The 216,924-nt window shown below is 39.9% G+C and overlaps 3 protein-coding genes across 3 annotated transcripts; 1 reads left to right on the top strand and 2 right to left on the bottom strand.

Moving 5' to 3' along the window:
* Nucleotides 1-5,180: 5,180 nt before the first annotated feature.
* On the bottom strand, nucleotides 5,181-11,333 carry RIPPLY3 (ripply transcriptional repressor 3). The gene is made up of 4 exons (XM_075713195.1): nucleotides 11,215-11,333; nucleotides 10,193-10,262; nucleotides 6,605-6,672; nucleotides 5,181-5,364 (listed from the first exon to the last, which is right to left on the bottom strand). Exons 1-4 carry the CDS (start codon nucleotides 11,331-11,333, stop codon nucleotides 5,181-5,183), a joined length of 441 nt encoding a protein of 146 aa, XP_075569310.1.
* Nucleotides 11,334-17,230: 5,897 nt separating this feature from the next.
* HLCS (holocarboxylase synthetase) lies at nucleotides 17,231-139,596 on the top strand. The gene is made up of 11 exons (XM_075710853.1): nucleotides 17,231-17,452; nucleotides 20,947-21,099; nucleotides 26,331-26,493; nucleotides 29,359-30,299; nucleotides 32,373-32,555; nucleotides 61,471-61,742; nucleotides 130,278-130,345; nucleotides 131,360-131,520; nucleotides 134,615-134,729; nucleotides 138,381-138,594; nucleotides 139,103-139,596. Exons 1-11 carry the CDS (start codon nucleotides 17,231-17,233, stop codon nucleotides 139,269-139,271), a joined length of 2,661 nt encoding a protein of 886 aa, XP_075566968.1. The 3' UTR covers nucleotides 139,272-139,596.
* A 7,540-nt stretch (nucleotides 139,597-147,136) lies between these two features.
* Nucleotides 147,137-206,817, bottom strand: SIM2 (SIM bHLH transcription factor 2). The gene is given in 12 exon segments (XM_075710862.1): nucleotides 147,137-147,864; nucleotides 154,751-155,159; nucleotides 156,367-156,535; nucleotides 158,411-158,558; nucleotides 164,148-164,254; nucleotides 168,006-168,205; nucleotides 170,456-170,541; nucleotides 187,733-187,841; nucleotides 194,183-194,272; nucleotides 197,372-197,436; nucleotides 197,439-197,453; nucleotides 206,643-206,817. Coding segments are annotated over 12 exon segments (2,301 nt in total).
* Nucleotides 206,818-216,924: the final 10,107 nt, after the last annotated feature.

The raw sequence follows: 216,924 nt of genomic DNA, 5'->3' as shown, positions 1-216,924 counted from the left end.
GTACAGAGAGATTGCCAAAGTAAATTTTGTTTGTATGCTGTGCAGTTTATGTATCAACTTAATTCTGAGCCTTTTGCTAAAAGCAGCTGATAGATTAATCCAGTCTGGAAAGCATGATTCTATGGAGCGTAATTAAATGGTAGCTGTTTCAGTGAATCGGATGGATTTTGTGTCGAACTCATAAAACAGCTATCGTGAAGATTGCCTTTTCTCAGTTGTGGCAATTTAGTCCCGCTACTATTGTTATTCTCTCGATATAAATGTAGCTTAGAAAAAAAATTGTTCCCATGATAGTTCTTTTTCTCTTAATCCAAATTATTACTGCATCATATTTAGAAAGAACACTCAACAAACTTTAATGTCATGCGAGGATATGCTTCCCTTGGAGCTTGTCTTAAAAGAGCTTAGAAATAGAATTATGATCATACCTTAATTTTGATTTTTCATGTGAATACATGCAGCAGAAATATAAAATTGCAGACGATGTCTAGATACCTCTCCAGCATTCATGTACCAGTGGAACATTAATTTGTCTTTTACTATCATAATTTTAGACAATGGAAATTGAAAGGTGGCATTTTGCTGGAAATATTATAGCTGTTGAACTACTAAGGGAAGTTCTGTGGAACAGAGATCCTGAGCCAACAATTTAATCTGTGAAATGCTATGTTTCTAGTCCTGTCTTTGAAGTAGTAAGCTCACGATAAACTTGTTCTTTGGGGATGCTTTGTTACCTTCTTCCTGTAAATGACGGATTATTCTAAGGTCACTGAAAACTTAACAAGGTCAAATCACAGATGAAGTAACAAACCAGAACTGAAACTTAACTGCAGTTGAATAACAGAGATGCTGTATTACTTTTAGTACATTACTTTTAGTCTTCTCTTAATTATTAACAAACTCGTAGGGGATCACAATGCACATTTTATTTAAGTGTGCAAATAAGGGTGTGTTGACCTTGTAACATGAAAAGACAGTCGGTTATTTGACAAAAAAAAATGCTGACCTGATGGATAATCAGGTTTTATTTATTTAATCAGGATAATACAGTTTTGGCTTCCTCTAATGAATGTAGTTACATATTACCAGTCAGGTCAATAGTACAGTAATATTATCTTAATTTGAAAATGGAATTTGACAATACAAGGGAAACCAAGTGGAATGTGTAGCAGAGACTGAGAAATTGAATCAGTTTAGGCCAATACAATGTTGTCAGACCTCAGCAGATGTGCAAGATTATTTATTTTGATATTTCTAACAGCCTTTGCTAAGACTGTCATCCCTTATCTGATTATATTTTTCTAATAACAGTGTCTGTTCTACTGTTTTAAAGAACACACTTCTCTTAAGATACTTCTTTCTGTTTCAGAGATGTAGATTTGTAACAGCACTTGCTTATGTTGTTAAATCTACATCTGAAGCATCCAGGATGTAGCCCATTTATGAACACTAAAAGGGCTGTTTCATGCAGGATCAAAGATAAGATACAACTAATATCCTGCATCCAACACTGGCTAATAGTGCCTGCGATAGTAGTGAGAGCAAAGATGAGGGCAAGAAGCTAGTAGTATTTCCCCAGAATGCTTCCCCAGCCTGCAACAATGTGAAACTTCTGAGCCAGATGCTGTATCTTTGTATATTTCTTATGAAAATCTTTCATTTACTTTTTGTAAGTAGGTAAAGTCTTAGTTTAAACAACATCACAGCATAATCACAAGTTGAGTTAAGTGCTTCCTTTTGTTTTAAACTCGCTGCTCACTATTTTCATTCCATGTTCAATCATTCTCCGCCATCTCCAAGCCACTCAAGATATTAAAGACTATGTTTATATACTCGGTCATGTCTTCCAGGCTGAAAAGTTCCGATCTCTTTTGTTGTTTGTGTAACCTATATACTTGATCATCTTTCCCCCCCTTCTCTTTATTGCATTCATGTAAAGTATGAATATAATTTTCTAGGATACAGCAGACCTGTGGCTTGCATTCTGGGTAGTCAATCTGCATTTATTCAGTGGCCACTTGTCTGGGATTTCCAAACATCCCGCATTTGTCTAAAACGGCTCCTCTTTTCTGCCTAGGAATATTTTTAATGGAGCTACTGTCCCACTTGGTTTGCTGTAAGTCTGGAAATTCTGGACAAGTTCAAAATGTTCAGATTCTGTCTGGACATGTTACCGGGAAAATTGGAATAAGATGGCCATGCAGTATTGGTGTGGTCGTTCTGTTAGTATGTATGGCCACTGTCCATGCTGTATCTGTTCTCTTGTGTTATTTGTTTTATTAATTATGCCATCTAAAGCTGCTTCTACTGACCAAAGGTTCTTTACCAACACTCCTGAAAAATTGTTAGTACACTGAAACCAATGCTTTTCATTTCTCAAGATATTCAGCAGACTTCACCAACCAAAAATTGACTTAGACCCTGGCAGCGTTCTGGCATGCTGCTGACGCTTGTGCTGGAGGCTTTTTTCACAGATCTCAGTGAGCCACTTGCCACTCCAGACTGGTGTACTGCCAGCTGGTGAGAATACAGGCAGGACAACCAAGCTCCACACCAGTGGAGCGAGTGCCTGGAAGACGATGTGTTGATGCTGAAGATTGGATATTAACTCCAGACACAGACCTTCAAAAGCTCTGTCCTTCTGAAAACATGGTAACTTCTGCTGGCCATCCAAGCTGCAGTTACTGCATTTTCAGGTAGAGCTTCTGAAGATAGATTCCGTCTGAAGTTAATAACCAATCCTTAGCGTCAACACATAGTCCCACCTGTTGATGCTAATCCCCCCAGCTCAAAACCTCTCCTTCCTGCAGGAAGATCAGTCCCAGCTGCAACTGACGCTGGCCTCCATTCATGCCGCGTGGTTCTGCGCGTATTGGTTCCTCATTGCTACCCTGTAACAATAGTAACACCCGCTCTTGCTGGGCATCTGTGTCCACACGCATGCACTGGTCTCATCTGATGCTTTTCTAAAGAGTAACCACAGCCCCAGCAGGACAGGGCAGAGAAGTTGTAAAGGAGGAAGTACAGGCAGCATGGTCTCAATAGAAAAGTAAGGACTACCAAGGAATGACTTGCAGAGTGTTTCTTTTATGTAATGGATCCTTAAATGGTGACAATATCTGTGTAAGGCAAATGGCTCTTCAGTGTAGTGTGTGTGTGAGGGAGCACCATGCTGTGTGGGGATTGTGTGGTAACCGCTGTTTTCATAGGGGATGGAGATGGTTCCCTCAACACATCCCTCCAGACTCCAGCGACCCTCAATGAAGGCCTGAGCAATTCAGCAGTAACCAGGTTGGTTTGCATCATAGCACAGATTAAAATAGCAGCACAGATGCACGCAGAGGTGTCTTAAAAGGTGGGGAAAAGCCCTGCTCAGGACTTGAGATGAGGGCAGAACTCCAGATGTTGGGAGTGAACTCAGTTGAGCATTGATGAAGACTAGAGCTGCTTACAAGAAAGAAGTTGAGGCTTAAGGTACAATAATTTGACCATTGTAGGGAGTACGTAATCGCTGACCTGTTAAGTGATCTTGGATGCTTTTCTGTTTGTGCTACGGACTGAATAATGATGAAGGTGGAGCACAAATAATTTTAGGATATCTTGTGAGAGAAGTGAAAGACCTTTAAAATGTCTGTATTTTAGTTCCATATGTTGGGAAGTGAAGATGTAGAGATTGATGAATGAGTGAAATGTAAAAGCTGAATTTTCATGTGTTATACCAGGTTTTACAGTTTCAACTAGTTCTTCTAATCTGTGTCCTTCGGTAAATTTAATTAATAGATCACTTTTTAGTTTGTAAATGGAGAATTTAAAAAAAATCCTCCATTCTAATATGTTCATTCATTTGGAATCCTAATTTGCTAGACTTACAATTTATAATGCTATTGCTTTGTTTGACAGTACATTGTACTAAGAGGAAAATCTGACACACACTTTAAGTGGTTCTTACAACTGTCTCCCTTATCTATACCACCAACAGTAGTCTAGAGAAGGCCAGGAATCTTGGATTCTGCCTTTGCCTTGTCTCTGGGGAAACTGTGGCAGTTTTGGGTAGAGATAAGATACCTGAAGCACAATAACTCTGAAACATAGTGGGGCTAAATAGCTAATCCTTCAGCTAATTAAAAAATGCTGGTATAGCAAGAGAAGTACTGGCAAACTCTCTGAGCATACCCAATTTATGCAAACAAAAGCACAACAGATTATGCCAATTCTCTGAATGAAATAAACTGTACTGAAAAAGCAGTTTTTGCTAGAAGAATAACCGTGTTGGAATAAATGTGTCTAAATTGTACATAACATAAACATGCTTATGAAAATTAGTAACTGAAGTCTTCCTGAGCATCAATTTAAAAGAAATATCAAGGTAGTAAGATACACATCCAAACCCCACTAGATGGGAATCAACAGTAGGTCAGTTATATTAAAATCATAGATTCAAGCGCACTAAGCTGTAGAAATAAGATTTTAATATTGTGGTGACGAAAAAAAGGTAGCAGTAATGCATGTTTTAATGTGTCATTAAATTAAATCATAGTTTTTAATCAAGGTCAATTTTTTTCCTGACTGACAAAACGGCACTTTTCTGATTACAGAGGGGAAATCTGATAACAGAATGACAGGACCCCAGAAAATATCACGACTGCCATTTAGAACTTTTCTTGACAGGGGATTATACTGGAAATGGATTAGGTCAATTTGGCATACAGCATTTATATCAGAATAAACATGCCCCATGGAGCTAATAAGCAATAGTCTTTGCATTTTAAATAATTTCTTACTTCAATTCAAACAGTGTGTTTCAAAGCCTGCGGGTTATTTTGGGGCTGTATGTCATATTCTATTTTGCCTCGTAATCAATCCTATTTTCATTTTATCAGGACTGCAATGTCAAAAATAACGAGTAACTAAATACAGTGCTCTTAATGTTCTTAATCCATGTTACTTAAACCAACTTGATTTAAACCTTATAATCTTTTGTTCAGCTTCAGGGTTTTATTTAAAAGTCTCTCAAAACACAAAAGTATTTCCTCTTAGTTTCCAGCTGCATTGACTCATTCTTCTTGGTAAGATAGTTATAAATAGTTTTCATATGAGCTTTGATGTATTTCTTTGTTCAGTCAGATGTTTGTCCACATGTTTCTGACAGTTCTTTTTTTATCTCTTGATTTTTTTAATTTTTATTTTGTGTTTGTCAAGGCTGACCACTGTTTGTTATTAGGTGAACTGATTTCTTCTTCATCTTCCTCAGAGTCGGCATCATCATTGTAGAAGTGAATTGTAGCTTGTACTGGAAAACTTGCCAGCACCTTCTCTCCGATGTTATTAAGAAACTTTTGGGATTTGGACTTGGGCAAATAAAGTCTGATAAGAAAACATATTTTAAGAGAAAAAGTAAAACTATGTGACACTTTCCCAGCTAAGCTCGCTTGAGTATTAAAACCTATTTTTATCTTTCTTTGGAGAGAGAAAAATCCTAGGGTTCCTTGTCTTTTAAAATAAAAGTTGTTAACTAAAAGGTACTGTTGATTTTAAGTTACCTCAGTTGCTCTGGGCATATTTTGTATTGGATTTATCTAAGGTCCCACCCTGACAAAGTGTTGCTAGGGCAATGACACGTGCATGAGTTGGTTTGGTTTGGTTTTTAGCACAGTTCAGAATGGAAGTGTCCTGTGCAACTGGGAGAAGTTTGAGCAATGTTCTGGGATTCAGATTAAGACACCAGGTTAAGATTGGGGTGGGTGGCCTGTTGCACAGAGGTTGATCTTAGCGGGTTTATTGTCTCCAGGTGGAGGAGGAGGTGTACACTGAGAGAGATTTATTTCAATATTCATATTGTTTTGTGTGGAAATCATAAATGTGTTAATTTACATTTCAGGTTTTCACCAGCTTTCCCACTAAAGCAAAACTTACAGGGTCTATACACATATGTATTGTTTTTTGTGTGCATATGTATGCACACCGCTTCCTCTTTGTTCCCCTTTGGCCAGTTTTCAATTAAATTTGACAGTGATAAAGGTCACACAGAATTTAAGCTTCTACAACTTTTATAAAAACAAGTGATTGTAAAGAAGAGGGATATTCCATTAATTTTCCTCCTCTAAATGAAAAGTCCAAATCAGCAGTTTCTACATCATTAAGCCTTAAAGAATCCAAATGTTGGTGAAAACCCTTATAAATCCCCCAAACACAGGAAAAGCTGCACCTGGAGTTCAACTTTTAATAAGAGTAAATTTAAGCAAGCTTGACGCAGATCTGTAACAAGTCACATTCCATTAGCAGCTGTTCACATTAATTATTTGGGCTTTGTGGGCTTGTTATCATATTAATAAATGTAAATATAAATTAGATGAGGCAGAAGAACATTGTTTCCTTTAAGATTACTTTTTGCTGATTTTTGTTATTAGCATATTGTTTCAGGTTCTGTTCAGCCTGAGCATCTTTCCTTGTGCAGGGATAAAAATCGATGGAGTCTGGTGAGTAGTTAAACTGCATCACTAAAAAGAGATACTCCAGAGACAAACTGATACTTCTCCCGAGAAGGAATAAGTCTTGCCTTAGAAGGTGTCACTTTTCCTGTATCAAGTGACAGGATTTAACTCACCTCACTGGATGTTGAAACCCCAGGGCTCCTTTTGATGTAAAATTTATTAGTTGACCATCCAGTTCTGACTGTAAAGAGACATATTTATTGTTTAGAATAGGCTAAAAATGAAGATTTCACTTTTTTCTTCTACAGGTAACTGTAAAATTCTACAGCAGTGTTGCTTTTTTTGCTGTGCTGCTTGTTGTTTTACTCTTAAGTGTACTTCAGAGCCTTCCAATAGTTGCACATTTAACAAAGCATTTGAACTTGTACATTTTATAAGCCATAAAGCCATGAAGTTGTACATTTTGCTTAAGTTCTTATGGAATATCTCTAGCGACTGGTGAGCTAATAACATTACCAAATTGAAGTTCAGTGACTGGAAGAAAAAAGGATTTTCAGACAGTTTAAAGGATTGGGAGGTTAGGGTTTTATAAAATACCTCTTTACACTAACCAGTAGTTTGGAGTTGGAACGTTCAGGTCAGCAGGCTTAATTGTAATCAGAGATCACACGAGCACGTTAAGAGTCCAAACAGTAAAATCAAGAGACAACTGGCATCTCATATTTCTACGCAATCAGCAATTAAAAAAAGCAAGCATTTTTTATACAACAGAGTAGGTAGCAAAAATATATTTCAAATATCAAAATTAAATTTAGCACAGAATAAATTCCTTCAAATTAAGGTGACAATAAAACCCAATAATTTGCAAATGTTAACGTTACTAAACTCTATTAGGACTATAAACCTGAAATGTAAACCTGAAAGCATCTCCCAAAGTCACCGAGCCCTATCACTTCATCTTGTAGGCATGTATTCTCTTCCATATCTTAAAACAAGAAGACTTCTTTTTTCCTCCTATTGCTATAAACTTGATGGTGCATAAAATAGGAAGGTTTAGCTTTGCTGTACTAGAACTTGTAGTGAACAGAAGCTAGAAACTGTCTACTCAGCTACAAACAGACAAGGATGACTTTTGCCACTGTGAGAGCAATTCATCTATCTTTCTGAGGAAGTAGGTTTCAGCATGGATATTTTGGTGGGCCCCAAAAAGCCCTTGGGCCATGGACTGAGGAAGGGGTCCTGTAGAATTCTCTCTCTACCTTTTACGTTGGCCTATTTCTCTCGTACCCACGTGTTTGTCTTGTAGCCAAAATGATTTGTCTTTAGTCTGTTAGGGTTTTGTTGATTTTTTTTTTTTTGTGTTTAATCAGGAGACTCATTTACTTTGTTCTCACAGTACCTCGTAAAATGGACTCCTGATCTGGCTGAACATTGTAGATGTGATCATAATATCTATGTTAAGTACCATATGTTATTTTTCTCCTTTCATATTTACATTAAAATTAAAATAGTCTTTTTTATTTTTATTAACCTGTATTTTCTACTGTCTTCTTTTTGGAATACATATTGGTTTTTAATAATTACATATGTAGCAATATGTCTTGACTAAACACACATTATATGCTTTTTTTTTTCAGACTGTAATACAGCATTTCTGAAAAGCAATTCTGATAAAAGCCAATTAATTGCAAAACCTAACTCAGTTTTTTGTATACAGCAGAAAATGTTCAGGGTTAATTTGTATTATGTTGTAGATATGCAACAGCAACTTTAAACTACTTTTCATGGCTTTTCTTCAGGCGTAAATAATGATGTATTTGAGTTTATGTAGTAGGAGAAGTGTTACTTTTTATATAAGGAAAAGTATATTATGTATAGGTAACTATAGGGTATATTGTAACACACGTTCTTCGCAATAGAGGTAAAATTATTAGTTTAAATTTTTTTACCAGTACTTTTGGTTTTTAGTGATTTGCTCTGCATCTTTCAATTTCTCAGGTTAGATTCTTACATGTATATTCCCAAACATCTTTTTTAATTACACAGAGGATATTGAAACTTTTATTTGCTTCACCCTCCAGTGTTTGGAGTGTCTACCGATCTGTAAAGCAGTGGCATTTGTGTGTATACATTACAGAAAATAGAAGTAGCCAGCATGCAACTACCTAGCAAAAACATTGTGCTCAACCCATCTTGGAAAGCCTTCTGCTAGAAACCTCAGTAACTTTGCTGAAGAAGATACCTCTTGCCTTCCACAGCTGTGGGATATAGGTATGCATTAATGAGCACCTCTTCCCACCTATGCACCCCACAAAGTATCCAAGGATCTTTCCTCAGTTGTTGTGACCCTGTTAAAAAGCCTATGAAAGGGCTCCTAAAGCCCTTCTTCAGCCCTCATTAGGTCCCAAGCTACAGAGGCATCTTGGATGCTGAAGCAGCGTGCATGGGCCATAAGGTATGGATGAGAAGGATCTGAGAAGCTTCTGGCAGGAAGGAGAAATGTTAAAAAAATTAAACCAACAGTTTCAGTTATACTTGGCTCTAAACAATGCCAGGCTGTTAGCATGACTGTGGAAAACCTCATATATGGTTTGTTTTTCTCACACAAGTGGGCAGAAGGCCAAGTGTGGATTAAAACTTTTCAGCTGGTTGAATAAGATTTTCTACAAAAACGTAACCTCAGTAATAAATCACAACGTCCTGATTTCAGAAACCCTAGTTTCTTGAAATCATCGCTGCAAGCATGTACTCTCACAAGAGTTAAGACTCCTCTCATCCTTAGCAAATTTACAGGTGCCTCTGGCAAAGCTTGGAACGCTGCTGGGAAGGATGTTCTCCTGCAGGCTTTCCCAAGGCGCCTGCCGGGAGGAATGTGGCGCTCCCTCAGATCTGTACAGTTAAAACCTCCATCTTCAGCAGACAAAAAGTACAAGGTAAAAAGGTGTTGCACGTCCTTGAATATAGTAGAAATTGTGAGTCTTTAAAGACTTGCGCTAAGGAGAGTTGTTGTCTTAACTGCTGAGCCTTTGGTAAAAAGTTGAAGATGTAACTGTGGGTCAGATGCTGCAAAACCTTATGCAGGTGCTTAAAACTAAGCATGGGAGTAGCCCATTTCAATACTTTTTTTAAAGTTTGCAGCATCGGGACCTATGCTGAATATGCTTCAATCTCTCTCTATTTTTGTTCTTTGAGCCTGACAAATCTTCCTCTTTGAGTAAGTAAAACTAATAATCACGGTGCCTTTCAAAGGCACTTGCAGTAAGAGCTACTTTAAAATCCTGTTTTCCATTGATTTCCTAGCCAGTTTAGCTATAGCAACATCCCTCCCAAATATCAACCATTAAAATTGTGCACCTGAAAGTATGTTTTTTAAATTTCATCTTAAAGTCATTTTCACTCAAACTCCCCCTATGTACAAAATATCACATACAGACTAGGCCTGGAAATATCAAACTGAGGATATTCTTATTTTTATAATTAAGCAAATAAAAACTGCTGCTAAAATAAAGGTTTTTTTGAGTAAGCAGTGCTTTCTGCAGCTCTTTAAGAACTGATAATGATTCTATATCCGATACAAAATCGGAGATCCTCTTACCATTATCGTGTACAGAAGGCTGTAATTTGAACCATATTTTTTAATACTGAAGAAAGGCTTGAAAGAACAAATGAACAGATGACCAAGCCTCACTTCCTGTGTTCAAATCGTTTAATTTCTGCACCTGTTTTCTAGAAGGATTATTTTCTCCAGAATTGAGTCTCACCATTTGTTGATTCTCTGTCATCTCACCATCTCTTGCTGTGAGCATCCAGGGCCTCCATAAAGCAGGGCTGCTGAAAGATTAAGATAGAATAGCGCTCCCACAGTTAATTCTTTGTGGTAATATCCGTACAGTACAGCTCCTTTTGTTAGATTCTGCTGGTATCTTTTGAAACAACATGATTTTTTTTTTCTTTTCAACGCACTTTGTTTTGGTAAATCTGATTTCTATGGCAATATTAGTCTGTCTTCCGGCTGCAACCTGATTAAACAAACTAGACAATGGTTTGCATATTTTTTTAACTAAGGTGTCATTTCCCTTTAAGATTTCACAGCTCAAAGTGACTGCATTGAACTCCAAATGATGATGTAATTAATACTGAAATAATTTTATTTATGCAGCACTGCTACAAAATAAAAAGTAACCCTCCCTCCCTGACATTATGTCTAAATACAGATTCCACGTTGTCAGTGAGTGGCTGGTTATTTATTGAGTCAGCAACTCCAGCACTACACTGACACAGACAATCTGATTTAATTAGCTTAAGAGAGCATATGCAGTAGTGGATGCTGCATATGCAGTAGTGGATGCTACCTCTGCCTCTTTTTTTGGTGCGGGGGGCTAGAATTATGGATGCTCTTTGTAACAGTACTTTCCATCTCTGCTGCTGTGTAACAGATCCATACAGTTGGGCAAATGGAAAAGTGCTTTCAGATATGAAAGGTAAATAAACTTAAAAAAATAATAAATCAGTTATCACAGCCTTAATTTTCATTTACTTCCGTTTATAAGTAAGCTCTGAAATATTTGACTGAAAAGGATAAAATGTTGGCAAAACAAATAAAATACCTGTTCCAAGTGAACTGTTGCCAGAGGCATATTTTGCCCTTTGCTTCTGAAGTTGGAAATTGTTTTTTTTTTGTTGTTGTCTATTCATTGCCGAAATCATTACATTCAAATGATACTTACGGTCAGAGTTTTGAAAGGAAGGCTGCCGAAAAAAAGTCTCCCTGCTCCTGCCTTACCTCTCCGGGCGCTCCCTCGGCCGGGGCGGGTGCTGCTGCTGCCGCCGGGCACGCGGGGAGCGGTGGCAGATGCCACCCGCTGCAGCCCGGAGCGGGACACCTGCGGCTGCACCCTCCATGGCATTGGATGCTCTACAGCCTGTGGCAGGCTGGGCGCTCGCCGGGGCCTCTCAGCCCCTCCTTTATCCTGACTGCCAAGGAATACTTACCTAAAACAAACACGGCCCCAGGTAAAAGGAGGGAAAGGTCCTTAATGAGATTTCTTTTGACTCCCCCAAACAGTTCACAGATAGGGCGCTCACCTTGGCAGGCTGTCCTGGGGAGAGCACTGCTAGGGAAACAGAGGCTTTTTGTTAAGTTTGGTTAGCAAATCACACGGGAAATAATCCACGCCCTTTAGGTTTCTGTCGTTCTTTTACAAACTCCGTATTTGCTCTATATGAAATAGACGATGTAAATACTCGTTTTGCACGTCTTGGGAAAACTCATCAGCGTCCTGTCCTAAAAAAGTGTAACAGAGGCTCAAAGAGAATTTACATTTAGTAAAATAATTTTTTAAATGACTGAAGTCTTTTCCATGTCCTAACTTTAAAAGAGAAAAAGATACCAAAAATCAGCGAAGGTGAGAGGATTTAAAGACAGGCCTAGTGACTTTCTCAAGACTATAGAGATGTTCCTTTAATTCAATTGCTATTGGATGGATGAAGAAGAAAGCTTATGCCAAGAAAAGTTACTTTGTCTATCAAAGAATAAGGGTCATGAATGCCATTGCTTTGAGGAATCTTTCATTTCAAAGTATGCAATATATGCTTTAAGCCTACAAAGATTCAGTAGAAACAGACCTTTTCCAAGCTTTCTCCTCATTGTTTTCCTCCGCAGCATGCATTACTCATTGCGTGTTGTTACATTGTACAAGAACAATTTATTACCAGGTTGGTGACATTATCTGATTTTCATTGGTGTGGTTCATTGCCACAGTTCACTTTGTTTCCTTTATTTCTCAACCACTGCAGAGATGTAAGAGGATTATCAGCACCTAAAGCTGAATTCTCTTTCCACCAGTGAGGTTTACACATTGACATCAAAGGAAACAGATTCAGCTCCCAAATATAATTGGTTTCTACTGAGAACTTTCTTCCCAGACAGAGGAAAATAAATTTCGTTTACTGAACAAGGAGTGTCCATTGATTATTTGGCATCAATCAGGTCCCTTCTAGCTGACTTAGCTGAAGAAACCATCAAAACAGTCAGTTTGAGAGGACACTGAAAATTCTCTGTGAGAGTCAGATCCCTCTGAGGTAAGCCTTGTGGTTCTTTTTCCAGGTATGATCCAGCTGGAGGTAGCACGTGTGCAGTCCGCAAGAAGGAGCTGGACTCACAGATAAAGACCACTGGAGACATCATTTTCCCCTGAAATTGTTCTGCATTGGAAAACATTGTATCTATACCTTTGCATGAGTAGGCTTTTGTACGTTCTACTGATTTTGCTTAAATTTAAATGTCGTTCTTCCAACAGGGAGGAGCCTAGGTCAGATTTGAAAGTCAGACTGCTTTTCCGACATCGATGCAAGTTGTATGGTTGTGTTAGCTACTTGGGGCTCCTAAGACTGCCAAAAGTCATAGCCGTAACACAGGTTCTGATGTTTTTGAAGTAGTCTTCAGTAACAGTTTCCAGGATTCAATTTGTTGAGGTCCAATTCTTACATAAATTTTGCCTGACCTTTAAAACATCCCTTCTTGCTGTGACAAATAGACATGGTTTAAAGTCAAAGGCCAAAGCCACAAAATGCTGTTCTGGGAAGCACTGACAATATGCAATAGAGGATTCACAGTCTAAATCTGCTCCCTCCCATGTTTAAATGCTGTGTAATATTTATTTAAATATTTTATTTAAATATATTTAAATTTGTAACTAAGTAAATAATACTGTATCTCAAAGAAGAAAATATATGCACGGTCCAAGAAAATATGTGCACAGTCTCATAACTTTAAACATTTATGTATCAAAATCAATGCAATTATTAGAATGAAGAATATAGTGAATAATATTCAAATAGCAAACTATATATTAAATAGCAGCATGGTTCCTGAGAAAAAATGGCAAACTTCTTAAGTAACCTAAATTGTAATTAAATATCTTGCTGAATTACAGTCTTAAATACACATATATAGTTTCATCAGCTTAGTTTTATTTAGACCTAATTTAATTTGATAGTTGAAAGGGAAGTGTGCATTACACAGTTGATGTCTATGGTCCTGATCTTGCAATCAGATCCATATGTGAGGATAATCGATTTATAACTCAGGATAGAATCTGCCAACATGGACATTAGTGCAGCACCAAAGCTGAAACTACTTAAGTATAGCTCTCCAGAAAATGAAAACTTACCATCAAGTAGATCTGTTCATAAAGCCCTGCAAGACCAAATTTATTACAAAACTATTGAAAATATAATTTTATTAATGAAGCTATAATGTAATCAAATATAATCACATGTAACACTGTAGAAAAAATGTAAGTAAATATTGCATTATTGTACTAATTAATTAAAGCACATAACCTTAACTGGTATTTTCATGGAAATTATTAGCTAAAATCAGGTTGTAGATCTGTGGAAAATGGTTTATTCCAGTAAAATATAAGCAGCTGTAATAGTGTATGATCTCTAGTTTCTTTAAAAAAAAAAAAAAAGGCACTTAGGCCAGTCATAGCTGTCTAATTTTAAGAACTATATTACTTTTTGCAATGCACTTAATTTTAGTATAAGGTGCTCTATTTGGTGAAGAACACTTCACAGAATCAGAAAACACTGATTCTGTTACAGATGCTCATCCGTTTTTCCCAGAAGCCAGGAGTATTTTTCAGACTTCTGATACTACCTGAGAATAACTTTGACAGATTTGATTATTACAGAGAGATGAGCCATAAGATACTTATTTTGTGTTAATTGGAAGAGATTTTTTATCTTTCTGGGAAACTTGTTCTACTCAGTTTTATCATGCAAAATGTACACATTTGTACAAATGCACATTTGTAAGAAGAAAGTGTTCAGTATCAGTTGGTATAGTCAAGGAAACAGGATAGCTTGACAGCATTTATAGTTTTGAATAATATCTGGTATTAAACAACGTCACATAAGCATTTTTAGCCACTAATAGCATGCACAGCTCCTCAAAGAGAAATTGTTGGAAAAGCATGGTAGAGTTGGCTCCCTCTTCTGAGTGGCCTCTTTTGGGAGCCTTCCCACACGGACTGTTTGAAGAGCTAAGGCAGATTTACCCCCCCTAGACTGAAGCTGGCCTTTCTCTCCCATTGGGGGGGTGGGCAGATTCTCCAAGCTGGCGGGCAGAAATTCTAATTTTAGCCTATTCACTTTCTTCAGGGTTTTTCAAATTCTCTTTAAACAATTTTGTGTGTATGTGTTCACCATCTTACAGCATCTTTCTGTAATCTTTCCTCTGTGACAAAAACGCAAGTGTTCCAAGAAGTCTGAGGGCTAATATTACTCACTGTTTCTTTCCAAGGCTTCCTTCCACCGTCCTGTGAGGAGGAACTGATTAACATAGTTTTTTTTAGAATACCTATTTTAGTAAATTTCCTGGTGCATACAAGGCCTTGACTTCACAATAATAAAAAAAGAATGTTTGCCAAGCTACAATTCTTAACCTTTTAATCTGAGCTTGTCATGATTAAGTCTAAGCTACACTGTAATAGAAGCCAGAAAACCTACAGCAACTTTATGGCTTCAAATTATTCTAATTGAGAATGTGCCAACATATGTAGAAACTTGTCTTAAAATGGTGACTGGTTTTGCCTGTATATTGTTCTGTTTTAGATTCCCTTGCATCATCAAGTTTTGATTCAGTTTTCTCATTCACTCATAAACATTTCCAGGGTAAGGGAACCTTAAAACCAGAAAGGATCATAATATAGTTGACTGCATTCAATGCCACTACAGGATTTAGCAAAGCATGTTCCTCATCATGCAAAGGTTATATAAACAGTTGTGCTTTGTGGTGTGCTCTGAAGGTCAGCAATGCATGTGCTGTTGAACTATTACAGAGAAAGTGAATTCCAAAGTTAAGAGCTTTCTTTTGAGGTTGTATACTTTGCTTGTTTTCTTTCTTTTGATGTGCCAGGGTAAGTTATTTGGACTTCCTGTATAAGATAAAAGTCACACAAAGGAGCAGTGTATAATGCCAAGTTAGGACCTCTGGAGACTTTGTTCCTCTCTCTGTAGAGTATGTAGAGGATATAGCAGCAGCACAAGGCTGGTATTTCTTAAGCTTGAGATGGAGAAGGAGAATTATTTAAATTATTTGACCCTCCAATGGAAACTGTCACCTGTTTCTGCCATGCACCGTGGCAATCAAAATTATGTCAGTGATTCCAACCATTTTGGATAAACTTCTGCTGTGGGTGCAGACTTAAAGAAGTAAACATGTCTGTCATAGTACTGGTGGCATTTTTTTCATGTTGATGACAGCTCCAAAATGTGTGGGGCCAATTTGTTCTTTGTTTATCTACAATGCCAGGGTGTTGTTGCTGGAGATCCATTTAGGAAATTGTTCTTTTAGACTACCTATTTGAGTAAATTTCCAAGCACATACAAGGCCTTGAGTTCAGAATAGTAAAAAAGAATGTTGCTTCATGCCCTGTTCAGGAAGTGGTTGTCATGTATCCATCAACTACATGTTGGCATCAGCTTCTTTCTTCTAGCCTTCTTGCATTTTTCCTCTTGCCTTTGTTTTCCTTCTTTTTTCACTCACCCACTAAGTATCTGCTAGGATCAGACTGATATATGTGTTCTTTTCACAGAGCTCAATGTTGTGACTACCTTCCATATAAAATATAGAAATTATTTAATAACTTCTGCGCATAGATGTAGCAGAGGAGTAAAGGATACCTTGTTACCTCTGTTGCCTCTTCTGTAGTGGCAAGTTGCATTCGCAGCGCACATGGCACATGCAAATCCTACAGTTTTATTCCCCAACAGGCTGCTCTTCACTCTGGCTTCAATGACCAGCCCCGACCGTCATCTTTCTTGTTCGGTGGACGCAACGAACCGGCTGAAACCAAATGCATCCATTTATGCACTCTTTTTGCACTCTGCTGGCTACCCTGGAACAGGTATGGGACCTGGTGACTGGCGCCTTGCTCTGTTTCTGTCGTGGAGGGGATCCTGCTCCTCTAGGATACCATGGACCCTGAAATAGTGTCGGGGGGCAGAGCGGCGCCGTTTCTGAGGAAGGTGAGATCCTTCCCTGTTGCTGCACGGAAACAAGCAATGAATACTTCGGCTCTCACTGGTTTGCCTGCCATATATATACTTTGCTGTCACCCACAGCAGCAAGGGCAAACGCAGCTGACGGGGTAGCGAACTGATCCTTACAGTGGAAAGGTGAGTTCAGTTCCCCGCGTTGCATCCACGTCATAGATGGCGCCACGCGTGACGCAGGGCTGCGGGGCGGGTCCCACGACCCCTCACCACGACGCCGAACCATGGCGTTCACCCAAAACCACCGTCCGTCGGGACGGCATTGCGTTTGGAGGCTGCGGGATCCCTTGGGAAGCCGGGTCGTGGTGCCCGGGGCGAGAGGACGTAGGCCGCCCCTTCGCCGCCCCTCATGCCGGAGCCTGGGGACAGCTAACACGGCGCAAGGAGACAACCCCCCGCCTGCTGCTTTTCTTTATGATTTTTATTTTCTCTGCGCGCTGTTTCAAAGCACACTTTGCATTTTCAAAGCACAACTTTGCTCCTCCGCGCCAGCGCCGGCCGCCGCCTGAGCCGCGCGCTGAGCCCCTCCTCCTCCGCCGGCATTTAAAAGGGGCGGGGCGCCGAGCGCGCCGGGCCGCCAGCCAATCAGAGCGGCCGGCCCGCCGGCCCAACCGGCTCGCCCCTTTCTCTTTGGCTGGGGCGGGGCGGGGCGGGGCGGGGCGGGGCGGGGCTCCCCTGGCGGCCGCTCAGGGCGTTGGGAGGCGGAGCCGGCGGCGGGGGCGTGGGGCGCGCGCGCCATGCTGATCACGCTGTGGTACCTCTACCTATGGGCGCGCGGGGGGCCTTGCTCGGCCGCGCTCATCCGCCGCACGGTGCGCCGCCTCCACCGCTCCCGCTGCTCCTTCACCTTCTGCCGCTGCCCCGGCCCCCCGGCTCGGCAGCCGCGCAGGCAGGTGCCGCCCGAGGAGCGAGTCTGCCTCAGGATAGGGAACAAAGTCTTTTTCACGGACGAGACGCAGGTACCGCCCCGAGCCGTGGGGCCGAGGCCTGGGAGGCGCTTCGCCCGGGGAAGCTGCCGTTGCCGGGAGCGGCCTCCCCCGTTGCCGTGGCAACGGCGAGCCGCCTTTGCGGAGCTGCGCGGCCGCCCCTTCCCCCGCGGCGGGAGCGGGAGCGGGAGCGGGAGGGGAGCGGGGGCGACGCGGCGCCTTCCCCGGCGGCGGCTGTCGTGGGCTGAGGTGGCGGAGCCCGGAGGGGAGGGGAAGGGGAGCGGCGGTCGCGGGGCTTGAGGCTGCGCTTTCTCCTTCGGCGTGTGAGGGCGGGCTGGGACCTGCGGTTGAAAAAAAATGGCTCGTCTGGCTTCCCAGGCCTGGCACAGCCCTGCTTGTCAAGGGTAGGGCCTAGGTAAGCCCCAGGTGGTTGCCGCGGGAGAAGATCAGTACAGCGGTAGCTGCAGCTCTTCGCTGCTATAGATCGTTGGCTTAGGGAGTGCACCGAAGGTGGGCTTTTTTCCTACACGCATGTGAAGCGCAGCTAAGGCGATCGGAGCGCTTAGGAGAACCTGTTAGTATTTCCATACTAGTGACATGCTTCTAGCACACACAAGGCTTTGGTCTGGAAATGTGTGTCGTGTGCCTTCAAGGTTTCTGTCAGAGAATTAAAACGTAGCTGAACCTGTAGCAGACTCTGAATTGAGCTTTTGGCTATGGAGAGCTGCATGCTTCTCCCAATACAAAACGTTGTTTCAAGTGAGGAAAAGGACATGAAAACCAAGGTCTGTGAAATATCACTTTTTTGCAAATGGTCAGTGAGAGGGGAGGGTGGGGTGAGGCCGTGGTAGCCCATGCCAGTGGAAAATACCGAGCAAGTTTCACTTGCCATCTCATGAAGTAAAACTGAAAGTAAGCTTGCTTCTGACTTTCAGGTTTAGGAGTGGAACTCCTCTGGCACCTAGCCCCCCGCCCCAAATCACCTGAATTATTTAAACGCATGTTGGATTTGGTGAAATTTGTCACTAAAGACCAGAATTCATGTGGATAAGGATCTTCTTGATCTCCTTTTTGCTGATGTTTATATGTGTGTTTGTGGAAATTATCTCAGTTACACATTTTACTTAAGTGGGTGTTACTGAAATGTATGTATGAAGCATGTCGTTGGCTAAGCGCTACTCTTTAAGAAGCAGAGAAGCTTTTCATAAATTCAGTGTGAAAAGAGGATGTTTTTTCAGCGCAGTGAAAATAACATCACAAATGCTAATGGAGTTCGTTCAAAAATAGTCTTTTTGCTATCTAATGAGCAGGTTATTTCATACTTAAAAGCGGTGACAACAATCTCAGAATCTCTCACAGGGAAGTTAAACACTTAATTCACACTTCGATAAAGCTCTTCAAAACCAAATAATTGTCTCTGTGTTTAGAGGAGTTTGGCTTCAGTTGGCCTGGATTATTGTTTTGCAAGTCATATTTCAACTAATTTATGCGGTTCTTTGCGCCATTTCTGCTCATTTCTGAAATAGCTTCTCCTTGGTCTTTGCACAGTAAGCGCATTTTTTTCTGTCTGCAGTGGTATTCATGCAGACTGATTTTTTAAGCCTGTCAGTTTATTTGTGTTTATTGGGAGTTGGGAAGCCCTCTAGGGAACTGTAGTTTGGCTTGAAGTTTGGCATCAAGTCAATGCTATTACTCAAAATGTGGTTGTCTCTTAAAAATATGTATTGAAAGAATCCCTGTGGAAGATGCCTGCAATGCTGCACCTCGATAGTGTGGCATATAAGGGCTCTGATCTGGCTGCATTATAGAGGCAGCATTCACTATGGAGCTCTCTACGTTGTCTGTGAACACTGTGAGAGAGACAGTTTAACTAGCTTGCTTTTTTTGCTTCTAGGAAGCTAGCTGAGCTACTTTCCAAGTAGCTGTAACTGCCTCTGGACTGTGATCAGTAACTTCCTTAAGATAAGATACCATCAAGTCACAAATCGTAACCTGTAAAGTTTTTTTTTGTTTGTTTGATCTTTAAGGAAATTGGATGCTTAAGGTAATATAAAGCTTTATGAGTTCAGTTCATTTTCCTGTGGAAGGCAACAGTGTTTACTCTTGCAGCTTCTGTGCTCGCTCAGTAAAGCTGGTTCGATTGGCAATATATCCCCATAGACTTAATATCGTGCGGTTTCATTTTGGATGTGATGTACACATTTAGTGTGCTATAAGCAAATTCTCTTATGTTTCCACATAAAATTACTGAAGGTATGCAAAGCATGTGTTTCTAGTATAGTAGTAGGAAAATATCTATTTCTAATGTTTGCCACTTTTAAAATATGGCAGAAAAATTAAGTTCAATGCAATATCTAAAAATCAATGTAATATGCTGTGGGATCAGATTATGTATTGAGGAGCTTTGAGGTTTTTAAAACTGTTCTTTGCTCTACTGATTCCAGCTGTTGAGCTTTATTTGCTCATTTGTGAGGACAAGAGAGGGAACACTTATAATTTAATGAAGGAAACGTTAGTACGATGGTCTGCTAAGTGGATAGACTACCTTATGGACAAATTTATTTTGAATGAGTTATTTCTTTAAGTTTAGAGTTACCTACTGAATGAGTAATTTTGGTGCAAATGCATGGGGACTTAATATATATTAAAAAAACCAAAACAAAACCCTCCTTTTATTTCAAGTATTTTTTAAAGATTTTTCAAATCACTTTTTAAAGAATTTGGCCTGAGGTTGTACATGTCCACAAAATATAACTGTCTTTATATAGCTAGCTTTACAAAGGAAGTTCTGAAACTTTGTACATTAGGTCTAAAAATTAGACCTGTGTAGTATATAGTTCTTGGGTTACTTGTAGCTCACAGGTTGGTTGGTCTTTTGGCAGGCGGGTGTAGAGACAGCGTATGTGACTTAGCAGTGGGACTGTATGTTTCCTGGAGGATTGTTACCCAAATAAAATGAATGCTGCCCGGACTACGGTCCAGTTAGAGGGGCTGTAGTGGCTGGCCAGGCAGGTTTTGTGTTGTGACTGCTTTCTCAGCCCCTGCCCGAGTAGCAGGCAGTGCCCTTCAGCCACCAGAACCGAGACAGCAGGGCCATGGGTTTGTGTGGTCAGGGGAGAAGAGGGAAGGCAGGCAGAGGCTGGGTGAACTGTGGTGTGAATGGGATAGGAGGATCAGGCTGAATGAGGAATGTTGCCAGTGGCAAATGGCCCACAGCTGTCACAGTGCCAATGGCCTAGGGTCTTATGGCCTGCTCACTTGTGCACTCTTCCTGTGAAGCTGAAAGCTGGAGTCTGAATGGGCTTGAAAGCTTGGTTGTCACTTTTAGTTTTACTTTTGATGTGTTCCTGCTTAATGCTTCAGACCTTTACCCCTTTATTCCCCCTCGTGGGGAGTGTGAAGTGGTAGACCCCCTTCATGTAAGGCTGAAGAGTCAGATTTTAACTGAGGCTGGGCATAATTTAAAAATGAATTATTAAATCAAATACTTGCTACACAGACTTATTTTTCTTTCCTGTCTCTTTCAGTTCCTTGATGACTTAAACAGATGGAGTCTGCTTCTCATTTCTCCTTTTATTTATCCTGATAAATTACTTAAAGCAGAACATATAGCTTTTGTGACAGAAAGCATTTCAGCTCAGACAGATAATTTGCAGAAAGTACCTGGCCCTTCAAAAGAGGTAAGTAGTTCTCTTTATTTCGTGCACAGAAAGTAGTACAGATAGGTCATTTGGTAGTATAAAGCTAAAACACTTGAAGGAAAAAAAAAATCAATGGCAGATAGATTTTTGTATGTTTATAATGTTATTGGGAGTAAAAAGGTAATCTCTTCATTAAAATGAATCACTGTTAATATTCTAGTTCTATTTTATGCTTCAAACAGACCCATAGACATTTTATTGAGATTTTTTTAGTAGCACGCTTCTCTGGCTGTGGATGGGAACTGCAGAATTCCATTGTGACTTTGGATAAGGCATGTGTGGTTAGATACGCTGAATAGGAGAAAAATGCTTGAAAGCTGTCATGCTAAGGCAGATCAGAAGTCCATTTAGCTCATTACCCTGTCTCTGACACTAGCTGAAACAAATGCCTCAGTAAGAGTATAGAGAGCAAGCATATGTTAAGATTTCTGAAAAGCTCTTCAAGCCTACAACCAAGTGGTTGTGAACAGTTGTAATTGAAATAGAAGTCTCTCTTGGAAGCTTCCTTTCATTGTGATTTATAAGTACAAGTTAAAGTATTATACATTTGGATGATTTTGTCAGTCTGCAGAAGTAAGGCCAAAATCAAGCTTTTAATCTCTTTGCTTTTCTATGAAATGCAGTGGGAGAATGACAATACTTCTTGGTTGGAATTTTATAAATTGTGTTTGCCTTTTAATGCATAATACTTACAAATGCTATTGAGGCATCCAAAGATATAAATTAAACTAGTACTGAAATCCCTATGGCAAGCATACTTAGAAAAATGTTCATGTCCTAGATACTTAGAAATCTAAAAAGTGTCTTCTCCACTACTATATCAAAAGTGCAAAGATGTGGATTTAAAAGATGATGTTCTAAAACTTGAATTATTGAACACACAGCATCTCTAAACAGGTTATGCATAAAAATAGTATCTAGGCCCTATCAAAACTTACTATGAACTTGAGATAATGTCTCTCTCTCTTCCCTAAATTTTGTTGGTTTTATAACTTTTTCCTCACATGAGGAATGCTTGCTGCCTAGGTGTCTCAGCATGGATGCAGGTCTGAATGGGGTGATAGGCTGTAACCCAAAGCAAAAGATAAACTTACTTTGCAGGGAGGAAAAATCTTCTAAGTGGTACAGGTTGTCATAGTTCCTTCCTGAGGCAGTCAGTTTTGTGTGCTGTATGCTCTCCATAGTGAAGAGGACAGAGTGGACCTCATTGCCTACTGGAAAGAGGAGAAATGCAAAGACGTGGCATGCTAGGATATCACTGGGTAGGCAATAATAAAACCTCTGGCCTGGTCGCTGGGGTACGGTAAAATCTACAGAGCCCTCCCATTGAACCGGCTGTGCCACAAGCTGGGATCACCACCTAGGGGCAGTCGATGAGGTGTCTTCCTGAATGGTCCCTGGTCAGCACGCTAAAGGGCCATGTGTCACCCTTGCTTTTTGGCATCAGGTTTCAAGCTCCTTTTTGGAGTTAAAGGAGACCTGTCACGTAGACAGGTGCTGTCACATCGACAGGTGCTCGCGGCCTGTCCGTTTCCCTGGATGAGGAGCATACATTTTCCAGGCCACTTGTTCTGGGAGATGATCCAGGAGTCCTCTGCTGGAATGAACACTGAGAGCAGAGTGGTTGGTAAATAGTCTTATCTAACTTGGGTGCAGGAGCAGAAGGACAGGTTGGGAATGGGCACAATTCCAGATTTGTGCCTGCAATCAAATTTTTAGTACCTTTACCTTCCATGGAGGCCTGTCAGTTCTAGAACAGAGCATGCTTTTGGAGCATGTTAGTCTTTGCCCTCTAGACCAATGATGTCCAGGTGAAGTGCTGCATCAGGCAAAATCATTATCTCCATAAAGCTCAGAGTGTGAGGACTGTAGGCACTGAAAGCTTGCTGAGAACTCTGAGACCTTTTCTGCTGGTCGTCTGACCCTGCTTCCACTGGCCTCATGTTTCCTTGGAGCACACAGTAGCTGGTCTGTAAATGTTTTTATTGCCTTTAACTGTGGAATCCATCCAGATGGGCCCTACTTCTAGGAGATAAACTAGATAGGATATCTGCTGTGCTCTCTAAATTGTCTCAGAGTGCACCTAGGGAGTGCTGGGCCAACTCAGACAGCAGGCTAAGGGAGATATTTTTTTACTTCACTTTTTTTTTTTTTTTTAGCAGACAGGTCCACAAAACATCTGAGTTGAAGCTCTAGTTTGTTGTTCTTCTGGGATTTATTGTTCAGCAGAGTTTTTTAATCTTGTTGGGTTTGTTTGCATTTTCTTTAGAATGGAAAGTATTTGCATTCTTATGTAGACATTAATAATTAATTTGATTTGTCAAGTTCAAAAGAGATAGCCCGGGCAAAAGACTGAAACTAAAGAGGAAAAGGACTGCTGTTGTATTTTGTTTATTGTTCTTCTATGTTCTTCATGACACTTCTAGCAAACTGCTTTTAATTCCGCTACCTCTGGCAGCAAGCTGTTGACATAGACAGGGGCTGTGAGAACAGATTGCTCCTGTGACCTGTGATAATTTCTAGAAAGAAAAGCCATTCTTTGTAGGGCTATCAGTGATCTGTGACTGGTTTCTGTTGAAACTGAGGTGGACCCAGAAAGCAGGAGTATAAATAATTTCTCATCTCTTACTAAGAGCTGGCCTTTCATTTTGTATTCTGACAGAATTTTGATGAAGATTTCTAGTCATAGCAGGAAAGCTTGGCCTGTTTGAAAATATTTTCTGAGGATTTTTGTTATGTTGTGAAGCAAGTCAATTGTTGCATGAGCAGGATTACAGGCCATATGTCTTGGCAACAGCCTTACTTTGTGAGGTTCTTTTGTGTATTCACTTTATTTGCACTATAAGCAAAAACTACTTTTTACTTATTAGCATGTCTAATGTTTTACTTGGTGCCACGAAAAAAAGCTCAAGAGCATCAATGTATCCTCTTCACAGTTTCCAGATGATATGTGGGTGTTACCTGCTTGTGCCTGTTCTCTGGGTAAGAAAGGATGTCTAAGTATGGTGTGAGTCTCTTACCCTCCACCATAGAGAGTAGCCCAGAGTCATATTGCTGAGGAAAATAGAGAAAGAAGCTGGTATCCTATATCATAAATGTAGCTGCCATGTCGTCACTGGTGATCGTGTATTGCCAACAGTTAGCAGGCCCTTATGCCTTAGTTTTATGCCTTATGACTACAACTGGAGACTTCCAGCTGTGGATGTTGTACCAATAGACTAAACACAGCTGGGAATACCTTCCATCTGCAAAGTGATAGTGTTGTCCAGGTCATCACTCAAGGCAGTTGTTTGGGGCAATTCTGTCTGCCTTCATCGCAGACTTCCTCAGTGACAGTGGGGGAGTCTGGCTCATGCTCCAACTACAGTGATTGAAATCTATCAGGGCCTGGTATAGCTGTCTTCCAGAAGGAGATTTTGCTCTGCTTCAGAACTGGTCAATACTAGTGTGCGCAGAAATATGCCCTGTAACTTCGGAGCTGGTATTTCTTTGTGGTACAGTCATGGAGATGACCTTTCAGAAGGTCTTGGAGGTAGAAACTCACTGTTGTTGCTTTTACTAGTGAGTGGTGGTTATGTCCAGGAGTTCAGGAGCCTAGTGATACATCTGTCATGAATTTGAGGGCTGACTCACTAACCATGTGTTCTGGTGTGGCTAGTTTGAAGCTGTTACTTGCTCTTGTGTTACAGAGTTGGAGCTGAATCCGTAAGTTAAAGCATGCAGCTGACCTTGTGGTAAACACCAACACACTGTCCACACACTGCTATCTTTTTCTCTTCTTGAAACGGTGTTTGTTCACTAAAGGTTAGTATAGGTGATATATCAGAAGATACCCAGCCAGTTTTCTTGTTAGGTATCCAAAAACCACCAATATGACTGTGGACTTGGATGGTCTCATTTGGGTTGTGCTAATCAGAGACTGTCTTTGAGAATGACTTAGGAGATGCAACCATTAAGGTTGTATGAAATCTGAGCTGCTTCTTTCTGCTTGTTCCCTTGGGAAGTGCTGTAAAGTCAAAAGTTGGAAATGGATTCTTTTGGATATCGTGTAAATGCTTAACTGCAGTAGATAAAACGGTGAATTTAGCTGATAGTCTAATTATGAACAAGTAAAATATCCAAGAGCTCACCCTCATTTTGAGCATTCAAAAGAAGTGTTTTTTCTTACTGTGTTTAATCAGTGTGTTACATCTTGTGTGTAGTGATAAAATGGTGAACTTCATGGAAGTGGTTTTGTGATGACAGTGTCAAAGTGCTGGAGTTGCTATGTGAGAATTGCACTTCGTCTCCCAATATTTGGAACATAGTACATGGGGAATGCTCGGGTTTTGTTTTTTTTTTAAGGTCATGAAAGCAGGTGGTGCTTCATTGTCTCTAAAAATGCCTTCACAGGAGAACAATTGGTTTGTGTGTCCTATAAAGGATAAAGGCTGTGGTATCAGTCACACACTTTTTACTGAAATTGGGTGCCTTATTTGGTTTTTGCTTTCAGAATTAACTCTTAAATCACTGTGTTTGTCAATTGTCTGAATATTGTTTTGTTAGGTACTGCTGGTTTATAAACATAAGGTTTAAAAGGGGTCATTTTCAGTTATGAGTCAGCAGACAGATTTGTAGTCTTTATTAATGTGCCTGCCTTTCAGAAGGAAACCAAAACTCTTTTCACTTTTCCTCCACTTGTGGCTTTTATAGTTAAACTTGAAACTTGCTTGCTACAACCCTTCCTCAGTAGGTTCTTTTGGTTGTATTCAGTCTCATACATTGACCTTTGTAGTCTTGGAGGGTGCACTTTTGTGTGAAAGGATCTGTCAACTGAAAGCCTTCTCTAGTTGAGATATGTTGTCTCATGATACTATGAAATGTAGTAGTTGTTTTAAACACATCAGGCATCACAGAAACAAGTCTTAAAAGTGATTCCGCAATTTAGTATTCTGTAATCCTAGAAGCTACACTTTATTTGTGGGGATTTTTTAAGTACTTTCTTTAAAATTACTTCCAGTCCTTGGGTTTGCCAGTTGTGCTGTTTTGGTTTGATAATGTCCCTCTGTTGGCCCTGCCTACTGTTGTGCTGCTTTTTAATAGCAGAATCATTTGGGAAGGAAGGGCAGTTTTTATTTGCAGTTCATCTTGTAGACTCGTAATACTGTTGGTATTTTGATATTTTTCTGTAACCTTTTCAAACTGAACAACATGCATATGCTTTATTCTAGATTGTGAAATGGTCGGACTATTGTTCACCATTGGCCTATAAACCTGGTGAGCCTTATAAGTTAATTGCTGAAGCAAGTGTAGATAATTTCAGTAACCTTGGAATAGCATTCATGGAAGACAGGCTTCAAATGGATAACGGAATGGTGCCACACAAGATTGTTTGTAAGTATCTTCACAAATGGCTTTTAATGGTAGAACATGCTTGTTTCTTGGTTATGTTAGCACTTTGCATATCACCTTTATACCTACATAAAAAAACATGCTTTTATTTTGGCACAGTGTTTTCTTCCTGTTGTCATTCTAGGCAGTTGATCACTCTGTAGCACTACTGTATTTTATACTGAATACTGTCAAATATAGAGAACCTTGAAAAGTTAGACCACTTTTTGAGTGAGTTTCTCTCTTTACAGAATGTCTTACAAATGCAGCAACAGAACTAACAGAAAAATGGATCAAAAGATTTTTGGAATAAAAATCCCTCTTTTTCTTTAATGTCTTGTAAGCTACTGCCAATAATCTTAGTATGATGAGATCTCCAAGTATCTAAGATGGTGTTTAACCTTTTGCAAATGCTTGAATGCATAAATGTCACAAAGGTGAAGTTAGAAAATACTGTTTCTCTAAGTCTTGTCTGTTAGATTAACTAATCTATTTGGAAAAAAAAATACAGAAGGTTTTAGGCAAATGTTCTCTTTTTTCAGATTTGAAATAAAAGTGTATTCAAAGCTAAACATAGGCTGAGAACAATTGCTGTAACTTGAGCATCTTAATCCTTTAGATCACTGAGAGAAAACCTCACAGATGCTTTCTAAACAGGGAGAGGGTTAACCAGGGGAAGGAGTCATTGCTAATTGAATTTTGAGTTTTTGGTGGATGGTTTATTTCTTTAGGGGGTGATTTTAATGATATCAAAACTACAAGCCACTGTGTCCTCATTAGTTTAATAGTTTCAGCTAAGGCAGGGAGGGAGTTCATGGCTAATTCCACAGAGAGGAGAAAGAAGTAGTTGTGGTTGCACTTGTAAAACCATTCTTAAATGGAATTGTTGTCTGGGCTGTGGGAAGTCCAAGCTTCACCTCCCTTTGCTGCATGAGATTTGATCTTCTTTTTTCCAGCACCATTCTAAAAGTGCCATAATATGCAGTCTGTAGGCTATTGTAAAGTAGTGAGCTTTTGGGGGGTAGGGCCATGCTTGCTTTTTTTTGTTGTTGTTGTTTTGTTGTTATTCAGCAACAGTGTCATTTCTTTCCTGCCTAATTGTGTCTTCTCAGCTGCGTTGATAAAACTGTGGGTCACATAGAATAATAAAATAATGATTTGGGCTATAAAAAAATCCTCTTCTCTGCCCACCCACCCCACCCCCCACCCCCCCACCCCACCCCAAAAAAAAAAGGGGGGGGGGGGTGGTTGGGTTGTTTGGTTTGGTTTGGGGTTTTTTGTGTTTGGTTGTGGGGTTTTTTTGTTTGCTTGGTTGGGGTTTTTTTTTAATGTAGATCATAGTGCATTGGCAGAAGTCAGGGAATGACAAAATTAAGAACAGCTAGCTAGGGTACAAGAGGGTAGGAATACACTCACAAATGTATCTGATGTGAAACTCTGTCTCTTGGCGCTCTTCTGCAAAAATAGTCATGCAAGGAGGGGATGGAAGCTTAGAGAGTGCCCCAGTCATTTACTTTTCAGAATGTTTTCTGGCTTATTTTGCTTCAGGTACTGTGTGCATGCTCGAACTGCTCCAGGAGAACAGGCTGATGAAGGCTGTTGATGGAGTAGCATATAGGCTGCTAGCTGTGAAATTCTCCTGGGATGTGAAAACCTTGCTTCAAATTTCTGCTCCGAACTAGGCAAAGGGGATATAGTTTCAAGAGAATGCAGGTGTTGTTAAGTGAAGAAAGGGACTGGATTTGGATCTGGTGTATTGTGTGCTGGTTCACTATTTTGTTAATTAAGCTTCTCACTGAATTTCTTTGAGAAATCAGAAACAAAACCATTGTAAGTTTATTTGGCCTTATGGGAGTGGAGAGGACTTCAGTAAAATTTTGTAGTCTTTGATCTGAAATATTTTCATGTCTCAGCAGCTGAAAAAAATTACCTTATGAAGAATATTTTTTTCTCTCCTCTTTCTTATTTAGTTTGCTCTGCAAATTTCACACTAGTAATAATAATCTTTTCCCTTCTTTTCTCACTTGTATTTGCCAGAAACTTTTCAACTTTGCATTTCCGTCCTTTTTGCAGGGAGAAAGGGGAAGGTTTAACAATTCTTCCTATTTGCTAGTTTTCCCTCGGATTCTTAGCTCCCAAGTCTTGCTATGGGTGGGTATGTCTCCCTTTCTACAGGCTGAAAGCGGGTCAGATTTTTTTTTATTCCCTTTTACTTGTGCCATACTTTTATCTGCAGCCTTCAGCAACGCAAGAGACATGGTTCAATGCTCCATCTTACCCAATATAATCACTTTATTAGCTTATATCAAAATAGTTTGTTTCAAAATAGCAGCAAGCAATTTTCCGCCCTGCCCTTCTTAAGTATTTTTCCAAAGATACTTCCCTTGTTTCATTTTGTCCTTTGCTGGGGACAGAGGGACAGGCAAAATAAGGCTATTATTTAAGGCTGACAAGGTGATGCATTCATGAGAACTTCCACGCCTTCCCACCCATAGACTATTGTTCCATTAAGAATACATCTGCATTGTGTACGCTAGCTGTCATGTTTTACTTTTGTGGAAATGTTTTTGCACTCATGATAGGTGTTAGTTTGTTTAAATGCACCCTGTAAATATCGAGTGTTGTGTTCTCAGACTTTCCTGAAACAGAGCATCATTGGAGTAAATGACTTGTGTGATGAGTGCAAATTTATTGTGTTCTTGGGGGGGTGGTAGTTAGGATTTGGTGTGTCAAACAAGTGAAATTCTTGGTATTATAGATGATTTGTACTGAAATTTAAATCTAAATCCCGCTGTGGTAGTGATATTCATCATAGCTCTTTTAATATTGTTTTTATAACCCCTTTTTCTTATTCTTTAACTCTTCCAGCTGTCTATTTACAGGAATCTACTCTGAAGGAGTTGGCACAGGTGGCACCATCTGTAAAAGACCAAAGTGTAAGCAGTACACAAATGGATGAAGTAACTCCTGCTGCTACTTTTGGGACTACTGTTAAACCAGCATTAGGAGTAGCTGAATCTGCAGGACAAGAGAAATCCAAGCTAGAGAAAGAAAGTGAGCGTGAGGATAAATCCAACAGACTGTCTGACAAAGAGATAGGTGCTGGAGAACACCATCACTTGCATCTTTCCAGCTGTCATGAATGCCTGCAACTTGAAAACAGTACTATTGAATCGGTCAGATTTGCTTCTGCAGAAAACATTCCAGAACTTTCAGATGATTGCAATAGCAAACTGGAAGAGAAGAATGATGACTGTCTAGCAAGAGGAGTAAAGAGAGTAAACCTTGCTGGAAAGCCCCCTAATATATTGATTTATCTTGGCTCTGAAACTGCAAAAGTGGAATTTGAGCGGGTAAAATCAATCCTTCAGGAATGTATTGATTCAGAGAGCTACACCATCTACCAGCTGCATGAGGAACAAGTTCTAAAAGCTCCATGGATTGATAATTCATTGCTGTTGATCATTGCCACAGAGGAACCTATTTCTGAGGAGAACCACAAACAATTTATGAAGTTTTTATCTAAAGGTGGAAAGATTCTAGCTTTTTCTTCATCTTTTACATTTGGTGGCATACAAATAAAGAGAAAAAGCAAACTAAGGAAGACTGTTCGTGAATTAGTGGTCTCTAAAATGGACAGCACTGAAATTACGTTAAATCTTTTGGTCAGTGGCTGTATTTTTGAGGAAGTGATGAAGGAAGATACCAGCAAAGTGAAGACATTGAGTCAATTAAATAACGCTGATAAAGATACAGTTATTGTTCATCTGACTTACGGAGACAGTGGAGGAGAAGCCATTCTTTCTCAGGTACTGCATATGCAGAAGCATTAATTTGCTCATTGCTACATGATGTTGTGGTATGCTAAAAAAGTTCACTTGTTCCCATTGCATGCTCTTGGGGATGCTTGTCAAGGGGAGGTATAGATGGATGTCTCAGTGAATGTACAAGGACTCTGAATGCAGAATAGTTTTCACTTGATCCTCAGGAAGCTTAAAGAATGGTAGAGAATGTCACTGCTGTTACACTTCCTTGTTTTCCCCATGTAGCCATGCACATGTAGATCATGCAAGATCACAGTGGGTGGTAGAAGAGAGTGCAGATTTGCATAGTAAGCAAGCATCTTCAAGAGCAGAGCTATCCTTTTCTGCCTTCTAGAAGTTGTGCAGTGATACAACTGTGCATTTGGCAGATTTTGGGAGGTGGGAACAGGAAGAGCGGAGTTGTTGGTGGATGACTCTGTCTTTGCTTTCAAGCAGTACATTGAGACAAGCAGAGCAAGATTATTTACCGGTATTAAGTATGAGGAATATAATGGAGACATAGCTCAACAAACTTCGTGAAAGATTCTAGGACCTATTTTTACCAATATTTCAGTTACAGGAGAACTTTCTCAGGAGCCCAGAGCACTCAAATTTAACTGCTCACGTATCAGGTAGCATACATGCTTCTAGCAATTATGTAATTCAGAAAAATTCATTGGGCTTCTTAGAAGTGTTTTTGTCTCTTATCAGTTTATCAGATAAAATCTGCTAGCTTTTTGGAAACTCTGTTATACATAGTAGCATGTTTATAGCTTTAGGTAGGAAGCTTTGCCACCCATGTGCTGTATGCTTGTACTAGAAAATTGATTAGATACTGTTGCTATCCATTTCTGCAAGTTCCATGGTAAAACCTGCTTTGCTGTACCGTTTAAATTGACCCTTCTGCTGTAGTAAAACTTAATACTGCAGAGGTTTTCCACAGAAAAAGGGCATTACAGTATAGCTTCAAAAATCAGATTAAAAGGATTAGTGTGTCATTTTATAATTTTAAATGACTTCCAGTCTGGATTTGAAAAGCCTTATTGTTTTCTATTCAGGGGACTGTGACATCAGCCATTAAATATTCTGTCACTGACTTGTTTCCCTTTTTTCTGTACTCTTCTGTTTCCGCTCTGCCCGCCCCCATTTCAGCATATTTCCCTGAATTTCAATAAAGTAGAATATATATGAAAGATGAAGAACATAATTAAAATGTGCGCAATTGGAGAAATGAACAAAGATAATAGCTTGTGATTTTCCTTAAATTAATATACATATAGTAGGGTACAAAAATCTTGGAACACTTATTGAAAAAACAAACAAAAAACCACAAAAAACACCAAACACAAAAAACCCCCACAAAAACTAAACGAAAAAGGAGGTCTAGAAGGGATTTTTTTTTTTTTCTTCATTTTCTGCATTTCATTTCTACTTTTAAGCATCTGCTTCAGCCTTGAGAAGTGATTCTCTGCAAGGTGATGTTCTGGGGTTCTTAGTTCTCTTTCAGATGGAAGCATTCCTTTATCTGCACTGATTGCAACTTAATTCATGTGACACAGTAAGGACTTGCTCAGCCTGAGTTCTACATGTCTTGTGCAACCTCTGATAAAGCTCTTTCAATTTTAATGTAATTCTGCTCTTGTACAAGCCAGAATATGACCAATATTGCTGTTGGTTCTAGGTTGCTAGCAGACATGAAAAGCAGAAGGAGAAATTTAAGTTAGTAAATACAAGTTTAAAAAACTCCTCCAGGAGAAGACCAGTTTATTAAGAAGGGATATTTTGTGTAGGTTTCAGAGAAAATTATAGTGTACTGGCAACTGTGATCCCTGAATCAGAAACTATAAATATATAGGTATTCCTTAGTTTATTAGTATAAACCCCCCCTCTACTTGTGTAGATATGATGAAGACGTGAGAAACTTTTAAATTGCACTAGTAACACTGGATAGTTCAGCAACCACAGTCAGGACAAAGCTGCTCTTGGAACTGTTGTGCTTATCTCTCTCTGCCACACTAAAATGTGTAATACCAACAAAATATATTTTTTTTTTAATTCCCCTTGCTCATATTGTGCCAGGCACACTTGGAACTGGATATCAATTCTATGGATGTCCAGACTGAAGAGGATTTTAATTTGCTTAAGATAAGCAATACCAAGAGATATGAAGTTCTCAAGGAAATCCTGATATCGCTTGGCCTGAGTTGTGAATTAAGCGAAATTCCTACGTTAACACCTATTTACCTTCTCTCTTCTGATGAGGTAAGGCTTCTGCTTACATTTCAGTTGTTTGAGACTTACCCTACAAGACAAATTCAGTGTTCACTTAAATATACCTTGTTTCTTATGTGGTATTTTTGTTTGGAGAGGTTTACAACTGTGTTACAGGTAAGCAAAAGGTTTAATTTCTATTCTTTCACTATTTTGTTTCCTGCTAGTAGTCGTTTTGAATTTATCCATGGGGAAATTGTGCAGGGTTAACTTTTCAGATATATTTGTTGTATTTCTGTTAAGAACTTTTATGCTTATTTGCATCCTTCTGCAATATCAAAACAAAAGGCTGTGGTAAGCTACAGAAGGAATTGATTTAAAAGACAGGATTTGTTTTTCTTTTAAAACAAGGTAGAAAGTTCTGCATAGGCTGGCAACAAAAGTTCAAACCCAAATTGTGGAGAATGGCGTGGCAGACTAAAACTGGAAGACCTGAGTGAGTAGGGAAGAGTGTGTGATTACACAATGAAGAGCTTTATTCCTGAGGATGTTGTAATATTTCCTGGGAAAAGAATAGCTTCTTGTAATTCAAATAGTCAGCTGACTATTCTGGACTTCTCAATTTGAGACATTGCTATGAAGAATTGTGAAGAACATATAAAGCAGTAATTCTAACTTTTTTTTTAAATATGATTTCAAATACATGAGAACTGTATTATATTGATCTGAAGGGGTGAAGCAGTAGGTGATTAAAAACCAATACAGGCTACTCAGGCTCTTTGAGGTGGTTGTTTCCAACCCATATAGCGCTGTCACTACTTGCTTTTAGCACACATGGCTGATTCCTGTTCCTTTTCTGTACTACCCTTACATTAGCACAGAAATGAGATGTCTGTGTTTAGGGGAACTCAACTATAGAAGCTCCTCCTTGGATGCCTCTTTCCAGCAGTATCATATATAACATCCTTTTTTGGCTACAGGATCAATCAATGAACAAAGTGACATATTGCAGCTCAATGTTTTAAAATAACTTGGATGATATTTTAGATTTAGATTGTACTTTTCAAAACACTGTTTGTTAATCTGGAAGGTAGGTATGATAAGCATTGCACAATTTATAGATTGGGAATATGTGATATGTGACTTCATTGTATGGCAGGCAAGTCAGTAGCAGATCTAGACAATCTGACTAAAATACTATTAAAGGGTGTATCTGTAAATTCAAATCTGCATTTTTTTTCTATGTCTCTGAAGATACTGCCAAAACTGTCTAGTGGTACATTAAGTAATACCCTCATATAGCGACTCATCTTGGATGTAAAAATTGATCAAAATTAGGCAAAATGCAGACAGCTTTTTTTTATTCCCCTTGAATGATTGCCCTTTCACGTGTGTCAAACTCTGCCAGATCCATCTCCTCTTTACAATGGTGAAAATACTATTGGAAGTGCTTCTATCCAGCCTTCTGCTTGAAGCAGGGCCGTTGCCAATGCTAGATCAGGTCAGCCATGCCCTTTGTCTGGTTGAATCTTGAAAACCTCCAAGGGTGCAGGCTACAACCTGTCTGTGCAACCTATTCCAATGCTGCTGTACCATTCTAGTGATTTTTTTTTTTTTTCCTGATGTCTAGCCTGAACCTCTCAAGCTGCAATTTATGGCTGTTGATGCTTCATTATATTGTCTGGCACTACAAAGAAGCATTTGGCTCTGTCATTCTTTTAACTCTCTTAAGTAGTTACAGGTAGTTATTAAATTACTCCTTAGCCTCCTCTTTGCCAAACTGAATGAACCCAGCTTCCTCAGCCTCTTCTTACAGACGTGTTGAGTACCCCTAGCCCCTTTGTGATTGCTTTCCAAGGAATTCTAAATAGCAATTCCTTGCATAAGCTTTGCTTTCCCAATACCTAACTTTGCTGCTTCCCTTTTCAGCCTTCCTCCAGATCTTGGATTCTCATGGTTGTTACAGCCAATGCTGCTGTCTGTGACCAAATAAGAAACAAGTTCTTCCCTGTCTGTGAGCAGTAAATTCGATTATCTATTTTTGTGGCAGATGTGGGAATAAAACTAAAACCCATTTAGCCTTTTTTACTAATATTAAATGTGCTCTATACAGAAGACTTGTCGTTTATTGAACTCTTCTTTTTTTTGTTCTACTCCTTCACTCTTTTTTTCGTGATTGTTTCTTTCCTATGCACTTGCAATTTTCAAATGTGCTGTGAATAAAAAAAGTTAGCTAATTTCTGTCCAAACTTGCCACCTAGTGGCATATTACAGGTTGCAGGCCATCGATTAAAGATATTTTTGCAATGTATACTGTATAGTTAAAGTTTACGCCAAAATTAGTTTTTTAAATATTGTTTTTCCACAGTTTTTTTTTTAATGGTAGTTTTTCTGTGCTTGTATGTGTGGTCATTGTTTCAATGTCTTTCGCTTCAGCCATGACATGATTCCAGAACATTGTGTGAAAGGAAGTTGCAACTTCTGTGTAAAAACTGCAGTTAATAATGAAGAGATAGCATATTATAATAAATAAGGAGTATGTAATAGTTCAGCTTTCTAACAAGTTATTTATTTTTCTCCATACATCAAGTTCTACATAGGTCTTCTTGCTTTCCTAGAAAGCAAGGAGATACCAGAAATGTACCTGACAGGTGAATAATTTGAGGAAATACTTAAACTTGTTTAAGATCAGAGTGAGTCAGTAGTACTGGAAATGGAGGAAACTGTCTTGCAAGCTCTAGTACTCTTGAACTGCCTTCTTTTTTATCACTGTTTGTATGGAGAGCTTGTCCAGTACAGGTCACTGGGGATGTATTGGATAGTATATTCCTTCCCTGAGAGATTATCAAAGTAATGCTCATTGACAGCAAGTGATTTTTGGATGATTTTCTTATGCTTCCCTGTAATAAGAAATGTCACAATGAGTCAACTGATGATCCTCATGTCCCCAAGCTCAATGTCCTATTAGCAGTTCCAAAAATGGAAGAATGGCAAATGCTCTTCTCCTTGTTTCTAAGAGTTGGTGGTTCACTAATGATTCCTCACCCCCAAACTGGCAGTTGCATCTGTACCGTTATGCTTAAAAACCTCTGGTAGACCTAACCTTGTCAGATTTTTCTAGTTAATTTAGGAACTACAAGCTCCTTTTGCTTATGTGAAAGAAATAATTGATTTTGCTCTGCATTTTCTACTCCATTAAGAAAAAATGTAGAATTTTTTTGGTCATTTTTAAATTCGTGAAATTTAAAGTGCTAGTTTGGTTAGTTTTTTTTCTTTCTGATCTGTAAGCTTCAATTTACAGTAGAGCTGTACCGTGTTCAGTGTGATTTCCTTGGTTTCTTTTTCCCATCCCCTTTCCTCCTTTTTCACATCAGAACTTTCATCACACCTATTTTCTACAACATTGTGGACATCAAATAAAACTTTCTCAACTTTATTATATGAAAAAATAGCTTCTCTTGTCTTTTCCTCTGCCTACAATTCCTGAACAATTCATGTCTTTTTGCATCATTGTTGTGATGCTGTTTAACAATCCCATCAAATCTATTATGCTGATTGGTATAAATTTGATTTATTAAGACTTTCAGATCTTCCTGTCTACTCTCTGTGTCTCGGGCAGTGCTTTTTGCAATGTAATTTGTAGCTGTTTCTCAGGGATGGATTAGAAATTTTTTTTTTTTTTTTTTTCTCCTTAGGGTTCACATTTTGAAGTTTTAGTTTCCAGTTTATATGGTTATCATGTATCTTAAAATCACAGTTTTGCTACATGGATTAAAAAAAGCCAATAAAATATGAGCGGAACTGACATTAGCTTATTAGCTTTCTGAAAATCAGTGTAACTTTAGAATTTGGGGAGACAATTTCTTTAATTCCTAAAAAAGAAAGAGTTGAATTTTGACTCTAAGCATCCAGGATTTCATATATGTTATCTATTACCTTTTTTTTTTTACATGTATATATATTATAAAAACTGGGGGCTAGTTTGTTGTATGAAAAAATAAACAAAGGTATAATTAACTTACACATAATTAAATGTAGTGTCCTTTTCTTTGAAAAAAGACTTGGAACGGCAGATGTTAATATTTCATGAGGAGTTATGCACTTTGTAATGCATTTTTTGCCTTTGGCATATGAAAAGAAGATTTTAGTTTAGGGTGGAATGTAGGGGACTTGGGAAGAAATATTTAAACCTTAACAGTAGTTATGTTGAAAATTACACAATTAAATTTTATCACTCAAGAAAAATACATTAGGAACGGGATGGTCAAGCTTTTAAAAAAGTGATATATTGACTGCATATGGCTTAGCCAGACTAGATTTATGCTGCTGATACTGTTCTAAAACAGGCAGAGATTTCCAGCTGTGCTATAATTCAAGTTGGAGATGGGATGAGTTGGAGGCTGTACTAAATAAGCACTGAACCTCATTTTAGCTGTTGAATACCTTTCTAAACAACGGAAATTAGATCATGTTGTTACCACTGTTGGGGTAACAATATTTAGGTTACTTGTCAGTAGAAAGTTAAAATGTCAGATTGATACGTTAAACCAGAAAATATAATTTCTTAAATTTTTGTGTGTATTGCAGTTCTCAAATAATGCTACTGCTGTGATTTGATTCCCGTATCTTGGGGATTTTCAGTTTTATTCTTCTTTTTTTCCTTTCGTTTCTCCCCCCCCCCCCCCCCGCCCCGCCTTCCTGTGTTTCTTTTGTTCACCTGGCTTTTTCTTAAGATGTCCACAGACTCTACCAGTCTGAGACTGAAATTCTGGTAATATTATGGCTTCGAGTTCAAATAAAAGCTGTAGTGTCTGAATAGTGGATGATAACATCCATCTGTTAAGAGGTCCAGATCTTACCATGTAGAATTATGCTAGTCAATCCTCGGCTAGTGCTCGCTGCTGGTGGTGTTGAATGATTGCTGTGACAGTATGTACTTTTTATTCCTGATCTCCTTTCTTGTAAATAGAGTATAAGGTAGGCGGCTGTGAAAGTAACAGCACTTGAGGCAACTCTTTCATCACAAGACTTTTTGCACTAAGGCTTGCAAGTATGGTTTGCTTCAGATACACACGTATGGACATTTTAAAATTCAGTTATCTGGGAAAAATCCGCATTGTATTGATAAAGTGCTACAACAACAATGAAGGCAGTGTTTGAACCAAGAGCAATATAGTATGAAAGGCAGGTTACTTGCTGGTTAAAAGTTTAGTTAAATCTGCACAACTTTTTGGTGTTAAGTGTAATTTTAGAGACAAGTATTGATACTGAAACACAGCACCTTTTTCTTTTCCTCTTTCCTTGATCTAGTGTAAAGCAGTTAAGCAAATTGTAGACTTGTACATTGCTGTAAAAAGAAAATTCTGTGTCACTGTGGTGCACAGTGAACTCAAGAGTGTTGAAACAAATGGTGATCACTGTAAGCCTGTTGTCTGGCACCCATATGTTCAGTGGCAGCTTCAAGCATAGAGATCTGATTTTTTCTGCAGCTTTGCATTTAAACACTCAAATATTTACTCTTTCACATTGCCATCTTAAAGGATAATTTTTCAGACATAAATGCTAGGATTGCATTTTATTGCCGTAAGTTTCAGCATAACATCTTCTAGGTTTCAAAACAAGAATTCACTCCTTGAAGAATGAGAGAGATTTGTCAGAATAGTGATTATTTCCATTAGGAAGTACATTACACCCACACATTTGCTGATCTGAAGCCTCTTAAACTTGACTACTAACTCCTCAGGCTGTGTTAGGCTGAGTCATTTTTTTCAGTATCTTCCAAATGGATGGCGGCCAAATAATGAAATGTAATCAGTCTTCGTTACTTCGGCTCAGCTAGTAACCATCTTTTAAACAGTAGGTTCTTCCAGAATAATAAACAGTCAATCCAAACATAATGGCTGAAGCTTGAAGTTGGGGGTGCTAACTGTTGTTTATTGGTGGCAGAAGGAATAATTAAAAAGTACAACTGAATGCACCTCTTGAATTTCAAACGTTCCTTTAAGGAACACTTTGAGATACAGAATACTACTCTCACAAGGGTAATACAGTGCAAAGACAACTTTGTCTATTTGAATAACTCGGTACACTTATAGCACAATCAGAATTCAGTCGGACCAAATTTACATGTCTTGAGCTGCACTTTTGATTCTGTGATGGCATCGGCTGTTTTCAAATTCCAAGTCCATTATGTCAGCAAAGAGAGTATGAAGTTACTTTTATCCTGAATAAATCTTTCTTTGAGGATGGGAAATTTGAACTCTCAGCTAACACTATAATGAACCTAGATTTCAGGGTACATTTTGAGACAATTGTTTATGAAATATTTCCATGCATATTAATGTGTATTGTAGAACTTGAGATTCAACTGTGAAACTTCAGGATTTTTTTTAAATTTCCAGTGCTAAAATCAGAGGTAGTTGTACTGAAACCCCAAAACCTTATTTTTGTTGCTATCCAAGTTTTCATGCTTAGAAGTGAACCAAATTGTGTAATGTATGAAATAGGAGACTTGCTTATTTTCTCCTATCATCCTCAAAGTGTAAGCATCGTCCCTGCCTTTTTAGCCAGTAGGACAAAAAGCAAGAGCACGTTGGAAGTATTTATTCCAGAAAGGAAATTTGCTCTTTGCTCTAGCTCAGAAGTAACTGGAGAGCTGAGAAAACTGTTGAATGAAAAGCACACCACGTGAGAGATCTGAAAGGATTCTGTTGATCACTAATAAATAGTTGTGTCTAACATTTCTTACTTGTGTTAATGTATTATATGTATTATTTCAAAAGAACAGTGCATTGTTGCCAGAAATCTTTGTCTGTGCTTTAAAGCTTCGGCAGTTTGTCTCTTGGCTAGGAATGAAAATGTCTTTTATGGCAAAGTTGCTTCAGGAAAAAAAAAAAAGTAGATACAGCAATGTAAATGCATCTGTACCAGTAAAAATGTGTATTTGCTGGAACAGCTTATTCTTTTTGGGAAATGGATTTAATGTATGCCATGTGTGGAACTCGTTTTGCTGTTAAAAGCTGTGTTTCTACTACGCTGGTTAGGCAATGCAGTGCATTTGGCAAACCATTTGCGTTCTGACAGGTGGTACGCTTTTTCTCTTAAGTGGCTTTCTGAAAAATTTATCTGTAAAACTTAACCGAAGGACTGATAACAAAGTACCATCAATTAAAAAATATTTGTAATTTAACACCATGTGTTTAGGGGTTTCTTCCATAATAAATTCAAAGTTATTTCTTAACTTGCAACTCTTTGAGTTGCATGTGTGTGCAGGGAGGGTGTGTTTGCTTTTGTTTGTTTTGTATTCTTCTCCCTCCCATCCTCAAATTAACTTTTGTTTCTTTATAACACTGGCAAACCCAGAGGAGTCACACTGATCGTAAACCAAAACTATTTCAGTGTTGTTGTCATTCATTGAAAAGCAATTTGTATCAATGTCTGGATTCTAATAATAGTCCCTACTGTTTACTGGTGTTTAAGCATGTTGTTCCGAAAGGAGTGGCCCTCTAAGAGGGGATGGTTATTTGACAGTACCTCCTTTTTTCTTCTTTTTCTCTCTCTGTTCTCTCTCTGTTCTTTTTTTTTTTTTTTTTTCTTTTCTCTCCATCAGCACTCAAGATAATGAAGGTACATAGGGACTGTCTCCTGCTTTGACAGTTCAGAGCTCTCTTGGTCAGAAGAAAGCAGAAAGCCATTCTTCTGAGAGCTAATGCCACCCTGACTGAGGTGTGATCCCCTGCACATTCCTGGCTTGTGCCCGCCTCCAGAGGCGAGAAGTTTGCCAGCTAAATCCTCTGCAGGTTCATCATGGAAAAAGGCCAGTCTCAGAAGTGCTTAGGCTGCGTAGGGCTTTTGGGGCACCAGCTCTGTGGGCATGCTGGGCATAAGAAGGGAGAACTCAATGGGATGGTGGAATAAGTTGTAGAGACTTAAGATGATGTGTTTTTACTTCACACTTGTGAATGGCTATGAGAATGATTATGGTCAGTTACTGTGGTTTACCAAGCACAGGATAATTTCTTAATCTGTGGTAACTTAGTAGAGTAAGTGAGAGGAGGGATGCTTCTCTGTTTCCTATCATTACCCTCTCTAGCATACAAACTATGGCACTTGAAGGTAGGTGCAGCATGAGCAAGGATGGATAGAAAGGGGAAGAGAAGGAAACCTGCACATGGGAACCAAGATACTGGTTCTTGTTTCTCAGTGGTATTTCCTTGTGTATCTCAGTGAACAGTGTTGTAAAACTTGTCATACAGTCGTGTAGTAGACAGAGGCGGAATAAGTACTGCATATTTTAGTGTGTCTTTCTTCTTTCTCCTTAGTCTTCCCTTATTCTGCATACCTTTATTAGTGTAGTTTCCTAATAGATCTGCCAGTTCTTCCATAAAATTTTTAACTTTTTGGTTCCAACTATTTGGTAGAGGTAAAAGCTTAAAAGAAGCTGAGTTTCTACAGCAAATTTTGTAATGTACAGTCCAGGGCAGGACACTTTTCAAAGGCAGTTATATGCCAAGGCACCCTGTCAGTCTTGCCTGGCAATAAAGAGATGTTAGTGGGGCTGCCAGTCTGCCTGAACACCGTGCTGACAGAAACACTCACCCTCTTCTGCTCCGCTCCCAGCTGGCAGGGCAAGCGGTAGTAAAGAGGCAGGAACTTGTGAGGGACTGAGCGTGTTGCTGTTGAAGGGAGGGAAGGGGTGTCATGGGGGGTTGAAGTACGGGAGCTTGGAGATACAGAGCAGATGTGGTGGAGTGATACCAGCTCTGTGTATAACTGCATAGGTGATCTTGTGGGGAGCTGCAATGACATGAAGAGTAACAGGTAACTATAGATTTGCTGTCCGACACCTATGTTCTTCCCCATAGCTGAAAGAGGTGGTGAGAGCATGACAAGGGAAGCAGCACACTGCTCTCACAGAAAGAACATCAGTGTGATCTTGAACTGGCTCCTTCCTCTCATAACACCTACCCACCCGCAAATAAGGGAGGAGCGCAGGGAAGGGCAATGCTTTCTGAATTTTCGGGTCTCTGCTCTTGACTAGAGCCTTGCTGGTCTCACTGCCTAGAAACAGGAGCAGTCCTCCAGAGGCTGAAAAGAATGTCTTTTCTTGGCTCTCTTCAGATACGAAGAACTTGCTTGGGTCATTAAATTGACACCTTGCCTTGAAAAATTGTTTTAGTTCTTAAAAAAACCCTTTTGCCTGTGCTGCTGAGAAGCATTTAGCTGGCCCTCTTGAGAAAGGAGAGAGAGAAGAGAAGGTGTGGGAGATATCGGAAATAGTAATAGTGACTGTATGTAGAAGGCATGGAGAAAAAGATGGTGAGGACTATTACAATTAAACTATGAGACACAGTTACAGGAAACTAGGCTTTCCTGGCTCTCTGCTCAAAGGCTGCTTTTTTTTAACCAATCTTATAGTGCAAAATGACTATGAAACCATAAAAGGTTTTTTACTAACTTTTGAGACAAAACTGAAGTATTCAATAGAGGTTGTTTTTCCTGGGTGCTAACTCAGTACTCCAGGCTCAGGATCTGACTGACAATTGAGCTTTGTTCATGCTGGTTCCTGTAAGTATTGGAAGGCTAAATGATCTCTTAATTTGCTCACTCATAAAAGTTTCTTCAGACTTCTCCCTGGAGCTGTTTATTGAAGAAAGGCTGGCATGCTGCAAGTATTTTCAGTGCATTCTCCAGCACTATGAGACTCCAGTATTGATCAGTGTCCCTGCCCAGCTGAGCTGGGACAGTGTTGGCATTACATTAAAATTGTCGTGAATCTCTTGCTCTCGGAAGCTGGATGCAGTTGCAGCTTTTTATACAGCTCCTTTAGTGAGGGGAGGTGTCATACCACTAGGGGTCACTTATGAGCTGGATTTAGAGAACACAGTAAAGCAAAAAATGGGGAAGGGATGGAAAACATTTTATGCGTAGTCTGTTGTATACAGATTTGCATTAAAATATCTTTGCATGTTTGCAGCGACTGCCCTGTATAATATTTCCTTGATTTTAACACGCCATTTTAAATTCCACAGGAATTGACAGTATGTAGTGTCAAAATACAGTAAAACATTTTCAATTAAGGAATCCTGATGGGTGATGAAGGGGACTCCAAATATGAGGCCAAGTAATTCCAGGTGGTTGCTAAAGCTACCTTTTGCTTTTCTGTTGTTTATCTTCAGGGAATATTTACCATGTATTTGGGAGAGGGGGAAAGAGAAATCTGGAAAACATTCCCTTGATTTTACACTTCTCTAGTTAAAAATGTGTTTTCCTTCTTGCATGATAGCAGCAAGCATGCTGTTTATGTTAAACAACTTTGAATCACATTTGTAGGCACATAATAATGAATAGCATACTTACGTTGCATTACGGTTTGTAAACAACTCTTTGACTATGTATTGATTCAATAAATGTTTTTGATGATCATCTGGAAAATGCAAGAAGCTTTGAGGAATGAAAGAAAATATCTTGTTTATAGCAATCTCCATAAAAAGGGTCTTTATGCTGCTGTGAGAACTAAAAGTTAATGCCTTTTGTACTGAGTAGCGTTTAATCTTATTGTAGAGCTAGCTCTGATATGAAATTATTATGTGCTGGCATCTGACCAAAGTGCAACTCATTGAAGTGTATTCTATCATGTTTCAAGGCTTGCTTCAAGTCAGTGTGCATGATACTTCACAACCACTTTCTTCAGTAGGCATGTTCTTTCTGTACTGTAGAGAATGGAAAATGTTGTTATCCTTTCAGAATTGCTTATGTAATATTTATTTAAAACATTTGTGAGCCTGATGTTCATGTCTTCTGCTAACTCCTCACTCCTGAAATGACAGAGAATAGCATTAGGGTTGAGTACCCTTTCTTGAGTATGTCACTCAGCAGAGAGCATTGCTAGCCAGTGTGTGAGGCTGAATTTTCTTACTTTCAGTTTATCTTGGAAGGAGTTTGTAATAGGAATCTAAATAAAAAACTAAAATCCACAGTGGCAGACTAATCCAAATTCATGTTGGCTCTGTGTCTAACACAGGCACATATTCTATCTTAATGTGAAGGCGGTAATTAAAGTGACTGGTCTTGGATTTTGTTTCAGCACTCAAAAGTTGTAACTGATAAACCTTTTGGAGTCAGGGTTCAGGGTACTGCCTTTGAGCAGATGGGTGATTTTAGATAGCAAGAATCCATAACTTGTGACAAACGCTCTGGAGATCCGTGGCAATTTGGCATCAATTCGTTTACTATGACCTCACTGGTAAAGATCTGACAAAAGTGGAGTATTTCCAAACATAAAAAACTTGAGATTCTCTGATTGTCAGTGGGGCCTGTGGCTAATTTATGTAAGTGAGACTGGGAAAATGAGAACAGGCTTGGCATCAGCTGGAGTCCTGTGAGATGCTATCATGTTACCATTGCTCAGAAATGACGATACATTTCCACAATGAGAAATCATTATAATGGTTATCTAACAATTTAATTAGTGCTTCTTTTGTATCTTTACTTTTAAACAAATTATGGCTAGATGATATAAGCTTATATATTTTAATTAAAGGGAAAAGTTGAATAAAAATATATAGCCAAGAGGAAATACAAGTGTCGTCTTATATTGCTTTTCAAAAAAGATAAAACTGCAAACTTCAGCTGGTTTTGAAATAGTGCATTTACCACATTAAGGCCTTCTGAATGTATTTCTTTGGCAATTCAGTTACACAATAATGTTACCAGAAAAAAATTGTCCACAACACAAAGCTTATTATTTAAGTTTATCAAGCTGAATTTATTCTGGAAAATTAAGATGGGAGTTTAATTAGAGTTATCATCGATTTAAAAGACATTCCGGTATTCTCAGAGTTAGTCATGGAAGAAGACGACTGCAAAAAAAATTATCAAGGGTGACTTCTGTCAGCAGTTGATAGGGAAGGGACTGACTTAGAGATTCTGTTGTATTTATCATTTGACAGTTCATTTTAAGAAATGATTTGGGGTTTCTGACATGTTGAGGAAATCCTGAAATTCCAGGTGCAGTGGGAATGGAATTTGGCATGTGACTATCTGGCTGACATTATGCAGTTCTTATAGTGAAAAGCTGATTAAAGAACAGCTGTTAGCTTAAATCAGAAAGTTTGCTGTAGTTTCTACTAAAACTTTCATGTGAAAGCTTTTTTCATTTGGGTTTTAGTCAGTCTTCGCAAGTGGAATGTGTTCCAGTTTAGTAAATCACTGTACTCGGTTACTTGGCAATTGTAGTGGTGACATTAATTACAAAGGATTTACATGAATATTGAAGCAGGGTTTTCTCAGAAGAAAAAAAAATCAGAATAAATCTTGTTCTGTCTGTTTTCATGGTACGTGTGGTGGTGTTCTGCCAGTAAAAGTATCCTCTGTAAAAGTGCTGTGTAGCTAAGTCCATCAGGGCAACCTGTATTCTTACAGTTAGATTATACAGACCTGTGCTTCACAGGATTACATGATTTGATTTTAAGAATTTCAGCTGGTCACCGTTTTGTCTGTGTCAGCATTTCCTTGTGCAAACACTAGAGGATCTACAATGGTGATGAAGTTCTGTATTTAAGTATGGCACTGCATCTATATATAATTATATATACAGTCTTGTATGACTCTGTGTGTATATGTGTGTTAACATGTATATTTTTTAAAAGTCTGTATATAATCTTATTTTATTAGCCATATTGGCAACCTCAAGTTCCAGAAATTAAATCAAATCTTCTTTCTTTACCCCTTCCTTAATAAATGCATGATATAGTAGAAATTATGAAAGTGACACAGGCCCAGAGAAGACGACTGGCCCTCGAGAACTCCAGCCCTGAGAAAAGTTGAGATCCAGTTATTCATCTAGTGTGTAAATTGGAGCATGCTCCTTGACTGATGAGGGTAAGAACTTTTTTGAGAGAGAAAAACCTCAGGAGGAAGAGCTAGTGGATCTAGTTTGATACCAGATGAAAGAGAAGACAGACACTGTGTGGGAGGAGGAGAGAGGGGAATGGGGTAACAGCTGAAGAGGCAGAGGTAAGGAGCAAGACTTGACCATATAGAAAACAGCTTGTATTACAGCATTTTCTAGCATTCCCTACAGCTGCTAGTTATTATAATGCATATCTAAAAATTTTCGCTGTAAAATCTGTGCTACTTTGGACTGATCATTCCACTAGGATGTAAGATACGGGACAACATTTGATTTTTACAGCTTGCTTTACTGAGAATCGCTTTCCTTATCTGGGGTGCATTGTTTCTCAAGTGTGTACTAAATTGTACTGTTGAACTTATTTAAGAGATATTTTTAGTACTACTTCAGAAAACATTTCAAAATATCCTTCTTAATTTGTAAAAACTGGATAAATTTATAATTAAAATATTTGTTAAAGCCAAGCCTTAGCAGGATCACTACTGAGGAGACTAGTACAGTTTGTCCCTACTTGTTTTAACATAGACAAGAATCCCTACAGCAGTTTAAGAGTAGTAGTGGCCATAATAAATTTACAATTTTTGTACATGGTGACAACTAAGATTTGAAGACAGAACAATAGATCATGTAATAACTTAAGTCTTTAGAGGTGGGTACCACAGACTGCCGAGTCTCAAAACATTCTTTGGACAAACAACCTGCATCTAGATTTTTGCTCAGCTTTTTGCCCTTCAATATAGACTTACTACAAAGTGAATACCATGTTTTAACAACTTCAGAGAGAGAATCTAAATAAATATAAGGTGATTTTTATTTGCTAAGGTCCAGATGTGAAGGGAGATTATGGATAAAATGTGTATTACTGAATAGTATGCATATGTTTCCTTTTTTCTGTTTGTCATATCTTTTTTGATGTTACACTTGCAACAAAGTGGTCATCATTTCTTTGTAATTTGCCTTTCAAGTGATGAAGTAGGTCATAACTTCAGTAGAAAAAGTTATGTGTTCTCATTATAAAAATTATTTGAAAGGAAGAGCAATATTCAGTTGGAGAAAGTGTATCACCATCTCCTCCGCTTTAAAGAACTGTGCCTGGATGCTCTCTACCTATTGTATAAAGACAACTTTTAGGAATTGAAAAACATCTTAAGATCCTCTGAATTTTCAGATGGAGAGAACTATTTTGTGGGAGCGTGTCTCAGCATTTCCGTGTAGTCATAATCAATGAAAATTAATTCTGGAAGGTGTTTCTGAATTTTTTTTGCAAGATAAGGAAAAATAATTGGTGTTTTGATGCATAATTGTCAAGATTTAAATAAAAAAATACATTTGGCATGTTTTGACTTTAGAACCCATTACATGAAATAAGCAATTGTCTGTGCATTTTTCCGGTCTGGAAGTTACACTTCTTTTTCTTTCCAAAATTGAATTGTTGGTATTATGATTAGTTCATGTACCACAGCTACCTGACAGGAATAGTAGCTGCAGAGATGAAAGTTACCTAATTAGTTTTCCATTTTTTTACCACGTTTTACCTGTTGGTATATTAGTACAATATATTAGCTAATGGAAAAGAAAATACAGTAGCTGAAAGCAAATGCTTATTCTTATTTTTTACTTCCCATAGAGAGAGGGGCACTTTCCCAAAGTTACCATAAGTAGTATGAGCTGCAAATAACCATAAATATTTGAGCTGCTCATTTGGATTCCTGAGGTTTTGTTAGAAATACCTGAAAACATTTAAAGTTGTACTTTTGTCTTTAGAATACTTCTGTCATTATTTTAAATGAGAATAGTTGATATCAGGAATGTTTTGAGCTGAGTTCAAAAGATTATTTGTCGTCCATGGGTGAACACTTCATTGGAGCTGTGAGGTATATGCTCTTTGGCTCACAACTCCTTATGATGTAAATTGCTAGAAGAGGAGACAGTTACCTTATGCTTGCCATGTTCTTCTCTCGTGCATCTGCTGCTGGCCACTGTTGGAAAAATGGTACACATTTAAAGGGGCATATTATATTGATATAGCTGCTGCTTTGTCCTTGTATTCATATCGTTTGAGCAGCAGCGGCTTTTGACAAGAGCTGCCCCTTTCTGCTAAGTGTTAGTTATTTTGTCATTTGAAAGAGAGGTTCATCAGCTCTTGCAATTATGGGAAGCTTTTCCTTCTACCTGTTTTAGCCATAGGCAACATCTAGGAAGCAGCAATGTTTAATATGGTGTTTCAGTCAAATGGTATGTATGAATAGCTAGCAATGATAAGGATATGCTTTTGCTGTCTCTGCAGCAACGATTTCCTTTTGGAGGTGGGAGTGGACTTCAGTCTTCTCTAAATATTTTCAAGCTTTTTTCTGTCCTACATGACCCACTCTGTCTAACGATGATCTCCAATTAGCAGTCCAGGAATAGCAAATTAGACATTTTTGAACTGCAATAAACCTTACTACAATTATTGCTATCCTTATTGCTCCATACAAAACAATTTCTCCATCTGTTCAAGGATGTCTCTTCCTCTTAGAAGCATATGATAATTTGCTGGTAGAATGTTACTTTCGCAACCAATGTCATGTTCCTGATTTTATGTAATAACACTAACTTGACAAACTGAACTTGAAACTCAAAATTAAATAATAATAGCTTTGCTCTCAGTCTCCTGTTTCCCTGGCTGTTACATTCAAGAAACAGACACACAAATTGTCGCTATTAAACCAAGGATAAATTAATCACTAGGTGTCACAGACTTAGTGTACAAACTTTGTCTGTAGCTTGAGTTCATTAGTTTGTGTGGAACTATTATGGAAATGCATTTTAAACTTTCTTCACATTTCAGTACCGATTGAGGTAACCCCTGAAACTTTTTCCCTCAAGATAGTTTTAGAAGGTAACCCTCTGGTTTAGGACTATTAATTAAGGGCCTTCAACAAAGGTGGTTCCTATTTAATCAGTTAAAAGTTCATCTTTGGAGTGGATATGTGCAGAGCTGGTTTTCAGTCTTTCAAAGCTTTTGCTTCATTCTGGCCACGTTCTTGACTTTAGAAGTGTAGTCTGGGGAGGATGTTGTAGTCTTAGTCCTCATTTCCGTAAGACTCTCTTGCCCAGACCTTGGCTATTTTTCTTTTTAGTATTACAACAGCATTCAAAAGTTTCAATATTACCGCTTTCTATGGTCAGTCAGGAGCTAGGAAATGTACAATACAGCCATATGCCTTGGGAGCCAGAATCCCCTTTCACTCACTGGCTGCTGCGCTGGAATGAAAAATTACATTAAGCTCTACTGTTACTCCACTTGAAAGGTTTTATACCTTGTCAGAAGTTTGGGGCTTGCACTGCAGTCACAAACCTTTGCAACAGACTACGTTAGTGCCCATATGCAGCAAGCATTTGCTGTTTACATAGTTTTCAATAAGTATTTCCATAAGGTTGTATTTTGTTGTGCCCTCCAGACTGCTGCCCCCCAAGACATTTCCTTACCTGGGTTAATACTAAATTTGAATGGCAAAAGTCTAAAAAATTAGGCTATCTTCTTTTTAAGATGTGCTATTCAGTTGAGTCTTAAAACAATGCAAGAGCGTGTTTCCAGGCATTGTGGTTAGATTTTATTAAATGAGGTCTCTTTGGGATACATTCTACATGAGGTGTTACCATTTGCATTAACGAATATTGCAAAATTTTGTTTGACAGATTGGGTCTTCCCTCAACTTTTTTAACAGTAAAAGAGCATAAATATCCCTAAGCACAGAAACAGGTGGCTATCCTCAGCCAAGGGAATCCAAAGTCCTTCAGAATAAAGAATGTGCCGTTGTCAAAAATGTTCCTGGCTGCCTGTATTTGCTTCTGTTGAGCACTTCTCATACACTGCCTCTGTCTCAAGTCTGCTCATTTGCTTCTTTGAGTGCCTTGTTTCCCAAAGTCACTCCTAAACCCCTGAATTTCAGTCATGAGCTTTGACTTCTGCTGCGCTGTCTGCAATACTGTAAGTTCTATATGCCAATTGTGGTCTTTTGGAGTAGCTAGTGGTGTATATGACTTTAGTCAGCTCAGCCCTGGACTAGCTGAAGGGTTTGTCTAGATCAATGTTCAGCCTTATCCCTGTGAGGCATAAGTTGTATGTCCACCTTTAAAGGACAAATTAAATTTGGGTTTTTTTCCCATTTATCCTTGACAATTGCAGAAATGCTTTCAGGTGGCTACTCTCTAAGGAGGTTGGCTCTGAAGTTAGTTCTTGAAGCTGACTGTGTGTCAGGATCCTTACAGCTACAGGGAGGTGTAGAGTATGATTTGGTTACTATCTTCTTGTTTTTCCTCTGAGGAAAAATTTTTACCTCTTCTGTTCTGAACAAGCTTTCAATCCCAGCAGAAGAAAATCTGAAAATTTAATCTGTTAAATCTGAAAGGGCTGAAAAAGGGAGAGAAGAATCACAATGTGTTAGAAAACGTGCAGCTAGGATAACTGTAAGTGTAGTTTGTATCATTTACTCATACAACTTGGTATTGTAGTATGTGGGCGTGAATACTGTATTTTTCCCCATGTTTTGTAAGAAAAATTTATTGATTTGTGATAAACTGAATATTATTGAGGCTTCCTTCAGAGTTCTCGATTTGATATTTAAATTTTACATTGCTGTATACATATATAACACATTTTCAGAGCATGAAGCTTAACTTTTTTGATAGACTCTGCTAAATAAAAAGCATTGGTTTACTTTTTTTTCTTTTTAAATAAATAGTCCCATGTTGTCATGCTAACGTTTTTTTAGGATCCTGAATTCACAAGGAGATCTTAGTGAAAGTTAGTAGTTGTTATCTTAATACTGTTTTTTTATTTTCGGAGTGGGTATACTATAAATAACATACCAAACATGTTCTTGCCATTATAAGCATATAATTTCCAAGAAATTCTTCCTTTCTAAGATGTTTCTTTTAGTATCTTTTTTTGTTTTGTTTTGTTTATAAACTGTTATGTCAGCCTGAATAGGTTTTAGAAAGGATTATAAAATATATATGTTGAACATTAGCCGTGCAACTTTAGGGACGCAACTGTATTGTAATCTCTGAGTTGTGGTACATGTGAAAATGTGTTGTGGTTTCAGCCTAATATTTCACAGACATTTCTTTAGCTCAAAAACCCCTACAGTGTGACAGAATTGGGAGTTCTTACTCAGAAGAGGCAAAAATGAGGTACAGCTGAAATCTTGTTGTTTGGGTTTAATGCATGTTTGCAGTGCTAAGAGGAGAATCTTTGGCTCCTGTTCTACTATTTCATATTCATGAACACTAAATTCACTCACATTTTATGTATACAAACCTGTTGAAAGGCAAAACAAACCTGATGGAAAACCTTAAACTAAGAACTGTGTATTATCAGTGCTAAGAAAAAATATTTTCTTAGGTCTTATTTACTTAACTCATTCTACTACAAATCCCAAGATTTTCAACAAACAATTTTATCCTTGGGTTAAAAAAAAAAAAAAGTTTTGGTACCAAATAAAAATACTATAATGTGATAGCTGTTTAACAGACCCAGTTTTACCAGCTGAATATATTGCATCTAATTTATTGCCCTATTAGCTGAGAACAAAATTCTTCTGTATTTTTTTTCTGGTCAATACAGAATACTTTTGAGAGCAATTTAGAATAAATATATACAGCATTTAGGGTTAGATTTATATCTCAATTTATTCTTCTAAACATGACTTTGTTTTTTGTTTCTTTTAAAAAAAAAAAAACAAACCAAAACCACTTTAATGTGCATAATGTTCAGATTTCAGTGCAGAAGTGGAATGTCTTTTCCCTTCTGCCTGGTTTCTCTATACTTATTTTTAGCATAGTTGCACATATGCTCAATTTACTGTACACTTTTCTTCAAAAAATAACAACAGTTTTGTTACAAAGTAGGTGTCATGAAGAATTAAATGGTCAAACCGTAATTTATCACGCCTTTCTCTGGTAGGATAAATCAACACCTACTAGTCCTCTGATTTATCAGCCCTTTCATTGCAGCGCTCGTTTTTGTGAAGTGTTATGTAGTGATGTTATGTCAAAGGTAGACCTTGTTCTTATTGATCCTTTACCCTCAAAGTCAGTTTTACAGTCTGTTGCAGCAAACGTACCCCAATTACTGTGCTATGTTATGATACCAGTTTACCTTGCATAGGTGGTCATATACTGTTTAATTTCTGAGATTAGGAGCTACAAACTACTAAATGAGATTTTGTCCTGTCGTTTTTGGTATCCTTTAGTTTAAACTAAAACTTTTTTGTGGAAGTTACTAAATTATGCTAAATATGAGGGCGTTTTGATGCATACATTCTTCACTCCTTTCGTTTTGTGCCGGTGTGTTCACATGCTTAAATGTAGTTATATGGTAACATGCAATTACAATTTTTTTTAAAGTATGCTTGGCTTAAAACATGGTTAAATTAAATCCTTCAGTGATTCTTGACAGAGCTGGGAATTCTGGAAGAGGTTTCGACATCTGAATATGGGCTATTGCATTCAAAAGTTTTCAAATAAGGTTTGAAACTGACTTGGCAAGTGCTTGCGAAGGATTTAATATAGATGCGTTTAGTCCGTCATCTTGCTCTGCTACCTGTATCATAAAACCTGCAAATTTTTTTTTTTTTTTTTGTAAAACTGATACTGATCCTAAACCTGTTTTTTCAACATGTTGATGGTGCATTTGTAATGTGTTAGAGAGTACTCATTTTGTTGTTTTATGTGAATATGGAGCTTATTTGGTGTTAATAAAATATTTTAGAACATTTTTTAATACAAGTTGTGGGGGTTTTTTACCATAAAACGCAGATTGAATTTTAAATACCTTCTGGTTTTCTTAGAAACCTTGCACAGGTCTCAAAATCAGCACAAGCCATAGTAAATTATTGCAACATTATAAAATACTGCTTCAGCAAATTAAGGAGTTTTTGTTTAAGTAGACTTTTGGCCTTTCAGAATGGAATATGGTTCTCTTTCATATGTAATGTGCTTTTTTTCATACGCATGGATGGCTTTGGGTTTTTTAAAGATACGCTTTCAGTTCTGGATGACGTTTAGCCTTTGACCCAGCCACTTTCTTACAATAAACAGTTTGTTGATGAGAGCAGCTGCTGGGAAGATTGCTTCCAGACTGTTCTGTTGCAGCTGAGTAAGAAAAGCAAAAGTCAGGATGCACCTTACAGCATTGCTCTGCTGTCCTCCTTGTTCCTCCAGTCAGCTCTGGTTTGCATTGAGGACAGTGTAGTCCTGTGGCTGTGAAGGCTGTTATGTAGTCAGGGACCGTAAATGGTAGTGCTTTATCAAAATTGAGAAATCAAGCCAAACATGTTCTGCTTAGAGCAGTACGCATTCACTTTTTTTTTTGTTGTTGTTTGGTTGGTTGGTTTTGTTTTGTTCCATCCTTCTAAGAATTTTTGGTGCTTTTTTTGCATATAACAATAAAGAAAAAATGTGATTGCCTCATTTCCTGTATTTGTTTTGCATGACTGAATGATAGCATGTGCCTTCTAGCAACCTCATACCTAAGCGTAACACTGTGCTAAAAACAACAGAGAGATACTGATATAAAAACTGGACATGAAGACCATTTCTCCTTTTCATTGCTAGTTGATTTCTTTTTATCTTATTTTTAACCTTATTGACAGCATTCTTTTCTCTTCAGAAGGTAACATCTGATATATTTTTCATTCGTCGGTGAATTCTGACCTCGGCCCTGCAGCCTGTTTTTAGAATGGACTGCTGCACATTGGATAAATTAATTTTCTGTCTACATACAGCTACATACAGTGCTTTTTAAAGCTAAATTTAATTTTGGATTCAAATTTAGGCACAGATTTATGAGCAGTTGCTGGACAAGTAGACTGGGAATGGATTGAAATCTAAGATGCCTCATGTTCAAAGAAATGTAACTGCAATAAAAAGGATAAGGATACCTTGCAACACTTCGTTAAAAATCTTTCTGTCTTTTGGACTAGGTATTCCACATATCAGTTGGCAAAATGGATCCACTTCTATATGTGACTGTTTCTACTCCCTGTAGTGCTGAGATGATGCACTGTGTAACTGTTTATGTAATGTAATACTTGTTTTTAAAAACCCACTGAAGTGTGGAGACAAAAAATAAGGAACTTGGTCTCTGGAATGATCTTTCAGAAATTATTAGCTTTTTCTGTCTCTCTTGAGAAAGTACATCGCAGACTAAAGTAACTACCCAAACCATGAGAGACTTCTAAAAATCCAGTTGGTTGTGAATTTAAAAAGTTACCAAACCCTGCCATCTTTTTAAATGCCCTTCCATATTTTACGCAGTCAACTCATGTTTTGCACCATGTCTGGGTTTAGGAAATATAAAAAGATTATTAATAAACTGAAACAGATTTCCTAGTTATGTAGTATCCTGAGAATGCATAGCAAATATCAGCCAAGTAACTACAAAAGTTCATGAGAACATGAAATGAGAATGCACCTTGGTTGTGCTACAATAAAATCTTTATGAAGTTCTTTGGGGGATGGGGAAAGGAGGGAGTGGAGAACTGGGGATTTCTCTCCTTCCTAAGATTTTTGTGCTATGAACTAAAGCACAGAATCATGAAAATAATGGCCCTCTGTGTGCTGAATAGAGAAAGATAGATGCACGGATTCTCCCCTGACTTAGCCTAGAGGAGTGACCTCAGCTAAAATATGTCTTCCTATTAATAACATATGCAAAACAAATTAAAATTAAAAAAAGTAATCTGAAGATAGATTAAAATCAGCTGGTGGGGCTGTGGAGGGAAACTATCTAGCTTGTTCAATTTTTATTTATTTCCTTGAACAAGGAGTGAACTTTGAAATTAATTTGAAGCGGTTAATATTAAGAGAAAAGTTTTATATAAGCTTTCTGAAAATGAATTTGAATACTTTATATATTTCAAAATCTGATTTTGAATGTGTTGTAAACAGCCTTTGTGTTTTACAGTTCTGTTTATCCTTTTTGTTTCAGTAGTTACAAAATCCATCTTCAAACTTATACTTACTCAACTCTAAAAGGGCAACTATTCAGGACTCCAGGGGCTGATGTGTAGCCTGGTGATGTTATTACATACTAATGACATCTGAACAGTATTGAAATAATTACTGTGACTACCTAATGAAATCTCTTCATCTGATTTTCTGGTTAGAGAAACTGGCTTAGACGCACAAACACAAATAATACATCTGCTATCTAAGCTTTACTGGGTCCTGCCAAACTAGAAGAAGATGGCCACTACAACTTAGTTGCCAGTATTGTTTTTCTTGGGAGGGAGAAGCAACCTTTCTACCATCTTTGTGAGTATTTCTGTGGAAGAGGTTACAGCAGGCCTATTCTTCATCCTCTTCCAGTTGAGACTATGATCACCAAGAAATTACCTTCTTTCCTCATGTGATCAATCAAGTTCTGGGGTCTTCTCCTCCTTTCTTCAGTCTTTTTCTCCTTCCTTCAGTCTTTTCCTAAAGAGAAAGACATTGTACTGGGTTTCCTCCCCCTTGTAAAAGAAAATAATACTTTTTCATGAATGGTTGTGGTACTAAACTTAGTATTTATAAACTGTTTTACAAAGCCTCAGTAAAAGGTAATGCATACATGCTAGGGTTTGAAAGAATAAGGATAGTATATAACTTCACATTTTTTCTGCAACTTCTGTATATTTACAGTAAGTTTTTTTTGGTGCCATTTAGTATTTATTTATTTATTTTTAGCATTTTTCTATGTTGACTGAGTATGAACATGATTTTAAAATGGGGCTGTGGTTGTGTTATGAAACTGTCATCTGCTTCAGATCTCAAAGTATGGTATTATTACAGGAAGTACAAACACAGGCAGCATCAGAAAAGCATTTTGTGTGCCTCATTAGTCAGAAATGTCTGCCAAAACCTTGCCCTCTTGTGCTAATAGCTGACTTTTCCTGCTGCTGGCCTCCTAAGTCGCTAGCATTCAGGGCTGGAGTTGCCACTGTAGATGTGTTTTTTGCTGGCGCCAGCCTACTGCTTACTACCACATTGGACTTCAGTTTGTTTCTATTGGATTCAAGAGATGCTATGGAAGCTCTCCAGTGGCTAATTTAACACCTTTAAACTTGTAGCGTTGTTGAGCAAAGCTGTATAATACAAGGAGAATATATTTTTTTGAGTTTATGTATATATGTGTGTGTATTTTTATATTCTAAAGTTGAAATCAGATTCCAAATGCTGTGCACTCTTTATTAAATGTGTTCTTTTCCATCAGTGCTATTATAGAATTCATATGAATGCTGTACATTTAAGATCATACCTGAACTGAATAATACTTGATTTGAAAACAGCCAATTCAGGAAAAAAAAGCAGGTTAGCCATATTGAAGGTGTGATGTCTATAAATGTGGTTATGCTCCAAATGGGCTATTCATGTGTTCTTCTAAAAGACTGGTACGTTACGCCTGTGTAATCTTCACTTGTTTGCAGTTAATAAACATATATGTGTATGTGATTTAATCAGTACCTCAACGGATAATATATGAATCAATATATCAACTGCAGACTTTTTTAAAGTATAGTGAAGCAAAAATAGAGGCAGTTCATTGGAAATGATTACATTTTATGCAAAGGAAGAAGAAAAATTGTTAAATTGTATTCTAGCTATGTATCCAGAAAGTGAACACTTGGCCTCACTTGCTCAGCAAGCAACATCTAAAATAAGAGTGTTGTGTTATATTATAGTCGCAATATTGAGTCATCGGTTAGAGCATCAGTAGTTAAAATTGTCTCGGTTTTCCTCCCAAGAAAGGAGAGGTCTGACTGATGTATGATGTTGGTTTGGTTTATGGCATTATATTTTTAGCTTTCATTTAGTTTTACCTCCATGTTTTTAATAGAAACCAAATGAATTTAGGCTGTGAGTGAATTTTGTCTTAACAGAGAATTCCATTGATACAGAGTTTAAGATCTATCGTCACAGAGTTTGGTAGAAAAGAGCAGCTCCCAAATATGTCCAATGAGAGAGATGCATGCATATATCTGTGTGTGTATATGAACATACATAGAAAAACCAGAAAATACATCAAAATTCTATATATATAAACAGAATGTAAGAATAAAGTCTTGTATTTGGGATTATTTTGAACCATTATAACTGAAAGTTTATGTGCTTTGTGCGTAAGTCTCATTGGTTGATAGAGCCCAGGTGCAAATAAAATCTTCTCCATCAGGAGCTGTAATTTTCTGTTATTTTATACTACAACAGAGAAGGGTCCGTATGCAGCTGGTTTTTGTCTCTTATGTCTCCGTCTTTTCTCCTTTTTGTTCAATCTCAACCGCTAAGTAAGTATTAGGAAAAAGTGAAACTACTGATTACGAAAATAAGAAGAATTTTAAACAGCAAAAGAAAACTTCTGTTACAAAGCAGCTTCTTCACACACCTGACCAAAGTCTTAAAATCATAGAAAGCAGATGTTAAATCATAAACAAAATACGGTTTTTACTCTTCCTTCTTTACATTACAATTACCATTTAAACTTTCGTTCAACAACTTGCAATGTCAGACTTCCAATCCTTGATACAGTGACCCCTAATAAAACTTTGTGCTGATCAGTAGAGGAGCTGAGAGAATGCAGTTGCTTAACTATTTCTATGAATTTGTGAATTAACAGCCACTATATCTGCCTACTCGCTCAGAACAACTTTTCATTTAATGACACTTTCAGTCTGACAGTCAAAATTCTGCTGGTTTATCTCTTTGTCTCTGACCAGATCAGTGAGGCTGTCACTGCTTCGAAATGTCATCTCTCGTCATGCTTCTGTCCTGGAGGATTTAAGTTGTGCTTTGGAGTGCTGGGGGAGAATTTGTTAGTGAGAAGTGGTGGGTAGTTCCTGTTGGTATAGTCCTTTTCTGCTTTTGGTAATTGTTTTTTACAATGCATTGAAAATATATTGTGCTTTTACCCTTTAAAATATGAGTAGAAATTTTTTCTCATTATAAATATTAAATTTGTAGTTGATTATTTTAACTGTGAAAAGCTGATTAGCTCTCTTGCCACCAAGTTGTTTGGTTGACATGTCAAATTTCATTCTTTCTTTAAGAGAGAAGGCAACATCTTTGCTTTAGAGAATGTCCATGTAAAATGTGTTTTGGAAAAATGAAGAGTTTTATCAGAAATTAGATTTGGCTTGACTTCAGTTCTCCTATCCAAAACTGATGCAGTAATGATGAATACGAACGTCAGAATATATTTATGCCACCCTAAAACAAGGGTAGTTACTATATTTACCAAGTATGTTACTGATAATATGCATAATACAGATTTTAGTATGATTCTATGCGTTAAGTAGCTGCAGATATTGTTGTTGGTGCCTGAGTATGTAACAGCTACAGCTTTTTTGATTGCATGCTCATTTAAAGCTTGTACCCGCATGTCTTAGGATTTTGCTAACGGTCAGGGTAAGCAGTGGCCGGGAGTTTGGGTATTCCCTTACCTTGTGTTGTGCGCCTTGCCTGACACACCTGGTCTGGTCCCAGAGGTGTGGAAGGCCAGACAGTTCCTGAACCAACACTTTTGCATTTAAATGGCCACCAGAGGTTGCTGCAGAACGGCGGACGCAGCTGGGGAGAGGTTTTGAATTCAAAGCTGGATCCTGAACTTAGCAACAAATTGCACAGTTCAGGTTCTGACGTGATTATATTCCTTTCAAACAGAGTTGAAGCAGAGGTTAACCCTGACTTCTTGTATGTATGTGGTGGGTTGATCTTGGCTGGATGCCAGGTGCCCACCAAGCTACTCTATTGCTCCCCTCCTCAGCGGGGGCGGGAGAAAACAAGATGGAAAAAAACTCGTGGGTCAAGGTAAAGGCAGTTTAATAAAGCAAAAGGAAAGGCTGTGCCCGGAAGCAAAGGAAAACAAAAGATTTATTCTCTGCTTCCCATCAGCAGGCGATGTGCAGCCACTTTCTGGGAAGTGGGGCATCAGAATGTGTAGCAGTTGCTCCGGAAGACAAACATTGTAATAATGAACGCCCCCCACCCCTTCTCTTAGCTTTTATTGCTGAGCAGACATAAAATGGTATGGAATATCCCTTTGGTCAGTTTGGGTCAGCTGTTCTGGCTGTGTCCCCTCCCAAGATCTTGCCCACCCCAGCCTACTGGTGAGGGGGGAATGGTGGAGTGATAGCCCTGATGCTGTGTAGCACTGCTCAGCAGTAGCCGAAACACTGGTGTGTTATCAACACTTCTCTAGCTACCAATACAAAGCACAGCACTATGAGGGCTGCTATGGGGAAAATTAACTCCATCTCAGCCAGACCCAATGCAATATGTTTATTTCATTATACAGAAATGTACTTCTCTGTGTGCCAGTATAATTGTGAGGACCAAAATGCATTGGTTCAGCATCCCGGTTTCTGTAACTTTGTATGAAGGAGGTTCTTGCAGTGAAAGTTCATTTTTCTAGAGTGTGCTTGGACAGCACTTGAAACTTTGCTGTGGTAAAAATGTAAAAACATTTTTTAGGAATTTTAAAAAATCAAATGCTGTTCTTGATTATGTATTACTCATGTTTAAATTTTTGATCAGCTCAATAAACGTGTGCATTATGGGAAAAATTAGCTTCATCATTATACACATGTAACAATTCTTAAATGGTTCAGTATGCGTTAGAAACAAGAAAATTAAATCAAGAAGTAAACCCAAAACCTATGGGGAAAAAAAAATCACCTGAAAGAACATACTCGAGGGGATAAATGGTAGGAATTGTGTGGCATATTTGTAATAACATAACATCACACATAAATATATGCTATTTCAGTCTTTTCAGAAAGTATGCTGTGGCAAAAGTACACCAGACTTTCTGATGCATAGTATGGACCACTTTCATTGTTTGTTTAGAATGTAATAGTACTTTATGCACCTTTATTTTTTAACTTAATGTCTGTTTCTGTAAGTCTGTAAACCTGTCTGTGTGTGAGTTAAAATTACATTTTTGTGTCTAGGACTTGCATGCTCAATTATGCTAAGTGAATTTCTGTGTTTGGAAAGCAATAGGAAAATGCACTTTCTGATTAAGCACAGTTTCCATATACTCCCTCACAAGAATGAAAGCTATAATTTTTCTAAATATCAGTTACAGCTAATAAGTTACTCTGTGTGTGTGTGTGTGTGTAAAACAAGTAGGATAGTGTGTAAAGAATTCAGCAGCAGTCTGTTAAAGCTATGATTCTACACTAAGCGAAGATACACATGCTTTATGCAGATCAAGTCAAAGAAATGCTCATAAAACCTTTAATGCCGCATCATTGTTTACGATCCATATGCAAAAAAAAAAAAAAGGGAAGAAAATATTTAAAGCATATTTTATCCAAGAAGTTAGATGGAAAGAGTTCAGATGGAGCTTTAGAAAACCAAGAAGTGAGAAGTAATTTCTCTATAACTAAAATTTAGCTACTTAGGTCATCCTGGGGCTTAGAAGCTAGTGCCTGGTTGCATTTGGAGAGAGACTGTTCCTTTCTTTGTGTTATGCTCTGCTACCCATACTACAGGGCTGCAAACCAGTAAGTCTGCTAACATTCAGCATACAAAGAACGTCACAGAAGAAGCAGTGTCCATGTGAAACTTGTTAATGTGTAGTTTCTGGGGATGGAAAATCTATAGAAAGGTGTTAGGAACAGGACCACTTTTCTCATTCCTTCTTAAGATATAACAATGGGATTTGGAAAATTGGAATAATTCCTTGGATAGATAACTATTTATAGGAAGTTTACTCTGAATTGCAGTTTATGAGTTTTAAAGAGTTGGGCTGGAGCTCAGGGACATCTTGTTCAAGGGCAAGAGAGCTTAGTCCTGTCTTCAGCACTCACATAGGAAACACTTGTATTCTGGTTCCCAGATATGGCAGTAATGGGAAGGAGAGGCATATATTTGTTTAGAAGTTTTTTATTTGAAAGTCAAATGTCTTCCTCCAAAAATTTGAGGGCAAGAATCACTAGTACCTTATTTTCAGTAAAATAGAATACACAATTTTTGTGGTTTCATATATCATATAAAAGACCGCTTTGTCTCCAGGAGAGCTCTTCAAAACCTAAGCTACACACTTAGCAAAAAGAAGTCCCAGTATCTGTGTTCGTGGGCTGTTAACTTAGTGTTTCTAAAGACATGGCAAAGGTTTCCTATCAAATCTCTCAAAATAGAATTAGATATCTCCAGAAAGAGTTCTATGGATGTGTAACAGTTGTTCAGGGTGTCACCAGACAGGTAATAATCCCAGTAATTCATCTCTGTTTCACATTAAAAAAAAATGTATTTCTAAATAACCTAAAATAAAGGAGAGAAAAATCGGAAGTTTTGGTATATAATATAAACCAGATATAAAGATACATAAAATGATATATGTATGTACATGTATATTTCACATTTTAAATCTTTTACACAGAAATGTGTAGAAGCTGTGCCGCTGGCTGGGACAAGGACAGCAGAGCATACATACAACTGCATTTCATATACTGAAATATATAGAATTTTCTAAGTTGTGTGCATTCCTGAGTTACATGCTTCTCTTTCAGCTAGCTAATTAACAGCCACTTTTGTCTATATTTAAGGTAATAGTAGCGAAGCTTCCGTTAGCTGAAGGTATGAGCCCTTTTAGCAGTTATTCAGCTGAGAAATCAGTAAATGTTTTTCTTAGCTGTTGCTTTATCCTTCAAATCGAATCTTAGTGATGGACTAAAGGGCTTCCAGCAAAGAAACTCAGCATGTTGAAAAAACTGCATAATACAGATGAATGTGTACACTCTGTGCTTTGGTATCTAGGAGAACCACTACAAACCCTGTTATAGGGAAAGATTAAGCCTAATTATCTGCAAAGGAGCATGGCCTCAAGTCTAGGTAGAGAGTACCAAGTAGTCAGGCCAGGCTGGACTAGAACAAGCAGCAGAAGTTGATCTTTGAAGAGGAAATTGAGATAATTTTCCTATTTTGAAGTAGAAGATGAGTGCTTGAATGAAAATGTTCTCGGAAGAATGTATGTCTTCATGTAGTGGTCCGTATTTCGATGCTTTATTTTATTTCCCTTGCCCACAGGAAATCCATCTTGCTTTTCTGAAATGGCTTGAGGGAAATGTGGATGCTGAAGGATTAAGAGCATCCAGCAAGGTGTCTCTTAAATTTGTTTCATCCTGTGAATCAAAAATGGAGATAACTCCATCTCTCATGCAAGTCATCACTGAGATGGGAAGCTTCTCATCAGAACATTTCAGCCTGAAGACATATCAACAGAATCTTCAAACAAAGAAGCTTGGAAAGATTATTCTTTTTACTGAAGTTACCACAACAACAATGAATCTTCTAGATGGGTAAGATAGTGTTCTAGACCATACTGAATAAGCTTTCTGATCTGGAATTCACAATTATAGTAACACACAATGTTTAGAAAGAAACTTTTTTCTCTTTGGTTTATTTGTTGCCTACAAGCTAGCCAAATTAAAAAAAAAGCTGATTATCTTCTAGATAGGACACAAAGTAGAGATCTTTGTGTTCACAGAATATTAATTGATAATGTATAAAATACTAAGCCATAAAGGTTGGGGAAATCTGAGTGTGACAACTTTTTACTTGGCAGTGGAGTTTAATTGTTATTCCTCTTGCAAAGCATGAACATTACCAGAGGAAAGTTTAAGGTATTAAATATGTGTATTTAGGAGATTATATGCATTTTCTAGTACAAGTTATTTTCTAAGCTAGTTATTTGACAAAAGTGGTACCAAGTAGACTGTGGCCTTAATTTTAACATTACTGTTTTCTCTCATTCCTTTTACTGAATATTTCACTAAAATGCTCTTTAGTGGTTTGTTGGGTTTTTTTAAACATCAGTTGGGGTTATGCTAGACATTCTTTCATCATCGCATAGATGACCCTTGTGAATGAGTTGTGGGATACCTTTGAGAAGGTAGTTCATTAGAGTTTTGAATGGGATTAAGCGATATGAAAATCACAGTTACTAAATCTTAGGTTGGAGTCTATGTACAAGGACTATACTGTTATGTTTCATGAAATAGTCTGGTGGAAAAAACTGTCTTTGGGAAGTTGTTGCTCTTCAGGACAGATTTTTCTATGTGTGTTTCTACCTGCAGCTATAACTTTTCTTGACAGCTACTTTTGAGTATCAGTGTTAATTTATCTGCAGAAATTGCAGTTGAATTTTAAGGTTGAAAATAACCTCAGGAAGTTTGTTCTGGATTTTTTTAAATCAATATCATCAGTTAAATAATCTTGAATGTTATTGGAACTGATTAGTTAACCAGCAATAACAGCTTTAGTTCTCAGCTAGAGAGCCTAAATTGTGAGACCAGTATAAGTTACAGAATGCCTTCTTGCAGGTAATAAAGGTGATTTGTTTTAGAATATATGCACACAAAATCTGTGAAGGGGGATGCATTATAAAAGTATTAAAGTAAATCAGTTTGTAGTCTTACAGTTGACATTGTGATAGAATTTACAAATTATAATTTGTGCTAAAATATTGCAATTTAGAGACAGTTGGAATCAAATACAAATTTCTTTTAATTCCAAACTATTATCCGTGTGTGCATATGTACTCATGTGCACACACATTAAAAAACACGTTGCTATCTAATTTTGCCACTCCCCTTCCTCCAGATCTACATCCTCGTCCTGCAACTGATTTTGCAATGGCTTTTGGACATAGACAGACATGCTAGTTCAGTAAGGGGCCACAAAGAAAAGAGTTATATTATAGAAGAATTTGTAGCATTTGCTTCTTAATTTTTAGTATTTACAGCATGTTCAGCCCACTGGATTGAAAGCAGAAGTATTGTGAAGAAACTGACAAAGTGATAATTTAATAGGTCAAAACCTTTCTTCTCTGACAGTTGTTTTTGGTGGTGGTTCTTGGTAACATTATTCACACATCTGAGTAAGATGAAGTATATAATTCAGAGTTCTGTGAATTTATTTAGATATCACAAGCTGAATGGAATCGTGTCTGGCCACTTTATATATGATTATATTATCAAGAAAGGCAAGAGAGCTAAGAGAAGTGGTCTTGGTTTTTCAGTGACTGTGGAACCTTTACTCTCTTATCTTTAAAGTGCTATACCAGCAGAGTGGTCAGCACTCAGGTTGCTTTTTTACATTAAGTAGCCCAAACGTAATGAAGTGTCTACAGGTGTAGGTCTTCAGGATTTTCCCCGTCGTGATACAGCTGAAGTAGTCGGTTTTCAGGTAAGATGCAAACTAGAAGTCCTGGCTCTAAGTAGCTTATACTGGGAAGATGATCCTAGTAAGATTATAATTTGAACAACTAAATTTATCTTATAGAAAGACCTTTGTTTTAATAAATTAAAATCTTTGTCAAGTATTATGGTTGGTGTTATTGTAAATACTTTGTCATGGATAATAAAATAATGTAGTCCGTGTGATTTGAATTCAGCAAAGTACATTGAGACTTCACAGATGATAACATTTCATAAATCACTAGAAATTGATGCAAATACCCATTAAGTAATTTTTATTGAAGAAAAAGGTTTTCAAGGTACTTCCAAATGAACCAATATAAATTTCTTAGGATATGTGTATGACAATTTTTTCTAATTACCGATTCTGAATGACAGGAAAACATATCTCAGGAAAAAAGAATTTCTTTGCTTGAACAAAAAATAGGTACCTATTGATATATTCGTGATTCCCAGAAAAAAAGTGTGATATCATGTTTATGTAATCACATATTGCAATAAGCGCATTTTACATGATAGAATCTCCTAGGTCTCTCAAATTTTACCAAGTTTGTGGTGATTGAATATATGATACAGACACCTCAAGAACTTAATTAGTGTGATCAGTAGTAAATTTAGTTAGTAAATTATAAATAAATTTAGCATTTAACTTTCATGACTTTAGATTTTCTTATACCTTTCCCACCAACTGGGTATCAAACTTCTGTCTCTCTTCCTTTCCACTTCCCCAAACCTTCATACCCCCAAAAAATTAAGACATGGAAGGAGAAAGTGGGCTGGAACTAATTTAATGGCTGAGCGACCTCACAGTAGAGAAACAGCCGGAGCCTAATAGGGGTCTTTGTCTGCATTTCCACCCTGGCTGGTAACGTGCCAGTCAAAAGTCAAGCAAGAGAAACAGGTGGAAACTATTAGACCTGTCATAAAGTTTGAAAAATTGATTCTGGAGGCTAAGTGAATAGATTGAACTTGACAGTGTTGTCCCAAAGATTCTAAGGGAAAATTCTGTAGTTTAATTTGGGATCCCTTGATTGTTCATTAGCTCTCCAGATGGCAGGTCTTGGCGGTTTGCGTATTAACATACACACTGTATTATCAGTGGTGTACATTTATGTGTCCTAAGGTAACAAATGAAGTGTGAATTCACCTGTAGGTATGTAAAATTAAATGGCATTAGTTTAATTCTAAAATAAAGATTTGTTTAAATGTCATATACTTTTAAATTATCAATATTGCTTTTATATTTCCATGTTAAAAGCCTTATTTGAATCATCTGAGACTATTTTTAAAAGCATTTCCATTTATATTTCTTAAACTAAAATTTAAAATCCTTACCAAAGATTAGAAGCTGCCTTGTTTTTTCTCTAGAAGGAAATTCCTTCTGTAAGTTTCATTTCAGAAACCTTGTCCTCAAAGGTATTTATCCTAATGCCACCTGAACAGGCTAACCTTGCCAGAAGTAGTTCCACTTTCTCAGTCTCCTCTCCTCAGAGCATGCCTGGGATTACATCGTTTAAGATGAAAACATTATTTTTGAGGATGCATATGGTACAGTGATACAAGTGTTACATTGTAGAGATATACTTATTAGACTCAGAAGACTTGAGAGTGATAAAGAAAATTTCTAGCACACTCTGGCTGGAACGGTTTCACAAGCATTTCATTAAAAAATAAATTAGTTAGATATACATTTCAATTTTATTCTTTACTGGCACCTTATATCCTGTTCTAATGTTTTAGTTGGCAGAAGATTTGATTTATATGTGATTAAGCCAGCATGTGATATATTCTATATGAAATGCCATTGTGGATCCCTTTTCCCCAATATTTAAGAAGCACAAAGTGCCGTTGTTAGGAAGCATTTGGCACAAAATGGTGAATTTTACTGGAAATAAAATGTGGGATGAAGTTGCTTTTGTAATTGCTGAATGGGATATTTAAATAAAATGTCAGGTTAGAATAAACAATTTTCAGTTAAAAGCTTTGGAAGAAGAAAATCCTTTACAGTGTTGGTGCCCTTTTAGTTTTTCTTTATGCTTTTCTAGATTCATATTTTTGAATTTTTAAAAATTGTACTACAACTCTAATTTTGGAAAGTGACCATTAGGACTCATTTTATTTTAAAACTCTTGTTTCAGCTGTATTCAGATATGCGTGCTGCTAATGCAGGTATGAGTTAGTGAAAAGTAAGAGTAGTGTATAGTTGAAGGAGATTGGAATGGCACTTCAGAGGCACAAGCAAACAAGTTGAGATTGACAAACTATTTTGTACTTCGTGATTTTATTTTTTCCAAATCCTTGTGATGTTTTACTCTATGTAAATGCAGTGGCCTCGCGTTTAGTCATTCCATGCACCTTGGTGATCTCCCTTATTCTCTTTTTAAATCATATTTTCTAAAAACAAATTAAAATCAGATAAGTTGTGGGGAATGGGTTGAAATGTGGTGTGAAGATAGAAACTTGTTATTAACGTAAGCTTTGCAAAATATGCCATACAGTCACTGTGCTTGTTTTCATTCCATCATTACACGTACCTGTTTAAAGCCTCGCCTCTCAGATACTTGCCTCAGAATTCCACTAGGACTGTAACTGCAAGCCAGAATTATTCTTCTTACAACTATTGACTCAGCTTGATCGATCATTTTCTTAAAAGCTATGAAAATTGTTTACTACTTCTAATATTATTTTAGCTAGCCATGTTTCATAATCTAGGCTCAGGTGGGTGGAGGAAGCCGTTTTGCTGTAATAGTCAAAACCAACTGCAAGCTGCGTCACTAGCCTTGTGGTTTCCTCTCTTGAAGATGTTGGAGGTGGTTGGAGTACAAAGTCTTCAAAGAGTAACCTTTCTCTTTTGGCATGGTGAGACTATCCTAGTACATTAATAGTCTGCTATAAATAAATGTTTTATCACCAACATTAACAGTTTGTAAAAATTAACCCCCTACACCCTTCTCCCTCAAGAATGCATGTTGGAGAGCTGGAAAATACCATGGTGGGCAAGAAGGATGCCTTTGTCTCAGGAAATAGGCATTGCTGTTGAATGTTTAAAAAAATGTGTGCTGATAAATTGGTCAGTTGCATTTAAATGCTGTATGCATTTTATACATAATCCTTTCTACAGATACATAACCAAAAATATGTTATCAGTTTGGATAACAAGTACTTCTTTGTGCAGAGAGCTCTCACAATAGTTCATATTGCTTTTAAAAGCTTAGATCCCTTGGTTTTGTTTGTCTGTTAAACTGTAGTGTGGGACAGGAATGCTTTGCTTGATAAATGTCTCCTAAAAACTAAAGTTAGATACTAGTGGCAATAGACCTGCTCTTTAAGGCATTTTATGTTTCTAATCTACATCCCTCTCATTTAACTTAGCCTTGATGTAGTACTGTCTTCCTTTGTTCTTTACATCATTGGGGGTACTAACTTTTAAACTTCCCTTTTTTTTTTTTTATTTATAGGTTGAAGGGCTTTTTATTCTCAAATAAAGAAAGTTAGTGCACTGGAATAGCTGCTTCCGTGCTTGTTTTCCTCAAGGGTTTTTTTTATGTTCAATATTTTGTGCCTTCATTTGGTGATAAAGTTTAGCTCAAATAACAGCATATGTTTGTTTCCCTTAAATCAAATCAAATTAATTTCAACAGTAATTTTTGCTAATTTAGTTTTAGATGTATAATATTTCATACTTTATTCTTCTGTTCACTTATTGGTACTGTTTTGCATCATCCAGTGTTAGAGAAATCTGTCCTTCAGCTTGATAGCAGAAGATCGAGCAGGAATTTTTGTAATACAGCCAAGAGTCTGTTCCCTTTCTCGCCTGTAGAAAGGGAGGAATTCGGAAGTTTTTGGCACTGATTTGGTTCTATGCCATTCCCAGACTCTTCTCTGCAATACCATTTTTCATTACATGCTTGCTGAAAGATTTCTGTATCAGGATTTGTCATCTCCTTTGCGTCAATTTTCCGTGCCTTTCTTTCCACCTGTTGTGAACAGTTCTTGAGGGCGCTAAACAATTAGGTCCCTATTTTCCTGTCACGCACCTTGTGTGTCTGATTTTTCATGGAATTGAAGGCAAAATATGTTCTTCTCTACTTTTTTGTTATGTAAAATCAGTAGATTTTCTTCCTGTTAGTGAAGTGGGCCCCCCACTTGCACGGTTTCTGTCAGTGCAGGGGGAGGTTTGGCATTCCCAGAGGGGGTTGAGTCATAAAAAAAAGATACCCGTTTTGCAGAGCAATTAACCCACGTTGAACTCTTATAGTATATTGTATTACCCTGCTGCTGGAAGTTCCTGAACAATTTGCATTGTCGTATAAATACACATGTAGTCTTGGAGCACTCATCATTCGTTAAATATGAGAGGAAGCCCCGTAAGACTGCACAGTTAAAATGAGAGCTAAAGGATGGAAATGGAAGGGTTTCAGTAACATTTTACTGTTTTGTTTTACACGGTGCTGTTTTCATGCACACATTTTAAAACAGACTTTCGGTATTAAGATGAAAAAATTGAACTCTAAAGTTATAAATCATCACTTTTGAAGCAGAGGATTAACTTGAAAGTATATATGTAATAGAATACATCATATCGCAATTTTATATATATAATATAATGTTATATATATTTATAATATTAATTACAACATATTACATGTATATTATTGCTAATCGTTTGCTAACTCCATGACCGTCAATTCTGCCTTTGAATTTTAACTTCTACTTAGTAACATTAAATGTTGCTTAAGCTTAAACTACCCAGAAGCACTTACAGATTAATGTTTGCACCTCATTGAGAAAGATGTTTTCATGCTTTTTCATTCATTGTTCTGTAGCATATTTTTAAGTATAACTGTGTCAGTTCTGTAGTGTCAGTGCAAACACGTATCAGGTAGGGCTATCCTTGTGTTCATCAAACAGGTTTCTGTGCACTGGGAAGCCTGCCACATTAATGCCACCGGTCCGAGGTCAGATCAGAATATAACCTCTAATGAAGTCGTGTGCTTAAGGTAATAAGTTGAAAAATTCAAAGACAGGCATAAGTTAGTCTAGGACATGACCCATTGACTTAAAAAGGGGAGGGTAAGGTACAGCAAGACTAGATATGTTGATAATGTGGTCATATGAAACAACCTCCCCGCCTCCCTAATTAACCTTATTGAGTAGCTTGGGGCTTGGACAAGTCATGGATCTGCATTTCTCCCCCATACTTTTTTATTGTAATTGTTAGAATCATCAGACTAGTAAAAGAATAAGATGTTGCATTCAAAGAAAACAAAATAGCAGTTGGGTATCTAAGTGACTTAATAATGTGTTTGATTAACGGTCTGCCCACATTATGTGTGGCTGAGGAAGCCCCAGTTTCGGACTAGTAAAGAATCCACTTGGCTGGGCACAGCACATGTTTCTTACACTTGACCTTTGAAGATGTGCTGGAGATATTCAACACATGCAAGTTCCAAATAGACTCCCTATTTTTTCAGAGAATGGGAATTCTAGAGAAGTGGAGCCCACTATGTGTTGCTTTGGCAACTCCTGTGGCCATTGCACTTGTTTTAAGTGATGGCGTACGGCCTACCTCAGCCTTGGAATTACATCTACAGAGTAATTTTTGTCTGATAGTTTCAGGAAGCTGATACGAAGAATCACTGTTGTCAGCCATGGAGACAAACATGCTGCGTGCTAGGTTTTGACTTTAACTACTTTTATTTGTAACTACAATAAAGATCTGAATGCTGAACTACAGCTAAGTGCAGTTGCACAAAGTCTGAATTATTCTCTGGAGATGCCAGTTTCTCATTCTGACTACACAGGGAGAAGAGCATAATCAGATATCTTAGAAACTGAAAGGTAGATTATGGCTTTTGGTTTTCATTTTGCACATCTCCATCTCTTTGCCCTTGTTAGAAAAAAAGAAGAAAAAGGGGTTGGATTTACAACAGTATGGGAGCTAAGGTAGGAGCTAAGAAACTTGCAGCATGGCTGTTTAGGGAAGTTTAGACAGCACCTCTTCTCTGTTGTTAAGAATAAATACACTGATTTGTGTTTGTTCTTATGCTGCCAGTCAGAAGATAGTGATTTAATTTCAGAATAATTCCCTAATCATTTCCATGGCCATAAACTTTCAAAGCTTCTGTGATTTCTACCTTAAGCATTTAACTAAGAAAATCCCACAGAATCTGAATTCTTTACCTAAATCCCACTGGCCTAATTTATTTTCACTTATACTCCTAGTTAAAATATTTTAAGAATCTGTTTGTATTCAAACGAAGGCTTGCATTTATCACACCTCATATCATTTAGGCTAAAATGTCATGGCCTGTAGAATGGTGTGTAAAAAAAAGTGAGGTTCCCCCACTGCAGTTTTGTGATCCCCAGGATTGCTATAAAATGCTGTACCTCATGTTGCTTTCAAAAGAATTTACTGGCATTGTTCTTGTTGCTTGACTGTTAAACGTGGATGAACTTCCAAATGTTTTTTGTAAACTTGAACTGACACTATTTTTACTGATGATATTATCTTACACAAAAAACCCAAAAGTATTTTAAAGGATTCTTTCCAAACACAAAGCTTTTATGGCATATTACATTAAGTGTTTGCAGAATACAACTATAAACTGTCCTATAGACATTTTTCATTTGATCTATGTTTGAATGGATCATCAGTTTGCCCATTCACAGAGGAGGATGAAAAGGCACACTGAAGAGAAAACAAGAGGAGAAAAAAAAGCAGGGAGATGGAGGCTGAGACATAGGAAAGAGGAAATAAAAATACAGTATTCAAGGGAAACAAATCTTATCTGTATTTACTGAATATTTCTTTAGCAAATATGTTAAGCTTAATGTAAAATAAGTGGGATGTAAGAAGATTGCAGTGTTAATTGGGGAAAAATCTACATGTTGTCAGAGTGCTTAGCAAACCAATTACTGATCAAAAGCCCAATACTCCCTTGCTCAAATGGCAAATTGTCTACTGAAAGATAATTTACATAGCGTTTGGGTTTGATTTCTTCTGAAGTCATAAAGGCTAGTAATAACTCCACTTAAGCATGTGGTGGTTCCGTTTCTAATTTTTCTTGCTTGAAAATTGGGGAGTATGAGGAAAGCGGAGCATTTTATTTTGTTGAGGCTAAATAGTAATTTTGCTTACAGCTGTAACTGAATTTGCAAATTATGATGTCCTGCTTTGCTTGTTTATTTTTAGTCATCCGTTCAGTCTTTCCTACCATCATAATAATTTTTGAATACCTAATCAGAATCCCACAAATTGCTTATATTTCATGCTTTTAAAAATGTGGCTTACAACATACTACGTTGTACTTTTTGGATATTGTGTAATTCATTAAATTGCATGTTACATGACAGTAGAAAAGCTTCAGAATTCATTCCACCTGACTGTAATGCTTTCCATCCGTTAATTTACTATCTTTATTCAAAACCTTGGATAGGCAGTTAAAATTTCAAAATGGAATTTCATTCACCCATTTCTAAGCCCCTAAAACTTACTGGTAGACTTAGGTGGGCTGTGGGCTTAGTGGAAGAGAACAACGTATTTTTATACTGCGGCATCATCTTTCAGCTAAAATATTTCACCCATATAATCAGTTGCTTTGTTTAAATGTAAGACTTGATTTTCTCATATGTCTTGAAGGAGAAACTAATTTGGTCTTGCAAACTAGTTGCTACAGAACCAGCTTCCTTTTAAGGATGTGTGTTGCACAATATGACTGTTGCAGTGAAACTGAGATGTATGAACACTGGAGGAATAACATGCAGATAATGCTTTAGTGGCTAAAAATAATATTTCACTCTTCACTGGAGTAAACCAGGACTTGATGCCCTGAGAACAAATAGTTGTTTAATATACTGGTGTAAATGCAGGTGTCATCAGGGGTATCAAACAGGCTTACAAACCATTTTAGAACTGTTTATTACTGGCATTGGATATAATTCTCTGACGAAGTTCTGATCTTGTACTAAAAAACATTTTCTTTCCATGTTGAATATAGATGGTCATCCCAGCCCTAGGAGAAATTTTTTTTTTTTTTAATTTTCTTAGGTTTTTTTTTAACCTTTTTCCTCCAATAAGCTCTGTTTGTGCTACTGGCTTCTGAAACAGAAATTTTGTCAAGATCATATGTTTATGAAGTAATATAGAAGAAAGCTTATATGACCTCAATAAGCCATCTGTCAGGCTTCCCTGAAAGAAGAAAATAGTTTAAAATACTGTCCACAGATGCAGAAAAAAAGAATGTTATTTTACAGCTTTTAACTTTCAAGACTGGAAATTAGATAAAGAGTTCTCACTCAAGTCTTGATTTATTAAGGAAAGATAACGTGTATACTTTGTATGGAGTATGGTACCAGGTGTGAGATATAAAAGAAATTGCTGGTGGCCACCTGCTTTAATGCACATTTAAAATCTTGTGTGGTAGTTGATGTCATGTAGAATTCATGTGATAGAGAATCATTTTAAGTTAGTAGACCATGTCAGGTTACAAAGGATTGATGCTTGTGGAATGTTTAATATTTTTCATCACAATTTATCTGTCTGTTTGAAAAAAGAAAAGTGAAATAATCACTTTCTACCAAGGTTTTTGAAAAGCAGCTGTGAGTGGCTTGGATATTTCTTGTGGTAGCCAGGCAAATTTTTAACGGGAAGGTGTTGGAAAGTCAGTAGAGCACTGTGACTCCAGTTTATTTGCCTGTCTTCTGTCTTAGCATCAGCATTCTGCTGCCATAGACTTGTTACGTTTACGTGGTTTTCTTTGAACCTAAGTGCAGATTTCTTCTTCTGGGGCATGTTTTCTGTATCAGAATACAGACAACATGCTGACAGAAAAAATAGATGGGAGATGCCCTTGTGCACCAGCGTGCTATTAAGCCTCAAGTAGGAAAGAATCCTTATCCCAAGAGGCTTCTTGCTTTTAAAAAGTAATGGCGATTAAAGATTCTTGACGTTGCCAGTTGAAAAGTCTGCTGCATGGAAACATTCAGCCTAGAAAACTACATTCAGGCACAGAGTACCACCTTTGCAGTACATTTAACTGACTATGCTAATCTTGTCCCTAGGAATTGAAGTTTGATTAACTCAGATTTCCACAGAGGTAGAAATTGATTACAGAATATATTGTCATAGGTATTTCACTGCGTGCCATGTTCTTAAGGGTTTTTTTTACCCTTCTGACAAAGCAAGATGAGGAATAATTTTGCTTAACAGCCAAACGTGGCCTCCACAGCACCATAGATAGTATTATAAAATGGTCTTAATTTGATCTAGTAATTTATCTAAGCAGTTATAAGTCTAGGTATACAAAACATGAAAATCTTCTAGGCAAATTTATTCTATTTCTTGATCTCTGTTATAGACAAGTATTGCAAATTCATGCTTATCTTTTAGGGACAATAAAAAGAAGATTTCTGCTTATATTATGTTTATTTCTATTCCCAGTATTTTCCTCGCACATTTCCAGTATTTTGCTGCTGTCAGTAACTTTTATTTCCTTATTTTTTAGTTTTTGGTTTGATTTCATGTTTGAGATGGATAAGATATAACTTACTGTTACTACAATTTAATTAATTAGTACCAATTATTAAAATCAGAAATTGCAGAACTTGTGTCTTTTTTTAAAATGTAAATTCATGTTAAAATAATTCTGATAGTTGCTGACTGATAAGTTAAAAACCAAAAAATTAGGAGAAGTCAATCTTATTGCAGTTAGGAACTCAGATCTTGACCTGGTATGTGCTGGGAAAAAACTTGTTTTGGTAAACTGTTGAATTTATCTTTTCCTATACTTTGTCTTAAAACTCTTCATTGGTCCGCTTTAAATCCTGCAGTTGCAAACATGGTTTGGAACAAGTAAGTTGTAATGACTAAATACTTTTAAAAAGAGTGAGTAATATTCTAAATCTCCCCTTTTTATGAAAGTGTCAGCTGACTTGAAATGTGTAAATTACACATATTTCTTATGTGTGTCATCAGGAATTTGCACGCTGCGTTGTCTACCTTCTCTGTTATTTTTCATCTGTTCTTCCTAAAACCAGATATTTTTTACACTAGAGATTGGTTTTCACAGGATGACTAAACAGTAGTATCAAGTATGAAATTCAGCACAACTTCAGCCTTCTCTAACTAACAACATAAATAGTTCAAAAAAGGTAAAACCAAAAGGAAAGAATGAACTCTTAAAATTGAACTGTTTTCAACTATGGGTTGCAGAAATAGCACGGGTTTTTTTTTCAGAGTGTTTTATGCAGAATTAGGAGTAGACAAGAAGAGATAGACATAAATATATTTTTGGGACATCTGCAAGAATAGGTGTAACATGTTGTATACTTAATGCTAATTGATATTATTCCACAAGGCTCACCAGAAAATTCAACCCAGAATTCTGTGGAAACCAGCTATTAAAGGGAACAGAGAAACCATTCACTCTGAAGATTTTTTGGATACAAGACAGTGAGATTTTTGGGAGGAGGGTGGAAGGAAAAGGGAAGAATATGTAAACTTGGAGTAAAATTGAAGATTTCTTTTTTATGAAGTCCAGGTCGATCAATAAAAAGGTCCTGTTACATGTTGCCTATAACATAATTCAGTCTGGGAGAATGTCTGCTGGTCACCATTAGCTCCTTGCAGAAGGTATGTTACTGTTCCAGACTCTTCTGATTTTTATTTTAACATGGCATGGGTGTAGAAAGTATGGTAGGCAGTTTTGGGAATGCAGATAATTGGAACATTAGGATTCTACCTGATCTGTTTTTCATCTAATGTACTGTTTGGAGGCTTCAGCATTCAGTGGTCATCAGAGCAGATAACATTTAGTCATTGTCAAATTATATTTCATTAGTAACTAGGGAACAACTGGACAGAAACTGTAGCCCTTTACCTGTGAGGAAGGAATGAATATTCTCCAGTTGGCTGAAGCTGTAATACAGGGTGTTCATGACAACAGAATTATATTGGTTTAGAGGGAAAATGGTAATTTGCTATGAGGCATTAGCTTAATAAACTGGTGTGCCAACAGCAGAGGTTAAGAAGGGTGAAAACGTTCTATTTTGATGTTTTGCCAAGTTAAGCAGTGAAATATTGTGAACATGAACCAAATGAAATGGAATGCTTTCTACTTGGATTTGAAACCAAAAATCTCGGTGAGTGAGTGATAATTCCTAAGTGGTAGAGTGTAACAGTAGATAAGTAGATAAGTACCCTTCCTTCTCTGCTTCCTCTCCCACTGAGGAAAAATTGCTGAGCAAAAATCCGAAGTGCTGAGGTGTTTATTTTAACACTGGGAAACACTTATCACTTCAAATATTTGCCTGCTTGTATATCATATCTATTATACCAGATGTGCCACATACAAATTAGACATGGCTCATAAAGCATGGTAACCCTAGATTTTTCAAGATTTTGGATGTAAATTTTCCTTTTATTTAACTGTTCACTAACTCGTGTCAGGGAGGCTCTCTAGTGATGGAGGACTATAGCTTTTTAATGAAAATCCTCAGCAGAATTCTTCCCGCACTTTAAACACACACTTTATTCAGTTCTTTAAAAAAAAAAAAATCTTTAGATGGTGTTAAAAAAAGAAATGTAGAAATGGAGTTGCATTTACTGGATCTGGAACCAGGCTCTTTTAATTACTTGGCTAGATCTGGAGCTGCATTTATCTAGTACCTAGCAATGCCTTCTTGGAAGTAGGGAAGGTTTTTTTTACAGTCATGGTAACTATACAAAAAAAGCCTAAGATAAATTCAGATTACAAAATACTAGATGAGAGATGAATAAAATATAAAAAATAACACCAAGAGTCAAACTATGCTATAATTTCCTTTTCACTTTTCCTCCTACTGTGAGATAATTCAGATGAACATTCTATGCATGTGTTTATCTTGTACTCTGTATCCAATGGATGCTGGCATAGGAGACTTCACATATTAATTTGGTTAAAGAGAAAGTTGTTGTGTTTTGGGTTTGGTTTTCTTTTTTTTACTTTTTTTTTTTTTTTTTTTTTTTTTTCCCCCTTCACAACAGTGCTCCAGGCACCCTACTCTGGACTTCACAGAAGAGATGTCAGGCAGCTTTGCAGGCTAGCCTGCTGGGACTGCTCGCCCGTTCTAGCTGGCTGTGGAGCCACCTGGCAGTCACATCCAGTACAATGCTAGGTAACATGAACGAACTGCTCTTCAGTAAACTAGGGTGTTTTGTTCCTGTATTTAACAGAATCGTCAAACACCAAATTCCAAAAAATGGTGTTGTGTATGTCTTTACAAGCTTCAACCACCTAACTGGTAAAAAAGCTAAATTGCGAAGGTTATGTATTACAAACTGTCCTTTAATTTTTTAAAAAAACTCACAGACTTTGATTGTTTTGTTTTCAATCTGTCACATACTTCAATATTTCTGAAGGTCTTTTTTTATTGTGTGATATTAATATCATCAAGGGAACGAGCTGTAAGGCAGAAGTATTTGCCTAGTCTGTGTTTTCAGTTTTATGTGTTCTAGTAAATCTGAGGTGCTTCGTTCTGGTTTTCAGGTTTCAAAATACACTAACCATCTCTCCATCTTATGCAGTGGCTCATACCCACCTCATTACAGGAAGGGTAGGAATATGATCCCTAGATGTGGTTTTTCCTAAGTAGGTGATTATTGGTGTGTATGCCATTTGTGCATAGATTTCTGCACTGGACCATGTTACATAGTGTATTAGGTCTTCCTAGCATTAGTTACATTTAGATGTAGGGTTTTTTCGGTGTGAACACATTCTGGAGGGTGGTTTTGAAACACTGATATTCGTGTTACTGGGTTATGTGTGGTGTCTGCGTTATTTGCCAGTAATCTGGGTTGGATTTGGTTTCAGAAAATGTGAGCTGGTTTTATGTCCACTCTGATTTTACCTACGTCTGTTTTAAAGCACCAGCTGTATGGCAGATGCTCACATTAAGGTTTTGTGTTTCAAGCAGAATCAAGAAATTCTCAGGATACCTTATTTGCTTCTACTACAGATATTTCTCCTTCAGATTCAGCCAATCCATAATCATGAGTGTATAACTGTTCCAGTCTTTTATCAAAACCTACTGACTAGAACCTGTTTCCCTCCTTAAATTTCTCCTCTTCTCTGTACTGCTTCTCTTCTGCCAGACCATAATTGGTGAGTATGATCTACAGTGGAAAAGAAATTCTCTTCTGCTTGTTCATCTCTATCAATTCAAAATTTTGTCACTACCCGCAAGAAATGATGATATGTTTATGTTTTGTTTTGCTCTTCACTATATTCATGTCCTCAGCTCTTTTGATCGTTCAGGAGTCCAGTCTGTTTGTCAGTCTTATGCAGCTTGTATAAGTAAATGGCAGAAGTGGTCTGATCCTCTAACAACAGAGGCCCTTATCCTGTTCTTCTTGCAGAGCAACTTCTTTTTTTGGTGACTGTCATCAATCTAGTTGGCTTTGCATTTTTTTGTTTGTTTCTGAAATGAGAATCCCCTTGCCTTGCCCCTTTGTTTTCTGCCGCATCTAAATGCATATCATAATTTAAAGATGCCTTTTTAAGGTGGTACAACAGTTCTGCGTGGAAGTGGACTCATAAATCAAGGCCAGAAATAGTACTGGCCATAACGTACTTGGTATAATATTTTCTCTGCAGTATTCCTGCTGCTGCTTCAATGCTGACTTGCTTGTGTTTTTACTTGCATGTTGAATCACGTAACGTTTTGTTGAGACTGTGTGTGGTTTTAGGGATACTTACAAAGTAGAACTTGGTACAGGAGTGGGGCTTAATTTTACCTGTCATATTTGTGCCATTTTGCAACTTTGTTTTTTTCTTTAAATCTACAGTTGTTTTCAGCAGGCTCTAAATATGCAAGTTGAGACTCAAGCTCTAACTGAAAGTATAATTTGACCTTCCCTAATGTGAGAATTTAACAGTCCTGCTTGGGTTTTCTTGAATAATTCTTTCTTCTCCATGTGCTTCATAATTTTGCTTCCAGAAAAAAAAGCACTAGCCCTCTAAATATATTTATTTTCATTTGTAGCTATTATATTTTTAACAAATACACCTGGTAGAAGAGTTTAGGTTTAGAATGTACACTTGAGTATATGAAATGTCTTTGCAGTTGTGAGCTTTAACCATGTAAGCATGTGAAGACTTCTGAAAAGAAGCAAGTATCTACTTCTGGTCTTTTATATGACAAAATTTAATCTTGTTAAGTGGTTTCATGATGTTTTGAGACATCCCTTTCACACATTTATGTGAATAAGTTGACAAAAAATTTGTACTCTGATTTCTTTATGCTTGGGACTTGAGCAGGTTTAGTCCTGTTCTGGAAATGAGCTAGAATACTTTTCAAGGGTCTTCCCCAGCCCTTTTTAACATGTGACTGTTAGGCTGTGTGTTTTCAGGGACAAATTACAACTTTCCAGTTGGATTATAACACATTTAAGAAGAATAAAATGTAATTTGTTCCTCATCCTTTAGTTCTCATAACTCCATGCATCTTTGGTTCACAAGGTTTATGATAGGCTAAAATTGAAAAATTTTTGTGGGAGCTCTTTCTTGTTGTGTTGACAGAACATAATTCAGAGAATTACTAAAATAACATTTTATTTCAACACTTAGGAGGATTTGAGTTGTTAAGTTTAATTTTCAAAATTAGCTAGAAAAATAGCTAAAATGAAATTTGCTTCTCAGATTCTAAGTGATATCAGATGAGTTGCCTTCTCTATGGGAGATTTTATAGCTGTATGTGTATTATAGGATGTTGAATAAAAGTTGCAAAATAAGCCTGAGCATAAATGTTTGTGGAGAAAAAAGTAATTTCTTGCATAGTATCATATCACAGAGATGAAAAGGTAGAAAGCCTAAGGTACACCCTTTTATATTTGAATGTAATGGTTAGCAGGCATCTTTTAAAATTGTATTTATGTTGTTATGCTGCACTTGTTGAATTGGAATGCTGTAAGTAACAGATGCGGTCCCTATGGAAACCAAAAGTTTATGTGAATGTGAAGGGAAGAGCTCTGCAGAGGATGGTGAAAAATGGGTTATATTGAGTTTTTCTTAATAGGACACAGTATGATATGTGCTTTCTAGACCTACAATACTGTGGGTTGTACAAAATAGCACAGAGAGGATGTAAAACATGATTTTTGATTTGTAACATAGGAGATCTCTGATTAGTTGCACTTAAGTGACTACAAAAGGATAACGGCACTATTGATATAAATGAAATATTTGTGTCATGCACAACAGAAGCATGAGCAAGAAGAAAGCCTTGGAAGCTCAGCTGGGAATACAAATTGCACCCTTTGACCCACTTCCCACCCAATTAAAGTGGGTTTTCTGGTAACAAGTTCCAATTTAATTCCGCAGCGGTGTCACAGAAAACTGCCGCTGCTTGAACTGCTTTTGCAGTCTTTCTGCATGGTTTTGCAAGCAATAAATGAAGCTTTCTCAAAGTATCCTATATGTGTCTTTGGTCATTCCAAGCATCTTTTTAAATGTAGAACTTCAGTAGGTCCGATTTCATTAGCTTTAAAATTCTGGTCAGAAATTATCCCCCATATCCATCGTGCATCAAGTCAGGCAAGACAACACCTTGGACGTACTACTGAGGGAAAGAATAACAGGTCTTCCAGGAAACTCTCTGGGCATTTTGAAATACTGCCTGAAATTTTTATACCTTGTCACAATATCCCCTGAAATGTGCTCAAATAGCAGTGATGCCTAGAATTAGGAATATAGTCAGTGGCTACTGTGCTTCTAGCAAGTGTAGCTTCCAGCTCCACTTGGATACATCTCTACACATACGAAACTGCTATATAAAATAGATGTCTCTGGAGGCCCAAGTTTCAGAGACTATAGTTTGTAATCTGGTAAGGGTTGCCATTCGTAATGTTTGTATTACAGCTTCTGCCAAGTACTTATGACAGAATTATGGAAGTATGAAGTGCTTAAACAGAGACTTTGAGAAAGAATTCCTCGGAGGAAACAATATTTCCTTACTGTGGTTAGGTGACTGGATGACTATAGACCACTATTTCATTTGCACTGCGTCGGGTAAGTGCTGGTTCACGTGGGTGGTTCATCGGTTTGTTTTGCTAGGGATGCAATATTTCCTTTTCAGGCACTGCAACTCCTGATAGATAATTTAAAGGTTGATGTGTGATGGCTCTTGCTCATTTACTGTGACGTGAACACTACGTGTCTTTTTTAGGAATGGCTGTCACAGATGTGGGCCACCATTTTGAAGTACTGCCCAGTGAAAAATTGCAGATTGCCAAAGAAACCACCTGTCTAGTTCTCTGGGAAAATGCAGCTAACTGAACAGAAAAGTCTTTTAACTGTCAGATACAACCAGCATGCCTTTTTTGTGGGTATGTATGTAGGACTGACATTGATGAAGTTATGTATGAGAAGAGCTAATTCTGAGAAATTCAGCTGCCCTAAGATAGAAGATCAGCCATTTCAAGAGGCATAATGAACAGCTAGCTGCACTCCCAATTCAGACTGGTGTAAAAGGTTAAAACTCTTGTTTTCATGATCTTAAATTAAGTGTGTTTCTCAGCAGAAGGTTGTCTTCTGTTTGGAAGATGATGTGTCCACTTGCTAATTCTTTCCCAATGGAGATTCTTGGGCTGCAATTTCAATTCAGTTGTTTGAACTGAGCTTCTGAAAGTGTCTGTATTCCTGGCTGGGAGTCCAGCTTGATAAGCTACAGAGACTTTCACCTGCTTGATTTTAGTTAGCCTCAGCAAGAGTAAATTTTCAGCTGATGAGAACTCAGTGATCTTGTTCTCAGATGAGTTCATTCAGGAAACTTGAACTAGAACTTGAACAGCCATCTAACTGAGGTGAGAGCAAAGGATGCTGTGCTCTATAGGGGGTGGGAAAATGAGTGACTGTATGTGTTGTGTATGTGGGGGTAAGCCTGATTATTTTTCCCAAATGTACGTGATTGTTCAAGCACCATAGTTTAGCTGCCATTTGCATCTCTCATGTTTGTGAGTTGGTGCAAAGGATTGTATATGACAACAGAAATTTGCTTTACGTTAGTTCCAGATAACTCATAGTTGTGAAGTCTTATTTGAGAAGCTGCCACTCTTGCAACCATGTAATAAGCAGAGGACCAGAGTTGCCAAGATGGTTTCTTTTCCTGGGATTAGATCCATGCTATTTTAAAATTATAACAGTGTTATGATGATAAAAGTCAATAGCATTTTCACTAAATGTCTCAGTAAGCTTCATGAAACTTGGTAGCTGTGTAGGTGACAGTAGCAGATAAAGTAGCAACTTTAAAATTTAGTCACTTTATTGCAAAAATTTGAAACAGAGCAAATCTGTATTATTCCTTTATGGTGGACCCTCTATTTTAAAATCTGGTCATTTATTTCATATTAAATGTGTGCTAATGCAAATGATGCCCTGATGACATTAGAGGAGAGAAGGGGAAAAAAAAGAACTAGAGATTTCAAACACGTGTATAACAACAAGAGAAGAGTAAATAAAAAGGTTCTTGTGAGCTTTCCTAGTCAAAATACCAACCTGAGGGAATGCTTTATCTGGCATAAGGTAGTTGTACAGAGAAATCAGTCTGGATACGAAGCTTGTATAGATTCTCTGAACTAGTTTTAAACCAGTGTATGCAACACTATCGTGCCTGGTTGAGCCTGGATTCCTAACCTGATTACTTGAGTATTGTGCTTTGATGCCCTTATTACTATTTACAGATACTTGAGCTCACTAGTGCAAGCAAATTTGGGAAACCCACATGAATCTCAACTGCTGCTTTTAGCTTGCTGTACGCATAAAGTCTTGGAGTACTGACTGCATCAGCTGTGAGGATGTGACGTGATTCTAGGAAGTTCATATGCCGCAAAAGAAATCTAAAAGCTCTACCTAGCAATGATAGTTACTGACAGCCTGGTCAGTTATGCCAAGGATATCTTTCCTAATTATAAACAGATGCCTTCCTTTCTGTCTTGTCTTTAAGCATAGTTTTCCTAAAGTGGAACCTAACAGTACATTAATTTTAACATTAAATGTTCAAGTCAGCCTTTCTAATAACTGGGGGGGTGAACCTGTGCACCTCTGCAAAAATTTCATTCTACTTGGAGACTGAGAGGAGAAGAAAATCCCACAGATTTCACTGGGTTTAGGTTCTGTTTTAACTTTGTAAATCACACGTAGGAATGTAGTTTCAGACCTGCAAAAGATAACAGTGGAATAGCAAAATCCAAAATATGGTAGATTTTAACTTTATAAAGTAGTTGCGTGTATGCAGTAGTGTATATATTACACTTGTTAAAACAAAAGGTTATATAAATATTTGCATTTTTAAAGATCTATTGCAATCTTTTTTAAAACTAAATGTTTTATTATCCAAATTTGTGTATAATATCTTATTTCAGGAGTGATATTAAGTATCTAAATGGCAGAAATGTGGATTTGTCACATAAGTAGTCATGGTTCTCTCTTGTTTCTTCCTTGGTAAATCCAGCCTTGCCAGGAGACGAGGCCAGATTATTTTTGTGCTATAGAAATCGTTCCAAAACAAACCCTCTCTGTAGTTACATTATCCTTCAATGTAAGGAACATGTTTGGCTTACATATTGCTGACATCTGCCAAAAGTTTCTTTACCAAGTGTTTAGTGTAATTTGCAGTGAGCTGGTGAATACTTAATGGTCTTTGTAGAACTTCATCTTTTATGTCCTCCTCAGCTAAAGCAAATCCTTTCATCATCAGTGTTACCTTTGTGCTGGTTTTTTGCTAGTTAGATCCTTGTATTTCCCACACCCAGTTTCTTTGGGATTTCTGGGATTTGATTTGGAAGTATATACTTTTTTTTTTTTTTAAATTAAGTGGTCCTGAATATTATCCAACAAATATAAGTGGTATAATGAAGGGATACATTTTTCATTTAACTCCTAGTAAAATGTAAGGATTTTACCTTCTTTGGCATCCCATTTTAAGTTGCATAGGTGAAGTTGGATCAGTATTGAAATGGGAAATTTAAAAAGTTGATGGAAATGGTAATGATAGCTTTTCTTCTCTTTTAAGTGTCTTCATGTGTAGGTGCCCCTAGTTCTGTTTTTATTAGGAAATGTTATTCCTTTCCCTCTCTTCTCTCTCCTTCCTCACTTCCCCAAGCCAGAAAAATATCCCAATCAGTTCAGTAAAAGAAGGTTAGGCCACTAAAATTAGCTTTGTGCTGTGAATCCAAACCATTTTTAAAATGGTTTGAATTCTGAGGGGAAGGTTGGAGATGGGGTAATTTATGTCACTAAACTTTTCCCTTTCTGGTATAAAATGTACCTGGAGTCTCTGGAATTGCCATAATGGGGTGGTGGATTTTTAAAAACAAAGAATAGTGTTAATTCTATTACCTACTCAGTCTCAAGTATATAATTAATGACATTCTGCTCAGTCAAGTTTAACATGAAGATTAAAAACACAGGAATCAAAAAGCTTCATTTACAGATTATCAGTGGTAATCTCCAGACTCCTCAGCCATACAAAGTTAAGCTACCCACTTCCTTTACAAGAAATAAAGAAATCCACAGTCCATTTAGACTCTTCTAAATGCTAGATGAAGGAAAAATGGCTTGGAAAAAATTCTGTAAGACATTGAAAATATCCTTTCTAGTAAGTCACAGAGAAGATGGATAGGGTGGTAAGTTTTTAAAGCAGGCAATATTGGGCCAAGCTGAGTAAAGACAAGTCTTTATTGATGGGAATGTTTTCTGAAAGCTCTGATGTTTGCTTTCAGATTTAGCCGTTGTTTGGACAAGAAGGACTCATATTACTTTTTCAGATCTATATGAGCACAGCTTCAAGGTTGCAGATATAAAGAACTTTTACAAATTTTACACTTTCATCTATATTATACTTAATTTATTTTTAATAATTTCAACTGTGTAGTACTGCTGATAGTAGAAGGTGCTGTTCAGTGTTTATTTCCTAAGCTGGGTTTGCTGTAAAATATGCAGTGAAGTACTTAAAGTGGAATCTTCTTCACATTTGGTGCAAGCCACAAAATTCAGAAGCTTTCAAATGCAATTTAACTGCAGAATCATTACTTTTCCTGTAGTGAATTATAATAGATAGTAATAGAATTGTCTTTTTAAATGGTTTATAAAATTTTTTACGAAATAATTCATTTTCCTTTTTAATAGATCAGCACTTACCGTCAAATTTATGAACTTTATGATAAGGATGCAGGCTGTGATTTTAATAGTGACTGACCTCTACATCATAGCATTTTTCTTCCTCCTTTTCATAAATGTCTTCTCCATGTTAAAATCTTTAAGGTTTGTGCATTACAAAGAGTTTTCCCCATGTATAACCAATATAGCTCCAGGTGGAAAACAGGTTCTTGGGAATGTGACTGAATTGGTTCAGGAAGCCTTTCACCTGCAGGTTGCTAGTCAAAATTTGTCCCTTTTCACAGAACGTCCAACTACTACAGATCTGGTTTAGTGCAAAGTCACCTGGTTAGTTCACGCTGTAACTCAAGATAGCAAGTTCACTGGATGTCTTCTCAAGGAACCAACCTTGGAAACATCTGTGCAAGTTAGTGTTCCTGAATTTTGGAGTACTAATTAACAGCTGCAATGGAAACATTGTAGCTCCTTACCGCTGTTGTTGGGACTATGGTCAGGGGATTATGTCTTGAGCAGTTCATCAGAAAACAGCATTACTGGGTTGTTCCAGTTTGAGGAAGACTGATGTAGAGTATTTCCAATCAATAACATGTTTTAGTCCTACTGAACATCTGTGTTCTTGTTCTGACACTTAAAGGGGCTACTGACTCCAGTTGTTAAGAATAATTTGCATATCATAACCATGCGTTGTAATCAGAACTCATTTGTCTTTGGTCCAACAAATGAAGATTTCCTAGCAAGATTCATAATTGGTGTTTAAAAGTAAAATCAATCATTTCTATATAATTGCCCAACTTATAGCCTTTCCTTTACCTTGTGCTTCACCTCACAGAACCATGGCAGTGTGCTGTAGGTAAAGAGGAAAAAGGAGGAAGGAAAATGGGTTATTTGGTGAAGCATAGGGCATGCGATTGTTGTTTGTTGTTGTATGAAATCACAATCAAAATTGACACAAGTTGCTATTAAACTCTATTTCCTGTGTTAAAAAAAGTCAGTATTAGCTAAAAAGAAACCTGCAGCAGTAGATTTGCACATAGACCTTAATGAGCCCAATTGACCTTCTGTGCTGTATTTACAATTGCCTTAAAATTGTAAGCAGATGTTTGAAAAACTTTTGTTAATAGGTCCCTAACATCTGTTTCACCAATGATATTGCCCACCAAAGCAGTTGTAATTAGTAGAGCACCTAGTGCATGCATCTTTTTCTTATTGGTGTGGATGATCATATTTCTCCCTCGGGTATTAAAGTAAAATCTTATTGGCACTTTTGTTTTAATAAATTCTACAACATTTCTTTTGTAAAGAGTAAAGTTTTTTCCACCAAATGCAGAGTAAAGTAATAGTTTTTCCCTGTGAAGTCTTAAAAAATGCAGTACAGTACCGATACATCCACTAACACTAGACAAAATGCAGCGGATGGTGAAAAAACAGAATATGAAATATTGTGTGCAACTGAAACTTTTGATAGCATTTGTCCATTTGTGCTGCTCATATGCATGATAGAATGTGTGTTTCAAGTGGAAAAAAGGAAAAATGAAAGGAAGAAAATCTTAAACTCTGCTGCAAAAAAAGCCAGTGTCATTTGCCCATTAAAGTTCTTTTATATGACATAGTTTCCATTTATGTGAGAACACAAAAACCTGTCTGCTTGTTCAGTTTATGTAGCACTCCTTTCAAAGAAATTGTTATGACAGTCTGCAAGGGTAAAGGTTCAGCTTTAACCTTCTGTTGGTTCTCAGCCTTCCTAGCTCTCATGGCTTCATTTTTTTAAATAAACTACAATTTGAAAGTTATTCTTTAACTCCTACTTTATAACATGTAATATGGAAAATGCAACTGGGGGAGAGCTGTGCAAAGCTGCCAATAAAGTTTCCACTCCAGTTGTTTCCATGTGGACCTCATTGGAGATAAGTCACTGACAGAGGAATAGCCCCTTTTCCAAAGAGAAGAATCTTTTTGAAATGTTCTGCTAGCTCCCAAAGCAGCTGCTAGCCATTACAAAGTACAGGAGCTTTCTACAACATCCCCCATGTCTTTTCAAACCTGTGAAACGAAGACTGCGTTATGCATCAGTCGGAGTTTGTCTAAATAGAATGGATTTTCGCTACATCATTTGGACAGTACCGTAGGTACAGGCTGGGTAGCATTGTAAACTCTCCCTTCCTGAGAGTAAGGGAGGGAGGAATTATAGGAAGGGGGATTCTTACAAGTGTCACATCCCCTGATGGTGCTACAGTTGAATGTGGAATATAACTTGTGGTGCAGGACTACGTTATTACAGAGATATGTCCAAGTGTGTTTTGCTGGCTTGTGTGTTAAATTAATGCTTAGGTCAACATTATCAAACTTACTGAGGCACTGTTTTCATTTGTGTGGAAGCTATATTACTAAGAAATATTATTGTGAACATGATTTTCTATGGTTATAAGGAGCAGCAAGATTAGTAGAGAGAGACTTTTTAGACAGATACAGTTACAAAAAGATTTGGGGCTCACAGTCCCACAATACATGGTGATTTCTACCAGACGTAGAAGGAGCCTGGGGTCTGCTGCCTTTTCCATCCAAGGAAATACCCAGGGCTGCCATTAATAATAGTCCTTTACTTTTCAGCTTGTGTTATGGGTTTCTGGATTGAAAAAAAATAAAATTAAAGGAACTTTTTATATCTTCCCCTCCCTTCCCTGTAGTCTTTGTTCGCATAACAAATTAACACGAGAGTACAAGAATGTGTTGCTTATTTTCTGCTAGCAAGACCATTCTCAAGAATGTTCCAGTGTGGTGTTTTTTACAAAAGCTCATTTTCCACAAGAAATTTTTCTGAGTTCAGTTTCTGTAATGACTGGGCAGATGTACTGTTACTTTTTTAAAGAACTTGAATAATCTCTCAAGTCCCATTTTCCTTCCAAGGACGAAATGTAAAACAGCTTATTTCCTATTCTTTATGTGGACCTGAAATCATGTGGATAGTAATAGTAATGAAACAGGTTTGCTCTCAGGATGCCAAAAAGAAACATATTTGACGTATTGCAAGAGAGACATTTGTTCATTGTTTATAAAGACAAATGTAAAAATAGAGAACATAGTTATGAAAACCAGCTGATACACAGAGGCACTTTTGCAAGCCACTTCTTTTTTTTAATGTGGTGAAGATCCTTTCATTGATGCTTGAAGTTATGAAATGCAGGAACTGCGTGTTTACTACTGTAAGTCATTTCCAATGTCTCTCCTTTCTAACTAAAATATCTTTCCAAAGTGGTAGAGTTAGTACTCTGTAGGTAAATGATATGTGCAGTTCAGTTTTTAAAACAATTTTTTCATTGTTTCCTTGGAAAATTTGAAGTTTCCTCACTTTTTACTTGCTTGGTTTTGTCAGCTTTCTGTTTTGAAGTAGGCTAATCTAAATTTAATCAAAATTGTCAAGTAAAAACATTCTTATACCTAAAATAAGACTAGAAAGATTCCTATTGTGAAAACCCCAAAGATTTTTTGCCAAGTTTTAATTCAATGTGGTGTTTACATAGCGCTGCTTAGCTTTTAGATGTAGGGGGAGGATGTATGGATGTTCCCAGGGGGTGTAGGAGGCTAAATCCTCAGTAAATTCGGACTTACTCGTAGGAATTACCAGGAAACTGTTTTTGCCGTTGATATTTTGCCTTCTAGTGTCCTTGGCACCTGTGACTTTGTAATGGAACTCATTCTAAATTTCAGTCTTCTGTAAAGATCACCAGATTTTAAAACAATGAACAACACATAGAAATATTCTTTAGAATTCCACTAAGATTTATCAAATGTTTCCTTGTTTAGTTCACACAAATACCATCAATAAATGGAAGCTTGTGCTGTGCTAATATCAAAGGAATACATTCCTGGAGTAAATTCTTCTTTTCTTTTATTTTTCTTTTTTTTATTGTTTTTCTTTAAGGTAATATAGTATCTGTGAATATTAAACACATTTGATAGACACTATCAATAAGTGATCACACTCCATGTATGTACCACATTGTAATTCAAAATTGCACATTTTTTCTTGATGTGAACAAATACATAAAATGCTGTAGACATCCTTTACATCAAAGATTCATCCATTCAACTTTTCCTCCATTAAACCTGAATGAGAATCAGATTTTTTTATATTTAAGCTTTATTTTTTATATTACGCATAAGTCATCTGAAATGATTTATGCTCTCAGACAGCTCATTGTACAGCCTGGAGAAACAGTGAGAACATTTTCTGTGAACATTGTGCAGGCCACTAAAGATTCCACCAGGGCCATTGTATTTTTTTTTCCTCACCTCTAGCTTCTGTGGACACTGAGGATGCATGTAATGTTTCCTTGGTTTAAGAGTTCTAAAATTATTTAGTGCATAAAAAGTATAGAACTGTTTTAATATTAAAAAACAGAATTTTTGCCAGAAAAATAACAGAAACAGGAACCTGCCAAATGAGATGTAGGACAGTCTGGTGAATTGTTTTAGACAGGACAGTGTACAAGTTTCCTTTACAGTAGCAGTGTTATTGATGATATATATTTCCCGTATCAAGTCTCAATACTCAGCTCCCTGTGACCAGGTAGGAGGTAAAAGAGTAGAAACTGCTGGGAACCTGGGCATTGCAACCATGTTGGCCTTCCTTTATCTATCAAATTTTTGTCTAATGAATGATCAAGACATTTATTCACATCCACATATTGTGCAGCCACCACAATCATGTTTTACAGTTTTATAATTGAATCAGTGGTCCTGTCTGTTTATCTTAAAGTAATGGCAGTGTTCAGCCTACAATTAACAAGTGCTAAATCCATTCTGACAGTAGCTTTTGAGTACGCATTGTTCTGTGCTAGCTATTCTGCACTTTCTGACATGAGCTGCTTTAGTGATGTCCATATTATTAAACCGCTTCATTTTGGGATAATGCCAGTTTTCCCTTTCTCCCTTTATGTTTTGCTGCCTTTCCTCTTTTCTGTCATTTTGGCACTTGCTTAGGTAATGTGTGATGTTGCTGCAGTTCCTGGGAAGGCCTGATAGTCATGGGTCAGTTCTTTCTTTGTGCTTCTACAGGGCAAAACATTACCCACATAGCCAATCTTCAACTACACTTATACAATTCATGACTTCACTTAGGAATTCTGGCAATAAGGAACAGCAAAAAAAAATACAAAACAAAAAACCAAACCAAACCAAAAAAACAGAATAAGGTTAGGACAGCTTTAAAGCTATTCCTGTACTTATTTGTCTGATAGGCAAAATGTTGAGCACTGGACACTTAGTTTTATTCTGAGGTATTGAAGTTTAAAAAATATTGCAAGGCTTCTTATAAAATCAGAGGTGTTGGTAACACCGTAGTACACCCTGGTGAAGGCATCAACGTACCAATGCATTTACATGTTCTTATAGCCAAATGGTCTGCATAAGAAAAAAATTATAAGCTACTTGGAGAAAACGTGTATTTATTCTTCACAAACTTTTTTTTTTGTTATAAAGCTTTTTGAGATGAAGATGGGCTCAAGTCCCATTGCAATCAACTTTCCTTTATAGATTTAGAAATACGTCGTCAGGTGGTATGAACTAATAACCTAAACTTTCTTTTCCTCCAAAGTCAAATATACAAGGTGAGGTTATTTTCAAAAGTCAGGAGGTGGTGAAGGACATCAATAAGCAGTGTGTATGTACTATGGCTAATGATAGCTTTTGTTTTTTTAGGAGATAACCTAACATTTTTTTTTCCAATTTATATGCCGCTTTTCCAAAAAAAAAAAGAAATGCTGTAGAGGGAATAACCAGCAATTTTGAGTGTACAGAGTAGAAAGTCTGACTGAACGTATAGAATTTCATGGTTTCATGTGGGCTTTATGGAAAACAGTAGCATTCATTATATAGTTTGACAAAATGTTCATGATTGCAGCTGACTTGCAAATTTCTCTAAAATTACACTTCTGTGAGAAAACAGCTCTTTCAATGTGTAAAAATTACCATTCATTTCTTTAGTTTTGACCTCTGTTGATCTTACTAATTCTTAGTTATTCTCATATGTTCTAGTTTTGCTGGGAGGAAAAATGGGACTTTAAAATATCTTATATTCTGTCAGAGATTTGGGGAGATTGTTTCAGAGAGTTACAGCAACATCCATTAGCTAAGGTAAGATTCAATTCCAGTTTCTATTATGAATCTTTGAGAAAACTTTAAAACTCAGTTACTTGAATTCCATTTAAAATTGAATGTGCCAGCCATAAGGCTTTTTTGTACGTCTTTAAAAATTAACCCAAAATTTGGTTAAACATTTAAAAAATTGCATGTAAGAAACTTCAGTAAGCACACTGCTGTATTCATGCTTAGTTGATATAATAATATATCAGTTCTAAATATCGTAATGTAAAAATTATATTCTCTAAGGGACTAAAGCAAGATACAGTTGTATCTACATTTTTAATGATACCTGAACTTTTTAACATTTCACCTCTTGTAGTTGACAGGTTATTTGGGGAGATACTGTAAACTGATGCATATAGCTAAAAACTCTGAACTGGACAGAAGAATTCTGTATAAAATCTGTTTTGCCTCTACTTACTCGTTTCGTGAGCAAGTGGAGTCTTGATTTGAAAGACCCATGCCCTGGGAAGGCAGTGAGTGCCTCTGTGTTACCCGTTTAGATCAGGAACGAGCTTCTGAAAGAAATGTGATTGTCCTCACTTACTGCACTTTGGTTCACGTTCCAGTGTTCTCTTGGTGTGAATTGGATTCCTCTCAGGTTAAACATAACCAGAAGATGTGTTCCACAAGTGCACCTAGTGCATTTCAGCCGGTCCATGGCATTCAGTCCCTGGAAGCAGGCTGGAGTTACTGTAAAATCCACCGTCCAACCCTTTATTAGTGCAGACATTGCATCCTCATCACCAGCTGTTCTGCTCCGCAGATCTGCTCGTACTGTGTTGCACTACTTGCTATTTGCACGTAGCCAGTGTATCTACAATGACAGAGAGACCAGGTAGTTTTGAGCGAAGTGCAGTGTTATCAGGCTGACTGAGACACTTCAGAAGTTCATTCCTCTGGGGCCAGACTACAAAACCTACTGGTCTCTTACAGATGTAGTTGACTAAGTGAATTCCCTTACTGCAGGCAGCTGCTGGAATAGGCCTAGTTTTTAGAGACTTCAGCTGTCTTTTAGAGGGCCTGTAAATTGAGTTAAAGCTGGATGAATACATATTTAGCAGTCTGAATATTGGATTTATTTATGTCAGTTTGTGTTAAGTTTTGATATTATAACTGGTTTCATTTCATGAAGTGAATGATAAAGGATCTTTTTTCCATGTATTCATGTTTTTCACTATATATGAGGAGCTCAAATGTCATGACAGTTTTTTTTTCTGGATTTTGATAGTGTAAGACCTCTTGTATCTCAAGGCCTGTCAGTTCTGCTATTTACGGGTTTGTAGTAATGACTACGTAGAAAAATCAAGTGGTGTTTTCTCCCAGCTGGGGTTCAGAGGAAAACAAAAGAATTGGAAAAATTCTGCATTTCTGTGTGAAGTGCATTGAGTTGTCCTAAATTTCCTTACATTAGTGCCTATTATTTATCTGTCTTCACTAGAGCTATTATTTCATAAGTTTTGAAGTGCAACCATTTCAACTTGACCCATCACAAAACTTAGAAATGCAGATAAAAATGAAAGTTTGTATGCCTTTTAGCTTCTCAGCAAAATGTTGTTACCTACAACTAGAAAAAAAGTTCACTTTATTCTTAATTAAATCTCCTTATTTCTTTTTTTTTTTCCTTTTTTAAATTAAATACCATATCTCACTAGCTGTCATTTTCATGCTTCAATTAGTGTCAATTAGCAGCGCTTACCTACTCGGCTTACTAAGTCTCACATTCAATACTAGGGTTTGGTCTAAACAGTACTATTTAAACCTGTCAGTCAGTGGTATGATTTATTTTTTTTAACCAATGTAGTTGTATTGATACAATTCCTAGAATAAATACAGTTATATAGGTATGAGGATATATTTCCACCAATTTTTCTTATTTCCCTTTCCTGTCTAGCAGCATAGTTGTAAAGCAGTACAACTTCGTATATGAGCAAGTTCTCTGAAAAAAAAACAGAAGAGGTTATTGCCCTGTTATGTACTTCTTATTTCACTGGCCAAGCTCACTGTGTATCAGTCCCATTTCTGTAGTATCAAGAGGACAGTTCTCGATTTGTATATTGTCAGCACTGTGCCAGTGAAGTTTTGGTATCTCTGTAGGAATACATTCTTGAATGAGAAAATCTTGGTTTTCCATTCCTGTCTAAACACAGATATGATAGTTTTGATTTTTTTTTTTAGTAAGAACAGGATTTTCATCTTCTTGTATTTGTAAATTATGCTTATAGAATACTTTAGTAAACAGGATTTACTTGATTAATCAAATTTACAGATTAGCTTATTGATCACAACTATTTCATGCTGGAGATCAATGCTAATGTACTTCAAATCGTTAATTGTTAATCCATTTTTGAATTAACATTGATGTTTGTTGGTATAATCCCTGCTCATTTGATTTTTTTGGGGGTGCACAAAAATACTTTCTTATCCATTAGGGCATTTATGGGAAGAAAAGGACAGAAAGCAAACAATTCATTTTCTGCATGTAATTGAAGATGTTGCTCTTAGCTAAAGAATTAATGTTTGACATAATAGTTGTTAGGCGTATATTAGGATGTCATATATTACGTTTTATACAGAGAGATATACAAGGAATGGGAAAGGTAATAAAATATTTAATGTTTAGGACTGGGAATTTATTCTCATTTTAATCAAGGAGATCAGTATTGTCCTTATTACTGTAAGCTATTGCTGCAATTCTATAATGTTCTAATGTGAATTGCTAACTATGTCTGGATGGTATTAAATGTAATGCAGGACAAAATGATTGTAGATTGTATATCCGTACTTGTGCGCTGTCTTGCTCTTACTTAACTGGGACAGTGGATAAAAACCAATGCTGACATACAGGATAAACTGTGACTTATGGGACCTCTTACAGTCAGTGTCCAATACAAGGTTACTGGTTTCATCCACAGCTGACTAGAGGCACCAGTTTCTGGTCTGTTTGGAGAGTGGGTTGCAAATAACAGGGAGGAAAGACCTCAGTGTGCTATTTTCCCAGTTCCTCACCTGTCTCTCCCCCAGGCTAAAGGTCTGCCAAACCCAAACTCCGTGATTTATTATTGGCTGATCTTCTGTGGGCAGTTTTTCTCTTCCAGAATGATGCTGGAAGGAGCTGGGAGAAAGATGGAAACATCCAGCTAGCTTACATCAGCCTGACCTGTTGGATCAAGCAGGCAGGCAGCAAATCCTCATCACAGCAAAACGTACGGTAGCAACACAGAAAAGGAGAGAGAGAGAAAGTTAGAAAGGCCTTTAAGCTGCCTTGCCCACATAAGCTAGAAACAGATTGTGCAGAAGCTTCAAACAGGTTCCTGCTTTATCTAGCAATTAATCTGGTGACAGTATCTCATACTACCAGTAATTTTTCTGAGGGTGGGCAAATGAACTTTCAGGGGATCAAAAGTTAGACCAACATCACCACTAAATCCTCAGCAGCAGCACATGCTATTAGATCCACAGTCTATTTTAATCTCTCTTTTTTTAGTAAATAAACTTTCTTAGCAATCATTTATATATAAACTTTTAAATCTGAAACTCTAAAAGGGGATTATTTAGATGGTAGAGTCAAGCACTTAGGTTAATAGATCCCACATATGCCATTTATTGCATACTTCTGTTTATTGCTTAAGGCACTAATTCCTTTAAGTGAAACACAGTATTTTATAGAATTAAATAAAATAATATAAATTGTTTCTTTCCCCACTTTTAATGTGTTAAACAGAAAATCTCTCCAGCAGATGAACATTAAAGGCACAGCAATGTCCACTGTCATCGTTGGCATTGTTATTGCTAAAAACTTAACCATAAGTTAAGTTAGCTAACAGAGAGCAAGCATTGTAGTAAAGGTAAGGTAGTTCTCTTACATTTTCACATGATTTAGCAGATGAATTGAATGTCCATTGAGTCACGGAAACAAACAGCATCCTTTGTCAGCATGCTAACTTGAGGTATGCACACACGGGGCTTTCATGGTCAAGGGGAAGCCTTCACTGGGCCCTGGTTCACTCGTAGGCTCCTCTCTTGGCATATGCAGTGCTATATGGACAGAGGGTTTTCCCAGTTCTGTTTTGTCTTTCGATCTATTGTGGTCTTCAGCATATAACAAAGAGCAATGAGTCTGCATGTGCAGCTTTGACAGAAGGACTGTGAGGTGCATGCAGAGCACACTTCAGCTGCTGAAGCCTCTGCAGATATAGACTCATTGTTGTCCTCTTGGAAGAATCTGCTATTTTACAGGATTGGGTGCTAAACTAAACAGGTTTTTGCTCTGCTGTAAGAGCTGGAGTTGTAGGATGTATTTAAGTCAGTGAAAGTGTCAGTCTCTTGATGAATTGGATACATTTTGCTAAATAAAGCTGCTTGTTGGTACTCAATCATTAAAAAGCAGTGTGGCCAAGCAGTAAAAATCTGATACCGTTTCAATATGGTTTATGCTATCGCATGGAAAAGAGGCCTTTTATGATTGTTGTTCAAAGTGGGTAAGAACTGAGTTTGCTAAACACATGGTCAGAACAATTTCTCTAAAACAGCTTCACTCTGATGATCACCAGCAGATTCTCACTAAGTGTCTGCTGGTTTTTTAGTGGCATACTTGTCAACACGTAACCTTAGAGTATAGACACCGTGGTAACAGTTTTAACACAGTCTCTTTAAAGAGCATAATTGTGTGGAGCACAAATAGAAACGACTTGACTCTTGTAGTCTTTTAATCCACTTAGAGAAATGCTTTTCAATCCATCAAGCAGCATTTTCTGGATCTTGTTGAACATCTGTCTGTATTTAAATGACTTGGAATAAAAGTCTGTGCAGGTCTTCCCATGCTGTGTTTGCTGTAGACCTTAAAATGAGCATTTAGATAATGTTAGTATTTTGATATTAGATTTGAACTGAAGAACACTAAATAGAAAGAGTTATGAAATTCACTTAGCTATATGATAATAAAAACATGCTTGTAACTGTTCCTGTGCACCAAAATGCTTAAACGTGTGCATTCTTTTAGGTGTGTGAGTGGCTCAGATACTTGGTGTCTTGTGAAAGTCATACATTTAGGTGCATGAATACACTTACATGCATTCTAACACACCTACACTGTGTTAGAGTCATGGTAGCTAATAACTGTCTGGGCAGGTTTTGGTCAGTAAAGGCAGTAGGATGACCTTTTCTGACACAGTGTGAATGCACAAATGACGCTGTGTGTTGGCAGCTGTGTATTGCTGGCTGTTTTGCCTAGAACCAGTCTTTCTGTTAAATATCAGAATACCATAGCCGTGTGGGTATCTTTGGGAAGAAGCAGTCCATTGCTGTGCTTAGGGCCATCAGACGGATAAGCACCAAGGTTCCTGCCTTTGGAAGATTTTCAGGACTGGTTATAGAAGAGCCCTACAGGAAAGTATTCAGGGTCTGGACTGGTTATACTGCCCTTTGGAGAGCTTTCAGGTTTACATGTGAACAGGTTGTGGTATGTAGCTATCAGAATACAACAAATTACAGAAATCAGTAACATTTCTGCTAGGCATGGCATAAACAAAGTGCCTTGATATGGTCTCATCTGATATCTTTTGTGATTGTGAGCAAGCTTTTACCAAATGCAGTTCAATAACTTACCCTTTGTAGGATGTGATGACCCTCTTCTTTACGGTGATAGTAGTAGTTTATTTCCTGTAACTGGCTTATCTTCATAATCTGATAATAATTGATGTTCTAGTATGGGAAAGTAAGTGCAAGATGACAGGCAATGCAAAAAGATGAGTCTTGAAAATTATGATGTCGCCATCGTCTACATACTTTTTTAAGTATAGACTTAAATTTCCCCAAAATATTGGAAATGTGAAAAAAAAATTATGTTGCATTTCTATATCTGTGTCTATATCTTTTTGATTGACAATAACATTACCTGAAAAACATTTGCTATATAAGATCAGAGTCTTTCTGTATATACGTGACTTCTTCGATGGTGGATTACTGTGGGCGGTATCAGTGTAGTCTTTACTTACACAATAGCAGCATAACCTTTTCATTCCTAATGGAATTTAATTTCACTCCCTCATTTAACAGTTAGGACGTAAAAACACATTGTCAGTTTAGCAACTGGAAGCACTGTCAGGTTCCCAGCAGCAGGAACATTCCCTTCAAAAGCTGATTTTCAGTCCAGTTATACAAAATCACTGACTTTTCTGCAGCACAACCTTATTCTATGACTACAGGAACATTTTCACGTGTGGTATGTGTCTTTTAGGTTATGAGAAAATGAGACATTTCCCATGAGCTGCCTTTCCACGAACATAGAGTAGTTTTGGTGTAAGATCAGACTTAACACAAGTGCGTGATGTAACTCCCATCTTATTAACATATATGATTCAAAATACTGTTCCCCTTCCTACTTCTTTGCCTCTCCCTTAAAAGAATCGAGTTCAGAATAAACAGTATTTTATTAGAAGGTATAGTTTCTGTTCCTTTTTCTTTCTCTTTACTGCAAACCAGAGAATAAAAGGCTCCTAATCTTCGGTTATGACCTTCTCACTTAAGCTTTATTTTGTACTCGGAGTGGTATTGTGCGTCTTCAGTGCTGTCCTGAAGAAAACTATTACATCTTTTCTTTATGCAGATTTGTGCAACTTTTCTTACAATATTCTTTTACAAATATATTTACATCTCATAAAGTGTTAGTTTCCAGCTTTGTATCTTTTATGGAAAGAAATTCATATAAAAGGTTTTGCAGAGCCAAATTCTTACCAGCTTCCTTTTTTAGGAATATTTTAAGTAAAAACAATGCATGTTTGCTGTGCTGTACAGATTAGTTACATTTATTGCTTCCATCTACTTTTGGTCAATAATACCTTTTCGGAATTCTTCTGACAAAATATTAAGAATAGAATCTGGACATTCTGGAAAACTGAGACACATTAAGTTTCTGCATAAATATTTATAAACCTACATGAACATAAATACTGCCACAAAAAGCAGTGAGTTGAAGTGGAACTACAGTTTATCTTGTCTTCACTAAATTGTCTTTATGGTTCTGTAATAGAATTGTTGAAAATTACCAGCATTGTGTCACTCTTATAACTTTTTAAAGTTCTGTTGCTCTGAATAATATGAGAAAGCCATTACCTTGTTTTCTGGATGGAAGTGTGTGTTAAGAGCTATTCAGCTATAGGATTTTCAGTGAAAAGTCAGTCCTTAGTTTTTAATTGCAACACTGAGTACTGAATTAACTTTTAATTTAGTTTTCACTTTTTACTTAATTATTCTTAATGGCCTTTTTTTGTAGCTGTTTCTCATGATTCAGTTATTTCTGTGAGCAGAGACTTTATCCTATTATGCTTAGGCGAACTTATGCCAGTCCATTGTATTGTGGAAACTATTTGCTTGGTTCTTTTCCTGTGATTTTAGAATGTGAAACATTTTAATGTCAACATTGCAATCTTCCACTAGCCCTTCAGTTCCCTTTTTGAAAGACTAAATGGACATCATTTTTGTTGAGGGGAAAAAATGCATTAAAACTTTTTTTTTTCCTTCCATCTTTAACTAGGTCAGTTTGTGGTGGTCAGAAATAGGAGAAAATATTAGTTTGGATTTTCCATCTTCTCTTAAAGTATCTTCAAGATGGTGCTGGTGTGCTGATTGCAGGATTATATCACAAAAGCAGACCCAAATGAAAGTTAGTTGTGTGACAGCTTAGCAAAATGGTGGTACAAATCCCTTCCCCCTGCTTGGAGTGAGAATTGCTCACTGCTGAATTGCTTGCTTGTCTTGCATGTTATATTCTGAGTTTGTTTACCTGTAGATGTCAGCAAGGCATTTTAATGAATAGTGTTGACTAAAAACCAGCTAGATGAAGTATGATCTTAAACAGTCATAAAATTCTTTTTGCCAGTCTTTTGGCCTAAAAAACTGAATTCCATTCCTTTTCTGAATTGAAGGTGTCCAGTAGATAGACATATCGTAACTCTTGGTCGGTTGTGCTAGCAAAACCACAGCCCATTTTAATCACTGTGCAAGACAGCATATGTCTGTGGTGAGAGGATGACAAATGAGTTTGTGGAAATGACAGTTCTATTGTTTTTTCTCCATTTATCCTGTATCAGATTTTTATCAGGTTACAAATTAAATGGGACTTTTCTTACAGTAAGATTTATTCTGGGATCTGATAATCAAGAAATAATCTATGAAGTATAATTCACTATTAATGATAAGTTTTATGAGATATGTAGTCTTTAATTAGGAGCAATGGGCATGTGTTTCACTTTTTAAACTCCGAGGAGTAGAAATTAATAGAAAATACATGGTTTTAATGCAGTTTTCTAAAATGTTTTGTGCATAGTGTGCTTTTTGTCAAGATACCTGCTTAATCCAGTTTTGGTGACACTACTGCACACTTCTTAACCTGTTTCTATTATTTTTTACATGCTGAAAACACCAAAAGATTCTGGGTATACAGAAGGCAAAGGGTTTGCTTTTTGGTTCTCCCAATCACACTTCAACCTCAGGACAGCAATAGTAAACAAGTTTGTATTGCCTTTTGGTATCCTCTTCATCTGGAAATGGGTAATTTTGTTTCATAAAGATTGACATAATCTATATTCAGGTAATATGGTTCCACTGCCCTCTCATAACTACGAAGAAAATTTGCCTCATAATATGAACTATGCCTATTTTCTCTTGGTCCCCATCTTCTTTTATTCTCTGTCTTTACTGATGAATAAAGATTCTGGTTTTGACCTTTCAGATATTTGATGTTGCTGCCCACAGAGCAAAAGGTATCCAGATAATATTCAGCCTGTTCAGAGATTTCCTTGCTTTATCACTCATGGATGCTTAAATTGCTGACTTAGATACGATATTCAGTTAAAAATTCTGAAAATTGTCTAACTGTATCATGGCGTACAGACTGAATGTGCATTTGACAATGTTATTGGCATTTGTAGAACTCAGCATTGGTGTATTAAAGTGCCACGTTCTCAGGTAGTAACTTGATAATCTACTTTTATTTCTTTCTGAAGTACAAGCAAACACCTAAACCAATTTGCATATGCTGTATCACAATTTCTATTTACAGTGGTAACATTAATATAAGTTTATTTATTTGAATTTGTAATAGGTTTTAAGAGATGATGCTGTTTGCAGGTGCATCAGAAAAGATGCGTTGAATGTTTTCTATCCGACATATTGTAACAACAGTCGGTTCTTTAAGACCTTGCACTTTTAATGAACCATCTTATTGTCAACTCTCAGAATCTACTAGTGTGCCTTTTGGTGACGTTGTTGAGAATTTTAATGCATTTTAGTTCTCATTCGGCACGGCCTATGTGCTCCTCACGGGAGGGTCTTTAGAAATAGGATTAACTTCTAGAGGAATGCATTAGCCATGCCACAGAAGTAGGCAAAGCTCTAACTAGCCTGATAGATTGCTCCACGCTTCAAATCCTTCTAACTACCCCCTCCCTCTTTTTATTGACAGCTTCTCATTGAGCGGCTAGAAGTATTAGTGTATTTAGGAGTTAGATGTTTTGTATGATCCCAGGCTGATCTCATATTCGCTTTCTGAAATTAATTCGACACTGCTTTACATGTTAATCCGCAAAGGATTGATTTTGAGAAGGTCAGAGCAGTGCAGCCTCAGAAAATGGAAGAAAAGCTCCACTTAAAACAGCTCATTTCAGTTCCCAGAAATAAGTATAGATGCCTTTTCATTGTGACACTTGGCCAGCTGTAAGAGACTTGGTCATCTTACAGAATACATCAAATAGTGGTGTTTGATGGGATCCACAAGGAAGTTCAGCTAATTAAATTTAGCTTCATTAACCAATTGCAGTTTGCAAATGGCACAACTATACTTTGAAAACCTGCGGTATAACAAAAAATTCCTGTCATCTTTTAACCACCAGTGTAAGTGCATATTAAGAGCAATCAGGAACACAGCTTAATGTAATTTGATGTCTTGTATTTATTTTTTTCTCTTACTTGACTGCGTATTTATAGAATTTTCAGAGTTGGTAAAACTGGAAATAAATACACATGGAAAAAACCCTTCATTGTGGGATATGCTGGTGTTGGACCATTATGGATAAATAGTATGTTTTATTTGGAGCTACGCTTTGGTGAAGTATTGTAGCAAGAGCAGGAAAAGAACATCTAATAAAGGAAACTGTTGCAAATATTGAGAAAGTGTAAGGGAGTTGCAGCTGTAACTTGCTGAAATGATTCTTTTAATTTGAAAGCAAATGTTTCTGATGGGGTGGTAGTAGCTTTTGGTATTTAACAACACAGTATGTTTGTATGAATTCAAAAAGTCAAGCACAAAACCAGATTGTTCTTTACTGTGGAAATTAGCTTAAAAATAAATACTGTCTATTTTATATTCAAATGCAAGAGAAGTTTTAATTATAATTAACTTTTGACTTGTAGATTCATTAAACCATCACAATTAAAAATACCAGGAAATTAAACATTTTACAGTTTGTATTTTCACCTTTTCTACTTTCATTTTCATGAGTTCGATGTACATATAACTATTTTACAAGAAAAAAATTTGGATTCACATTTGGTTTGCAAGAGTTCAAACTGCTTCCGGTAAAATTTGTCCCCAAAAGCCTATAAATATCTAAATTTGACTGCATTGCTCCCTGAAAGAGTAGTGAAATCTTTTATTGAGTTCAGATGTGCTCCATTTTTGTTTTTTTTTTTTCCCTCTAATTTTTTTTCTGTTACTTCTGTTTTTCTGAATTGACCTTCATCCACATACATTTTTTTTCTTAAGGTCAGAGATGACTAAAGGTCCTTGTACCCCTCCCTACCAAATATGCCAAATCAGTTCAGCTGTTGTGAATATTATTGTACAATGATACACACACCATGGGTCAAATTTGACACTGAATCTGTGGACCTTTTCTAGCTTCAGTACAAGCTGATGCTTTATTTTTCTTTCATGGTCTATGGGCTGTACTAGTGCTTCCTTTATCCAAGACAGGTCTATTGTTTCATGGTTTCCTTTCAGAAAACTTTCTTCACACAGAACCTTATGGTTCCAACCATATATACATATAATTTGAATGTAGGTGTTTGGGCTGTCAGGAATGAATGCAGTGTTCATATTCACCTGATAATATTTGGTCTGAAAGTGTAAGCTACTTAATCCAATGCTAGATTAATATAAAGAGAAAAAATAAATTCAGATTTAAAATCATTTGAGATCATCATCTTTTGTGATTTTTACAGCCTAATTTATTGGCTATTCTGAGTCATTGGTAACAGAGAGCCCATTGATAACTGGGTAGCATGTAGAATAACAAAGATCCTGCTGTAGCTCATGTATTGATAAAGTAGATAAGGCCAAACCTCAGGTGAAGTGTTTACAGCGGGGAGTCAAGCCTTTGCCTTTACACTTCTGTAGCGTAAGACAGTAATCTGGAAAATCATATTTATCATTGAGAATTATTTTTGAAGTTTAGCATTTCACAGAATAAAAAGTCCACAGTTAATACCTAACTTGTTTTGCAAAGGTTGACAACCGCAGGTCTGAGTGCAGAGTGAGAGTTAGCCTGTAAAACACCGAGTTTGGTCACTGGAGTCTGTTGAACGCTGTGTCAATCCCAAAATGGCACAAAATGTTAATGATAAAGTTAGGACTGTAATTCGGATCTGACAAAGCTCTCCTTGTTTATAAATATAAATACTGTTCTGTGAAAGAACATTCTAAATAAGAATTTGTTAAAAAAAAAAAAAAAAAGTGGAATTGTCAGGCCAAAACACCTGACTTTTTTCAGTGTGATTTGAGAATAACAAGTTTTGCATCAAAACTACAGCAGAAAAGGTCTTGCGATATTAAATTGGGAACTTGCGTCAATATATAAAAGGCATAGCACTGAAAGACAGTCATGGTGTTGTCTCTTGCTTGGTTTTTAGTGTTGCTCCAAACTGTGTTCTTCCTATGTAGAAGTGCTAGCAAAATCCATGGTGTGATACTTATATTAGTGAAACCTCAAGCAGCAAATAATGTGTTCAGGGACACTAATGGAAATTGCTTATTAAGACCCGATTTTAAGAATTTTTGAATTAAGAATCTGTCTGTACAAAAATGAAGGAAGAAAGAACAGAGTAAATAAATTCTCTTTTTTTCCATTACTTGCATATTATTATTTATCATTTACAGGTGATTCTCCACAAGTACATGTAAGTCTACCATCACTTTATGGTCATATCTCTTTGTTAAAAGAATGAATGGGCTACAAAACTTGATTTGCATGAGAATATTGTAGTAGTTTTCTTATGCAACACTTTAATAAAGAAGTCCTCTGCTATTGCAAACAAAGCCCTTCATTTTGATGGTGTGAGAGGTGACAACATGAAATTGGGCAATCTAATGTTATCATCAACCTTTAGAAAATACAACTAAGTAAATATTAATAGGACAAAAATTAATTTTGCTATCAATTTGTTTCAGTAGCAGACTCTATCAGAAGGCTAGCAGTGCAGATTAGAAAACTTTCAAATGCCTTTTTTTACCTGGAGTATTCCACTTGAGTGCAAAAATAAAAAGTCCTCGTCTGCAAGCAGGAGGATAGAACTTATTTACGACAGATTCATGACTTGATATTGTATCCTTTTTTTTTGGAGAAAGGAACAATTTTGTTTGTTTAAGAAATTGTTTTGAGCTTTACCTCACATCAGTAGAAGTTAAGGGGTTTTGACTGTGAAACTTAATATAAAAGGTTTACACTTGAATACTACTTGTAAATACACATGCAGTAGTTCTTGGTCACCTCTTAGGATGCTACTTGGTGTTATAAATTCATTGAACACATCTTACTGGGATTGGTATTTACATACACCTGCATAAATACAGAGAACAGTGATGGCAGGATGGTTAGATCATTAGTGATGGCAAGACTGCTGGTGCACGGTAAGATGTAGAATGAATTATAAAGTTATGTATGTCTCCTCATATGTATGTCTCCTCCTTTTTGAGAAGAAAAGGTTTGGGGACTCCCTTTTTTGTTTTGGGAATCTAGTAATATTGAATCTTCATTTCTTTGTACAAATCAAAAGCAAACTTTAAAAAGGCAAACAGAAACATTAAGCAGACCTAAGCAGTCTTCTGAGTTTGGTTCCCCCCCTGCCCTTTCTTTCTCATATATTGCTCAGTGACAGGAAATAAAGAATAAAAATTGAGACTGACAAGCCAAAACCCACAACTGAATGCTTTGATTTTAAATATTCATTTGTATTTACAGGAAATTTCAGTAATGTTGACTAACATTGAAGTCAGTAGTGTGAATCTTTATTGAATACTTTGTTTTAGAAAACATACATGTGGATTCATTTGAGAAAAAAGTAAAGAAAACTCTTTAAATAGAAAATACTGGTCTGGACTGACTCTCTGAAAATGCCATGAAAAGCATGGAGCATTTCAACCTGGTATAACTGTTTCGTGTTATGCCAAGGGAAGCATTGTTGTAACAAGGAAATCTGGAGTCAAGTAATTTTGTCAAAGAAGAAATGCATTATCGTTGCTGTGTGTAGACCTTGACAGGACATTGTGAAGATATGGTGTTCTCATTTTTTGGGAGAGTAAATTGTGAAATAGAAGTAATTCAGTCTTTGCTGATTGGTCATATTCCCTGTCTGTGCCTTTCTAGCAAAAATGCTCCTGGAGTGTTACATACAATCTGAATATTCATGAGTGGAGAAAGATGAAAACAAACTTGGGGAAGTTCAGAAAACAATACAGTGATGAGGTTGGATGGGTTCAAACTGAAGGAAGGTTGCACAAGCTAATTGGCTACGTGTTGACCATGATGACATCTTCAGGGATCCAAATATGATATGAAGAGAAGTGACTTAGCCTGAAGAATAATATAGAAAAATAATTTGTAATATTGTTACGGTTCTTTGCTGTGATGGCCTAAGTGTTTAAGTTAGGTATAGCACGCAAAGAAAGGTACTATCTCTTGTTAGACCATCTGTTCTTGAACTTCTTGGCATTAGCCGCCTTGATTCTGTATCCCTCCCTGTGCCTGGGTGATGGCTACTGGCACTCTGCAAATTAAGGGTACTAAGTGGCCACTGTGGTGGTTGTTGAGCAGCTTTCTCTCAACTCTTAATTCATTCCATCTTTAACTATGTCTTTTTCTTTTCCAACTTAAAGAATTAAATCCAAATTTCTTTAGGTAAACATAATAATTATAACATAACGATTATATTATTTGTAATAGTTGCAAGTTATCCTAAGAAAAAATGCTTATTCATAAAGTAGGGTTTTGTGCACTACCACTGGTCTTCTGAGCTTAGCCTCTACTGTGATCACCTGCAAGGGCACCAACTGTTGGTATGTGTCTTCTCTAAGGTTGAATCACTTCCTCTGCCCACAGAATAAAGCTGTTTAATTTTTCTGTTTGACTTCTAAGTGATTTTAAGAATTGTGTGTCACATCTCCCAGCTAAATGTTTTGGGAGAATTTAGGAGTGTGACTTAAGAGAAAAAGACTGTCAGCGTGTGAAAGAAACCGCCTTCAAACGAGATATGAAAGATATGTAATGAGCAATGCGTGCGTATAAAGTATGCCTTTTCCGATGACAGAGTATATAAAGATGTAAAAGTCATTCCTTAAATGCAAATAAAATCGCTGCACAGATGAGTTCTTAGAAAAGATACCCGTTGAGGGTTGCTACATGGAAAGATACTGCCTTTGGCTCAGGAAGCCTCTGAGCTGCAAATTGAGAAGAAACAAACCTTTAATCAGTCAGACCCAGAACCTGATCCTTTAACTACAATGTTGCCACTGTGCAACAAGATTTACTATGAAAATTTTCCCTCAGAGTTTGTTTTATTTTTTTTCCCAATAGATTATTCAAGAAAAAAATCTCCCTGAATTTTAGAGAGATTATTTTGAAAGTATATATGCAGTTATCCACATTAAATTTGCCCATTTGCTACTGAGCCATTGGTTTTGCATTTGTTTTGTAGACTGTCCATTCTGTAGAAATTCATTGATGAACAAACTGAGTCTGTAATTATTACTTTACACAGTGTTTTGACTGTATAAAATAGTGTATGTGCCGAGTACAGTACAATGCTCTAACATATAGCATGATACGGAGTACCATAGTTTTATCTGGAATGCTTTTTGGAATAAGAGGCATTTTTCAATCCCCTCCTCGAGCCCTGGGCTGTACTTTCAATGTCTCCCACTCTAGCTGGATTCTGAATTTTTCCTTTCACAATTCCCTGCCTCTAATATTTGTTCAGAAATCTTGTTTTAAGTCTGTTCTTTCTTTTAACACCTTGAGGCTGTGGAATATACCTTCCTTTAGCCTGGATGCAGCTGTTTCCATCACAAAAAGAATTACTGGTTGTATGGGGAGTCTTGAATCACCTTCTTCCCAAAACTAACAGATGGCTTAAAGATACCTTTAATTGAGGCTGTGTTGCCTTTGAGCACTTACCGATTGGTGATTTTGGAAAAAGGGCTTGTTTGAGGAAATCTGAAGCCCACTACAACACATAATTGTGCTCCTAAATGAAGGCCTGAGATTCAGTATGCAGCTTTCTCTTCCCCCTTTGCCCTCATCCAGAAAAGGTAGAGAGATCATTTGACAGAACAGGAATCATAACGAATAGGAAGCATTTCCTAAAGCTGTCGTGGAAAAGTGGAAAGGGTATGAATGGAAGTTACTTGTTAAAAGGTGATTTATGTGCAATCTTAATCTACAGTTACTCAGGACTTTAATAATAATTACTATCCATCCTATAAGCTAAAGAGGTTTATTGAGAAACTAAGGTAAAAATCTTCCATGCCATCTTCTATTGCTGCCCTCAAACATTGTCCATTGGAGTTTAGTTTGGGATATGAATGTGAGAGAGTACTTAATCCAGTGGAAAACCTTGTACTGAAAGATGGCCATCATAGGCTGCTTCCATTTTTAGTGCTGTATTTCACAGTTGAAAATGGTCAATGAAAACTTACTGCGCTTCTGTACACCTCTGTCATAGATGCAGCTATTAACAACGGTTCATATTTTTCCTTTCTGATTCAGCTGATTCATAGGTACTTTCTCTTTGTGCTCCAGCCCTCCTCCTGCAGGTCCACAATGCTTGGTTCCACATAGAAGAAAAACGTTGAAGAAGCTGGAAGGAGACTGTTGAAACTATGCAATTAGAAAAAGAGAGTCAGTTCTCTCCTATTTTTTACCAACATAAAAGGAAAAAAAAATTATGTTGGTACTAGCTCTGTACGTTCACTGATACTCAGATTAAGAAGAAGTAGCTGTGGGGGTACTTATTTGCTATTTGGACTTTTAGGTCATGTTTTTCCAACTGACCTATGGACCCGTTGTGGCTGGTGTTTTAACTATACACTTTAAACTGAAGTGTATATTTGCAGGATTTCAGAAGCTGAGGCACCTTAAAAAATACACACGTGCCACCACAGTGTGAGGTTTGCAGTAACATCTTACCACTACTAAAATATCATGAATAATCTGAATGCTCTCTGAGTATGCTGACCACAGAGGCATCCTTAATCTTTGTTTAGGTTAAACGTTTGGTTACTTTTTTCAAGTAGAAATCATCTCAGAAGGAAAAAAGCAAATAATAATAAAGGAAAGATGTATATTACAAACTTTTCAGTCACACAAAACATGTACAGTTCACATCTCATGTATATGTGTCCAAGTATTTGTTTCTGGTGGTATTTTTCATCCCAGTGAAACACATGAAAAGATGTCTTTCCTTGGGCACTTTATGAAAATATTTGCTTACTGCTCTTACTATATTCTCACTACTTCTTTTTTTAAGTGAGCAAATATATATTGCCCGCTCTCAGATTTTTCTAACATAGGCTACCTTGAAATTAAGGCTTCATACAAGATGTAACCAAAGGGTGGGAGGCAGAAGAGAATACAAGGACTGAATTGTTTTAAAATGCATTTTTTTCTCACTGAGGGAAATGATTGTTTCCAATCATCATAGCTTTTCACATTCTTTTGTCATATCTGATTGATGGTGTCTTGCACAGAAGGGTGCAGTCAAGCACTTTGCATATATAGTTATCTCTGTATGTAATTATTTCTAATCGCTACGTAATATAATAGGCCATACTGATATAAATATTTTAAAATAGTAATAATTATTCTTACATCTCCATAAGCTTCGGCTCTTAACAACCAAGTTAAGGCTGACAGACGCATAGGATCTTTGTCCAAAGATCAGATTCTGAAACAATACAAAGGAACAAAAAATCGCTGTTTTGTGGCTGTGGCATTTTAGTATACTAGTAGACAGTACTTCTGCTACTTAATTATCAGCTTGGTATCCATTCTAGTTTTATCTGGAAGTCAATCTGTAGACTTCACCTTTTGAATTTGATTTGGATGTAGTGTTAAGCAAGCTGTCCTGAAGTCTGAAATCCCGTGCAAAGTACAGCCAAGATAACGGCGAGCTTCCTGCCATTGCTCTTCTAGGGTGTTTCATGCCAAGTCTTCAGGGAGCGCCTCTTCAGATGGGCAAAATCATGCTAACCTGCGGAAATGTCAGCAGAGATGCCAGTGATTTGCCAGTTGACGCTATATGCTGCAATATTAACACTGAACGGGAGTGGGTTGTATTTTGTGAAGGATTTAGCTCTGTGTGTGTTTTATAGGGTAACCTGTACTATTTATACATGTGGAACGTCCCTTTTGAATATTAGAAAGCTGCATTTCTGAATGCATCCTAAAGATTTAGAAATGAAATATCAAATCAGTTTTAATAAAATGCTTTTTTTCACAAAACCTTTTCCTCTTCATCCTCAGCTTTTGTTGTGAAACTTTCTTTTTGTAGCCTGATTACCGAATATTATTTATTGATTTTGAAAGCTCTGTGAACAAAATTATATTTTAGCTTGCCTAATAAAATATTTCTTACGAATTGTTCACTATCACCTCCTGTGATTTTTAGTTCTGTTCACACAGTTCCCAGCTGCGTTATCTACCCCCAATGTAGAAAATTAAGTCAATGTAAAAGTATACTCTGTTTTTTAAAAAGAGGTCACGAATAGCCTTTCTTCCCTTGGTAGTCACCAGTGTTCTTATTACGCTTCATTTATATAGTTGGAGGATTTGGGAGAACCAGCTGGGCCCCCTGTCTGCACTCATCAAGAGTTAATTTCTGAAAGAGGTGCTGTTGTCATGAACAAGTGCAGAAGGTACTCCGGTGGTCCTGCCAAACAACAAGAGCTCTTAATTAGCAGCAATGTTCAATCAGACTGCTTAACCTGCCACAGAGCGGAGGAGGTCATGTTCCTTCCTGATGCACTGCCAGCATAAAAAGCACCCAAGAACTGATCCCAAATGTTTTTTCTGAAAACGTGTACTTGGTTCCTGGAGGCAAGGAAGGCAAGGCATGATCTGTTCTTGAAAACTGTCATCAGTAGAGCGAAATTTTATTTTTTTGAAGGGTGGAGGGATTTCTTCTGTATAGAATGCTCTGTGGGTTTTGAGGGGAAAATATTTTTCATCATAGTACTGAAGAGTATGAAAATCCATAGACTTTCTATGGCTTGATTCTGGACCGGGAGGAGTTGCCCTCGACTCTAGTTATTTTGTAGAAGATTTGCTAGTCTACAAAAATAAAAGCAGAGGCCAGTGATGCTTTGCAATGTGTTCTTTGTTCTCATCAGCAGATCTTGTGATATTTGAATGCTTAACCGCTAACAACATATAATGCAGGTGTCTCAGTTGTTGGAGGGAATTTTCTGAGAGTTGTGTGGCTACCTTGGAGGCCATTAGCTGTAATATAGAGCTTAGGATGGAAAGTGCTAGCTGATGAGTTCCTTTAAAGTCAAATTCTTGAGTTACTAATTATTGTCTGTAAATTACAAGTGCTAGATGTCTGTATATGTATTGAAGTATTTTCTAGAATGAGGATAAATAGCACATGAACAAGGAGCCCAAAGTAAAGAGTTTGCTGCTGTATGAGCAACTCCAAGTAAAGAGGTCCATTAAATAGACAAAATTTTTGAAAACAAAATGCAGCAAATGCCAGAATATCAGTAACAAAGTTTCAAGAAAACTTACCACTTGAACCAGTGAAACTGCTTGTTTGCCCTTTTCAGTGGCAATCCATAGTTGAAATAAAAATAAATAAAACAAGCAAACGAACAAAGTTAACGTCTGAGCCAGATCCCAAGGATCCATATCTTTTGGTTTATATTGATTATTTCAGTTGATGGTCCTTTTCCACTGGAAGGATTTTGATTAATACCTGCAGGGGGCATTTTCATTTTTTTATGCGTTTACTTCTTTTCCATCTTAGTGTTCAAAAACTGAAAACTGACATACATGATATTGTGTTAAGAAATGCTTATTACCAATAAAAAAGGGAAATAAAGAGCTGAGGCCCCATCTTAAAGTGAGAGACTGTCAGGTTTTTAATTAAAGATCTCATTATAGTGCTTACATTGAAAGGTATCTTGCTATTCTAATAGTACAATTCCAGTCAGTTGCAAAAGATGCAAAGTTAACGTAATGTTCAGCAGGGATAAGTTGCAGTTGCAGATGATTAACAGGAAAATCAGGGGAAGGGGGAAACTGAAACCGTGACTCCTGTTTCTATAGGTGTGCAGAAACTTGTTAATAAGTTTGTGTAAGACAGTTCAGTTCTATATTCATTTCAGCTCTCCCTTCTTTTTATTTGAATTATATGAGGAATTTGAATATGGGAAGAGAAGATCCCAGAAAGGTTTTGTTTGTTTGTTATAGCATGGGAAGATGCTGTAAACCACCTAGCTAAAAGAAACTAACTGCTTGTAAGCTTAATTTAATAAGGAGCAGGCTTAATAGTGTACAGATCTTTTTTCCTAAAGGATAGTACTATTTCTTTGTTTCTCAAAATTCCCTATTTTAAATGATTGAGATAATTGTTGAAGTAACTCACGAAAACAAAAAGATTTGCAAGACATGACAGTACAATTTATTTAAACTTAAAGATAGGAAAGATTTTAGTGAAAATTTAACCTCAGTAGGATGTGAAGCAACTAATGAGTGAAATGTCAGCAGATTAAATGTGTATTTTTGTGGTTTAACAATCATAGGAATTTAAGAGAATTAATACCAAGGACATATATTGCTCTATGGGAAGAATGAACTGAAACTATGGAATTCTTATTTAATACATATTTCAGAGCTTAAAATGCATTATTCCTTTTTTATTTTATATTTGGAAATAACCATACACCCATGCATAGGGACATAGGCATACAAACACAATGGGACCAATTTTTTTGGCTTTCTGGGAAGTCTCTTGTGCTGAGAAGCCTCTTTGATTTGAAGGTATAAACAGTTACTGTTTACAGTAACATTCAGGACCAAAATGAGTACCTTGGCTGACATGAGCTAAGCAATTTCTCCAGTGTTGCCGCTTTGATGTTAACAAAGTCTCAAAAGACAAAAAATGTTCATTATTGCTGAAATAGTTATCTTATAAAACTGTAGCTCTCTGATGGCTGTTTTCTACCTGTGTAAGAAAAAGTTGTTTCAGTGCATGCGTTGCTTGATTACTCTCCTAGATTAACTTCTGAGATTGATGCATAATACCATGTGCTACAACATATCAGTGTTATGCGCAGGTGGAATAAAAAGGACTGTTATGCTTGCAGAGGCTTTTTTTTAATCTTTTTTTTTTTTTACTTAAAGCCTTGGAGTTTTAGGACAGCTGCCTGCATTAGTGATCATCCAACTACTTTATGAGTAGTTTAAATTAAAAGAACCTTCTAATATATTTCCAGTGCAGAAAGTTATATATGTGCTAGTGTAAGTCTTAACTGTATCAGTTAATATAAAGGGGCCACAAGCCTCTTTTATAAGATCTTTGCTTTAGTGGGAAAAACCTGGCCCAAAGAGGCTTCTTATACTGAAGACGTGTAGATGAAATAGAGTTTAGTGTATGTACCATTTTTGTAGTCTTTTTTCATCTAATTTAAATGTGTTGAAAACAGGATGTTTCATGTCACTAAAAGCAAGAGTGACTAATGTAAAAAATTATTATGTAAATGTAAATAAATGCAACCTTTCCGTTTTAAGTTTGTATGTAGGATTGAACCAGCAGCATTCAGCAAGTAAGGATTTTTCTTTTTACTTTTTAATGATTTGTGAGATTAAGTAGTTTCAAAGTGTGCTGGGACACGTTATTCAGTATTTCTGTTTCAGCAAAGTTTGTAGGTGCCTGTGCTCTTAAAATAGAAACAAATAACTGTATATCTGCCATGACTGCTGAAGAAGTGTCTAATTACAAAAGGTGGCTGGCTGTTAAGACTCTTGCATTAACATAATGCTGTGTGATGGCAAGAAGAGACCACCATCCATTTTCATAGAGGAAAAAAAAGATGTTGGAAGTCTTTTTGTCTTACTGTGTAAGTGAAGACGTTGCATTAATGGTTTTGTACGTTATGTTTATCATGATGCGTACATTGTTCTGATGGCCTTATACAGCTCAGAAGAGTACAGTGACCGTGCTGAGTAAGGAGTTGAGATAAGAGTGTCTGCTGTCTTCCTGAGAAGTGTGAGTGCTGGGCTCCTCATGAAGTCAGTCAGCTTGTTATTTGTAGGATGCCAGTTATTATCTTCTGGGGTTTGTTGTTCCCCTCCAGTTGCCATTTTGTCTAATGGTAAATTTGGTAAATCTTTAAATTTAACCTAGTTGCATCTACACAAGTCTTACAATAATTATGTGCATTTTGTTTGCTCTCTTTTCATGACTGTCATTGTAAGCTAGGACAGTTAGATTAGGATAGTAATTCTTCATTAAATACTGGATTTCAGATGTCAAGCTAACAAACTGAAGCCTAGATTCAGTGGAAGGTGGCAAGAAAAAGAGCATATCAATCCTTGAGGCAGTATGTTTTTCTTAACTATGGTAAAAGTTGTATGGGTTAGCCAGTCTACCAAAAAAAGGGAAGGAGAAGGAAAGAAGTATTTTTAAAGTTCATTTTATGAGCCTAAATGTACATGTAATATTTTGCGTATTCAGATTGGACATGATGTTGAGGTTTTGACCACTTCTTCCTCTCAAGGTCTTGGGAAGTCTCTTCTAGCCTTGAAGTCTTTCAGGAAAAAAGTTAATCCTTGTCAGTGTTGTTGCCCATCATCTTATTCTTGTTCTGTCTTCTCATCTTATTCTTAAACTGTATTCTCTTAGAGACCAATTTTACTGGATAATGAGTTGCATAATGAAGTCTCCTTCATAACTGAGAGAGCGTAATTACTTCCTGCCTGAACTTCTCTTGCAGTTTTCAGTTCAAAAATACTTTCCAAATTCCTTCCTGTGAAGAGCAAGGTAATACTGTGTTTTGCCGACAAACAGCTGCTGTAGTTTGTTGCTGAGGTGATTTCATATAATGGGTAGAAGTATGACATTTCCCATTGAGCTTTGTTTCCTAGTTTCTGAATTCCAGTGTGTGCGTGTTTTTAAATACACAGCAAAAAAATGTAGTTTTAAAAATTAAGGTGTTGAATGCGCAAATATCTCAATTTATTCGACATGTCTAAAATGAAGGAGGGTATTCCTTAGGCAGAAGTGAAGCCAGGCAAACATTCAGGACGGAACATGCCCACTACCATTGCTAAATGCAACTGCACTGGAATTTTAGATAGGCAGAAAGTAATTGCACAGTTGGCATTTAACCAGGGACCTAATATTACTATTCTGTAATATCATGCATCAATTATTTCATACAATAAAAATAGAATATTCTGTGTATTGCAATGCAGTTAACAGTAATGACTTCAAAGGATATTTGGACTGTATTATGCCCATGATTCACAAATAATTAAAACTTCAAGACCTGAAAGTATCTTATAGGTCTGTGCAGAGATGAATCTCTGTTCAATTGTGTCTGTAATTTCACAGACTGGAGTGAGATTTAAGCATTTTTTGCAGTGGCTGTACATGGTTTTTGCATCAGTATGTCGGAACTGGGTCGTGTGTCTTGGAACACACTTGAAATATCTTGGGTGGCTGCAGATATACTTGATCTCATTTGCGTCATTGTAAACAGAAGTAGTCAAAAGACTTCTAACTTGATTTGATGAGCATCAAACACATATTTAAAAAAGGAAAAAGTGTCATGAAGTTCACTGTTTTGATTTTTCAGCTAGAAGAAAATGATTGAACATGTGATTAGCTACCAAAGACCATATGCATTTAAAGGTGGGAAGGCATGACAAAGTAAAAAATTTCTTTTGTGCTTGTATATTGTTTAATGTATAGTTTAGCTTAAGTTGTTTTGCTGTAATCAATCTTGGATCTCTACTGCATGGATATCAGATCTGGATGTTGTATAGACACTACCTCCAGGAATCTGAGAACCTTCTAAAATTTCCTGTGTACCTTGCGTTGGATTATCGGACATAACAAATGCTGTGGTTTTACTGTGCATCTGTTGCATGACTAGTGAAATATTAGTTGGCCTTGACATTCAGTAGATGGATGGAAAATGAAAGTCCAGGTGACTCCGATACAGACGCCTAGAACTAGGCATGGTAATTTGTGAGTTCCCTGAAGCTGTTTCAGCAGTGCTTTTCAATGCGTAGCAGTAGATGAGTTTATGGTTAGAACTGCTGTCAGACATTCATTGTACTCTAAGGCAAAGGCACAGCATATTTGAACGTGTGCAACAATGTCATATTTCTGGAGCATGATGCCTGTGGTTGTGAGAGAATAAGAGGTTTTACATAAAACCTTTTCCTGTAGTAATTTTGCAGTCCTTTGCACATCCACTGTTTGATTTGTTTCTCTGACATCCAAGTGCCTTCATCCCCAGCCATGGGTATGTGATAAACATGATAGTTACAGCTCAATCTTAGACCATTGTGCTATTGTCTCCGATTTTTTTAGAAATACACGTTACTGCTCTGTGTCACCCATGGGGTTAGAAATAGTACGCACAGGCCTTCACTACCTGTGCAAAGTCAGAAGTTCAGAGCCCGAACAACGCATGTCCTTCAAGTTGCTCCCAATGAGGGACTTTGGTGAACATGCAAACTCTTCCTAACATTACTTATGCAGAATAATAACACAGAGTAGTAGAACAGCAGTGCTGAACGTATCTAAGTCACTAACTGTATCGTTTTTTAGAAACAGCACTAGTATGCTCTTTGTGCTTTTATATCATCATCCATCTGTGGTTTTAGAAATGTTTTGCCAATAGTTATTGTTTAGCTTTCCAAGATCTCTTAGAAACACTGTAGATAAATAGTGATTAAGTGCATACTAACACGGGGAAACAGAACCACAAAAATTATGATTTTGCTTTAGATCCTACAAAGGCATACATGAAAAACTGTTTATGGGAAGATCCCATGCTGTCACAGTAGGATTGAATAGCAAGTAGTGACTGTCTAGACAAGTCAGATTGATTTTATCTAATAATAGTAGATTGAAACCAAAGTTTTAACCATTCCTTGCATGCAATCTTGAATATTCAAAACTACTAGAGGAGGGGGACTTTGATCAAAATTTCAGTGTTATTTCCCCCCACTTTGAGTGACATAAAGTTTTTCTTATCAAGTGCGGAACAGTACTGATAGTTTATGCTTTTCAGCTTCTTGTTTCTTTTCTGTGATTAAATAATAATAATAATAATAATAAAATAATAAAAATATATATTCTTTTCTTTGCTTATGTAAGTGATGTCTAAACTGAACTCTGCCATGCCCATGCCATCCTCATACGATAGCCCAATACACAGCCCTGACACTGGTGTAGAAGAATGCTCGTCAGGACTGCAGAGCTTTTGTGGCAACAGAAACTTAATCTCAGTTTGTCTGGGAAAGAGGCAGCCATGCGAACAGCTGCATTTCATGAGGCCTCATGGCAAACTGCCTTGCAGATAATGTTTTCACTGAGTTGCAAGACAACCAAAACCATCAAAATATAGTCCAGAGATGTTAGTCAGCCATGCAAATAACTTTGCGTTTGTATGGGAAGGCAGATCTATAATTATGTATTACTTCTTTCAAGTCCTTCAATTGACAGTGAATGCTGTTTAACTGGATTATCAAAAATTTTTCACTAGAAAAGGCCTGTGGGATTTTATTGATGCACATGTGCACTGGCAACAAAAGGGGGGCTAAGGGAGTAACTTAATTTGACTGCAAACATTTTCTTTCAGTTGCTAGAATGAGTTAATTTTTGTGAGCTTATGTACACCTATAGGATATGACAAGCATTGTTTGGACTTACTCTTCACGGTGTCTGTTCCACCTGGAAAGAACTGCTTAAGTGATAGTGAGTTTTGCTTAATGGACAGATAAATAAAGCATCCTTCTGCTGCCACATTTTATATTTTATGATCTCCTTTCTAAAATTCAGTCATCTTTTCTTTGTGGAAGTATCCTAAAAGCTAATGAATACAAGGAAATTCAATTATAGGAACTCTTCAATAACAAAAATAAATGTTCATGTCAGAGGACGGATAGAGCATGATAAGTAATCAAAGATGTATTTTATGTCAACTTCCAAGAAATTTTTTTGACAGTAGGGTTTAAAAAAAGCATTTAAAATTGAGAACTTGACAATGCATTTAGTGATTTTGGAAGCCACCTTGCTTTATCTGATGTTGAAATAGCTAATATAAGTTTTATCGCTTGAAATAGGTAAGTTGAGGGAAGAATTTTTTTACTGTTAAAAAGATTTTATAGTAGCTTTTAAAAATAGATAGTCATTTACATAAGTTACTTAAAAATAAAAATACACTAATAGGCAATAAGCAAATGACAACTTGACAATATCCAACCATTCAGTTGCTGCAGTAGATGCGAAGAGTCTGGTTTATTAAAAAAGCCCCCATCTTTTCATCTTTTGTTGCTGCTAAACCACTGAGAATTTCCAGGTAGTGTCACACTGTAAACATGTGCCTCGTACTTTCAGTTTGAGAGTTACGCTCCTTTTGTTGTATTTGGCTTGCATCGCTGCGTGTCTCAGCTTTCAGGATCTGTAGAACGAAAAACCCCACCGGAGAATTAGGTTCTGCCCTGTGTATTGACAGAGGTCTATTTGACCATGTCTGCATTTGATTTTGGAATGAATGTTCCATTTCTTGCTGCATAAGAGTATCTGATGTGTAAAAGTGTTCCGCCTGAGTTGAGCACTTAGCGTTTATCTTGCCGGTTAGTAAACTTCAGGCTCTGCTTATGTTCTGATGTATAGCCGTGGAATTAATGTAACACTTCTGCAACTCGATACCTGAAACAGTTTAGTCTCTATACATGGGAAATGTCCCTAGAATTCCGGAAAACCTGCGTGTTTATGATCTGAACATGTTCATGATAAGAACCCCTATCTTGGGTGATAGTCAATTCATTTACTGGTCTCAAAAGTCATTTCTTTCTGTCTGTTCTGCTAATACTAATGGGAATTTTGTATGTGAGAGAGAATCATTTCCCTGTGGTGGATGGACTGCAAAGATAAAAGATGTGCCATCACTGCCTGAGCCTTATATTTTACCAGTACTTGGCCTTGTCAACCTACAGTATGTAAACTCCAACCCCATCTGAATTTCTCACGTTGAATCATTTGAGCACCCTAGTCATGGCTCAGAGGCTAGAAGTTACACAAAAGCAAAATGATGGTTCCTGACCCAGAGCTTACAAATTGTGCATGAGAAAAAAAGCCGACAGGGACAGGATGACTATGGGATGTTAGATTGAACGATAGCAAAAAAGGTCTCAAAAGTGAACACAAGGAGCTTATATTTGCTGCAATGGAGAAGTTATCCCATAAAAGAAAACAAGGGTGATAGGAAGATGAATTTTACAGGTTTATTCTGGATGGATAGGGATATAGTGTTCTGTTATATGTTAGTCTTATGTCCATGGTTGAAAAGTCAAAATTATTTATGGAGTACTTGTTGAAAAAGCCACTTTTTAAAAAAACACCTGAAAGGAAAAGTATTTCCTCACCTTACTCTTTCTCAGTTATATTCAACACTAAATATATTGTGAAAGGTGGAGGAGACAGACAGCTGCAAACACTTGACATTTACAACTGCAACTTTATTAATTCTGTGAAGAGTTTCTTGTTAAAATCCTGTTGGTGGAGAAAGGGAAAGGTGATCATTTTTTCTTCAGTGATCTTTCTCCTTTTAGATGCTTAACTCCTTAGTATCACAGCTGATGTGTTTAAACCCCCTTCTTAAAACTAAGACCCATGTGGAGTGTGCATTACCAAAGATCTTCCAACTCTTAAAGTGGGTTATCACCTGTTGGATCTTGTTTTATCCAAAATCTGTGATCGTTTACAGAATAGGTTTGCCTGTTGCATTAGAGCTTCTTGGGCTTGAGAAATAGCTCTGACTTTTCAAAAAACCAAATGCTTCGCCTAGGAATGGTATGTTTACCATTAGTGCTCAGAGAGAGTGAAAAGTAGTTCCCTAAAATCACTTTATCTGGGCCAATATACCAGTTATGCGATGGCTTTTTACTTTTTCTTGGAATAAAGGAATTTAAGGTGCTACAGCAAAGGCTTCTGTTTTAACTACAGTACAAAGACCCATTTAATTGCCTCTCTTGTTTCCATTTCTACTGTATTTGTAGTTGTTCCTTTCTTAGTCATGGTTTAGTTTAATCTGCTTTGGGCAAAACGGATGGCATCTAAAGGGTTGTTGAAGATTAAAGTTACTGATCTCCCTGCTTGGAGCTTCAACATCACAGATGATATTTTCATTATTGGATGTATGTGTTTGAGATTGCTTGTGTTTTTCTGATTTCCTTTAAGCAATGTTCATGCTTGTTTATGTTGCATGTGACTTTTGTTGTTCTGCTGATTCACTTACTAGGCCAGACTGCGGAGGCTCTGTATCTGCCAATGCGTCAGCGCAACTCAGGCATTTTCATTAACAATTTGGATGACAGGATTGAGGGTATGCTTATCAAAAACTAAACCCTGTAGGGAGGAGCTATAAGGTTTTAGGAACATAGGTTTCAAACTCTAAACAATATTGATGAATCAAAGAATGGCCTGAAATAAATAGAATGCAGTTCTTTATGGGTAAGTGTGACATAGAGTAATAATCAGGTGCAAATCATTAAATGAAGATAGGGGGGTTGGATATCAGTGTTCAAGAGAGGTTCTGGAAGTTTGAGTCAGCAACTGAGTATAGGTTAAAAAAGACATACTGTTGTAACAAAGGGGGTGAGGACTGAGACTGAAATTCATACAAAAGTGCTTAAAAATGTGCTACATATAAAATGTACGGAGTAATCCTTCCAGTTGTACTCAACACTGGGAGTGCTTAACTGGAGTTATTGGTCCAGTTTTCAGCACCAGGCTTCAAAGGGTGTGGATTTGCTGGGCACAGTACAAAGCAGAGAAAAGGGAATAGTTCAGAGTCTAGGAAACACGACTCTTTAGATGGGGAGAGTGGGATATAAAAGAACTATGTTTCTTTCATCAAAAGAAGACAAGACTGGCGTAAAAAAACCTTTACTCATGTCCATGGCCCTTTATGGAAAGAAAATGAATAAGCCTTTCTCCATTTTCAGTGGGTATGGGACAATATTTTAATGCAGAAATGCAGATGCAATAATTTTTCCTTTAAAATTGCTAAAGAAAGGTAGTTTGTCTAAGTAAGCTGTCATTTCTCCATTACTGCAAGTTTTTATGAATAGTCCAGAGAAAGTTTTACCAGACCTAGAAGAGGAAAGGATAAAGACTTCGACAGCACTTGAGGTTCCTGCCAGCCCTCCATGTCTGTGTATAAAATTGTATCTTCAACTTACACTGTAGCTGTCAGCATTGACCTGTTGTTAGAGTGGGGTTTCATCTTGCTTCTGTGCAGCTGTGGCTCATTTTGCCACGATTACAAATCTGGGTACTGGGATATAGCCTTCTGCTGGTGGGGTGGGTTTTTACTTTGTACAAATGTGCTAACTGCTGATTTTTTTCTTCCACATATGCATTCATTTTATTCATTTCTATTTCTGAGCATTTTTGTGTACTACCATGTATATGTCAGTGCTGATGCTTCCCGTTTAAGACATGCTTCCCAGTCCATTTTTTTCCCTTCTCCAGAGCCAAAGGAATTATTTTCTACAGACCACCCTAACTTTGGATAAAACCTTACTGTTCCATTTAAAAGAAAATACCACCATGTCTGTCTCACAATTTCAGCTTACTTAGTGTTAAGTACTTCTAAGAGTCATAGTATCGTATAACTAATCCTCCAAGTCTTCCTCGTTCTCTTTGATGCTTGCTTCTATTGCATGTGATCCGAAAGATTCTGCTCATTCACTTACTAGCCCAGAACACCTCTGCTAAGGCTTCACATTTGACTAAGCTTTAGTACAACTCAATTCAAGTGTCAAGGTCTACTGAACACCTGTTTTGTAGAAATGTATCAGTAAAGCTGAATGAGAAAATTTCTTTTCTACAGCTGTATTTTGCTTTCACTTTACTGCTAAAGAATACACAAAAAAGTTAGGTGGAGGAGAACCCACAGGTCTGTCAGAGGGTTCAGAAATTATTTATGACAGATTTCATATTACTCTGTGAGTACTGATTACATATCTGACGAGCAAATGCAAGACTGGCATGTCATCAAACACGTGGCTGAGAGCTAGTAACGGACAGCAGGACTTGTGACCAGATCCTGGCTGTTGAGATACTACAACAGAGTAACGCTGCAGCAGAGATGGGGGAGAGGGAGAAATGGCAGGGGGGTGAGCCATCCTACAGTTTTCTTTAGTTTTCATATAAGAAAGTTGAAATACTGTTTATAGTGGTATACAGTTAGAATTTGGCATGTTGTGTTTGTCAGTATTTGCAAGTAATTCCCAAGCTTACTAAGGTAATGCGAGAATGAAAGGCATTTTTATTTTGACGAAATTTGGTATATTCAGACTTCATCATCCACTATGTGCAAATGTCAGTGGTCATTGCTCAGGAAAGTGGCAAGATGCCAAGATTCAAGTATAGATTTACCTGGGGACCTATATGGTTTCTTGCCACCTAGCAATTGCTGCTTAAGCAGCTGGCATGACCCAGATACATGGTTCAGGATGGTTGTGCAGCCCTCCCCACTTGGATGGCAGCTCCCTTCAACTCAGGCCTGTACCCATTCACCCACCTCTCCTGGTAAGAGGTATTTGTACGTATTTTATTGTCTTAAACTGGGCATTCCTTTGAACTTTACAGAAGTAGGAAGTTACTGCTTTTCTTGCATTTGAAGAATTTGAAGTAACAAGGCTTCATGGGGACCTTTAGGCTTTCTTCTACCCGCCCTGACAAAGAGAATCTACTGTTTCGGGATTTGAGTATCAGCTACATTTTGTGTTGAGTCTGTGGTTAAAGTCGACATTATGATGACTGTTTCTGGAGTCTACAGAGGATGCTGTGGCCAGCATAAAGTAACTTCCTTATTTTGAAATCCATTCTTAATCACCCATGAAATTAACTATTGGAGTCTGCCTTCAAGTTGGCACAGTCTAATAGTAGGGGTTTTAAAAATATTTAACAACATATTTGGAAACAGAACTTTTCTGTTCTTTATTTATATGTTTTTGGATGTTGGCTCTTGCATGAGAAAAGTGCTGTATGCTTTAATACTGAATTTAGAAATCTTGTGGTTTCTGTTGGCACTGTGAGGGAGCAGCTAGTATTAGACTCCGGTACTTGATGAGAGCATTTTTGTGTTTTAATTATTAGACACATGAATACTGAGCCAAGTGAGTTCAGCTATTGTGTTTATTGCCTTTTTTTATTCACCATAAAAAAAAAGCAATACTGTTTCTGGATTACTATCTCTAACATGATCTGCAAGTTGAAATCAGAAAAACGCTGAAGTATCGTCAGTTCTTTCTCCACACAGGGAGCAAGAAATTGCAGGGAAATTCTATTTCGGGATGTTGAAGTGTAATGTTCAGGATTTATAACCCAGCTCAATGCTTCATTTCAAGTCAACTCAACAATGAATTAGAAGTGCATATAGGACTGTTGTGCTCGTGAAGGTTCTAGTTAGGATACCCCATGTTGCTACTCTGGTTGATAGGCCAGAGTCCTCATCCAACAATGCATCCCCTATGGAGCATCGCATGGCTTGACAAAGGGGAACCACAAGTTGGATGGCAACGATAGCTCCTTAACGGAACCTGAGGCTTCAGGGGGAAACTGAGGCACATGAAAGCCCGCTTGTGGTACCACGGGTAGATACATTTCAAAGTTTAAATAATGTCAAACTTTAGCATTTCCATATAAGTGAAGCAACCTACATGTTTGGCTAGGCTGAAAATACCTCCAAAAAGTGTGAAGTGCTTCAAAGGAAAAATGGCATTGTTTCAGACAAATTAATTCCTGCTTCTCTTAGAGAATAGTGGCCTTTCTGAATCTGTATTTTCTATGAAAAACTACGCATATGGAAAACATCTGATCAGGTCTAATAATGCCTTTTAAAAAATAATATTCTAAACTTCACTTGCTAAACAAAATGTTTCAAATGAAAACTAAAATTTTGGAGCTAAATTGCCATTTTCTAAGAATTTCTTTAAAATGGGTCTCACTGGAACACTTTTTCTTTAAACAAAAAAATACCTTTTTTCCCAGGTTCGCATTAAATTTCTCCTTTGCATTAATCTCTTACATTATACTTAAGAAATTTCTCAATGCTGCACGTCTAGGTTTTTTTAATAGAGAAGGAGAAAAAAAACTGGCATTTTGGTGTGTAGGAGTTTTGCAATGAAATTGTGGGCTTATTGACATAGAAGGAACACAGTGCTTTTGATTCCTTTTGCACAGCAAAAACATGTTAGTAATACTTTTTTCAAAGATTCCGTATTTCACAGTACTCAATGGAAAAAAAGACACACAAGTAAAATAATTGTGCCTTACCTGCCACCTTATGAAGCCATAGTTGTTTTCTAATAGTTGTAACACCTGGGCAAAATTATGAAGATTTGATTTAATGCCAAGTAATGTGTTAAATTACCATCTTCATGACGATGCTTGTAATATACATTGTACAGTGTACCCCATGTCATAGAATTAAGAATATGAACAAGCATTTAGAACATACAAGAAGTCCTGTGCGTATTTTTAAATTACATGGTGAGAGAGTCACATGGAAATTTTAAAATTGAGACTCAGATGCTTTTGGCCAAGGAAAACAGTGGTAACAAAGAAATTTGCGTGAAATTTTAGTTAATTGTTTTTCATGTTAAAAATATTTTTCTGAAGGAATGTTAAACTAACCAACAGGTCCCCCAAAGGTAAAATGTAATCTATAGACCACAAGAAATGTCAAACAATGCAAAAATGCTACCTCTTGTTTTAGTGTAGGAAAACTATTGAGTGTAGCTTTAGAAAGAGGAGAAAATATAAAATTGTTTTTCAGTTAGCATTGGATTAGGAAGACCAGAAATTTGCTACATCCTTAAGGTTTATATCAACAACCAAGTTACCATTACCATAAACCACCAGGGCCTAAATTTGGAGCACAGTATATGTTGCAGGCACAAAATAAAAGAAACAAAAGCAAATCCCAGAGGAAAATTCAAAGGCTTTTAGGGTATTCTCTTAACTATAAATTACTTCTGTGATTTTAAGTATGATTGATTCTGATGAAACTTTCAGTAGTGAAAGGATAAAGGAAAAATTATGAATCTAGGGAAAATAGACGTTATTGCTAATTTTTTAAGTCTTTTACAGTTACTTAGCAATGAATGGATATTTTTGTTGAATTGCTTTAATTTTTCCCAGTTTGCAGTGGAAACCTCTGTGAAGGATCTGGAGAGGGCAGCTAGTTTCTTCTTACATAGAATTCTTTTTCATGCTCGCTTTAATTTACGCGATATGTCCAGTGTCTTTTGTTCTACATAGACCCTAACTGTTTGAATGGCTGCTTGGGAATAACTTCATCACTTCTCTGGTGGAACGTGGCAACTATTTAACACCCCATATGATTTAAGACAGGAAATGAAGTGCTGTCTTAGTAAATTGCAGAGAAATTTTCGTAAGGAAATGTAATTATCCGGACTAGAAATTGGCCAGAATATCAAGTTAAAATCGCTGTGTACGCAAAAAGTTCTTGGTTTCCTATTTTATCTGAGAGGTGACTTTAAGTAATATTGTATGAATTCAGAATCACAATGGATTACTTTTGAGATCCTAATGCTTGCGATGCCTCATGCCGTAAGTTAGTGAATTCAATGCTGATTTAAAATAGATTTCCCACCTCACTGAAATGCTGTTGTTTCTTGCTGTACTGTATGGGGTTACTATAAGGTTTCTCTCTCAGACAGTGACCAAACTTGTACACTCTTACCTAATGAAGTGCAGAGAAACTGCTGTTAAAAGTGACATCACTACAGGCTGCACTGATCTGTATGTTTTTAGATTTTATAGCATCCGTACTGTGCTTTACATTGGATGAGAGTGGTTAGATCTGGTTTTGATCAATATGTTTATAACTTTTTATTCCACTCTGAAGATTCTATTCTTAACATGTTATGATAAATACATTTCACTGGATTCCAGTAACTATTCTGTTTCTTAAATCTTGGCACTGGAGTTCTTTTCTTTTCATGAAATCTGTTTCATTTCCATTTGTCTTATGTTAACTTTTCAGTATGCTTCAGGTAGCTTTTTCAAATAAGGAAAAGTCATGAATTGAAAAGATTACTTATTATAGGAAAAAAAATAAATAAATTGTTCAAAACAGTAGAGGTTTTTGCTTTTCAAATCAAAAATTGAAAGAACTTAAACTCCTAAACTCTCCTCACATCTCCCTTGGAAAGTCCCTCCTTTACTGTAACTTTGTGGTCTTGATGATATTCACAGAGAAGCTGATTTACTGAATAAAGAAGTTCTTTAAGTTTTCAGTTTTGGAACATTACCAGTGTGTCTGAACCCAGGTTTCAAATTTTACTGGCATTTTGTTGGCAAACCAATTTTTTGGAGTCCTTTCTTATTTGGGTATGTTTCCTGACACCTTTGGCTGTATGGTACTGTGTTTTAAAATTCTCTTTTTCTTTTTTTAAGAGGAAAAGCCTATAAACATATACAAAGGACTAATTATAAAATATCTGGTATAAAAATAGAGAGACAAGAAAATTACCAGCTGAAAAATGCAGTGAGCAGAAAAAATGACCATTTAATGGTAGAGTTTTACCCTGCCTGTTCAGCAGGCCTGATTCTCAAAGCAATCCCACAAGCAAAGCATGCACTATTCTGAGGCCATAATATGGTAACTTAAATCAAGCGTAAGTACATGGGTGGTAAGAAAGAGGTGGTTTAGTCTTACCTTCTATCCACTGGTCTCTTTTACTGTTGCTTCCCTTTTGCCATCAGCAGTGTTCATTTATGGTGAGCCAGATTAGATCATTGATCCAGCTGAAAAAGAACTCACATGACTTTGCCCTACTAACAGTCTTCCTATATATTGCAGTTTTGTTGAAACTATATTTTTATTAGTGCACTGCTCTCAAAGACTAACCAACTAGCCAAAGTATATATAGGTTGCTAACCTATGTCATTCATAGTAACCTATGTCATTCATAGATTATTCCTTGCTGAAAATGTCATGACTAGTATAGGGCAATCTTCTTTTTGTAGTATTTATTGAAGTAAGGTACAGGAAACTAGCAGTCCAAGGTTCCAGTACTTTTTCAGTTTTCCACAAGTCTGGGACATTGTAGTCCTTTAACGCTTTTTCTCACTGATGTAGGACTTTAACGTATCTAAGGAGCGCAAAGAGAATTTGACACTAAATGGTTCTTTCTGTACTAACATTGCTATAGGGAAACCCACTATAAAGTGAAAGAAGCTATGAATTTTTGCAATAGAACAGAAGAGTGCATTCATGTAATAGTGTATTCTGGCACATATTTTGCCTGCTGGATACAGGAAAAGTTGTAACAGTGCAGAGCGGTAAGATTCCTATCATTTAAATAAGCCTCAGTAGGATTAGCAGTTTAGGTGTTCTTCTACCTGTCTCAGCTGTTGGAGTCAGTCTTTTGGGAGCCTGCATGTTGCACCTGGTCATGTATAAAATACTGCATGGAAAGTGGAAGATGGATAAAATTAAATATTTAGGCTAGTAAGAGAGTGTGAAAATCAATCTAGGATCCTACTTGGGATAGGGGATTCCAGTGAACAACCTTTAGGCTAAATTGCTAATTTAGTAATTAGTAGGTAATGGCTAGTTTCTGACACATTTCATCCAAATTTAGAGGGCAGCTAGAAACACCAGAGATACCAAGTTTCTGTACGTTTCCTGGAGTCAAAGAATCATTCAGATTGGAAAGGATTCCTGAAGGTCTCTAGTCCAACCTCCTTCTTTTAAGCAGGGTCAACAATGAATTCAGACCAGCTTGCTCAGGGTTTTTTCCAGTCAGATCTTGAAAACCTCCAAGGACAGAAATGCTCCACAGCCCCTCTGGACATCCTATTCCAATGCTTAGTTATCCTCATAGTTCTATGTTATCACAACTTGATTGATGTGCATGCCATTTCCTCCTCCAGGTTATTGGTAAAGATACTAAGATACTAAATGCGATAGGCCTCAGGATAAACCCCTGAGCAACTGCAGTTGTGTCCAGCCTACAGGCAGAGTACAAACCATTACTTTTCAATCCCATAATCCAGATACTTTTTGCTCATCTGGTAGTGCATCCGTCTAGGCCACAATAGCCAAACTTGGATACAAGGGTGCTGTGAAAGACCATCTTGAAGATGGTTGCAACATTTGCCCTTCTCCATGCATTTGGGACTTCCCCTGATCTCCATGACCATGATGATAGAAAACAGCTTTGATGTGCTATCAGCCAGCTCTCTCAGCACTCTAAGATGCATCCCATCTGCTCTCATGGACTTGTATGAGTCAAGATTTCACGAGGCATTTATGAGATCAGTCCTTTTCTACTGTTGGTATTTCCTCTTCTTGAACCCTGTCTATATGCGTAAAGGCCTGGGAGACCTTGTTGGTGAAGACCGGCGCAAAGAATGCATTGAGTAACTCAGCCTTATGTGTGTCCGCTGTGCTTTTGCCTCAGTCAGCTGCAAGCCCACATTTTCCTTGTTTATTCCTATGTAGCAGTAGAAGTTCCTGTTGCCGTGTTTCTTGCCAATCTCTACTATAGTTGAGCTTCAGCTTTCCTAACATCATCCTTGCTTGTCAGGACAACGTTTCTGCATTTCTCCTTTATAGCATTTCTCCTTGCTTCTATCTTTTTTGTACATTCTTTTCACAGTCATGAATTCCCTTTTTAGCCAAACCAGACTCCTTGTTCATCTACTTATTTTCCTCAGTATTTTGATGGACTGTTATTTTGTCTGTGGGAGGTTATCTATAAAGACCAGGTCTATTGAGTTCGCTTGCCCTTCAGAGCTGCCTCTCAAAACACCCTGTGTATTAGGTCCCTGAATAAACTGAATTCTGCTCTCGTGAAATCCAGGGTTTGTACTCTGTTACTTGCCTTCCTCATTCCTCTCAGGATCCTGAGCAACACTGGTTCATGGTTGCTACAGCCAAAGCTGCCACAGATTACCACCTCCCCAGTCAGCTCTCCTTTGTTTGTAGCAGCTCAAGTTGATCACTCCAGTTGATCATCTGATATTTGTGTTAAGAGCTTATCCCTATCTTCCCCGGAAAGTCAGCTGGATTGCTTGCATCCCACTTTGTTTGCGTTTCAGCAGATATCAGGAGATGGGAGTCTCCCATAGGGATCAGGATCTGTGATCTGCAGATGTCCTCAAGTTGCTCAAAAAGACTTTTTCCACTTCCTCCTTCTGATTAGGTGGTCTGTAACAGACTCCCACCATGATGTCATTCTTAGTGGCTTCTCCTCTGATCATGGCCCACCCGCTCTCAGTCAGTCTACTGCCTGTTTTACAGGAGACTTCAATATCTTTGAGCTCCTTCAAGTATTCATGGTCTCATGAAAACAGGTGTCCAGGTAGGAGAGAGAGACCCAGATCGGTGCTGCCACCAAGGAGTCTGCAGTGTGGACTCGGGTTATCTGTTCTGCTTGGCCAGCATGCCCTCTGGCAGACCATTCAGCACACAATGCTTGGAATCAGACACAGCATTGTGGAGTTGAGGGCTATGAAAAGGAGATGGAGGAGAACTTAGGAAAATATTAGTAGGCACCCTGCTCATTTTCACATTGGACATAATGGACAGAAACAGTAGATACAAAGTAGTAAGGCAAGTGTTCAGGGCACCTTTTTGTCCAAAATAATACAAGAAACTGGTCAGAAGGCATGTTGCTTTCCATTTGACTAAAAATTGAAAGTTTTTTTTAATGTTGCTTTTATAATACTCTATAAACAAGCTATTTGAGAGTGAGATTTTCAGACAAGGAACTTGAAGTGAAGGGAGAAATCTGTTCATAACGTACCCTCTTGTGCCCAGGTATTTTAACATCTGGAATGTAATGCTGCCTGTTGTAATACCTCTGCAATACTGTAACACAGCAGGATGCATTAATGAGAGTTTCAACCTTAAACCCACAACATCAATGAAATTTATAGTTGTCAGGCTGTTAACATTATTCAAACATTGTTTCTGTGGTTTCAATTCCCATTTTACGTTCATGTAGGAAGAAAAGTCATTGTGTTGACTAGCCATGAAGACAGAGTCCTCCTTAGACTTGAAATTTCTATAAAACAATTAAGTATTGTTTATTACTCTTGACAGCATTCATACTATGCATTACAGGGTGTGTGTGTGGGTATTTGTGTAAAAAATTGTGCTAGAATCTCTCTCTTAATATTTCAGCTGGTTTAATATTCTTGAATACTAAAAGTGCCTTGCTCACGTTTTGGAAAATACCACAAAAATGTTCAAAGCAGAAAAGAAAAATTTACATAAAATTCTAGTATCATCTTCTGTGGTTGTATAGGTGCCATCTGATATTCTTCCTGATGGGTAAATTTATCTTCAGATGTTTCATGTTTCCCTGCTCTTGTATCTCAGTGTGGTATTTTGACTTAATACATAGAGCAAGTTAGTCAAAGAGCACAAAAAAGAACAGAGAATTTCTTGAAGGCAAAAATTTCAGGGGGAAAATGTGGTGAGCACTGTGATTAAGTCGCTCTGCAGAAAAATGAAATTGTTAAATCTGCAACTGATTAAGTTGAAAGAAAAGAAGGGAAGTCAATATGTAAAAAAGTGCACATACGGTTACTCTTTCTGGAAAGGAAAACCCAAGTTGTTTCTCCCAGAAAAAAAACTAACAAGCACACACAATTTACAAAGCTCTGAAGTTCGGGGGGGTGGTTGTGTGGGGTTTTTTATTATCATAGGCTTCATGGTAATTCCAGCACAATCTCAGGAAGTAGTAAAAATAAATCTATCTGTCTCTTGCTGTATCAGTCTGGGTATTAACAACTTCCCCATGTTATGTCGGTTAAAGAATTTCTTCATGGCCCTCAAAAGTACAAACTCGGTCTCTGCATTTAATATGTTGTTACCTGCTGCCAAGCCTCTAATAGCTACATTCATACGTTCTGTTAATCATATCTCTTTGTTCTAGAAGCCTGTGTTTTGGATTCATAATTAACGTTTTTTCCTGCTCTGATTATTTTCCTCCCATCATGGCAGCACATGACTTTCTTTTTCCTATTTAAAAACAAATATGTAAATGGAGAAGTAACAGAAATCAGTGTATTTCGACAAAGCCTGTAATCTCTTCCTAACTGTGCTTCCAAATCTAAATTAGATTTTCATGTTGCAAAACCATGAACCATTTCATGTTGTAACTGAAATCACACGGTTCCCAGAAGACAGGGCTGAAGCCTGATGAGCATAAAGAGCTACAGAGGATTTTCCCCTAGGTCCCAGTGTAAGAAGAGGTGTATTTTCAGTGTTAAAGCTTGGTGGGAGATAGGTGAGCCTGATCTCAGTGTGTAATCCATAGAGTCCAAAGGAAAGAATTATCAAGCTGTATTTCAAGTGAACTGGAGGGGGACTGGCAAAGAGATCTTCAGGCTATTGCTCTTTGACATCTCGCTGATTCAGGAGTAATGTGGGAAAACATTGTGGAGCCTGGGATGGCTTCTGTCTGTTTGGGTTCGAGTATTTCTAATTAGTGAAGACGTGTGTGGTCCAGACTTTGCTTGGGCCCTCCAATAACCACCCATTTTGATCATCATGAAAGCAAGTCAACCATTTGAAAACTACTCTGAAACCTTCAGGATCCTACCTGCATTTTGCTACCGATAGAGCCCCAAGGAGTCACTGACGCCCGGCTTTTCAACCTGCGACGGAGGAGGGGGGGATAGTTCCTTAGCTTGTCGCCTGCCTAAAGACGTGTGTCTGCGGGCGGCGGGGCGAAACTTCTGCTTGCGGCTGGTGTCTGCTGCCCAGTGATACTTGCTTGATTGCAGAACCTGAAACGCCTTTCATACGTATCTGAAATTCAGAGGAAATTATTTTGAATGGTACTCTTTGCCGATTTGGACTGCACTTATCTCCAAGACAAGATCGCTTTTATATGAATGAACAACGTGATATTTGTGCCCATATTAGAAGTAGGTTTGTAGGCTATAAATCACTTTCTGGGTTTACCTTGCTGGCAACATCTTGAATATCTGTTTTATCTGTTAAATAACTCTTCCTGAAAATGTGAAATGGAGGAGGATCGTAGTACAGTTCAGATTTGTTTTGAAGTGGCTTGAACGAAGTTCTCACAGTAGGGTTTTTTTTCTTCTTTTTTTCAAGTCTAGCATTGACTCATTTGGTGGTGTTAAAGTGCACTTTCTACTTATCCCCAGAGGAAAGTTAGTATTCTTTTAAGTGAAACTATTTTAAAAGCAGAACACAAGCCTAAAATAAGCCAGTGTTCTCTAGAGTTCTCAGAAGGTGTAGATTTATTTACTGTAGTTAAATCATAATTAGTTCTCAGGGGATAGTGTATCTTTTAAACTGCTTTATTGCCACCATATTGGTTTTCTAAATAATCAGAAACTGCTGCTCTTATATTCTGTAGTATGAACAAAAATTTGCTGTAAGTAGAAACAAATGTCTAGAATTGCTAGTTGTCACTTACTGAAGATAGTGACACGCAAAAAATAAGCACTTCAAGAAAATGTGAAGAAATACAAAACGTATGTTATCAGAAGGCACCTTAAATGAACTATGGCTATAACTTTTTCCAGCGCAATAGATACAGTAATGTTTTACATGATCGTTTTTCAGTTAATCTTTTTTTAATATGCTAATGCTTTTTGGGCAAGAATAAATGTTAACTGAAAATGGATAAATGGTAGTGCAACATTAACGTAAAATATTACCTGATATTTAAGCCTAGATTTTCATGAATGTAGCTTAGTGTTCCAGCTGATAAGCATGGGGTTTTTTTTTCCTAATTGGCAGGTTAATGTTTGAGTTGCCTGAGGAGATGGGTTTAATAGCAATTGCCGTTCGACAAACACAAGGGAAAGGTAAGTTTCCTTCTAGTGGTAATAAATGTGTATTAAACCTACAAAACAGGACATTTTAATGTCACCTAGTTGCCTTAAAGATACACCATGAGTATTTTTGATAATAAAATCTTTAGAGTAATCGTGTCCTCTTCTCCTCCTGCTAGAACTCTGGATTCAAACCCAAAGCCTAAGTCAACAGAGACCAAAGTAAACATTTTCAGGATGTTTGGTGGCTTTTGCAGAAATGATTTAGTGGTCTTCTAGTTTCTGCCAAAAGTCTCCCCAGTCATGGAAACTGCCATCACTACATTTAGTGTAATACAAGTCAGACTTCTAAATCAGAACTCCTTTTTGGCTTAACTGGAACAAGACTGGGTCTTGACTTGCTCTGAGATAGAGGTTTCTTCAGTCTGCAGGACCTGCCTGAACTGTCGTGTGGGCTTTCACAATCTTTTGCAGATAAATATGAGCAGGTTCTGTCTCTGTCCCAGGAAGGTGCTAGCACTGATTTAAAAGCCACATTCATTTTATTAGAAAAACACAGCGCCCAGCCTAATAAGCTCTTGTGAGCACAGATCTACATGAAGGTGTTTACCTGGCTTTTGGTACAGATCTAGCTTGGGTCAAGTTCATTCCCAATGTGGATGGATTTCTAGATGCACATGGAGCATCTTCACAAATACTTCTTCGCTTAAACAAAGCAAGATTTTTTGAAAAATGTATGCTACCAGATACCAGGAAAATCCTGGAAGCAAGTCATTTAGGACATCCTAGGAAACTGAGTAGCAGCATGCACATTAAACAACCTGCTGTTTTCTTAAAGAAAAAGCTTTGCACTTTAACCTTTTTTCCTTCATTTCCTAACATTTTTTCCTTCAAAATTAGTTTGGAAGCTCCATTACAGGACTCATGGTGGATTCTTTGATACTATTGAATCTTGCTCTTTTGTAGTTGTCTACATTAACAAAGTGATCTTTTTTATAAATATTTTTTTCTTGAGTTGAAGTTAATTTCTTTCCTCTCCCTCCCCAGGTCGTGGTGGAAACATTTGGCTTAGTCCCCTGGGCTGTGCACTATCCACTTTACATATCACCATTCCTCTACATTCCAACCTGGGCCAGAGAATTCCTTTTATTCAACACCTGGTGTCCTTGGCAGTGGTAGAGTCAGTTAGATCAATACCAGGATATGAGGTATGTCATTCTAATTTATCTCAAAAGTCCTGTTTCTATTTTCATTAAATTCAGATTTTAACTATGTCTTCTATGTGTTGAATGACTGAATGCATAATATAGTTCTTCAGCACTAATACAGTGGTAAACTTAGCCTTCATATATGCTTGCTTATTTATATGTTTTAAGAAGTCTAGTATACATATGATGAATACTGTCTTTTATTGAGCTGATTAAGTATACTACACTCATTTCACTCATAATCTTATGAAACTTAAGACTCAGTCTTCAGCAGTAAAGAAAACGTCAATTTTATTTGTCTAACAATTGAGTTAATTTGTTTTGATTTTGAAGGAGTTGGGGAAGAGGGAGGAGGGAAAAATGAATAAAACTGACAAATCCTTTTCTGCTTTTTTTGTTGGTGCTGTTTCAGTGGTCACTTTATCCCTTTTAAAGGATTTTTCCAACCCTTGTTTAAGGTTGAAAACTGATTTCTAAAGCAAGAACTTAGAAGTATTGCTCTCAAGAGGGAATCAAGTGTCCTGTCATCAGTATTAAAATGAAGAACCAGTCTTCTTCATCACCTCATATATCTCCTTTTTAATGTTACCATTTCCTAATATTTGCTAACTATAAAACTTTGGTATTTTACAGAAGTAGTTAACTAAAGCATATGTTTCCTATATTACAGAAAATCAATGACTTATACACATTTACACATGAACTTTATTATAGTGGCACCCAGTAGCTTTGCTGCAGTTTAGGGTCTGTCAGCCTTTCTATTAAAACCTTCTAACTTCAGTGCTTCATAACTTGACTATAAAAACAAAATGCTTCAGGCTAAAATTTGCAATATAAAATATTTGGCTAGAGTGAATAATTTAACCATTTAAAATAGAAGGGACAAGAGTTAGTTTTATGAAATACGAGTGTGACTGGGGAAGGAGTTAATTTATGAATGGAGGTGGTTTTGCTTCTGTACACCTACCCTGGTATACTGTGGCATTTTTTATTTTACTCCGTTCAAGAGGAAAAAGGTGACTGAAGTACTAAATATTAATATAAAAATAGTATGTATCAATAATACGTGTACTGTACATAGCACATGTGCAATACGTAGCTTGCTATGACCGAGACAGAGCTACTGAATGTCTTTAACAGTACGTCCACTGTAGACAATGGATGAAGACAGTGTTATGGGTCTGGACTCAAATACGTTAAAGCAAGGAAATTCAAAGATCTATCGGAAAGTCAATGCTTACATTTCCCATTTAGACTTAGGTAACGCAGGGCATTTCTTTATGTCAGATGAACATCTATGCCATGCAAACTGCAGTAGCTGCAACAAATGGGCTAATCTGTAGATGAGGTTTCACTGTCTCCTCCAAATGTCCATCCCTCTGTGGACGTATGTCAGAATCTTAATAATGCTTTTAACACACTGTAATGTCATTCGCTGTGCTCAAAAGTCCATTTCAGGATTTCCGTTCAAACATCTGCAATACCTGTGTCTCAGTTTATCAACCAGTCATCATTTTTAGGACTGCCACGAACATTGACTATGCTAAACAGGCAGTGACTGAGGCCGTTGTTCTGGGTCCTCACGGAGAAAATCTGACTGCTCAATTCGAAGTTTTGCCATCAGATGTTAGTGCTGCAAATGCAAATGGGCCATATTTCAAGAGGGTGCTTTGCTTTCCCATTCTGAGAACAGCAGGCATCTCTCTCTAGTAAGTGAAGGTAAGAATGTGCTCCATTTCCAGCATATTTTGTGATGCCCATTGTTTCTTTGACATGCAGGTAGTTGTGCAGCACCTTGTAACTCCATTTTGTGGCAAAGTCTCTGCTATGTAGTTTACATCATGAGAATACCCAGTTGACTTGGTGGTTCTTCATGCTTGCTGTCATTTCAGTTGCAGAGCTAGTGGCTGGTGTCTTACAGGTGTATGTTTTCCTTAAGTAAGATCTACTGAATAGCTCTTCGGAAGATCTGTTAACACTGATAATACTGTTTAACTGTGTCATACTTTGCATGTCTCAAGAGTCTTCTATAAATCCTTTCCCAGTCCGAAGAGTCAAGTTGTTTTCCATAATGAATATGAATTGGTGATACTCTCTCTTAGAATGCTTTGATAGCAAAATCAGGTAGTATTTCCTGTCAATGTACGTGTAATGGACTCCTTTCTGGCCTTTAAATCTGTCAGGAAAGTAGACACGGACCCAGGTGCAGTTTTCACACATCCTGTAAAGGGATTTCATAATCTACAATAGGAGGGAATGCGACTCTTGTAGTCCTGGAGCACCTCCCATAATTTGCCTCTGGGGATACAGTCATATGCAGTTTTTCAAACTACAGGAAGCACATTTGCTTTCTTTTTGTGTTTAAGTAGCCAGTGCAAAGTTCAGTTCAGTTCTGTGGTTTCAACAAAAACTTCTCTATTGCCCTGGAACAGTGTCACACAGCACAGTTTGTGTTTCCAGCTCCATGGTGTTGCTTGAGTGTAGCCGCTGAAAGTGTGAATATATTTAGGACATTACTGAAGTATTTACATAGTTGTGAATGGGAATTTCTCCTGTCTGCTAAATTTCCTTTCTGAAATTCAAGATGTCATTGTCTCCTTGTCTGGTTTCTGCAAGGATCCTCAAATACAGTGTTGATGTTATTGTGGGCTTACCCTGATTGTTTATCAGCAGGAAGCCACAGTGGCTGCCACAGTTTGCATCTTTCATGAATAGATCTTTTAAATCTTTAATAGGCACTCATGAATGAAGGAAATGAATTCTCTAAAACCTCACGATTTTGAGACTGAAAATCTCTAGTATCTTTAGTCCCCCTTTTGGTTGCTCTAACCCTTTATTATCTGCCATAATTTTTTTCCCCTCTGACAGCTGCCAACCTCCTTAGTAAACCATGTAACCATGTTACTGTGACTTTTTCAGTAACGTTTGTGGAGCACTTAAATAGGTTTTCATTATGAAGAGCAGTTGACAGTATCACATTCGGTGTGGCAAAGAGGGACAGAAAATATAGAATAAGGAGTGATGAATGAGCCGTGTTCTGGTAGTCAGTATCAAAGAGCAGAGTGTTTCTAAATGTATGTTTTTATTTCTTTAGGATATTGATCTGCGAGTAAAATGGCCGAATGATATTTACTACAGCGATCTTATGAAGCTTGGTGGAGTTCTGGTAAACTCTACGCTTATTGAAACAACATTTCATATACTTATTGGTAAATGTCTATTTTCATGCTTTTCTATACTGTCTTTGTCTAAAGAAATCTGTTGTTAATGACTTTATGAGTTCAGATGATAAGGACAAGAACAAATAATGACAGCAGGCGTAAGGAGATAAAGCACAATATTAAATCAAAAGGAAGCACAAAAAGTAAATGCTTTCATTCTTCCTAATAATTCCATATGCTTGACAAGGAAAATATAAATGCAAGCATCTGGGCTGGTGCAGTGGAGTTCAAAGAAAGAGCATTACAGGAGAGAGGGAAAACCTCCTCCTCGATCTATTGCAAAACTAGTAGAAGATAGTGAGAAATGTATCAATTTGTTTCAATTTTCATTTTTTGCAACATGACAAATAAATAAATAACATGCCTTTTAAATTGGGAGAAAAAGAGCTATGTACACATAGTAATATTTTAATTTCTCCTTTCACCCTTTTTAAATTTATTCATAACTTATTTCTGTTGATACCTTTCTAAAAACTGGAATATTGCCAGTGAAGCAGCAGCGAAGTAATGACTTGATTAATAATTAATCACTTTCTTTAGTTCTCTCAAAAAGTAAAATTTGCAAAGTAGTTGGAGCAAGGAGTGACAATCTCTTTGTTTATGCTGAAGGCGAACAGTCTACCTGGAAGGCTGGTTCCAAAAACGTAGCATGGCCACTCTCAGAAAGACTGTATGTCTATTTTCCAGCAAGTCCCGGTGCTGTAACAGGAGAAGACATTTACGTGCACAAAATAAGTTTTGAGATGGTTCTGTTGTTTCAAGTCTGATAATCATCTTGCTATTTGTTAAGGAAAATTTTCCCCCTAACCAGCAGCAGCGCAGATCTGTCAGACATGCTTAGAAGCCTGCCAGCAGAGATCTAGGTTCCAGTTCCAAAAATAATTATCTGTGCTATGTCTAAAAAATTAAATGAAAGTTCCGTAGCAAGTCTAAAAGGTTAAAGAAGAAGAAGACAATATTTAGTTTATATTTGAATATAGCACAGTAGATAAGTAAAGTGTCTTGCAAAGAGAGTGTGGGCATGACATCGATTCTGTCAAGGTACTGTAAATTCTAAGGCACGAACAAGCAAAAGCATTGAAGTGTGAAACACACCCAGCCGTTAATTTTCTGTTCAATTGTTATATCCTCATTTTGTAAGTAATCTACATGTACAGAATGGAAGTTGCACTGAGACACTTAAAAGAGTCTCTCTGTGCCCCATCAACCATTTACTGCTTCCATATGTTTTTCCAGAGCCTGTTCTGGTTAACACAAGAAAAGCAAAAATGGCTCCAAAAATAGTTCATCTTGTCAAATATCTCTTGTACATTACATATTAGTTTTGGACCTTTTGTTTCTTATCCTAAACACCAAAACATTCAAATTCAAAAGGAAACTTTCTGTATACATTCTCTCTGATGTCCCTAGGAGTTGTCTTAGTGGTGATAGGTCTGAGGTATATACAAAGTTGTGCATTTTCATCAACTTCCTTTCGTCTGGAAGCTTCTAAGATTGCATGTTACTTGCCACATAGGATCCAAGCATCTTTTCCATCATTTCAGTGATGTATGTCACTGAGAGCAGTAGGGGTGACTCATGACATCTAACTTCTTGTATTAGTAGTAGCAATGAGATCAAACTTCTACAACAGGACGGGCAAGCCAGATGCATCATACCCTTTCTACAGTCATGGATATTCCTTTCCCGGACCTCACTGTTTACTTGACACTCATGAAGAGTATTCCATATATGAGGGAAATCATCAAAATCAATAATCATCTACATCGCTTCACTGCTCTGAGAAGTACCTCAGAAGAATAAGGCAAGAGATAAACCTGCCTTTTCACCTGTACCATGTGCTGAAGGCCTCACACATGACACAGTTCATGCTCATACTTTTAACCACATTTTTAAAGACCTGTTTTGTAAGAACTTACTTATTGCAGGACTTCGGGAGGAGTTGTTCTGCAGAAGAATATACTTCATTAATTTAAGGACCGGACTCAGAACAGACGTAGGTAGCCAAACACAACTGGAATGCAAGGGACAGCCAACGTGCTTGACCTGCAAAAGCTCTGTGTGCCTCTGTGTGCAGCCAAGGCAGGCCTGACCAGCGCACAGATGCTGAAGGCAGCGCTGGCCCTGGAACTGGAAGATGTATTAGCCACATCAGCACACCGCAAGGTCGGTGCCAAACATTTGTTTTTCGCTCATCTCACATGGGCAATGCAGAGATACCCTAAGAGTCCTGAGCACCTAATATTTTTCAAATTAGCTGGCCCCATTTTTGCCACCACATTTAGCCCCAGATGCTTCTGCCTCAGCTGAGCTCATCATCTCAGTATGTCTCTTGTGTCTGTTTCAATTTTTGGCTTGCTACGTAGTGATCTCCATCCATACACACCCAAGTGCCCTCAGCCTGCAGATGGACTCCAAGGCCCCATTGTGCACCCTGACAGTGCCAGTCACAGTATAATGGCCGCGGTCACCCTCTCTTCACTTCTACGTTATTTGGATGTAACCAACTGAGTTGGGATTTGCTGGCATGGCACATTATGTTTTCCATTTCGTTTTCCTTTGTCTCTTTCTGATAGTATACTTCTCCTCATTTCCATAGGATCTATGTATTGGTACTGGTATCACTGTGGCTTTCTTTGCGTGCATTCTCTGACTAGTTAAAAGTCAAAAACTCCTTTTCACTGAAGAGATCCTTCTCCTCATAGTTAATATGAATTACTTCCATACATGAATAGTCTCATTAATAGCAAATTTACAAAACGGTGCATCTGGACCTTCTTGCAGATGGAGTTGTATCATGTCTAACCCTGATTGACAGACTGGGGTTTTATCCCAAATGTCTGAGGAAAGAAAAATCCAAATTATTAGGAGAAAAAAATAAACAGGTAATACAATATATTTCTTTACATCCCTCGAAGCCTGTTTCAGCAGGCTGCAAAAAAGGCCCCAAGAGCCATATTTAAATAAGAAAGGCGTTCTGCCAACATTATTCTAGCTGGAGGAATCTCAGCGAGAGACTTGAAGCTTCTAAAGAATATGCTGTGGCAAGATAGTTTAAGCAAACTGGAGTCTTAGATGGCAAACTTAAATCTTCTGGGCTTTCCAGAGCAAACCAAACAAGGCTTATCAGCTGAGTAAAAAGGCTTAATTTTCAGAAAATGCAATCGGTTAACTGTAGTAAACAGAAAGGTCTCTTAATTAAATTTTAGACTGATAGATAAAACTCCATCTTAAAGTATGATCAATGATTTACTCTCAGTTAGCTCATCACCTGTCAGCTGCCAGAGAGTAGAAGAACTTCTCACTTTGATGTTATTGTAACCAACGTGCAAGTTACCACTTGCCATCTTCCTAAGCCTCATTGATGGGATAGTGTGTTGTTGAAAGGACTTCACTGGATTTGCTTCTACTATTTGGAGGAGGCATTTTAAGGGCAAGAAACAAGTAAAATCTGGACTGTGATTTGTAATTATGCGAGTAGGAAGATTTAAAGTTGTAAGAGGCTGAAGAAAAACAGCTCCTGGAAACATCCTTGGAGACAATTGTATCAAGTAGTTGAAGAAAGTCCTGACTTTCTGGTGGTAACAAAGTATTTGCATTTACAGATCATGTCCTCTCCTTTTGGTTTGTCTTCTTCAGGCTTTGGATTTAATGTGAATAACAGCAACCCCACCATATGCATCAATGATCTCATAATGAAATTTAATAAGGAAGAGGGGACAAAGCTGAAGGCTTTAACTGCAGACTGTCTTATTGCAAGAACTGTTACTGTGCTAGAGAGGCTTATAGATATTTTTCAAGAGAAAGGTCCCAACGGTGTTCTTCCCCATTACTACAAGTACTGGGTACACAGGTAAGTATAATGTTCTCCCCAAACTTTCTTTTAAGAAAGTTGGAAAGACCTCATGGGTATTTTGTCTTTTTCTACTTTTTCTACTACATTGCCTTTAAAACTAGTGACTTAATTAAAATATACTCCCAAGTAGGATGCCATTTTTTAAGGGAGAATAAAAATAGCACATAGTAAAATCAATGGACTAGCATGAGTTAAGGAATGCTTCTAGGTATTTTACATCATCTCAAAACAAGGGGAATTGGGAATGATTTGTTTAGCTGATGAAGCTGCTGTACTCATGTCTTTTGTAAAAGAAATAGACTGTTTGGATTAACTCTAACTCTGTTAATTCCACAGAAAGAAATTAAAGCAGGTAGAAAACGCTGCTGAAAATCATTCTCTGTAAAGAACCAGTGAAGTGGGAAATAAAAATATTCTGCTAGGCATTAGTCCTCTAAGTTATTTTTCATTGTTTGTGCAGTGTCCACCAATTAATTCCTAACTGTCTGGTTCTCTTTATTTGCAGTGGTAAGCAAGTCCGTCTCCACAGTGAGGAGGGCCCAATTGCGTGGATAGTCGGGATAGATGATTATGGATTCCTTCAAGTCCATGAAGAAGGCAAGGGTGTAGAGTCTGTGCACCCGGACGGCAACTCTTTTGACATGCTGAGAAACCTCATAGTCCCAAAATGTTAACAGTCCTCAGAGCTCACAGCGCAAAAGGACGCTCTTTAGTATTTGGCACCAAGCAGCTAGACTTGCTTAAAGGTGGGAAGGGTAGTTAATAGCTTGATTTTTTTTTTTCCCCCTCCTGATTTCCTGATATCTTTGTTCTTTGACATGGAAAACTTCACCAGTTAAGAAGAGGTAATAATCTCATTGCTGAAGGCCTTTATTCTTTCCTATTAGCTTTAAAACACATCTGTGTTGCCATTCTTTGTAAGCATCTATTCTTTAAAAGGAGCCTGATTGCAAAGGAATACCTTGCAAGGTACAGAACTTTCTCTTCAATTACACACTGTATTTGAGAAACTGAAGTGGCTCTGTGTTTTATTGTAATATTTACATTTTCACGATGTTTTTTTTAAACTAAATTCTGGTTTATGTGTTGTCTGCGGTGGAAACAGCTGGAAGAGCTCATCATATATGTCTGAATTACTGGGATTACCACTGTGTTTAGATCCAGATCAAAGTAGAGCCTTGCTGATACGGTTCTCTGTGTGGGCCTGTACAACAGTTTACCATCCTGTGCTTTGGTCTCAGGTCTGCAGCTCCGTCATGGCTGCCTTGAGTTTTTGGGGAGTTTTCCATCAGCGCTTAAGAACTGTGGTTGGTTATCCAAATTATTTGTACTCTGCTCTTCTCAGTCAGTTGGATCTGAGTAAATCATCTTGCATCTCCTTTGAATCATAGTCTTCCAAGAGGCTTCAGCAACCCTAAGAATAGCCCACCAGAGGTAGCGTATCACCTAGTTGCAGTCCTCTTATCCAGGTTATTGTAGAATCCCATGTCAGGCGAGGGAAGTCTAAATAGTGTACAATTTAATAGTAATTCTATTGTGATAGTAATGAAGTTAAGCAAATAAAGAAGAGAAAAACGCCCCGCTCTTAAAATCCCTGCCGTAAGCAACTACTACAGCAAAAAAGAGAAAACACGTAGTTAATCTGTGTCCAAATTCTCTTCCATTGTTTCTGTTGTCACCCCTTTTCCCGAAGCGAGGCATCTGGTTTTGCTGCTAACCCTTAAAAGCAAGAGGTTTAACACCTGCTGACCTGAAAGTAGCATGCTTTGGGGGCTGGCTGCACAGGTCCGGGTTAGGTGTAACAGCTTGGTTGTGATTGGAAAGCAGCGCGAAGCAGGCATGCGGGAGCTTCCGTGCCATGGCAGCTTGTCAGGTTTTTCTCCCGGGCAAGGCGAATTTGTGCCGGGAGGCTTGGCCACCCCAGCGCTTCAGACAGTTCTCTGCAAATGAAAAGTTTGTCATAGGTGTGATGTGGCCAGCTTCATTTCCTCAAGTAGGCAGCACTGCTTATTAGGTTACCTTGTCCCTACTGAAGGTGGATCAGCCAAACTGGTTTCCACAAAGGGCTCCTGTCTGCTAGCCAGAAATGGGCTTTTTAGGTTAAAGTTCACCTCATAAACAATCTGAACATGTTAGTAGGTTGTTTCAGTTACAAAGCCAAGAAGTCTTAAAACAAGGAAGCTAGTCTGTAATGGTAATGTAGAGTAATCCTCACATATTAGGGTTTAGGTGGTTTGGCAGCAAGTGCTAGAAATTAAGTTGTCCCTGTTACATTTAGGATTTTATGCCCCGTATCACAGTAGATTTGTCTCTGTGCCCAGTTGTCCCTACCCCGCTGTTTTGTTTCCCCCCATGATCCGCATCATGTGAGACCGCACGCCAATATTTCATCGAATGGTACAGTGGAGTGTAGACAGCTGTTAATTGGCATAGTGAAAATGATACACATGAACACCAGTTTTTGCTTTTTCCCACCAGATGCTTTCAAAACTGCTTTGGGCAGTTAATTTTTGGCAGCTACCTTTATTTCAGAATCAAATATTGATGCATATTATAGTCAAATGAAACTTGAGTCCCAGTTAACAAGGTTTAAATAAAAAGACAAGCCCATTTATGTATACATATATAAAAAAATATGTGCGTGCATACGCACACCCACATCTTCCTTGCGCTTCATCACTTCTTTCCTACCTTTTCCTTCAAGCAGGTTATGAGCAGCGCGTGCCGTGGCAGGTCAGCTGCGGAAAGCATGCCTGTGGTACTCTTTCTCCAACCATGGCGTTTTACAAAACTTCGGACCTGTACCTCAATCCAGTCGGTATTTGTAGCTAAACCACTCTCTCTGTTTTGGTACTGTAGGGTGTGCCTATAGGAAGCACCTTTGATTTTGCCCGTATTCCAGATAGACTGATGGGTGCCTGTAGAGATTCCTTTTAACGATCACGCCATGCGTCAGGTTTTGACTTGAATTCCTTCCTTAAAACACGCTCTCCCTTCGCTAGGGACAAATGCTGTGAAAGAATGGCGGAGGGAAATGATAAAACATGTTCCTGTGTGAAGAAGGGCAGAATGGACCTGCAAACCTTCACTCAGCTGCGCTACCACGGTGTCGGAGCAGCAGGCAGATGAATTTTTAATAGTAAAATGCTGCAATATTTCCCAGTTGCTGTTGTTCCTTTTGGATTTCTTCATAGCCGCCTTAAGGAAAAGCTTGTTCTATTCTCACTTTGAGTCATAAGACTATTCTGAAAATTTTTGCACTGGAATGAAACTTAGTGTTGAACTTCCTTTCTGCAAATCGGAACTAACCAAGTGTGGATGTGTCGGTGCAAAGGTGAGTGCTGGGGGAATGTACCCCTTTGCTTCTACTTTTTAGCGGCCTATTCTGTGTGCGTAAAACTACCTGTTGCCTTGAGGAAACGGCCGTGAGTTGGATGAAGCCTTTGTCACAGACGCAACCTTTCCTTCAGAAGAACCAAAGAACTTGACAGAGAAAATTCCCCTTGTATAGTGAGCGGCTGCAGGAGGCCCTTCCAACCAGCAGCTGCTCCTCCAAGTTTCTTGAGTCAACCAGTCAACCTTCTGTACCGCGCTCACCTTAAGGTAGATGGGGAGCGCAGCCAGTGATCGGACTCTTTATGCCGACCTTGGCACACCCAGAAGGCTGCAACGCAACTTTTTTGTATGAGAGTCATTATGTAGGACAGACAGATGTGGTGTAGAGCGTCTCCGGACGTGGGTATGGAGAGAGCCAGGCAACTGCTCCAGGTCCAGATGTAATGCACTGAAAATGTTTCATTTCATTCAGCTGTCTGGATTAGTAAAACACCTCTTTCCTTGTGAGGGTGATGTCATATCTTAAACTATTTTCTTGATGAAGTGCTTTCAAAAAACATGTATTACGGTGTCCATATTCCTGTGACTTCATTTTTTTCCTCCTGGACTCTGTTATAACTTTTCTTATTACACATTGTGAAAATACTTGTAGAGATTGTTTATCGACAGGAAAATTTCTGCTGAGCAAGTTGGGTGCGTTGGCCCGTGTCCGGGTTCAGGAAGAGCAAGAGGGTTGTGTCCAGTCAGCACCAACGCTGGTTCCAAAGATTTGAAAAAGTAATAATATACTTAACATTCAAGAGTTCAAGCAGTACGTCTCACTTCTAGTAAAATGTTTTATGAGACTTTGGAGCATTTTTTAAAATATATCCAACAACTATCATATACTTCAAGGGCTATTACCTAGAAAAAACAGTAAAGCGTTTAATACTTTATGCTGCTGCTTCGTTGTACAATGGTTTTTATTCATGTATTTGTTTGCTTCTCCTAATTCAGCTACAAGACATCAGCAGTCTAAAAAATTACTCTCTGCAACTACTTTGGAATATACAGTAGCTATATAAAAAAAAAAAAAATTGAAGTACAGCTTAATATCATATCTGTCATGGAAAGGATTTGTGCCGCAAAGAGCTGATTCCTGGGGTAACTGGTTTGATAAAAGCATTTGCATGCGTAAGTTACTGCAGTGATGCACCGCACCGATCAGACACCAGAGAAATTAAATCTGGGCTGAGGAAAGAACGGAGGTCAAAAAATGATGGCGTGTGGCAGGCTGCGGTCATGTAACGCACAATTGAGAAAAAGGGACTGCAGGGAAGGACTGCAAAGCGACGCCGTGTTTGAGTGTCTTGCATTAGCGTGTTTCATTAGTGAGTGTGTTATTTTCAGTTCTCCAAGAGTCTGCCTTTAAAACACGGCGCGGCTAAAATACAAGAAATTCAAAAGCGCCTTGTATTTTATAGTACATTAACTGCCAAATATAGTACGTATTACAACTGAAATCAGTTTTCAAATATGCAGCATTATTCTTTGTGAAAGCCTGGGTTTTGTAGTGAAAAAGAACTCCAACGCACTTTTCCTTTGGCTACAGGATTTTATTAACATTTTAACAGTTTTGTTTTACATAATAAATAAGCAAAAATGCTTTACATTTTTAGGGAATACATATATAATTCTGAGCATTAATAGGTTGTTTGTTTTGCGTGCTTTTTCACCTACATTTGCCAAATAGCTTTTATCTGCATCATATAAAAAAAGCAAAATCTAATGTTCAGGAAAAAAATGGAATAATAAAATTTTCTCTGTGTTGTTTTTGAAGCATGACTGAAAAGTTGAAAAAATACTTGGCGTCCCGTTTTGTGATGTTTAGAGAAATACTGGTATTCTGGCAGGTTTCCCATTCACTTGCACTTTCTCTCAGTGATACATTCTCCAATTTTACATCTGTTGTCCACTGTGCTTAATGTCATTGAATTACTGGCATGCCCTTTTTCCAATTACAGGGCTGCTGCGACCTGGAGAGAAGTCTCTTCCCCTATCGCCTTATTTACATTGCGCTGCTTCTGTCAGTAGGATAAAAACTTTGAGACCTCAGTACCAGATTGACGTTTCCAACTTTACCTTTTGGTAAAATATTCCCTCTCTCTCATTCTTCATATCGTTTGCTTGCTAGGTCTGAACTCCCCTAAGAGTTAAAATCCTCCCGAGTCGCATGAGAAGGGTATCTGTCGCGGCTCAAACAAGTACGGCAGAGAGAGATGAGGTTATTTTTCATAATATATTCCAATTCACACTCCACTTCCGTGACATAATTTTTTCCAATTATGAACAACATTGCCACTGTCAATGGCTGTGCCGTGTGCGTTCTGCAGTACGGGTGTGCTATGAACATCTGTAGTTTAACTGACTACGAGTCATATTTTTCTCTCAGTATAATTTACTCACATTCCAGATGTGAACAGGCAATTGCTGTTTCTATTTTGGAATGGCAGGAGAAATGTTTCACACATTTGCTTTTTTAATCACAGTTTTTTTCCAAAACCTACCCCATATTATCTCATGCAAATGCATAATTGATTCATTATTGCCTAACAGGGAAAGTTCATGTACCTGAATATCACATACTGTAAAACATCTGTGGGAGAATGATGGAACACCTCCTCTGCTCAGGCTCATTGAATAAAGCCTGGAAGTGTGAATAACAAGGTAGGTGCTGGAAAAATATTTTGTGGTACGTTGCTGAAAAATATCAATGGCATTTTTTTAACCGAAGCCTAATTTGTACGTTCCTGAAAACATGTTTTTATAGTGAGAAGTACTTACAAGAACAGAAAAATACACCAGCTCGACTCTGTGTGCAGCAATGCCACTAATGAGGTATAGAGAAAAGTGTAGTATGAGAGCTGTGCATCGGGTTTCTTTTTAATGGTGCAAACAATGTCAGTTGCTCCTTTATCGGGCATGGTTTTTATTTAAGAAAATTAACATACAAGTCTCAGCGTAATTGTGTCTTTCAAGGAGTTGGGCCCGTTTATTAGTAGCGCTGGCTGGGAAGGCTGTTAACCAAAGCCACTGTAAAACCAACTTGTGTCTCATCGCTTCAATGTATAAAGTCAGAATGACATCAGTATTCACCCACAGCGCTTCCGTAGACTTGCTAACGTCTCTAGCATTAGGGGAAGCAAGGAGCGCAGTTACGCTGAGTGAGAGAACATGCTGGTTTGGTTCTGCTGCTTTTTTTTTTAAGTCAGTATTCTGGTAATGGCCGATTAGGTATTTTTTGTTAGGTTCATCACAAAAGATACTTTTCATGCTTTTTTAGCAAATGAAGAAGTCAGACAACTGAGCTTCCAAGTGAACATCAATTTCACTTCATAATAAAGCCTTCTCTGTTAACCTTTTAATAGGAAGCAACAAAAATGCCGAGAATTGTTTTCAAACATATACGTTTCAGAAGTATTTTTGTGTACTCAGAGCAATAAATATTCCTACATAGAAGGAGGTGGCGGAATATTATTGCAGCATATAAAAGATGGAGAACATGCCATTTTTAAAAGTGTGTATTTCATTACGTTTTTGTCTGACAAGGTGCAACCCATGGGCAAGTGTTTTTCCATATTGCACAAGCCGGGTAAGCATTTTCTTCAGCGAAGGTCTCTTTAGAGAGAGTCTGACAAGAGAAAGTTTTATAAGTGGAAATTAGCCTTGAACTGGGCAAAGAAATACAGCTAAGTATAGCTGACTCAGAGCTACCTTTGTCATCGGTGTTTAGAGCTGTTATTTAGGGAGTCATTCATCGTTTTATCAAGAGCGCACGATGTCTGGGGAAGCGGTTGAAAAACTAAGTGGACTGACTGTTGTCAATTAAACACACACAGATCCGTATGTCTCCACACCTGTAAACTTTACAAAGAAGTAAAAAAAGGGGGGGGGAATCTATTCCTAGTGGGCTGGACAAAATGTAAATTTACGCTGTACGCTTTTTGCTTGCTACAGTTTATTAGCACAAATTGAGATGTATGCAAAGCGTTCAGTTCCAAACCCCGATGTCCTCAAACTCTGCTTTACTTCAAGTGCCACTTTGGTTTTTGAGGTTGTGCAATGACTTTCGACTTTCCATATTCAGTTTGTCCACTGACATTATTTGTGAAGTGCACGAATCAGTCAAATATCAATCTTACCTCTGTGTTGACAATGAGATTTATGCTTAAGGAAGTTCACTGTGTTAAAAGCTGAACCTTTCAAACTTCAGAAGGCTACTGGTAAGTTTAAAATAAAGCCTAAATGTTCATTATTCCCTTGACTATAAAGAAAGCATTTCTGGTGCTATTATTATGATGTATTTTTGACTAGCTGGTTTGAAAATCTGCACAGCCTTCTCCCAGAATGCTCAGTGAAACACACATTTTAGAAGTTTCTTTTTTCTTATTACAACATTTTATGGGGAATAGTCTTTAGTTCCTGCTACATGATTTGTCCCAATTTGCCATGACAAGACCTGTAACCCTTTAATACGTATCTTTGTATGTATTAATTTGTCATATCATTCCTTGTCAAAATAAATGGTGGTGGTAACAATCTCAGAACACTGAAATCTATGTTAAATAAATCAAATTTAGATTTGATTTATTTAGTTTAAAAACTTTTGGACAATTAATAAATAAGCTTTTTCCAAACTGAGTTCTGTTTCGTTAGTACAGCTGTATTATGGATACTAAAAATCACCACTCTTTAAACAAAGCTCATTTGTCAGGATCTTTAACACATGGGTGGAGAGTTGATGTAAGGTTTCACACAGTCTGTCAAAAATACCTAAACTAGAGTGTATAGTTTATGATAAAAAAAATCTTGAATGTATTTTGAGCAGGAGGGGTTAAGAAAAAAAATGTTCTTCATATAAATCTCTGCATATAACACCTATCATTTAATTTTGTTGCACACTATAAAATAACAAAAATAAGATCTGTAACGTGTCTTCTCACTGGCACCAGAGCTTAATTTGTGACAACGAAGCACTGAAGCTAGATGTAGGTTTTCTTCCTGACCTTGAAGATGCTGTTACACATGACTTGCCAGGAACACAGGAGTCTGTCCCTCATTGACCTTCAGCTATGCTCAGTAAATGTAACCATGTTTTCTCATGCTTTTTGCAAATCATTACAGTTTGGCTTCTTAATTAAATGCAAATACTCCTCTATTACCATCACCTTCCATTGGCTATTATTACAGAAGTTCCAATATAATGGGGTAGTGCAGATTCCTTGTGGGTTTCTGGAGAAGAAGCTGATGAGGGGCTTTGGTTTTTGTAAATAAATGTATTTACTTCCTCAGAATTGTATCCATAATTTTCTCCTACGTGTCCTGTCGCTGTACATGATGAAGTTTGAAATGTACCATGTTTGGCTAAAACATGGTGATAATTTAGAAGCACAAATGGAACTTGTCCGGAGGGTCTCACATCCATCACACGTTCACTTTCGGAGTCATGATCAAGCTTTACAGTCATTCTCTCATCGCTGTCGAGTTCATCTAGAGTTGTAGCGTGGTGACTAATATGCCCATATTTGGGTTCCTTCATACAAATCCTTCTTGTTTGCTCATATACTGAGGGCATTGGCAGGAGATGACTTAATTGTCCTATAGCTTTAGACTGGAAACACTCTGATTTTGGCAGCAAGGAGTTAGCTATTGAGTTTGAAAAAGAGCTTTCATTAATGCTCATTTTTTCTTGTAGGTCTCTGTTAAAAGCTAACTTGTTTTCTTCTTTAATGAGGTGGTGAGGTGGCTGAATCCTGGTTTCTATTTTGTTGGGTTTCATGATGCCAGAATCATAAATCTCTTCTTTGTATCTGCTGCCTGGCATGGGCGCTGTGCAGCTTGTAAAGTTGTCAGGTAGAGCATCTTGGCTGTATCTTCTGTTTGATATGGGCACTTGCAGGAAAGAGAAAACACATTAATTACTGACAATGAGCTCATATAATAGTTAGACTCTAATGCTTTTTATGACTGAATGTTAATACCCATTTGGTTTGGGCCAGATCCAAGTCCCAGGGAAGACATCAGAGACATTCCCATTTGCCTCAGTGGCTTTGGATAGGTCTCTTTAAGACAGTGCTGAAAAGTTAAAAAAAAAAAAACAAAAAACCAACAACAAACCAACCCACTCAAAAGGGCCAACAGTGTTAAACAGTTCTGAAAAGGTTTTCCATGTGAAATGCCCATTTGTTTATTTGACTGAAGAATTATAAATCACTGTCATTACTGATGTGGTTAAATCGGGGAAATTAAAGCAAAGAAATATTTGGAAATATGACCTGCTATCAAAACCCTTGACCTTAAGTAAGCTCTTTTCAGAGATTTATCAAACAATTTACCAAAGGATGAATAACATTTATTACATGTCAATGATTCAATGACTAGAGTAAAACAGAATTTATTCTTCCTGTCACTGTGGAAGTGTATTGGACACTTGCCCATGTAAGGAAAGAAGAGAGTACATAGTATTAGATACTGACATGTTGGTATCTAATTTGTGATACCTATTCATGATATATGTAATATCTAGATCATGTCACGTTAAAGACTTTACTTTTTCTCTTTGAAAAACTAGCATCAGATATTAAAAACATCTATTGAAAAGCAACATAAATACTTCTCGAATAATGCTGTATCTCTGCTTTTAAGGTGCTATCATGTAATAAATCTATATGTATAATTAAATGTAATTTACAACGTACACAGAGAATGTTTGTTTGAATGTGGGAGTACTAAACTGGGTATGCATGGAAAATCAGCAGCTAGATTCTTAAATTTTCAAGAGTATGAACCTAGGATTTCTATTCAGGCTTTTCCTCTAAAATATATTGAGTAATCTTAGTTTCCTCTTAAGTTTCCGCATGGTAGCTGAACTCTTGAAACAATTTGAATTGTTTTTATCATTTTCTGCTTGGCTTATCCAGCTTTTCCTTTTTGTACACTCATGTCTACAGATAGTAATAAGAAAAGCCACTGGTTTACTCCTGTACAGTATGGCTAAAATTAGGCAAGTACAAATTTTTTTGCACTGTTTTGTATGAACAGTTTGACAACTATATGACTCCTCCAAGGCATATTTGAAAGTTTCATGTTAAAGGTTAAATGAGGCACTTAGCAAATTTCTCAAGTTAAACCTGACCTCCATTTTGTGTTATGCTCACTGAAAGCCCTGGACACCTAAGTGCCTTTTGTAAAAGGGATTTTCTGTTTTTCTAAAAATTTTATTCAACATCTTAAAAGTTTTTGAGTTCCCCTGTACTGATTTCTGATGTAACTGTGCCCACTAATAATTAAATATTCCCTGTGCTGTAATAGACTGGCAAAGCCTTCATGTATAACAGAGGAAGCAGAAATAGCTCAATTGTACCTTTTTTTATATGCAAAGCTTCATTAATTTCAGAGGGAGTTGCACCACATAATTAACACCAGAATTTAAACAGGAATCTGGATCCAATTTCTTATTGATCAACCCACCACCCTCCTAGAAACAACAACCTTTCAAGTTATTCTTTCTAATTTCCATGTATATATTTTGTACCAAGTATATGCAGTTGTAAGTAAACTGAATTCTCATCAGCTGTTGAAAAATGGCCCTCCTAGATCACAAATCAAAACAGGGATTCAGCCACATGCTTGAGTATACCTTGGAAATTTTACCAGTGTAATTATATTACTATAATTTTATCTCCACTTTCGGCATTTTTCCTACAAAATAAGTATACATGCTGGCTGAGAGCTACTGACATATAACTGATATGGTTTAACTAATCTGGTATACTGGTTTTAGTGTTTTTCCCACTTGAGACATCCACAGGGGTTGTGGGTTTGTTCTCTTACTGCAGCATGGAGTATTGCTACTTTATGGCTCTAATCTCTGAGCAAGATTGCCCTTTTCCATTTTTTTCTTACACTTGTAAGAAGCTGAAGCATCACAGCTACAAGTTGGTCCCTGTCTTGGTATCTTCATTTTTGTTATCTCAAATTCTGCTGGGCTGATGACTGCCTTCTTGGTACCAAGAAGTAACGTGCATATTTGGGAGATTTACAAGATATTATCCATTTTGTTCTATCCTGTTTCTCAAACATGGTTGTCATCTCTTTGGTTGAGGAAGAAGGTAAGAGCCTAGTTAATTGTTTGCAGGCTTCCATTAAAGTTGTCAGCACATATGTAGAGTTAGACCAGACAGTTAAGCAAGTTGTGTCTGCAGTGCAAAAGAGCACAGTCGTTTTTGTCCGCTTACATTCAGAGCAGTTATTGGAGGAAGACTTAAACCTGCTTTTGTCTTCCTTTGCAGACACAAACCCAAGGGTGCCCTGGGATGGACTCCTCCTGGGGAGCTTTTCATACAGAAATTACTAGAAAGCTGACCAGCTGCTTTGTATTGCTGTAGAAGGGCAGCACCCCAGGATTGCTTCCACGCACCAGGCGTGTGGGCAGTTGCCAGAGTACCTGCCTCAGCAGGTGCATGGACATCCCATGCATTCTGCACTTCTCCAGCACTGAAAATGCTTTACAGTCATTGAAGTCAGTGCATTAATTTGGGTTGCTTTCCAGACCACTTTTCCACCAGAGCAACTTGGCTATGCCAAGTGACGTAGATACACTGCGCATCTAAGTTTGTATATCATAGCAGAGTGATAGCAGCTTTCTAGAAGGCCCTTTATACTTACTTACACTGCCTCCATTCATAGCAGCCTACAACTGCAACAGTGAACTCAGTCCTTCAGGCATCACGTCTCTGTTAATTCGTGCCAAGTAGCTCTGCTTTCCCGCTGGTGCACAGGGTGCAGCTCAGGCAAGTTGAGGGAAAACCTGGAGATAAGAGCTGCATCACCTGGCAGCCTGCTCAGATTTCAGCATCCAACCATCCAAGTAGGAACAAGAAGGCTACTCTATCAGGTATTGGTCTTTATTTAAAACATATCATGTCTATTCATAGTTACAGTATACTAGAGTGGTCTTTGCCCCATCAAACAAAGTGCTGCAGCAAAGAGCATTCCCTCCTCACCTTTAAATAGCACAGTCAAAGATCAGATGGTGCTCAATGGGAAAAGATGCTTGCAAAAAAGGTATTTCATTCACAAACATGCCTTTCTGTACCAAGACATTAATAGGTGGAGCTGCTCCTTGTTCTCTCATTGCCCCTGTCTATTTCAGTAAAAATGAAAGAAAGGCATCTTGGAACCAGGTTAAAGCAAAGAAAGACTGGTATTCAGCACTGATCTTTGTGCAAAAGAGATGCAGTCCTTAGCAGCAGTCTTGCATCCTGTCTGTGGGAAAACATGTCTGTTTTTAGGACACAGCTGAAGCCCTCTTTGTGCATGCTTTGTCTTGCATAATTTTTCTTGGGCTTTCTGATCTACACTAATCTCAGAAGAGTGTACTGACAGTTACTCTGTGTTTTGCAAAGATGATATGCCAACACTTGAACGCTGACATGTAGCCCATGATGTTTCAGTATGTTTCCTAATCCTTTGTACAGGAGGGCCTTCAGAGAAGAGGAGTCAATTGCTCGGAGTTTTGCTGAAGACCAACGAGCAGAGCCACTGTACTGCTCAGGTCACACACTCGGGTGTCACAAAGGCATGCTGCTATTCCTCCATGTCAAACAAGGCAAAGATAAAATAGGTCTTAATACTGCCCATGCCCATGGAAAAGACATTTTTTAGATTAGCTCAATATCTGCCCTGTGTCCTGGTCTGAACCCTAATTGCAAATCATCTGAGGCACGGGCTGATGTTGTAATTAATATGTTCTCCATTATTCTTCCTCCAAGAATAATCGTAAGACAACATGATCTTCAAGACCTCTTTGTCTCTAGCGGAATATACTTTTCAAAGAAGATGTCATGTATTTCTTCCAGTAGTCACAGGCTAAACCTGGGGAGTTGGTTTAGGAGAGGAAGATAGATGAGAGTTTTTTCACAGATTTTCTTAGTACTCTTCATCATTTCCTGAGCTTTGGCACTATTAGTGGCACTAAGATTCACCAGATAGTACAGACTGGCCAACAGCATAACTTACTGAGAAGTGGGTACTGTGGTGCCCACAGTAGTAATGTATCCATTCAAGTGTACAAAGGAAACTTCCCTGACTAAGAATGTGCTTGCCTTGTCTGAAGTGAGTTTCTTTTCTGATGACTAGGCCAGCTGGAAAAAAGTGGAAGAAGCTTCGAAACCAGATTCTGAGGCAGCAGCATCTGATTTGCAGGCGGTTTTATCTGCTACGTGCTTTTCCAGAGCTTTGATGGCTTGGCATAAGCATCTTAAAATCTCTGATCTCTCCAAAAGAAGCTATTTTCCGTAGAGAAAAATGTCTCTGGCCTACGGAATTTTTGGCAGATGCTTCTATGGATGTGATGTGGAATAGCCCTTGCATCCAACACGGTTGCCAGATGTCATATTTGGCATTGCCTTTGGATTGAAGATAATGACGCTAAGCAGATCCTCTCTGCTTTGAAGCTTACCGGCTGTCAGTTTTTCAGTGAACTGCTGGAAAAAGCAGCAGTTGACAATGTAAGGAAGATCAGATGCCCCTTTCAATTCTAAAGCAAAAAGTTGCTTCCAAAGGTTCATATTTCTCTTCTGTTACCAGCCTCAGCAAAAGTACAACAAGGCTAATTCTACCTCAGGAGGAAACAAACTCTGGAACAATTAGATATAAATCCTCTTTGCAGCAGAGGCTCTGTTTTTCTTTCCCCTCTTATAACACTGCATGTGAACTCAAGCAACGATCTCTGACCAGGCCTGAATTTGACCATACTCTTTTTTCCTTCCGAAATAGTACAATTGTAAGTGCTTTTGCAGAGAATTAATTGTAGCAAGTCAGTTTTCATCAAATGCCCAATAGCTAGACATCCATTAAAATACATCTGGGCTCAAAAGAGTACCCACATATTCCAACTTGAGCAACAAAATCTTAAGTAGAAGTAGAACCAGAAGTAAAAACCACTGGTATCACAGCTCCATTTTCCTGTTCATGAGGAAATGGTGAAGGTATGCATGTGTGATGAAACTGAAAAATACCAGCAGTTGCTTGCAGTTTTTTGTTGGGATTTTTTTTCCCCTAACTTATTTAACAGTATTGCTGTGGAATCCTTCTGACAATATATTTACTAGGAGTTATCTGCCCATATCAACCGACCGATGGTAAATTGCTTGTCTGCTGCTATGCTCGCTGGGCTTTTCTGGCAAATGTTATGGCCACAATCAGTTTTACAGACTGTTCTCTGAACAGGCTGTTCTTTCCACATCCATTCTCAGTGTATCTGGTGGCACCCTCTGACCAGCAAGGGGTGGATCTACTTTCTCAGTCAGTCTCACGGCATCTGTTAGTCTGGAAGCAAAGAAGAAAAGCTGGGCTGACTTCGGTACACCTATAATAGCTTTGTTCCTGCAGACTTACTGGGGATCTGCAGGATTTACTTCAATCCTTATACTTATCCTCAAAAGACGTAGCTTTTTCTTCTTCTCTACAATGATACAGAACCTTTAGAAAGGACAAAACCATTTCTTATTTTTGGTCTAAACTACTCCTTTTCACACCCAGTCCACAACAGCGACAGACGGACGCCAGGACATTAGAGGAGCCTGAGCTCAGAAAAAGCATTTAACCTGCACTAGGCTGTAAGAGCTTCAGTCTTGCTCATTTTCAACCTAAACATAGAGAAGTAAAATAAAATGCTACAGTCGGCTAGGGGAGGTCAAATGGTCCTGTGAAGGACAAAACCCTGGGCAGAAGTTATTTGCTCCTCTGTGGAAGACACATTCAATGTCTGATACCATCTTGTGTCTGACGTAGCAAGCTCAGCTTTTGATGTCTGCAGGTGTTCCCTTCAGATCTAGGATATCTAATGTTACGTCCCTAAGTGAATAAATGCTTGTTGCTCATACTCAAGGATCTTGAGCGTATCTTTTCTAGCTTTTTAATTTGAAATTTCCACTACTGCTTCCTCTGTCCCATCCTTAATGAAGCTAGAAGAAAGGAGTGTTTCCATCTGACTTTGTAACAGTATGTCAACCAGTCGGTCCTCATCAGTGATTTTTAACTAATCAAAATGGTGTATGCAGATAGATGTGATGCATATGAGATATGTCTTGAGCTTGTTTACGTTTAGTTACTCTATAGCTTTGCAAGGTTATTTCTTATAGGTTGCCACCTCAGAGAAATCAATGTCTTCAGTGCTTCCTTCAAAGTATCTGAGCTGACTATCTGTATAGAGATGATGCCATTGATTGGGGAAGAGCACTGAAGACATTTTTAAATAAAGCAGAAGATAGTGCATTTCATTTACTCATTCACTGTAAGGTAAAGACATCCAGAATGGCTTCATACTCAGAAAGGACAACCTTCAATTTTTGTGGAAATAGATTATGTTTATTTTCATTTCTTTATGTGAGCTGAAGTACAGTTGTTTCTTTCTGACTTCAGCAATTACTTACCTGAGGAATTCCACTAAATAGCTCTGATAGTGTAAAACATGAACGTAAACTGTGCCAGTATTAAAGGAGGTGGTACCTCTGCCCTGTTCTAAAAGTGATCCCGGTGAATACATTTTTGCAGCTGATACTTTGATAATACTCTTAATCAAGTGCTTATGGTAATGGGAAGAGGGATGAACGTGTAAATACTATAAACATAATGGTTGTTACCCTTCACTGTTTCTGATTTTCTGTGTTTCCTAAACACGTTGTAATTCCTGTTTTCAAACTACAATTACAAATCTGTCCCAGACATCCCACAGCTTTGCTTATCTTTTTTCTTTTTTTAAAGTGACACCCACCTTCATAACTCTGTGCAAGATTATGTCGGATGATGTTCACTGGCTGATCAGGAAGATTTTTGGATGGTGACTGGCTGTTGGGTACCAAGGAGTTGGCATAATGCCACTGGCATTCTCCATTTGTCTGCAGCGTACTCAAAAAAAATCTAGCCACTTCACAAGGTGCTCCTTGAGACTGCCCAAACTTTGAAGGCAGCATTTGCTTTTTGCTACTGAAGACATGAGAATCTACAGGGAAGTGTCCATAATGGTAAGAGAAAGGCAAGCTATATGACGGGGCATATAAAAGTTCACTGTTTTCTGAATGGAAGTTTTGTTCTTGAATGGTGGCAGCGTTCACTGCAGGGCTAGATCGCCAGTTTCCCACCTGGCTGCATTCCAGTTTGTCTGTTTGGAATGAGCTGTATTGCTGGGGGAAAGGAAAAAAAAAAAAAAGGAGGGCAAGAGAGTTAAATGACTAATTTTTATATGAAATTGCATAACATATCATACAGGAGCCCAAAGCTGGACTTCCTTGAACTGTGATCTCATGGGCTAAAGGGACTGGCTTACCAGTGCATTTAAAGTTCCTTGTCTTCACAATAACTTTACTTTCACTTAATACAGAAACAAAAAACTATTTTGTCATCCTAATGTTATGGGTTTATTTGACAATTTTGCCTGTTGGATTTTAGCTAGTAAGTGTAGAAGTTGTAACTACCAGAAGACAGAAGTTTGTTGCAAAGCACTGGAAGTCACTGATAAATGGAGTAGCAGACCATGAATGTGATTTTGCGTATGTTGGCGTGTCAAGCTTCAGAATGATAGGAACACAAAAGCTGTCCTTTGCATCAACTTCTACCACAATGATTTTCTCTTCCCACTCTCTCCCATGCTCCTCTCCAGACTCCAGTGCTTTTTGTGCTCTCACTGTTTTGAACGCTAGCTGCATTCACTGCTGGTTTAAGGTAATAGTAACCCCTTCCAGCAATATTCATTGCAAAGTCTCAGAATATCTCATGGTGGGTGTCAGTGTCACCAACCCGGTTTTATGGACAATCTCCATAGTTTCCTTTCACGTCTGGTTCTAGCTCACCCAGTGACAGTGAGAGATATTCCAAAACCCATTCCTGTGCTCTGTTTGCTAGGATTAATTCTTATAATTCATTCTCCAGCATAAGGAAACTGCTAATACCTGTGTGACATTAAGAACTCTGCATATCATAATGGTTGGACTGAATCATCTTAAAGGTCTTTTCCAACCGAAACAATTCTATGATTCTATGATCAACAGTGAATGAGATGCGTTCTACACCAGCGCAAATTTTCACAACACAGCTATTCTTAGTAAACAATTTTCTTCTTTTTACCAAGAAAGCACATTGGTTTTGAAGTACTTTACATACTCCAAATCTGAAAGTTTTTGTGTTTGCATCACTTGCCAGAGTCGGTTTTTACTACTTGTGCTGTCTACCCTAAGGACAAAAGGGTCTAATTGTATTCCAGCCTACAAGGGAGTTCCTATGGCAGAGCATACTATAGTCAATTTTACAGTAAGTTCAGTTCTGGATGATCTCTATCCTGTCCCAAACACTCTACCACAACAATTGGTAAGTAAATATTGCTGCAAAAGTTACCTGTTGTGGGTAAGGCGTTGTTCTGAGTTTTGCCTTCATTTTATTACTTTTGGGTTTTACTATTTTCCTTGTTTCCTGCGAGGTAGATACTGAGTTTCTGCATGAAAACTGTGACTTAGAAATGGTAACCTGGTCCAGTGACAACTGAAGTTCCTTATACTCAATATCTCTGCAAAAGAACAGTCCAATAAATTACATACTCAAACATACCGCACAAATCCAAAATAGCTCATTTGAAAATACATGTTAGCTTTCACAATGTTTTTGTTTTCATTTTCATTCTTGCAGGTTTTTCACTGACTCCGCAGTGCAAGTCTGGAGATGTCAGCAGGCAATGGATTTTATGGTCTGACCCTGTCCCCACACAAGCCTATCACAAATGTTCCACTGGGAACCGCATTAAACATCTTTATACTATATGTGCCCACTCTCTGAACCTAAGCTGTGCCAACTTCTCCTCAGCCTTCCGTGGCTGCCTGCAGTTTGGAATCACAGCCATATCAGCTGATAGAAAGACACAGCTCAATTCATCTGCCTCCTGCTCAATGAGGAATTGGTCTCTGCCCTGGCTCTCACAATTATCCCTGAGGAAAGGAAAAGGAGCAATGTTCCTCTCCTGTCAGCACGATGTGCTTGTAACTGGACCACAGGAGGTGCAATGTTTTTCTGACAATCTCTAGACTTTAATTACTGCTCTGTTCTGTTCAGTTTTATCTGCCCCACATACAGGACAGATTTTTGTATAAAGGAGGCTAAAAAACAAATCAAGAACAGACTGTGGATCATATTTTGAAACATTAAGTGATACAGTTCTGATGAGTAAATGGTCTCCCCTGGTTCTATCAGTAGCATCAGTGGAGCATATTTTTGAAAGGATAACTAGGAAAAAACTTACTTCTCTCTCAATTCCTATCTAGAACTCATTTCCATCACTTTTGGATGGTGAATAACCTGGAAGTAAATTCAACTCAACAATATGCTGTTATATCCCTGGTACAGTTTCCTCCTTTTTACTCAAATCACTTGCCCCAACTCAGGGGACTCAAGCAGGTTGCAGGGCTGAGTCTTTCCCTTGTGCTGCTGGCTCTCAGATCTGTACAGGAATGAGGGCAGCATTAACCAGTGTGTGTAGGGCTAGGTACCTACCTCAAGTAGTTTAAGGAAACACCCTATGGTTTCTCAACACATACTCTTTAACTCCCCGAAGTCAGGTATCAGAGACAACATTGTAATATGCAAACACATATGATCTTACCCCACACATCATGCAAACACATCTTACTTTCAAGCCAGATGAGAAATGGACCAGTCTAGACAAAAGAAAAGAGTGTATAGTTCCCTGCTTTTTTACACTATTCAACACAAGGGGTGCCCACTGTCCCTTTTTTTTTTTCTCTTTTCCCCCACAGGTAGTCTCTTTGGTCACAGTCTGTTTCGCTATTACTTATCCCTCTTATCAATATAGATTTCTGTCCCTCTCAGGTTTATATCAAGAGAGGAATTTTGAAACACCTTCATGACTTGAACCAGAATTATAAACTGCAGGTCCAAACCACTATACATTCACCAGCTCAGCGGGAGCTACTTGCCATTGTGAGAATGTATTTTTGCCCCGAGTATCTGTGCAACCCAAGGCAAGCGATCCTTGGTGATTCACCTGTCCCTGAAAGGAGTAATGCTTCCTACCATGTCTCTGTCTCACAAGCTGACACTGTAACTTCTGCTGGATAGCAGTAGCTTTCATTGTGTCCGGGCAGCCCCAGTGCAGTTCTGATGCCGATTACAGAACTGGGGTCCTGGTCTAACACAAATAGTTACAAGTGGTATTACATTCAAGCATATGGTGTATGAGGTAATAATCAGGAATACTAGCTCTTTTTAGCTCAACGTAAGTAAAAGAGGGAGGATATGAGGGGAGAAAAGTGGCTGTAGCATGCAAGCACAGAATGATACTGGAAGACACAAGTAAAGCAAACTTAAAGGGTTTAATTAGTAATGAATCAATTACTGATAACACATAATGGTACAAAGTATTTTGACTTACGTAAGGACATAATTGACACTCACTATGCAGTGAGGCCGTGATGAACGGCTGTTATGCACAATAGTAGCGTAGCTCTGTACCCAAACCCAGCCTCCATGCTTGGACAGTAGTCGATAGTACTTGGTTGTGACTTGGCCTTTCACCAACACTGTGAATACAATACAAAAAAAGCATTTCACATTGCTTGGACTTGTGACCACTTCCTGGAGAGATTTATTTGCAAGGAAGGCAGGGACTTTTCTCCCTCCTTCTCCTCCCTTAAACCTCCTTCTCCCACCCAACTTTAAATAGCCCCCCTGCAAAGGTACCTGTCCTGCCCTTTTACATAGTTTCAGTAGGTCACATTATTGTTTACAACTAGAAGGTTGCAAACTATTAAGGTTTGTCTTCCTTCTTTTCCAGTTCACCCTGCTCTCTTATGCTTACATTCTGCAAAAACACTTACTGTTTCTAATCTTCTAAATGAAAAAAAGAAAAGTTCAAGGCAGCAAAAGTATTTTGAAGCAGACACAACTAGCTTGAATTTTTCCAGTATATTTGGAAGCACTTTTGTCATTCATAGCTTGATAGATCATTGTGTATTTTGTAATGTATTTTGTGCTCTACATTTTGAACGTTGATTTGAAGGGGGAAATTAAAATGCTAGTTGGTTCTTAAGCACACAAATAAAGACTAGGTGGGAGAGGCAAATCAGTTGTCTGATAGATTTCACTAGAAATGTAATCCTCTATACACCAGTTTGGATTCTCTGTGAACAAAGAAGTTTTGGCATAAGGCTATGCCATAATAGGAGTTGTGCAGCATCTCTAAATATTTAACTAGCTACAAATATTTCTGGTTCAGTGGCAGGCATTTATCTAATGATTCACTAGAAGATAATGCCCAGCCTTCAAAGGTGGTTCTTCTGTTGTATAACCCTGGACCATTCCTCTAAGAAACTCCATCTTCTTACTCTTCTATACAATCAGTTATTTATTTTAAATTAGGAAATAAAGGACTGAGCTTGCTACGCAAACTACGTCCAAAAAAAATGATCAGTAGCAGCAATTTCTTTATATAACACATGATTAAGAATGGAATTACTACTTGCAAATGTAGGGCTTGTACTAGACTGAACTTAGTAGCAAAGCTCACTGTAATTTTGTTCTCTCATTGTACATGCTTGGTGCAGAAGCAGATACATAATAAGGAAATTGAACAACAGCTTTCTCTTTCAGCCAACTCTAGAGCAAATGACCACTTGAAATGAAAATATATGGCCTTATAATTAGTATTCACAGAAGATTTTTCTGACAGGGAGGGCATCCAGTGTTAAATTGGGAACTAAAGAGTTTGGGGGGGGGGGGGGTGTTCACTCTTCGGTAATTAACTATATGGCTATCAGTCATCGCTAGGGTTGGCTTTTTTTGTTCAGTTGTTACTTGGGGGAGTAGGGGTTTGTAATTTCAGTAGTAATCAGAGACCACAATAATGTGAATAATGTGAATAGCCCAATGTAAGGCTGACAGAAATAGAAGAGCAGGAGTTCTTGTTCTTGCTAAAAGGTCCTCTAAGTCTGTAGCATATTGGTCATCTCTCTGGACTGCTTACTCTCTTATCCATCTGCGCACATCACAACATATTTAAACTTTTCTTCAAATCCAGTTAATCTCCCTAAGGAAATCAGGCTCTTACAAAATTACTATAGACAGGTCTTTCTGGACGTGTCAGTTCTCCTTCCATTACAGGATATGTTATCCATCTGTTCAGAAAGCAACAAGATAAACAACGACATCTTGCATGGCGTTCAAAACCCCATCCTTGCTGACACCAAGCCACTACAGTTTAGAGTTTGAAGTCTCTCTTAAATAACAGCTTTTTGCCTTATACTTGCTGGTGTCCTTTTTCACATCTACATTTCTAAATAGAATACTCTATGGGGTGGAGGTATGCATATGTACAGGTATTTAAGAAAATCACAAGGAATACATGTGCAAGTATGTAAACACACCTACAAAATACAGAGGCATGTGTACTCTTTAAGTGCAATATATTACTCCAAGGTAAAGGTCTTGTAGCTGCTACTCAAAGATTCAGTGTAACAATGCCAAATAAGTCTGTTTTAAAAATGTTTGTTAATAATCAGCCATATGCCATGGAATCACTATGTTTCTTGGTGTTCTATAATCCAAATGGTGCAGTTCTAGAAAGGATGCTTACATTTTGGCCTAGATATCTAAGAGATATTTTTTGTAATGCGGTCTAGGTTTTTCAGAACTAAGTCTTTGTGCTAGTTTAATAGTTAGGCTTTCCTTGAATACAAAATGCCTCGCTACTCAGTCTTCCAAAATAGAAATTAATGCTGTAATGGATCTCTAGCTATAACAAAGTTCTTCCGTGTGCTTTGGGACTAGTTTTGACTTTCTCTCTCTCTCTCACTGATTTTTTTGAAACCCCTGTTTTAGGTCTCCAGTTAAGACAGTATTTTAAAAGATGTGAAAACCACTGAGGACTACAGTGTTCAGCTTTCCTTCCTAATTATATGGATAAACCAATATTTCTCCTGGGACGGGGGAGGACTCCATGTCTCCTGCATTTTTAGCAATCTGGGGAAAGTCTGACCTTGGCTAGGGGACAGTAGCTGTGCTTCCAATACAGTAAATGAGGTCAATTTCCATTTGGCTCTGTGTTAAATTACCCTGTTTGATGCTGATTGGGAAACCTCAGAAATGGGAGTGAGGTAAATCCACTACCAAGACAATCTGTGCAGGCTCAGACTTCTTGGTGGCCTCCGCTGCAATCAAACGGGGAGGATTCAGTGGCTTTAGCCTTGGCTCTTAGATGTGCCATTTGTAACTGGGTGTTCCGCTGTTGTGGTTCCCTCCTGGTTTAGCAGGCAAGCTGAAAAAGGCACTGGGCTGGCTGGGCTGGTCCTTCTGGTCTGTCATAGATGGCTATTTTAAAAGGCTTCAGCAGGCTCACGGGCATGTGGCTGGGAGTTCCTGGCCTGCACTTAAGGATACCACTAAGAGAAATGGACCTTGGTTCCTCACTTGCAACAGTTATTGTTTTAGCTTCCCTGGTGCATACAACCTGGCATGTCATCTGTCCAGCCCTCGAGCAGCGTGGTCAGTGGATGGTGCCCTATCAGACTCTACAGTTCTTTTGCCCTCTTAAAAACTAGCACAGCTCTGCCAGAAGGCTTGATTGCTCGGGGAGCAAAAGTAGACTCAGTGCCACAGGCAGAGTGTAAACTGTGCTCTGCTGTAAGATAGGTTCTATAAATACATAGGTTGACTTCCAGGAAGTGGCAGAACAGTTTGGTGATGACATCAGCTGGGGCTGGGGCTTGCCTTGCCAAGGCACCGAGATGTGACTCTTGTAAAAGTTTATGTGGGAAAAGCAATGATATTGCAGCATGTGGGATCCACAAAATCCTCCTCACAGAGAGAAGATGGTACAAATGAAGTGATTTCTCCAAGGCCAGAAAAATATTTTGTCTATACTGGAACAGAGGAATATTTTCTCTGTACTGGAATAGCTTCTCTATCCCGTCTTCTAGAATACAAGATCCTTAGGCAGGGACTCAGTGTTTGTGTGGCCACATTTCCCCAGTTGCAGAGCAAACACTGTGTATATTGGTAGTGCTATAGAAATAAATAACACTAGTTCAAACGCCAGAAGCTTTTCCATATAGCTGGAAGCTAATCAAATGTTTAAAACAGGAAACACTCTTTGCTGCCAACACTCCTTAGGCAAATATTCACGTCTACATTTTCCTCATAGTCTGATGTTCTTGTTATATCCCTTCTAACTTGTTCCCTTCACTGTTTCCTTTGTTTTGTTCTCTGTGCTACCTAACTTAAAGTTCAGTTGCTTTAAGTCTTCAGTTTGGGAATTTTTTTCCCTCTTTGAAAAAGCAATTTGTTACCCTAGTTTGAGGTTGCTTTTTGGTTTTGGGGTTTTTTTTTTTTATTTTCTTTTTTTTTTCTTAATACCTTTATTAGGTGTAAGATGTTTCTCTCCAGATTTCTTCATCAGATGACACTTAATCATCAAATTGCTTTCTAGAATGCTACGTCAAACTTGCCAGCCTTTTACTGTTCATGTTCCTAAGACGTTTACTGATGGATGATGGGGGAGTTATAACAGTGCTCCCCAGAGGAAGTTTGTACACTTTACATCTGTTTTAATAATTCCTATTACTTGGTATTCTGACCGTGATTCTGCACTGTTCTCACTGTTGCCCAAGCATTAGCCATTATTTTTTAATTCTTGGCATTTATTTGCTTTGAAACTTTCATAAATTTCCATGCATGTGTCTCACATTTTTCTTCTGTTTTTAACTTTACAATAATTTATCTTTGTAATTCAGATACAGTATCTAGAGAACTGCTTTTAGTTATTCTGTTTGGTTGAGCTCTTTTTTTCTTGGGGGGAGTGTTAATTTAGTAAACATGACATGTCTCTTTATTTAAAACTCCGGTCATACATAGATCAAACCAGTAGCCAAAGTACAAGTCTTCTACTGCACACACAGAATTATCCATCGCTCTTCTCTAAAATGGAAAACAGTTTTCCAGGGATGACTGTGGCTATAATGGAATCATCTCTATACCGGTTGACATATATATGTCAAATAGTCTTGTGAAAATAATGAGTGATATTTTGTACAGGTCAACAGTCACATCCAGACGCAGACATTAACACTACAAAGAGGATGCCCCCAACAGGACATTACCATGTACCCTGGTCATTCTAGTTTTTAGTTTGCAATGCCCCAAAGTATTCAGTGGTGTTTTTGTAAATACAAACTTGCTGTAAAGATCAGTTTCTGCTTTCCCAGGTGTAGCACACACTGCCATCAACAGAATTCAGCACTTGGAATTTCAGCACTGACTTGCCAAATAGAGTTACATCCTCCTTTATATTCCAGATCCTCATGAACAGCACATATTAAGGTGAAGAACTGACTACTTGCTCCTTCAGAAAGCCTAAGAGAAGGATTTGACTCTGGCTGCTTTCAGCCCACAGGAGCAATCTGGAAAAAAATTCACTGACACTGGTTTTTGGATGTCATCTTTGCACCGTATGGGCTGCAGCAGACTGAGCCAAATCCAGAGTTCAGCTATTCCCTCAATTTGCTTCTTAAATTAATGTGCTACTGAATGAACTACTTCCCAAATCCAGATGTTTGAAGATATGATTAGTGCCTCCATTGGCAGATGGGGAATTATAAAATGTGTAATTTTTTTTCCTGACACTCCATTCTCCAAACCTCATCCACATGCTATTAATGAACATTCATCTAAGGATTTTTCAGGTTTGCATTCACTTCAAACATGGGATGATTATTAATAACATATTTCAGAGGAATGGGGAGCTGTTGCGTAATTTTTCTTTTAACAGCAGAGGCTAGTGAAGTTCAGATTTTCCCCTCTCGCTCACACACTTGCTCTTTTGTTTTTCCTTCAAGAGTTCACCACCCAGAATCAAGTCCAAATTTTCAAAAGAGCCTAGATCCTTTAAGTAGAAAGAAAAAAGTGGCCAGCTATGTTTTTTTCAGAAGCACAACATATTGAGTACCTAGCTTATTTGCAGAACTAATGGTTTCCTTAAGTGATAGCCAAGCACTTTTGAAAAATCTAGCTTCAGTCAAGATTTGGAAAGCTTTCTCTACTTTCCAGCATAGCACCTGTTGTCTGCAAAACTTCTCGCTCTACTCAATAAATTTCAGTCTAGCATTCTTTTTACTTACGCAGATGATGAGCATATCGTAAATGGAACACATCACAGCCATGAACATGGTGGTAGAGAGTTTTTTCTATCAGATCTTGGGGCTCATATCCAGTTAATTCAGTCACCCTGGAAAAGAAAGATTCCATAATAAGCAAAATCTCTAGGACTATCTGTTTCATTAACCTAATATTTGATTATGCAAACAAATCAGCTGCCTAAAAACTGCAGGACAAAATGTTAGTTTTGGAAACAGAAACCTCATCTTTATTAGAAAATAAACCCTCTCAACCCAGCCAAAGCAAGGTGCAGCTATTCCCCGGCCAGCCTTACACACAGGCAGGAAAAATAGTTCTTTTATTTATTTCCACTTTGGGCTTTTGCCACTGCTATGCATGATCCTTTGCACAACGATCCAGTTGAGGAGCCATTCACAAAACAATAAAACTACTCTTGTGGACTGCTGACACATTTTCATTTGCTTTTGCAAACATACAAGTGTAGGATGTATGTCAGTCCATAGAAACTGTGATCATGGTCTATAAATAACTTCAGGCTAACGCCTAACAGAAGGAAGCAGGAGCTTATTCCAGCTGAGAATGTGGAAAGACAAGGAGCTATGAGGATCACAAGCTAAGAAAAGGAAGGCTGAAACTAGGCTTCAGAAAAACATCCTCACATGATGAGAAGTAGAATAATGGAACAAATTTGAAATAGCAGCATCTCTACAGATGTTAAAGAATCAGACTACACTGGTCAGACTTACACTGGGTCAGGCATGAGAAGTCAAAATTCATGGTTCAAAATGGACTTTTGTCTACTTAGAATTGTTGCTTGAGAACAAAAATCCTCAAAGTACATTGTGCAACTCAGCCATAATATGCCTTGTTTACCTAGTGTTCCTGGGGGTGTTTTACACTGTCCTGGGCTTTCTCCACCTAAAATGGCAGAACAGAGGTACCATACAAAGGCACATCTGCATTAATAAGCAACACAGTCCATTAACAGGCGATCGGTAGAGGAAAATTTTTACTGCTGAGGATCTACTTCTGCAGCAGCAGATGCATCTGCATATTTTAATTTCAGGACTTTTACTTGGGTCTAGCTCTAGTCTAGGCCTGTGGACTGAAAGCTTTATAATAGTTGGCGTGCCTTAGACATGCTCTTGGAGGTTGTCCTCCAGTTTAGATTCATCTATAAGAAATCCAGTTCACGTGCCTAATGTCTCTTCATGACATGAACTGCAGTGCAATGAGTGGGGACAGTCAGGATGTTCAGAAGGATGCTTCTGGTCTAACCTTAAACACTAATGAGGATACACTGTATCAGAGAATAACACAGTAGTATCTACAGAAATGAATACAGGGATCTCAAGCAACTTGTGTCATTGGGGGTTGCAGATAATGCAAATTTTCATTACTTTTTGTTTTGTTTTGGTTTTTTTTTTCTTTTATAACTGTTATGCATCCTGTTTACTCTTACCCTAATGCTAAGCAATCATGTGGACCCCACAGGGACTGGGAACTTTACATTCTACTTGAGAGAGAGCGTTGGGGAGTGGGATTCTTCTGAAGGAAATCAGAAAAACAAACAAACAAACAAAAAGCCTTCATGGTCTGTTTTATTACAAATACAGTACAAATACATCCACACCTCCCCTAGTTATGCCTTAATCTGGGAAATTCTTGCATGCCTTTGCCTCAGTCAGGGACTGCCAATGCGGAGCGAGCACATGTGCTCTCTTTCCGCAGGAGAATATGTGATTATATGCTTGTGTTTCTCCTTTGCAGTGTGTGCTGTCCCTCCTGGCTTACAATTCTAGGGGCCCAAATTCTCACTTAAGCCTATCAGCATGGTGAAATACTGGTGAAAGAACCTGTTCAGGTTTCAGTGCTCCTTCTGACTTCAGTGCAATTAAAACAAGGGTGGGAGTTTCATCCTGCTGGCTTAATTGGTGAGTACAGAAACAGCTAAACCAAAACCAAACAAAATGCGACAAACCTAAGCCAGGTGTTAATTTTTCTGGAGGTGCAGCCTCACTTTGAAGCTGGTCTTCCCATGGGCCAAAAAACCATCATTAACAGTTATGAGGACACCCAAACTTTTGAGAAGTTTGAATCTGGACATAAACTCAGCTACTTGACTTGCTTAACACAAAACCAACCCCTCAATAAGCCACTGTAGGGAGCCTGGGCTCTGAAGATTGTTCTTTAAAGCCTTTGTAAACCATGTAGCAATGAATGCATAGGATGCACCACAAAAATCAGATCACTTTGTCAGGAAGTAACTGTCTCTGTTCTCCAGTGACCATGACAAATGAACTCTTGCATGTTTTACATTGCATCAAGTGTCTAGAAAGGCTTATTTAACAGCTCCTTCCTATGCTTTCATACTGGCCTCTCTGCTGTGACTGTTACCTCTAAAGATCTAGCAACACTTTTCCTTGTATGGATACCAGAAGCAAACCTGAAAACATTTTTGTCTTATTCCTAATATGTCCCTTCTCTGAGCATATATAATCTGGTTTGCTCAGCTAGGAGAGAAAAGGGCTTTGGTAATGCTTAATACCCCTGATTGTCCTGTGTGTGAACAGCACCCATCTGCTCTTTGGTAAACACAGCTATGCAACAGTACTGGTTCTATCTGTGCTCCTGTCAACACCTCTGGTTATACTGTCTCCTTTGAAGACACTTACGTCTCCAGGCAGTTCTTCTTAGGCACATCGTTTCCTTTTTTCCACATGCAAAGGCCTGTTGCTAAACCACTTATGTTTCTTTGTAGTTGTTACATTAGGTAAAGCATGCCAAAGAAAAAGGAAGGATTCCAGAAACAACTACTTCTTCGTGTTTTAGTAGCTGATGGCCCACTATCTCATTGACTTAGCATGGAGGAAGAGCATGTTCTTGCATGGTTGACCTGCCATGCAAAACTTCCCCACTGTCTTGGATACAGACTCTTTTTCATTGCTACACATTAATATAATTTCTGCTTCTTGCAAATCCAGCATGCCAAGGAAATGAGAGAGTATGTGACATACTGCTATACATACAGGGATTTTCGAAGGATGATCATCTTGTCAATAGTCAAGTCTGTTATATTGGCTGGGAATTGGGCTTTTCCCCTCAAGGTATCTTGAACTGCACTGTACAAAGTACCATTGTATACCAAAAGATACCATGTTTCAAAAAAAGACCAACCAATCATTTCACAACTCCTTCAGTTCTGGGTTTGTGTTCTTCTTAGCTGGTATGTGAGCTATATCAGCTGAGACCAGAGGCAGGGTTCTCTTTCCTCAGCATTAGCCATTTTCCCAAGTTTTGTTTAAGAAGGCTGTGTTTTCATGTAGTAGCCAATTGAATTAATATTCATTCTAACAACCCCTTTAGTAGGGTTGGTTTCATTGTTAAGGCATTACACTAAAGTGCAGAAGACTGTTTTCTTACTACTCTGTCAAAAGCCTTCTGGATGATCCCATCAAGCCATTTGACGTCAGTGTTTCAGTTGTGGGTTTTTTTTTTTTAATTACAGATGATGGTACATCCTTACTCCTTTCATTAGCTTTGTATGCTAAAATTTATGTCCTTTAAGGTAAAAATGTATTACTACTCATCTCCCAATCACTCACAGCAAGAAGGCTTTAGTTGACTCTCTGAAACTGTAGGTAGATTGTACAGGCTCTTATATGTTGGCATTCAAGACAGAGTATGGTCTATCCAGCTCCCTGAAGGGCTTTGAAGACCCACATGGTCTTTGTGTTCCAGATCTATTTTGGACTGCTTTATTTTTTCATGGATATTTTGATCTGTTTTGAAACAACTGCAGCTTATGATAACACTTGACTTTGAAAACATTTTATGCTAGAAATGAAACAGCTGCTTACCTGGAATCTAGGAATATTAATTTTAAGTCCAAACTTGCTCTGAACATAAACATGTTACTGTGAAGTTTGATCTCAGTGATTGCACTGGGAGGTAAAGATTGACCTACAGCCACCAGTCCAACGATTTGGTAACAGGAATCATACAAAGACATATCTAGCATATACTGCCGTATCTTCAAATAGCCACTGCAATGGATCACCTGGCATGAGAAGAAAACACACTCAATATCTGATGGCAATGGAAGAGGCTGCAAGTCAGCTGACCACCCAGTTTCAATGAGGTTATAAAGCAATACACCCTTAACACAAATACTGCATAGTCTGTTAAGGCTTCAGAAGTGCTGTTAATTTATAAATGGAGATTAAAACACAGTAAATGCAGGGTTTTCATTTACTGCCAACTTGATTAATCCAGTATTAAAGCACATGCTTTTTGGGGACTATCTAGGCTGCTTTCTAGTTAATACTTTAAACGCTCTTTGAAATAGATTTCTTCTAGATACAGTCAGAATTCCTGTTCATTAATAAAAAAACCTGGAAGTTGCTTTTTTAAATTACTCTCTCTCACACACAGAGGTATATATAAACATTTACATTTTAATGAGTTATTATTCTGATGAAAAACAGACACGTTAAAAATCCAGTGGAGATTAATGCATCACATTTTTAAAGATTAACTTCTGTATATGTAAATGCACTAGAAATTAATTTTAAGTTCCCCAGTCAAGTTCAGATGATATTCATTTGACATGTGACCAAGCCCAGGGTCTTGAGACCAGATTCCTGAATCCCCATGTACAATTCCTAATCACAGGAGTGATAATTTAGTCATTTTGAATAACTAAAAATTCACAATGTCAGCTAAAGGGGGGTGGGGGTGGGTGGGTAGAGGGAGGGACAGAATTGTAAGCTGGGGACTGTTCCAGAACATAAGATTTATTTAACATAACACTGGCGTTTGGAAATCATTTGTGCTCCTGCCAATTTTCTAGTGCAACAGCAGGCATGTTACACATCCTTCAGCTTAATTTCTGTATTTGTTTGACTTTTAACTGTGTTCAATGGAAAGGAATTAATTTCCAATATATTTAGTACTCCTGAACAACATACTAAACAGTCACCTATACATAGACTCCTCCTGTGTAGCCTTCCTTCCTCCTCTCCAATCACCAAGTGATTAGTATGTTTAGCAAAAGTACAGTAGCAAGCAAAACTTATTTAAGATCTCTCAGCAGATCCTACTAATTCCCATACTATTTGATTCATGAGTTTTTCCTGCGCTTCAGCTAATCAGGTGATATTTTCAAAATTATTAAGTCCTGACTCTAAGTACAGTCAAAAAGAATAAATTTAGGCCAACTTCTCTATAGATGAATATGTCCTTAAATTTTTCACTGCATAAACTTTTAATAGTGAGCAAAAGAAGAAAGTAGGTGATCCCTCTGATTAGTAGTCATAAATGGGGAAAAAAAAAAAAACAAACCAGACAGAGATACCACCACTACAAGCTCTACTCTTTTACCTGATTTCAGATTCAGCTTTGGGGCAGAATCATTTTTGCTGGGAAGCAGCTGAGCAAACAGGGGTCCATGTAATGAAGAATTATCAGTCTAACCAGGCAGATAGCAGTGTAAATAGACATATATATGTCTGAACCTTGAACACATTCCTTAAAAGAGCTCTGCTTCTCTTGCATGCTTTTATTTTGAATGACTCAAAATGAATCCTCACTAGACTGTATGTGAAGTACCCTTCTCTCCTGATGCTTAAATGATAGAATTATACTGTGTAGCTCAAAGAGCAGCAAATGCACACTGTAAAGCTGAAAATAAGAACTACCTGAATGGCAAGTGCTATTATAGCATCTCAGCATTTGCTGTGGTTTCTGATTTCATATAATAAATAGAAAATTAATACAAGCTATAAGATTTATAAACAGACTTGCTGGTTTAGTACAATTCAACCCTGAATGGATAGTAATGGTTGTTTAGGGTAACACTACAGTCCCATTAACGTTGAGGTAATTCTCATCAAGCCAATGAGGTCACTTGTGCAACTGGGTGGCTGCTCAGCCAGAGCATGGTAACATCTAGGCGGAGGGATGTGGGAAGACTTCCAGGTTCCTCTGTCTGGGTTCCTGCCTCACCTGCCTCCACTTCCATAGGGGAATAAGACCTAGCTGTGTGCTCTGCTTGCACCTCTGTGGCTGTGCTCCAGCCAGTTCCCCAATCTGGAAGATCAGGGATCAGAATGTGGGAATGTGCCACAAAGCAAACTCCAACTCACTGTGACTAGACTTGCATTACTAAGGGAATCTGCAATCAGCAGTGGCATTTTTTGCATCTGTTCTGATTCTTTCCATCACAGACTTTGCTTTCAGCTACAAAAACCAAATAAACTGGTCACTTGTTGAACTCTTGGGGGGCAGGGGGGAAGCTTATATACGTTACCTTGTAGCCACTGCATGTCAATCCTGCATTCCTCTTGGCTAGGACACACTTCATTCTCAGGAAAAATGATCTCTCAATTTCATATTCTGAAAGCATAAATCACACAGTTTATTTATTACTGAAGATTTCAAAACTGTCCATAACATTGCCTTTCATGATTTAACAGATGTGTTTATGTCTCAGCCTTAGGCAGCAATAGAAGTCAGCCATTCTACTTTCCCACTCAATCTCTGCCCTCAGGATTTATTTCACCTTCATTTAAGGAGTCCCTGTGAAAGTTGGACAAGTCGGCATGACTAGGATTCCAAATTTCTGTTTTAACCACCCTTCACAAGGCAATCACCTTGTTTCTGAACAGCTAGGTGCCAGCCCATACTAGTAGAGGGAAGGAAACACCTCCTTTGGAGCTCAGGTAAATGAAGGTAGTCTCCAAAATAATAGCGGAATGGGAAACAAGAAAATTCATTGGGTTTGTAATAATTTGAGTGTACATAGCTAGTCATGCCCAGACTGGTGAACTTCTGGCCCCCATATGCAATATTATTACCTGTTTCACTGACTTCCAAAACCATGTTGGCAGATGGGTTTTAAACAAATGTCTTCATGGATAACCTCCAGAAATATTTTGAAGTTAAATATTGCTTAGGTACACACGTATTTTCTGCTAAGAATAAATTACTATTCTCTTTAATGTTAATTATTCTTAATAACAGTTCAGACATCATTAGTAGTTCTGACTTTTTTCACTGAAAGTTGCAGTTTGGCAGGACACAACTATATTAGGAAAAGAAAACTCATTTGGTACATCTGTGAATACGAAAATCAGGGAAACAGAGGGGTTTTCAGATTTGTTGCAATGTGTATTACCTCCTAACTCACCACAGAGTTTCATCCAAAGTTCACTGTATTCAGTTGGAGTCTTGCTTTAATTTGATTTAACTGTTGAGTTGTGTTCCCGATTTTTGTGCATCCATCACCCAATTAACACCTCTTAACCACACACCTGCAGTGGTTTGAGCCTCAGACCACTACCTGGAAACCAATAAACTCTCTACATTAAGTTCTGAGTTTAAAGGTCTGAAGATACAACCACAGAAAAAAGATTTAGCAAGAAGGGAAAAGAAATGCAATATGTAGTGCATCTCAACTAGTATCAGCCTTCCTGAGTATTTGAATTTTCCATTTATCTTCCTAATGCAAATTAGATCCGTATGGGGAAAAACAGGCACTTAAATGAACTGGCACATATACTATAGAGTTTTAAATGCAAATGTATACAATTTGGTGGGAGGAAGCCATACAGTACAGATTACTATTGCTGAAGCATGATCTCATGAGTAAAGAATGGATCTGGGAGTTGGGAACATCAGTGCAATTCATGACTTCAATACAGATTTTCTGTGTGTCCTAACATCAGTGCTTGCTCTCTTTCTGCCACTGCCCCATGCACACAAAATAAAGGTAACTTTCTCCCTTCAAGGGTGCCAGGAGAGAAAAATAATTAACGCACAGTAAGGTGGGTACAAAGACCATCTTCATCCATAAACTGAGTTGCTAGCAATTTTAATGACTTACATTCTTCTGTAAAAAGAGATTAGTGGAATTGGAAACAATGTTTTAAACTTCCCAAATGTTCTGCCACAAGACCTAAAAGAGCCTCTTTCAGTAACAAGCTCCTTCCAGGCGCCCTATTCATTAGCCTTCTATTTGCTGCTCCCTCCATTTTTAAATGTTACTACAGACTAGTGCACTCCTACAGAAACACTCAGCTCTCACTTCATTATTCCACCAGGAATAGGTTATGATGTACAGTGTGGTCTTTAGGTGTCTATAAAACTAGAGTAGTACCCAGACTGTAATTTTTCCTTTATTATTTAAAACTGATAATTATTTCATTATTTAAGAGGAGGTCTTGGCTCCCTGATTTCATGATGGTAGATTGTAAGCAAAAGGTCCCCTTGGAACACCAGTCTTTGTAACTAGCTACAGGATCTCTAGGAAATCAGGAGGGTGATTAAAACAATTCAAGGGCAAGGATGGTGTGTGGTGTAGGAGGACAGAGTAAAGAGGGATAGAGTTGCACCCTAGCACTAAGTGGTATGGGGAGGGAAAGGTGATAGAATTGTAATTCAATAGCAGCTGCATGTGATTTGTGAGACTGAAGAGTAATAATCAGTAGCTTTGTCATGTGTGTGTAATCAAGTGCAAAATTATGTAACTGTAATTTAATAATGATGTGTTTATTAATTGTTGGTCATTGAATTATTAGTGTTTTAGTAGTGTGTTGCTGAACCAAAAAACACTAGTCTCTTAAACCAGTTACTTCTCATGCCTGCAATCTAACAAGGAAAGAGTTACCTATGAGGTAACTGGGGACTCATCTGGGAGCTTCCGTTTTTGAGGCTTGAGCTAGCTGGTATTAAGATGCCTTAAGTAAGCAAAAGGAGAGATGGCCCATGTGGCCAAACAGGATCTGGGCGCTGAGTGACATACTGCCTTCTTACCTGAAGAGGCCAAAGTAGTGTATACATGATGATAAACATTCCTCCTCCTGTGTGTATTAAGAGTGATTGTTTGTATTTGTGGGGGAGCCCAGTGTCACTGTGAGAGTTGCCAATTTGGGGGCTAAAAAGCAGAATGTGTCTGAAGGAGAAAAGGAGAGCCTGACCATTCCTGGATGGTCTGGGGCCATAACAACTGTTAACACAGTTATTTAGTAATGCAGTGTGTCCTGTCACACAGGTGGATGCAGAGTGCCACAGCATTTTTAACCAGCTAGTTGGGATTGTTACATGGCTGGTTAAGGTTAATGGTTGCGTCAAGGTGCCCAGTGAATAATGTGCAGGTGCTACATGGTGTCTGGCATCTTGTTTGCAAGATTGGAGCTGAAGAATACAAAAGCCACCAGAGAGAGATACTCGTGAATGCGTGTGTGTGTGAGTATAAAATCTACTAGCAAGCTTTGAGAGTGACTCGTTGGCAAGGAAAAGCAGGACCAGGCCATTCATATTGTTCATGCTTATGTGAGTGCTATGAGTGTGTAGGTGGTGCCTGTAAAAGCACTGCTCTGCTATCCGTGTTGATCTGTCATTGGTGGGCTCTGTGCACATATGTGTGTTTGTGCACGCCTACTGGGAATAAAACCATCTCCAGACCTGATCAGAGACTGCAAAATATAAAGCAGCAGTAAGACCAAAACCCTCACATAAAGAATCTGGATGTGCAAGACTGTGAACAGTGTTAATTAGTATTCATATTAACCGATACCTTTGCCAGTGTGACTCCCTAATACCCTTAAAAGTAGCAGAAGGGAGTAGCAAAGCAAAAAAAGAACTAAAGTAAATTTGTAATTGATTGGGAAATAAAGAGCCCTAGTATCCTGCTGGATGCTAACACATCCATCAATATAATGCAAAACTTAAAATATCACATCTAGGCTGTACCTGATGCAATTAAGATGGTCTACTCTGATGAAGAGAATGTAGGAAGAAAATGAGGTACTTAAAGGTTTAGCAAGCAAAGAGGGAGATGCTGAATATTCAAATAGGAGAAATCAGATGAGCTGTGAGAAGAGTGATTACTAATGCATGCTGTCCTGCTGCAGAGGTTAATCACAAAATTGTAAGGAGATAGTAGGCATGAAAGCCCAGTTTTAAAGCAGGAAAAAAACCCTATAGCATAAATAGCCAGCACCTGCTGTAAAAGCAGAATGGCTGGAGATGTCCAGGGAGGTAGCAAAAGTCTCAAATTAGGGAAGACAGAAAAACAATAAATGTAAAATAAGCACTTCAGGCTTAAGTAAGAGGTAAATGTAACCAATTATTCTTAAAAGTTAAGTGATTTTATCAATCAGAATTAAGTTTTGAAAAACTGCAAAAATGTAACAACATAAAGCATCTACATCTAGTAACGTAATTATTGATATCACTAGTGTTCTTTCAAGTAAACATGTAAACACAGCACATATGAAAAACAGAAAGAAGGCTATCAAGAAGGTAAAAGAGGTTTGAAACAGAGGGGAAACAAATCACATGCTACTAGTTCTTAAGTAGTTAAGGGTTGGGAGAACTGTGGGTTAAGCACATCTATATGAAACTGGAAGAGAGAATAATGAATAGTAAAAGTTATGACTGAACCAGAATATAAACAACACTGAAGGAAAATAGCTTTCTTAATTATTAGAGAATATTCATACCATCTAATATTCAAAGCTTAACCACTGTATTTAATTATTCTGAAATGTTAACTATATAAATGCACCACTCTAGGTGATGTTAACTTTAACTTTCCTTTAAGTGTTAAGAAAATGTTAAAAAAACTATATATAAGCTATGTCTGTTTGTTATAGAGAAAAGATGAAACCAACAGCTTGCAGACTTCAGCTAATGAAGGATGAGAAACGAAATGCTACTGAGTTGATCAGAAAGTCTTATAGAGATGTTCCAGCTGAGTTAACACAAAAAAAACCCCTACTAATAACAATCTTCGTTGTTTTTTTGTTTTCCATATGTATCACAGAAGAAAAAGTAATCCCTTCAAACCCTGTGGATATTGTAACTACATATTGCTCAGCTTTGGTTTTGGTTTTTGGGGGGTTTATTTGGTTTTTTTTTTTTTTCCTTTTATGAAAAAGGAGAATAAGAAATAAAACCAGATCCAATGTGAAGATGTTTTCATCTCTAACAAAAGAAACCCCATTTCTCTGCAGGAGGATATACTTCATATTATTATTAGTGATAATGATTAAAAGAACACTATTACAGCACTATAATCTCTGTGTATGTACTCTGTGTGTGTTTGTACGGATGTATATAACTTGATGTATTTACAAAACAGCATTTTAAAGCTGCAAGAAACAAAGAGGACTTCATTAAGCATAGCAATGTCTCCCCATGGTAGACTGTACTTTCCAACTATGCCTTCACAACACCCAGAACTGAAACAACTGTATCTTCAGACAGTGTGGTACTGGGGATGTTTTACATTGGAGTAAACCAATCTTATATGCAAATTCACATCTGTCACTGCAGGAGGTATTATATATTATATTGCCCCATTGACTACAGCTTCCAGAAGCAAGCTGAAAAATTAGAAAACTGACAACAAGCTGAATAGAATAGAATAGAATAGAATAGAATAGAATAGAACAGAACAGAACAGAACAGAACAGAACAGAAGAATAGACTATTTCTGTTGGAAGGGACCTACAATGATCATCTAGTCCAACTGCCTGACCACTTCAGGGCTGACCAAAAGTTAAAGCATGTTATTAAGGGCATTGTCCAAATGCCTCTTAAACACTGACAGGCTTGGGGCATCAACCATCTCTCTAGGAAGCCTGTTCCAGTGATTGACCACCCTCTCGGTAAAGAAATGCTTCCTAATGTCCAGTCTAAACCTCCCTGATGCAGCTTTGAACCATTCTCAGGCATCCTGTCACTGGATCCCAGGGAGAAGAGACCAGCACCTCCCTCCACTTGCCCTCCTCAGGAAGCTGTAGAGAGCAATGAGATTGCCCCTGAGGCTCCTTCTCTCCAAACTAGACAAACCCTGATTCCTTAGCCACTCCTCAGAGGACATGCCTTGCGGCCTTTTCACCAGCTTTGTTGCCCTCCTCTGGATGGAGGACCTTAACAAGGACCTTAACATTCTTCTTAAATTGTGGGGCCCAGAGCTGCACACAGTACTCGAGATGAGGCCGCATCAACGCTAAATGCAGTGGGATAAACACCTCTTTTGAACAGCTGTGTTTCATGCAGCCTAGAATGAAGTTTGCCCTCTTGGCTGCCAGGGCCATACTCAGCCTAGCATCAACCAGCACCCCAAGATCCCTTTCTGCAGGGCTGCTCTCCAGCCATTCCTCCCCAGCCACTTGAGGTTTCAAAAAAGTGAGCAGTCACCACATGGAGATAGCAAATTTTGCTGCAACTCATGCTAAATTTCACTGTTGTTGTATCTCTTACTCAGCACCATTTCTTTCAGATACCTACTATTTATTCCAGCAAGTCCACCACATATGACGAAATTTGTCTGTTTAATTGCACCTTCTCTAGCATTTGCCATAGCCATCTATAATTCTGACAAACAGCTGTGTATTGCGATGAAAGGTTTTAATGCAGTTTTCCTTTAAGGGCGTAACCATTGCAGCATGGGTCTGCTTTTCCCATCTTCCCCTTTACTTTCCATGTCAACAACTATTTCCCCTCTTTACCTGAATGTGACTTGTTTCCCTCACCCAAACAGTTTTAAAATAATTGGCAAATTGACCCTTCTTTTCATAAGTGAGTTGAATAATTTTAAAAGTTTGTACATTCTTCCGTTCAACATTTTTTCAGACAATGAGTCACGAAAATGTCTCAATAGCTGCTATAGCTAAAAAGAAACCTCCACCCCCACTTCTAAATTGCTAAGTATCTTGAAAGGCTCTGATGATAGCTTCCTGAAAAGCAGACCAACCATCTTAGTACAGCTTTTAACATTTCCCAGAACTTATTGATGTTGTGTTTATCTCCTACAGGAATTAGAGATGAAAAGCAGAGCTTTAGGGTTCTTTCTAAATGTTTACCCTCCCATTTTTGGCATAGTGCTTTTCTTTATCCGCTTATGTGGAATACAATTGCAGGTCTCTTCTTCTATTCCAGCCAATTCCAATATTCGTTATAACTTGGATTTACTTACAGTAGCAAATTTCTGATTTTGTTTGCCTGGTATCAATGTTTCACATTTGAAAGTGATCATCCTCTCCCTACTGCTCTACAAACTTTTACTGAAATCTTTTAAAAATTGCTTGTGAGACTCTCAGTTTTTATCTTGGAATTCCAATTTTCCATTTTACTGCAAATGGGTGATTGGTGATAGTTGGAAATGAAAACTGATACAAGTAAAATACCAGTTTTGATCAACATGATTATATATTTTGAGCAGACTTCTCTATCCTTTCTGCTGCTCTTCTTTGGAAGGGTGTAACTGAGGTTACTAAGAACCTGATTTTTTCAATATGTCTACTAGCAGATGTTTTAATAAAATTGAGGTATCATTTATAATGACTTTTATAGGGGGAGACACTGCAAGTCAGAGTCCACATCCATGTCCAGGATGTCCATTTCAAATGCATCACTGTTTATTTTTTAGCCAAACTGCATGTTTCCCTTAACAGATTCAGGGAAGTTTTTCTATTCTACTAATATATTGCTATATTGCCTGGTCATCTTACAGAGGCTCCCTCCCTGAAGCACTGCTACAGTTTAGTTGAGTAGATTCAGTAAAAGCTATAAATGAGGCAGAGAGTAAATGGCTTCATTCAAATCCCAGCCCAAACTTATCTGTATGTTAACATCCTCACAGAGCTGAAACACAGCAACCTGTGAATGAGAACACAGAAAAACATTGCTGTCTGTGGGCATACAGAAGATGTATTTCTTTCTCACAGCACTGAGTACCATTTCTATGAAGTATGCCTTCTCCGTTAATCCCTTTTCTTTTCTTAGCTTAGTATGTCATGCAATACCTTTTGACTGCAAGCATTAGTCAAGAATAAAATTGCCTGTTCGCATTTTACAGATTTGTATTTTCTTACTCTCATAAACAGAATAAATGTCATGGCCAAGAAAATGAGTCTTGCTATTTTGGATAAAGAATTTGTGCATTTGTTCACTCATATTGCACATGACTGCCAAACAGGATTCTCCAAGCATTTCTGTGAAATTATGGTTAGCTTTATGGAAGCCAGAATTGTCCAACCCTGGGGGTGCAACTATGAAATACATCTTTGCTTTCAACTCCATCTTTCATCTCTTTTGAAAGAAAACAGTCACAAAATTCTGTGGTTTGCATGCTGCTTGCACAGTGGACCGAGAAAAAAGATCATCATAGTTTTTTACACAGCTTCACCTCTCATGCCTTTATTTTCTCTAAGGTAAAAGCTGCTATTTTCTATCTCTTTCCCAAAGCTCCCAAGTTTTGACATTAGCAAAATATGGCATTGTTTTGTTGCAGAACCATTTTGTAAACTAATATACATCAGCATGCAAACTGCACACTGCTGCACCATGCACTGTTTTAAGAATGTATGTCTCATCAGTCACAACAAAAGATACAAAACAGCATTAAAATTGGGAGCTCTCGACACAGCTAGTGATTCATGTTTGCTCTACATGGCAGCTTGGGTGCAATGTCAAATTTCAGCTATAGCGTAGGAGATGAAAACTATTCTCAATGGGAACATTTAGACCAAAGCACTGTGCAGGCGGTCACCTGCTTCTGCCTTCTCTCCCATCCAACTTGTGCGGAGACATGTGCCTGCCTCCAGCTAATGCATTCCTCTGAAGACAAGGTATGCATGTGTGATAAGCTGTGCTCCATGTCCCTGCTGGACTGTTTGACAGGGTGGAAACACAGATACCACAAGTTCATGTCTGGATAACACTTTACTGCCCATCCCCCAAACACTCTGCCTATTTTTGCCCTTTCAGTTGGTTATTTTCATCTTACCTCCTCTATATTGTCAAGTCACACATGTTCCACTCTTTTTCTTGTGTAATCTGCAAAACATCTGGGTCCCACAAAAGCACATTGCTGACTAAAAGAGCATGCACGTATCTTGGCTAGTCTCTTGTGAGCGTAAGAAGACTATAGCTTCTGTGAGACATGGGAGAGAATGCCACAACTTCTATCCCTTAATTCTAAATTAGGGTGACACCAGTTTCTAGAACAAAAAAGAGGTAGAAGCACTGTAGGGAGCATACAAAAGAGATGCTTGCATAATAGCACACACAGTTTTAAGGTAGTCCCTGAAGCTGGGAATCCAGGACTAACCAACAGGGCCAGCATGAGAAGGGGCCTCCAAACGCCTTTGGTGGACTTTCCTTATGACAGGAAAGTAGGCCTGGAGCCTGCTCAGAAGCAGGCCTGGAGATGAGTTAGTGGAAAATGAGGAGTCCGACCTGTAAGCCTGGTGCATACTGACCATCTTTGTTATCGCTACGCTAGAAAGAACAGTGCAAAAGTGAGGTTGTGACTAAAACTATTCTGCAAAGTGAAATACTGCATGCAAAGGGATGTATAAAAACATTTCCCTGTCATTCCTTGGTATGTGTGGCCAAAACTGATTGCAAGTAAGAGAGAGAAACAAGATAGTTAGACGTACTTTCCCTTTTCCCTATTACACTGCAGTACCATATATACACATGCAGGTTACAGGCTTAAGTATTTGAGAATAATTGTCGTCTTCTTTTTAGCAAATGAGTGGCAACAGTTGAATGATAAAATATAAATGCCTTACATGGCAAAATTGCAGATTATATATACAGAGCGAGCAAGTTCCTATGTACATACTAAGTTGAAAACTGAAGTTTGCAGGCTGACCTGGTTTGCCCTGGTAATGCTCTTGCTGTGGTAGGAAAGCAATCGGTTCTGTTGTTGGCCTCTGTCCTAGAGTTCCAAGCTTGCACGAGCTGCCCAAATTTTCTTCCCATTTGGACAGTTTGGTCTGTGCCCTGACTGTATTCAGAATCCTGTCAGTGCTGTAGAGAGTAAATTGTCTCTATTATCATTCCTGTTATCCAAACTCAGATGTTTCCTAGCATTTGCCCAAACGTTCCTTTGCTCCTGTAAGTGATGCTTCCAAACTTTTCTTAAAGAAGAAACTCAACAGGACACTAGGCAGGAAGGAAAACAGCTTTTGCAGTCTGAGACACTCTACTCTCTTTGGTATATTTTACTGTTAATTCCCAATGAAGAGAGATTTTTTAATGGGGTGCCAGCAGTGTGCACTCTTTTCCACTTTTGTACATCCATAATAATAATAATATTTTCTACATTTCTCAAGTTTAAAATAACACTAACAAAGACTGGTAACAGGATCATCATGTTAAACCATTATCTTTCAATAACAGTTCTCCTATACAATATTTTAAAATTAATTAAAACAAAAATTCCTATCAACATTTGTCTTTCGCATATGTACTACTAGAAAAAATTCTTTAAAACTTAGTGTAAAAAAGATCTTTCCAGATGTACAATTTTCCATTCCCTTCTTTTAATATTGAACAAAAATGTATGTAGGGAAAATGTTCTTCCTTGAGAGAAGTATGCACTGACATTTGCTTCTTAGATGAATGAAACAGTGTCCTTAAAGCTCAAACAAGGTGGAGAAGGCCTGACACAATGTATTCCACATTCCTTGTGTAACTTACATTAGGCTTATAACTAATCATATAAGAATTATCCATTTTTTAGCAGACAACTGGAATGTCTAAAATAACTACAGTATTCCTCTTTTCCTTTGTGTGCTCTGGGGAATGTTATAAACTGCTTTTAGTACACCATGCCTTGGTGTGCAAGTCAGCAACAGTTGGGGAGCTATAGACATTTTAAAGGATTAAAATCTCAGAAAAAAACATATAAAACCAATAGACACACAATGTCTGACTCCAAATACACACAATGCTGAATCCTTCACAGCATTGCTTAATTTCTTGTCTCAGTTAACCTGCACTGCAACTATCTCTTATTTGGCTTGCTTGCCTGCTTTCATTCAGCTGCAATGATGACAGATGGACTGACTAGTCATAGCCAGCTTGCACTACCCTGATATTTCAGACAAAAATTTCCTTCTTTATCCTTATAGGTATGGTTCAGGAGGTACAGCATTTCCCAAAAACCTCCAGATGGTTTAGCGCATGTTACTATCTTGCTGCAAGCCTACCACTCTATGCTGCTAGGTGTTAAAGAAAACTTTCTGCAAAAATGGTTGGTATAGACACACTTTCAACAGCAACATCATTTGAGAGCTTAAGGTCCTGACACTTGTAGCATGTACATCCCAGCTTGTATCAGTATGTTGTTTCCTCTGAAAAGCATGCTAGGGGGAGCTGGGTGTAGTCAATAATCCTGGTGCAATCCTCAACATTCAGTCCCTGAAAGCCAACCACTATTTCAGACACATTCAAAATGCTTAACACCTCTGGACAAGGCACTTTGTAACAGTCACTTCACAAGCCTCTGCCAGCATTGTACCTCCCTACCACGCTAGTACCAAAATGCTTTACTGCTGAGCTGTAGTAGCTTAGACTTACTAGCCTGACAGACATTTAGTTTTATGCTGTATGTGAGGAAAGGGGCAAACTCCTCACATGCCTCCATGAAGTTCTGGAGCTATTGTTGGCTAGGCAGAATTTTGCATGGCACCACAACCATAACCTACTAGGTCTCCTGCACTAAGCAGGGAAGATATGCAGCATGCACTGAGTCTCTACAGTCAGTCATAAACATAACCTTGCAGTCTTCCAAGATGCATAAACTACTGTTACCTCATTATCCCCACATTTTGGAGCCCAACCACCCTGCTAGATGACTACCTTTGGCTCCATAAGGAGAATATCACCCAGTGGACGCAGTTTGTTACTTCCACTACTTGAAGAAACAGAAAAGAAAAGCTTTCAGATCTGTAAGTGCTCAGGGAAAGACAGCATGCACCAAAGCCACTTCTCTACATCATAAGAAATCAGTTTCTCAGCCCTATGCCATGAAACAATTGCCACATTCCTGTTAGTTGTGTTGCATATCTTAGGATAGAGGCCCAAGAATCTTGATATCAGCCTATGCAACAGATACAGGTGGTATAGGGAGTGCAAAACTGAGGTGTAAGGCTTCGTACAAAACTAAGCCAGAACACACTTAAGATGCTGCAGACCAGAAATACATTAAGCAATATTAGGAAAGGCATGAAGGGACAGTGAGGTCCTCTGAGATCTGAGCACAGCCAGTACACACCATTTGGAAAACATATCAAATTATTCTCTTTTTTTCTCTTTTTTTTTCTTTTTCTGCTAACGCATCCCAGTTGAATATAATGGATTCATTTTGTTACAACTGGTGCAAAGTTGGCCTGAAGACTCATGTGAGGTGATTTGCTGAGGCATACCCTACCTTTAATGTGTATGTGAGAGAGATTACCCTTTTTCCCCACCCCAGCTACCCTCAGAAAGAGAGTCCAGCTGTTGGCTTCTTTCATAGCAAGGGATCAGTACATACGGCTTTACATTTTCAATGCCCGTCATGCAAGTAAAAAGGCAGCTTAACGACTTTGTAAGTTAAAGCTGAAATTCTCCAAAGCCTCTACAGATCATGGGGCTTATAGCTTTCATTGAGTCATAGTTTGTAGACTTTAAAGGCCAGAAAGAAGCATTAGATCATAGGTGTAACCTGTACATTGCAGTTCATTAAACTTTGGTCAGTTACTCCTGTGCTGAGCTCAGTAACTTCTGTGTGCCTAAAGCATATCTTCTATAAAGGCATACAGTCTTGATCTGAAGACATCAAAAGAGGAAGAAACCACTGCTTCCCTCAGTATTTTGTTCCTGTGGTTAATCAAACTCCTAGTTATAAATGTATGCATTATTCTAATTTGGGCCTTTGCGGCTTCAGTTCACAGACATTGGTCCTTGATATGTTTTTTTCTTCAAAAACAGTCCTTTAGTTCCCAGTATTTTCTTTCCTTGGAAGTATGCGCACTCAGTAATCAAGTCACCTCCCAATCTTCTTTTTGATAAACCAAACAGATGGTGTTCTTCCATCTCTCATTATAACCCTTTGCAGTCCTTCAATTATTTTTGTGGCTCTCCTCTGTACATTCTCCAATTTGCCTTTTTTTTTTAAAGTGGACAACAGACTTATACAGAAAAATCCAGTGTCCATCTCACTAATACTGTATAAAGAATACAATTATTCATCCTTGCTATTCCTGTTCACTATTCCCCTGCTCACAGGCACAAGGATTTTTCACTGCCCCTTTTTTTGCCACAACTTCACAACAGGAGCTCCCACTGAGCTGTTTGTCTTTTATGACCTTTAAATGCTTCTCAGAGTTGCTGCCTTCCAGTTTCTTGCCCCAAAAGCTTTCCTTGCCATAACTTGCTGTAGCGACACATTGGATTTATCTAAAGAGTGATGACACAACAGCTATTTCACCAACATCCACTTTCCCATGTAAGTTTTGTTACATTTAATACTGTTATGAAGTCCCAGCTTCTGGAAGGATGTGATTATTCAGGAATTGTCACTGTCTTTCAAAAAAACAAAGTATTTACCCTCTAAGTTTGAAGATGTGTTTTGTTGTACCTGAAGCATTAGGAAGTCCAGGGCAAACTTAGAAAAAATTTAAAAGTTATAATTTAAGAAGGCTTGTGCCTTTTAAACTGATATATCATTTTTTGAGCACCAGGCTGAGATACCTGAAGAAAACTCATGTGACAGTGAGCATTATATAAAGAAATCCACACTAAGTCCGATTTTATGCAGTGAGCAATAATTTGCCTTTCCCTGAGAAATAAAACTCATGCAAAGACAATTTCTCGAGCTCAACAGCTGCAAGGCTTCTACCTTTCTCATGTTGTTTGGTCTTTCAGAAAAGCTTCTACGGAACTGACGAAGCACTGGAAATGCAAGGGAAGGTTTGAAGAGAATAATGAAGGAAAATGATGAAGATTAAAAGCAAATTAAGAAATAAATAAAGGGATAGCATCAAAACCTACAAACACTGTAAACCTGGAGGTCAGAAATAATCTGTACTCTGGGTTATTCAATACCAGTAACAGAATACCACAAAGTGTCGATATGCATGTTCACATTTGTGATTTTATTTCTGTCGTAACAGATCTTATCCAGCTACAACCACTGAAATAGCAACTGAACTGAAAGTGTATATACGTATCTGAGAATTAGCTGAAGAACACATCTTAAGCCAGTAAAGTTACATGAGCCAAGCTGTAAATTTGTGTTATGAATGTCTGTGTCTGCAGTGCAATATTGATTTTACTCCTGAGTAATACCACAGATTGGAGAGATCTATAATGTAATAAAGTTATAAAAGGAAAGTTTTTATTTGACCCACTGACTTGATGATTCAGATGTGTTTTAAAAGATGAAAGAGATAAAATCAAACTGAAATGACAAAAAGTGCTCTTTGAGAAGTCTGTTTTCCTTTATTAGAAAATAAAAACTTTCACTCAACTTCCCTCTGCCCTAAGTTATTTGTAGAATTCCATGTCTTATTTAAAAATTCAGAATATCTACTGATACAGACAGAAGTTGCTTCATTCCTGTCATTTCTTAAATAGGCTTCAGGGCTTCACTGAATTAAAACAGGAAACCTGCTTTGATTTCTGTAGGCCAGGTAGTTTCAGGTTATACCTCAAGATATATATGTATAAAATGTGTATACTGCAGAAAAGGGAACTACTGGCATAGGGAATACAAATATAAATAAATATTTGATCACTCTGTTAATTTTAAAAAGATTTACCTATGGATTCTGGATATTCTAATACACCTGCTCCATGCATTGTATGCGGAAGAGACATGCAGAAGTAAGATTTGCATGAAATCATCCCTACACAAACCAGAACACAACTTAACTCCTTTATTTATCTTCTCCAAGTCTAGGAATCCAAACAAGATGCTGTTGTTTTGAGGCTTTTATCAATTTCCTCTGCTATACAAAATTTTACACAAAAAACCCCAAAACATACGTAAATGAATCACATTTCAAGGTAAATTTTCCTTTACCTTTGCACTATTGAGAAACCAGTGCTTGATGCTAGTAACAAACAGCATCTATGTAGAATGAGGTAAAGAAAGCTACAGAGAATGAGGCATATACCTGGGGCTAATTATACCATTAGCAAAATTTCAGACTGAAACAGTTGCAAGTAAACTAAAATTAACAGTTTCAATTGTGTGTAAAGTCTTTTCAAACACAACAAGAACAGAATTACACTTCACGTGTGGTGAGGAGAATTTGTTAAGGAAATCAAGAATTTGACAATAAGTAGCTAAAATGAGAGACACCTGATCGTTTCAGAAAACAAATGCTAAGAGGCAAGATAAGCATCCAGAGACATCCAAATGTTAGCAAGAAACATGCAGTACCTAGTTCTGAACAAAAATAAAACCTCTGGAACTGCGGTACTAGTGTGCTGTCTCACTGCTTCTTGTAAACCAGTCATGATACTAAACAGAGAACAGGAAGAGCTGCGGGCTTATTTGCATTTGACATAGAAATTAATTCCAGTCAGTTGCCCATGACTTTAAATTTGTAAAAAATCTCCAACTAACAAATTTTAAAAAACTATATTGTAACAAAAACAGGAGGCTATTGCCATTGTCAACACAGTGGGTATAAAAATCTCTTACTACCAATTCTGGATACCGCAACTGCATGAGAAGTCATTGATTTATACCAGAGGTATCCCCTCTGCTTATCAGTAAGGTAGGAAAAAGGAAAAAAAATGCTGTTATTTAAAAAATGTCAACATTTAAAAACAAAAAATCCCTTACAGAGGAATGAGCAAACTATGAAATAGTCAAGTAAGAACTAGAATCAGAAGAGTCCAAGAAAAATAAGTTTGTTTTTCAACACACCAAGGGGTACACAACACAACCTGTTTGGGGATGAAGAAGAGAGAAGGCAGCTGTCATGGTTTAGCCCCAGCCAGCAACTAAGCACCACGCAGCCGCTCGCTCACTCCCCCCACCCCGATGGGATGGGGGAGAGAATCGGAGGAGTAAGAGTGAGAAACACTCCTGGGTTGAGATAAGAACAGTTTAATAATTGAAGTAAAGTAAAATAGTAATGATAATAATATAATAATGATAATAACAATAATAATATACAAAGCAAGTGATGCACAATGCAATTGCTCACCACCCGCCGAACGATACTCAGACAGTTCCCGAGCAGCGATCGCTGCTCCCCGGCCAACCCCCCCCAGTTTCTATACTGAGCATGACATCATATGGTATGGAATAGCCCTTTGGTCAGTTTGGATCAACTATTCTGGCTGTGCCCCCTCCCAGTTTCTTGTGCACCTGGCAGAGCATGGGAAGCTGAAAAGTCCTTGACTAGCATAAGCAGTACTCAGCAACAACTAAAAACATTAGCGTGTTATCAACATTCTTCTCCTATTAAATCCAAAACACAGCACTATGCCTGCTACTAGGAAGAAAATTAACTCTATCCTAGATGAAACCAGGACAGAAGCTAAGATAATTCTTCCATTTACATGACTCAGAGCACTACATATGCTTCCAGGAACATTAAACTTCTCTGCAGGCACAGGGTACATGATTCTGCACTGATGGAATCACAGCAGTCAGAACTGTGGTGAGATCGCCAAGTACAGAAAATGCACAGTCACCAGAACTGCAAAAAAAATGCCTGATCCTAAACAGAATTGTAGTGTGAACCCAAAGCTCCTCAAGGTTTTAGGAGCTGTGCCTTAAGAAGGCCAGTAAAAACTGGCAGGATGTGAGCTCCAACTGATTAAGCAATTATGAATTATATGTGAAAGCATGTTATGGAGCTTCCATATGATGGAGCCAGATTATTTCTGATATTTTAAAGTTCAAAGAATTGCCCCGAGGAAACAAAAGCTACTGAAGAAGACAGTGCAAAGATGAGCATACCTTTGTTAGTTTTATAGTAGTTACAACACTGAAGTCACAACTTAATACACAACGGGTTATGTTAACATTTATGCATGGTGGGTGAGCACAGCCAGGGTGGACAGTCTGATCCAGGCGTTCACATAATAAGAGTTCTGCTGGCTTCCCTGACACTCCATCCAGCTTAGCATCATGCTGTATGGGTACGCGTGGGTGAATCATCTGCAGCACTTGAACAGGATGTGTGGAGAGGCTTGGTGAATCACTGATCCAGTATCAAGGCAAGAGGACATTATTTTCCTGGGGAGATCACTTTTGTAATGAAAGCTTCTAAATGTAGGTCATTTACAAAACCAATTTTTGCTCTTCCTACAGTGGAGGGTATTAGATCTGGCTTTTTGTCCAAGCTTAAAACTGGACAGTTGTTTTTAAAACATTAAAAGTGTCCTCCTATTTCCAATTGCCTAATGTATTATTCTTTTTTTTTCCACTAAGACCACATAGCTGCAGCTGTGCACAGCTAGACCATTGCAACATTCCTGCAACCTCAGCAGTGATGACACAATAAAAGAGATGAAATGGCCACTGGGCAAAATCCAAAAACCTGTTTAGAACTGCATGGACTCCAATGCATGAAAAGCATTGTTTAACCTAGGATACCTTATTCCCTTTACTACAACAAACCAAAATCCTGGGTCACAGTTTCAAGTTCATGCGCCTCCATTCGTGTACATAGCTTCATATTGGATAAATATGAATTTGTCACATTTTAGTCTAGGGTTGTTACTTTTTTTAGTTTTTCAATGTTAGTTTGATCACAGATCATACAAGTACCTTGTAAGAGGTGAGGATGAAGAGGCTGGTGAGCAGTAAGAACAGCTGTCATCTCATCATGATCAGAAGGATGTATATACTCATAAATGCTATTACCAGTAAGCTCCACCTGTGAAGAAACATGTAACACATGAAGAAATGCAGCTGACTATTCTTTTTCCTATCCCAAAAGTGCTCTTAAGTAACCTGCACACACTGCATCTGGGTAACTGCACACCATTTTTAAAATATAAGTTGACTGTATCAAAACCATGTTCCAAGTTATACCCATTAAACTGAATTAATTCCTTCTTCAGCAGTAGCTAATATTATAGACGCTTTTGTGGGAATTTCTGGTGATGATCCGGATACAGAAGAGCTGCTATTAGAAAGAGCTGGCAAATGAAGTGACAAACTAGAGCAGCTGTAGAAATGTTAGATAGCCACAAAATGGGATAAAATCTCTGTGAACTGTATTAATGTCTCTCAAGAAGACAGATATCCAAAAAAATAATGTTTCTACAGGTTCTCAGAAACTATCACCTGCATTCAGCTGGCAGCTGAGCCTTCAGAGCCAAACCACTAGACTTCCACAATTCCTTTGTGCCTTTTCAAATACAATCCACCACATTCAATCCACAGTAGTGTGAAGGGCTCAGAACAGTAGCCAGTGAATTCAAAAGGCAGACTTCCTTAGATTTTCATGGGCAGTGGTTTGAACCTTCACTGCTTTAAGTAAATATGCAGAGTAAAGACTAGGACTATCTTAAATATCTGTGTATTCCCTCTTCTCACTTGAACTTTGCTCGCACAAGAATGTATTTCTGTCTTTCCCACTGTTGTACCCATAATAACTGTTGCACAAAAAAATGAATGGCGTGCACCATATGTCCCTTTTGCTAACTCTGTCTGCCACGTATAAAACTCACCAACAAAAGTCTCCAGATAGATGCAGTAATTGATTTAAGGAGTGAACCAATACTTTGAGCCTGTGTTTTAAATTAGTGTCAGGCTGCCCAATTGTTCAGTGTGGCCTGATGTGCCTTGGGCCCCTAAGATCAGAGACAGCTGAGAGGTGAAGTAATTTAACCTATTATTCTGAGCCAATCCTACTGATTTGCTAAGATGTGTGAGTTGCCTTTTCTTTGGAATAAATGAAGTTGTCTACCCCACAAAGCAATCTTTTTCCGAAAATGTTTCTCATCATTCCATTTTCTGCATTATTCATGGAATGTCTCTTCCCAAGACTATGCAAAATAACTTTTTTTCTAGCCATCTAGCAGTGGGGACTGCTTCTTTCCAACAACCCCTCCCTGCAAAAACAAAAACACCAACACTGATTTGATGTTCTAACCAGAATAAAATTTCACTGAATAAGGAAAAAAAGAGAGAAGGAAAGAGAAAAAAAGAAAGGAGACATGGAGAGAGGAAAAAAGAAAGAGACGCAGGTGAAGAGAGAAAGGTGAAGAAAGAGAGATAAAGAGAAGAAGACAAGAAAGGAAAAGAGAAAGGACAAGAGGCAGGGAGGAGAGGAGGGGAGAGGAGAGGAGAGGAGAGGAGAGGAGAGGAGAGGAGAGGAGAGGAGAGGAGAGGAGAGGAGAGGAGAGGAGAGGGGAAAGGAAAGGGGAAAGGAAAGGGGAAAGGAAAAAGGAAAGGAAAGGAAAAAGGAAAGGAAGTTATCTACATTGCTTGATTGATAAAATTTTCTCTAGAAGTTCTCTTTCAAAAGCACTGGCTGTTCCTTTTCAGGATTGTAACAGGTGGGGACCTGTTATAGTAACACCCCATATTCAAGCTCTAGTGGTGGGGGGAGGAAGGAGAATATACAATCTCACTGCGAGTCATGCTTCTCAATGCTTCTGTTTGTTTTTAATTACGTGGGGAAAAACATATTGTAAATGTCCATAACTATCTCTGTAAATATCATAATCACCTACAGACACATAAAACCCATTTTAAAAACATCTAATCATTCTTATGGTGATGGGTATTTCATTGACCTATATGCTTAGTAAACCAGAACATGAAAAAAACTCATAATTGCAAAAATGCAGAGCTGTGGTCAGTATTCAAACCAAAAGGAGTATCACTTATGACCCTGTTCTTATTATTTTATCTTAGGCTAAGAGTGATTTTACAGAAGAGTATGTTTTGCCCTTGAAATTAAAACAATTGTATCACAGAATACAGCTTCCAAAAAAAAAAAAAAAAAAATCATTCATGGGTGGCTATGTGCAAACAATCTCTCCCTTCAATATAAAGACTTTCTTACAAAAACAACACCAACCAACCTGACTAGCAACATTGACTGTAGTAATCCAAAAGATCTTGTTGCATCTCTGCTGTTACCAAGTATAAACATAACCACATAAACATGCATCTACTTTCTTACAAAGTATAACTCATAGGAATCTCTTACTTTTCCAAAAGTCCCTACCTATTTCGAAAGGACTACTCAGAGAAAGACATGTTTGTTCACAGGATCCACAGGACTGGACCCAAGGTCACAGTTTTATCCAAACTGTAATTTGTATCCCAGGGCTTATTTCTAAAATTCAAAACTAAAGTGCTTTGTCAAACTAATGACTAGTTTTTCTCGTTACACACATAACATATACACGTTCTACTCTGATGTTTGCATTTGCAACCCCAGCAAAATCAGCGGGAGGTGAACATACAACACTGAAACCAAAATTGACTGTAAAAATGCAAGTGGAAACATAAAGCCGTCAGCAAAGAGATGGGGGCTATTTAAGAGTCAAATAACCAAAATATGTATACATAATTTTGAAACTGACCACAGTCTCCTGCTACACATAGTGCATGCATGCTCTTTTAAAGCCTACAATGAAACACTGAAAACTTAAAAAAATAAATTATATGGTTCAATTCATAAACCTTCTAAAACCCCATGCCTCAGGCTTATTAAACCAGCTTCCTTGATGCAGCTTTTTAATATCTGTAAATACCTGCTTACTACCAAATATCGCCATTTCCTACTAAGAGGTTTTTTTATGTGTATCTCAGCTGCACATTTTTTTCCTGCCAAGAAACAATTCATAATAAACACAGAGGACTAAGTAGATGGATTCTAGAGCAAATATTGCATATTTTGCCTTTCATATACTTATTTGATGAAAGTAAAATAAACTCTTGGAAAAGTTCAGATGTTTGTGGTTAAATATTTCAAGACTTATCAAAAGTCAAAGATAAGCTTGGCTCCCTCATGCACCCAGAAAATGGCTGGAATAAGCTCCAGACTTTCAAAATTAAAAAAAAAAAAAAAATCAAAACACAAACAAAAAAACCTTTCACCATTGTTTCATAAGAGGATTTGGGGAATTTGAACCTATTTGTTATCCACCAAAAAAAGAGGCAAATTGTTTCTCTCAGCTAGTACAAGTCAGTTCAACACTGGTCTGAGGCCAGTTGAAATTAGGTGGAGGAGGGGGTCCTACCCATCAGTATTTACAGTATTTACTGTTACAGTTGAGAGCAAAGGCAGATCAAAATCCAAAGTCACAAATTAAGTGATAGGTCCACAAATTAAGACGTAGCCTTTTCAGAAATGTTGTTTCTGATTCTCTGATGCTGCGGACAGAAGTGAGTGAAGTAGTGCTGAAAAACAATCCTTAACGTTGTTTTTTAATTTCAAACTAGCTTAACTGCACTACCCAGTGAAGGGTTATTCAGAAGCTCTGATTTCTTTCTGCTGAACTTAAATTCAAGATCAGCTAGAAGATAAAAGCTGCTGTAGTAGGTCTCCAAGAATATCCTGCAAAATATTTTTAAATGGACTTTTTATTTAGTTTAAATATATATTTTTAAACAAATTGCACTTTAACTGGAAATTGATGTGTGGACTAGTTAATTGTCAAATTATTTAATAAAAAGGCCTTTCTATGCACACTCTAAGAGATTTTCTACAATCATCATCACTCTGGTCTCAGCTTGTATTGGCTGGAGCTCTATAAGAGCACTTGTTGAAAATATAGTGTGGGATTATGACTTGGTGAGGGAGACTTGCAGAATTTGCTTCTACAGACCAATCTCATTCTTGATGTCAGTGGCAAAACTCCCAGTGATTTCCAGAGAAGTAGGAACAAGAACTCATTTAGAGCCCTGAGAAGCTTACAGGAATATCCTAGAGTTAATGTATTAATATCCTGGTACGTAGAAGTAGCCTAGTATTAACACCAGTACTACTTAAAGCAAAATTGCCGCCTCAAAAATAGAACATTGACGAATAGCAAGAACAGATTAGATGATAAAACAGTATGAGCAAAGAGGGGGGGAAAAATCACTGCCTTGTTTAGCTGGGGTTTTGTATTTATAAATAAAAAACTGTGCGCTGTGAAACTTCTGCAGCACTTAGCGTTTTGAGAGTCTAAAACATGCCCTTAAATTTCACATCCCTCTGTCCTCTCTGATCTGTAGCTTTCTGGGGAGTTTAAAGATACAGCCCCATTCATTTACGAATCTCTGCTAAAGTAAAATATTTGTGATCTGGCTTATTAAACTGTCTTCAATGAGCAATATGAACAAATCCTCTAGTTTTCCTCAGCACCTCTTGCACTGTTTATAGATGTTTACATGTGCAATGCACATGGAATTCAGTCTGTGCAGAGGGTTGTGAGGGCATGAGGGCTAAATATGACTAAAGCCTGTATGACGCTTTCCGTCCCCTCTCCTTCAATGTGGCCAAGTCCATTCAGTGCCCTACTGATCCTGTAGTTCTTTAATTTCACCAGATGACTGGATAATACTGAGACCTACAAGATCTGATAACTTGATATTCCTCAAAAAGAAAGAAACAATTTCTGGACAAAACCTGGAAGATTGGTTAGCACTTATCAAACAGCAAGCAGCACAGGACAATGAGACTCTACTTCAGCAAGGACAGATGGGAACACTCAGTGCTTTGGAATAATTGTACTGACTAAATGAATCTATTTAAGCAGTCAGCAGCATGTTGGATCTTTTCAAAAGTCAGGGCGAGAAAAACTTTTAATAATGCTGTTGATTCAGAGAAGAAAATATGGCCATTCTCTAGGAAAGTTTATTCTAAAACAAAGCGATACTTAAAGAAATTTGAATGTGCATTAAATGATAAGAAACAACTAATACTGTACTCTAACAGACTCAATTGAACAAACTGCTTGAACGAAGAATGTTTCCTGGGCACATTTTTAAAAATTGGCAGAAAAAAAGTATCCACACAGAATATGGATTCTCAAAATTACTTTTTCTAAAAGAGATTACAAAAACAGGGACTGTAGTTGCTTTCGGATTTAGAAGCAGTGTTTACGAGATTATATACTTTTTCTAGCTATTCAGAGTTCTGTTTTTTCTCATAGCTACTAATTCTAATATCACTATTATAAACACACATCCAAAGATCTTCACAGTTTTCCAATCAAAAATATTAGTTACTACCAAAATTAAAGTACACAGATAGTCTCCACAACTCAGCCCCTTCTCTGTTTATTGGAACAGCCACAGGGCGTATTCCCCAGACATTTTCAGAACATCCTGTGCTCTCTCACCTTCATCTCCTCATTTTTCTTCCCTCTGCTATTAAGTCTTTATTTAACTCTGAGAAGTGTTTGAACAGCAACTGGTTCTGAAGAAACAGTTCAGTTTCTTGCAAGCCTCATCCAGGGCCCAGTGAAATTTAATTAGGAGTTTTTCTACTGGACTTCGGCAAGCTTTAGGTCAGGTGCTACCAATGAATCTGTGTAATACAGTTACACACAAAGGTATGGAAGCTTGCACTCTGCAATACATTCAGGCTATTTGCCCTTGTGCCTGTCCCAACAAGGCAGAAAAATCAGAAATGTCCTTCTAAGAAAAAAAACAATAAAAAACCCCTTATACTTCTTCTGCAGAACAGTAGTAAACTGAGTTTTATGAGTTCTATCACAACCATATAAAACGCTTTACTGAAAAGACCACTGAGCTGGAAAAACTCAGGAAAAACTACCCTGAATTCCATGTGAACACTCATAAATCTGCCCCCCTTTTCTTTTTTTCCTAAAGCACATTTACCATAAAACTCATGTTCCACATCAGATTTCCTCTCTATTTCATAGCAAGTCTCAATATCTTACACAATCTAAAACATATAGTCTTGAATTCTAAACTTTATTTCAGACGTATAGCGTTACCACACAGGCAATAGGTTTAGGTTTCAAGCTCTGTATATATCTGCAATTTGCAATATCATATTATTTATTACCCTTCTTAAAGGTAATGAGGAGTAAAATACAATGAACAAGAAAAGATATAAAGACAGTCATGATGTGGTTGTAAGTGAAGGAAACTTGAATATTTAAGTAAGGCCATTTGTCAGAGAACAAAGTCAAAGCTTCAAACACCCCTAAAAAACAATGATTACGTAAATGGCAAGATACTAGTGTTAGGTTCCAAATCCAGTACCCGTATTTAACAGATAGAATAAATCACTCATACCTGAGATAAGCCAAGATGTACAGATGCTGTTTCCGAGATGTACATTATTTTGCCGTCTGATGCTACCACGAAAACAAAGCCATCCAAAGTCTGAAAAAGAGAAATATGTAGGGTAAAAAGCAAGCACTCTGTTTAAACCATTTACAGTGAAAAAAAAGTTGAAGACTTTTGGAGGAAGATTACTCTCCAACTTCAACAGCAGCAAATAGCAGCAAAATTTAAGGAACAGAAACCTTTATCCAATGCTGTTCCTACAAACTCTATGACACACGCACACATTGTGAAATCCAATTCATTCCCCCTACAGATGCTAGCTTTACTGCTTCACTTTAAGTTAACATTCTCCTGTTGATTCTGGTTATTTTAGTACTTAGTACAAATCCTGAGCTATGTGGTACTTAGGGGAAAGTCTAGTACTACGCAAGCCATTTTTTATGCTATAATTGGCAGACAGAGCTTACTGCTATTTGCAATATATTTAACAATACCGTAAGCAATGCTTTAAATTTCTTTGAATGTATTTTTAATAACGCCTTTCTGAACAGAGGGCTGTCTGCTACGTAACTATGCAAACTTAGGAAAAGAAAGTAAAATAAATCAGCATTCAAAACTTTATCACACTTGAAGAGAGATATTTATGCTCATTAAGCTGTATCCCTACAGTTTGTGAATCTCGACTAATGGTAATACGTAATGCAAACTTGAGGTCCAATGCTACAAATTCTTATTGACAGGATATTGACAAGTACATATTACTTGTGTGAGTAAAAACTAAAGTTTAATTTAGTCATATGTCATTCATATAAGAAAAAAATAATACAATGCAAATGGTACAGTTTAGCCAAAAATAGTCATGATTTGGACATACATCGGTTTGGGAGTACTGTGGTTCTTCAGTGCCCAATTTGAGGCATTTTTTCAAAAGTATCTGATATTCTTCATCAAAACCTATCCATTCTCTCTAACCAGTTTAGGAAACCTTGATCAACACATACATGTGAACATCATTGGAAAATACACGTGGAACAGAAAAAAAGTTTTTACAGTACACAGATAAAACAACCCCTTATTTTAATTCATCTTTGAAGTTACTGAACCATGAGAGAAGCAATAAAAATCCTGTATGCTTCATGCTGCCCCAATAAGAAAATATTCCAAATTATTCTCTGGCCTACTAACGATTCTACAGCATGTAATTGAAACAGATTACTCTTACTCTTTGCCTTTACTTTTTTTCTTTTTTGGAACATAAATTAAATTTTGTAGAAGTATTAAAATGGGAAATAAATTATTGCATCCTTAGCCATTACTTTGCTTTTAAACACTGCCATCTTGCAATTGCTCTGCCCAGTATCATAACTAAAACCGTGTCAATGCTTCCATTACTGCATTATATGGTGCAGTAAGTCTCCCACTTTGCTGTACAGAAAAGTGTATTGGAGCTGAAACGTCACATGTAAGGTTTTGGTCTAAGAACCCTTAAAAAAAGTTTACGGTAAATGTGGGTTTATTAAAATGTTAAGCATTCATAATTCAGAAATAACTGAACTGTAAAATGAGTATTAGAGGTGATTAGCATATAATGTTACTTAAGTTTATTTAATGCCAGAAAAAATGCGGAATAGCTAACAGGGAGGAGGAGCAACTGTAACAACAAACTATTTTTACGATATAACTAGATATGGATTTTTCTAGGTGGACCAGTGATTCTGAAACAGCTGACAGGACATCAGCTACTTCAACCAGAATTTTCAAGGCTAGAAATACCTCCAGATCATTTTGAACTTTACCGATTTCCATTTACTCTATGCGGTCGGTAAGGCACGCTTCACTCTGCCGAAAGCGCGCTCTCTTTTCGCTTCAGGAGAGGGGGCAAGATTTTGCAGGGCTGCAGCAGCCGTTGATTTACAGAAATCTACACTTGTGTACAGCGAGCGTGCACGGCCATCTCCAGCGCCGGGCGACCTCGCACCGCCTTCCCAGCGAGCCCACCCTGCCGCCTCGTTACCTCCCGCGGCGTAGGCGGCTTCCTGGAGCCCCGTGGGGAGCGGCCGACCTGCCTGAGGGGGCTGCGCGCGGCCCTACGGCCGCGGGGCGGGGGCGGGCAACGGCCGGGGCGCGAGGCCGGCGCGGGGGGAGCCAACGGCCGGGGCGCGAGGCGGGCGCGCGGGGGGAGCCAACGGCCGGGGCGCGAGGCGGGCGCGCGGGGGGGGTGGGGTGGGGGGGTGGTAGGGGGTGTCGCCCCGTAACGCCAGAGGCGAGCGGGGACAAAGGTGGGCGAGCCCGCCTGGCCACTCGGCGGGGGGGGGGGGGGGGGGGGGGGGGAAGCGGCCACAGCCCCCGAACAGACCTTCTGTTGAGGTTTTGATCCCCAGCAGAGTGAAGAGCTAAAACAGCTCCAGCTCTGTGACCAGGAATTAACCTCCCACAATAAAAAACGGCCGTTAAACGATTACGGTTTACTAGGTCTTTAAAATCGGGGGAGAAAAACCCTTGCTGTATTAAGTTCACATATTAAAAAAAAGGAGCTAAACCTAATTTTTTTTTTTTTTTTTCCCCCCTCCGGCTGGCACACACGCTCCAGCTACGACTTCCTAAACTCCCCTGCGCGGGGGGGAATTCAGAGGAATTCCAGAGCGGATCAACGGGATGGCGAACAACGGTATTTTCAGGTGCTAACGTCCACGGCAGATCTAACCCAGATGTTCACCCCCCGCCTGGGAGCCCTGCGCTCTCCCTCACAGGTTTCCCCTCCCCGAGTCACCGGCGGGGAACGACGGCCCCCGGCGCCCGGCACCCCTCCAGCCCTAAAGGTGCTCCCCGTCGCCGCTCGCCGGCGGCCGCCTGCGGGACATCCCCGGCAGCTCCGGGGCGTCTGGTGATGGCTTTTACGGCTGGCAGGCGCTTTGCGTGCACGCAGAGCCCATTAGTGCCGTGGTAAGCTGTTACTCCTGTTAATATCAAAGGCGAAAACAAACAAAAAAACCCAAAATTTTGAAGGGGTCGGTGTCTCGGTTTTTCTCCCTTCCCGGCCGGTGTGAGGCTCGGGAGTAAGAGGAAGGGCTTCACCCAGGCTCCTCTGGCGGTGCGGGGGAGAGGAGGAGGAGGAGGAGAGGCGGGAGGTTGCTCACACCGCAACGCCAGCCTGCCGGTGCGCGGCGCGTACGGGAGGAGGAAGGCGTCCGCTACCTGAAGCAAATGGGATCCGAGCTCCTTGGCCACGTTATCCAAGGGCCCTATCCTGCTCGGCTGTCCCAGGCGTCGCCCAGACCTGCAAGGGAACCAAGGAGCTGGTTAGAGCGGGAAGCGGAGCCCGGCCCGCCCTGCCTCCCCGGCGGGACCCGCGCTGCCCGCCACCCGCCCGCTTTGCCCCCTTCGCCCGCGGGGAGCGGGCCAGGCCGCGCCGTGGGGGCTCGGCAGGTGGGAAAGGCCCAGTCCCTTCTAGACGCACGGGTGGGAAGGGAATTGCTCTTTTTCTGGAGCTCCCGGCGAGGGCACCCCCGCGGAGGCACTTTCGCCCTCCCGGAGAGGGGCCCGCCCGGCCGCCCCCGGGGAGCCGCCTGCCCCCCGGGGAGCCGCCTCCCCTGGCCCACCATGCCGGCACCGTCCCGCCAGCAGCACCCTGTCCGTCCCCCCTTCCCCCGCGGCCGGGATGGGGGAAGAGCGGCCACGCACTGCGGACCCGAGGGACGAGCCCGCCGCAGAGGCAGGCGCGGAGCTGCCGGCCTGCCCGCAGCCTTGCCAGCGCAGCCCGGGGCGCTTGGCGCCCAGCGGGTGTGTGGGGGTGGGTGGGTGTGTGTGTGTGTTCCCCCACGGAAGGCACACGGAGCTGCGAGACGCTCGCCTGTCTTCAATCACTGCCGCGGCCACGCGTGCTCCCCGCGGGAGGTGCGGCAGAACGGGCCCTGACACCCGGCCCGCCGCGGCCCCCCCCGCCCGCTGCCCTGCGCCGCCGGCCGGCGGGCTGGGCGGGGAGCGCGGCTTTTGCGGGGCTGCCGGTGCCGACGACCGCCACGCTGGCCAAGGCGGGTCCCGGCTGGGGAGGGGGCTGAGGAGGTTAAAGAGGGCCGGAGCTCGCTCGGGGGAGAGACGGCCCCGACGGCCTCTTCACCTGCGCACGGACGGCACCGAGCAATTTACCGGCGCGATTGCACGGCTTCGCCCCCTTCCCGCCCCCCGCCCAGCCCGGCCCCGGCCTTGCTCCGGCCCCGCGGACCCGACAGGCCCGACCCGGTCCCGCCGCTCCGCCCCAGCGCTGCCCGGCGGGCTGGGGGGAGCCGGTGCGCCCGCCGCTGCCTTGGTGACAGCGAAAGGTTATTGATGGAGCTGGGGCGGGGGGGGGGGCTTGGGGCGGGGGTGATCTGGGGTTGGATGGTTGGTTTGTTTTTCGTTTCCTCCATGCCAAGAAGGCTTGCACCAGCCCCCCGGTGGAGCTGAGACCAACTGCCCGTGCCAGCCGAAGAGCTGGAGACTCCTATCGGCACCTGACGGCAGGCTCTGCGGCGTGCCATTGCCCGCAAGGGCGCACAGGTTGCGGGGGGACACGACATGACACGGGACCGCATCCATTGAATGCCTCCTTTTTGGAGAGAAAGGAGAGAAAAGAAGGCTTAAACCCTCGGGGCTACAGCACCGCTTCCGAGAGGCCACGGAGCCCTGAGCGTCTTCCTGCCCGTGCTTCCCTCGCAGCCGAGAGGCGCTGCGGAAGGGCCGGCGGCGGGCGGGAGGCGGGGACGCTCGCTGCTGCCAGCCCGGCGGGGCCGGCGGCCGGGGCGCGGCGACGCGGACTTCACAAGGCCCCGGGCTCGCTGCGGCCGGGGGCAGCGGGGGTCCCGTCTGCCGCGTTTCGCCTGGGCGCACTGGCCTGCGATGGGTGCCGAGCGATGGGTGCCCTGTGGCTGCAAACTGCGGTGCAGCCCTGAAACCGAGCGCCGCGTTTTCCCCCGCTGCCCCCTCACCGCCCAGGTGCCCTCAAAGAAACCTCCCGCCACAAGCGCGCAGGGGCAAAGGCCGCTGCAGCGGGAGCCCCGCTGGGCTCCCTTACGGGGGGGGAGAAGAAGTTGACACCCAGGCGGAAAGCCCTGCCCTAAACTCCGGCTTTGGAGCGTGTTTCTAAACGTCCCGCCTGAAGCCCTCCCTGCTCCGCGCACCCTTTGGCCGAGCGTCCGCGGGTAGCCCTGGTCCAGGAACGATGGGAGCCTTTCTGCCCGCTCTTGGGGCCTCCCTTGGGGTGCACAGGATCTCCCACGGGAGGAAGGGGGCCGCGGCGGAGAGGACGCGTGGCGAAGCGCGGCTGCCCGCTCTGCTTCCCCCCGAGTTTCTTCTCCTCCCGCTGCGCGGGTGTCAGCCGAGCCGAGCCCCACGCCCCGCTCCCGCCGGGCAGGCACGAAGGAGCCTGCGGCTCCCAGCGCCGGGCAGGGCACCCCGGGGACCTCGGCCGGCCCCGGCGCCTCCTTTCCGCCGTCGCAAGGCGGTAGCAGCACCCAAGGTCAGTCCCAAGAGGAGGCGTCTGTCTGCCTGCCCCGTGTCCGTCGCTCCGGCTGCCCCGGCGGCTCTCTCCAAGCCGCGCCGCAGAAGCGCACGGTGGGCGGCTGCGCTTTCTTGTGGCTAGGGGAAAGGACACCGTCCCTTCTCCGAGAGAAGTGTTTGGCCACGCGTTTGGGAAATGGGCTTTGAAGAACCAAACGAAAAGTCGCACTTTTCTACGGCCGTTTCCCAATTCGCGATTTGGAGAAGGCTCCTAAACTTCCAGGGACACGCCAAACGTTCTTTCTGCTGAAACGCTGCTTCCCCTGGGGCGGAAAGTTTGAGGATCGCAGAGACATCCCTCAGTACCCTTCCCGAGGCGGTAACAAATGCAACCGAGAGAGTCAGTCCTGCTGCTGCGCGGCTTGCCCTTATTTCGATTTACTAATTGCAAATCTCGAAACACGGGATTGTAAGCCTACAAAGGGGGTTACGCCTAGCGGTGTAAAAACTGTCCTGAAACGAGCCCTCGCTTTCCGAAGGACGAAGCAGATTTACTCTTTGAGCCTCTCACGAAGAAGCTCTTCAAGAACGAAGAGTGTCTCTGCCGCACCCGTGCGTGGCAATCTGCTCCGTCCTATCCATCACGGCTGGCCAGGTACGGTTTCACGGCATCCCCAAAATCTCCACTATTTTTAAGGTTCTTCCCTAACCCGGACTAAAAAAAAAAAAAAAAAAAAGGTCACTTCCGCAGATTTGTTCCCTTTGAAACTGTAAATTGGAGTTGCAATCGCGAACTCGCATCAAACGTAAACGCGTTTGGTGGATCAGCCTGGCATTCGTCTAAGCTTATTTTAAAGCCGATGATTTTATCATTTAATCCACCAGCAGATCGCTTTAAAGGTGGAAACGAAACGAACAAAACCTTGCCTTCAGATAAAGCACTAACGCCCATTAACTAGTCTTCCGAGAGATTTGCAAACGCGCACCGTACCTCCCGTAAACATATGGATGCAATAGACTCAGACGAGCTGCCTCTGCCCGGCCGGCGAATAAGGCGCATTTTCACTCACTGGACTGGAGCGGGGCCAAAACTGCTGCCGATGCACAGCCAGCCTTCCCTGCGCCCCTTAAAGGCGGTGGGAGTTTGCCGGGCTGGCCGCGGCCGGGGAGGGCTCCCCGGCGGGGAAGGCTGCCGGCCCCCCGGCCGCCGCTGCCGCCTTGCCGGCCCGCTCTTTTCGAAGGAAACGCGCAGAAAGGCCGCGGTGCAGCAGGGGCTACCTGCGGCGCTGGCCCGCAGAGCCATTTCCCGGCGAGCGAGGGGGCGAGCAGCCGGCGCATCCCTCCCGCGAAGGCTGGGGGCAGCGGCGGGGGTGGCCCGTCCCCCGAGCGCAGCCCCTCTGCCGTGCTAGGGGGTCGGAGGTGGCCTACGGCCGGCGCTTTGGGGCGGCTCCGGCCGCTGCCGGGGGGTGAAGCCCGGAGAGCCGGAGCCGGGCTCAGCGGGCAGACGGGGACTGGCCGGCCCCGGGCGCAACCTCCTTTCCCGGCATCCCGCCGTCGGCAAACACGGACGAGAGGAGCCTCTCTCCTTGTTAGCTCTCCCTTTACCGGTGTCCGTAACCCACCGGGACCGGGGCCGTGCTGGGAGGGCACGGCGGGGTGGGCGCCCGGCAGGCAACGCTAAGGGGGGAATACCGGGCAGCTGTGCCCGCCAAGCCCTCCCCGGGCACCGGGCGCAGGTTGGGCTCCGGCAACGGCGTCCCGGGGACAGAAAAGGGGTTTTGCACAGGTCCCCCCGAAGTACGTGCTGTTTCACCGCTTTGGTTTTTACGTGGGGGTTCTCATACGAACGCGGCCCCCTCCCTTCGGCAAACCCGGGCACGATCCTGCCCCCACCGTCTTTTGACACCTCTGGCCGTTTTTCAAAGTACCTCAACATTCACTTTGTATCATTTCTCGGTTTCCAGGGAGGTGGGGGTGAGTTAAACTGTAATAAGATCTAGAAATATTTGGGAACCCCTCCCACCTTCGCTCTCCAAATACACAAATTCGTACACACGCACGTTTGAAATCTCGGTAGCTTTTCTGCTCGGGATTCTGCTAAAAGAATTACTTAGCGACGTGTTACGTGAAGTATCGGATTGCCCTGTAACTCGGAGCATTTCCTTTGTGTCTGCTGCATTGTTCCCCGGCTCCCCCGGAGCGCACGGTGTCCCCCCCCCGGTATTCAATAGCCATCCTCCGCAAGGAGCCCGGGTCAACTGCAAGCGCCGGGGTTTTCAGCGCCGCCTCTCCTGTTTTGTTTTTTTTTTTTCCCCAGCGCGGTTGTGCCTCCCTCGGCCGGGAGAGCGGAGGGGAAATTACCGGGGGGGCGGCGAGCTGCCAGCCCCGGCACCCGCCGGGGACGGGGCGGAGGCGGCCCCTGCCCTCCCTCCGGTTTTGGTTCCCTCGTTTGGGCGAGGCACGGGGTGGGCTGGGGAGGGGATGGCCTGTCAGCCCGTGAGGCTGCGGGGCTCTGGGCGAGGGGCAGAGCTGGCACCTTGCCCTAAGCCCCGTCCGCAGCGAGGGGCGAGGGAATCTCAGCCCCGACGGCGCAAGGGGATCGCAGCGCTTGGCCGGCGGGTCCGAGGGGCCGGGGCGGATTTGGAGCCGACGGGGAGCCCCCGGTCCCGGCGGGGGTAACCTCTGCTCGGGGCGGGAGGCTCTCACGGCGGGGTCGCTTTGGGAAGGAGCAGGGCTGCCTTAGCTTCACTTCGGCGGGGATGGACCGGCCCGCCCGCTTCCTCTCGGCCGGCTTCGGCGTCACCGGCTGGAAAGGCGGCCGAGGGCTGGGCGACGTGAGCGACGGACGTAAAGATCAAGATTTTAGTTAAAAAAAAAAAAGAAAGACAGAAAGAACGAAAGAAAGAAAAGAAAAGAACAGAAAAAGAAAAAGGAAAAAAAGAAAAAGGCCAGGTCCCCGAGGAAAAAAAAAAAAAAAAAAAAAGACAACAAAAGCGGCCTCCAGGACAGCCGGACAAACGCAAACCCGGCGAGCCAGGAGCACCAGATGACGCCAACAGGCCCGAAAGCGGGCGCACGACAGGCAGCGAGGTGGCGGGCAGAGCCACAGCTCCCACGGCAGTGACCCCCGCACTCCTCCCGCCCCGCCGGAGCGACCCCCGCCGCCGCCGCCCGTCCCCGCCGCCGGGGAACGGCTCCAGGGAAGCCCTGAGGGCACTTTTGTTTTAGTAAGACCTTTAATGCCACTATTAGCGGTTATTACAATAGAGGCACGGTTTCGCAGAGGGATTACTCACGCCGCCGGCTCGGGCTTTATTTATTTATTTAATTCGCTAATGAACCTCTTCCGAGTGCGTATGAAAATTAGATGAAATAGCTGCAATTCGCCTTGATTTTCTTAAAATATACATTCACGGCCGGGTTTAAATAGGGACCGAAAACTCTGTACGCTCCTAGTCATTTCTGTTGTCCGCGTCTGGGAATAAGGAACAGGTCTAAAATCTACGGCTGAGTCATTTTATTCAGATTATTTTGTACAACGCACATTATCTTTTGGGTCAGTTATGAATTGGCTCCTTCCCATCCGGTTTAAACATCCATAAATGCGCAGTTTTGTCATCAGTTTTGGAAACTGCGTCGGGGATGGGGGAGAGGGAAGGTCACAATTCAACCAGGCTGCCATAACCGGCGGGCAGAGAATCGCGGTTTTCAAACGCAATTTCTTCTCGCATCTCTTTCTTTCATTTGCTCGTTTTTAGAATAATAATAAAAAAATAAATACTGACAGTCAAGACAGAAGAAGTCCCGTGGTGTATTTTTGTTCTACAGTAATAAATGCCTTGGCAAAAAATCAAAATGCAAGAAAAGACGATCTTACAGAGCGGGAGCGCGGGGGAGGCTGTAGGTTGCTGTCTCCTGGACTTTAATTCATGAATCTGAAGGTCAGAGCGAAACCGCACTGCAAAATCTGTGAAACCGGAGCGCGAAATTGTGCCTTCCAGGGCTTGCACTTTGAGGGGAGAAAGGAGCTGGAATATAAATCCCCTTTCACTCTCAGTTCTTTGAGACTGATTGGGCGCCTCTGCGGGGGGATCTGTGAGTTCGGTCCAAAATGTGCATCTTCAGGAAAGCCCTGGCCGCGGTGGGCAGGGGGAGACCTGTCTGAACCCCCTTATAAGCCCTGTCGAAGCGCTGGGACCAGACACCGCGGTGAGGGTCTCAAACTTTGCCTGAACTGTGTGTCAGCTCGCTCTGGAAATAAAGCGGGTGGGGGAAGCCATCCACCGGAGTTTTTTTAAAAAACACAGCCCTCTCTCTCTCTCTCCCCCTCCAGTCTAGACAGAGCTGGAAGCCGGTTTTATGGCTGGACAGCATTTCTGATCACGCTGGCTGCAGCTCCCCCGGGCCTAGCATGCATGCTGGAGGAGTCGCAGGCCTGGCCCCCGCAGCCACCGTGGGCTGGGAGGTGGAAACTCCCTTGAGCCTTCGGGGGGCGACTCCCGGGGGAGCGCGGCTCCCACCGCCCCGGGAGCAGAGGCCGGCGGGTGGTGAGGGGGCCTGTTAGGTGCCCACCTCTATTTCAAGCCCCAGGACCTCGGACGTGGGTGCCCCCCGACCCGTCGGGTCCAAGACGCTCCAAGGGGCGCTTTTCCCAGGTCTTGCTGCCCACAGAATTTAAGATGCCGTGCCGGGCAGCCTTCTCGGCCTGTTGGGCTTCCCCCCCTCCCCTCCCAGTCAAGCTAACTGGAAACCACCAGCCGGGTAACTGGGGCGGGGGCGGACCCCCTCCCCTCCTCCCACACACAAATCCCGAGGGGAAAGGAAGAGAGGGGCGATGCGGGACCGTGTGCCGTCGTGCACCCCCCCGCCCCGGGCACCAAACGCCCTACTGAACCCTGCGGGGGAGCGGGCACTGCCCGCCGCCGCCTCTCTGGGGTCCCCGCTCTGCCCTCCACCCTCCCAGGCACTAAACGCACGTCCCGGGGACCGGAGGTTGTTATTCCCCCGGCCTGTCCGTCCCTGGATGCAAAGCTCTGGTTTTAAACGTATTTCCATCCGTACTTAAGACGATGAAAGATCAGGAATTCGCCGTATGCATTTAAACGTTGCTCTTAATAAGCAGAGTGTGCGGAAGCGCACGCCCGGCCTGTTTAAGGAAGACCGACACTTAAAACACACCCGGGCTGTGGGTATAAACCTGCTCTCAGGGTCGTCTTGTTGCTCTTGAGGATCAGTAGGGCTGCAAAAGCAGGGACACATTCAGCAGCATCTCGAAACGTGCCACTTTTCTTCCCTCCTAAACCAAAGCCATTCGCGGGCATGTTCCCCAGCAAGGGCCGGCGAGCGGCCCCCCGAAATTACGACGCGCTATTCCTCACCGGGAATTTTCCCGATGGGGGGTAACGGCTGGAAATTGCAGCGGAGCAGCGCCTCGCTTCCCCTTGCTGCGCTAACTTCGGGAGCGCACGCTAAAGGAGCCCTGGCTTTCCGTGGCACTGCTAGTATTTACTCTCGAAATTACTGAATTAGATGGCTATAACGGTAAGCTTTTCTCGGTTTGGGAGTGGGTTTGTTTCCCCGCCCTCCCCCCCCCCCCCTTTTTTTTTTTTTTTTTAATTTGCAGGCTTTTAATAAAGCTCCTTAGAAACCGCGATGGAGAGCAGACCTTCCACTCCGGAATTTGCTAATTCCTTCAGCCCGCCTCGTCCGGAGAGGCACAAACAAATGACAAAGGGGGGAGCTGGGCTTTATTTAGCCACCCGCAGACACGAACCAGCGTTTCATTTCACGCCTCCCATCAGCTCAGCGGCGGCACGGAAAGGCCGGCCCAGGGCTCCCCGTGGGTGCCGGCCGGCTGCCTCCCCTCGCCCAAAGCGGCCCCATCCGTGCGCCTTTTCGGCGCTCGGGGTGTCGGTGCGAGGGTGGCCGGGGGGGTGTTTTTGATCAAAGCCCGGGGGAAGGAGAGCGCGGTGTCAGGCCTCGGTGCTGCGTGTCTCCGGGACGAGCTGCAGGAGCCACCGACGCTCACCGCCCCGCACGGCCCCGGCCCCGCACGGCCCCGGCCGGGGGGCAGCGGGGTCCCGGCCCTGCTCGGGGGGGGGGGCTGGGCTCAGACTGCCCCCCCCCCCCTTCCCGGCCCCAGGAGAAGGCGCAGGGCCTCGCTGCGAAGCCGCCGCGCCGTATTTCCCAGCCTGCTCCCCTACCTCTAGAAAACTCCAACCAAAACGAAATAATAATAACACCCACAGTATTTTTTTTTTTTTCCCCCAGGCCGTGCCTGGGCACCGGCAGGAGCGCCGAGCCGAGGGGCCTCCCCCGGGGGCCGGGCCGGCTGCATCCCGGGGCCGCAGACGCCGCGCACGGCGGCGAAGAGCGGAGCCCGCTCTCCTCGGGGCGGTGCCCCCGAACAGAGGGAGCTGAACCGGCAGCAAAGGAGGGGGGGTGGAGGGGTGAAGAGGGGGGGATTAACCGGACGGCTCTGCCTCCCCGCTCCGCCGCCGGCCGGGCTGCCCGCCCCCGCTCCGCCGCCGGCCCGGGGCAGCCGCCGGCCGGGGTCCCCGCACAGCCCGCACCCCCGGGCGCGGGTCCCGGGGGGCTCGTCCCCCTACGCGCCGCCGCGGCGAGCTGCTGTCGCGTTTAGGCCTCGCAGGACCGGCGCTGCTGCTCGCAGCCCGCCCTCCGCCCGCCACCCCCGCGGCAAGCCTTGGCTTCCTTGCCCCCTCTTCCCAGGCAAGCGGGCTCCTTCCCGCCCCCGGCGGCTTTCCCCTCGCTCGCCCCTCCTTTGCCACCCGGGGCTGGGGCCCCTGCAAACACCCCCCTTCCTCCCAGGACGTAGAGGCGATGCGGGCTCGTCTCGGGGTACGTGGTCCCCCGTCCGTGTCGTGTCCCCCCCCCCCCCCCGCCCCTTCTCGGGCCGCAGCGCTGCCCCGTCCCTCCGGTGCGGGCCGGGCGGGAGGCGGACGGCGCCGCCGGGGAGCCCCGCCGTGGTTACCTTCGGGGAAGACGGCTCGCATTTTCAGGTAGCTGGTGGTGAGACGGATGATGGACGCCTTGTCCAGCTGGGAGGTGATGGCCGAGGGCAGGGGCAGGAGTTTGGCCAGTTCGTAGAATTCTCCATTTTCTTTTTCCCGTCTAGTCTTTGCCGCGTTCTTGGATTTTTCCTTCATCGCGACTACTGCAAGGCGAAGATGACACTGGCATATTAGACCCGATTCTTCCGAATTGCAGGGGGCATGGATTTCGGCTTCAGAGTTAGTATTTTCGTTTAAGGAAGGGAGGGAGGGAATTCACCCAAATCAAATCAACTAAAAATAATAATAGTAAAAAAAAAAAAAAACTTAAAAAGGGGAGAAAAAAAGGGGGAAAAGGGGAGGGAAAAAAAGCCAAACCAACCAAACAAAAACGCCACCAACAGAAATGGTGCGAGGAGGGGGGAGGCGATCTCTGAGCCACGACCACGACAGGCAAGCCGCTCGGGAGAAGGCAGTTCTGCTCTGACCCTTCAATATCTAGCGCTTCGAAACCGAGACCGAAAGACCTACACGAACCACGGTCCTCTGCCTGCAGCTGGGATCGGGTCTTCTCCTCAACGGGGAGCAAAGCACTCGGTTCCCTTCACTGAAGGATTTCTTCTACTCAATCCTTCCCCGTCCAAAAATAATAATAAAAAATATTAAAAATAGAGCGTCCACGCAAGAAATCATTGGGCTGAGCAGGCTGAACCGGTTTTGGACACTCTGTCTCTTAAAAAAGAAAAAAAAAAAGGAAAAAAAAAAAGGGAAGGAAAGACCGCGCTGCTCGTTTAACGAAGTGCAGAATGATCTGGTCCCGGAGCCCGAGATGCCGAGGAGACGACGAGCCGGCCGGGCAGCCCCCCGCTAAACGAAAGTCAAAGCCGGTGCGGAGGGAGCTGATGGCTGGGGTGCTCCGAAATCACAAGCCTCGCATTTCCTTCAGGCGCTTCCCTCTCGGCGGGCGGCGGCTGCTCTTGCGGCAGAAAGGAGCTTTCCCCCGGTGGCCGAGGGGCTGCCTCAGCGCCGGGGCGCGGGGGGCGCCGAGCCCCGCGGGGCGGCGGCGGCGGCGGCGGCGGCGGGGCTGGGCTGGCGGCGGGGCTGCGGGCACCGGGGGCTGCTGGCCGCGGGGCTGCTCCCGCCGCTCCGGCCGCTGCGCCCAGCTCCAAATGTGGTTCTCATGCGGAGTCAAATTAAAGGATCCGTTTTCCTCGGGACCAGTGCCACTTCAGCGTTGTCTCTTTCCAAACAAGTCCAAGCGCTGGCAAAGGCGCGGGTTTGATTTTGTCGGATTTATTTATTGGGTTTTTTTTTTTCTTTCCTCCTTTTAAAGAAAAAGAATTTGCAAGATGAGGAATTACTTATTTTTTTTATTATTAATATTTGTCACGTATTTAAAGAGCAAAGCGGTGGCTCCTTCGCATAGACATGCCTTTCAAAGGCGAAGGGAGGGTTCGCTACATTCACCTCCCGCAACGAGCAGCGATCCTCACCATACAGCAAGGATCGAAGGCAAAATTCCCCTCCTCTCGGAAATCCTAGCCGCCACGCTCCTCGCCTGAAAGCACCGATATCTCCGCTTTTTTTCGCCCCCTTTTTGTTTTTTTTTCTTTCTTTCTTTCTTTCTTTTTTTTTTTTTTTTTTTTTTTTCCAGGGGCAGAAGGAGCTCTGAAGTGGACCCCTCGGTTAATTCTTTAGCAAAGGCTGCAGAAAGCCAGGAGAGCCTCAAGAGGGGAGGGGATAACGTATCCGTGACGTGTCCTCCCGCGCAGCGCCCTCCGAGGGACCCAAATAGAGAGGAGCCAGAAAAGAGCCGCAATTAGCACTTGCGATGGGACGGGAGGCCGGGGCGGGGGGAGCCGGGGGCGGGGGCCGTTTGCTGTGGCAGCCCGGGCCCTCTCCCCCCGACCTCCCGAAGCAGCCGCGGAGCGCCGGCGGAGCCCCCCGGCCCCATTGCCCCGTACCCTGCCCTCGCTCACGTAGGCGCTCGCTGCACCGGCCGTGACCCCCGCGGCGTGGAGGGGGGGGGGGCTCGCACCCCCAGACGGCACCGGGCTGCCGGAGGGGGGCTGGGCAGGGGCATGCGTGGGGCCGCGACACGCGCGGGCCCTCCTTCACCAGACCCACCGCACCGCCATTAATTCACCCGAGCACCTTCCCCCGTTGTTTTTGCACTGGGTAAAAGGGGGAAAAGGTACCTGCCTACACGTACCTACGTGTGTGCGCATCACATGCGCGCATGCATGCGTCTATATAGCACACAATTATACTATATATACACATGCATATTTTGCGTATACGTTGCACGCGTGTGTATGCACACATACACGTACACACGGGGGTACAAAGGCACACGCACGCACATGTGTATTTATACGCGGCCTCTCGCACTGCTGCGTGCGGGGAGCGGGGAAGCGCGGCGTCGAGCGCCGGGGGAGGCGGCGGGCGCTGCCGGGGGGCCCCGCTGCACCCCCCCGCCGCTGCCGTGCCGGCAGCCGGGGCTCGCCGGCCCCCGACGGGACTCCCCGCTCTCCGGCGGGCCCCCGATGAGCGGGGCTCAGCCCCGGAGCTGCCGAAGCGGCTCCCCGGGGGAGGGTTAAGAAACTCCCCGAGCCCCCGGGCTTTGCCGGCGGCCCCCCGCACCTCGGCGCGGGCAGAGCCGGGGGACAGGGCGCTCACGGGGCTGTAATGGCAGGGCTCGGGGGCTGCTTTTGCAGAAGCTGTCACAGCGGCCGCTAAAACAAGAGCGATGCCCGGGTCCCCCCCTCCCCGCCAGCCTCACGTCCCCAGCGATAGGATTAAGCCGGGCCCGGGCAGGACCGCGCCGTGCCCGGCCTGGCTTGGACGCGGCCCCGAGCCGGCGGGAGCCTTTCGCGCTCCGAGGGTACCGGAGGGGCACAGGCGTGGGGACACACACGCACACGTACGCACCCCCACCCCCACGGGGGACCAGCCCTGCCCAGCACCCCCTGCAAAAAAGCTGCCCCGCGGGCCGGCCGCGCACGGACACGCGTGGCCCCATCACCATCCCGGCTGTGCGGGGGGAGCTGGGCTGCAGCCGGCGATTAAAGCAGCGAGGAGAGAGCCCTCGGTGCGAAGAAAAGGAGGGACCAGGCAGAGCGGCGGGCAGAGCCCGGCGAGAGGCGGCTCCGCAACCGCGGACACGGGGAGGGCGCCGAGGGGGGCTGGGGTGGCCCGTTTGCAAAACACAATGCACCGGTCTTTAATATTAATCCCCGGGAGAGACCTGGCCGGCGGGCGAGTGTGTTTGCTTAAGCTCGCCCGCCCCTCTCTAATTAGCCCATTACACCAGAAAGGGCCCGGCCCGGCGTTGTGGAGGGAAAGGCCACGCTCTTTAACCTCCCCGCCGCCGGCCGAGGCCCCGTCCCCGCGGGCGGGACTTGCGTGGCCCCCCGCGCCCCCACCGCTGCCCAGACCCCCGGATCCCGCCGCCCGGGGAAGCCGGTTGCCTCACTCGCCCGGGGCTGGCGAGTAGGGAGGCTGGGGCATCTTCTGCATTTGCTGCTTCAAATGTGTGGCTGGGGCGGGGGGGGGGGTGGTGGGGAGCGGCGCCCCGACGGGCCCCGGGCCCTGCCCGCACGGCCTCTTGCCCCGTCCCGTCCCAAATCCGCCCCCCTCCCGGCTCAGGTACCCGGCGCCGCGCCCGTCCCGTGGCTGGCGCGGCTGGGGGCAAGCGGCTTTTGCAGGGAGGGCGGGTGGGGATCGGGACCAGGCTCTCTGCCCCGCCGCCCCGGGTGGGATTTAGGCTAGAGCTGGCTTCCAGGTCAAGGAAACCCGAGCGAAATGGTTGCACGGGGGAGCCCGGGCGGTGTGACCCGTTTTACCCCCCCCCCCCGCACTGCCCGTTTTACCCGCAAAATAGGAGCAGCCCCCTACCCCTCTCGCAGGGGTACCCCTCTCACGGGGACGCTCGGAGCAGGCTTAGGGACGGCAGATGTAGTCGGCGATTAAACCCGCCGCTGTATTTTTCTTTTTTACGGAGGCACGCTCCGCCTGGGACTTTTCGCCGAGCAAAACAAACCAAAGTTAATCTAGAAAAAACAGCAGTCGAAAAGAAACTTCAGCCTTGCGGGGAAATTCTCAAAATTCTATACAACCTCCGCCCGCCGCCGAAACTGGACTCATTACCAGAGGTAAAAAGAAAATTATACGGGGGAAAAATAAAATATATAATTTTTATATATATATATGTGCGGAAAAGTAGCTGTATTTCAAGGCAGGTCCTAACGGGGCCGATACAACAAGCTCCGCGATCGCTAACCCCGAGAAGGAAACTCTATGGGACATTTCTGTGTCCTGTAAACAATATATAGGGACGAGCGGTGGGGTCTCAAAGCAAAGCGGGAGGGGAGCACGTCACGTTTCTAACCGATGACGGTGGTTTGGAGAAAGGGCAGGTTTGCGAATCGTTGCAACATCATCCCGACAGAAAAAGAAAAATCACGTTGCTACAAGTGTGGCCCAAACCTTATCGAGGTGGATTCGCAATATTCAACTGGGTGAGTCCGAGGTGCCTGCAGGGACCTTCGGGGAAGGGCTTCCATCCGTCCGTTTTAATAAGAAATACCACGCCAGGGACGAAAATAAACAAGGAGAAGAGATAAAACAATTAGTTATTTAAATATTCAGATCATATTTTCACGGATACGTTATTGTTGAATCATAAATTGGGCGCACACAAAACCCACTGTTATTTAACAACCCTTTTCCTTGGTTCGAGGGGGAAACTCTTCACCGGGTTGGGAGGTAAAGGCAGAGCCTTTCTTACTCAGGTGAGCTGCAGTGCAGGGGAATATTTAGCGCTTTTTTTTCTTTTTTTTTTTCTTCTTCCCCCCCCCCCCGCCCAAAGGTTTAAACTAAAAATAGAAAAGAAAAGAGAAAACGTGTAGGGGGGAAAAAAAACCCCAACCACCACCCCAGGAACAAACCGCATCGGCAGCTCCTCCGCCGCGAAGCGCGTCTTGCGCGGCTGCGGCGCTCCGGGAGGCACCGGGGCTTGCGCGGAGGGGCCGAGCCCCTGCGCGCCCCACGGCCTGCGGCTGCGGGGGGTGACGGCGGGGGGGCGACCGCGGGGCATTTCCCCGCGCCCCGCCGCGGAGGCAGGCGTGTGGCGGGGGCGGCCGGGCGCGCAGCCCACGCGTGTCCGCGTCGCGCCGGGGCGGCTGCTGGCAACCGGGGGGCAAGCCGGAGTGGGGCTCATTTTACGGCGGGGCGCGGAGGCGAGGTGCCGGGGGAGGCGCTGGCGAAGGAGAAGCTCAAAACGAGGGGTTTAATGCCTTTTTTTTCTTTTTTTTTTTTTGGTAATCCTGAGGGAGACGCAAGCAGCGCGTCGCGGAGCGGGTCCCGGCACAGGCGGGGGAGCCCCCCCCGCCCCCGCCCGGTGCCCAGCGGGGCGGGCAGCCCCCACACCGCTCCCCTCCCGGCCCCCGCCCGCCTCCCAGCCCGCCCGGCCGGCGGGAACCGGGCGGCGGCGGCGGCTGCCCCGGCCGGGAACCGGGGAGCGGTGCTGCTGGTGGGGGGGGATTTCCAGGGACCCTTCGGCCGCGGTTTGCAGGCGTCGGGATTTTTGGGTGGGGACGGCGGCGGGGAAGAAGGGCCCGGGCAGGGGCAGGCGGCGGCAGGCCGGGGCTTGCCGCCGTCCCCCCCCCGCGAAAGCGGTGCCGGTGCCAGCCGGCCAGGTCTTGCGACGGGCGCCTTTGCAGGGCCGTGGCTTTGGTCTTTCACGTTCGTGTACTTCCCCCGTGTTTCCCGGTCTCGTACACGCGATGCTGAACGGGTCCAGGCTGGGGAAAACAGGGCTGCGGGGCCAAGCGCAGTGCGGGTCTGAACTTTTGTCTGGTGTACTTAGCTAACGTATTAACTGTGAGAAATGCCACCGAGTTCCTCAGGAAAGAAAATATCGTCAGATATTTTAACATTTACAGGCTGCAACATCAGCGTTGGTATGAGCTCAAGAACTAGCAGCGCTTATTGTCCCCGGAGGAATCCCTCATATTTTTTTTCCCTGTAACTACTGTTCCCAAGTGTGGATGTATACGCACACACGCTCACACACACAAATCCTATAAATGCTAATAAAACAGATTCCTCGGGATTTGTTTAACTTTCCCTGGCACCACAATCTGATATTGATATTCAATGGGGTTACTAGTGTGCATGAGGATTACTGGTTAAGTATAGACCACAGGATCAACCTTCTAGTATGCCACTTGAACATGTCATTACAAATAAGTAAGGTAGGAAACGTAAGCATTGACAATACGATTGATTTGCACTGAATACTTGAAAGGAAAAAAGGAAGCTAAATCATGGTGCTAGAATTATTACACTACGCAGAACTGAGGCCTCCGGTTGCAGGGGATCGTTTTCAGCTCTTTACTTGAAGCTGTATTACTGCTATTGTCCAACCTTTGCTGGCCACATGGGACAACGTTTGGCAATCGGACAGAAAATTATTTCTACTGGGCATGAACTGGAAATATCCAGCTGGGGCGTGGATCCCATTTCTAATCAGAGTAGAGGGAAGGAAAACTCAACGCTCTTTCTCGTTACTCAGATAGCATTTTTAGAGTTTGTCAAAAGCGGCTTGAGCTAAATATCCAGAAAAATACCCGCTCTTTAAAAAGGAAACAAGAGGACTTTTTTTCCCCCTTAGAACTAGTAAATTTGTTTAATTTTTTTCCTGTACATGAGGTAGAAAAGGGTACACAGTGTACATAATGTACAGTGCCTGTACATAACGTACAGTGATAATATAGGCGTGCAACGCTGCAGGAGCTGTCAGAGTTGATGGACTGATCCAAATGGATGACATTTGCAAAAAATATGTCTAAGTTAAAAACACTGAATGCTCATGTTTGGGTCAGGTTTTCAATTTCAGTTTTCTAAGGAGAATAAAGTTATTTTGTTAAGGCCAGCTTCATTTTTTTTTCCCAACGGGTCCTGGAATTTGATGGATTTTCTGAAAGTATTTTCATAAAACTCAGATAAGTGTTATTAATTATGATGCCCAGACTTTCATGACCAAACATTTGCTTCTGCTAATCTAAGCTGCAAACCATATTTCTTATAACTACAGTAGATAGTTTAAAAGGTGAAAGCTGTCCTTGCAAACAGGAGAGGGAATGTATCAATCACAGAGAGGAAGCTTCTAGGCTGAAGGAATAGGAAAAACCTAGTATGAAAAGCACACAGTGGAGCATTTTTGCTCTATTTGTCTGAAATCCTTTGAACATTCTGAAAGTCAGTGTAAGTATTTTTATTTACTTTTTTTAAGTTATGTTCAGTGACTTGAACTAGTTTTCTCAGTGGTCCCCCGCTTATATGAATAGTGTGACTAATCTAGTGGAGATGAGTAATGGATCTGTGAGGAATAGAGGAATTCTGATGCAAAAACATCTCTCTTTTTTTGGTGGTATTTTATGCTGCCTGGCATTCAATATATTATATAATGGCTGTCAGAAGACCTTTGGTAATACTTTATGCTAAAGTTTATAAATATTTTAGTCATGATTTAGAAATGATGAATGGAAAACGCTATTTATACGTCATTATGTGATGTTTTACTATGTTCTGAGCACATTCATAAGCAAATGTATATGCTCTTGTTAATTACTGTGCTTTTGGTTTGTTGTAACATCCTGATTCAATCTTTTTGCATTTGTCCATTGAACGCTTTGTAACACATGTCATAGCTTCTTTCTAAATAAGTATTTTACCATGTACGGGCGGAGAAATTTAAGTCAAGAATAAGCTACTCACATGGGACTGGGGCATTATTGCAAGGGACAGGGGATGGAGAAGGGAAGCAGAGGTTCTAGTGAAGGTTGCTTTTGTGAACTTAAGACCTCAGCCCTGCAAATAAAAGTTTACCAGCCAACTCTCCAAGCCATTAGCTTAAACCAGCGTGGAACACTCACAGCAGTGCAGCCTCAGCAAGACACAACAAGGCACTGAGAAGAGTGGGAAGAGGGGGTCTGTCTCCTTGGTAGTGTGGTCGAGCCCATTGGGGAGGTCTGGCGTGGGCATGGGAAAAGCGAGCATTCACAAGCTCAGCTCTTGGGGAACTGGTGGTGTGGTTTCAATGGATATGATCTCTTTTGGTTCAAAAGGCAGAACAGAGAACAGCCTCACACCATGGTGTTTTGTTTGAAATGGGTTGCAAGTCTCCCCACCTTCATTCTTGCAGAGTCAAGGCTGTGCGAGTGTGTAAGGAGCCCATGAGAGCTAACTTCACTGAAAGCAGAATGCAAGAGGTGTTCCTCCCCTCTGCTCATGTCTTTCCAATGTGAAAACAGACAGTTGTTTTCTTCTGGTCACCATGAGCTGCCCCAGCAGCAGTGAGATTGAAAAGTTATGCCATTTGGACAGTAATTGCCACAATGCAATTACATTTGCTGCTGAAACATTTCAAAAACATCCTGCATGGGCACACAAGGCATCTGCTTGTATCGGTAACTCATCCCTCAACAAACTCACTCCGGCAGGTTTTGTATCTGAGCTGCTAGTCAGTCAGCAAACATATCTGAAAGTGGAGCTACTGTCAGTATAGGAACTTACCGCTGTTTCTCATTATTGTTTCCAGCTTTGTCTATAAATTTGCATGCCTTTTTCCTTTGTCAGGGTTCATATTGTCAAGGTTTCCATGCTTTTATTACAGGAACTTGGGACATGTTCGATCTTAACTGAGCAAAGATGACCTAAGTCCAGTCTCTGTTAACATCAGAAAGATACTCAGAAGATACTGCCCTCTAAAATGATCTGTTTGACCTTTAGACACTGATCCAGAAATTTGATGCCCAAGACCCACCAATACCAAAGAATTAGACACTTCAGTCACTGGATGCCATTTGAAAGTGCTCTCAGTTTCGGAGCTCAAGGCCAGATCCAGAAAGGGACTCAGGAAGAATGCAGATGCTGAAATCTAAAATGGGAATGCTGAACACTTCTACTCAGTTGCTGGCTAATTATGGATATAACTAAAGCTTGATTTTCACCATTTCAGCTCCCCAAACACACCCCTAGTCGCACCTCAGCCTCAGCAGGACAGAGCTAGCGTGGTACCTAATGCAGAACAAGGAAGGAAGTATTTCTCTGATTCTCTCCTTTGATCTGTGTCCCACACAGCCACTGTGAAAATGAGCTGAAAGCATCTGCCTCTCCATGATCAGCAGGAGAAGATCTCCTTGTTTTATACATGAGATAGATCAGTCAGATATGATGGTGAATATCCAGACTCAATTCTCTCCTTTGTCCAAAGGGATTAAACCACAAGCCTCTTGTGGTGGTGGGTTGACCCTGGCTGGATGCCAGGTGCCCACCAAAGCTGCTCTATCACTCTCCTCCTCAGCTGGACAGGGGAGAGAAAATGTAATGAAAGGCTTGTGGGTTGAGATAAGGACATGGAGATCACTCAGCAATTACTGTCACGGGCAAAACAGACTCAACTCAGGGAAATTAATTTAATTTATTACCAATCAAATCAGAGTAGGGTAACAAGAAATAAAAACTAAATCTTAAAACACCTTCCCACCACCTCTCCCTTCTTCCCGGGCTCAACTTCACTCCTGAATTCTCTACCTCCTTCCCCTGAGCAGCACAGGGGGACGGGGAATGGGGGTTGGGGTCAGTTCATCACACGTCATCTCCGCCGCTCCTTCCTCCTCAGGGGAGGACTCCTCACACTCTTCCCCTGCTCCAGCGTGGGGTCCCTCCCACGGGAGACAGTCCTCCATGAACTGCTCCAACATGGGTCCTTCCCACGGGGTGCAGTTCTTCACAAACTGCTCCAGCGTGGGTCCCCCACGGGGTGCAGCCCTTCAGGAGCAGGCTGCTCCTGCGTGGGTCCCCCAGGGGGTCACAGGTGCTGCCAGCAAACCTGCTCCAGCCTGGGCTCCTCTCTCCGTGGGGCCACAGGTCCTGCCAGGAGCCTGCTCCAGCGCGGGCTTCCCCTGGGTCACAGCCTCCTTCGGGCACATCCCCCTGCTCCGGCGTGGGGCCCTCCCCGGGTGCAGGTGGGTCTCTGCTCCATCATTGACCTCCGTGGGTGCAGGGGCACAGCTGCCGCACCAGGGGCTGCTCCAGGGGCTGCAGGGGAACCTCTGCTCCGCACCTGGAGCCCCTCCTGCCCTCCTTCCCCACTGACCTTGGTGCCTGCAGGGTCGTTCCTCTCACATGTTGTCACTCCTCTCTTCTGACTGCTGCTGGTGTTGTGCAGGTTTTTTTCCCCCCTTCTGAAATATG

This window comes from Pelecanus crispus, chromosome 1, assembly GCF_030463565.1.
Source record: "Pelecanus crispus isolate bPelCri1 chromosome 1, bPelCri1.pri, whole genome shotgun sequence".
Taxonomy (NCBI): Eukaryota; Metazoa; Chordata; class Aves; order Pelecaniformes; family Pelecanidae; genus Pelecanus; species Pelecanus crispus.
The sequence above is the reverse complement of the archived record's forward strand: the minus strand, read 5'-3'. Positions and strand labels throughout refer to the sequence as shown.

Excerpts from the sequence above, each read along its gene's own strand:
- RIPPLY3 (XM_075713195.1), bottom strand. The coding sequence starts at position 11,333 with ATGGAGGGTGCAGCCGCAGGTGTCCCGCTCCGGGCTGCAGCGGGTGGC. Across the intron at positions 6,673-10,192 it reads TGACAGAGAATCAACAAATG|TCAGAACTGGATGGTCAACT; the intron begins GTGAGACTCAAT and ends GTCTCTTTACAG. Across the intron at positions 5,365-6,604 it reads GGGTTTCAACATCCAGTGAG|ACTTTATTTGCCCAAGTCCA; the intron begins GTGAGTTAAATC and ends TTTTCTTATCAG.
- HLCS (XM_075710853.1), top strand. The coding sequence starts at position 17,231 with ATGCTGATCACGCTGTGGTACCTCTACCTATGGGCGCGCGGGGGGCCT. Across the intron at positions 21,100-26,330 it reads TACCTGGCCCTTCAAAAGAG|ATTGTGAAATGGTCGGACTA; the intron begins GTAAGTAGTTCT and ends GCTTTATTCTAG. Across the intron at positions 32,556-61,470 it reads ACCTTCTCTCTTCTGATGAG|GAAATCCATCTTGCTTTTCT; the intron begins GTAAGGCTTCTG and ends CCTTGCCCACAG.